This window comes from Phyllopteryx taeniolatus, chromosome 16 (genome assembly GCF_024500385.1).
Source record: "Phyllopteryx taeniolatus isolate TA_2022b chromosome 16, UOR_Ptae_1.2, whole genome shotgun sequence".
In the NCBI taxonomy this organism is placed as follows: Eukaryota; Metazoa; Chordata; class Actinopteri; order Syngnathiformes; family Syngnathidae; genus Phyllopteryx; species Phyllopteryx taeniolatus.
The window spans coordinates 10,399,322-10,679,007 of NC_084517.1; the positions used below are offsets into that span (position 1 = coordinate 10,399,322).

The 279,686-nt window shown below is 40.8% G+C and overlaps 26 protein-coding genes and 1 long non-coding RNA gene across 68 annotated transcripts in view; 13 read left to right on the top strand and 14 right to left on the bottom strand.

The window, feature by feature from the left end:
* Nucleotides 1-15,927, bottom strand: part of pold1 (polymerase (DNA directed), delta 1, catalytic subunit) — a 19,143-nt gene extending 3,216 nt beyond the window's left edge. Inside the window, exons 1-24 of one of the 2 annotated variants that reach the window (XM_061748800.1) lie at nt 15,698-15,927; nt 14,604-14,798; nt 14,411-14,524; nt 12,639-12,779; nt 12,415-12,540; nt 12,119-12,287; nt 9,977-10,091; nt 9,730-9,859; nt 8,622-8,788; nt 8,430-8,534; nt 8,204-8,344; nt 7,932-8,042; nt 7,633-7,824; nt 7,391-7,479; nt 7,189-7,305; nt 6,968-7,081; nt 6,714-6,861; nt 4,795-4,890; nt 4,550-4,687; nt 3,465-3,640; nt 3,216-3,368; nt 1,809-1,911; nt 1,590-1,722; nt 1,353-1,466 (exon numbers count right to left, since the gene is read on the bottom strand). In XM_061748800.1, the coding sequence (XP_061604784.1) occupies nt 1,353-1,466; nt 1,590-1,722; nt 1,809-1,911; nt 3,216-3,368; nt 3,465-3,640; nt 4,550-4,687; nt 4,795-4,890; nt 6,714-6,861; nt 6,968-7,081; nt 7,189-7,305; nt 7,391-7,479; nt 7,633-7,824; nt 7,932-8,042; nt 8,204-8,344; nt 8,430-8,534; nt 8,622-8,788; nt 9,730-9,859; nt 9,977-10,091; nt 12,119-12,287; nt 12,415-12,540; nt 12,639-12,779; nt 14,411-14,524; nt 14,604-14,790 (3,079 nt within the window). In that variant the 5' untranslated portion in view covers nt 14,791-14,798; nt 15,698-15,927. The other variant, XM_061748801.1, reaches the window with a different exon arrangement.
* Nucleotides 15,800-16,920, top strand: znhit1 (zinc finger, HIT-type containing 1). The gene has a single exon (XM_061748809.1). The coding sequence runs from the start codon at nt 15,876-15,878 to the stop codon at nt 16,347-16,349; it is 474 nt and encodes a 157-aa protein (XP_061604793.1). The 5' UTR covers nt 15,800-15,875; the 3' UTR covers nt 16,350-16,920.
* A 5,196-nt stretch (nt 16,921-22,116) lies between these two features.
* Nucleotides 22,117-42,960, top strand: gys1 (glycogen synthase 1 (muscle)). Of its 2 annotated transcripts, XM_061748544.1 has the most exons (19): nt 22,117-22,268; nt 27,220-27,338; nt 27,422-27,603; nt 28,350-28,541; nt 28,628-28,813; nt 32,221-32,365; nt 35,287-35,404; nt 35,567-35,687; nt 35,777-35,883; nt 36,168-36,227; nt 36,339-36,531; nt 37,310-37,436; nt 37,519-37,614; nt 37,705-37,868; nt 37,958-38,038; nt 38,158-39,796; nt 40,300-40,415; nt 40,508-40,585; nt 42,927-42,960. In XM_061748544.1, the coding sequence occupies exons 2-16, from the start codon at nt 27,221-27,223 to the stop codon at nt 38,395-38,397; spliced, it is 2,130 nt and encodes a 709-aa protein (XP_061604528.1). In that variant the 5' UTR covers nt 22,117-22,268; nt 27,220; the 3' UTR covers nt 38,398-39,796; nt 40,300-40,415; nt 40,508-40,585; nt 42,927-42,960. The 2 variants fall into 2 exon arrangements, with proteins under 2 accessions (XP_061604528.1, XP_061604529.1); XM_061748545.1 differs by lacking the exon at nt 40,508-40,585.
* Nucleotides 39,350-44,902, bottom strand: aspdh (aspartate dehydrogenase domain containing). The gene is made up of 8 exons (XM_061748548.1): nt 44,799-44,902; nt 44,609-44,713; nt 44,343-44,487; nt 44,140-44,224; nt 42,810-42,959; nt 41,452-41,675; nt 41,227-41,366; nt 39,350-39,507 (listed from the first exon to the last, which is right to left on the bottom strand). The coding sequence occupies exons 2-8, from the start codon at nt 44,661-44,663 to the stop codon at nt 39,470-39,472; spliced, it is 837 nt and encodes a 278-aa protein (XP_061604532.1). The 5' UTR covers nt 44,664-44,713; nt 44,799-44,902; the 3' UTR covers nt 39,350-39,469.
* On the top strand, nt 42,869-49,441 carry tmem86b (transmembrane protein 86B). 2 transcript variants are annotated; one of them, XM_061748550.1, is made up of 4 exons: nt 42,869-42,993; nt 47,062-47,177; nt 47,283-47,526; nt 48,760-49,441. In XM_061748550.1, exons 2-4 carry the CDS (start codon nt 47,127-47,129, stop codon nt 49,212-49,214), a joined length of 750 nt encoding a protein of 249 aa, XP_061604534.1. In that variant the 5' UTR covers nt 42,869-42,993; nt 47,062-47,126; the 3' UTR covers nt 49,215-49,441. The 2 variants fall into 2 exon arrangements, with proteins under 2 accessions (XP_061604534.1, XP_061604533.1); XM_061748549.1 differs by lacking the exon at nt 42,869-42,993 and having other exon boundaries at nt 46,887-47,177.
* On the bottom strand, nt 49,360-56,580 carry hspbp1 (HSPA (heat shock 70kDa) binding protein, cytoplasmic cochaperone 1). Of its 2 annotated transcripts, XM_061748546.1 has the most exons (8): nt 56,422-56,580; nt 55,542-55,665; nt 55,025-55,226; nt 54,703-54,927; nt 54,454-54,609; nt 52,637-52,733; nt 52,341-52,452; nt 49,360-49,820 (listed from the first exon to the last, which is right to left on the bottom strand). In XM_061748546.1, exons 2-8 carry the CDS (start codon nt 55,659-55,661, stop codon nt 49,740-49,742), a joined length of 993 nt encoding a protein of 330 aa, XP_061604530.1. In that variant the 5' UTR covers nt 55,662-55,665; nt 56,422-56,580; the 3' UTR covers nt 49,360-49,739. The 2 variants fall into 2 exon arrangements, with proteins under 2 accessions (XP_061604530.1, XP_061604531.1); XM_061748547.1 differs by lacking the exon at nt 55,542-55,665 and having other exon boundaries at nt 56,422-56,576.
* Nucleotides 56,581-56,959: 379 nt separating this feature from the next.
* tufm (Tu translation elongation factor, mitochondrial) lies at nt 56,960-64,376 on the top strand. Its single transcript, XM_061750035.1, has 10 exons — nt 56,960-57,074; nt 57,602-57,648; nt 57,753-57,891; nt 59,413-59,579; nt 59,739-60,008; nt 60,099-60,231; nt 61,214-61,318; nt 61,549-61,700; nt 61,898-62,017; nt 62,510-64,376. Exons 1-10 carry the CDS (start codon nt 57,038-57,040, stop codon nt 62,675-62,677), a joined length of 1,338 nt encoding a protein of 445 aa, XP_061606019.1. The 5' UTR covers nt 56,960-57,037; the 3' UTR covers nt 62,678-64,376.
* Nucleotides 64,377-67,998: 3,622 nt separating this feature from the next.
* Nucleotides 67,999-76,786, bottom strand: kcnj12b (potassium inwardly rectifying channel subfamily J member 12b). Its single transcript, XM_061750002.1, has 2 exons — nt 76,267-76,786; nt 67,999-72,552 (listed from the first exon to the last, which is right to left on the bottom strand). Exon 2 carries the CDS (start codon nt 72,460-72,462, stop codon nt 71,182-71,184), a length of 1,281 nt encoding a protein of 426 aa, XP_061605986.1. The 5' UTR covers nt 72,463-72,552; nt 76,267-76,786; the 3' UTR covers nt 67,999-71,181.
* A 7,186-nt stretch (nt 76,787-83,972) lies between these two features.
* LOC133466430 (myosin-8-like) lies at nt 83,973-96,421 on the bottom strand. Its single transcript, XM_061750127.1, has 17 exons — nt 95,943-96,421; nt 95,575-95,635; nt 93,194-93,521; nt 93,039-93,120; nt 92,791-92,926; nt 91,969-92,066; nt 91,630-91,880; nt 90,788-90,879; nt 90,606-90,704; nt 87,234-90,050; nt 86,018-86,165; nt 85,720-85,825; nt 85,379-85,532; nt 84,809-84,895; nt 84,508-84,631; nt 84,331-84,422; nt 83,973-84,179 (listed from the first exon to the last, which is right to left on the bottom strand). Exons 1-17 carry the CDS (start codon nt 95,960-95,962, stop codon nt 84,123-84,125), a joined length of 4,752 nt encoding a protein of 1,583 aa, XP_061606111.1. The 5' UTR covers nt 95,963-96,421; the 3' UTR covers nt 83,973-84,122.
* A 1,621-nt stretch (nt 96,422-98,042) lies between these two features.
* natd1 (protein NATD1) lies at nt 98,043-100,935 on the top strand. The gene is made up of 3 exons (XM_061749614.1): nt 98,043-98,252; nt 99,872-99,990; nt 100,168-100,935. The coding sequence occupies exons 1-3, from the start codon at nt 98,153-98,155 to the stop codon at nt 100,282-100,284; spliced, it is 336 nt and encodes a 111-aa protein (XP_061605598.1). The 5' UTR covers nt 98,043-98,152; the 3' UTR covers nt 100,285-100,935.
* A 2,347-nt stretch (nt 100,936-103,282) lies between these two features.
* On the top strand, nt 103,283-107,731 carry tmem11 (transmembrane protein 11). 4 transcript variants are annotated; one of them, XM_061749610.1, is made up of 3 exons: nt 103,283-103,378; nt 103,737-103,833; nt 106,753-107,731. In XM_061749610.1, exons 1-3 carry the CDS (start codon nt 103,300-103,302, stop codon nt 107,297-107,299), a joined length of 723 nt encoding a protein of 240 aa, XP_061605594.1. In that variant the 5' UTR covers nt 103,283-103,299; the 3' UTR covers nt 107,300-107,731. The 4 variants fall into 4 exon arrangements, with proteins under 4 accessions (XP_061605594.1, XP_061605595.1, XP_061605597.1 ...); XM_061749611.1 differs by having other exon boundaries at nt 103,285-103,378; nt 106,783-107,731; XM_061749613.1 differs by lacking the exon at nt 103,283-103,378 and having other exon boundaries at nt 103,806-103,937; nt 106,783-107,731.
* A 2,925-nt stretch (nt 107,732-110,656) lies between these two features.
* Nucleotides 110,657-115,851, top strand: dhrs7b (dehydrogenase/reductase (SDR family) member 7B). Of its 4 annotated transcripts, none has more exons than XM_061750006.1 (7): nt 110,657-110,859; nt 111,895-112,059; nt 112,153-112,271; nt 113,103-113,313; nt 113,619-113,711; nt 113,794-113,946; nt 115,194-115,851. In XM_061750006.1, exons 2-7 carry the CDS (start codon nt 111,903-111,905, stop codon nt 115,397-115,399), a joined length of 939 nt encoding a protein of 312 aa, XP_061605990.1. In that variant the 5' UTR covers nt 110,657-110,859; nt 111,895-111,902; the 3' UTR covers nt 115,400-115,851. The 4 variants fall into 4 exon arrangements, with proteins under 4 accessions (XP_061605990.1, XP_061605992.1, XP_061605989.1 ...); XM_061750005.1 differs by lacking the exon at nt 110,657-110,859 and adding an exon at nt 110,872-111,328; XM_061750007.1 differs by lacking the exon at nt 110,657-110,859 and adding an exon at nt 110,872-111,328 and having other exon boundaries at nt 111,900-112,059.
* Nucleotides 115,852-116,411: 560 nt separating this feature from the next.
* cramp1 (cramped chromatin regulator homolog 1) lies at nt 116,412-131,157 on the bottom strand. The gene is given in 21 exon segments (XM_061749619.1): nt 116,412-118,209; nt 120,083-120,219; nt 120,547-120,714; nt 120,811-120,997; nt 121,946-122,088; nt 122,472-122,585; nt 122,731-122,812; nt 122,888-122,959; nt 123,045-123,223; nt 123,459-123,636; nt 124,412-125,320; nt 125,417-125,498; nt 126,366-126,489; nt 126,938-127,023; nt 127,470-127,518; nt 127,709-127,792; nt 128,430-128,583; nt 128,653-128,855; nt 130,153-130,490; nt 130,871-130,965; nt 130,967-131,157. Coding segments are annotated over 21 exon segments (3,600 nt in total). The 5' UTR covers nt 131,069-131,157; the 3' UTR covers nt 116,412-118,095.
* Nucleotides 131,158-133,495: 2,338 nt separating this feature from the next.
* jpt2 (Jupiter microtubule associated homolog 2) lies at nt 133,496-139,286 on the top strand. The gene is made up of 5 exons (XM_061749897.1): nt 133,496-133,695; nt 135,051-135,202; nt 136,301-136,446; nt 136,669-136,705; nt 138,027-139,286. Exons 1-5 carry the CDS (start codon nt 133,640-133,642, stop codon nt 138,347-138,349), a joined length of 714 nt encoding a protein of 237 aa, XP_061605881.1. The 5' UTR covers nt 133,496-133,639; the 3' UTR covers nt 138,350-139,286.
* Nucleotides 139,287-141,125: 1,839 nt separating this feature from the next.
* On the top strand, nt 141,126-178,380 carry mapk8ip3 (mitogen-activated protein kinase 8 interacting protein 3). 23 transcript variants are annotated; one of them, XM_061749308.1, is made up of 35 exons: nt 141,126-141,714; nt 142,616-142,885; nt 145,171-145,291; nt 145,600-145,670; nt 146,572-146,657; nt 147,339-147,362; nt 150,634-150,781; nt 153,177-153,411; nt 153,532-153,634; nt 155,028-155,146; nt 155,661-155,672; nt 156,148-156,165; nt 156,940-156,997; nt 157,347-157,499; nt 158,257-158,314; nt 159,016-159,167; nt 161,055-161,111; nt 161,189-161,359; nt 162,332-162,491; nt 163,565-163,615; nt 164,334-164,423; nt 165,210-165,365; nt 166,246-166,468; nt 167,457-167,654; nt 167,764-167,947; nt 168,019-168,138; nt 168,463-168,543; nt 170,099-170,166; nt 170,996-171,144; nt 171,220-171,391; nt 171,612-171,725; nt 173,986-174,024; nt 174,924-175,088; nt 176,383-176,529; nt 177,444-178,380. In XM_061749308.1, exons 1-35 carry the CDS (start codon nt 141,679-141,681, stop codon nt 177,566-177,568), a joined length of 4,134 nt encoding a protein of 1,377 aa, XP_061605292.1. In that variant the 5' UTR covers nt 141,126-141,678; the 3' UTR covers nt 177,569-178,380. The 23 variants fall into 23 exon arrangements, with proteins under 23 accessions (XP_061605292.1, XP_061605299.1, XP_061605296.1 ...); XM_061749315.1 differs by having other exon boundaries at nt 166,303-166,468; XM_061749312.1 differs by having other exon boundaries at nt 162,365-162,491.
* Nucleotides 178,163-181,373, bottom strand: nme3 (NME/NM23 nucleoside diphosphate kinase 3). The gene is made up of 5 exons (XM_061749331.1): nt 181,243-181,373; nt 180,297-180,427; nt 180,095-180,196; nt 179,856-179,968; nt 178,163-179,095 (listed from the first exon to the last, which is right to left on the bottom strand). The coding sequence occupies exons 1-5, from the start codon at nt 181,286-181,288 to the stop codon at nt 178,981-178,983; spliced, it is 507 nt and encodes a 168-aa protein (XP_061605315.1). The 5' UTR covers nt 181,289-181,373; the 3' UTR covers nt 178,163-178,980.
* Nucleotides 181,374-182,492: 1,119 nt separating this feature from the next.
* On the bottom strand, nt 182,493-184,576 carry mrps34 (mitochondrial ribosomal protein S34). Its single transcript, XM_061749450.1, has 4 exons — nt 184,421-184,576; nt 183,949-184,283; nt 183,112-183,154; nt 182,493-182,919 (listed from the first exon to the last, which is right to left on the bottom strand). The coding sequence occupies exons 2-4, from the start codon at nt 184,264-184,266 to the stop codon at nt 182,621-182,623; spliced, it is 660 nt and encodes a 219-aa protein (XP_061605434.1). The 5' UTR covers nt 184,267-184,283; nt 184,421-184,576; the 3' UTR covers nt 182,493-182,620.
* Nucleotides 184,577-185,607: 1,031 nt separating this feature from the next.
* Nucleotides 185,608-192,106, bottom strand: spsb3a (splA/ryanodine receptor domain and SOCS box containing 3a). Of its 4 annotated transcripts, none has more exons than XM_061749447.1 (7): nt 191,917-192,106; nt 191,209-191,393; nt 190,924-191,087; nt 188,654-188,841; nt 188,464-188,566; nt 188,202-188,327; nt 185,608-187,289 (listed from the first exon to the last, which is right to left on the bottom strand). In XM_061749447.1, exons 2-7 carry the CDS (start codon nt 191,271-191,273, stop codon nt 186,898-186,900), a joined length of 1,038 nt encoding a protein of 345 aa, XP_061605431.1. In that variant the 5' UTR covers nt 191,274-191,393; nt 191,917-192,106; the 3' UTR covers nt 185,608-186,897. The 4 variants fall into 4 exon arrangements, with proteins under 4 accessions (XP_061605431.1, XP_061605429.1, XP_061605430.1 ...); XM_061749445.1 differs by having other exon boundaries at nt 185,609-187,289; nt 190,924-191,092; XM_061749446.1 differs by having other exon boundaries at nt 185,609-187,289; nt 191,913-192,106.
* Nucleotides 192,107-192,504: 398 nt separating this feature from the next.
* atp6v0ca (ATPase H+ transporting V0 subunit ca) lies at nt 192,505-200,236 on the bottom strand. The gene is made up of 3 exons (XM_061749451.1): nt 200,007-200,236; nt 196,193-196,376; nt 192,505-193,565 (listed from the first exon to the last, which is right to left on the bottom strand). Exons 1-3 carry the CDS (start codon nt 200,080-200,082, stop codon nt 193,361-193,363), a joined length of 465 nt encoding a protein of 154 aa, XP_061605435.1. The 5' UTR covers nt 200,083-200,236; the 3' UTR covers nt 192,505-193,360.
* Nucleotides 200,237-201,133: 897 nt separating this feature from the next.
* Nucleotides 201,134-205,481, bottom strand: ypel3 (yippee-like 3). 2 transcript variants are annotated; one of them, XM_061749452.1, is made up of 5 exons: nt 204,436-205,481; nt 203,501-203,619; nt 203,033-203,076; nt 202,517-202,625; nt 201,134-202,324 (listed from the first exon to the last, which is right to left on the bottom strand). In XM_061749452.1, the coding sequence occupies exons 2-5, from the start codon at nt 203,615-203,617 to the stop codon at nt 202,235-202,237; spliced, it is 360 nt and encodes a 119-aa protein (XP_061605436.1). In that variant the 5' UTR covers nt 203,618-203,619; nt 204,436-205,481; the 3' UTR covers nt 201,134-202,234. The 2 variants fall into 2 exon arrangements, with proteins under 2 accessions (XP_061605436.1, XP_061605437.1); XM_061749453.1 differs by lacking the exon at nt 204,436-205,481 and adding an exon at nt 203,976-204,425.
* Nucleotides 205,482-205,612: 131 nt separating this feature from the next.
* gdpd3a (glycerophosphodiester phosphodiesterase domain containing 3a) lies at nt 205,613-211,714 on the bottom strand. The gene is made up of 10 exons (XM_061749449.1): nt 210,842-211,714; nt 210,600-210,642; nt 210,054-210,189; nt 209,549-209,594; nt 209,301-209,419; nt 208,655-208,744; nt 207,749-207,882; nt 207,540-207,599; nt 206,950-207,001; nt 205,613-206,227 (listed from the first exon to the last, which is right to left on the bottom strand). The coding sequence occupies exons 1-10, from the start codon at nt 210,978-210,980 to the stop codon at nt 206,108-206,110; spliced, it is 939 nt and encodes a 312-aa protein (XP_061605433.1). The 5' UTR covers nt 210,981-211,714; the 3' UTR covers nt 205,613-206,107.
* Nucleotides 210,842-228,346, bottom strand: mapk3 (mitogen-activated protein kinase 3). Of its 2 annotated transcripts, none has more exons than XM_061749443.1 (9): nt 227,810-228,346; nt 224,529-224,711; nt 223,620-223,809; nt 221,991-222,107; nt 221,805-221,919; nt 221,588-221,719; nt 218,439-218,548; nt 217,281-217,409; nt 210,842-210,949 (listed from the first exon to the last, which is right to left on the bottom strand). In XM_061749443.1, the coding sequence occupies exons 1-8, from the start codon at nt 228,025-228,027 to the stop codon at nt 217,290-217,292; spliced, it is 1,185 nt and encodes a 394-aa protein (XP_061605427.1). In that variant the 5' UTR covers nt 228,028-228,346; the 3' UTR covers nt 210,842-210,949; nt 217,281-217,289. The 2 variants fall into 2 exon arrangements, with proteins under 2 accessions (XP_061605427.1, XP_061605426.1); XM_061749442.1 differs by lacking the exon at nt 210,842-210,949 and adding an exon at nt 214,533-216,457 and having other exon boundaries at nt 227,810-228,344.
* LOC133466100 (uncharacterized) lies at nt 211,197-217,358 on the top strand. The gene is made up of 3 exons (XR_009784844.1): nt 211,197-211,326; nt 211,700-211,785; nt 217,235-217,358. It is a non-coding gene; the product is annotated as an uncharacterized LOC133466100 (long non-coding RNA).
* Nucleotides 228,347-229,217: 871 nt separating the features above from the next.
* On the top strand, nt 229,218-232,513 carry nudt9 (nudix (nucleoside diphosphate linked moiety X)-type motif 9). Its single transcript, XM_061749448.1, is given in 9 exon segments — nt 229,218-229,404; nt 229,598-229,628; nt 229,630-229,880; nt 230,280-230,369; nt 231,291-231,377; nt 231,535-231,646; nt 231,746-231,892; nt 232,076-232,160; nt 232,276-232,513. Coding segments are annotated over 9 exon segments (1,047 nt in total). The 5' UTR covers nt 229,218-229,306; the 3' UTR covers nt 232,422-232,513.
* A 4,141-nt stretch (nt 232,514-236,654) lies between these two features.
* Nucleotides 236,655-247,999, top strand: si:ch211-11k18.4 (sarcalumenin). 2 transcript variants are annotated; one of them, XM_061749440.1, is made up of 12 exons: nt 236,655-236,946; nt 239,190-239,301; nt 239,419-239,512; nt 239,669-239,723; nt 241,286-241,426; nt 241,570-241,730; nt 243,260-243,358; nt 243,448-243,593; nt 243,745-243,916; nt 244,021-244,133; nt 247,191-247,275; nt 247,363-247,999. In XM_061749440.1, the coding sequence occupies exons 1-12, from the start codon at nt 236,823-236,825 to the stop codon at nt 247,417-247,419; spliced, it is 1,359 nt and encodes a 452-aa protein (XP_061605424.1). In that variant the 5' UTR covers nt 236,655-236,822; the 3' UTR covers nt 247,420-247,999. The 2 variants fall into 2 exon arrangements, with proteins under 2 accessions (XP_061605424.1, XP_061605425.1); XM_061749441.1 differs by having other exon boundaries at nt 236,936-237,055.
* A 3,735-nt stretch (nt 248,000-251,734) lies between these two features.
* rabep2 (rabaptin, RAB GTPase binding effector protein 2) lies at nt 251,735-261,173 on the top strand. 3 transcript variants are annotated; one of them, XM_061748917.1, is made up of 13 exons: nt 251,735-251,999; nt 253,895-254,050; nt 254,469-254,542; nt 254,625-254,692; nt 254,834-254,963; nt 255,494-255,589; nt 255,677-255,775; nt 255,933-256,046; nt 257,426-257,507; nt 257,628-257,639; nt 257,828-257,982; nt 258,844-258,960; nt 260,077-261,173. In XM_061748917.1, the coding sequence occupies exons 1-13, from the start codon at nt 251,954-251,956 to the stop codon at nt 260,179-260,181; spliced, it is 1,254 nt and encodes a 417-aa protein (XP_061604901.1). In that variant the 5' UTR covers nt 251,735-251,953; the 3' UTR covers nt 260,182-261,173. The 3 variants fall into 3 exon arrangements, with proteins under 3 accessions (XP_061604901.1, XP_061604900.1, XP_061604899.1); XM_061748915.1 differs by having other exon boundaries at nt 251,736-251,999; nt 254,625-254,963; XM_061748916.1 differs by lacking the exon at nt 258,844-258,960 and having other exon boundaries at nt 254,625-254,963.
* Nucleotides 261,174-261,264: 91 nt separating this feature from the next.
* The window catches only part of atp2a1 (ATPase sarcoplasmic/endoplasmic reticulum Ca2+ transporting 1), a 22,681-nt gene continuing 4,259 nt past the window's right edge, over nt 261,265-279,686 (bottom strand). Inside the window, exons 6-26 of one of the 2 annotated variants that reach the window (XM_061748914.1) lie at nt 275,411-275,549; nt 273,531-273,611; nt 273,372-273,457; nt 272,330-272,485; nt 272,077-272,218; nt 271,487-271,653; nt 271,314-271,402; nt 271,131-271,233; nt 270,921-271,052; nt 270,691-270,816; nt 270,310-270,528; nt 267,947-268,058; nt 267,634-267,857; nt 267,299-267,519; nt 266,843-267,045; nt 266,216-266,301; nt 265,949-266,082; nt 264,907-265,024; nt 264,445-264,562; nt 264,087-264,125; nt 261,265-261,543 (exon numbers count right to left, since the gene is read on the bottom strand). In XM_061748914.1, coding sequence (XP_061604898.1) covers nt 264,121-264,125; nt 264,445-264,562; nt 264,907-265,024; nt 265,949-266,082; nt 266,216-266,301; nt 266,843-267,045; nt 267,299-267,519; nt 267,634-267,857; nt 267,947-268,058; nt 270,310-270,528; nt 270,691-270,816; nt 270,921-271,052; nt 271,131-271,233; nt 271,314-271,402; nt 271,487-271,653; nt 272,077-272,218; nt 272,330-272,485; nt 273,372-273,457; nt 273,531-273,611; nt 275,411-275,549 — 2,661 coding nt within the window. In that variant the 3' untranslated portion in view covers nt 261,265-261,543; nt 264,087-264,120. The remainder of the gene's footprint in view (nt 261,544-264,086; nt 264,126-264,444; nt 264,563-264,906; nt 265,025-265,948; nt 266,083-266,215; nt 266,302-266,842; nt 267,046-267,298; nt 267,520-267,633; nt 267,858-267,946; nt 268,059-270,309; nt 270,529-270,690; nt 270,817-270,920; nt 271,053-271,130; nt 271,234-271,313; nt 271,403-271,486; nt 271,654-272,076; nt 272,219-272,329; nt 272,486-273,371; nt 273,458-273,530; nt 273,612-275,410; nt 275,550-279,686) is intronic. The other variant, XM_061748913.1, reaches the window with a different exon arrangement.

Sequence of the window (279,686 nt, forward strand, 5' to 3'; positions counted from 1 at the left end):
CCCTCCAAGTTCCTTTCCTGAATGCCGTACTTACCCATCACTTCTTCATCACCTCTATTTCCTTCACCAACATGTCCATTACAATCTGCACCAATCACGACTCTCTCTCTGTCTGGGATGCTCAGAACTACTTCGTCTAGCTCCTTCCAGAATTTCTCTTTCACCTCTAGGTCACACCCTACCTGTGGGGCATCGCCACTAATCACATTATACATCACACCCTGAATTTCAAGTTTCAGCCTCATCACTCGATCTGATACTCTTTTCACCTCCAAGACATTCTTAGCCAACTCTTCTTTTAAAATAACCCCGACTCCATTTCTCTTCCCATCTACACCATGGTAAAATAATTTAAACCCTGCCCCTAAACTTCTAGCCTTATTGCCTTTCCACCTGGACACACAATATATCAACCTTTCTCCTAATCATCATGTCAATCAACTTCAGAGACTTTCCTGTCATAGTCCCAACATTCAAAGTCCCCACATTCAGTTCTTGGCTCTGTGCTTTCCTCTTCTCTTTCTGTCAAAGAACCCGCTTTCCACCTCTTCTTCTTCGACTTTGACCCACAGTAGCTGAATTTCCACCGGCGCCCTGCAGGTTGACGGCGCAGGTGGCGGACGTTGTTAACCCGGGCCACGACCAATCCGGTATGGAATTCTTTGGATGACCGCTCATATTTGTTTGGCAAAGTTTTAAGCTGGATGCCCTTCCTGACGCCCTTCAAACTGTGGTCTCTCAGTCTGAACACTAGGGGGCACCACGTAAAAAATTGACATCAATAAGAGACAAAGAAGAAAAGGACACAAAGAAGACTGTAGTCTCATGTCAAATGGGTGTGTACTGATCTGTAAATAAAGTGGATTTAAAAAAAGAAATACAAGGCTGATTCTTGAGAATTCCACACGGACTAAACCAGACTGTGCGGAACAGGAAGCCCAGAGAGCGACGGCCGGCCCACTGAAACTATTAGGGCGATCGCTCACGAAGCTTGCTGCTAATGCTAAAGTAAACAAGTCCTGTGAAGCCCTCGCCTCTGCTGGGAAAACTCGTATCTTGTTATCTTCCTGCCTCGTTCACGGAGCGAACATAAAAACACAGGTGCTTCAACTAAACAGGTCCAGATTTCTCACTGAGTAAGTGTATTTGGGAGTAAATTGAGACGAGGAGATCATCATTTCAATATTCATACATTTTTGTTTGTTGGTGTGCTGTGCCGCAAGATTTTCATAATGTAAAATGGGTGCCTTGGCTCAATAAAGGTTAGGAAACACTGATCTACACATCATCATCAAACACAAAAGCAGCCAGCACATCCAGTACAATCCTCAAGTAGACCAAAATACACGCACCATCTGTCTTGAGCACAGCTTTGCAGCCAATACAAGTGTTCCTCTTCTGAGCAAACGCCATGAGGCCTCCGACCTTTGACGTTAACACGGTCTTACATCGCGTGTGGTCGCCCTCTGAAAGGAAAGAGAAAGTTTGTCTTTGGGGATTTACAATTTTCCACTGAACTGAACTGCAAGTTGTTAGCATCCAAAACAGCGTGTTGAAGTATGGAAAACAGAGGCGAGGAAAATACTGACTGAGGAGGACGTTCTCTGCCTTGCTCTCCCCCAGAATGGGCTCAAATATTCTCAGCAGGGGCTTGGATAGCTGCTGGTCCAGGTAGTGTTGCGTGTCGATGGGGATGTTGTTTTCCAGCACATAGATGGGATCCTACCATATGGTGTGGAATTTAAAAAATGATGATCACCTGGATGAATATGGTACCTGCATGGGGGAAAACGGCACTAAAGACAAACCTCTGACTTCATGTATGCCGCTGCTCCTTTGGCGGCCTTCACAATCACATAAGGAACTCGGTCTCCCAGGTTAGGAGCACTGCCTGCGTCTCTCTTCTTCATCCTGTCGATTGCACACAACGGCAAAGGTGCTCAGTTAATGGAGATTTCTATAGTATATAGGATTGAAAACTGGCTTTTACATTGTTTGTATACACATCGTTTGCCCGTAGTGCACGCTTGATGTGCAAATACTAAAATCTAACCAGGATGAAATACCTTCAGTCAGGGCAAAACATGCTTGTTTTTGTATAAGAGTGTTTCACTTGCTTACAGCATTTCCTACATAACACACACAAGGGTTAGCACGTTAGCATGTTTGCCTCGCCTCATATATCTGAGGTTGGGGGTTCAAACGTAGGTTCCGGCCTCCTTCATATTTCCCCCCACACTTGGGTGAGTTTTTATCTGGGTATTCTGGCTTCCTTCCACATTCCAAAAACATCCATATTAATTAATTAGTTTAAAAAGACTCGAAATTGTCCATTGGTGTCAATATGAATGTCAGTGGTTGTTTATTCATGTTTTGACTGATTGATGACTGGCTGGCGACCAGTCCAGGGTGTACTCTGCCTTTCACCCAAAGCCCGCTTTATAAATGTAATTCTAGCGGTGTAGGTAGAATGGCTGCAACAGTTCTAAGACACATCAACCGATGTCAAGTTATATAAAAAATTTTTTAATTGTGAATAAATACATAACATGTGGCCTTTAAAAGAGGAGTTCTCAAAAATGGGGTACAGGGACCCCTGGTGGTCTGGGAGCCATAGCTTGTGGGTTCACAAAATAATTTGCAATAAATGATGATGATGTATCTTTAAAAAAAAAAAATGCATACCTGCGGCCAATAAAACAACAATTAACCAATTACTCCTCCCTACCTTAGCTTGAGCCCAATTAAAAGCTCATATTTTGGGGGGAATATAGTCCTTTTTAAAAACAATTTTTAAAGAGTGTTAAAGGTGCAATATTATATAAATAAAGTGGTTTTTATTATTTTTATTTACTTAAAATAGTAATTTCCCTCTTCTTTAACCTTTGGCTTTTAGATCACAATATTACAACTTCATCTAGAAAAAAATACAACTTCATTCCCAATAACAAAACTTTTTTTCTCAAAAAATGTGTTTTAACATTACATGAAGACGTTTTTTCTCAATAATAGGCAACTTTTTAATTCCTTTGGCGATTAGGGGTGTACGTGGTATTAGTTATGTTGAATTGCTGTTAGGATTATATATATATATTATATTATATAGATATTCTCCCCCGTAGGGAGTCACTGGTTCCCAAAAGATTGAGAAGCACTGCTTTAGAGCAAAAGCGCATCGGAATGGATTTAACGAGAAGCATGCGGTTGGTTCGGACCTCTCAGCCAGCTCCACGTGCGCCTGCCTGCCAGCGTACTCCTGGGCCGTGCGCGTCAGCTCCTTGGTGATGACCAGCTGGCTGATGTCGATGCGGTTGCACAGCAGGTCAGAGATCACCTCTTTGGCGTGTGCCACTGCACCCTGGGGATCCCTAAAAACACAACAGCACATTCCTATTTTTTTTCTGTTCAAAAATGAAGGTTTTAATTTCCCTGGCGGTGTCGGAGCTGTTGCGAAGAGCATGCACCTGTCTATGAGGATTTTCTGCAGGCAAGTGTTAATAAGATTGGCCACCAGGGGACAGTTGTCTCTGCGGACTGTTTCAATGCCTTTACAGTCCATCTTATCATGAACATCTGCGTTGGAGGAGAAATAGAGGCCGGCGTAGCGTTTCTTGTTGATCAGCAAGTAAGGGAAGTACACCTGTAGAGATTAGCAATGACATTTTTTTACATAACACATCACGCTTACTTCCATTTCAAGACAGTTTTTTTTGGTCTCAATTAGGGGCACCCATTAGAGGACATTCAGAAAATGGATGGATGGATTTCTGGATGAATTTTAGGTGAAGGAAAATACTGAGAAAAATCGTTTTTTGTTTTTTTTTAAACATTTAGCTACACATTACAGGGGTTCCTCTGTTTACGACAGCCTTGACATACAACCTTTCAAGGTTACGAACAGCGTGCGGCGTAGGAATACTTCATCGCACAGTACATGAGAACAAGCTCAGTTCCAGCCGTACTTACTGTTTTTTTTTTTTTTACGGTTTTGACATTTTTTTCAAACAAATATTTACAGCAATCATGAAATTTTGAATTTACAAACAATGAAAAGTATAATTCATTTATTACAAATAATGTATCTTCGTTCAGGTATCTACAGTACGTCAGTGGTGCATAGTGACAGGCAAAACAAATGCTCTTCCATTAGATGGCAGAATGTACAACAAACCCGTGTATCAACCCGTTGCCATACATACAACAGAATAATAGCTTTGTGTTTAACTACACAGGCACAGATTTCAAGTAAGTAAATTTGTGAGTAAATTTAGACTAAATCATCGTTATTTCAGTATAAATACGTGACATTTTTCTAATGTAAAATGTGTGACTTGGCTCAATAACATTTGGGAAACTCTGATATAGTGCAAATCATTTCACTTCAATAACTCCACAACTCAAGTAATCAACAATCTATTCCACACAACTGAAAGAAATAATACTAATAATTGACAAAACAATTAGAATTTGCATCCAGTCTGAATGCTAGATGTCACTGAACGGCTGCAACTCATTCTGACGCGACTGCATCGTGCAAAGCGTTCGTTACCTTCTCAAACTCCAGTTTGATGGGGGCTACAAAATGGGATGACACCCACTCTGCGGCCTCTTTTCCAACGCTCATGGCCTCCTGCACCGTGGCAACACCGAGCTTTACCATGACAGAGTCCGTGTCTCCATAGATGACCTTTTAGTAGGAAAAAAAGGTCAACAATATCATCTGTATATCTATATCAAAAGACAATTTAAACAAAAATGAAGTGGAGGATATTAGAGCATCCACGTGTTCCTTACCTTGGCATCGCCTTGGTAACCATTGGAAATTATGTACTTGGACTCTACCAAGTGTTTTGTTTTCTCAATCATCTGTCTTCCGAACCCAGTCACACTCTACATGTAAAAAAACAAAAAAAAAAACAATACATGAACGTCAACATGTGTCTTTCCTCAGTCTGTCATTCAGACACGCCTTTCATTTCCCCTTTTACTCCACATCAAAGTTTGGAGTGAAACATAAAAGTGACTTTTTGAGCTATGGTTCACAGTCAGAATGAAAAACAGGATATTAATGTATTACTTGAGGACTATCTAATAAGTACCACATTTGTGGACGTGTATTTTAAAAAGCCTTTTCAGCTCAAACTCAAAGTCTCACATTTTGGCTATTTAGACCTCCATAAAGTGACTCTCTAACATGGAATTTTTATAAGTGTCAATTTCATTTAAAAAAAAAAAAAACGTGGTTTTGTCATATGAGTGTCCAGAAAAGGCCCCTCTGACAGCTACTTCTGTTTGACCCAGTTTTGTATCAATTTTTTTCATATTTGGCTAAGACCCCCTTCTTTCCTCTGATTGGTTGCCTCCGTGTAGAGGACCCACTTGTGAGAGCACACGTTTGTTATGTTGACAGCACTGGCTCAGGAGCACAGAGGTAGGCGGAGATCTTCGCTAGTGACGTAGATAAGCTCGGGAAATTTAAATGACCTGATTTCAGGCCCCTCGGCAGAAAAATGTCTGGAACTTATGGATTTTAATTCATATTTCATGTTTACCGAGGCACCATAGAGACAATATTACATCCCAAATACTACAAAAAGTTGGTGTGGCAAAATATAGGACCTTTAATGTCAATTTTGTCATTGCAGTGAAAAATTTTTTTTTTTTTGCCCATTCACACGAACATTTTCTCATGTAATCGTCATTGCGTTGCAGTATTACAGTTATGAGAGTGCATGATATACTGCTATGCCTCTAATAAGAAGTCTACATGTATTTTGTGTAGCAAACCTCATGATCTCTCTGTAGGTAAAGGGCTCTCTACCAGGTTCCTCTCAATTTGTGCATATCCAAAACTTACATTGCAATATTTAAACTTTCCTTAAAACTTCAAAAGCATTTATTCTTATGTGCACAGTATAAAAAACAAAAAACAAAAACAAAAAAAAAGGTTTCCTGTACAATTAAATTCTTAATCTGCTCTCCACACTCATTTCTGTCACATCAAGAAACTAAAACAAACAAAAAAACCTGTGAATTGTGTCCTTGGGACTTGCTACACTTACACGCAGGCCAGTAAAACATATCTATACACAGCTATAACCTGTACCCCACTGGCTTTTGCGTCGATCATCAGACTTCTGTGAGAGAACTGCTCTCTGCAGAAGCCCATTACGTAATAATTCCCTATAAAGTAATAATGGCCCATAATGTAATAAATTTAAAAAAATATTTATACAGGCCTATAATGTAATAAAATACCTGAACCTATAATGTAATAACTGTTGGCCTATAACGTGATACCATATTACAATAATGGCAAGCAAAAAAACAAAATTTCTTTGCAAATGTAATAACTGTGCCCATATTTAGGTTTTTATATTTTTATATTTGTGCTGTCACAAAAATGCGGTGGTTTTTTTTTTTTTTGGAGGGGGGGGGGTTGGAACAAATTAATGGCATTTCCACTCATTTCAAAGGTTAAAGTTGTTTTGAGTAGTCATGGAACAAATTACAGTCAAAGCAAGTCAGGGCATTATTTTCCCATTTCCTGCCTCCATTTAATCTTTGCTCATTTTAAGTCACATGCTTACAAATGCAAGAAAATGCTGGATTTGACGAATAAAATTGTGACTAACAGTCAGGGACTGCCTCATCGAGTCCATAACTGTTTTTACAGTGCTGTGTTTGACTGTGGTGCAAGCGAAAGCACTTACCTGGGAGATCTCCAGGCAGGGCAGCTTGCCCACCTGAGCCCCCGTGAAGCCATAGACAGAGTTTGCACTGATTTTGAGGGCCAGCTGTCGGCCATCCAACACCTGCTTCTTAAAAGGGTCAGTTTCGTTTTTGAGCTCCGCCTTCGCTCTGTGGACGGAGTGAGACACGACACATTGCTGAAATCTGGGCACACCTGAAGAGCATGCTTTGCAGGATTTGTTTACATTTGTACACCAAGAGTTATTATTAAGACCTCTTTCTGGCCGAAAGCAGGTTCTCCAGGATCTGAGGTAGGAGCCCTTTCCTCACAGAACTTGTTACAAACTGATCACCAGTGGGTGTCTTGATGAAGTCCGCTGGTGACAACCTGCATTCCGAAGACCACCAATTACATTCCATACCTTCAACTGCTTCATACAGTTTCTAGAGGATGCTCTTGTTTTTAAGACTTGAGAAATAATTAAACAAACTCACCCCAGTTTTTCCACGGCACCTTTCTGCAGCAGGGTGGTGTAACACAGATTGTGAGCCATCATAATGGACGGATACAAGGATGAAAAATCTAACGTGGCGATGGGAACGCTGTAATAGCTGATAGAGCGAGACCACAAATACAGTATGGAATGCATGCACTTAAAATTAACAACACAAAAGCATAGTGGACGCTAGCACGTACCCTTTCTCTGGCTCAATAACAGTGGCACCAGTGTAATCTTCTCCTCCCTGCGACTTCACAACAGGCATCACCAGATCCTGTTTGGCTGCCTGAACATGAACGTAAGGCATGCGGGTTTCACTCTATACTGATTATGGAGTAGTGCATGAGTGAATGATTGTGAACACAACCTGTGTGTGTGTGTGTGTGTGTGTGTGTGAGGACACGTTCGGCCAAGTGCCTCGTACCTGTACCTCTCTTACCTGTCGCAGTAGCTGGGAGACAACTTTGATCTGTTGCCCTCTGGACAACAGGTAGGTGAGAGGCACGCCGGTCACTCTGGCCATCTCCATGTAATTGATCACGCACATCAACTTCTGCAGCAGCCGCAGCGGCAGATAGGAGTCTTTCAGGCAATAGACGGCCAAACGTCGCCGCGTTTGTTCGTTGCCGTTCTGAGATTGGTCGGAAACATTTTGAATGAGTACAGGTGAAGAGGACGACCAATTTCGGTAGCATTGCGACAAGGTCAATGTGAGCGACGCGCGTGAGTGCGCATTACCTGAAGATCGGTGATGATGGAGTGCTGTACATCCTCCTTCTGTTCTTGCAGAAAGTGGAAACTCACAGCATTCAGCGTGTAGGAGCGCAGTTTGTAGTCTCTGAGGAGAACCTGAAGACGCACATAGAGAGTAGAGGGTGTTTTTCATGCAAATATTGACAGATACATATTTAGATATATATACATATATGAATGTATGTTTTTCAAAAATACATGTGTTCTTATGTACTCACAGTACGTGGTTTAATGTACTGAGAGAAATCCATGCTGACCTGGAGTAGATCAAACTGAACACGGCCCTCCATGTTGATGATTTTGTTCTCTCTGCGGCCCATCTGCTTGCTCTGGAAATTGAGGTCTCGCAACACTGACTTGATCCCTCTCACACGGCCCAAATATGGAAACAGATCGGCCTGCACACCGAAGAGAGGAAATTATCAAATAAAGAGAGGACAGGCAGTACTGAAGTATTCATGCGCAGCAAATGATGCGGCAAACCTTTAAAGCAGCAGCCCTGTTGAGCAAGTAGGGAAAGTCAAAGTTTTGGATGTTGTATCCGGTGATGATGTCCGCGTCCACTGTTCTTAAAAACTCAGCCCAGCTCTGCTCAAACACACAATTACATGTTAAGCCTGTTAAAAAAGCAATTGTTGCAGAATGTGTCATTGCACTTAAACAAGCAGTGTTTGCCTGCAGAAGCTGGCTCTCTTGAGTGAAGCACAAAATCTGAGAGCCCACAATGCTGGCGCAGGACTGGAGCGTGAAGACTGTACGAATGAAGGGCTCCGTCTCACCCTGGCGCTGCACCATGGAAGCTATCTGAATCACGGGGTCTTTGTCTGCTTCTGGGAAGATTCCTGTGGGGGCGTGAACAGAAAAAGCTGAAAATGTTGCATAGTCTGGAATGGCCTTTTTGCTGTCAGGCAGTGGTGGTATTACTGTACTTAAGTAGATTTTTTTTCCGGTACTCTATCTGTAGTTTGAGCCTTTTTCCGACAGTTATTTTACTTTTACTCTCTCCATTTGAAAGCATACTTGTATTTTCGGCTTGTTACTTTTTTCAATCCCTCTGGATGATGACACGATGTAAAATATACGAATAAAAACTAAAAAGAAAAGGTTAACATCTACCACGGTTGAGATCTTGATTGACTGATTGAGATCTCGGGGACTTAAAAGAAATACAAGGGACTGCAGTGACATGGAGGAACACAAACCAGGGAGCAATAACGACAACAACGCACCAGATTCAGAGAAGCAAAATATTCTCTATCTCTGGCCTTATTTAAGAGAAATGTTTGTTGGTTGCAAAAATGATTCACAGCGAATGGGTTTTCTTCTGCCAGGCTAAAAACCACCAACTTCTTGCATGAAAAAAATCTGTATAATCTGAAAAAAACCCATACAGGTAAAGTGTAATTTCCCAGTTGTTATCTTTACCTAATTTGGCAGTCACAGCATTAACAAAGCTATGGGAACACATTTTTTGATGAGGCAAAAAAGAGGGAGAATATTTTGTGTGCAAGATAAGGTTTTTTTCATTATGAGAAACTATTTAAAGTTTTTGTATATAATTGATCGTCAAAATACATTTTAACTTTTGTACTCAAGTACTATAAATTTCATGCCGTAGTTTTTACTTTCACTTCAATAAAATGGAATAAGAACTTCTACTTTTACCAGAATATATGTATTTTTTTTAACTTAAGTATTGATACATTTACATTTTACAACTTTGGACACCTCTGCTGTTGCGTAATTGTTGACAACAACCCAACAGACGGGACATTTGCGGCACCTTTTCTTCCAGCACATTCAATGTCAAAGCTGAGGACGCGGAGCGGTGCGATCCTCTGCCAGTCTCCTTCTGCTGGGTGACTGATCAAGTCAGTCCATGCTACATCCACCTCATACTGACACAAAGACTCCTAAAAGCCAAAGAAAGTAAAATTGTTATATTTATTCCACTGTGTGGTGCGCTGCAGCATCATAACAATCTGCTGTATGCAGCAAAAGGCGGCTAATGTCATGTAAGGTCAACCTACCTTGCCTGGATGCTTGGAATCTGTGTCCCCTGAACTCTTTTCTTCACGGACTCTGTACTTGCCTGGAGGCAGTTCGATCCAGCAGCATCCAACAACATTGCTGTCCACCATGAATCTGACAACACAAAACACTCATAAGGATAACTACAACATGTTAGCATTCTACTAAATCATTGTCACAGTCTAATTTACATACAAGGCTATATCTCAAGTAGACTATAAAAGTATCAATATGTCAAGTTCTTCTTCCAGGTTCTACATATCACGTTACAAAATCGATCCACTTTCTGTACCGCCTGTCCTCTTTCGGTGAGCTGGAGCTGACTTTCCCAGCTGACTTTAAACGAGAGGCGGGGTGCAGCTTGGACTGCTCACCAGTTAATCACAGGGCTCATAGACACAAACTATCATTAATAGACTTTACACTAATTTGATCGGGCTGATCGGTACCGGCCGATATTTAGAATTTTATGCTGATCGGCTTTAATATCATAATTCACCGATCCCATCGATGACTTCATTGATCGGCTCTGCAAAAGACATTAACTCCGCGTCGCCGCGTGCACAGTATATTTGAATCCAAAAGCTAGTTTATTTTTAGCCTTGTTGCGTGTCTTTTGAAGTTATTTAAAAAAAAAATTAAAATAAAATAAACATTTTAAAAAACGTTGTGGGACAGACAACACCTGAGACAGACAACACCTAATGCCCGGACCAGACTACAAGACAAATTTGCTCTTTCGCGTTTGCACTGTCAGACTACTGCAACAAAATCTTGTATTCCAATACCACCGCATCCCGTTTTTTACGATCATTGGGCTTTATTTTGTCAACTCAAATATGACCGGATGCACTCGTTACCGTAGCGACGACAACAAGAGTGGATCGCCCAGACTGTATTATAACAACAAAATGGGGGAAAACGTGTGTTGGTGGTCACCGGTGCTCAGGACAGGAGAGGATGTTCGTTTAAGGCTTGCTTGAGGTATGTTCACGTACTTTTAATATGATACAGCTGACAAGCAGGCAATAAAATGTTATGTAGCCTAGCAAGCTAGCGGTAGCACGAACAGTTGGACGTAAACATGCCACCGTTCTGTCGAATCATGCTCTAAAGTGTCAGTGAGGGTGAAGTAATTTAATTACAATAATTTCATTACAGTACGTTAGCAGCCATTATTTCTGTCAAGTTGTAATGTTTGTTTGACCTGACTGATTAGAATACACGATCTGACTATAGCAGTGATTTCCAACCTTTATGGAGCCCATCCATCCATTTTCTGAGCCGCTTATCCTCACTAGGGTCGCGGGCGTGCTGGAGCCTATCCCAGCTGTCATCGGGCAGGAGGCGGGGTAAACCCTGAACTGGTTGCCAGCCAATCGCAGGGCACATACAAACAGACAACCATTCGCACTCACAGTCACACCTACGGGCAATTTAGAGTCTCCAATTTATGCATGTTTTTGGGATGTGGGAGGAAACCGGAGTGCCCGGAGAAAACCCACGCAGGCACGGGGAGAACATGCAAACTCCACACAGTCGGGGCCGCGGATTGAACCCGGGTCCTCAGAACTGTGAGGCTGACGCTCTAACCAGTCGGCCACCGACAAAAATGTCACAAAAGGTGGATACATTAATTACTGTATTTACTTCCTGCCATCTAATAGAAGACCATTCATTTGTTCTGTCTGTCACTATGCCTCACTGGCATAAATAGAGGAACAAAGATACATTATTGATTGTAAATATATTTTTTTAGCAATTAAGTACACAAGTATATACAGTAAATGAACAGGTCATTTAAATAGACACATTCCTCAATCTTGTGATCGGTTATCGTTTTTTTAAACTCGCTGATTGGCCCCAAAAATCCTGATCGTGTAAAGCCTAATCATTAATGCTCATATTCACACCTATTACGAACAATTCAAAGTCTTCCATTAACCTAAAATGCAAGTTTTTGGAATGTGGAAAGAAGCTGGACTGCCCAGGGAAAACCCACACAAACCCGGGAAGAACATACACAAATTCCACTCAGGAAGGCCAGAGGAGAGATTCAAACCTCAGAACCGTGAGGAAGATGAAGTAACCGCCAGTCTACCGTGCTGCCACACCTTATAAAATTCAATATAAAAACACACCTTATTTCAAAATCTATGTTGGCCTCAAAGGATTGGAAACAATGGACAGGAAAAGGTCCGAATTTCAAGCCCTGTTCCAGCAGTCGTTTGGCGGGGGCAATGAGACGAGGCATCGCCATGGTTATCCGCAAGAAATCCAAGATTTGTTGGCCGTGGTAACCGTACATATCTGGAGAAAGTGTGAAACAAATACAATGATAAAGACTGACAGACATCACAAAACATTTTTTTTTGTTTTCCGTTTTGGTTCAGCATTATCAGTCTGATCATAATCTGCCTGTTGTCCACATCCTCACTTTCTTTGCGGGTGATGTCCACAGCCAACACGGTGACCGAGATGGTGTCTTTGTTGGAGCGCATATCCTTCAGCACAGCAGAGTTGAGCTCTCTTATAAACTCACCCAAGTAATCCGGTGTGAACCCTTTTAAAAAAAAAAAGGAAGACATTTAAGAGTGGAAAGCATTTCCCTACAAAACATCCGCACAATGAAAAAATTGACAGACTAAAGGAAATATTCACCATTTGGGGCTGGGACATAGAAGTAGGGTGCAAACCCGTGAACATGACAACACACGCTGTTTCCGCTGTCTGTCACTCCAAACATCCGAATGATGGGGACTTTCCCATGTAACTGACCGGGCATGCCTGCCACAGCCGCTCCTGCATAACATAACAGAACTTAAAGTCCAGAGGGTAGCTGGTGGATACATACTGGGATTAAAGATCTGACACACAACAACAAAAAAACAAAAACACTAAAAATAATGTACATTTTACATTTTGAATTTTTTTATGTAAAACATAACAAACTATTCAATGAAAAACACACCGAGCAGCGTATTTTTGCACTCTTTCTGTAACGCTCTACGATGCTGCCCAAACGCTCTGCTCTTTCTGCGGCGGCATGCTAGAGGAGGCATAGCTAGCGTTGGCCACTAGCTGATAGCCGGCCGGTTTGACAGTGAACAGCAGCATGATTGATGACCCAGTAGAGGTCAGATGGGTAGGCGAGGCTCCTTGTGGAGTTGACACTGGATAAAGCGGGGAGGTAAACTTCTCAAGAGAATGCAGGGGTGGAAGTTAACCGGCTGATCGGCTGGTTACAGCTAGCTGAGCTGCTTAACATCAGGTACACTAAGTGACCAAATAAAGGGAAAAAGTAGTTTGCGATCTATGTAATTTGAAAAATGAGATTATTTACACTACTTGGAAAAAGTTAGGCATATTCAGCGTTCAATGAAATTTCAGGATCAGGTCTTGGTCTCACCATGTCAAAATGTGAACAGCATGAAGAAGAGGACATTTAAGGTTCATCCTGTAATTTCACCAGAAAGCCAAATCACCCCAACTTTTTGTGAGTACAGTACTGCATGTATCACTGTGTCAAAAACGTAATAAAATAGCTATTAGGAAAGTAGTCGTCTGTGTTTTCAGGTTGCAAAGCGGGACCATTTGCGGCAGCATCCTCTTACTTGTGTTGCATTTTTTTTAAACATTAAATCGTCTGGAAGCCGAGGGTTTTGGAATGATCTTAAAGTGTTTTGGGATCATAGCTTGGGGTATACAGGGTGATTCAAAACGAATGCGCCAAAATCAGCACGCAATATTTCAAAAACAAATAACAATAGAAAACTCCAGCTTGGACACATATGTTGTCCATACTTTAAAGTTTTTATTTCATGTTTTACAAGTGCTCAATGAGGCCACCACCGGCAGCATGGACAACATCAAGCCGATATGAGAATTCTTCGCAAACGCGCCTCAGGGTGTCACGGTCCACCGTGTTGATTGGAGCTATTATTTGATCTTTCATGTCATCGATATTTGCTGGAAGTGGTAGAACATAAACTTTGTCTTTAACATACCACCACAAGAAAAAGTCTAAAAGCACGCTGCACCGTGACAATGGCATTTGTTTTCGTAAACTCAAGCACACAAAACGCTTTCTGCTGAGGAGACGCCATTTAGAGTGGGAAAAAAATTTAATTTTGTTGGAAATTGAACGGCGTCAGAGGAGTACGTCACCACAGCGGTGACTTTCACACCCAATCAAACTTGAATAACTCCCCTATCAAATGACCACTGATTCAGTCCATTACAATGCTTTTAAACTTAATAAATGCGTAATGATTTTGACGTATTTTTTTTTAATCACCCTGTATTTTGGGTTTAAACTACAATATAATTATAGGCAAATATTGCCATTTTTTTTTGGGGGGGGGGGCATGTACTATTTGCTATTCGTGGGGGGTCTTGGTCCCTAAACCCCGTTTAGCGAGTGTTCACTGTACCTAAGTAATAGTCCAGATCAATCTGTTGAAAAACCAAAGAATCAGAGGCTAGATCCAGTGAAGGGGCATGAGGCCTCCGCCAGTGAGGTTTGAGGTCTGCCGAAAAGAGGTCACCTGGCAAAAAAAAGGGTTATCGACGTTAATCTAACGACAGTACCAAATATAATTTTCAACAACAATACTTCTTACATACCAACAGGAATTACATCATGCCCGGCCTGCCCCTCCATCTCCTCTGAATCCATGTCTACGTCATCAAACATGGACAATTCCTCCTCAAAGTGTGAAGGACTGTCCTCCCATTCACTGGCTGTTTTGCTGCGTTTGGCCTGGGAAACGCCACCCACGAAAGGTCTACCGTTGCGCCTTTTATTATCCATGACTACAACTGAAATACAAAACACACTTATTTCAACACTGTGCCGGTCAATGATGACAACAAAACGCATTTACACGTCACTTTAATCATAGCAGGTCATGAATCTAATGAGTTATTTGATCAAAACTACCCCAAAAAAGTTTCCCATCTTAAGGGTATAATCTAATTATTATCTCCCACATTATGAATTTGACTATGTCTGACTTTAAAAACTTTATTTTTTACAAACATTGGACAGAGAAGTGTTCAAGTATTGTTGATGACTATAAGGGGTGTTTGATACTACCCTTTTTCAGACCGATACCAGTACGACTATTTACTCTTGAGCACTCACCGATTCCACTGGTACTTTTGATACATAAAATTTCAATTAACACAATGACAGAAAATTGTGAACATGGATATTCCTTTCTTTCTGGCGAACATGGTAAGTCGCCCATGTGTTAAACCGCTTACTCGAGATTAAAATAAAATAAAATAATAATAATGAAAGAGCACTAACATAGGAGCTGTTGATTCGCTTATAAACTACACGACGGAATAAGCGGTAGAGCTGCGGGCCCACAAAATGGAAAGTTACTACATGGAATTCTAACAATAATTTGGCAACTTAGTGGCCTCCTAGTTAACGTGTGTAAAACTTGTCATGCAGTTGTTGCTGTTGCACTCTACTATTCAACATTGGCATTTATGTTAGAATATTGTATGAACCTTGTTTACAAGACGTCTGCCTCGTTTCAGGAGTTGCGCATATTACAGTCCGAAACTAAAACAGGTAACTAAGTAACAATCACAACCGCATCCGTGTCGCTCCATCGCGGATCTAATCAAAGGTTCACATATGTCTCAGTGTGAAAACTGCTGTCTGTCTGCTGTCTTTCTGTCGAAATGCGTGAAAGTTAGCTTACGTTTTCCCAACGGCTCCCGCCACTCTTCTTTAATTCTGCGCAGAGAGCGCGGAAACCGATTTCCGGTTGTAGCCCGGCCCCATTCTGCGAGGAGGGGGAAGTGACGTCTATAATAGGCGGTGTTTGTAGTCGAACCGGAAGTGCTCGGTCTCTATCGCTATTACGGGAGGTAACTAAGATGGTGCTGGAAAAAAAGGGCTCGGCTCGGGTCGAGACGGCGGGCCAGCGGCGGGTTCTTGACGACGGCACCCGTCAGAGAAGGCTGAGCAGGCAGCTCGAGGCTTTGGAGAAAGACAACTTCCAGGACGACCCTCTGAGCTCGCTCCCCCCGCCCGGTCCGACTGCCCGTCTCCCCGCCTTCAGTGAAACGGAGGAACCTGAGAAAAAGAAGAGGAAGACACGGGGCGACCACTTCAAGTTGCGCTTCAGGAAAAACTTCACGGCGCTTCTGGAGGAGGAGAACTTAGCGGACAAGCCGGAGCCCAACTACCTTTCGGCGCTGGTTCCGCCGTCCTCGCTCCCGCCGCGCCATTTTTGCTGCGTGTGCGGCTTTCCGTCCAACTACACGTGCACGACATGCGGGGGGCGCTACTGCTCCGGCAAGTGTTTGGTGACGCACCGAGAGACCAGGTGTCTCAAGTGGACGCTGTGACGGACGCTGCCTCGTTGCCATGGGAATACATATTACAGTTTGCAGGAGACAACCCCAAGAACAAAGACATCTATGGCGTTTCATACTAGCTAGCGGACTTTGTAGAGATGAAATTACATGGTTTAGTTGAACATTTTATGTTTGTTTTGTTGTAAGTCGGTTTTACAATGAAATTCAACTGGGAGTTACAAATACAGCAAGAAGCAAGCACGCTGTGCCTCTTTTTTGGCTGCATGAGAGTGAAAACAGGCACCGAAGAATACTTCCAAAGTGTGTTTTTAATAACTTTAAGTGTTTAAAGTGTGTGGGAGCAATAACACTTTTAAAGTTATGTTTTATATAGCTGAGGTCTGTGTCTATATACTGTATATTATGAGCAGAAATTCATGTTATGTGTTATATGTTTGGCAACACAGTGAAGCAAGTGTAGTACATCTGCCTCACTCATCAAAAATATCTGAATTCGAAACTTCAGCATGGACCTTTATGTGCATTTTCTTCGCCTCCCCCCACATTCCATCATCATGCATGTTACCTTCATTAAAGACAATTGTTATCCATCTACTGTGAATAGTTGTTTGTCTATATGTGCCCTGTAATTGACTGGCAACCAGTCCAGGATGTACTCTGTCTCCTGTCCAAAGTCACCTGGGATAGGCTCCAACTCACCCTTTACCCTAATGAGCGCAGCGGTATAGCAAATGGCTGGATTCCATAGGGGTATACAGTCCCCTTCAAAACTATTGGAAGGGCAAGGTCAATTCCTTTGTTTTTGTTGTATACTGAAGACATTTGGGTTTCAGATCAAAAGATGAATATGAGACAAAAATTGTAGCTTTTATAATGGTAAGGACAGAGTACCTTCTGTTTGAACCCACCCACTTTTGAAGTGAGGAAAAGTATTGGAACAGACATGATTACATTAACAAAGTGAATAATATTTGGTGGCGTAACCCTTACTTGCAATGACTGCATCAAGCCTGCGATTCATTGCCTTCACCAGACTGTTGCATTCTTCATTTGAAATGCTTTTCCAGCCCTTTACTGCAGCCTCTTTCAGTTCTTGTTTTTTTTTTCTGGGGGTTTCTCCCTTCAGTCTCCTCTTCAGGATATAAAATGCATGCTCTATTGGGTTAAGGTTCGGTGATTGACTTGGCCAGTTTAAGACCTTCCACTTTTTCCCATGATGAAGTCCTTTGTTGTGTTGGCAGTGTGTTTTGGGTCATCATCTTGTTGCATGATGAAGCTTCTCCCGATTAGTTTGGATGCATTATTCTTTAAATTGCTAGACAAAATGGTTTTGTAGACTTCAGAATTCTTTCTGCTGCTACCATCATGAGTTGCATCATCAATAAAGATGAGTGAGCCCATTCCAGGAGCAGCCATGCAAGCCCAAGCCATGACATTACCTCCACCATGCTTCACAGATGAGCTTGTGTGTTTTGGATCATAAGCAGATCCTTTCTTTCTCCATACTTTGGCCTTTCCATTACTTTGGTAGAGGTTAATCTTGATCTCATCAGTCCAGTCCATAAAACTTTGGTGGCTCATCTCTGTACTTCTTTGCAAAGTCCAATCTGGCCTGATGAGTGGTTTTCATCTTGTGGTATGGCCTCTACATTTCTTCTCGCGAAGTCTTCTTCGAACAGTTGGCAGTGATGTCACTGACTATTGTCTATGGTTCTTTCTTAACAGCTTTCACAATGTTTCTGTCATCAACTGCTGGTGTGTGTAGTCAATACCGAGTTGGTGGGTGTAGACTCATCTCATATTGTATCTGTTGTATACTTAAGTACAGCCCACACTCTTTAGAGCACACGCACTTGATGATTGTTAAGCGTTGGGTCTGTCACATTCAACATGTTGAAAATTGTTACGTAAGAATGTGGCCATTGACCAAAAGGCCGAAGGTTCTATTTTCCTTGCATTCATGTCTGAGGTGCCTTTAAGAAAGGCACCCAACTGATTGCCTCACCTAGCTCCAACTGGAAAGTTGTCCACCACATCCGTTGTACTTACTGTGTTTACAACTGTGATGGGTTAAATGAAGACGTTCTGCTGTTTATACATATGTGGTGCATTATAGAACCCCAATTCCAATAAAGTTGGGATGTTGTGTTGAACATAAATAAAAACAGAATACAATGATTTGCAAATCATGTTCAACCTATATTTAATTGAATACACTACAAAGACAAGATATTTAATGTTCAAACTGATAAACTTTATTGTTTTTAGCAAACAATCATTAACTTAGAATTTTATGGCTGCAACACATTCCAAAAAAGCTGGGACAGGTGGAAAAAAGACTGAGAAAGTTGAGGAATGCTCATCAAACATGCACACCTGTTTGGAACATCCCACAAGTGAACAGGCTAATTGGGAACAGGTGGGTGCCATGATTGGGTATAAAAGGAGCTTTCCTGAATTGCTCAGTCTTTCACAAGCAAAGATAGGGCGAGGTTCACTTCTTTGTGAACAAGTGTGTGAGAAAATAGTCGAACAGTTTAAGGACAATGTTCCTCAACGTACTATTGCAAGGAATTTACGGATTTCATCATCTATGGCCCATAATGTCATTAAAAGGTTCAGATAATCTGGAGAAATCACTGCATGTAAGCGGCAAGGCCGAAAACCACCATTGAATGCCCGTGGCCTTCGATCCCTCAGCGGCACGGCATCAAAAACCGACATCAATGTGTAAAGGATATCACCACATGGGCTCAGGAACACTTCAGAAAACCAATGTCAGTAAATACAGTTCGGCGCGACATCCGTAAGTGCAACTTGAAACTCTACTCTGCAAAGCAAAAGCCATTTATCAACAACACCCAGAAACGCAGCTGGCTTCTCAGGGCCCGAGCTCATCTAAAATGGACTGATGCAAAGTGGAAAAGTGTTCTTTGGTCCGACGAGTCCACATTTCAAATTGTTTTTGGGAATTGTGGACGTCGTGTCCTCCGGGCCAAAGAGGAAAAGAACCATCCGGACTGTTATGGATGCAAAGTTGAAAAGCCAGCATCTGTGATGGTATTGAGCTGTGTTAGTGCCAATGGCATGGCTAACCTACACATCTGTGAAGGCACCAGTAATGCTGAAAGGTACGTACAGGTTTTGGGGAAACATATGCTGCCATCCAAGCAATGTCTTTTTCATGGACGCCCCTCAAGACAATGCCGAACCACATTCTGCACGTGTTACAACAGTGTGGCTTCGTAGTAAAAGAGTGCAGGTACTAGATTGGCCTGCCTGCAGTCCAGACCTGTCTCCCATTGAAAATGTGTGGCACATTATGAACCGTAAAATACGACAACGGAGACCCCGGACTGTTGAACAGCTGAAGCTGTACATCAAGCAAGAATGGGAAAGAATTCTACCTACAAAGCTTCAACAATAAGTGTCCTCAGTTCCCAAACGTTTATTGAATGTTGTTAAAAGAAAAGGTGATGTAACACAGTGGTAAACATGACCCACCTTATTTGGAACGTGTTGCAGCCATAAAATTCAAAGTTAATGATTATTTGCTAAAAACAATCAAGTTTATCAGTTTGAACATAAAATATCTTGTCTTTGTAGTGTATTCAATTAAATATAGGTACAACATGATTTGCAAATCATTGTATTCTGTTTTTATTTATGTTTAATGCAACATCCCAACTTCATTGGAATTGGGGTTGTACATGATAAAAGAGTCTTTGGTTTGACACTTGTTAACAGCATGGAAGCATACCTGTGCCTCATGGCAGTGTTACTGAGTCCTATATTTAGTCAGCTATGAGACTTCCATACCCCTCACATTTTCGAGAGAGGGGTAACTGAGTGTTTCAAGATTCAACGTGAAGCAGCATTCTGTTTCTATTCTCCTTAACTGTGGAGGAAATTTGCTGGACACCTTTTTTTTATAAATCAAAAATATTATTTCAGCATCTTGCTTTTATTTTCCCATTTTAACCTGATACACTGTTTTGTTATTTTAGTTTTTCTTTTTGTTCTTTATGTTGGGATTTCATCTTGATTTTCATCTTAATCTTGTTTTTAATTATAATTTCTTTAGTTTATATTTGTAAAGCACTGGGAATTTTCCTTGTGTACGTCTGAAGGGTGCTATAGATTAACTTGCTTTACCAGAGGGGAGGCCGGATTAATTCAGATGGTGTTTCCGGGGAAACAAATGGACTCCCATTTCTGACAAAAACACTTTAAATTACACTGAGAACACAATTTTTGTTGAGTTAAGTCTGACAGCTATTTTTAACTAATTTTTGGGTGCAGATTCCAAAACTGATCTCAGTTTTTCTCTATCACGTCAAGTTTTTGAACTATAGATCCCCGTTTTCTTAAAAAATATGAAAAATACTGTACTTAACAGATATGTGGTTGCTTCATAAAACTTCAAATATTGACATACAATGAAATATGAAAGAAACAGGCATGACTGAAATGTTTATTTAACACTATTATGTTTTACAAAGGATATGGCACAAATCCTCTTAATTCCTACCATGCTAGCTTTCTGTTTGCAGATATTGATAGTACTGACCTATTGGGAGCTGCACACACCTCTCGCCGCACTGTCTCAATTGTGACTGCACAAACAAGTTGCCACGTAGCTGTAGATGAGTCCAATCGTAATCAGCTGGCAAGTCTTACTACAGATAATCAGTGGAATTTTGCTTATCTGGAGGGTAAGCTGTGGAGAAAAAACTTGACGTGCTAGAAAAAAACTGACTGCAATTTTGGAATCAGCATGCCAATTTTAGTTTTAATCAGCATAAAAATCTAACTCAACAGATTTTTTGTTTTACAAGTTGTTCCCCAGTGTTATCTAGTATGGTAATTCTCAAAGTGGCAGCATGGTTAGCACGTCTGCCTCACAGTTCTGAAGACCCTGAACTGGTCACCAGCCAATCGCAGTGCACATATAAACAAACAACCATTCGCAGCTATGGGCAATTTAGTCTTCAACCAACCTACCATGCATGTTTTTGGAATTCGGGAGGAAATTGGAGTACCCGGAGAAAACCCACGCAGGCACGGGAAGAACATGCAAACTCCACACAGGGGAGGCCGGATTTGAACCCGAGTCCTCAGACCTGTGAGGCAGATGTGTTAACCAGTCGTCCACAGTTCCACCAAATACAGTCCATTTAGTATTTAAAGAACTGTTTTTTAACTTATTTAGTTACAATTTCATTTAACTTTTATGTGCAGTACATTTTAATATAATTATTATTTAAGTACTATTTTTTATTTTCTTACATTTAAGTGCAGTGCTAATGTTCAAATTATGTATAATGTTACAGAGGCTTCCAACATTATTGTTTATATTATTTGGGGAATAAAACCTCTGTCATGTTTATGATGAACACTTAGGCCTACTACACAACTGTATTCAATGTTATGAGGACCGTGGTGCTTGGAGAGCAAAGTATTTTTGTGGTAAAGTACTTGGTGTAAAAAAGTTTAAGAACCTTTGTTCTTCCTCGAAATGCGAGAATGTGTTATAAATATCTCCTCTCCCTCCTCAGTGAAAAATGTGCCCTCAGTGACAATCGATAATTAAAGTTGAGCAGCCAATTGTGTCCCCCCCCCCCCCTCCACCCCGTTAAGGGAGCCGCCTACTACCGGTCACGTTACACGCAGAGGCGGAAACAGAGCGAGCCTGGAGCCAATGGGAGTGCAGTTCATGAAGACTGTTAAACAGCAATAGGCGGTGCGTTCATGGACCCAATTTGAGTGTAGTATCACAGGGCACGCGCGCCCCATCCCTGACGTCAGTGTGCAAACGCACGTAGTCAATGTGAGTGGATGACATTTGACAAAAGCTACCGCCCCCTTTTCCCACAGTCCCCCCCCCCATCCGACTGACCGCGACAGCTGGCAATGTGTGGCCCGACCACTTGACGTTGAAGCAAAAGGGTGAGTAGACATCCGCGTCCTTTATCTTTGCAAATGAACGACAGTGCAATACTTCCTCGTCCGACGCTGGCGCGGGTCAAATGTGTCGTGTCCTTCGCGTGTTTCCGCAGGCGAGCGTCCTCCCGTTCGCTCCATCAAAGACGCTTTATATGTAACCATACTCGCATGTCCAGGCAGGAACTTGATTTCTGGAGTTCCGTGCTTATATTTTTATGGTGGGCGTGCAAATGCGTCTTCCATACCCAGAGTTGTATTTGTTTTGCCTGTAGGCCTTTATATGCGCCCAGTAATCAAACTAGTGGACAACAAGTGGACAAGGGCATGATGATGATGATGATGATGATGATGATGATGATGACGACGACGAGCGTCTCAGAGGTGGTATCCCATGCAAACAAAATTTTAGCTTTCCCGATTTTAAAAGCTTGTCACTGGGGTGGTACGTTTGACAGCCTAGGCGCATCCTGATAAGATTTTGGGCTAATAATAATACCCTATATATTGCTGTCAATGAAGTCCCACTGTATCCCAATTTCTGTATAAAGTGTAGCATTGTAGTATTTAATTTTCACACCTCAAGTATCTAAATACGACCTCCCCCTTATGTGAACCTAAAGAAGACTGTCAACATCTATTTAAAGGTAAGTTTGAAAGCGATCATGTTCAACAACTGGACTACACAGAGCCTGTTCACTCATGTGTCCCCTTTGTTTACTGCTGTCAGCTCAGCACAAATTCATAGCAGTCTGATATCAGCTCCAAAGTCAACCACACATTTGTTGTGTCAAATATTTCCCAACTTCACATTACAAGTAGTTCACATTTGGAATGTCACGAAAAGTAAATCAAGTTTATACTTGACCCAGCCTCTTGTGGGCCTTGCTTCACCTTTGCGTCGTCTAATTGGTTCTCATTTTCACCATTTGTTCATCAGGTTGCATCATTTGAGCAAGCAGGAACTAAACGCAAAGCCATGTTCTTAGTGCCACTACTCCCCAAATGATCCTCCTCCATGATGAGACAACAATAACGATGTAGATAATCAAATTTTTGCCCTCCTTGAATTTGGAGCTGTATCGGTAAGAGTGTATAACCCAGTTTGGGTTATATAGCTTTTCTATGTTGTTAAAAAGAACTCTTAGGTGGACTCGGGGTGAGTTGTTGAGCACACTGTGTGTGTGTGTGTTTGCAGTATTGGTCTATTTACAATCTGAGATGGTCAAAGGGCTTCTTCTGGCTACCTTCCCAAGTATCTCTATAAAAGACTCTCTCACGCTCAAACATGTACACACAGACACAATGGTGGCTCTAAATTACACAGTGAACCTTATGGCGAAAACAGACTGGTTGGGCTTTTGCCTTAACTTGGAAACACACTGCTTCTCAACAGATTACTGCGCATATTGCGCAAATATCTGAAGCCACCATTACATTTGTTGTTTTAGCGTTGCTATAATGACTGAATGAATGGACAACTAGAATGTCAATAAATAGAGTGCAGACACCCTACAGACTATGCAAAATGGTTGTTGGTTTGTGCATGTTAGTTAGCAGTACCACAATGTGTTCCTGGTTTGATGGGTGGTGACTATGTGATTCTGGAGGGTGGATTGTACCATTGATTTGCTTTTCTTGGCCCATGCACCAACCCTCTAAAAGGTTTCATGTCATTTTTTTGTGTTATCCATCTACTGTGTACGGTTGTCTGTCTACATGTGCTTTGCCTTGCAATTTGCTGGCAACCAGTCCAGGGTGTACAACGGCTCTTTGGAAAAGTCAGCTGGGATAGGCTCATCAGTGACCCTAGTGAGGATAAGCGGTATAGAAAATGGATGGATGGATGGATGGATGTGTCCCAGCCACTTACAAAACCCAATTACAAAGTAGTTGGGATGTTAAATGTAAATAAAAACAGAATACAATGATTAGCAAATATTTTTTTATCTATATTCAATTGAATACACTTCAAAAACAAGATATTTAATATTTAAACTCATGACTGTTAGTGTTTTTTTTTTTGTATGTGTGAATATTGACTCATTTCGAACTTGGTACCTGCAGCACATTTGAAAAAAAAGCTGGCACAAGGACAACAAGAGACTGGAACGCTAAAAAAAACCCACCTGTTTGAAATATTCCACAGGTTAACAGGTTAATTGGAAACAGGTGAGTGGCATGACTGGGTATAAACGGAGCATCCCCGAAAAGCTCAGTTGTTTCCAAGCAAAGATGGGGTGATGTTCACCACTTTGTGAACAACTATGTGAGCAAGTAGTCCAACAGTTTAAGACCAACATTTTTCAATGTACAATTGCAAGGACTTCCCGGATTTCACCTACAGGTTGTAATATCATGAAAAGATTCAGAGAATCTGCAGAAATCCCTGCACATAAGCGGCAAGGGTGAAAACCTACATTGAATGCCCGTTACCTTTGATTCCTCAGGCACTGCATTAAAAACTGGCATCATTGTGGAAAGGATATTGCTTGAGCTCATCTGAGATGGACTGACGGAAAGTGAAAAAGTGTGCTGTGGTCTGATGATTCCACATTTCATATTGTTTTTGGAAATCATGGATGTCGCGTCCATCCATCCATCCATTCTCTACACTTATCCTATTCAGGGTCGCGGGGCGATGGAGCCCATCCCAGCTTACATCAAAAGGCAGACTAAGCAGTAGAGAAAATGAATGGATGGATGGATGTCGTGTCCTCTGGACCAAAGAGTAAAAAGGGACATCTGGATTGTTATCAATGCAAAGTTCAAAAGCCTGCATCTTTGATGGCATGGGGGTGTGTTAGTGCCCATGGCATGGGTAAATTGCACATCTGTGAAGGCACCATTCATTCTGAAAGGTACATACAGGTTTTGGAGCAATATATGCTGCCTTCCAAGCAATGTCTTTTTCATGGACGCCCCTGCTTATTTCAGCAAGACAATGCCAAACCAAATTCTGCACGTGTTACAACAGCGTGGCTTCGTAGTAAAAGAGTGCGGGTACTAGACTGGCCTGCCTGCAGTCCAGACCTGTCTCCCATTGAAAATGTGTGGAACATTATGAAGCGTAAAATACGACAACGGAGACCCCGGACTGTTGAACAGCTGAAGCTGTACATCAGGCAAGAATGGGAAAGAATTCTACCTACAAAGCTTCAACAATTAGTGTCCTCAGTTCCCGAACGTTTATTGATTGTTGTTAAAAGAAAAGGTGATGTAACACAGTGGTAAACATGACCCTGTCCCAGCTTTTTTGGAACGTGTTCCAGCCATAAAGTTCTACGTTAATGATTATTTGCTCAAAACAATCAAGTTTATCAGTTTGAACATTAAATATCTTGGCTTTGTCATGTATTCAATTAAATATAGGTTGAACATGATTTGCAAATCATTGTATTCTGTTTTTATTTATGTTTAACACAACGTCCCAACTTCATTGGAATTGGGGTTGTATTCAATTGAATATAGGTTGAATAGGATTTACAAATCATTGTATTCTCTTTTTATTTACATTTTACAAAACATCCCATTGGTCCCAACTTCATTGGAATTGGGGTTTGTACTAATAATATTGCTTTTTGTGTCTGCTGTGAAATGGGTGATTAAAAACAACAACGATAGTGGTGGAGTATTTTATCAACATAAACACACAGGTTCCGAACATTTAATGGTTAAGATCTGTTTATTAGCTATCATTACATTATGGCCACTCATGTAGAGAGAATTAAGATTTCATATATTCGGGATGGGATGGGACTGAATAATTAGATAAATACAGTAGCTTTGAATGAAATCCTGCATGGGTTTTTTCCAGGTACTCCGGTTTCCTCCCACATTCCAAAGCCATGCATGGTAGGTTAATTGAAGACTCTAAATTGCCCTTATGTGTGAATGTGAGTGTGAATGGCTGTTTGTCTATATGTGCCCAGCGATTGGCTGGCGACCAGTTGAGGGTGTACCCCGCCTCTTGTCCGAAGTCAGCTGGGATAGGCACCAGCATGCCTGCGACCCTAGTGAGGGTTAAGCGTTTAAGATAATTAATGGATGGATGGACACGATGTTCTGCCCATGCTTCCCAACATTCTCCAAATATGCAAATTATTGTAGTATTGACTTAACCATGTCAGTTAAGGTAAACCCTCAAGGGCAATGACATTTTTTCCCGCCAAAGTTTAATTATCCCTTGACAAACATTTGCTCTCTCACGAGCGAACTGGTGATCGACTTTCAAAAGCACCTTTGTCAATCCTGGCCATAACCAAAAGCATGCATGGTAGGTTAATTAAAGATTTTGCATTGTCCATAAGCATTGGTGGCAAAAGTAAAAGTACAGATACTTGGGTAAAAAATGATTCAACTCCTGTACATAAGTAAAAGGAAAAAAGTACAGACTCGAAAATATACTTAATAACAAAAGTAAATAAATGTTAAATGTCAATTTATCATTTATTAAAAAATTAATACATTTAATATCTTGCTTCTCTGAGTCTGTTGCTGCTGTCATGATGCTCCCTGGTTCACGTTCCTCCATGTCACTCCCTTTTTTTCCTCATTATCTGTCATGATCTGAACCGCGGTTGACTTTAACTCTCTGTTATTTTTACGTCGTGTCTGTATCCACGAGGGTTAAAAAGAATAAATAAATGAAACAAGCCTATTTTGAAAAAGTAAGGAGTCGAAAGTAAAGAAATCTGTATTCAAATGTCAGGAATAAAAGTAAAATGTCGTCAGAAAAATAAATACTCAAGAAATACTATTATGACGGCACGGTGGGCAATTGATTAGCACAGCCGCCTCACAGTTCTGAGTGACCCGTGACCCTAATGACGTCATGTGGCACAGAAAATAGATTGATACTTTTGAGTCCCACTCTCAATAACTATCATTTAATGATCATGTTGTGCACACGTTATTGTGCAGTCACTTCAGTGCAGTGTGTTTTCTGTTTTCCCAGTATGCCGCTGGCTCGCAGCTTGTCTGTCACGTCCCTACCTGGTTTGGAGGAATGGGACGAGGATTTTGATTTGGAGGACGCCGTACTTTTTGAAATTGCCTGGGAGGTTGCGAACAAAGGCAAGTGACACGCACGCACGCGCACACACACACCCACACACACATCGGTTCACGATATGTATTTTGGTGCTGTTTGCGTGCAGTCGGCGGCATCTACACAGTCATCCAGACCAAAGCCCGCCTGACGTCCGAGGAATGGGGGGAGAACTATTTCCTGGTGGGCCCTTACGTGGAGAGCAACGTGCGCACACAAGTGGAGCTCATCGAGCCCACAAACCCTGTGCTCAAGAGGACCATTGACAAGATGAACTCCAGTGGGTGTAAGGTAAAGTATCACCACACATGCACAACAAACACACACACGCACACATGCCTGAGTTAGAACTGAATGTCCCGATGGAGAGATCATGCCTCTAAACTGCTGTGACATTTCCTCGTAAAGGTTAGAGGTTGTATGAAATTCCATTCACTCGAACATATGCACGCGCGGGCACACAGATCATTAAGCACAGGCTTTGTGTTTTACAGCTCTAGGTGGTGTTTTTTTTTTCTTTCTTTTTTTTTTAAGTGGTATTTTTAAATAAGCCCAAGTAGTACCACATGGCTGCTTAATTGACTGCCAGGACAAAATAAGTCCAACAGGGTGTTTCAGTTTCAGTCCTTTATTGCTCTGTGTGAAAGAAACATAACGGCGTGTAAACAAACAGCTCCCCTCAGCCAAAGAGGTTTTGTTTTCAATGTTACATTTGCTAATGTGCCGCAAAAAATACTGAAGTGTTTTCCACCAAACATTTTGGAGGGGTGTGATGAGGATGAAGGAAGAAGAGCTCTACATTGCACGATAGGGCGAGGTTACCCTTAAGTTCTCAGTGAATAATGCATGAACCATAATGACAATATCAGACATATGAAGGCGGTATCTGTACTGTATTTTCAATTTGGTGCTCATCGAAATCAAGATTGTTAGGTGTGGTACCATTCTTGTTAAATTTTTGGAATGTAATATTTTCTTTTACTCATGACACCTACTTTTTACTTCCCACACTTGCAACACCACTTACCCTTTGGCAGATCTACTTTGGTCGATGGCTCATCGAGGGCAGCCCGTATGTGGTTCTGATCGATGTGGGCTTCACTGCCTGGTCTCTGGACACCTGGAAGAGTGAGCTGTGGGATCTCTGTGACATCGGTGTTCCGTGGTTCGACCGCGAGGCCAACGATGCCGTGCTGTTTGGCTTTTTGACAGCCTGGCTCCTTGGAGAGGTCAGAGATTCCCGCTAAGTTCCAGACATTAAAAAGGACATCCCATTATCTCCCTATGACTAACTATATTTTCCCCTGAACTGCAGTATGCGGCCCAGTGTGATGAGACTCCTCACGTCGTGGCCCATTTCCACGAGTGGTTGGCCGGCCTGGGCTTGGTGTTGTGTAGACAGAGACAGTTGCCCATAGCAACTATCTTCACCACTCACGCCACACTCCTGGGACGCTACCTGTGCGCTGGAAATGTCGACTTCTACAACAAACTTTCAGAGGTTTGTGTTTGAACGTGTTGACCTGTGTGCATTTGACACTTCGTTGACACAGAAGGGTATGAGACGTATCATCTATAGCAGTGGTTCTCAAAACTTTTTTTGATGTACCACCTCAAAATATACTTACCGTATTTTATACAACCATAGGGCGCACCGTATTAAAGGGCGCAGTCTCAGTTACGGGGTCTATTTCTGTATTTAACACATACATAAGGTGCACCGTATTATTGGGCGCAGGCATGGTAAAACATACGCTAGCTTAAAACATACGGTAGCATGCATGCACGCTAAAACAATGTTTTTTAAATAGGCAGCGGGAGCAAAAGTTCGGTTGTACTTTATTGAGGATTTAACAATGTACTCCTGTTATTTTTTGATCAATCCTCATCCACAAATCCATCAAAGTCCTCATCTTCTGTATCTGAAATGAACAGCTGGGCAAGTTCTCCAACAAACACGACGTGTTCCCTCTCGTCATTGTCGGAGTCAGTCTCGTTGCCGGGGGGCTGTTCAGCAATGATGCCGGCTTTCGCGAAAGCTCAGACCACAGTCAAAGCGGATACCTTAGCCCAAGCATCCACAATCCATTCACATATGGTGGCGTAACTCGCCCGGTGTTGCCTCCCAGTCTTAGTTGCACTTGGTTTTTCACAGCGGCTGTGAGATGGGCGCACATGGAGTCACAGATCAACTGGGACGGTCACGCATGGAAAAAAAACATCCGGTCTCTTTACGTACACCTCACTCAGCCACTCTCTCATTTTCTCCTCGTCCATCCAGCCCTTTTGATTGGCCTTAACGATGACTTCGGCTGGAAACTTTTCTTTCGGCAGCGTCTTCCTCTTAAAAATCACCATAGGTGGCAGTTTCTGTCCATTACCATGGCAACAAAGCACAACAGTAAAAGCCGACTTCTCGTGCCCCGTTGTGCGTATCGCTACCGTGGTGGTCCCCTTCTTCTCTACAGTGTGGTTCACCGGGATGTCGAAAGTCAGTGGCACCTCGTCCATGTTGGTGATGTGGTTGGGCTGGATGTATTTGTCGGCAATCTTTTTACTACAGAAGGAGCGGAAGATGGCACATACCAGCATATATACCTACTGGGTCGTGCCTTTAGCGTCCTCTTTCACGCGCACCCTTCCCCCGTTAACGTTCTCATGCTGTCCTCAGTCACGTCCGCCTTTCCTCTATATACGCAGGGTGTCGGCAGGAAATGCTTCCCGTCAGTCAAGCGGAGCGCTCATCAAAGTCACACAACATTTACAGATTTTGGAACTCGGTGCACACATAAGCCGCATTATAAGACGCCCTGTCCATTTTGGAGAAAATTTAAGACTTTTAAGTGCGCCTTATGGTCGTGAAAATACGGTAGTTCTCTGAGTACAAAACATTAATAGCGACATTAAAATACAGTAATGAGTAGTGCACATCAAAAACGAGGCTAAGGTTTTATTCCTAAAAAGTTCCGGTATACTTAATATTGTAAGCCACTGTAACATTATGTAGTTTCAACAATCACACTGTGCTGAAATATAGGAAGAGAAAAAAAACTGAACTTGCAAGTAATGGAATTAAATATAACATTGCGCATTAAAAGTTAAATAAAAATTGTACCCTTAAATAAATGTGTAAAAACAGTTGTTAGAGTAAATGCAAATATATTCTACATACAAAATGCAAATACAACTAAACTGTACATTAAAAATTGTACTGTACATGAAAAGTGAAAAATGTTCTATGCTGGATTAAAAAAAAACCTGGCTGTATACTTAGTTACTGTACAAGCGTCATTCTGTTTGATTGCCATGCTTCATTTGTGAGGCTGGCGCCACATACTATGAAGAGTGGGCTTGGTGCAAAAGACTCACCTGTAGCGATATATGCGTATTTGAAGTATGACTGCTGACTCTTAAATGCAGTTTTCTTTTTCTTGGAAGATGTAGGCTCTTCATCTCATAATTTTGCACTTTCTCCTTTCTGAAGAAGCGCTCAAAGATCTTTGTTTTTGGTTCATTTTTGCTCGCTTTCGGGGCGTACTTTGTCACTACAATATAACATGACTGAGACGAGCGGTTGACGTGTACAGAGGCGCAAGCAGATGTTACTTTTAACATAGACTCTGATGATCAAAGAAATATTTTTTGTTCAATCTCTCTGTACGGCTCGATACAAAACGCCCTACGAACCGGTGCCGGTTCAGTGCGCAGTGTTTTGGGGTCTTTATTTCTCCCTCAAATCGTCATCTAAGCAAGACATTTTTGACAATTTTATGCTGGGAATAGTTTGGAGAAGGCGACTATACTGGTCTAAAGTACGGAGTTGGGTGTGCGCACAAGTTCAGTTCAAATAACAAATCATTTTTTGCTTAAGAAATTCTTTGCCCAACAGGTGGTATTAGTGCAGGTTCTTACATTGCGTAAGCAGGATAATGACCTGTGTACACAAATGTATCCTTTTCTGGGATGCATAATTTGAAGGGAGAAAATCCCATAAATGAATCTGATAATGCAGTGATTCTCAGTGTGGCATGAGTACCACCACCGTTACGCGGGCTTCCTCTCGTGGTATGCAAAAGAATGACTACCCAAATACAATTCAGTCGTATTTTAAGTTAAAAACTTGTATTAATCTTACAGAGCTGTTTGTTTTGAAACATTATTTAGATGATTTTTAAAAATCTTTGTGCAACACAATTTAATTGAATCATTTAAGTAGCATTTTTTAAAAAATTATTTCACAATATTTAAGCGCAGTGCAAATGTTCACACTGCATAGTGTTAGTGGCTTACAATTACGTTAAATGTACTTTTTAGGAATAAAACCTTGTGTAAAAAGTTTGAGATCCAATGTGATAAGGAATTTATTACCAAAATAAGTTATTACTAAAGAACTAAGCTGCACAAGAAATTTAAACAGGAGTTCAGAAAAAAGTGTAAAATAAGCGACCAAGGAAAATTTTCAAATTGTCACATCAGACAGTTATATGCTTTTTACAGGGAACACCCTGGACTGGTCATCAACCAATCGCAGGGCTCATAATAGACAAACAAGCATTCACATTTACAGTAAAAAAAAAAAAGAAAACAAAAAGCACAATTTAGAGTCTTCAATAAACCTGACATTTATGTTTTTGGAATGTGGGTGGAAACCAGAGTAACAAAAAAAAAAAAAACACGCAAGCATGGGGAGAACATACAAACTCCACACAGGAATGCCCGAGCTTGGATTCAAACCAACAACCTCAGAACTTTGAGGCGGATGTGCTAACCACTGGCCCATCATGCAACCTAAATGAAATTATTCATTGTTAACGTAATCTTTCGCAGAGCTAACTAGACAAGAAAACATTATTTTCTCACTGGCTTTGTGTGTGTGTGTGCGCGCGTGCGTGCCTGCGTGTTTGTCAGTTCAACGTAGATAAGGAAGCAGGCGACAGACAGATCTACCATCGCTACTGTTTGGAGCGAGCAGCTGCCCACTGTGCCCACGTCTTCACCACTGTGTCCCAGATCACAGCCATTGAGGCAGAAAACCTGCTCAAAAGAAAACCAGGTGTGTAGAGACTGCAAACCGCTTTCACTGGAGGGAGACACATGGGTTAAGTGAAGTTTTTTTTAAGAAAAACAAAAGTTACCGAAGTACCATCAACGAAGATGGACTACATAGAATTAACTTAGTTATGTGTAATGAGAGAAAAGTCTAAAGGAGATCACCAGGCCTGCTCTGCTTCTTCCTCCTGATCATTTAGCCAGAGCATTATGTTGGGCCCCATAGGCCAGTGAAATAAATGTTATATGTCAACAATGCCCACATGACTTTTTAAAAGTTGCTGTGTCACCGGGCTGACTCCTGACAGCACAAACACTAAGGAATTTATTATAGGAGCCAAAGTACAACCCCAATTCCAATGAAGTTGGGACGTTGTGTTAAACATAAATAAAAACAGAATACAATGATTTGCAAATCATGTTCAACCTATATTTAATTGAATACACTAAAAAGACAAGCTATTTAATGTTCAAACTAATAAACTTTATTGTTTTTATCAAATAATCATTAACTTCGAATTTTATGGCTGCAACACGTTCCAAAAAAGCTGGGACAGGGTCATGATTACCACTGTGTTACATCACCTTTTCTTTTAACAACATTCAATAAACCTTTGGGAACTGAGTACACTAATTGTTGAAGCTTTATAGGTGAAATTCTTTTCCATTCTTGCTTGATGTACAGCTTCAGCTGTTCAACAGTCCGGGGTCTCCGTTGTCGTATTTTACGCTTCATAATGCGCCACACATTTTCAATGGGAGACAGGTCTGGACTGCAGGCAGGCCAGTCTAGTACCCACACTCTTTTACTACGAAGCCACACTGTTGTAACACGTGCAGAATGTGGTTTGGCATTGTCTTGCTGAAATAAGCAGGGGCGTCCATGAAAAAGACGTTGCTTGGATGGCAGCATATGTTTCTCCAAAACCTGTATCTACCTTTCAGCATTAATGGTGCCTTCACAGATGTTACCCATGCCATTGGCACTAACACAGCCCCATACCATCACAGATTCTGGCTTTTGAACTTTGCATCCATAACAGTCCAGATGGTTCTTTTCCTCTTTGGCCCGGAGGACACGACGTCCACAATTTCCAAAAACAGTTTGAAATGTGGACTCGTCGGACCACAGAACACTTTTCCACTTTGCATCAGTCCATCTTAGATGAGCTTGGGCCCAGACAAGCCGGCGGCGTTTCTGGGTGTTGTTGATAAATGGCTTTTGCTTTGCTGTTTCAAATTGCACTTACGGATGTAGCGCCGAACTGTATTTACTGACATTGGTTTTCTGAAGTGTTCATGAGCCAATGTGGTGATATCCTTTACACATTGATATTATGGACCGTAGATGATGAAATCCCCAAATTCCTTTCAATTGTACATTGAGGAACATTGTCCTTAAACTGTTCGACTGTTTTCTCACGCACTTGTTCACAAAGAGGTGAACCTATCCCCATCTTTGCTTGTGAATGACTGAGCAATTCAGGGAAGCTCCTTTTATACCCAATCATGGCACCCACCTGTTCCCAATTAGCCTGTTCACCTGTGGGATGTTCCAAACAGGTGTTTGATGAGCATTCCTCATCTTTCTCAGTCTTTTTTGCCACCTGTCCCAGCTTTTTTGGAAGGTGTTGCAGCCATAAAATTCAAAGTTAATGATTATTTGCTAAAAACAATCAAGTTTATCAGTTTGAACATTAAATATCTTGGCTTTGTCATGTATTCAATTAAATATAGGTTGAACATGATTTGCAAATCATTGTATTCTGTTTTTATTTATGTTTAACACAACATCCCAATTTCATTGGAATTGGGGTTGTATTAGTACAGGGGTTATGAGTCGAGTTTATGTGTACATTATGTATGCATGAATACAGTGGACCATCGTTTATTGCAGGCATATGTTCCGGACGCACACATAAGTGAAAACTGACAGCATATAAAAATTTTTTTTTTTTTTTTAAATATATGTTTTTAAAATATATTTGCTTTAAACACATTTAAATGTATTAAAACACACTTGAAAGTATTTCTTAGCACCTGTTCTGACTCTCTCGCTGTCAAGAAATCGCAGGCTATCATACTGTATAACATCACTTTCAGGAAATGAAAAGAGTCCCTTGGTTGCACAGTACTCTAAATAACACTCAAAGCATGCTTGCTTGAAGATTTTTGTAACTCAAATGTTCAACCAAGCCATATTATAATCAACGTCTTCTAGCTTATTGATACTGTATTGCAAAATGTCATAGCGGGGCCAACGGGAGTGAACATAGATGTTAGGATAATTGCACATCTTCAAAAAACTGCTACTTTAACACACCTGGACCAGCATTACATTTTGTAAAAAACTAAGAAAAAACATTACGCTGCATCTTGATCCAGTATAGCTTAGTACTGCCCGGCGTATTGCGGCACTACACTGAAGGCACGGAACACTATCTTTGGTCTTGGCAGTATATGTACTGTAAAAACCCGTAAAGAAAATGCTCAAAAATCCATGATATAGTGGATCACTGCCTCACCAACTCATCCCTTATCTTGCATTCCATAAAATTGGGAAGTCAGAATCTTTCGAGCCTTGTCTCGGACCACGCAGAGATGCAGTATTATGATGTCACCAACAGGTGCAAAAAAATACTTTCTCAGATACTACAGTACACATTATCTACTGTATCTGTATTTATTGGTTATCTTAGATATTGCCATTTAAGATCAGGTTTGCTGACAGAACAAAGCAAATACTAGCATTTTTTTGTTTTGTTTTGTTCATGCTGGATTGGAACATTATTATACTTCAAGAGGGATTCTTCTAATTTCCCTGCAGTTTTTAAGGCAGCATTAATGCAGATTCGCTGCATGGGTCTTTGATGTCTTTAATTTTGTGTATTGCCTAATGTAATGTATTCCTCACACCCCATACAGACATTGTCACTCCCAACGGACTCAACGTAAAGAAGTTCTCAGCCGTGCATGAGTTTCAGAACCTCCACGCGCAGAGCAAGAATCGGATTCAGGAGTTTGTCAGGGGACACTTTTACGGGTCAGAAATCTAATACCACACACATAAAAACATTTGGGTTGCAATAGGGTAATTTTCTAGTTATTATAATTCTGCTTATATCATTGCGTAGATGTCGAGCAGTGATCTTAATTGCTTATTAAAGTCATATGACTGGTGATACTGCTTTGTCATGACCATCAGGCACCTTGACTTCAACCTGGACAAGTGTTTGTTCCTCTTCATTGCTGGAAGATATGAATTCTCCAACAAAGGAGCTGACATCTTCTTGGAGTCTTTGGCCAGACTCAACTACCTGCTAAGAGTAAGTGTGTTTGGTGTTTTGTCCTAGTGGCATATGTGTATATTCACCTCTCATAATGAAACAAATTTGCATATTTCACACACTTGCAGGTAAATCACAGCGATGTGACCGTCATTGCATTTTTTATTATGCCGGCTCGGACAAACAACTTCAATGTGGAGACCTTAAAGGGTCAAGCGGTCAGGAAGCAACTGTGGTGAGGCTGCCGTTTTGAATGTAGACTATGTGGACAAAAGTATTGGCTCACCAAGCCCTGCACACATGCAAAATGTGAAAATGAATTAACCAAACCGGATTGATAATTATTAAGTGTGTTTCAGTACTTTAGTCCATATAGTTTATTTAAATCTAGATGTTAAGAAATTTGAGACCAGACATGAATTTCAAGTCACAATTATCTGACACTCAAGGTAGTCTTCACCATACACGTTTGTAGATGTAGTTTTATGATAATTGCTTTTCTTTTATTCTACACTACAGGGATACTGCTCAAACTGTGAAGGAGCGATTTGGAAAGAAACTTTATGAGTCACTGCTAGTGTAAGTCCTCTTTCACATCTTGTAACACTATCCCCATGTTGATAGAAAATGTGCTTCAAATAGATCACTTTGCAAGCTAATACAGTATATTTGATCTATCCGTTTTCTTAGTGGGCAGCTGCCAGATGTGTCAAAGATGCTGGACAAAGAAGACTTCACCATGATGAAGCGTGCCATCTTCGCCACTCAAAGACAGTGCCAGCCTCCGGTCTGCACTCATAACATGCTGGAGGACAGCGGCGACCCCATTCTAAACTCTGTGCGGCGCATCGGCCTTTTCAACAGCTCTTCTGACCGTATCAAGGTATGTTTACAAGTTAGCTGACCTCAGCCACAATAAAACCATAGACTAGTACACATTAATACTTACCACGGCGTAAGACACACCTGCACAATGTATTAAAACACATTCACTGCCATTGACGGCTTTAGAAGTCAAATCCATGTTAACTGGGAGGGCTGGCAGTGAATGAGTTAAGATCCAATACGAAAGCAATATTGAAAAATCTTCTCTTTCAAAGGTAATAATGCTCAGATTTCATTCTGCTAGTGAGGTATTTACTTAATATCCTCCATCAAGCACACAGAGTTGAGGTCATATTAGGATCGCCATTGTTGTTTGGTTGGTTTGTTAGTAGGTTACTAAACAGGATTACACACAAACCGTTTTCATCACTTTGTATAAAAATTGTGCAAAATGCCATTTAATGTCTGTGTAATTCCAGATAATCATGCTTGTCATTGAGGCAGTGACCCGCCACAGAGCTGTGATGGATAAATAGATGAATAAAAACACTTTTGCCTTGTCCACCCACTTTGTGATGTAAATCACTGTCATCTACTGGACGGGAGTTGAACTGCATGTCCTACCTAACCAATTTAGATTTTCAGTCAAATGTGTGATGGACTTTTCTGGTTGGGCAGTGTCTATGCTCAAGTGAGTTTATTCTAGCTATATTTAGTCGATGTGGTGCTACAGAATTAAAGAAAAGAAGCTATTGAGGCCGCCTGTTTATTAAACAGCAGCATCTTGTAGCTACAGATTGCCATTAAACTGGCACCTATGTGATGCTTCCATCCAGATTATATTCCATCCCGAGTTCCTGTCCTCCACCTCTCCGCTGCTTCCGATGGATTATGAGGAGTTCGTAAGAGGTTGCCACTTGGGCGTCTTCCCCTCTTACTATGAACCTTGGGGCTACACACCAGGTATGACTCATGCATGCTGACTAGATGCTGGTATTTTAAATGAAAGAGTAAATGTGAACTAAACTCTACATATCATTGTTAGCCGAGTGCACGGTCATGGGAATTCCATCAATCTCAACAAACCTGTCAGGCTTTGGTTGTTTCATGGAGGAACACATAGCAGATCCCTCAGCATATGGTGGGTTTCTTCATTCTATTTTATCTTCAGAATAATTAAAAAAATGAGGTAAGAGGGATATGCTCCTTCTCACACCTTTCACCTTTACAGGGATTTACATCCTGGACCGGCGGTTTCGAGGGGTGGACGAGTCGTGTAACCAGCTCACTTCCTTCCTGTTCCAGTTCTGCAAGCAGAGCCGGCGCCAGAGAATCATCCAGAGGAACCGCACGGAACGTCTAAGCGACCTCCTGGACTGGAGATACCTCGGCAGGGTATGAGTTCAAATAGGGTGCATCGTTCAATTTTTTTTTACGTGATCATTTTGAAACCTATTCTACTGCGTATTTCTCTTTTGCGTCAGTATTATGTCGCTGCACGTCACATGGCCCTGGCTAAAGCCTTCCCTGACACCTTCCTGTACGAACCTCATGACCCCACCTCAGTAAGTTAACTTGTATATTTATGTGGGGAAATCAGTTAAACTTGGCGTAATCATTCATTTTATCCTAGTAGAAAATCCCATCCTATACCCTCTGATGTCCCTCTCATGTTTCTCGTCAGACGTCAGGTTTCCGTTACCCCCGTCCTGCCTCCGTGCCGCCATCTCCTTCCCTCTCCCGCCACTCCTCCCCCCACCCCAGCGATGTCGAGGACAACGATGAGGACGAACGCTACGACGAAGATCTGGAGGCAGAAAAGGACAGAGTCAACATTCGCCAGCCCTGCACGTTGCCATTTAAAAACAAGATTTCTGCAAAAGCCAGCGGGAATGGCAACAGTGTCATAAGCGAGAGAAACTGAACACGCTAAACGTCACTTGTGAGATTTTGGATGACTAATAATCAACCACGCATTTAGAGAACAAATTATATAATGAATTTAAAATACGTTTGATGTGAATCTGCGTCTTCCCAGCCAGTGGGTACCTCAGAGGTTTGAAAAATATAAGTTTTGATTCTTTCAGTCACACCAGCAGTCCTACAAGTGGTTTGTTTTGAAGGATAAGCAGCACACCACACAGTGAAAATGTCACAATTGCTGTATTTTACTAACACTGGATTAAGATAGTGACATAACATAATTATGAGTCGCTAAGGGTTTTTTAATGAGCAGGAAAAACAACACAATCCTCCTTTTTACCGTCTTATCAACTTTCTACTCCAAAGCAGGAACCTCTTCTTTCCTAATTGGAAAACAGACAGCATCGTTTGCTGTGAGTAGCCAGTAAGGGCGCTTAAAGTGTCTCCATTACACTGTGTTTCACACTCACTTGTAGCACTTTTCCCAGTCTTTCAAATGCCTTGTTTGTCTTTGTCAAACCCCAGAATGGAAAAAAAAATATTTAAAACAAAACATATACTAAAGAAAAATGGCACCAAAAATCTTTGGCCTTTCACACTGAGGACTTTGTTTTTGTGTTTTAATTTTATTTCCAAGCCTTAAATTTCTGCTGCGATTACTGTGAATGACCTCACACTCCCACTTTTGTGCTTGTGTACTGACGAGTATTTATGATTGAGGGGGGGGGGGGGGGGGGGGGGGGGGGGGGGGCATTTTAGAGATTGCAACTGTGTTTGCACATGCGAGATGAGCCTAGAATAGGAGCTGGAAAGTGGTAGAAGGAAGAACATTTTGCAAGATGTATGTATACTAGATGTGAGAGTTGTATCATTTCCAATCTTGCACCATATGAACTTAATAAAAGAGTAAATATATAGGACATGTCAACATTTTACAAAGGATAACTGCTCTTCTTTGCTTGAATGTGTGTTTTATTGGACCACAAGAGCCTCTGGCTGTTTACATGGCAACAACCACATGGAATATCCACTGTTCACCTCTATTTGCAGTCGGTCTTTGGCCATTGGATGTTTCAGCACAAATAAACCTGACCCCCGTGACCTTTGCAAACTGAAAAGAGAAAATATGAAAAAAAAGTCATTTTTGGTTGTGGAGTAATCACTTTTTCAAGTCTTTGTTTTTTTTAAAGTAGGTAAGTAAAATTCTCAGGCATCCTGGTTACCTGCCAAGGTTGAATCGAGGCAACTGGACCCTTTATTTGTGAAGACATTTCACCTTTAATCCATTAGGCTTCTTTAGGTCAAAAGTTTTGGTGTGGCTGGGGAACGACCGTCCTGACTTCCAACTGTTCATTCACTCAACTGGTTTCAAAACACCACTGGGTATAAGCAGATGATAGGTGATGCAAACCACTTCCGTTTGGAGAAGGATTTTCTAGTTCTAGTTTGTAGATGGCTTCTTTTACACTTCTTTTAAACCATCTGTTCTCCCTATCCAGAATTTTGACATCTTCATTCTCAAAGGAATGTCCTTTTTTTTTTTTAGATACAAATAAACTTCTGACTTTAGACTAAAAAAAAAAAAAAGCTACTCCCCGATGTTGTGCCATGCGCTTGTGTAAAGGCTGCTTGGTCCCACCAATGTAGAGGTCATTGCACTCCTCTATTCACTGCGCCACATAAAAAACATTGCTGAGTTTGTGTCATGGGATTTTATCCTTGGGTTGAACGAGCTCTTGTCTGAAGCGTGTTAATGGGTTTGAAATACATTTGTATGTTATTTTTGCAGAAAATCCTTCTGAGTTTTTTTTTTTTCCTGCCAGGAAGCCAAGGACCTACCACATTCCGCCTCCTTTCTTTTTTCAGGCACAGGTGTAGTGACAAAGATTGTCTCATTCCACAGGAAGAGTGTGGCCCTAACGAGCCGTTTTGCTGCCAGGCGACAGAACAGGTATGCAGAATGGTCGTTCACCAGCCACGGCGGTTGAGCCACAACAACAACAACACCCGAATGTCTTTGTAAGTACTTTCTCTTTAGATGAAGCTTTAGTTAATGATGCAGACCTGCTGTGATTAGTGCGCACACCTGTGTTCTTTGTTAACATCTCTAGAATGTTGAGAGGTCCTGCCAAACATGCAGGGTTAAAGTAAGGCATGCCTGGTTTACACCAGGCAAGACACTACAGCAGGTAAGTTAACTGGTCATGCAATTACTGCAAAGTAGTGATACTGTGCATGTAAATGTTTGTCTGTGTCAACCTTATGATCAGCTGGGATTGAGACTGTCTCAAAACGGAATTTGTATGTAACGATACATCAACGCGGGAGGCATTTGAAAGATTTATTTATTTTTAAGTTGCTGTAGTGTTTTCAGGCGGCACGGTGGCCGACTGGTTAGAGCGTCAGCCTCACAGTTCTGAGGACCCGGGTTCAATCCCCGGCCCCGCCTGTGTGGCGTTTGCATGTTCTCCCCGTGCCTGCGTGGGTTTTCTCCGGGCACTCCGGTTTCCTCCCACATCCCAAAAACATGCATGAATTGGAGACTCTAAATTCCCCGTAGGTATGACTGTGAGTGCGAATGGTTGTTTGTATTGTAATCATTGTATGTGCCCTGCGATTGGCTGGCAACCAGTTCAGGGTGTACCCCGCCTCCTGCCCGATGACAGCTGGGATAGGCTCCAGCACGCCCGCGACCCTAGTGAGGAGAAGCGGCTCAGAAAATGAATGAATGGATGGATGTAGTGTTTTCATATGACAGCTGACTATCAACTGCCATTATTTGATCTAAAATTTAAATTTGCACTGAACCCTGAGAAACTTGGAAACTTACCAAGTAAACTATTCCAAAATGAGTTGTATGTTGCACTACCGGTTACAGCACCCAGACGGGCTGGATTCTTCCTCACCGTGTGCACTGAGAAACCACCAGGCCCTGTCACCTCCACCTCCACCACATGAAAGTCACTCAACCTGGGCCCAGACATAGGGTGATTACATCATTTGCGAATGGTGTGCTAGGCTGCTTTCCCATCCAGATTATGAGAGGGAGACTCACGCCGTGTCAGACACGATCTCTCCCTGAACGCCGTTAAAGCCGAGCTTCCCTGCAGCCAGTGCCGCCGCCGCCATAGTGTTGACATTGTTGGGAGCGAGAGGGCACAGCTCCGCCACCGAGCCGCTAAATAAAACCCGCCTCCCTTCCCCCTCTGTCCACTCAGAGAGGACATCTCCTGTTAGCCGGAAGCAGGATGGATGCTTGGACATCCTTATGAATAAAGCCTGCAGACATCCAGAGAGATGAGAATGAAGCTTATTCAGCTAATAAAATTTTCAGAACCATATGAGACTAGTCCAGTGGTTCTCAAAATGGGGTCTGTGAGCTGTGCAGGCTTGGTGGTTTGCAATATAATTTGCAATAAATTGCATCATTTAAAAAAAAAAAAAGTGCATACACATACTGTACATATGGGGACCAAAAAAAAAAAAAAGCTAAACCAATAACTTCTCCTTGCCTTAGCTTTGGGCCAAGTACAAGCTCGGATACGATTGTAATGTATCATCACATAAATCTGACATACTTTCACGCATCCAGCATTTCTAGCTTTCTCATGATCTTTTCTTATGTAGAGTTGTACAGGTGAGGCAATGTGACCTCTGCAAAATAATGGTGTCCTGGGAGCACATACCTCGGGTCAAAAGTTTCCAACCTAAATGATTGCTTTTGCAACGTATAAGTGGGCACAATGTCTGAAAATGTTGAGCCTAAACGACTCGGTGATTGGCTTCTAGTCATACGCACAACAGTGTGAAAATGATTTGCTCATGTTGTCTGCTTCTTAGCAGGAATTAAACTTGGTAGTCAATTAAATATAAAAATAGTTGATAGAGGGTTCTGAAATGTTGCTGCAAGATTTATTTGTATTTTAGAACATAAGGTATTACAGGAAAAGTCATTTTTAGAGAGAAAAAAATTTATATTTATTAGACAATATAGTCCTTTTTGGTGGGGGGAATAGAGGCACCTCTTTGAGTGTAATATTATGGAAATATAGTTATAGTTATATACATTTTTGGAAATATTACTTTCCCACATTAAACTTTGATTTTAACATATGACTTTTTCTTTTAAAAAAAAATGCAACTATTATAACATTACAACTTCAAATTGAATTTTCTTCCCCTGTTAAACTTTGACTTCAGTATCATAATATTCCAATTTTATCTTTGAGAAATATAAAATTGCTATTGTAAGATTTGCGATTTTGTCTCTAAAAATAGGCAACTTTAGAATTCTTATGGGTGGACATTAGTTATGGTGTTAGGATTATGAGACCAAGACCCAAAAAGTTTGAGAACCCCTGCTCTAGTCTGCAGTATCTGACTCCTGCATGAGTATACTGTAAGCAGTTTTACCTGCAATGCCCCGCTATCATTCAACCTCTGGATGTCCTGACCTCCCCACAACGCGCCACTGGGGATGTAGAGCGTTCTTCCATTCAGCCGCGCCGCCTGACGAAGCTTCTCATTCAGGTCGTGATCAGCAAGGGCCGAGGGGGAGCCGACCTGCAGGAAGGAGGATACCCGAGGCCATGATACAGTATGTAACTTCACCTTTTAGGTGGTCCCATCTCCTGCCACGGACACATGTTGGGTCATCAGTCAGTATGAATGCTGAGCCAGTGAGCTTTCCAAAAACTGTAGTACTTGTGTGAGGGCAGAACAGTTAATGTTGATGTCATGGCCTCATTAGAAGATCATATCATTCACTGTGCATCCAGTTTAATAGCATGCATGGTATTTAGGAAGTGCTAGTATATGCTCTGATCTTTTAACCATCTTCATGTCATTCACAGCATTCAGGTATATATATATATATATATATATATATATTATTTTTTTAATTTCACAAGAGAGATGTTTAAAATTTAAAGTAGTGCTCATGACCAGTGATCTTACCAAAGACAATCGGGTCACTCTAACATGAAAATATTAATTCAAAATGTATGTATGACTTCAATTTAGAATTCCTTTTGCACTTCCATTTTCTGCCCAATGGACAATCCAGTTATTGATTCTATTTGACATTTTTCCCTCGTTTAAGTTTGTAACCAATTGAGAGTTAATGATTATGAATCAATTATTAACGACTAAACATCAATTGGACGAGATCTAAATTGTGTCGAGGGGGAATTTATGATCTCTGCTAACATCCATACATCATTTTTTACTGCTTATCCTCGTTAGGGTCGGGGGGGTGCCGAACCCTATCGCATCTGACTTAATCATTTACACTCACATTAATACCAAAGGACAATTTAGAGTATTCAATGAACCTAACATGCATATTTTTGGAATGTGGGAGGAAGGCTGAGTACACGGGTAAACCGATAAAATGCAAACAAGCATGGGGAGAACATACAAACGCCAAACAGGAAGGCCAGAAGCCGGATACGGACCCCAAACCTCACAACAGTGAAGGGTCTATCATTATATGATAGTCAAAAATATTTAAATGAGAAAAGTAATAAACCTACCAAAGCAAAAATATTACTATACCAATTCATCAAACTAAATCATGAGTACACTGTTCCTGCAGAACAGAACACTTTTTCTGACAATAATAAATGATTACTTTTTTTTTTTATTTAAATAAAATTCTACTACTATACATTATGTCTTGCACTACATCAAATATTTTTCTGTGTTCTTAGTCAAAGGACAGAAAGAAGGGGGAACGTCTCACCATAAAATGTGAGCGAGACAGGAAGTGGACCCCAAATTCTTTCACCACCCGAGGATGGCACACTTCCACAATGACATCACATTGCCTGAAGAACATTTGTTAAACAAAATTAGATGTTGATGAGCATTTGGTGCACAATGTCAGAAATATTTAGCTAACAATAAGATTTGCATTCATTACTGGCATAATATTTACGTTGGCACCTGTCTGCGAAGGATGACAGGTTACCCAATACAAGCTCATCTGGGACTAAACCTTTCAGTTTCTCAGTATTTCGGTTCCAAACAAAAGCCAGAGCTAATCCTAGAGGGGCTCCATCTTTAGTGATTCTCTCCACTAAGAACTGTCCTGCAGGGTGAAAAACAAAACAAAAAACAAAAGTAAACTGCCAGATGTAATGATATTCATGTACAAAGAGCTTCATGAATGTGTATGGCAGTGAGTGTTCATGCTATGGAACAGTTCACACCTAAATTTCCAAATCCTACAATTCCAATATGCAGGGAAGAGGATCCTGCTGCCATTTTCCTGCGCAGGGGATGAAAACGGGCTCATAAAGGTCCGGAACATTCACCTGCATAACAAGGCGGCATATATAAACATGTTTACGCTTAACTTCATATCAACGCTCCCTCAATCAGTGTTATTACTCGACTCACCGATAATCCCACACCTTTCCTGGGTCTCCCAATCTGAATGAAGCACGTCTGACAAAGGAATTATGGGAGAGCGCACAGTACAAAGTTTGACCCGCAGACGCCAAAGTTAATCATTGTTAGTTCTTGAGCCGTTGGATTGGAATTATCGGCTTTCTAAAACATCACAGACTTATTTCTGTTTTCTTTTGAGATTTTTTCAGACAGTCCGCCTCAATCAAAGGTTACGGATTGACTTTTCTGTGTGGAGTTTGCATGTTCTCCCTGTGCTTGTTTTTTTCCCAGGTACATACTCTGGCTTCCTCCCACTTCCCGAAAACATGCATGTAACGGAAAACTAAAAATTGTCTATAGGTGTGACTTTGAGTGCCAATGATTGTCTGTCTATTCAGCAGTTTCTCAACCTGTATTGAGCCATGGCACATATTTAAAATCTCACGGGCACACCACCAAACAAAAATCTCCCAAAATGTATATATACAGAAATAATGTTCTAGTCTCGATTTACTTACTGAAATACGGGCTTGTTTAATTGAACACAAATATATTATTCTCTTGTATGAATGGCAACCGGTGATTACACAGGCTAATTGTATTTTCTGCCATCAAGTGGAAGAACATTTAATAGTTTTGCCTGTCAACATACATCACTGGCATAGATGGTTGAAAAAAGATAATAATTTGCAGACCAATTAAGTGAAATTGGATAATGTCCTTCGGCGCACCTGATTATCTTTCACAGCACACTGATTTGTCACACGACGCAGTGTTTGGTAATCACTGGTCTACAGTATGCAGTATGTGCTCCCTATTTGACTGGCAAGCGGTCCAGGATGTACTCTACATCTTGCCCAAAGTCAGCTGTGATGCGCTCCAGTTTCCTTATGACCCTGAACAGGATCAGCGGTTAAAAAAAAAGAGACCGGCTCAGTGTCGCAGTGCAGACTGAAGTTTAGTGGCAAGTGAGTGATGTGAATGTTCTTTCACATGGTGGTTGTCCACCTTCACAGCTATAACAGTGCCCACTCTTTGACAACCAAGTGTGTCTGTGGGAATCTTTGTCCATTCATCCTGATGTTGGAACTGAGAGAGGTTGCAGTTCATCCCAATGGTGTTTGATAGGGTGGAAGTCAGGGATCTAAAGGTCTTCAACACCAAACTCATCTAAGCAGGGTTTAGGCCTTCCCACAAAAGTTGGATAAAGATGCAATACATGAAATGATTTTAAATATACTGCCAACTGCCTTATCTTCTAATATACTGTGATAATATACAGTGAACCCCCTATTCACTGGGGATCGGGACCAAGCCTTGCTCCGAAGCGCAGAAACGCGTGATTAACTGACACCCTCTAAAAGGTTTATATATGTCTAAATGAAACTCCTCAACTGTTGATATGCCATAGGATGGCGCCAAAATAATACTTTTATTGCATTTGCATGCGCACAGAAACAGCAAATGGGTGAACTTTTTAGTGTATGACAGAAAAACAAATCTGCAAACAGGTGAATTTTTAAATGCCAAACCACCACTATTGCGAGGGTTCACTGTATCCAGCCATGCATTTTCTATTGTCCATGTCCTCATTAGGGTCGCGGGTGGGCTGGAGCCTATCCAAGCTTATTTTGGGTGAGCAGTGGGGTACACTCTGGACTGGTCGCCAGCTAGTCGCAGGGCACATACACACTCACTCTCGCATTTATACCGAAAGACAATTTAGAGTTTATGATAACCTAACATGCATGTGTTTGGAATGTACTAAGAGGATGCCAGATTACTTGGAGAAAACCCACGTAAGAACAGGGAGAACACGCGAGCTCCACGCAGGAAGGTTGGAGCCTAGAGTCGAACCTCAGAACTGTGAGGTTACATACTGCTGGCTATTAGTCCACTGTGCTTTCTTGTAATATGTGCTGTATACAATTATTACTCCATTGTCTTTTATGCCAAAATCCAAGGTGTTACAACCAACAACTGATCATTTTATGTAACCAGTGCATTGCTTTCTTCACCTTTGCCCTATGTGTTGATATCACTGATGTATTCCCTCTGGAGAGGTCAAAGGTCAACTTTCTGTTCACGATGACTCGAAACAGGGAGACGGTTGATAATCAGGGACGTAATCACACAGAAAGGATCAGTCTAAAGTTCATGGCTCTGAAACACCAGTAGACACAGCACAGATTTCCTTCTGACAGAAACAGCAGCACAAGAGGGAGGTCTTTTAGCTTTTTCTGTTTTGTTTTTTTTCCCTTCTTCTTCCCAGATTAGTGAAGGCGGCACTGCAAGAGCACAGCAAAACAGGAGGTTGAGCTCTTCCCAGTGGAGAACATGGACATCTTTGAGACAGATGCTTATGACAGGCGGCAGAGAAGAAATACGGTAAGATCTCATTTACATTGATTCGTCATTTTGATCGTTCTAAATGATATCATCATTGATCTGTTCCTATTTTTCATAGTCACTGTCTGTTTCCCTCTCTTTCAGTCCCGCGCTCTGCTCTTCTCTCTCACACCTTTCTTTTTGGCCTCAGCTGTGTACTTCTACCTGTGGACTCCAGACTCCCCAGCATCCATCATACTGGCGGGTGTCAAATCGGCACCGGCGCTTCTGCTGGCCGTGGCAGTGCTGAGCTGGAATGGAGGTCAGAGTGTACTGGGTGTGGTGGGAGGACTTGTCCTCTCAGCTGTGGGCGACTGCTGCCTGGTGTGGCCTGAGCTTTTCCTCCATGGTAGGAAACACATTTGTATTTGTTAATTTTAATTCATTTCATCAATAAATTATCTCAATATAACCCCTATTAGGGAGGAGACATAGTTGCAAATAATGAAATTCACAATCAGAAAAGAAAAACACTGACTTATGAGTTCAGTCAATCCGTTCCATACATTTGCATTTCCATTCGTTCAACACAAAAAGTCTGCCGAATCAACCTAAATCTCAAGTTTGACATTTATCATTGTTTTGTGTGTAAACAAACATAGAACATTGTGTTAAGTTGTTTTGTGTGAGTGTAACGTCACACTATTCCTACTATGAAACTATATTCAATCAAATATTTGCAAAAAATAAATATATATTTTTTAATGAACTAAATACAATTAGTTGAAAACTGTGTGCAAAATAAAAAGAAGGGATTTTATGAGCAGTATGTCATGCTAGTGATTATCTCCTCATCTCACAGTTCTTAAAGTTGAGAGTTCCAATCTTGGCTCTGGCTTTCTTGTTTATGTGGATTTTCTCCAGGTAGTCCAACTCCCATCCCACCTTCCAAAATCATGCATGTTAGGTTCATTGAACACTCAAAATTGCTCATATGTGAATGTGAGTGTGAATGGTTGTTTGTCTATATGTGCCCTGATTGACTGGTGAACATTCCAAGATGTACTCCACCTCTCGCCTGTCAGCTGGGACAGGCTCCAGCTCATGGCGCTCCTTAGGTCAAGTACAATAGAAAATGGATGAATGGATCGATTTTACTTGATATTTGTACGTAAACATGTTCCACACCATTTAATTTCTATATATATATATATACACACAAAATCACAAACAGTGATTTGTATGGGAGAAATTGCATGTAACCTATTTCTGTTAAGTAGGTGTTAAAGTACCGTGTAATATTATTTATAAAGCATAATTAAGGATGTTTTTACATAACAAAAGTAGAAAAATCATGATGGGTGCCCTCATTGCATAATAGGATTTCACTTAAATGGTCTGTCTTTTTCTTTTGTTTTCAATTTAACAGTCCCAGATTTCACTCTAAATTTGTAAATTGAGATGAGACAATCATTATTCCAGTATCCTGTATATACCTTTTTGTCAAATTTTTCTACTGTAAAGAATGCAAAGCTGGGAAACTGACGTATCCAAGTCACAAAGAAAGCACATCTTCAGCCACTCTTCACCAAATTTATGAACCTACTGTTTAAACTGTACTACCATATGTCGTCTCTTTTAGGAATGGCTGCATTTGCACTGGCTCATCTTCTCTACTCCGTCACCTTTCTCTCATCCCGTTATGAGCCATATTCATCCTCCTCCTCATGGACTGGCCTGCTATATCTGATCCTGGTTGTGATTGCAGGAGGTGTTTACACATACTTGTTTCCATTTTTGCAGAAGAACCCAAACTCAGACCTCATAACTCCTGCTGTGGGGGTCTACATTGTCTTAATCACAATCATGGCAATATTAGCCATCAGGACCCGTCGTGCATTTACACTATTAGGAAGTTTGTCCTTCATGGTGTCTGACCTTGTGTTGGCTTTGCAAGAGTTTAAGGTGACAGCATCTGTGGAATACAGTAACACTGTTGTCATGGTGACATATTACTTAGCGCAACTACTAATTAGTGTGGGGGACATGAGGGCAGTGGAAAACAAAAATGATTTTGAAAAATGGAAGAGGTCCTAGCCAATATTCATGCAGCATTCCTAACTTTGGAAGCATCCAGAGTAACATACTACTGCCTAATACTCGTAGCTGCTGGATGATGATGACACTGAAATGTAAAAATGTTTGTATGTATTGGATATTGCTTTAAAATGATAACTAAAAATGTTTTGGACTAATTTTATTGCCATATTTGAATATAACAGTGACATGTAAAATTCATATTAAAGCAAAAGCTGTTCATGTGAGCTTGCTATAGCTATAAAAATACTCTTTGTTCATAAATATGGTGTAAAGAAAATTGATGACATCCATATACAATATCTGAGTCTTGTTTTAACAGACAACTTAAAATTCCTTTGAGGAGTGAAAACAGTTCCACAGGTATTGAAACAGACATTTTACAAACTACTTGCACTGTCTTACAACACTGAAGAAGTTACCATGTTGGATGACATGCAGAAAATGACTGACAAACACTTTAACCATAAATCCAGATGATGAATGTATATTAGCACACTAACAACAACAACAACACATTTGAGGTCAGCGGTCCATCCCATGGTCATCGGGCTGGTGTCCACGGAAACAAGCCACCCTTAAGCGTTCACAGAATTCCAGCTCTTCCTGTTGTGAGAGGGAAAAAAACAAATTACAGGAATTGCTCTCTTACCAACACATTGTACATTGATAGATTGAAAAACAACAGGTTTCACCAGGCCTAGCGCCCCCTATTAGAGGCTGTTGGTTAATAGAGGGTGCACCATTCCACCACTGACAGTGGTCACCAAATGACTTTACAAAAATGTATATATCCGGAGAATACCTACACAAGCATTGGGGAGAACACGCAAACTCCATACTACAGGATGGTCCGAGCAAAGATTTGAACTCAGGACCTCTTGACTGTGAGGTAAATGGAGAGGGGTCTGTCACTGTTGGAGGACAAATGTGCAAACCACTCTGTGCTGCCCAATTCTTATTTTTTTCATTAATTGTGAAAAATGCAGAAATCTTGGACGAGTTCCTATTAAGTTGTATCATTTCGTTCTGAAGCAAATTAGTGGTTGTCACTCTGAGCGAAGGTCAGCTACTGGCTATCCTCAAGAGCGCATTCTTTCACCACTTCTGCTGTAGCCACCAAGTAAACAGACACAATAAAAAAAATTACAGTTATCGGCATTCTGTTCCAAAGTAATGAAATCCAATGTTTTGGTCTTTTTTTATTTTATTTTATTTTTTTATAAAAGGTATGACAATGCTTACCAAGGACATGGTTAGGGATTTGTCAGAACTAAAACAGCTGCTCATCGCGACACCCCCAAGATAATTTGTTTCATTATGTATATTATATACTGCATTTATTAAATATATTTTAAAATCAATATTTATATCAAAACAAATTTAATAAGTGATGAACCCTTATCAGAAAAGTAGGGGGTTGATCAAAACTTTTATACTTTCAAAACCAATTGGGGGGTGGTTCACTTCTATGAAAATGCTGTGACCTCTGAAGGGACATTAAACAGACATGTCACAAATGAGAATTTGCATCCAGTAGTGCTGCAATTAGTAATGATTATTCTACTGACAATTCTATTGGAATAATCCAAGTATAAGGATAAAATATATTTTTGCTTAGTTAAAGAGCAATTATGAATACACAAGAGAAAATGAGATTCACTTAAGGAATGACAAATTGGTTTCCTCCTTTAGATAATCAACAGTATTTTTCTTACATTCACATTGTGCATATAGAAGGAAAACTGCATTTTCTTGTCTCTAAACATTCCTAGTGAGGCAATTTCAAACGCAAATATAGATTTCAGTTTAAACTTGGCATTTCTTGTGTGTATCAAAAACATCAGGCAATTTCAAAAAAGAGGAACACAAGTTTGTCATCTTGTTATAAAGGTACAACTTTATCCAACTGTGGTATCTCAGACGGAACACTAAGGGGGCTCTGTGTAAAAATATTACGTCAAAAAGAGGCGAAGAAGAAAAGGACACAAAGAAGAATCAAGAATGTAGTTTCATGTTAAATAGATACCTGCTGTGTGCTGATTGATTGGTAAATAAAATGAATTAAAAAAAAGAAATACACGTAAACAAGTCCAAATTAAGTCACAAGTCATTGGTTTTCAAGTCTGAGGTGAGTAAAAATATATTTTTTTACATGCTGTCAAGTCAAAAACTCATGAAATTTATGGTGTCCAAGTCGAATGGCAAGTTTGTTTGTTGTTTTTTTTTAAATATATATATATATATATATATATACATGCTGTCAAATCGAGTCAAAAAGTCAACTTTATGACCTGGAGTTAAAAACATTCACACTTGGGGCTGATGTCACTTCTGTTTGTAACTTATTCCATTTATGTGCAGCATACTAGCTAAATGCTGCTTCACCAAGTTTGCTTTGGACTGTGCTCCACTAGTTGACCCGAGTCTGTCGATCTCAGAGCCCTACTGGGTTTATATTCCATTAGCATTTCTTTCATGTATTCAGGACCTGAACCATTTAGTGATTTATAGACCAGTAGCAGAACTTTAAAATCTATTCTAAAGCTGACTGGAAGCCAGGGTAAAGACTTTATAATTGGAGTAATATGCTCTGACCTCTTTGTTCTGCTCAGAACCCGAGCTGCAGCTGTTTAATGCTCTTTTTGGAGCGTATAAAACCCCCAAAATTCTTAAACCACCAATAAGCGTTTTCGGGGTTTGTCGCCCCCACTAAAGAAAAAAAACCCTGAAAGTCCGCAGGTGCCGAACTACGAGTATGCTGGGTTCCGCTGTATAGAAATATAAAAGGTGGATGCCAATCCTTTATTGAAACATCTTGGGTTTTTTTTCTTTACATTTCTGTTGTCTGTTTTTATTATTTGTTGTTATTGATGATACTTCACACTCTTGTTTCTAAACTGTGCGCTCTATCCCAGAGTACCACAGTACTCTTTGTCAAAACTGCGCTTCCTTTATGTTTTACCACCAATGTTCTTTGTGTTGTGCCTTGCTGTAAATGAAATTGGCCATTCAGAACAATTAAGTCTTAACTACTTCAAGTTGAGACGATGTGAGGTGGAAATTGTTGAGCTCCACTGAGTAGCATTCTAGTTTACATTTAAAACAGTAGGTGACATACTGTACCTGACTTTCTTCTTGGCCTTGGAGTTCTCTGGCGCGCAGTCGCAGTAACTCTTCGAGACCGAGAGATGGATCCCTACAATCTTTGAGCCCCTTCACACAGTCTTCCACCAGGCTGGACAGACAAGTGGCAAGGCAGTGCATTCATCATCCATGTTTTAAACCTATTTTTTCCTGTTTATGGTCATGGCATATCCCAGCTGACTTGGGCTAAAAACAAACCTACACTGTCATTTACCCCATCATCAATGTCAACTGCTATATGCGGAGGACAGAAGAAGATAAACTAGGCGTCTTACCAGCAAAGAACACCAAGCACGTGCTCATGAAAAGGTGAGTGTGGACAACGCAGCACCGAGACCAGCTGCTGCACCATCCCCATGGAGACCACTGTGTCTACGGGAAGAATGAATGACGCAACAAATGAGGTCTGTGATACCCATCTCCAGTGGTGGTAGGTAAATACTGTAAGTACAATTACAATGTTCCACCGCTATTCACAGGGGATAAGGACCAAGTCCTGCAGCAAACAGAGACAATCTGCAAGTAATTGACACCGCCCAAAAAGGTTTATATCCATTTAGGCCACAAGATGGCAGCAAAGCACTACTTTTGTCAAAATCAAACTCTTCAACTCACTTAAACATAGTTCCTTGGCACCAAGATGCCCCGAGATGGTGCCAAAGTCATACTTGTATTGCTTTGGCCTGAGCATTAAAAACAACAATTAGGGGAGTTTTTCAGCAAATAGAGGATAGGTCCCCCCTAACAACATCAACTAGGTGAATTTGTGAATATGCGGGAATTGACTGTACTTTGTTAGAGTACTTAAATAGATTTTACAGGTAACTGTGCTTCAGCATTTATTTCTCAAATAAACTTTTTACTCCCTAAATTTGAAACAGATACTTTTTACTCCTTACTTTGTCAAAATAGGCTTGTTACTTTTTTGAACTTGCCAAAAAGGTTTCTAATTGCCTATAGATTCCACAAGGCGGCAAAGCACGTTTTTCCTATTAGAGAAGGCTATGGCTTGACTAAATGGAACTGGCCTCACTTTAACATGAGGCCAAGGAACTAAGATGCCACAAGATGGCGCCAAAGGATTTTTTATTTTTTTTTAATACAGGAAGTCCTCGCGTTACGAGGCACTCGACCTACGACATTTTGACTTTACGACGCCCGTGCCTTGTCCGCCATTTTGTCCCAGCACCATAGTGTTTCTGCTTAGCTAGTGCATAGTGCTTGTCTGTGTTTGTGCGGTGGGAGTATCTTTGCCTTTTTCGCCCTCCTTTTTTCACACACTCAGCAGTAATGGTAAGTACAGAATCTTTAAAAAAAAAATATATATTTTCATGTATTTTAGTTTCTTTATAAAGAGCGTTAACCTTTCCTGCTACGGTCACCTGACCGTGGTCGGGAGACGCAGGGGTTAGCTCCCTTCTCTCGTTGCGCAGCTGAGCTGGGTGGCAGCAACAATAAAGGCACGAAACACCGATTTGCTGCTTTAATGGCTTCATTAACTCCTCTGCACATTCAACGTCAACGGGTCCTCCGCTAATCGCTACTCTTCCCCGGTCGCCATCACTACACTTGCCACTGTACACATTCGCACCTGCGTGCACTCCTTCCTCCTTTGCAGTCCCTTCTCACTCACACAGACGCACACGCCCACACACACTGAGCTTGCTGTCACAAACACGTGGGACAATACCCGTAACAGAAGTATTTCGCCGTAAATTTCGACTTTAATGGTAAAATCCGACTTACGTGGAAAATCGTGTTACGTCGCCAGCGGAGGAACGGAACTCGTTTGTAAATCGAGGACTTCCTGAATTAGACGTGGCTTGGCTTTGGGCCAAGCACAAAAACAAATAGATGAGTTTTTTTTAATCAAATACCAGAGGACAGGTTTAAAAAATAAATAAAGTATTTAAATTGGCACATTTGCAAATCCCAAACTGCAAATATGTGGGGTTTTACTGTACTTCTACTTAAGTACAGAGTGTGAGTACTTTTGCCACCTCTCTCACATACACAATTTAGGCTACCAGAGGATAGGTTCCTTAGAGATAACGAAAATAATTCATAAATAACTCATCATCATGTTTTGCACCTTTTTGTTCAGGATGTGACGTCAGCAGGTTGAACAGAAGGAACGCCGACTTGGTCTGGAGCTTCTCATGTTCTGACTGCATGCCTCTCATTAGCACTGAGAAGCCATCATGGGACAAAAAGGCCTCCATTCCCGTGTCCTTCTCTCGGACCAGACCTGCAGTCACAACACCAGATGGATGACACGAACATAATCTGTTTGAAATGCTTCACACTCTGCATTGAAGTCACTACGACACACTGCACTCACATGAGACTGCATAAAGGGCTTTGACTCTGACTGTGGGATGGGGGTCTGAGTCTGTCAGCTGTAGAAGCTTTGGTAAAGTGCTCATCTTTAGCAAGTGATCCTGCACTTGTGGCATGTTCTGGGCACAGGTAGCGATCAGCTGAGCAGCGCTCCGCCTCAGCCTACTTTGGGCATGACACAAATATTTGGACACGCACACATCCAGGCCTCCCAGAACCATCAGGTCTGTGAGAGACATGGGGACACAAATAGGATACTGTCAATTGCATTAATATTACCCTCATTTAATGAATTCATATCATATGAAAAAATAAATACTGACCTCTGGCATTGTCAAGGTTCTCACACAAATCTGACAGCAACTCAAAGGCTGATTCCCGCTCATCTTCATCTTCCTCATCCCTATCCCCCTCACCGTTCAGCTCCTCCTTGTTCAGGACAGCCAAGCACTGCTTCATCTGCTCCACTTCATCCATCTGCCCTTTGCAGACATCTGCGAGAGCCTCCCTTAGCCACGCACTCCTCTGAAAGATGGAAAATAAAGACTATCACACCATATTTCTTTGATTAAGATTTCACTGGTGGTTAAACGAACAATTGAATTCTCTTTTGTTGTATTTGATGCTGCTCCATGTGCATTAAAGTACACGGTGGTTCATCATTTTGGTGTTAATAAGTTCCAGGGTGTTTTAATAAGTTTGAATTTGTTTAAAGCTTGTTAGAGGGGTTAACCTATTTATATATTAAAAAAATAATAAAGCACCTCTATATCTCTATGTGTGTGCGTGTGTGCATGTGTTTGGCGATCGGGGGTGGGGTTCAAAGTCCACAGGACCAACCTCCTCCGAAATGGGTTCGACAGGAGCAGGCCCCTCTGCACCGGAGCCAGCATCGATTGCCAACTGCAGGACCCCCTGAAGATTCTGAGGGTATCTTCTATTTTGTCCGTCTTCTGCCATGTTGCTTGAAAGGGGGGGGGGGGGAGGTGAAGTGCATCAAGTAAAAGACAAACTGAGCAGGACCTAAGGTCATACATACACTTTGATCAAATGTAAGTTTAGCCCATATTAGCCAGTCCATGTTTAAAAACAATGCTCAATCACCAGTGATTGTCAACTGTTGTCACCCTGGGACCTGCATTTCCCTAAAATTATACAACCGAATGTAAAGAAATAAACTGTTTTATAAAGTGTAATTAATTACTTTACTGTAGTATCTCGTGAGTTTAAGCATTCAGGTTAGTTGCGTGTGAGCGTCTGGGTGTTAACTTGGCCCTCCAGCAACTCCTAACAAGTATTCTCATTTAGTATTCTTGTTTGACTGTTTTTCCCGTTCAGTAAACTTCGGTGGCGGCCAAGAAAGGTAACAACAAATACAAACGTCATAACACAACGATATTATAACGGAAGCGAGCGCTCCGGCTCCGACTGTATAATTCGTCCGGGTTAGCGGCGACTCGTGTAATAAATATAAACCAATCCAATTATTTATAAATAGTCAACACGGTGGTAACTGAGCGTGCCTTCCTGCACCGCGTGATGACGCTGCGGAAAGTAGTTAATGGTCGTATGTCCGGACCATCGTAAACACGGGATCCCTTTTAACTTTTCACTACCTGTCCACAACCCTAACCCATAATAACGGGTCCGAGAATCCAGAATACATACAACCTTCATAACTCTACCTTAAATTACATTACAATGTTCAAATCCAATTTACCTTTAGAGGTTCATGAAATGATACTGAACAAATGTAAACACGGACTATTTTTGACGGCCCAGAAGGTGGACGCCTCTTTAACCTAGTAGACACATGAAGACGCTAGAACATTCTAGCTAAAGCTAGCGCATGGGTGGCAACTAAGTAAGCCGCCATGTTTTACCGTAATGGTAAAATTAAAGCCGCAAAGACATTTGGAATTTACAGCTGTCTTTACAGTCAGACGATAGTCGATTAAATTTTTACATTTGTTTTTATTTTAACAGTTGCCAAACACCTTAATAAAGGCTGATTAAATTATTATATTCAAGAAGAAAAACGCTCAATTGTCTATTAGCGATTCAATTGCGTACCAGTTGGAACTTGGAACTTTCAGAGAGTATTAGTAGAAGCAAGATAATTAAACGTTTGTCATTTAAAAATAAATAAATTCGTAATGTGTTGATGTCAAATTATTAAATTGTATTTAGATTGTACTAATGGGGATGAAATGAATAAAATAAACCCAAGAAGGGGTAACGAGGAAAAGTAGGTATTATTCCAGTGGATTGCGCCCGTACTACAAATTGCTCTTGGCGAATTGTTGGTCTTTGTCTAGTTTGTATGACTGTCCAAGATGGCAGCGCTATTAGGACTCCGTGCTTGCGTCTCCGGTAAAATTGTCTAAAATTCCAATTCTTCACCACATTATGCTGTCTTTGTGTTTCTGATTGTTTGTTCGTTTGCAGCACTCTGTGGTGCTCTGAAAATGCTCTTGTGGGCTGTTGCAGCATTAAACACGAAAAGGGGATGATGCTGTCTATTCTATTAGGACAGCAAGGTCACGTTACCGGTGCTCGTAAGCTAACGTTACAGCTAACTAGAATGAAGAAAGTGATCAATCATTATTTGTTGATATTGGAACTTATTTTATGTTTAGACAGGAAATGGTCTGATATATGGTAGTATGACATGGAGCTTTATTCGAAGCTAACTTTCCGTTTTAATGTGTTTCGTCAGCTTTGTTAAGACTTGCTTAGCGTTTAATGATGGGATGATGTGCTTTTTGGTCAGATTAGTTGGCTAAGGAGTTGTGATTTTCCCACATGAGCTGATTGAAACTAAATGGCATTCTTTAGCACGGGCCTATTTTTTTTTACGAGATATAGTATTAACAATGTTGTGTTTTTGTTTCCTTCAGCTCTTCAACTGTCCTCACCGAGCCTTGTGCAGAGCTCATTTAAACTAGTGAGTGTGCACCTAAACTATCCTGTACAGATTCAATTAATCTGTGTTTCTAACTGTATAAATCCTTATCTGTATTTATCTATATACATTTATGTATGTTGTAGTGTGCTGTGCCTCTGAGTCGGCGGACCTTCGCTGCAGAGGCTAAGAAGATTTACAGCAGAGACAAGCCCCACGTCAACGTTGGAACCATTGGACATGTCGATCATGGCAAGACCACCCTAACTGCAGCCATAACAAAGGGTAAGGGTTTATTACCACATCATCTTACCTGGGATGCTGGGACGGTCTGGTGGGGAAATAAAATGAATCAACTTTTCTGATAGGAAGTTATGGAAGTAAACACTTGTCTCTTCCAGGATGAATGGTAGCTATCATAAAACCATTAACAGCTGTTTAGGCAAGGTAGAATACAGTACAGGCCAGTCACTCTGTAATGTAACAGAGTGAAAAAAATAAATTTAAATTACGATTATTCACTCTTGGTAATCTTCATCTTTTGTTATTGATGTGAGTGCATTGCTGCGTTACCCATACTATACTTAGTAGCCAAGACAGAGATGTGTGTACCACTTTGTTATTGTCCCATTCAGTTTAATTTCAAGCTCGATGATCATCATCACACTTTTTCTCTTTTTTCCCCACTAGTACCCCTGTGTGTTGTTCCAAAAAACACCCACAAAAAAAAGAAAAATTAAACCAAATATATTTTTGGAGCTGTGAGTACCGTAATTTCGCATGTATAATGCGCACCCATGTATAATACACACCCCCAAAGTTGACCTCAAAATTCTGGAAAACCCTTCTACCTATGTCTAATGCATTTTACAATGCATGATTCTACCCATATGATCAAAACATGAAGGATTATCTGTATTAGTTTTTTCAAATAATTTTTCCGAAGTTAACCACTTTATTTGAACACGTAACAATTTGTTTTATTTACTTGCTCTTATTTTGAAATTCACAGCCCTACTTTTATTTAGTAAATTAGAAAACACACAGTTGTGCTCATGTTTGATTGCCCAGGCAAAATTTCTAAGATGGCTACAATTCTTTAAAGAAACCAAGATGGACCAGGCGAAACACATTTAATTTTATTTTAATGGGATTACAATTAAACAGTCAAGCATTTCAGACAATCATTATCATTAATCAAAACATAACCATAAAGAAATGAACGATGGTTGTTGTTCAGTCATCAGTCATATTTATAAAAAAAACAAAAAAACCCAACAATAATATTTCACAAATCTGCCAGGGTATGTATGTAAACTTATGACCGCAACTGTACATATATGCAGTCATACGTACCCCTGTCCCCTGTCATAATGGAATGAAAGTGTAGGCTACATCTTTTTCATAACCACTAGGTGGCATATTAAAATGAAAGGGTACACCTTTCTCATAACCTCTAGGTGGCGGTGGCATTTTGGAGTGAACGTATACAGCTTTTTCATAACCTCTAGATGGGGGCATACATTTATAAAATGTGAAAGTTCCCCGCCCCATTTTCCCTCTATACCTATGTATAATGCGCACTATTTATTTTTGACAATTTCTTTAGGGGGGGGGGGGGGGGGGGATGCGCATTATACACGAGCAATTACGGTAAATCTAGTGAGACATGCTGAGGTCTCAAGTGACACAATCAATTACAATGGTTCAATCTGACGTTTTGTACAATTTAATAGGCTCGATTATTGAGAATCTATTGTATTCTGGTTCACAGGCATTTTACCGCTGTTTGTTTTAAATTGTCAGTACTTGCCGATGCCGGTGGTGCCAACTTTAAAAAGTATGAGGATATTGACAACGCCCCTGAGGAAAAGGCCCGAGGAATCACCATCAACGCCTCTCATGTTGAATATACCACAGCCAACAGACATTACGCTCACACAGACTGCCCCGGTCATGCTGACTATGTCAAGGTAAGCTGTCTAACTGTGAGAACAAGCCACAGAAACATTGGGGCGTTGAATTACGAGTGCCCAAACTTATGAGTTTTACGAACCGTCGCAAAATTTAAGTTTATGCTTTGTTGTAAGTGCCAATTTTTATTATTTTTTTTTTTCCTCCCCCTTCCCCAGAACATGATTACAGGCACTGCTCAGATGGACGGCTGCATCCTGGTGGTGGCGGCCACTGACGGCCAGATGCCCCAAACACGTGAGCACCTGCTGCTGGCGAGGCAGATCGGGGTCGAGCACGTGGTGGTGTTCATCAACAAGGCGGACGCGGTGGAGGACAAGGAGATGCTTGAGCTGGTGGAGATCGAGATTCGTGAGCTTCTTACAGAGTTCGGCTACGACGGCAACAACACGCCTGTAGTGATAGGCTCTGCCCTCTGTGCTCTGGAGGTGAGTGAAGGCAGCAACCGGCCCCAAGGAATTGATCACCTGTAGCACACTTCTGAGTCTTGACTGAATGTTTGTGATGCTTCTTTTCAGGGTCGTGAGCCAGAGCTTGGAATCAGTGCAGTCATTAAACTGCTGGAGATTGTGGATTCGTATGTTCCATTGCCCAAAAGAGAACTGGAAAAGGCGTTCCTTCTGCCTGTCGAAGGTGTTTATTCTATCCCAGGTATGAACCCATTTCAAGATGTCAAGGTTTAATCCAGTGTATGTATTAGTTAATGTATTTAATGCTTCATATGTATCCATATTTCATGTTTTTTTTTTTCCATTTTAAATTTAGTAATAACTGTATTGAAGCACATTGACCTAGTAGTTAGCATGACTGCCTCACACTTCTGAGGTTCTGGGTTTGAATCTCAGTCTCCTTCCAGATTCCAAAAATTTAATTTTTAATAAAATACATTTTAAAGCTATAACTTGTCCAGAGGTATGACTATGAGATGGAATAGAAGTTTGTCTATATGTGCTCAGATGGCGACCAGTCCAGGGTGTACAAGTGCCCCACTTCTCACCCAAAGTCAGCTTTAATTGGCGCTAGCTCACCCGCAACCCAAATGAGGAAACGGATGGAAACATAATTATGTTACTAATAACAAAATGAAGTCTACATTTAATATTGGTTAATCTCATAACATAACCTCACAGGTCTGAACATTAGGTAGACCTGCACTGTCTAATGAACAGTGAACACAACAGCTCTTTAAAGTCTACCATTACAAAGATGGTAATGCTCAGTTTACATTGTCAGTAAGGTATGTATTTATTTATGTAATTATTAATGGTTATGTAGCAGTGTACGGTGCCATAGAGATGCAATGCAAAACACGTTAACAAGTTCAAGGCTATAAGCACACTAATAAACATAGGTAAATTAATATCTCTGATGCTGTCCATTAATGCTGAGGATTATTATCGTTGTTACAAAATATTTTATTGAATTTGTACTGTAACTCATTAGATTCTGTAGCTGCGCTGTTTTCTGTTAAATGGCTGTACTGTATATATTGAACTTTTTTTTTTTTTTTTTTTTATAAATAAAGGAATGTGTCCACTTTGAATATTGTAATTGTTTGACTCAAAGCTGCATTTTGTGCAGTGTTTTTAGTTTCAAATGCATTGAATCTATTGTGTTTTTTGTCTGCATTCAGGCAGGGGGACGGTAGTGACCGGCACCATGGAGAGGGGCATTATTAAGAAAGGGGACGACTGTGAGTTTGTGGGTCACAATCGCAGCTTCAAATCTGTGGTTACAGGTGAGTGTAAGACACAAAATAAAAAAACAGTAAAAACCTCAGTGGAGACAAGAGTATAAGTGGTTATTTCCTATGAGGAAAGATAAGGCTGGATTTATACTGCAGAGTGAACCTCACCAGTCACTTTACTTGAGACTTTGCAAATCCTAATGAGATCCAATACAAAAGCAAAACAAAAATAATAATGATACATTTGTGTTTAACTCGGGTGTCCGTGCTGTTGGGCTCAGGCATCGAGATGTTCCATAAATCTCTGGAACGGGCCGAGGCTGGAGACAACCTGGGTGCTCTTGTCCGAGGCCTGAAGAGGGAGGACGTGAAAAGAGGGATGGTGATGTGTAAGCCGGGATCGATCAAGCCTCACCAGAAAGTCAACGCTCAGGTTTGGAAGACAATGTTATAATAGTTCTAACTGACACATGCAGTAATACGCACAAAGTCCATAATGTTTGCACATCCTACCTATGCACTCATGTTAATGCTATTTTAAGACGTTCTCATTTCTCACCAGCAGGGTGAGCTCTGACAAAGGCAGACTGTTGTAGCTGCTCCGAGTCACACGTGCTTCGTGTGTTGCAGGTGTATGTTCTAAGTAAAGAGGAGGGAGGACGACACAAGCCGTTTGTCACCAACTTCATGCCGGTGGTGTTCTCCTTAACGTGGGACATGGCCTGCAGAGTCACTCTGCCTTCTGGCAAGGTGTGTGCTTGTATTTCTACTGATTTTGCTCCAAAAGCAAATATTGTTGAACTTCATCCATCTTGTTATACCTTTCACATTCTCCCTATTATACAATACTAGTACTCACCGTGATATTGGTATATAAAAAGACATCTTTTTTTCCTCACTGTCTGACATAAAATAAGACTACATTTTTCCTGTTTTAGGTCAATTAGGAATACCAAAATTATTTATATTTGCTAAATGCCAGAATAATGAGAGAATGATTTTCTTTTAGGCAAATTTTATTCCCCTCCCCCCCCAAAGTCAGAAGTTTAACTACAGTAAGATTACTATGCTTTTAAACCAGTGGTTCACAGGCCAAATTGGTCAGGAAGGTCCGTCAACCATCAACAAACATTTGGCGGTCTGCAATCGGAGTAAATTTTTTATTTTTTCACATTAAAAACTACACAAAATCTCAATTTTACTAGTTATAGTAAACATGCCATCTGATCTTGTCCCGTCCAGGAAATGGTGATGCCGGGGGAGGACACCTCCTTGACCCTCACGCTCCGACAACCAATGGTCCTGGAGAAAGGTCAAAGGTTCACTCTTAGAGACGGCAACAGAACTATCGGCACTGGCCTGGTGACGGACATCCTGACAATGACAGACGAAGACCAGTGGGTCTCATAAGAAGGTGTAAAGGGAACTCGGGGTTGGGGGGGGCAGGGGGTATTTGGCACGAACTTAATGGAAGGTGGTTGTCTGTGTCTGCCTCAATGAAATACTGTAATCCCCCCAAATTGCAAATACACAGGATACTTTACAGCTTCATCCCATGTGTTGCGATATTACATTCATCCAAAATATTTGTAAAGGGCCAGACTGCTTCATGTCATTTATATAATAAAATTTTATTAAATAACAACTTCAGTTTTTATTAGTTTTTTTGCCCCTCCCACCTATAGGCAAACACTCATGTGAAACAGGACAGATGACAGTACTTAGTTCACTACGTCAACACACGAGGGCAGCAAAGAGGCTTTGAGCGCCTTTTTGGAATCGTACCACTGGAATTCAGTTAGTACTGTCTTGGTGTAGATTAGTTAAACCAAGATTGATTGTAAATACTATATTTAGCTTTTCTCTATATACAGGATGGTTATTTAATCTATGTGAATTTAAAAATAAGAGCATGTCCATTTAAACAGTTTGAATTTGCACATGAAAAAATATTTGTGTAAAATTAATACAGTATAGTAGCAAAAAAATCAATTAGAGAAGTATAAAGGAACAGACCATTCTCTTGTTGTATGTGCTGCTGCTCCATGTGTGTTAAAGTAGCAGTGTATGAAGGTTTATAATTACCGTAACGTGCATACTAACGCCCATTAGGCTTGTCTAGGGTGTTCCATATTTATGTGAGCATTAAGAGTTAATAAATGGTGGGTCATCATTTTGGTGTGTAAATATACAATGTTTAATTCTCTTTTGTTTTACGTGTCACTTTTACAGTGAACTTCAACAAGCAGTGAAAATTAAACAGCTTGAAGCAAGCATGCATTGCTCTTATTTGGCGAACTTTACAAGCGAGAGCGTAAGAACAAAGGAATACAGAACATTAAAAAAAAACACTACTCAATATATTACTACTAATCCAACTAAGGAATACATTAAAAAAGTGTGTTAAGTTCAAGTGTGTTTTAATAAGTTTAAATTTGTTTAAAGCATGTTGGAGGTGTTTACCTGTTAAAAAACAAAAAATAGTACCTCTATATCAGATTTTCACCTATTGTGGGCGGGTCTGGAACGTATCCCACGCAACAAACGGGGGTTCACTGTATATACTGTACATACATTGGCTTTCAATGGCCTTGATGTTCGGTCTCTCTGTGTGTGTGTGTGTGTGTGTGTGTGTGTGTGTGTTGGTGGGCTCCAGTTTTGCTATAGTCAAGTAGGTTGTTCAGGTACCTTGAGTTTTTTAATTTATTTTTTAAAATTTATTTCTTACAATAGATGAAAGAAGCAAGGTACAGTTTTTCCCATCCATGGCCTTATTTAAAATATTTGTTTGATGTTGTCTGGTCCAAGACTTGATTTGTGATGAATGTATTATGTTGTGTCAGCCTAAAAAACACTAGCTTCTGGCATAAAAAAAAATTCTGTCTAATCTGAAAGAAGAAACATTTTTTTTTTTTTTTTTTTTACAGTTGTCATTATCAAATTTAGCATTTTTTGTTCACAATGTGAATGGGAACACATGAGTAAATAGTGATGAGTAAATAAAAGAGGGAAACTATTTTGTGTGCAGATAAGTCTTTTCGTTGTCACAAGTTATAGAAACCGGTTTTGTCAGTTTGACAATTGAAATAATAAAAAACTTGACTTTTTACTTTCATGCTTAATTACATTTCTGAGTCTGTACTTTTTTAAATTTTACTTAAGTAAAGGTGTTGCGTCAGTATTTCTAGATCAACCATGGTATTATTCACAGTATCTTACTTCCATTTAAGTACAGAGTCTGAGTACTTGTCACCTCTGTTGTACTCTCTGCACTCCACACAGGAAGTTTGTCAACTGTGTTTACTTCCGCTATTCGAATCAGTGCCTTGTCCGGTAATCCGATCGGCTTGTTGCCATAATCGCACACTGTATGTGTGGACTGGACCGAGCTGGTACCCGTGAGCGACGTGCTCAGCTGCACGTCACCATGCTCCAGAACTACAACGTAAAGCGATATGCCCAGACAGTAAACACGCTTATGTTTCAGTGACCTTGATTCCTCTGCTGAGTCGATGGTACTCCGAACTGCACGGAACTGCTCTCCCATGGGTAGCTGTCATGTTTGCAGAGTCGTGCTTGGACAATGCTTTAAAAGAAGCAGAAGAAGCAAACCACCTTCCAAAAACATGCATGTTAATTAGGTTGATTGAAGGGTCTGAGGACAAGCGCTGTAGAAGATTGATGGATGCATGGATGGCTGATGAAACTTGTTGCGTTCTCTGAGCAGTTATACTTTGACCGTGCAGTTTCAGCTTGATCCCTTTGTTTTACTATTACTTTTTTAAGCATTCTTGGGTCCCTTGAAGTACGCTATACAGGTTTATTATTACATTAGTAATATAAATCATCTCATTATTATTGTTACATTTATTTCCCAAACCAGTTTGTTCCCTTTCCTTTCTCAGACTCTCCCTGTCCTACTGGATATTTCTTCCATTCCCATGTTCCCATTTTTCATAACATAAAGCTATCTGCACCCTCAGAAGGAGAAGGGAAAAAAAACTAGCTGTCCAATGTGAATGGAAAAGAAAAGTGCAAAATTATATTAAGAAATAGTCTCTCACATGGGAAAAGATGTGAAGATTGATTGCTTGACATCTGACATCCACAGGCCAAAGATGACTTTCCCTTGACATTTTTAACAAGGGCATTCATTTCCCAAAACAGTGGCTGATATTTTATCAACATGTTGTCAGTTCATTCCCTTTAGAGCTCTTGAAGAGTGCTATAATGTAATATCCAAAATATATAAAACTTTCTAACAGCTTTTGTCATTTCATCAGCGTCTTTTTTTTGAAGCTGTAAGAGATTTTGGCAGGCCGGTTATCACTCACTGGAAGGTGCTAATTGTACTACAGTAGCCTCAACAAAGAGGAATTGTGCTCTCATCATCTTCAGGGCGATAATATTATGTAACGACTTAGCTTGGACCAAATGCTCTCAAAATGCCAGTGACTGATACTCATCATACAAAAATTATAAATCAATACAAAGGTAAGTAAATAAATAGATGCTGTAATTCCAGATCCTAAATAGACATCAGTACTCATAATATGATACAGGACTGTTACTGAAGAACAAAAAACATAAAGCTTTAAGTAGTATTAAAGTAATGTTACTTTTTTTTCAACCTCCACCTCCTTCTCACACCTGCAGGCAAACAGTGAAGAAGAAGCAGGGTTGTGATAATTAAGGCTGCAGCCCACTCTTCATGTTGAAAGACTGACTTTCCACAGGTTCTCCTCCTCCAACACTGTGGAGTGGGTGGGATTCATCCCGTTATTTTCTCCACATTATGCTTGCATCGCACCACATCACTCAACATTCTCATGGGAGGATTCACAGATTCAACTATGGTCATGTTAAATGTATATAGTATGGAAAGATATAAAGTTTATTCTGTTGAGTATCATCTGATCTGGTGTGATTTTTGTAGATTAACAAGTAGTTTTCTCACATTATAATTATTACTTTTGTTGTCACAACTGAAGCAAAAGTTGGGGATTATTACCTGCACAAAAGTGAGAGGTTTTAAAAGGTTAAAATCATTCCTTTTCATGTGTAGTTATACTGAAGACATTAGCACATTCCTAACACTATTCATTTGTTTTTAATCAGTTATTGTACACCTACGTTTTAACATATGCATTAGTATTTCTATATTTTAGTGTATTAGATTAAGCAAACCACATTGTTGGGTACACGTGAAGTTTGTCCCTTCAATAATGTCGTGGCTGTTCCCCTTCCCCCCAAGTTTAATCTTTTGCAACATGCATTCGTTTGATACATTCTGAAGAGAGATACAGTAAATGCAGGCGTGTAATTCTTTCCTGTGTCAAGATTTTGATTTTTATAGTTAACCAAAGAAAATGTATATAACACTCTGGGCTGCTCAGTGTGTGTTGTTTGATAGGTTAAAATCTACCTTAATATCGACGCTAATCTTATTAGCATGTCCAACCAGGTCCCTCTGCTGGTCACTCATTAATATTGCAGTTGATTGATTGCATATTAATACACTAACATTGGCAGGACCCTGTGATGTGACTATTGCGCACATGTACATTGCGATGACGATACTCAAACAATATATTGTGTAGCCCTAGTTGGGAGTGGCTTGCAACCAGTCCAGGGTGTACCGCCTGTCGCCCAAAGTCACTCGTGATAGGCCCTAGCTCACCCGCAACCCCAATAAGGACAAGCGAAAATGGATGGATGGATATTTGCTCAGTTTGATTGTTTGCAAAAAAAATTACCAATTTCCACAAAACTTTGCCACGTGCGCTAATAAATGAACAAATCAAGATAAAAATGCAGATTAGGGAATTGACTTTTTACTTTTGCTATTGGAGTCACAGTCAAGCTGTAACACACCCCAGAATGTATAAGCTTGTTGAAAAACCTGGACAATGACAGGGTGGACATTATTTTTATTTATTTTTATTTTTTTTGGGATAATGTTGTCATTGTCCATGAACCAGGAAGTAGCCTGCTAATTAATTTATGGAAAGATAAACAAACAAAGCTGGATTACAACTGGTTTAAATTCCTTATTGGCATGAGGTCCGTCACAAAGAACCTGCCCCTTTATCACATATGAGTCTAAAAGAATATTCGCAATAAACTTTGCAAAATTTCCAATATTTAACTTAAAACTGAGGGCAATGTACAGGGCCATGATATCCTGAATTAAGTATTGTCTTTTAAATTAGAGTTTATACACGTAAAACACACAACTTGGAGCATTAACAGTTAATTTCGAAAGGTCGCCCAGGGTTGGCAATTATATGCCCATTATTATAAGATAGCATACCATGATATTTGGGTAGCAGATACTTTTATACTATAACTTTTGTTAAAAGGTAGTAGTTTAAAATAGAAAAAGTCACTGCTTCTTATATTACAGTAAGGGCTGCTATTAAGGTCAAAGGTCAGTGAAGTGGAGCAGCTCTTCCTAGTGCGGTGTGTCCATAGCAAAGATGCTTCTGACGGGTTGCATAAGAGTGAAAGAAGAAACCTTTGACCCCAATCAGATGCTGTTACCCAAAAAGTCTCATGCCTGCATTCCTTCCTCTCTATGTGTTTGTCTGTGCCCTATTGAGGGAAAAAAATGAATGGCATTTAGGTCAAAGGTCAACATGGCTTCAATTTAGTTGCATGGCAGGTCAATGTTATTTCAATGTCATTTCTCAAGCATCAATCAATGATGCAATAAAGCAACTGACCAAAAATGAACAGCAACAAAGAAAGAAGCATGTTTATTTACAATACAGACCTGACTAATGTACAGTAGTATACACTGTAGTCATCCCGTCCTGCATTCTGCTTTTTGCTGAAAATGGCAAAAGCATTCATTTTTCAGAGAAAACCTTTGTTATTTTTAACATGAGTCCAAGATCAAGATCCAAATGCAAATGTGTACAGTTATGCTGAAATGGCAGTCAGGTGTACAAAGAGCACAACAACTCAAATAGAAGACAGAAAGAAAGAATACAAAACCTTTGACCCTTTATTGGTGGAATATTTTGGTTAAGTCTTTATATATTCTCATATTCACACAATAAGGCTTTTCACATGTAGAATTCCATTAGTCTGATCTCTGAAATAATGTCTTGATCACCGGGAGAACACATAACTGCACATATTAAGAAATGACAAATCGTCATCTTCATTTTAGAGTTTAATGTATGGAATTTTTGAAAATATTAGCATAACTATTTGTTGTGTACAGCATATTTTGTGCATCTGTACATTCTGATGAGTGATGTATTTTTCTCACTAATAAGAATAAATTTGAATTGTATAATTAATTTAATACATTTCATAAATTTCTTTAATTGACAACTGAGAAAGTTCAATTCATGAATCCATCAAAGCTACAAAGTCCAGCAGTTGTCATTCAACTGGTGGTCCGTTGTGCCTTAAAATATGGATTTAGACCCACAACATGCATCGAATGTCTATAGGTGTGCTACAGATATGCAGTTGTAGCTAAAAACAAAAACACTCCTATACATTCTTGCCAGACTTTTTACACGCTCTTGTGGTTGTGGGATGCCGCCAATAACTAAAAAATGCAAAACACACTGCCACTCTACTGTATTTTCTACTCCATCCACACTTCACATGAATGCCACGAACACAATTGTTCTCCCACGGCCACAATGCAAACGTAATGACAGTAATGGTTAGGCAATGGAATATTTTCCTCAGTTTTATGCATAATTGACAGGAAAAACTACCGTTCCTCGATTTATTATCAAAAGACTGCCATGCAGCTGGCATATCAACCCTGTGTGGATATTGTCTGTAATATATACAAACTAGTAACATTAGGTACACCTGAAGAATCTAATGGGTAATATGTACAATCCTAACTTTGCAAAGATAACATTTTGATTGACCCAGTCAGAAAGATATTATTTTAATATGTATATTGTTGTGGTTTCTATATTGCAGTGGCGGGCCATGGTACCTGGACCGCTCAAGACCACCACTATCACATCGCAATTATACAAACATAGAAACCATCAATACTATACAAAAGCGCAATATAACAGCACACAACTGTGCCCCATACATCATCTGGAGCAGTTCAGAATCAATACTTAAAGTATCTAATAATATGACAAAAACATAAAACATTTCATAAAATACATCATACTCACCAGAGATGTTGATTATTAAATGTATTAACATATGGCAATCGCTACAGACGGACAGTATTTTAATTGCCAAAGTTGCCTGTAACAAGTTTTGTTCTGACCAAACGATCAGGACGGAAAAATGCTGACATCATCAAGGGCCGGTGATCTGACCCTGTCAGGATGAATTTGAAATCTGATTGGTTAAAGGAAGAAGTCCCATTGCTAATATAATTTAAGTCACATTGACAGACACTGAGGCGGCACGGTTGCCGACTGGTTAGAGCGTCAGCCTCACAGTTCAATCGTGGGTTTTCTCCGGGCACTCCGGTTTCCTCCCACATCCCAAAAACATGCATTAATTGGAGACTCTAAATTGCCCGTAGGTGTGACTGTGAGTGCGACCGGTTGTTTGTTTGTATGTGCCCTACGATTGGCTGGCAATCAGTTCAGGGTGTACCCCGCCTCCTGCCCGATGACAGCTGGGATAGGCTCCAGCACGCCCGCGACCCGAGTGAGGAGAAGCGGCTCAGAAAATGGATGGATGGATGGATGACAGACACTGCTAATTCTTCTAGATTGACATGGCAGTACATAGAGACTGAAATCTGATTGGACAAAAAAAATCTAACATCCACATAAACATACTTGAAGCAGTGCAGCCAAGAGAAATGCTACGAAATGAATGGATGGCTGTTGGGAATAAATTAATACAATTTCATGGAACAAATATTTTATTTAGGTTATAAATTTAGATCAGTACTTCTGCTATTGTTTAAGCCAGCAGAAAAGGCATTGCTGGCCCTGATCTACCACCATGGCTACATTGCAATAAATACAATGTCTATATTTTGGTTATATAGCTACAGTAAAGGAAAGCAGCAAAATATTAACATGCTCCTCAGTATGATTGTTCAGGTTTACCTAATGTTGTGGCCGGTATGCTATGTGAAGTTAAAAGGGTCAGAAATAAGTGTACGCTGAAGGGTTGACAAATGCGCTGGTGTATTGTTATTATTATTTATTTTTTTAAATTACACATTATAAACTATTGGGTATTCAAAGGGGTGGAAAATTTCTGGAAAATTCATTGAAAGTTTCTGGTAAATTTCTATGGAAATTTAAGATGGGGACCTAATCACCTATCTGTATGCATCTTAAATTTTTAAACCTGTCCTCCGTTATTTGCTGAAAAACTTACTTGCTGTTTTTGCTTCGGCCATCACAATTAAAGTATTACTTTGGCACCATCTTGTGGCATCTTGCTGCCAAGGAACTGTTGAAGTAAGTTGAGGAATTTTTATTAAGACAAAAGTAATGCTTTGTCACCCACCACATTGTTGCATCTTGGTGCCACGGAACTATGTTGAAGTGAGTTGAGGAGTTTCATTTCGAGAATAGTAGTGCTTTGCACCATCTTATGGCACCTATAGGCAATTATAAACTGGTTAGGTCCCTACTAGCATGAAAGCTAGTTGTTTTAGTCAGGACTATGCTAAGATGTATTTCCCCAACTTTATTTCAATTCCATATTAAGTTCTACTCTTCAATTTTGTAAATGCCTAGTTTATTTCCATTTATTCCCATGAATTTCCATTAGTTCCCAGAAAGTTTCCCACTTTGAAAATTCTGAGGATTTTGCAACCCTATAAACGTTGCAGTCATGCACACTATAACAAGAATCCTATAAATAGTTAGTGTGGTGTCTTTATATGCATTTTTATCCATCCAACAGCAAACCAATACATCAAAGTTCTGTAAATGTCAAGTTTAAATCTCTGATTCTTTACTGGATGATTTTTGATCACGTTCAAGGGTGCTGTGCTCACTCAGCAGGGCCGTAGAACACTGTCTGTCTTCTTCTTTGTCAAAGTCTGCTTCCTCCTGCTCATCTCTACTGATGAAGGCCAGCTCGTTCTCGTAGCAGAAGGAGTTAGCGCCCGATGTTGGAAACTTCCTGTCCTCCATGTCCCTAGCGCTGCACCTCGGGGTGGATGGTACCTCGAAGGTCTTGTGAAAGTAGACGTAATCTATCCTGTACTGGCTCTTCTCCTCGAAGATGAGCGGCTCGAAGCGGTGACCCCAAAGGATCTCTGACGACAGGTAGGAACTGCGCGCCTGCGTCGTCATGGCGGTGGCTTCCACCAGACCTTCTAGTATGATCACAATCTCGAAGTCGGAGACCTCCAGATCTTGTTTGCTGATGCCAAACAGAGGACTGTCTTCATCGATCTCATGGATGACGGTGATTGGCGCGACCAGAAAGAGGCGGTCGGTGCCTCTGTCGTAGCCTACGTTCATGTCGATCTGATCCAGAGGGATGTACTCGCCCTCCTCTGTGTAACGAGGCTTGACCAGCTGGGCTCGCACGTGAGCCTCCACTATATGGCTTTTTCTTAGATTGGCTACCCTAAACATGAGGCACAACTTTCCGTCACGCATGGCAATTACTGCGTTGCGGCTGAACAGAAGTGTCTCCGCTCGCTTTTTCGGCCTCGCCATCTTCGCCATAATGGCGCCAATCATAAAGGCGTCGATGACGCAGCCTACAATTGACTGAAAGACCACCATGAAGACGGCAGTGGGACATTCCTCTGTCACGCAGCGAGCTCCGTACCCGATGGTAGTCTGGGTCTCAATGGAGAACAGGAAAGCAGCCACGAAGGTGTTCACCTGTGTGACGCATGGTACGAAACTATCATCCTCAGCGGGATGCTCCATGTCGCCGTGCAGGAGGCCGATTATCCAGAAGGCCAAGCCGAACATCAGCCAGGACACCACAAACACCAGGCTGAAGACCAGGAACATGTAGCGCCAGCGTATGTCCACACAAGTGGTGAACATATCCGATATGTAACGACTTGACTTGTCGTCCATGTTTAAGAAGTGGATGTTGCACTGGCCCGTCTTGCTGACGAAGCGGCTGTGTCTTTGGCGTCTGGTGTGGATCTTGCCATTGCCGAAGCTTCCCACAGCAGGCATGCTGGTCAGTCTCAGGCCTTCTTCTTCACACGTCAGCAAACCGTGCTGGTTGGCTCTTCCCACATTCATGCCTCAGCGAGGACGGCCACGTGGCTTCACGCGATCGGGCTGAGACATACACCACAGGCTTGGCTCCGTCCAATGCAGACTGATAGCTCTCTGTAAAGAAAGGGATTTTAACCCTTAATGGGGAAACTCATTATGACGCGTTGACAAATGTATGACACAAAAAACCCAAATTCTTTGGGTGTTTAAACATACAGTACAATTTCCAGTAAAGATTATTCTGATTCTTTTGACACAGTAAAACAGTAAATATAAGGGCAGATACAATTATAAGTCACAGAATCTTTTGCATGTTGGATAAAAAGTGTGACTTTAGTCATTTATTTTTACCATTTGACTCACAGTGGTGTCAATTGAATTGCCGTGTTCATAATCTTAATGGGACATCCCATCAGCTTGTCAACCTTCAGAAACTAGGAAGTAATCTCCAAGCTCAGGTTTTCTCAAACTTTTTGAATCCACAGACCTCTTTACAGGGGATGAATTTTTCAAGTACCCCATCATAATCCTAAAGCCTTAATTTAACAACAATGTGCACCCCGAAAATGCCACGGGAATGATTTAAAAACAAATATTCCACTTCATTAATTAATTATAACCTGTCTAATAATAGAATAATAAAAGTTAACAAAAGTCAGTTAAATCAAATATATTTAATTTAACATTTATCCATCGTCGCTTGCTGACATGCACTGCTTCCACTAACAAGATGGCTGTGAACAGAGAGGAGTTACTTTATAAAGCACAGACAGTGTTCACAACTAAATGATATGGAATCAATATTTTAGCAATTTCTTTTTTATTTTATTTAAAAACATTTATTTCTTTATTTTTACAAACGGTCTTCTTTTTTTCAAAAACTGATTTATCCCCGCTAAGAAACAGACAACATGAGCAGAATCATGTTCACATTATTCTCCGTATGACAAGAAAGGACCTGAGTGGAAGAAAATGACAGAGCCAATTTTGCTGTCCATACCATAATATGGCATATTTGAAACTTTTGATCCAAGGTATGTGCTTCCAAGCTGTGAATATTTCCCAAAGGTGGCCTTGCCTCACCTGTACAACTTTCATGGCAAAAGAGCAGGAGAGCTTGAATCCTGCACGTGCGCAGGGGTGTCAGATTTATGCTATGTCGCAATAATATCAACACTTTTAATTGGCCCAAAGCTAAGGTAGGGAGGTTATGTTTTATTTGCACACTGGCTGCCATATCTAAGCCATTTTTTTTAAAGATACAATATAATTTATGGGATATTACTTTGCGGATCCCGAAGTTACAGCTCATTGACCTTCAGATCCCACGTTCAGAACCGTTGTCCTAGTTAACAAACATATGGACACTTTTGTAAACCATTTTTGTGAACAGTTAGGGTTTGATAGAAGTCTTTGGTCTACTGAGTAAAACTGTAGATACATATGGTCATTATATCACTGCAACGCTCCACTGGTCTAATTATGTAGCGACCCTTGTCGGGCAAAAGCTGAAAGTCAAAACAACAACAAGACAACATTTTTATTCTATTATATTTATTGCTATTACAATGGAATAATTATCATTTTGCTGATTAGCTGGGAGATATTTCAATGATACAATCTAACAGAAAGTTGTTCAGATTGTACTTTAAACACACACTTATTGACGTGGTATCGAGCCCAGTGAGTGGTACCAAAAATAAGTGGATATAAATATGTTTGTTCATTTTGAGCAAGTCTGTTGAAGTAAACTGCGCCTTACAAGGCTGTGATGCACCAAATAAGGTTTCTTGCTCTGAAACTGCTTTAGCTCACACTCCTGTCTATATATACTGTACACATATGATAGTTGATGATGATTTAAGGAATTAGGTTCTCAAATGGTTTCCTCAGTAACGACATTTGTGTTTGTAGCTATTGATAAAGTCTTCAGAAGATGGATGCATACCGGAGTACCAGTCAAGATGGGAAAGATACAAACTGAAAATAAAGTTACCTTCACTTCAGTGATTTTTTTTTCCTGTTGAACACGGTACAGAAATAGCCAGCTAATCTAATGCGCTCCCACTTTATGTGACGTATCATCTGTTTCTCACAGCTGGCATAACTATTAGGCCGGAGCCACTGATGAGGCTGTCTGATTCCCTTGTGAGAATGTGCTGGAAACCACTGTGTCTCGAAAAAAGATAGGACATCATAATTTCCCATGCAAACTTTATGCAAGTGCTTCAAGTACTGTGAGAGAAGATGAAATTATCAATCAATTCTAAGTGAATATTCATATTTTCAAAATGTCCTCATTACAATACTTAAAAAAACAACTTTTCATCATATTACTTACACTGCTATATATTATATCATTGCATTTCATAATGTTTTTCTTTATTTTATTGCTGATTGGCTGGGGGAAATTAGACAGTTCTGCCTCCTGGCTCCTGATAAAGGATTTAGGCTAATGTTATTACGTGTCGTCTGTTAGGTCATAATTGCGGAGTCCCAAGATTACAAGTCAGTGAAGCATGAAATTGAAGTTTTGGCACACAAAAGTTATTTATGTTAATGCAGACTAAACTGGTGTCATATGTTAAAGTCACCAACTACACGTATTGGTCTTCAATGGAAATTCGATTCATTTGACGTCATCAAAACTTTACTCTATTAAGCTGCAGGGACCCCAAGGACAGGACTTTAACTGGGTCAGTGCAAAACGACACGATGCTTGGCAGTTCGCTGCAAGCACATTGGTTGGTTGGGCTATCATTTGGTTACATTCCATCCTAACACTTTATTTAAGTCGAAAATGCACTATATGGACAAGATTGATATGTGGCTGGTTAGTTCATTAATGTGGGCTTGGACTAGCCCCCTTAATTCTGCTTGAATCTTACCAGTGTATACTGTATGTTCTTCCTTTATTTTTATACAGTACATGAACCACATGGGATACAGTATTAGGTCGCAGCCCTTAATCAGTTAAGTAATCAATCGGGTGTTGGGCTAGACTCCTTAGTTTCCCCCTGAATCCTAGTTCTTCATCTTATTATAATATGCTTCCAAATTTGTAGGAAGCGTTTGGTGAAGACCCTTTTCTGTTCCAAACAAGCTTCGAAGAGTTTGTACTTGAAAGAGCCCTGACCTTCGGGGTGAACTAGAAGAGAGATTGTGAGCCAACATCTGCGTTCTAGTATTGAAATCGAAAAAGGTTTTCTGGTGGGTATGGATTGATTGTGTTCGTAGGAACCACAAGTAGGCGGCTCAATGCGTTAGTGGTTAGCAGATCCGCCTCACAGGTCTGAGGTTGGGGGTTCCAATCCTGTGTGTTCTCCTCAGGCTTCCTCCCACATTCCAAAAACATACATGTTAGGTTTATTGAAGATGAATTATGAATGGTCGTTTGTCTATAAGAGCCCTGGCAACCAGTTCAGGACCAGGTTGTACCCCGTCTTGCGCCCAGTCTGTTGCGATCGGCTCCAATTCACCCTTCTCCAATGACCCTAATGAGGATATGCGGTGTGGAAAATGGATGGAGCCACAAGTAAATACCATAGACTATTTGCGTATTTGCAGAGTATGATTTATTTGTAGTGCATCACCAAGTTGTGTCTGTATATGAATTTGTGTGTGTACGTGAGTTACTTCACACTTGCTGCCTCACACTGCTCTAGTTGCTAGGCGTCAGGATGATGATGATGAGTGTCCGAGGTGCACTATTATCTAATATATGCTATAATAACTGTCCGCCTGCTGCTGTGATCTCAATGCTGTAGCAGAAATTAATTTAATCCTCTGCTGCCATGAAGAATGAATACAAATGTAGAGGCTGCTTACCTTAAGTGCAGGTGAAATGTTGATTTTTATTTTACTTCCAGAACTTTTTCTTTTGGCCAAACTGCTGCATGTTTCTCTGCAAGCTTCTTCGTTTGTTTTTCTGTTATGGGTAGAACCACTCTATCCTTGTGAGGCAAAAAAGTGCATGGCCACTCAACACATTCATCTCCACAAGTTTAAATGCACCTGTTCCTCTGGTCACCGAGGGCAGCATTACAACCCCGTCCTTAACCAAGTTACTGCTTGGTTGACAGCAAAAGAAAGTAGTGCAAGGTACCTTTGATCAAAGTCCCAAAATTTCCAGCTTGAATTATTACAATGAGTTAAGCACAGCTCCTCTTTTGTCCCAATTTAGATATATTTGGGCTTGCATGGCCTCTGAAATGCAAAGAGAAGTAAAAATCAATCCCTCAAGGATAATTTTGGAGTAATCTGTCATCCTCTTCCATGTGTCCGCAACACTTTGTCAGTGTATCTGCTATGTCTGCTGGTTTTGCTGAAGATCCCACTTTGTATCCCACATCCACAGGACTATTGCGCACTGCTCAGCCCTCCCCTTCCCTCCCTTTGACTGTGTCATGGTACATACTTGGTATTTGGAGACGGAGCGCTCTTGCCTTACCGAGTGTGGCACCGGTCAGAAATACTTACACTATACCTACTAGCTTATACAAGACGAATGTCCAATGTAGACCTCGAACATTATTCCACTGGATTTGACTGGATGTGATTATGGTTTACGTAGGTATGTTAGTTCTGCTGATTGTGTACTAATGACAAGATTTGATGTTGCACCAAGAGTTAACCTCCTTGACGTGTTTGGTTGGGGTGTTTTGTGTGGCTTTACAATTAAAGCCATTTATTTTCACATACAAGAGAAAATGATCAGATAAACAAACACAAATATGGCACGCCATTATTTGTTTTCACTTTTGTTAACAGTTGAACCTTGGCAGACATCTGCACTATACTGAGTGCTACTATTGTTTTTGGATGTATTGGATCTACTGTGAACCCACGTAAATAGTCAAATTCGCAAATGGTGAACCTTGAAACCTATCCTCCGTTATTTGCTAAAACGCACCCATTTGCTTTTTTTGGTGCCCTTTGGTGGCATCTTGGTGCCAAGGAACGTGAAGTGAGAACCTTGTTTAGAAGAAATGAGTCTTTTGCTGCAATGTTGTGATACCTACATGCAATACATATACACTGGGTTTTTTTTTTTGGGGGGGGGGGGGGGGGGGGACAGGGGGTTGTCAATTACTCGCAAATTTTCGCTACCATACTAGGGCAAGTAATGGGGGTTCCCTGTACTTCGATTGACAATAGCAATGCTGTGGCTAGTGCTACTGCCCCATAGCAAGAGGGTTTTGTCCTTTTTCTTAATCTGTTCTGTCAAGGTACAGTATTTCAGTTTCCTCCCACAGAATCCCATTAATGGATGTGTATCTAATACTGTCTTTAGTTAGTGCATGTATATTGGGTCAAGAGCTTTATTCTACCTGTTTGTGAAGAATCAGAAACTAATTAGCTTTGGAAATTTTTCAGTACTTGGTTAGATTCACAAGATAGTTTTAGGATCTGAGGGTCATTGGCCTGACCCACATTCAGCAGCTTCTGTCACTCAATATTGTGTGTATGTATATCTATACAACAGCCACCAAAGTCACGGCAAATATGGGTGTCGTTTTTCAGATCATAATAGATCAAACTGGATATTTGGGAGTATGCTTTTGGATTATGCTCCGTATACAGTCATTTTTGCCCTGTGGACCAAAAGTGTAAAAATTATAATATGTTGAATTGTCAATTGCTTTGTGGTATTGTACTCACACAAGTGCGAGTGTAAAGTAATGTTTTTGTACCAAGCAAAAAAAAAAAAAAAAAAGTCTTGCTTCATATAGGGAATCTATAATGAAAGCAAAACTGTGGGCTTGTGAAAGTGATGCTCTCAACTTTTAAATGGGTTAGAAATCCTGTCAATATATGGCAGATCGGATGTGGGGTTTACAGCCAGTGGAACACACTCTGCAAGTTATTTAAAGTCTGCAAAGTGGGCCAGCCTGGAGCCCACTGGGGACTCGGGCTGCATTTGATCATATTCTGATCACCTTTCAAATTAATAGCAGACACAGCCCTGATTCAGCCACAAAGTTATGCATGTTGTGGTTTGACCTGTGGGAAGAGGAGACGTCAATCATGTTTATGTTTTAGTGCCTAGGTGGACTGTTTATGGCAGGATTAACATGGCAGGTAAACAATTATTATGTAAGACTGGAACCATCTGTTAAGGCCGGTACGAGCAGCGCTCACGCTGGTCGTGTTTTGTTTGTTGCGTGTCTCCGCACTTCATTTTTGCTATTGTTCTATTTTATACACTCTCTAGGCACTTCATTACCTTCTAATTGAGCTCCAAAGCAAAATTTAAGTGTACAAAGTGCTATCAGATTTCTCCATTTGAATCTGTCAGATGTATTACTGAAACAATATGTTTATTATTATACTTGTTGTTTGCAGCAGTAAAGAAGTGCTCTGCTGTTTCTAATTCAAAGTTTTCTTTTCTTATTTAGCTATATAGCTGAGGTGGGGCTTTTGTTGCTTTTTATATGATCAGCACAAGACAGACATTTCCTATATTTAAGCAACCTGAAAACATTTTCTGTTATTATTTTTATTTGTTGAATTTATCTTCAGGTTGTAAAATGGAAATCATGAAAATGTGTCAGACAAAATGGCTGTAAGATGTTCTGTTAAAGATATGAATTCAAATTATTGGCTGGATTGGATTATTTTACAATGTTGAAGAAGCACAGTCTTTTCTACCAATCTGAAGGATCCTGGTAACTTCCAGAAAAATCTACAACAGAGAGAAATTAATTATACTTCCAACATTTATGTATGCCTGTATGGAGGAAGACTGACTAATTTGGGAGATGGAACTCTTTTTCTAGATTTAAAGAAATATGGCAATAGCACATTTAATATCTCTATTATCACAATAGTCTCTGGTTGACACTTTCTTAGATAGCCATTTAACTAAAAATTTCTAAATTCGGAGAGGGTATGAATAATTTTGGACTTCGCCCAATGTGACCATTCCTTTAAATTCTGAATTCAAACATTTTTCCAGTTTTTATTATTAGCATTGTCTAGATAATAGATAAAACTCTATAGTTGTATATATATATATATATATATATATATATATATATATATATATATATATATATATAAACTGTATATATGTTTCATTGGACAGTGACAAATTATCTGGCCAATTAAGTCTTGATTTGTGAAAGTAATTAACTTTAGCAGATGGTTTCAGCTGGTAACCCTATACAGGTGTAAAGTCATATTAATTTGTACCTTACAGTCTGAGTTTCTTAAACCTTATGTGAGCCTTATACTACATATAATGCATGAAGTTTGAGAAACTGGTCTTCAGAAAAGAACATTGTACCTACTCATGGAAGAGGCTCAGTTATTTTCTGAGTGTGCTAAGCTACACCTGAAACAGTTACACAGAAATCTCAAGAATATCAAGGTATTCTAGAGAAAAATGTGCTGGCCACTGTTAGAAAGCTTGGTCTTAGCTGTCGTTCATTATGATTCAACCAACAGGACAATGAATCCTAATGTGAGGACAAAACATCAGACTATTTTGAAGAACCTTGTCTAAGTCCTTTTGGACATCTACGGAAGGAGGTGAAACATGCAATAGCTATAGAAAATGGATTGGTGGAATTACCCTTTGTTTGCCATGACTTCCATATTTTCAACTCATAATGGCTATAAATATGACAAACCAACTTACAGTGTGTTACTATGTTTATTTGGCTATGAAAGTGCATGAAAAGCTTTTTTCTTTTCTTTTTTCCGAGTGAGTTGGCTCTTTTACAGCACTTCCCCAAATATCAATCAGCCACATCATCCTCCATGCTGAGGTTGGAGATGTTAAACTAATGTTGGAGCTGGCCAAATTTATTTTTGGCTCTGGTGAACATTGTAGGCTTTCTATCCATTGTCATGGAAACACTGACAAAATGTTGCTCAGAGCACAAAGGATGCATGTGGGTCACACGCCTGTGTAAAGTCCACTCTATGCTCATCACATGTCAGTAAACGCATTGTGAGTTGTCGTCCTTTTGGTGGCCACGCAACTTGAGTGTGTTGTTGTTGTTTTTTTGCTGGTTGCAGTCACTGATCTTTGCATGAATAAATAGGACATTTATTTTTGTAGCCTGTGCAGGTGCACCTGTGTGCTGGTGATTCTGTATCAGCCAATGATCAGTCATGAGGCCCGGGAGCTTTTGTGGGCCAGCACAGCTCAGAAGGAATCCCACGGGCGCTCACACGCACGAAGAACATGATGTCACGCACACACATTGGGAATGCAGAAAAACAGCTTTGAGTTGGGTGCCACTTTCCCCATTAGGAATAGACATGACATTTGTATTCATTACTTTTACATTGTAGTATAAATGTCAGGAGAAGTGTATATAAATGATTTATTGTTAGGGACAACTATTGTACGGCCAGGAGAGCCACTGCTAACTAATGGTGTATGTGTGTATATATGTGTGTGTGTGTGTTTGTGTATATATATATATATATATATATATATATATATATATATATATAAAAGGCAAACATTTTGTATAGCACGGCTACTGTACATAAGCAAGTGTCATACACATGATACAGTATGTAGTGAATTTTATTTGAGGAATTTGCATCTTTTATTTGGAAATGACACAAGTAGCAAAAGACTGCAAGGTGATGTGTTAATTCAGAGATATCCATGTTAAAAAAAAAAGTTGCACATTTTTAGCGAAGCTTATGAACAAACAGATTTTTAGGGAATTTCAGATTTCCTCCAAAATTGGAGACATACTATCTAAGACAAAAACACAAAAGCAAGTTCATCTTCCTCATTTTGTGTAGGTTGAGATGCCTCCTCCTGCTCTTTATTTAACATTTCACTGTCCTCCGCCATGTCTGCTTAAGTCACGTTACCAAGATATCCAACATGTTTTTTTTGTTTTTGTTTACATATTTCGCCCTACACCCGGCTATTTGAAGTCCAGCATAAGTGTGTATTCTAAATTATGTGAATTTACAACCCCAATTCCAATGACATTGGGACATTGTGTTAAACATAAATAAAAACAGAATACAATGATTTGCAAATCATGTTCAACCTATATTTAATTGAACACACTACAAAGACAAGATATTTAATGTTCAAACTGATAAACTTGATTGTTTTTAGCAAATAATTATTAACTTAGAATATTATGGCTGCAACACGTTCCAAAAAAGCTGGGACAGGGTCATGCTTACTACTGTGTTACATCACCTTTTCTTTTAACAACATTCAATAAACATTTGGGAACTGAAAACACTAATTGTTGAAGCTTTGTAGGTGGAATTCTTTCCCATTCTTGCTTGATGTACATCTTCAGCTGTTCAACAGTCCGGGGTCTCCGTTGTCGTATTTTACGCTTCATAATGCGCCACACTGCGGCACGGTGGCCGACTGGTTAGAGCGTCAGCCTCACAGTTCTGAGGACCCGGGTTCAATCCCCGGCCCCGCCTGTGTGGAGTTTGCATGTTCTCCCCGTGCCAGCGTGGGTTTTCTCCGGGCACTCCGGTTTCCTCCCACATCCCAAAAACATGCATTAATTGGAGACTCTAAATTGCCCGTAGGCATGATTGTGAGTGCGAATGGTTGTTTGTTTCTATGTGCCCTGCGATTCGCTGGCAACCAGTTCAGGGTGTACCCTGCCTCCTGCCCGATGACAGCTGGGATAGGCTCCAGCACGCCCGCGACCCTAGTGAGGAGAAGCGGCTCAGAAAATGGATGGATAATGCGCCACACATTTTCAATGGGAGACAGGTCTGGACTGCAGGCAGGCCAGTCTAGTACCCGCACTCTTTTACCATGAAGCCATGCTGTTGTAACACATATGTTTCTCCAAAACCTGTATGAACCTTTCAGCATTAATGGTGCCTTCACAAATGTGTAAGTTACCCATGCCAGTGGCACTAACACAGCCCCATACCATCACAGATGCTGGCTTTTGAACTTTGCGTCCACAACAGTCTGGATGGTTCTTTTCCTCTTTGGCCCGGAGAACAAGATGTCCACAATTTCCAAAAACAATTTGAAAAACTCGTCGGACCACAGAACACTTTTCCACTTCGCATCGGTCCATCTTAGTTGAGCTTGGGCCCGGAGAAGCTGGCGGAATTTCTGGGTGTTGTTGATAAATGGCTTTTGCTTTGCATAGTAGAGTTTCAAGTGGCACTTACGGATGTAGCACCGAATTGTGTTTCCTGACATTGGTTTTCTGAAGTGTTCCTGAGCCCATGTGGTGATATCCTTTACACATTGATGATTGTTTTTGATGCAGTGCCACCTGAGGGATCGAAGGTCACGGGCATTCAATGTTGGTTTTTGGTCTTGCCGCTTACATGCACTGATTTCTCCAGATTCTCTGAACCTTTTGATGATATTATGGACCGTAGATGAGGAAATCCCTAAATTCCTTGCAATTGTACATTGAGGCACATTGTCCTTAAACTGTTTTCTCACGCACTTGTTCACAAAGAGGTGAACCTCGCCCCATCTTTTCTTGTGAATGACTGAGCAATTCAGGGAAGCTCCTTTTATAACCAATCATGGCACCCACCTGTTCCCAATTAGCCTCTTCACCTGTGGGATCTTCCAAACATGTGTTTGATGAGCATTCCTCAACTTTCTCAGTCTTTTTTGCCACCTGTCCCAGCTGTTTTGGAACGTGTTGCAGCCATAAAATTCCAAGTTAATGATTATTTGCTAAAAACAATAAAGTTTATCAGTTTGAACATTAAATGTATTTGTAGTATATTCAATTAAATATAGGATGAACATGATTTGCAAATCATTGTATTCTGTTTTTATTTATGTTTAACACAACATCCCAACTTCATTGGAATTGGGGTTGTATATAATGGTTGTGTGAATGTTATTTTAAGCAAGAAAAGTTCACCCTGTAGAATTATCCATGATGGATAGCATTAAGAACCAGTGTTGCTCTTTTGGAAACGTTGCCTCACATGATTGGAACTCCTCACATTGGAGTCACAGGAAAGGAGCGCAGGGTTTAATGAGGTGTGATGTTCCTCTTGAGAAATGTGATTCCATGGAAGTGAGCAACATTCAAGAACAGGACCTTTGCAAGGGCACAGTGATTTATTACATTTGCATTAATTGTAATTGTTAATTATTGTAAATCTGTGATTCCATACATTATCTCAAATCTTTACACTATGAAAACCTGCAGCTAAAGCGTTCATTATAATATTGAAAATAAGGCTTAATACTTTGTGAAGGCAACTTTTCTATACATCTCTTGTATTGAATCTCTTTAAACTGAAGCTGTTAGAAGCAGTGGTCTATATGAAAATCGTTATATTAACAATGAATGATGTGGACGATGAATCGCAGCATCCCATACTCTTTTATATGTTAAAACTATTGGTACTATTTCAGTGGAAGACCAGCCCAAAATTGCATCCAGTGCAATTCAGGGTTATCTGAGGCCAATTGCAGTACATCTGATTTATGTATGGGTGATAGTGACCTGTTGTGGTATCAATTCTGTATTACAAGTTGGTCTCCAGTTAGGTCACAAGATTTTGCATCATGCTACATCTAGTGGTAAAATATGTTAATCACAGTTATTTTTTTTATTTTTCAGTGCTGTAAAACACCGAGACAATGCATATTCAAATGGGAAGGAAAGCAGGTCATCTCTGCACTGTATAGGATGCATGTGCAACATTTTTGCATTGTAATCATCCCTGGATGATCAAAATGAATCAAACAGCTTCAGCCTTTCTTGTCCAGAAAGGCCCTCTTTCAAACTCTGCAAGGCAAACCCAAAACCCAATAAAAAACTTTTCATGAATAAAGAAAAAAAGAATAAAAGAGGGACTGAATTATTGTAATTTGTAACTAGTTTTCCTACTCTGTAATTTTATTGTAGCTACAGCATGTACTGTAGCATCAGATTTTACCTTTGACCTTACTGCTCTAAGCCGACGCAGGAGAGAAGGTTTGTCAGTTTTCTTCACGAACGCAGCGTTGTTTTTGTTCGCAGCATTGACATCTATGAAAATAAGACAATGAAATATTGTGTGTACTGTATCAAGAAAAGTATTGGTGGTTGGCCATACACCTTAACATTCTCTTACCAGGCTTTTGTCCAGCTCCGACTCTACTGGAAGACAGGTTGGCAAACCGAACATCTTCACTTAGTGCCTTGACATCTTGATAGGAATCAGCATGGTTGTTTTCATAAAAGTCCTTCATCTTGCTCTGGGTGTACATTTTATCCAATTATTCAATGGTGTACAGTGTTTTGTTACAATTTATGAAACAGTTAAAAATCTTACATCTGTGAAGAACATAACAATGTATTGTCATCGTCAATATAATGTCATTTCTCTCCTAAAATGATTCTTTTTTTCTCCATGGATTGCAAGACAACCATACCGTTCGGGCAATCTTCAACTCTTCCCTGAGAGAAAATAGTTCTTGTCTTAGGAGGTGTATCTCAGTCTCCCTCGCCTGCAAACTTGACTGTGACACAGAGATACAGTAAAATAAATTGTAACATGTCAAAAACAGTCAAATGGAACAAATAGAAATACATCAAAAGCTTTTCCATTCATGGAGAAAGGAAGGTGACTCTTTTCATTTGGCTCTCTGTCAGGACAACAAGGCTCACGTAGAGAATACACATTTACAGTACATGACAGATGACTTTAGAACCTGTATTAGGTTGACAAGTATTCACTTTGCTTTAATAATAAAATCAACTGTATACTATAGAATACTTCTTAAATGTTAACATTTTAGGGCATTTTTAGCATATCCTAAATCGGCCGAATGATGGCTCATATCTCGTAAATCGGATCACTCGTGCCTCAAGGCAACATCCATCCATGCATCCATTTTCTTTACCGCTTATCCTCACTACGGTCTCGAGCTGCTGGAGCCTATCCCAGCTTCAAGGCACCATTGTACTACAAAATACTAAATCCCACATTTGTTAGTACAGACCTGCTTTGGTTTAATCTCTGGGCTTTCTCTCTGCTTCCTGAAGAAATTTCTCCCAAATTGCAGCTCGCCTCTCAGCTGAGAGTTCTCGAGGCATTTTTGAGTGTGCTGAAGTGACAACATCTCCAGCTCCTTATTCAATAACTCCATCGCCTTTCTGCAGTAAAAAAAATATGACAGACACAAATAATGTTTACAATTTCTTGTTCTTTTTCATGCTATAATTCCAACAGTTTATCTATAGTCAACAAAGCTGAGTCAAACCCAGATCATTCACAATGTGTACTACTACAGCTGTTTCTCAGATATTCTTCAAGTGTCTGATGACCTGAGCAGACACTCACTGATATTCATTGTGCATCTGTGTGATGTCATCACTCTCATACGCATGTTGAGGCTGTCGACCGCTCTCCGGGTCAACTTTATGGACTCTCCTCATTGCAGCAATATCTGGAAGACAATAGTACAGTATATAACGCTTGTGAATTGCTGCTTACGAAGATACAGTAGCTGGATTATATTAATTAGATGCATGGATGGATCGATGGTTGGGTGGGTGGAGAGATAGATAGATAAATAGACAGATAGACAGATAGATAGATCAAATTCACTAATTTCAATTTAATGTCATTAATCCCTTACATGCTATTGCGGTAGTTGTCTCTTCCTGTATCAGCTGCTCCTTTTCCTGTAGAAGTTCTTCCACTTGTTTCTCATGTTGCTGCTGCAGCTCTGCTATCAACTTCCTGTGCATTTCCTCCATGCCAGTGAAATGCTCACCACAGAAGACCTGAGAAGAATAGGACATATGAAGAAAAGTAAAGGGTACACAAGAGGGACAAATGTATGACAAGAATTTACAGTTACTGGAACAAAATAAAATATGGTGTTCCATGTGGTTTGATGGGGTTGGCCCCTGATTGATTGTTTAATTAATTAATATTAAGAATGAATACAAATGTATAATAATGAATTAAAACATGTGAACTAATGTCTTTGTCCGTGTGATGTATGTGTAAAAATAGAGCAGCAGAGGTGGGAAAACTTCTTTGCTCAAGGGCCACAGTTGGGCCAGGTCATTTGTCAAAGAGGTGACTTAATTATGATAATAAAATAACAATTTTCATTTTCAATTGTGTTATAATACTTATAAATAAATTACCAATGTAATTATAATGAATTAATGAATAATTAGCTCTTTATTTACATTAAATTAATTAACCAATCATTTAAAGAGATAAATGAAAAAAGAATAAATACATTTTAATGAACTAATTTTACGAGGAAAATTACTAAAGTGGGCTTTGGGCCATATTTCGAATAACGGGTAACATCCAGTAAACTCCAAATACACATTAAAGATATCTGAAGAAAAAGTGTTTTAGGATTTAAAAATAATTCCTTATTTCATAACTGTACACTCATAAAGGAATTGTGCTGAACTAGTGCACATCTTTGTGATTGGTTCCTGTCACTCAGAGCTTGTACTCTGCTTATGCACAAGTCCCTTTATGGTCTGGTGCCAAAGTTTATCACTTGACATGTGAGAGTAATATGAACCTTCTCTGGCTCTGAGAACCTCAGCGATTGGTGTCCTGCTGGTGCAGAGTCAGCACGAAACCCAGTGAGGCGGTGCTTTAGTTTTTGCTCTACAAATAAACTTGCCTTGCCGGTACAAGAATGTATTATATTGAGAATTCAGTCCAACTACCGATACTACAGTACAGTATATACTGTAAATGAGGGAGGCAAAATATTAGGCACCGCTTCCAGGCCCCAGTACCTCACCATTTTCTCATAAGTATCAACCATTTCAATTGTAAGCATGATGATCTGTTTAAGAGTCGAGGAGTGTTACCTGATGATTTTCAAAGTCAAGGCAAGCTTCTTGCTGCTCTGTTGGGGATGAGCTGCCTTTATGCAATGAAGGCGTGTCTTTGCAGTCTGCAGTGTGTTTTTCTTTTGAAACAAAATATCTCATGTGGTGTTCATGCAAATGTTTCATCTCCTCTTCGTGGATCTGCCTCTGTTCCTTTATCTTCATTTGAAACTCGGCTTCCAGTTTTTGCATTCTTTCCCTATGGTAATCCTCAATTCTCTGTTTGTTTTCCTGGAGTCTCTGGTTTCCGGTCTCCATGGATATTATCTTGTCCTCAGCATGCTCCAGTTCCTCTTTCAATGCTCTGTTGTCCTTCTGGAGTTCACATAAGGTGTGATTAAAAGCCTCCCGCTCATCCGTTAATGAGGCAACCTGCTGTTTGCACAAAGCCTGCAGTTTGTCCTGCAACACTACGCATCGCTGCTGCTCCTGCTCCAAATCTAAGTACAGCCTGTCTGTCAAATAAAGCAGCTTTGCTTGCTCCTGCATCCAGTTCAGGTCCACTCCAGGGGCTGTTTCACAGTTGTCCACCGTACAAGTGACCTCCTGACTGAGTTGCCCCAAAACTTTAGCTCTTCTTTGTAGCCTAGTTATAAGTCGCTCGAACCAAGGTGCCATGTCCTCAGATTGAAGAGCTGCTGTTAACTCTAAAACCACATCCTCTTTATTCTCCTGCCCTTCATAGGAAGAGAAATCTGGAGGGCTGGTGTCTGCAGGACCTTCGCTTTTGTACCCTTGGGACTCATTCTGATATTGCTGCTGGATTTTAAAGGCAGTATAAATGAACTCTGCTTCAACACAGGCTCTAATGATGATTTTGTGGTCTTTGCTTTCTTCTCGTCCCTCTAAATTAGTCTTATTTAAGGTCAGAATTTGGGAGATGATGAGTTTGTACCTTTGTGCCACACTCATACCATCTTTTCTTGGCACTAAAAACTTGAGTTGCTCATTTGAACTCTTTAGGGCTGCCAACATTTTTTCGACTAACACTAATTCTCTCATCAAGCACTGCCCAACACTTATGATGTCCTCTGAATGTACTGTGTTGGTGAGTTCCCCATTTGCATTAATGCTGCTCTCAGCTTCGGCCAATACATCACTGGGGATTTTGTCCTCCACTTCGTAGGCATTAAAAGATGCATGTTGTTGTTTTTCTGCATCATGCTGTCCTTGCTGAAGACATGTCTCAACAGCTGATAGTCTCCTCTCAAAGTCAGTCAACTCAATTGTGGTGCTGGTTTGAAGTTTTTCTCGACAGCTTTGTATGATGTTTAGTGCAAGCTGAAAGCGAGCGGCCAAAAGCCTGCAAATGTTCTCCGTCTCCTGAGCAAAGCGCGGGCTTTGCCTGGTCCGGCTGTGAAGCGGCAGCGCGAGATGCTGGGCTGAGCCTCGGCTTTGGGTGAGCTGGGAGTCAAGATGGGGGTCCTGGCAGGTCTTGTGGTCCTGGTGTTCCTCCAAACGTTCGGTGATTTCCCTTAGTTTCTCCTCTGTTACGAAAAGCTTTGTTTCAAGTAACTGGATCACCGTTGTAAACCGTTCCGGGTCATCTCCTGAAGTGATGACGTACTGGTGCGATGGGCCAAGTGAGTGGGACCGGACTCTTGCGCGATGATGGGTGTTCAGATCATTCGGGCTGCTAGAAAACACGTCTCTTTCCTCTGACCTGCTGTCACTTGGGAATTGGGGCTCCACTATCACCTCAGTGTGCAGCACTGCCTCCAAAGACTCGTCCTCCTCGTGAGAAGAGGCACAGGTACAAACTTTGAGCATCTCATTGAGGTGTGCTTCCGTCTCCTCCAGACTATTACCTAAGACCTCCATCTTCAGCAAAACCTCATTCAGCTCTTGCTCCTTCGTGTCAAGGTGCCTCTCAAAGCTGTCACGCATTTCCTGAGTTTCAGCTTCCCTTTGCTGCGCCTTCTCAAAAGCCTCCAGCAGTTTCTCTGAGATGCTCTCATATGACTGTTTAAGGTCTTGGTAGTGTGTCTCTTGTGTTGTCAAGCTACTCTGCAGCATGCTCACCTCTTCATGAGCCTCTGACAAGTGATACTGCAGCTCTTGACATTGTCGCTCAATTTGTTCTTTTTCATCTCGATACTTTTGCACAGCAGCCACTGACGAAGCTAACTCCTCTTGGAGTTGTTGTTGGGTGTCTTCGATGTCCGTACTCCTCATGTGTGTCTTTTCTTGGCTCTCAACTTGCTGCTCAGTTCTTTCCAGTCTCTCCTGAAGTTCTTGCGAATGTTGCTCAGCCCGCGCCAAGCTGGCTGTCAAACTCTTCCGTTCTCGGTCTTGGCTAGCTCGAAGGAGCATCAGATGCTTCTGCAGGAGCGATTCTTTTTGAGCTTGTGCATCCTCATTGGTGCGGAGTTGTGTTGTGGCCTCTTGGAGAGTCTTCTTCAGCTCCTCAGCCTCCTTCCAGACAGCCTGGTGACTGTACAACTCCTCCTGCAGGTGAGTTATGCGCAGCTCTGACTCTTTCCTCTTTTCTTCACTGAAGCTCAGCTGGGTCTTCAAGGAGCTGACAGAACGTTCCCACTCCACCCGCTGCCCGTGGAAACATCTACGTTCTTGCTCTAGATGGGCCTGAGCAAGCGCTGTTGCATCCCCTGTCACAAGTAGCTGTGCTTGTTGAGCCAAGAGGTCCACTCTCTGACGTAGTTCAGCTTCCCTGGCTTCCTCCTGTATTGTTTTTTGTGCTTCCAACTCAACACGGAGTTCATGGTTCATCTTCTGTAGTCGCTGCAGTGTCGAAGCTGGCTCTGATGACGAGTTAGAATTGAACAGAAGCTCATTCTACAATGCAAAAAAAATATATATATGGACAACAGCAGACAGTACTGTAGATAACTGCTTTGCAACAAATTAATTGTGAAATCGTCTTTGATCATGTGCATCTTTTTGCAGATCTTTTACTCTAAATCGTGTGCACACAGATACCATGATAAATACAAAATATAATCGAAACTGTATATCCCATACATAGGCACGGTGGACGACTGCCTCACAGTTCTGAGGACCGGGGTTCAATCCCCGGCCCCGCCTGTGTGGAGTTTACATGTTCTCCCCGTGCCTGCGTGGGTTTTCTCCGGGCACTCCGGTTTCCTCCCACATCCCAAAAACATGCATGGTAGGTTAATTGACAACTGTAAATTGCCCGTAGGTGTGAATGTGAGTGCGGATGGTTGTTTGTTTGTATGTGCCCTGCGATTGGCTGGCAACCAGTTCAGGGTGTACCCCGCCTCCTGCCCTATGATAGCTGGGATAGGCTCCAGCACGACCGCGACCCTAGTGAGGAGAAGCGGCTCAGAAAATGGATGGATGGATATCCCATACATTAATTTAAATAACCTTTTCTCTTAAATGACTCTCCCTCTCCTGCTGTAGCTCATTTTGCAGGTTGCTGCTTAACTGTTGAAGCAGAGACAATTCCTTCTGCGTTTGCTCCAGCTGTTGATGGAAACGAGCACTCAAATTAATTCGAATTAGTATTTTTGTTTTATTAAATTCCCTCGTATGCACGTCTGTCTCACCTCTTTGACAAGTTGCTCTCTTTCGGCCTCACAAGGACGATGCTCTTGTTCATTTGACGGCATCACACATGATGGTGAATATGTAGAGCCCTCTGCATGGAAAGCCACACACAAATACACACAATTAGATCTCGTCAAAGAACAACATCCAGTCATTAGAGTCCTCCACTTGCAGGTTATGCAGACATCATGCAAAACAATAGAAATGAAAAAAGTGATAAGATAAATCGCACATTTGTGGAACAGTATCCACATTCCAGAAGATTATACAGCAAAATAACAAAATAGCCTAACCTGCATGGAACTGTGCATTCATTGGGGATGATTATTCAATGTTAATTTTTCTGTTTAGTCTAGGAACTTTATTAAAGTACAAAAGTAAACTATCCATCCATCCATCCATCCATTTTCTGAGCCGCTTCTCCTCACTAGGGTCGCGGGCGTGCTGGAGCCTAACCCAGCTATCATCGGGCAGGAGGCGGGGTACACCCTGAACTGGTTGCCAGCCAATTGCAGGGCACATACAAACAAACAACCATTCACACTCACATTCACACCTACGCGCAATTTATAGTCTCCAATTCATGCATGTTTTTGGGATGTGGTAGGAAACCGGAGTGCCCGGAGAAAACCCACGCAGGCATGGGGAGAACATACAAAATCCACACAGGCGTGGCCGGGGATTGAACCCGGATCCTCAGAACTGTGAGACTGACGCTCTAACCAATTTACATATAGTTATTATTATTTTTGATATAGTTTGCTAAAGAGATTAAAGGGACTATAACTCTTGAGACAAAAACCTCCTTAGGAAGAGGTGATAGCAAGAAAAACATAAGTACCTTTGTCATCTTCCAGCTGCCGTGTTTGACTGATAGGAGATGGATAGTCAGTGCAGGGTGAGGAGGTGGGCGACAGGCTGGGAGATGACACAGAGCTTTTGTCAGCAGTTTCCTCCATCGTTTGCTGCAGTTCGATCACTTCTTTTGGTTTTTCTGAGTCTTCTGCACCTTCACAGCATGTGTTCTCTTGCAAGCGGTTATCTTGATGCTCCACTTCAGAATCGTCCCTAGCGTTCAGTACTAATTGATTGCTGTGGGGAAAATATGCAAAATGAGTTTTTAAACAGAAAACAAGGATACTAGCATGTTAGTTAAGTGCTCCAAATGTTTTGGATTTACCTTACAGCAACAGGTGTGGGCCTCATATTTTTCAACACTGTTTGCATAAAATTGCGTCCAGTCCCAGTAGTCACTGGAGAGTACCCTCCCTCTTTATTCTGTACAAACAAACACATACAGCTATACTCATTACACACATTCTAGTTAATGAGAAGATGTTGACACCATTTCCATTATGTTGGATTCTCCTCATCAGCCATTGTTTTTTTTTTAAACATTTACTTGTTCATTCCTGATTTACAAAAGGATTAAATGAGATTTGTTAACTTGGAAACCATCTGGAACAACAAACTTAAAAAATGTTAGTTAATTTTCTCAGTTTGGGGAGTCGGTGTCTTGCTCAAGGGTACCTCGACAGTAGTCAGAAACCATACTGGCATCTCTCCATTAACCATTTTACAATTGTCCACAGCAGGACTCAAACCATAACCTTCTGGTTCCAAAACCCATTTGCTGGGTTCCACAGATGAGCTACTACCACATTGAATTTTGAGGAAAGAGGTTAAAAAAAAGGTTAATTTGTATGTCCCCTCCTTGAGCCGTCACATTATCGTGGTGGAGGGGTTTGTGTGTCCCAATGATCCTAGGAGCTAAGTTGTCTGGGGCTTTATGCCCCTGGCAGGGTCACCCATGACAAACAGGTCCTAGGTGAGGGACCAGACAAAGCACGGCTCAAAGATCCCTTATGATGATGACAAACGATGGACTCAGTTTTCCCTTGCCCGGACGCAGGTCACCGGGCCCCCCCTCTGGAGCCAGGCATGTCTGGCATGTCTGTGCATGCGAGCTTTTAATGATACATTTGACCTAACTGATGATTACCTCTTTCTTGACTTTCCCACCAGGTTGAAGACATGCGCTGCTAGAAAGATCAGAAGAAGAAGATTCCAGCGTTTCAGATGAGCTGCTTATTTCCGTCTTTTCATCCTTATCGCCACAATACCGCTCTTTGTTATTCCTTCCAGGGTGGAAAAATAAAAAATAAAATAATAGACAAAGACAATGAACATCACTGGCATCATGAGAGATACAGTATATCACATGGACACATTGCTCGGAAAACAACCAACCTGACTGACTCTTCAGAGGACAGCTTTCCAGAAACGAGGACTTTTTTTTTCCTAAACTGAGCCTTTGCATCCACATCAGATTCTGTTTAAGAAATACTGCCTGTGTCATTTCTGTTGGGCTCCATCACCAATAATAATGTATATATTTACATTACCGTCTCCGGTTGCCCTCTGGTCAAGTCTGTTGAGAGAGCGACTGTTCCTCATGAACGGGGCATTAGTGAGGGAGGAGGTGTGGAGGGATGAAAAGCTCCGGCTGCTACAGAGCTGCAGAGCAGGTCTGGTTGGATGAGATGACGGCCTGGAAGCCCAATGACCCCCACGACCTTTGTAGCTGCTTCTTTTCAAAGTGGCAACAGCCTTACTGTCTCCATCGCTGCTGCTGACGCTGTTACTCCTTCGACCATTTAAAGTAGCTTTCGATGCACTGCTGCCAGCCTGTTTACTTCTACTAGATACGGGCACTGTTAATGATGATGCCTCCTTTGAGAGAGACAGAGAGAACGATACAGACCTCAAACACTTTTTTGATGAAGGAAAGGGACATAAAGTCCAGCGAAAGCAAAACAACAACGAAAATCAAATTCAATTCTTGATTCTTGACTGTTTGCATCAGAAACAGGACCTCTGCCAATACTTTGCTACACCTTTATCTCAATGAAACTTGGTTTGACATACTACTTATGACTTAGTATGCAAATATATATAGTTCTTTCATTTCATGCCCACGCCACAAAATGTCTGGCCACCCCATTGAAACATTCCGAGGCTCTGAAGAAAGTGTAATGGAAAGACACTTGTAAAAATAACTATCATAAAAGAAATAATTTTAGGTGAATATACACTCGCCATAAAAAGGAGGCAAATTCACAACATGCTTAAGCCTTGAATCGACCGATACATTTCCTAGTTCGATTAGAATTGGTTTTCAAACACTCCTCTTCATCACTCTGTTCACATTTTGACTTCATGAGACAAAGACGACAGCTAACATTTGATCAACACTTTGCCATTGTGAGGCTTCAAACAGGATGTTCTCACTGAGCTTAGACTGTAATCATAAAATTGCAACAGAGATACATAGGGTTAGTCACTACTTGTTGCGAAACTTGCTTTTCCCTAACAAGGAGCTGATGCATAAATAAACCATTACATTTCCAAAGGCGTTTACGTCTATGCCTTTCTGTGACTCTTTTAGTCTCTCTGTATCGCTGTTTCAGAGAGATTGCAATTCTAATCAAACTAGGAAATGTATTAGTCAATTAATGGATCAAACATGTTGTGAATTTTGCCATTTAGCTTCTTGTGAGAGAACAGCAAGTTGGTGCAAAAAGCACTGAAACATTGAACAGCTAGACATTCATAAATTTAGACAAGGTCAAATTAACTTCACCTGTAAAAGTTATAAAGCATTTTAGCTCCATCCTTAAATTTCACCCAAAAGCCAAATATCTCTAACGTTTTGTGAGTAGCAAATATAAAAACGGTCGTGACAAATATGTGAGGGAGGCCCTTGGGGAGGGTTAATAAGATAAGTGATACTTGACTTTTAGAGCACAAAACTCAATTCTTGTCTGCAACGGAAGTTTGTAATTTACAGTTACTGAACATAATAGGCGGCACAGTGGACAACTGGTTAGAGCATCTGCCTCCCAGTTCTGAGGACCGGGGTTCAATCCCTGGCCCCGCCTGTGTGGAGTTTGCATGTTCTCCCGGGCACTCCGGTTTCCTCCCACATCCCAAAAAACATGCATGGTAGGTTAATTGACAACTCTAAATTGCCCGTAGGTGTGAATGTGAGTGCGAATGGTTGTTTGTTTGTATGTGCCCTGCGATTGGCTGGCAACCATTTCAGGGTGTACCTGCCCGATGACAGCTGGGATAGGCTCCAGCATGTCCGCGACCCTAGTGAGGAGAAGCGGCTCAGAAAATGGATGGATGGATGGATGAACATAATAGTCCATCAGATAGATACAAATCTTTGTTTTATTGCTATAGTTACAGAGAAACAACTGACTTACAATTCTGATGAGACTTAGTAATAATATGAGCAGGGATAGAAAAATGAAATTGATTTGTTGTTGTCGTCATTGTTGTTGTCGTGATTATTGTTTTGAAGATGAGTGTGTAGAATTGTCAGACATCGCATTCACCCGCATACCAATTTGGACTCTTTTGACTTGTTCAATCCAATAACCACTCTTGCAAACCATTAAATCCCAACAAGATCTCTTAATTTACTTAAGTGCCATCTGACTAACTCAGTGATCATAGACACAGACACACGCACACGCACACACACACGCACACACACACACACGCACACACACAATCTATCACTCTTCTCAGCCTTACCTACTTAAGAGGCAATCAATGTGGGTCTGGACCACAAGCCCTACCTACGAACCACATGTTCTAAAAATATATTTTTTTAATTGAGTTATGCTCACCCATTAATGACTACTTCAATTGAACAAATGTGGCCACACCTTGCAGATGGCTACAATAAAACAAGGCAGAATAATGGTAATCGTACCTTTCCTGCTTTCTTTTGTGTAGGTTTATGAATCTTAGTGTTCACAAGGACCTCAGGCCACCTGATATTCAAACAAAGTGGATCATGTTAATTAAAGTTGTCATCCTAAAGACAGACAGACAATGTTAACTGCACTAAATCACAGTTGCTTTTCAATTAATTGCCATGAAATGTGTTTTTCCTTACAAATATAGTATAGCAAATGAAAGGAACTCAATAAATTGGCACACTGGAAACTTATTTTTGTTGTCTTGTTTCAGAATTCAATATGCACACAATGCACAATTTTTTACTTGTGTGAAGTTTTTACTTTTTTTTTTTTTCTTAATTATTTTTTACCAAAAATGTGGTGCCATAGTGTTACTTACCTTGGAGCCTTAGACATCATTTTCACTGATTTTGAAGAAAGTACTGAGTGAAAATCCAATTTACTGCATCAAAGTGTAAAAAAATACTGAAATTACTGAATTATTAAATTACTTAAGCTAGTAAAAAGAACGAAATTTAAAAAAATGTTAAGGCAAATGTGAGACCTGGCTAAATTATTCAATCCACTCTAAAAAAAAAAAAACTGTTTTGCTTCCGCTCACAAAATAAGTGAACAAATCACTAACAGGTCTGTGAAGAAGTGTTACACATGCGTAATCCGTGACAGAGTCGACAAACTCCATTAGTTTTGAGGGATGAGGTCAAAAGATTAACAGGATTACATCACAGTCACTTGGCACATCTTTAAACAGGACAACAACAGAAACAACCATTCATACTCACACCTATGGGCAATTTAGAGTCTCCAATTAATGCATGTTTTTGGGATGTGGGAGGAAACCAGAGTGCCGAGAAAACCCACGCAGGCACGGGGAGAGCATGCAAACTCCACACAGGCGGGGCTGAGGATTGAACCCGGGTCCTCAGAAATGTGAGGCTGACGCTCTAACCAGTCGGCCACCGTGCCGCTCCTTTTATACCCAATCATTTCCAATTAACCTGTTCACCTGTGGAATGTTCCAAACGTGTTTTATTCAACTTTCCTAACGAGAGAATATTTGCACACAAAAAAACAATAACCTTCATCAGTTTGAACATTAAATATATTGTCTTTGAATTGAATGTGTTGAAAGGGATTTGCAAATCAGTGTTTTCTGTTTTTATTTACATTTTACACAATGTCCCAATTTAATCGGAATTGGGTTTTGTACAAAACACTTCCAGATTTATTAAGTATGACTACAATGAAACATACAGTGAACCCAAAACTTTGTGAGTAATTGACTCACCCTGATGGTGGCAAATAACTGCTTTTGTCCAAATGAATTTCCTCAACTCACTTCAATCGTTTTCTTGGCACCAAAATGCCCCCAGATGATGCCAGTAAGTTGGGGGCACTCGTCAGTCAAGGTACCACTGTACTTTTTGTGACATCTTTGTTTGGTGGTGTTCTGCGAGATTTCTTTGAATGTAAAATACAATACAGACTTTGGCTCAAGAAAAGATGGAAAAACTTTTGTAGTGTGTCACACAAACAGGCAATGATGGAGCAATGAAGTCATTATTGTAAAATCAAAACATGGACTCAGCTCACTCCAGGTGCTCTGATGTTATTCTGATACTGCTCAGTACAGTACGATGAATATGTTGTGAGGTAATAATCAGCAACGTGTTATTGGTTGTATTATCATCTATTTCTAGGAGAATTGTCATTTATAGCAAAGGTGTAGAGAACAAGGTCTGGCCAATGACAGGAGACTGAACCATATTGTTACCCGACTTGACACAATATCACTATGCAATACAAAAATAGTCTTTTTCTTCAAATTAACCGTGTCAGGGATATTCCCACAGAAACCACACTACATATCTTTTATCTTAATCTGAGATTATCATCATATCCAGTTAGTGACCTATAAAAGAAAAATGTTTCGATTATTAAGACAACATTTTTTATTTTATTGCACTTATTGTATTTATGTATTTATTTCTTTTTCCATGCCCGTCTGGAGGCAGTGGGGCGTGTGTTGGCGAGAACCTCGGTTTTCAATAAATATAATTTTTGACACAAAATGAATTCATTATTCATCTCTTTAAAGTAATTATGGTATATTTTGTTTAATTAATATGTGATTAATATAGGTGTTACCTCCCACAGGCCTCGTCTTTTTGTTTTTTCGGGAAACGGTGCACCCGCACGGATTTACAGGGATGAGTGAAACAGCCTACTGCCACACAACCAACCATTTTGCCAAAAATCGAAAAAAAATCGACTTAAAATTCCAAAAACTGTCCGAGGCCAATGCAAGGAAATGCCGGGAAAAGATACAACATGGCGTCTGTAAACCATGTGACATAGAGATAACCAATGCGGAGCAGTGCGATGAGTTCAAATAGTGTCCAGACTTGGTTTTCTACGGTTTGGACGTTAGCTCCCGCCCACCTCTGACAAGCAGACGCTTATTGGCCAGGAGTCACGTGACCCTCCAGCTGATTTCGTTACTGCATGTAGTGTTCTGTTTGTAGCCATTGCTGCACGGTCGTGTTCACATCGTCATCGTCGTGTTTTTGTTTTTATAAACCTGCCGTTATGGCTCATACAGCACAAGCAAATGCCTTCGACGCCAACAACCCTCAAATCCAGGTGGAACACGACAAAAAGCGTCGACAGTTTGTCATAAGACTAAACGGTATGTTCAACGTGTTGATGGTGGTGGTAGCTTTTGGCTAATGTTAGCTCACAGCTTGTTGTTAAATTAGCTTAATTGACCGTATGAACCGCAAGACTTCATAAACTAGTTATCATTGTATACATTATACTATTCACTCATAGTCCCATACATGATTTTTGTGTTGAATTATGGGGAAACAGGTATGAGACTAATACAAACGTTAAATTCTTATCACAAAAGAAAGCAATGCGAATTGGTATTAGAAAACCTTTTAGAGAACCAACTAATCCACTTTTTTCCATTTAAACATGCAGAAATGACTTATTACAGAAAATAAATGCTAAGAAATTACCTGCACTTGCTGGTGTTTAAAAAAACACACAATTTAGGATAAAATAGATAATAATAATAAATATAAATAATAATAAATAGTAACATTTTGAACATTGCATTTTTTGGGGGGGGCAGGGCAAACTTATGAACTACATAAACACAAATCAATCAAACCATTTGTTTGCTTTTCGGAAATCCCGGTCACAGGGATTTTAATTACAATGCAAGTCTTTAATCAGACATGAGTTCAGAAAAACAACTGGAAGCTGCTGCCTGTACTTTTAGCTTCACTAGTTTATCAATTCAAGTAAAAATCCCCTTTCAATACAATGTATTTGGTTGTGTTACCAATATGTACCATTTGCCCAGAGACACAGGCTTGTTTATCTCCCAAAATAATCAATTTGATCTGTCTGTTGAAATTATCCCCAGGAGACAGTTTGACACAAATTGTCACAAGTGAATCGACTCTTACAAAAATAGAATAATGCTCTGTTTAGATGAACATTTTCAGAGAGGTATTATTGCAGCATTGAATCAAATCACCAAATGTTAAATTCTACAGTTTACACTGCTCTATACGAGACTGTTCTGGTTGTTTTAGATGATGTTTTGCCTCTTACCTGAGCAGGTTTCATCAGTTCATGCTTAAAGTATGGGACGGGTCTATCTTAGGCATGGTGGGGAAACCCAAGTATTTATCCTCTAAATTAAAGGCACGCCCCAACCAAGAATGGTTTTACTCCTTTGGCATGCAAAACAATGGTTGTTACGATAAATAGGAGAGGACTACGCAAGCAGGGGCAGTCGTGTGGGTGAAATCGCCTGTTAATATTCCATTCAGTTATAACAATGGTTGTGGAGGCCCCTGAAGGCTAAGTGACTGTGTGTGTTTGTTTCTTATTTGTTAGCGGTAAAATTATCAAATTTAGCATCTTATTTGTTCGAGGCTGAATTATTCAATCTCTGCAGAAGCAATGAAAGGATAGCATTAAATGTTGGAGATATGTGGTGTCTTAAGCCTCTTCCTCTCTCTAGAGGTTTTTCCACATTGATGTAGATAGCCTTCTTCTCTGCTCTTTCAAACCATGCCTTCTCAGTCCAGAATATGTAAATGTTTGTCCTCAAAGGAGTGCTCTTTCTCTTTGATGTGCGAGTAATGGAGTATCACCTCTGTTGGTGTCCAGATTGCACATTCGGTCACATTCATCCTTGGTGTTTACCAATGAGTGGTGGAAGGAAAACTAATGTAAACTAGTAAAATGGGTGGAGACAAACTAACAGTGCTGACTGACTCCCCTCAGGGTCTCACGATCGTGCAGTTCTTCTGTATGAATACGTTGGGAAGAAGACGGTGGACCTGCAACACACTGAAGTTCCAGATGCTTACAGAGGGAGAGGAATTGCCAAACACCTGGCCAAGGTAAAGTCCACCAGCACGGATTAGCATTAAGAAAAGACACTGCAAAATTGTTATTTGTCATGCGTTTCCAACAAGGCCCACCTCATTACTGCAGAATACATGATGCACCATTACTATTACCACTAAATAAATGGCAAAGTTACAAAGAGTAATACAACTAGTGTTCTTTGACCACAGGCGGCCATGGACTTTGTGGTGGAAGAAGATCTGAAAGCTCACCTGACCTGTTGGTACATTCAGAAATACGTCAAAGAAAATCCTCAACCTCGTTACTTCGAACATATTTACCAATGACCTCACGTGGTGCCAAAAGACAGGCGAGAGAGAGAGAGTGACTCTCAGAAGTGAGATAAGCTTTGGATTTAAAGGCTTCCATACAAAAAAAGACCTTCCAGGCATTGTGAGAAGGAAGCAGCTGATCTCCTTGCACGAAACTTCAACGCTGACTTGACTTGGTCACATCTATCCGCAACAAGGGGAAGCTCCTTCGGCAGAAAACAGGACATCCATCAGCTGACTTGAGTCCAATGTCTCTATCAGATGGAAAAGCTTCAGGGTGTGAATTCTTCACCTGTGTGTATCTGAATGAAATGGGGGTCTCATTTTATTTCCTCACAGGTAGAAGCCAGAGCTTATAAGGTGTCTGCACCTTTGTTTTTCTTCACGATGGTTTAACAGAATTTTCACGTAATTTGGCATTTGTTTTCATTTGACCTTCCCTCTGCCGCCATGTTCTGTTGAAATGCATGTTGTGGTCATTTTTTTCACTGGGGTTATGACTTCAAATGTGTAAAAATGTAAATTAGCACCAGACAAAGTAAATGATGCAAGACAACCTTGCGCTAGTTTAAAAGAAATCAAACAAATCTATAGTTTGGTAAGAATGTATTTTCAACCTCACAAGAAATTTACAAATTAGACAGTTTGTTAAAACTCATTTCGCAACACAGCTTTTAAGTTTTTTTCTTGGGCTGAAATTTTGTTGAAAATGCATATTTTGGGGATGTTCGGGTGCTCTATAACAATATACCGAATATATCCATGTGATTTCCTCCACATATTTACCCAACCCCTTTTCTCTTTTTTTTCTGTTGGTCTGTAACCACTTTACTACGGGGTCATACATTGGCTTGTTTAAGCCAAAGTTTGTTTTATTTTGGTGTTTTTTTTTTTTATCTGGAAAGAATACAGATGACACAAGCCTTTTTATTTATGGCACCCATGTGATAGATAGCCTGTCACTGTGACGCGTGCAAATGGACAAACCAGCATTTTAAAAACAGCACAGCTGCATCCAGGGCATTTCTATTCAAGTTCCACCACATCCTTTGTTGATTCTAGAACTTGAAACTGGATGGCTGAAGTTTACACACCACATTCTATTGTTGTCATTTTCTTTCTGAATCACAATGAATCATACTTGTGGATTTCACAATGAGATGATATTGTGTTTCAAATGTTTCACTGTGGTTTCCCCTAGTTTGGCTCACTTTGCTGTTGACAATCTAGGTGTTGAGGAGAAACAAACCTCAGGAAGTTGCTTACACTCTGGCAGAACTACATTCACATGCAGGGCCAATTGTCTGCTTTAAATGCAGAAAATCACAAGCTTAGGTGGCAATCACCTATTAATAGGCAATATTTCATTTTTTGTGTATATGTATGTGTGCATTATCTTGAGAGCAGATTGACTTAACCCTTTCAAACATTCACTTGACTGGTAAAATGTGTTGTTTTGTGCTTGACACTTTATTGTATGAATAAAGTAAAAAATATACACAAACATGTTTTTTTAGGGAGCAATGTAATTCACAAAAAGTGGTGGAAGAGTTACAATACATACACATTTATAATATTACTGGAAACGAACGTGAGTGATTTTGTGAAATTTACCTTTTTGTTTTTGGTTGTTTACAGATCTCATGGTGGTGATGTTTCTAAGGGAAACAGAAAACTGCCTTTTTTACCCATGTGGGTACCTACATGCATACATGAACAATTATTGTATTATTATTAGCTGTAGTACACATACGAGGTGTGTCAGAAAGGTTCCAGGACCGGTCTCACAAACTATACATTTCAAACCGAAACGACAAACTATAGGTTTTCCCCTCCAATTTAATCACTCATGAGTATATGCTTGTGACCAACTCTCTGCAGCCATTGAACTTTTTTTTCTGCACCATGTCGCCAAGCAATGATGATACCAATGAGACCAGACTTGCTAGGGAGATTAATCACTGGTGATGTGTCATGGATCTTCAAGTGCGACCTGGAGATCAAATCAGCCTTCAGTGGAAAAATCTAAAGTCGCTAAGACTGAAGAAAGCAAGACTGTCCACACCCTAAGTCAAAGTCATGTTGATCACATTCTCCGATGTAAGGGGCATCGCCCACTGAATTCTTGCCACAGTGCCAGATGATCAACCAACACGTCTACAAACACATCCTGCGCCATTTGCGTAGTTCATTGCGCATGAAGAGGCAGACAACTGGTGGCTGCTTCGCCATGACAATGCCCTGAGCATCTGACAGTTCCTGGCCGAGAAGAACATTATCGTGGTGACTTTATTGATTTGATTTATTGCATTGGTAAACAAATGCAATTGGTTTGATGGAAATAAGAGACCTTGGAGGGAAGTGAACTATCAAAATGTGGATGGGAAAACTGTCGAAAGGTATGGGTGTGACACAGTATGTCACAGAAGAGTCCATGTAAAATTAAAAGGTAAAGTCCATGAAGAAGTGGTTAGACCAGCCTTGATGTACGGATTGGAAGGAACACCACGCAAGAAAGTATAAGAAAAGATGTTTAATGAAGATGTTGCAATGGATGTCTGGAGTAATGAAAAAGAAATAATAAGAAATGAATACTTCGAGGGGTTCAGCGAAGGTAACCCAAGTTTCAAAGAAAGTAGGTCAACAAAGAAAACTGAGTGGTTTGGACATATGATGAACTGAAGGATAGCAATGTAGGAAGAGAAGTGATGCAGATCTAAGTCCAATACAGGGAAGACTTGAAAACAAGGAAGACCAAGAACCGGATGGAAAGTGCATTGTATTGAATCAGATCTGGTGAAAGGATGCCCTATACAGGAACATTTGGAGAAGCCTCATACCTACAAAATAAATAACGTTTACGATGAGGCCGTGAGTGTGATTTAGACAAACTGTCATGCTGTATAGGAATTGCACTGTGTGATTTCATTTGCTCTCTCATTGGAGCTAAGTATAAATGTAACAGTCATCAGCATATAGCACAGCATGTTGGGGCTTCTGGTGTCACATCCAAAACGTGAAGTCGTTGTTATGTTGGCGTCAGGTTACAGCACGTACACAGCCTCGAGAGCAGGAACCCGGAGGCAGAGCACGCGAAGGAACAGCATGGGTGAGTACCCGCCCCGGCACTCAACAATACATAAATAATTGTCCAAAAAAACAGAATATGATACATACGCTTTTTTTCCTACTCATTAACTGATAAAAATGTCAAGCATCTTTCTCAGTTCATGTAGGATTTAAAATGTATTTGTTTTGACGGTTAATTCGAGTAATCGTCAAATTTCTGCTCACATATAGTACGTTGAATGCGTCATAAGTATATATTTCTTTTGACCTCTCAAAACGGCAACGTTCTCGTCTTAAGTACGTCACGTAGACGCACTTATTCTATGCATTGTAGGAATTGTAGTTTAATTTTGCTTAGAAGTAATTGTAAATTGCTTTCTGAAAACTACATTACCCAGTGAGACTTGTACCACAATGCGTCACTTGGCATCACGACTCTATCTCCAACATGGCGTCGCTGGGAAGGAGGCGCGGTGTCCCAGTAAGCAGGGAGAGGTCAGTTACTTCACATCGTGCTCATTTCACCAAAATGTTTCGGCGTAATTCAACCGTTTGTCTATGTCACCTCTCGTTAGACAAAGAGCGTGTCTATCTTTCAGGTATTGAACGAGAAGCCTTCTCGGAGAATCTGAATTTTATTATGTGCTTAGCTAATATTAGCATGCTAAGTTGCTAACGCGTCTGCTAGCTAGTGCTAGCAAGGAAGCAAACTAGGCTCTCATGTGATGTTTGGTTATTTCAGATCAACCGAAACCCCTGGGAATTTTTTTAATATTCACCTCGGTGGTAATTTGTGCAATTGTCTCTCAATGATACGCTAAATGGTGTATTGTGTCTTGAATATGCTACGTTGTTTTCGCTAAGTAACATGGAGCCTTCTTAACTTAGCTGGCTAATCACATAACTTTCTTCCATGCAAGCCAGTTCGCCTCGCTTGGTTTCGCGGTGTCCTGTGTGGGTTACAAAAAGCTACCGTACCCGTTTCTTGTTCGAATGCAACAACCTTGGGCTTTTTAGTTGATTTCGGAATCCTTCTTAAATTAATGTTCATGAGTTAATCTTTACAGAGGCCGTATTTTTGTTATCTTATAGCGTTGAACGTATTCTTAATTTCCCTCTTAATATATGTATCTGAACATAATTACTGTGGAGCAACATTGATGCAAAATCTGATTTTATAAACATTCATCATTCACGTCTCGTATAGAGGAGTGCCTTGATTTAGTTAGTTAAATTCATTCCGTGACCACGTTAGGAATTTAAAACACGCATTTCTATTCAGCTTTCCACATTGAAATGAATGGAAATTAGAGTTGTAAGTTTGTAACCAATGCTTATTTTAATAATTTTGTAATCTTTTTTTCATTGATGAATTGGATTTTAAAAACCGTAACTTCCGTCCCTTTATTAAAATTAAGGACATTTCAAATTGACAGTGTAAAAAATGCACACACATGCGTTGATTATGATTCAGTCTCACATGTCAAAGAATAGGTGAAAATGTTGATCACTGTTTTCCAAAGTAAAAGCAAATGTTTGCAAATGTATTATTTGATTAAACACAAAGATAATCAGTCTGCTTTCATGGAGGACCACATAAATCTGAGAATATTTCATGTTGAGATCCTGAAATTCTGAGGATTTGGACAATTTTATGTTCAGCAGTGTCTCTGAATAATTGATTGTCAGACTATTATCCAATTCATTTGATAATCAATTAATTGTCGATTATTCGATTAATTGTTGCACCTCTAATTGAAACACCATTAATCCGTCCCAAAAAACACCAACTAATTTTTTTGTTGCATATTTTTTAATCAGAAAAATAGCACTTTACAGTATTGTACTTTAAAAACGTATAGTAAAAGCGTAATGTTAAAGAATTAAACAGTTTGTACATCATGATAATTCAACGGCTATTGTGCTGCTCATTCTGGCCTTGGTCACCAGGGGAAGAATAATACATACAGAACCCCTACACGGAGATTTGAAGATAAAACACAAAATACCACCGTTTCAACAAAGTTGCAATGTTTTGCAAAGGATAACGCATATATGCCTGTGAGGATTGTTGTATGGTCTGTTTGCATGTGTTGCTACTGCTTGTGTTGAAATAAGAGTTGTTTAAAGGTTTAGAAATACCACGGCATTTCTGTTAGTTCATCTATGGCATTTTGCATTCTCTGTTAGCATTAAGCTAGCAGACTTTTGCAGAACAAAGGTAATGTGCTTTGGTTTAATACACAAGTCTAATTCTTTGTTTTATGTTTATTTTAAAGTAAATGTCAACTGGAAGTGGCAATAAACAGCTTCAAGTAAGCACTTTGTTTCCTTTTTCAAGGATTCTTCACAATCTGCCAAATTTTTGCTTGCAACTCAAGACCCCCCGCCCAAAAAACAAACAAACAAAAAAAAAAAAACCACACAGCCAAGCAACAACTCGTATCTCACAAACCTTGTAAGTCGGAGTACCACTGTATTCCTTTGCTACTAGTTTGCAGTTCAAATGGTTTACAACTTAACCAACCAAAAATTGAACAGTGGTAACAGACAGTCTCAGTTTTAGAAAACAAAACAATCTAAAAAAAAAAGGGGGGGGGGGGGGGGGAGGGTACTTTGGTGACCTAATGAAACACCAATTTGTTTCTTCAATTTCTTGATCATTTTAATGCCTAGTACCACAAAAGTTTAATTACTTGAAGAATACAATTAATGTGACAAAAATGCAGCTGATTCCATAGTATGTCCTACTTAGCATAGACGTTAATAGTATTACTAGTGATTTTGGTTACTATCAAGAAAACAAGGGAAATGGCTAGATATCAGCTCTCAAATCAAACTCTTATGATCTATTTTGGTTGTCATCATGTCCAAACAAATGTACCTTTAGTTATACCAGGCATTTAAAATAAACAAGAAACTGAAGAAACAAGGGTGGTCTAATTTTTTTCCATGACTGTACATATTCAGTAAAATCATGCAAGAAATCATTGCTTACGATTTAATGATTAATATGTTTAGCTACATGATACATCCATTTAGTAAAATGTGTTTGTTTTGTGATGTTTGTTTAGTTTTTTTGAGAGAGAGAATTGTTGTTTTTTTGAAGAATTTCTTTTGTTTATTTTTTTTATATTAAGAAAATCTGGTAAGTAGGGTCTGGAAAGTTTCAAATGGGTTGCAATAAAACAACAATTGAAATACAGATAATGTTACAAGAGGCTGTTTGAAGTATTGGCAAAATGTTGCTTAAAATCTTACATGAAACAACTTGTGCATGTTATGTTGTTGTTCTTTTAGGTGTTATATTGTAGTGGGAGTTATCCGCAGTAAAAGAGCGAGTGTGAAGGCTCGGGTGAAAATATAGACAGTCCAGTGTATACAATGAGTGGTGTTTTATTTTTTTGTCCTCAGTATTCCCTTCCTGTCACCCCGTCTGTACAGGGGAGTGATGGCGGCGACCGACTGCTACATTGTTCACGAGATCTACAATGGGGAGAACGCACAGGACCAGTTTGAGTATGAGCTGGAGCAAGCACTGGAGGCCCAGTACAAATACATTGTTATTGAGCCCACGCGCATCGGAGATGAGACGGCGCGGTGGATTACGGTGGGCAACTGCTTGCACAAGACGGCCGTGTTGTCAGGCGCCGCTTGCCTCCTGACACCGCTTTCCCTGCCTCCGGAATACTCGCGCTACGTGGCGCTGCCCGCCGGCGCCCTCAGTGTGGCCTGCGCTGCCCTCTACGGAATTTCGTGGCAGTTTGACCCCTGCTGCAAGTACCAGGTGGAATATGACAGCCAAAAACTGTCGCGGCTGCCCCTGCATACACTCACCTCCTCCACGCCCGTGGTCTTGGTACGCAGGGATGACATCCACAGAAAGAGACTCCATAACACGATAGCACTGGCCGCGCTGGCGTACTGCGCCAAGAAGATATATGAACTCTATGCTGTATGAGTGCACTCTGAAGACCATTTAAGAACCAATGGGGAAAAAAGGAAAATTAAAAAAAACAACAACAAACCTATCCACAGTCTGGTGTAGGAAAAGTGGAAGGTCACAATCGGGCCCACAGCACCTGTGGTGGCTGCTCCCATGTTGAACTTTGATCAGAGGGATATAGTTAAAACGAGAAGGAAGTCTTTTTTTTTCCCCCCCATTTGTTTTCTTTAAGTGACAACCACAGCACACACACGATCTCTGTAGTACCCTTGTGCCTCCTTACCTGCATTCTGACCCTTCAAAGTTCGTGTAAAGGCTCCAACAGAACCTGCCTGGTTGAGCTGAACGGATGTGATTAGAGCTTTACCCTTTCCCTCGTAGTTTTGCTGTACTCCCTTACTTGCTGATCAGTAACTCACCTTTCATTAAACATTAGGCTATTTCAAAGGCGTGTTTCTGTATGTGACTTTCTCCCAGCAAACAGATCATGTCCATTTAACAGAAACCATTAAAATTTGTATACAGTGAAACCCCATTTATCGCGGGTGATACATTTCAGACCAATGTACGATAGGTGAAAATCTGTGCTAGAGAAAATTTTGTTTTACACCTGCACACTTCAAACATTTAAACTTACTAAAATTCACTTTTTCTATCATTATTTAGTATTTCTCAGCAGCTGATATCACTCTCGCTTGCACAGTTCTCCAAATAAGTTTTCAAGTGTGCTTGCTTCAAGTTATTTGTTTACACCCAGTTGAAGTTTACTGTAAAACACAGCACAGGAGAATAAAACATTCCACATTTAAACACCAAAATGTTCCATCCAATGTTAAAATGAAGGACGTCTGCTAGCTTAATGCTAACAATGCAAAACGCAATAGAAATTTGCATAAATGTTATGGTAATTATAAACCTTCAAACAACTGATACTTGCAACACATTCCAGCGCATACAACAGGTGCCAAACTCCAGACCCGGGGGGCCACACCTGGCCCACCACGTCATTTTTTGTGAAATAAAATAAAATTTCCATTGTTCTTGCTAAAAATCTGTGACAAAATTTCAAATCATAATATATTGCAAGCGTTTTTTTGTTACCAAATCCATTTCTTTATACAGTAGCTTGAACAATAGTTGAACAAACTATTATGTTTGACTTCTAATTTCCAATCTATTTAGCCATCAATATGTTGCATATATGTGATGTAATGATGAGGTGATGAAACATTTATTTGGTTTCACAGTCCTCACCGCCCTCGAAGGGAAACTCCACAAACATTGTGGCCCGTGACAAAAATGAGCCGCTTCTCCTCACTAGGGTCGCGGGCGTGCTGGAGCCTATCACAGCTATCTTCGGGCGAAAGGCGTGGTACACCCTGAACTGGTCGCCAGCCAATTGCAGGGCACAAAGAAACAAACAACCATTCGCACTCACATTCACACCTACGGGCAATTCAGAGTTGTCAATTAACCTACCATGCATGTTTTTGGGATGTGGGAGGAAACCGGAGTGCCTGGAGAAATCCAACGCAGGCACGGGGAGAACATGCAAACTCCACACAGGCGGGGCTGGGGATTGAACCCCGGTCCTCAGAACTGTGAGGCTGACGCTCTAACCAGTCGTTCACCGTGCCGACCTATGTGGATCCTCATATGACAAAACCAAGGTGTCTTTTGAAATGAACTTTAATACTAAATCCATGTTAGAGAGTCACTCTGGAGGTTTAAATAACCAAAACACGGACCTTTAAAAATCTGAGATATATCAGTGGTGTGAATGATGAACTGTGATATAGTGAGGGTTCACTGTTGTGTCTTGTTCATGTAGCTTTAATATCCAGCACTTATCCAGTCGAGACCTTGTGTGACGATGATGAATGCTGTCACTGAATGTTCTCATTTAAAACCCAACACAACCTTCAAAGGGAAGACCCTAAATGTATGTGGGTTTAACAGCAAACCAAACCCTTATTGAAACAAATACAATACGAGGACAAGATCGACTTGCCAGTTTTCTGCCCATCTTGGGTAGTCGAAGAAGCGGAACGCTCTGTCTAACGGTATCCTACAGTGCCAGGATGGGAACTTTTATACCCAATGCTTCTTTCACAGTGTGTGTGATGAAAGCAATTGTCCAACAACTATTTCCTGATTATGGGATACCATGACGGTTGTGTCACAACCCACACAGTTGCAGCAATAAACTGATTTGGAAAGGCAGAGGTGAATAAATGCCTGAGCGTGTCGGTAATGATGTCAGAAAAAAGTGATGACATTGACATTGTACAGGAGAGCTTCAGTGTCATAAAAATAGGTTGATTGGATTGTCACTATAATAACAGGCTTTTGAGATGTATTCCATCAATTCTTGAGTCAACACAGTCCAACTAAAATATTGATAGCTGAAATAAGAATAATCCACGACCACAATTTCTTCAAAATCCAAGTTGAATGCTTCTGGAAATGCTAAAATTGGTTTTCCACTTGTAAATGTGCAATCCTGATCAAATCCTACTTTTGACACTGCAATCACACAGTGAGTTCCACTCCAAACAAATCAGCTTTGCCTGACTTTTGGATTCTCACAGAGATTTAATGGGAATATCTTTCAAAAGCTGATCTATAAAAAAACTAGACGGGCTATTAAAAAAAGAAAGTCTTGACTGAGCTTTGATGAAAACTTTAGAGATAATTATTGATTTTAAAGGTTAACATCTGTGTTGACGGGTCAGCATTACAGCCTCATGAAGCTTACAGTATATTTCACTTATACTTATTTCACAAATATATGGTTTTAAGGAAATATATAATTTTAAGCAACTTTAATTTTGGGCAGTTAGGTAATTTTTAGAAAAGCAACAGCTAATCAATCAACAGACAATCAAAGTTATATTTATATGTCTACCTGTGTTAGAAATGATTGGCTGCATGCTTACACAACACAGCATACACTTTTATTTGATACATTGCATTACAGCTACACATCCAGATATCCTTATAGACATATAATTGCATTACACTTACTCGCACCGACACAACAAACGCACACCATATCAACATAGGGTGCGTTGGGGAGTATACTCTGGGCGCGCTCATCGCAACCCGGAACCTTCGGTAACTCAGAGCGTTGGTAGTGTGTGTGCCACTCGATAAAAGTAAAACTGACACATTCAATGTACTGACGCATCCCTAGCAATAGCCAACACGTTCAGTAGTAACGTTATAGAAAGTGGAACACGCACTGTCTCTGGGTGCTGCGGTCACGTGACGCGCTGGGAACATCGGACTGAATTTCTGAACGGACCCCAAACACTAGGCTGGAGCTCGGATTGGTCGATTACTGCATGACGTCACGACGGGAACCCGTTTTGGGCCATAACACAAGCGGTCGAGAAACTTTGCCGTCTCTCTTCTATGAGCGTTGTTCTGAACCAAGTGAATGGGAGTTCAGTGTTGAATCTGCACCAACCTTATTGTTTGACTTTGTATTTTCGACTAAATTGTTAAACTTTTACTTCGGCCTAATCATTGAAGTTCTACCTCGACCAGAATAAAGGAACCGGGCAAGAGAGGTTTGTACGGCCGGCAGGTTATACCCGGGCCGCGACTTTTTTTTGTTCTCTTTTCCTAACCTCTAACAACTGTAAGTAGCAGTTGTAGTTGGAACTAATGCAACATTTTGGAATAGAGGATTACTGTATAAATGTGCCATTAGTTATTTTAACACATCTTTCAGAGGCACAACAATATCAAACCAGAGCATCTAACGTGTTTTTAATCTTACGTTTATGTAAAACAAAATAAACAACACACATTCACACAAAATAAACATAGTAACGCGTTTTGTACAACACGTGAATCGTTTTTATGCTGCTGGTGACGGGCAGAGTAAAACGTCAACTCCCATGAACCATTGCGAGATACAACCCGGAAGTAAATGGCGTGGTCCTTAGGCGTCCTGCGAGGTAGACGTCAGTCAGTGTTGTGTATGTGAAAACTAGATACGAGTCGAGACTCAAGTGAGCCACTGTGCAAATCAAGGTGGGTACTGTATTGTTATTAAAATATTTGTTGCACTGGCGGAGCTGGCTAACGTTAGCATTAGCCACGAATTACAGTATTTGTGATGACCAAACGGTGCTACATTGAACTATGTTCTTCGGTAGAATTGGAGGTCAGTCTTCCCACAAATTAACTTTGCTCGAAATTTGAGCCAAGTTGAACACAAAGCTACGGCAACAAGTAGATACACAGTTTAATTGTACCTTCGTTCTGCCACCTTGTGGAAGAGAATTGAATTGTTCTTTCTGTAACTATACGTCGCTGGCATAGATAGACGAACAAATATTAATTATTTGTAGTGAATAAATAATTTGAATTTAAAGAAAATATAAGTGAAAGATTAATTCTTTAACATGTTAGAAATCTGAAAATCTGCTTAATAAACAATTGCTTCAAGGCATTTAATCAAAGTCAATGAGTTTGTATTATTCAAAATTTTGATGCCAACATTTTAATTTTCCAAATATTGTTTTTTCGGCCTCCTTGACTACTACTAATTGGTATCAATATCAGCCCAGAAAAAGATGTATCGGGTCTATCTCTAGTTTAGGTGATGGAGCGCGTCACTGGTGGAGGAACGCTGCCAGCACTGCTTCTCGCAAGCGTGGGGTTTTTAGTTCTCTGTCGCATACTTGGCCGACTTCGAGCTGGAGCTGCTCTGCAGGATGCAGTGGTGGTCATCACGGGCGCCACCTCTGGATTGGGCAAAGGTCAGCATCCTGCTCACATCTTCTCGGCTTCAGCTGACACGTTGATACTCTGATCGATGTAGCTTTTGTTCTTTTGTGATTTTGCCAGTGTAGAATGTGCACACGTGTTCCACAGCGCAGGAGCTCGATTGGTATTATGTGGTCGAGATGCAGGTCGACTGCAGCAGGTGGTGAAGGAGCTGAATGCAAGCGCAAGGGGCGGAAAGCCGCAGGTATTCACTGGACTTGATTTGAATAGCACTACTCTGTATAAAAACACGACAACAAAACATAGAAATAAGAAATAGAAATAAATTGGTTTTATAAACTGTAGTTACTGTATGTTATGTACTGTAGTAAATCAAGGTACAACTGTATTTAGCTTTCGTGTTGACACTGCCAGAGGGTTATTCAGTTACAGTATGTTCATTAGTGGGGCTGCAGTTTTGCGGTGGTTTAGAACTGAACTGCATCACTACAAGGGGTCCTCGGTTTACGACGGCCCCGACCTGCGACATTTCGAAGTTACAAACGGCGCGGAATAGGAATACGTCAACAAAATGGCACAAGAAAACACTCTCACTTACTGACGTACTTACTCTTTTTAATTACTATATATTTACTGCAATTATGACTTTATGACTACGTTACTGTAGGTTGGTGACTAACTTGGCATAAGAATTCACAAGGAGACAGGCTTTTTTTTTTTTTTTACCACATTACTTAGTGCTTTTCATTTGTTTTATATTCATGGCCGAGAAGTGGTTTCCATACAAATATTTGCCGTTCCTATGACATCATGAGGTTACAAATGGCAAGCGATAAACTAGTTTGCGTGCAATGAATAAGTAGACAAATATTACAAGCACCATGCTGCAGTACATTTCTTCAGTACTGATAATTTTGGTATTTACTCAGTGTTGTTTTATTTCCAAAGAACTGTGCCTGTTTAAAAGTTTGCTTTATCACCACTTGTCAGATTCTCTTGCATTAAGAACTGATTTATTATTATTTTTTTTGTCTCAAATGTTTGTGAGGAATAATGGTTCTGTGTTCACCTGCAGAGGTACGTTCCCAGCACTGTTACCTTCGACCTGGCCGACACACATTCGATAGACAGAGCGGCCGAGGACATCTTGAAGTGTTACGGACGAGTGGATGTCCTCATCAATAATGCCGGGATCAGTTACCGTGGCAACATACTGGATACTCACATATCGGTTCAGAGGGATGTCATGGAAACAAATTACTTCGGGCCAATCGCTCTTACGCAAGGTCAGTGAGGAGAGTGACGTTAGCTCGGTGGGATAGTGGTTAGCACGTTTGCTATTGGTCAATTTATTCATTCGCCAAACACCTGTTGTGGATTTTGACCTTCAGGTCCTTGTTAGAGAACAGCAAGTTGTGCTAAAAGTACTGAAACATTGAACAGTTGGACGTGCATTTAAACGTTTACAAAAGTTAAACAAATGAAGTTCATCCTGAATTTCACCCAAAAGCCCCAAATCCATAACCTTTGGTGGAAGGAGACAAAAATTATTATTATTTTTTTTTCTAATTCTTCCCTTTCTTCTCGTCAGCTCTCCTGCCATCCATGGTTCGACAGCGCAGTGGCCACATTGTTGTCATCAGCAGCGTTCAGGGCAAGATCGCTATTCCTTACAGATCGGCCTGTAAGTTTTCTTTATTTTATAAATGTTTGTCTCACGTTGAATGCAATGAAACAGGATCCTGCTTTGTACCCTGTGCGGTCAGATGCAGCGTCCAAACACGCCACCCAGGCCTACTTTGATTGTTTACGGGCTGAGGTAGAGTGTTACGGAATTCCAGTGACTGTCATTAGTCCAGGATATATCAGGACAAATCTGTCCGTCAATGCTGTCATGGGCGACGGCTCCAAATATGGCGGTAAGGCTGAACAAAGATTTTATTGTACTCTCAAAATATCGCACAAGGGAATGGCAAAAAGGGTCCCCGAAGGTACATTCCATGGCAAACATAATGTCATCTTATATTGGGACACACTCCACCTTGCATTTCTACACACAAGCAATCAAATCTAGAGTAAGCGACACAACCTGAGAAACAGGCAAGTTAACACTTGTAAATGTATTTTTGCATTGCAGTGCATTGGATGGAATGAACTGTAAAAATTGAATATATTGACTCTCCTTGACTTCTTAAAACATCCAATCCAACAATTTAGCCTTTACAAAGATAATAATGTCACCTGTTCGTTGGACACTGTAAGCATTATTCATTTTTTATGTTTATTATCTCAACAAAGGCCACACACCTCCATTAACTGTATTGTTATATTGGTTTTACTTTGTTGTTTATACTTTATATTGTTTTTGCTTTGTCAATGTAAACAAAGCACATACCTAAATTGAGTTACCAAACTAGGAGAAGCTATTGTGCGTGTTCTTATGTTACTGAGGAATGAGAGTCATTATTCATCGAAACATAGCTTTCACCTTTTACCCAATTTAACCACTGAATGCATCTTTTTTATTATATTTATAAGTTTGTTTGATTCTGCATAATGACCTGATCTTTTTTTGTTGAAAGTATATGGAAACTTACTCATACGTGAAAATATGCTGCATAAATTAGTAAAAAAAATTGCAGGTAATTCAGCACAATCGTGTTTTCTCTGTTATTGCAGTACAATTGACTGTAGTGTTTTTAGCATCTAATGTAATGCAAAATTATTCATATGCTGGCCAAACAGAGTTAAAAGTATTTTTAAAAAATTGGTATCTGTCTTGAGCACCATGTTGGTGACCCCTGACTTAAAACATTCTGATCCCATATAGATGCACACACAACTTTAGCTGTGTCTTGATAAATGGTTTGAATACATTTTTACATAAAACTTGTGTGCATAAAGCATAGAGTTAAGTCTTTTTCCACGTTCTTGTGTTGTGTGTCAAAAAAAGATCCAGTCAACATTCACTTTCACTTAAAACTACATGAACATCTTTGACTTAACGGGAATAAAGGTTGCCAGTGTTGCATCAGCTATGCAGTAATGGAACCAAAGTTAATTTCAAATGACAAGACAGGAAACAATCAAGTGCACGATGGACAGGAGCAAAATTTTTGTAGTGTGATGTTTTGATGCATGTTTTGTTTCTTGTCGCTACTTTCAGTTGTGGACACGACCACAGCGACGGGTCGGGATCCCAGGGATGTGGCTCACGCAGTTCTGAAAGCTGTGCGTCACAAGAGCAAAGACGTTGTTTTGGCTGGACCTATGCCCATGGTGGCCATTTATCTCCGCACACTGTGGCCTGCCCTTTTCTTTAAAATCACGTCGTCCCGCGCTCGTAAGGAGCACAAACAGAAAAATACTTGAGGCCACAAGGACAAATATGGACACGGGATGTTGTCTGTCTGTGAAATAAACCAGAAAACTTGTGAATAAATAATGTTGGTTGTTTGTATAATTTTGGGAAGTAAATATTTTACTTGTCACATTTTCAACATTAGTGTTTAAAAAGCATGTTTTTTTTTGTATGTGACCTTATTTCTGAGCTCTACGTTTTAGGCACCTAAAAAAGAAATTTTTTGGGGGGGAAACTTTGCAGCTCCATTTTCAGTAATTAGTTGCAGTTGCATACTTTGTTCAAGGTCACAAATATGGTGGTAGTCCTAAGTCCTAAACAACCCATGTATCTACTTCATGCCAAAATCTGTACCAAAGTTTCAAATTGTCTTCCCTTTTAATAACATTATTCCAAGCATTTTTTTTGTCTGTTCCCTTTTCAAAATAAACAGAACAATAGTTGAACAAACTATTTTCTTTGATGTCTGATTTCAAAACTAGTCATCCGTCAATATGTTGTGTATGATGAGTCAATTTACATTCATATGGTTTCCGTTAGAAACGGCCCTCTGAGGGAAACCATAACCAAAATGTGGCCTGCAACAAAAATGAGTCATCACTGCTCTAAATTGTGCACTTAAAAACCTTAGGGTCTATTTCAGCAGATTTAAAAAAAAAAAAAAAAGTCAAGTCACTTTTGTACTTGACCCCGAGCGGATGAGAAACTATGTAATATCCACATATCCCAGTTTTAATATTCAAAACATCTCACTGTTCATGAACATTCAGATTGCTTTGGTAAAAAAAAACAAATACAAAGTTTTTTTTTTATATATAGTGAACTTTATACACAATAAAAACACCTTTAACCAATGGAAATTTCAAACAAGTTGTTCCATCTTTAGATAGTTTTAAGTTAAAGAGAACCACTTTTTAGAAATGTTAACAATAAATATTCCAAATAATTTACATTATGTTACAAAAGCACAGTGAATACTGGAATCACCATTTGTACAAATAAGTCCTTCAAAAAAAAACAAACAAAAACAACAATTTACTTTAAAGCCTGTTAGTTCCTTTTCTAAAACAATCGCAAATTTGAATTTTAAACAGCGTGGTGAGTTCTCACAATCCTATTTCCCCACATTCCCCCGCAAGGGGAATATTTAAAACCCAGTCAACTCAAACGACAAATTCAAGCTGGGATCTGGTTCGATAAACCCCTTAATGCAATGATAGTGGACTTTGAAATGCGTGTATTTGCAGTAAATGACTGAACACCAAAAAAGGAAAGCGTCGGTTGGTCTCATACGATCACCATTTGTAGTGACTTTGGCACAAGCGTTCACATACAGTATCAAGTCAACATTTCAACGGAATTCAACACAACCAGTCTAACGTTAAGTAATGAAAGGTAAATAAGTTGAATACTCACTTTCGTAGAGTTTTAATTAAGTGTTACTGTTCAATTTAAAAAAGGAAAATACATCTCTGAGTAAAATGAATATGCGCGTCCTTGGTTAAATTAAAAGGTTTCAAACGTGAAGCTATAGAATGTACAACTGTTTTCTTTCAACCAGTCGATGCAGCCTGACGTATTATCTCATCACAGACGGATATTTACACTTAATTCATATATCATTTCAGCAACAAATTGAAATGAAGTCACTGAAGCGATCTTCAAACCTTCTGCCAACCAAAGCTGCCATTTTGCATACAGCCTTAAAAAATACTGAAAGTATGTTTCAAATGTTCACTACCTCGATAAAACGGAATTAATGGAGATGAAATGAATATGAAATACAAGGCAACTAAAACAAGCGCATGACTGAGATTCGAGTGATGAGCTCTTTATCAACCACCTTTCTTTCAGGATATACACACTACTCACAAAAAGTTAGCAATATTGCAATTTCGGGTGAAATATGAGGATGAACCTAAAATGAGGTCCAACCAATTACAGGTGAACTTTTGACCTTCTTGAAACTTTTAAATGCACAAGTTCAACTTGAGCTGTTCTCTCTAATAAGGAGGTAATTGGCAAAACTCCAAACAGGTGTTTGGTCCATGAAAATTTCCAAGGATGTCCACTTCTATGCCTTTCTGTGACTCTTCCAATTTCTCTGCATCTCTGTTGCAACCTGCTGATGACACTGACAATCAGCTCCTTGTTAGGGAACAGTAAATTGTGCAAAAGGTATTGAAGCATAACAGTTAGGCATTTGCAATCAAAAGTTTAGAAAAGGTCAAATTACAGTAATCTGGAAAGGTTAGTGCATTTTAGTGTTTATCTTGTAATTTCACCCAAAAGACGAATATCCCTAACTTATTGGGAGTGGTGAAACTGCACATTTTTGGTGGATTTGCACATTTTGAGGGGCAAAGTTTACATGTAGAAGACAAACAAAAATAGCAGGAAAAGACAAAGGATCAGTGAAAGATTTTCATTCAGATATGGCAGAGTATTTTCCTGTACATGAGGTTGTGAATTGTAAACGGAAGTCTTTAAAGGGAGTTTTTTTGATCTCATTGCAAAAAGTTTAGTGAAGCCAACGCGTGTTTGAACGATGCGCCTCTCACATTATTGCACTTTAACAAACAGGGCAGGGATGGCTTTAGGTACTGCTCTGTTTCCACAGGCGTCTTTGCTCCTAGGTGGCGGGTAGCATGCGCTCATTTGTTTTGTCCAGATGGCGTTGGGTCTGCGGAGCCGCTCTGCCTCCCCCTCAGGGTGGCGAAATCGAGGGTTCGGCCACAGCGAGCTCCTGAGCCAGGTCGTTAAAGCGCGCGATGTAGTCCACGCTGCTCTCGTTCATCATGCAGGCAAGCTGAGAGTCCATCTGCAGATGCAATACAGAATATTTTATACACAATAAAGCCTGAAAAGCAACAATGAATAGGGGAAGGAAGGATACATATGGAGTGAGCTGGAATTCAATAGGCAAAAAGACACTGTGGAAGGCCTTTAGTACAGCGGTACCTTGACTTCTGAGTTTAATTAGTTCCCCCACCAAACTCGGAACACCAATTTACTCGTATATCAAAATAACCTTTCCCCATTTAAATGATTTGAAAAGCCATTATATTAAAGCCCTGCATATACAGGGTTTGACATTTGTCAAGTCGCCTATTTGTGAATTTTTGAGGAAACTTATCTCTCTAAAAAAATTTGTCAGAAAAACTGAAAAAAATAGTCAGAAAAACAGGTGAAAAAAAATTTGTCATAAAAACAGATAAAATAGTCAGAAAAACAGGTGGAAAAGAAATTAGTCACAAAATCAGAAAAAAATAGTCACAAAAACAGGTGGAAAAAAATTAGTCAGAAAAACAGGTGGATACAAATTTTTTCTCAGAAAAACTGAAAAAATGGTCCGAAAAACAGGTGGAAAAAAATTGTCAGAAAAACAGGTGGAAATAAATTTGTCAGAAAAACAGAAAAAAAAGGTCAGAAAAAAGGGTGGAAAAAAGTTAGTCAGAAAAGCAGAAAAAAATAGTCAGAAAAACAGGTGGAAAAGAATGTCAGAAAAACAGGTGGAAAAAATTAGTCAGAAAAACTGAAAAAATGGTCCGAAAAACAGGTGGAAAAAAATTGTCAGAAAAAATGAAAAAAATATTCAAAAAAACAAAGCCCTCAAAAAAATTACTCAGAAAAACTCAAGATTTTTTTTTTAATCCATGTGAATGCAATACGCTTCCGTATACCTGAAACCTGCTTGCAATTCAAATTTTGGCTCGCAAGACAAGGCAAAAAAAACTTCTAACTCCAAAAACTAAGTCAGGGCTCTTGTAGGTCAAGGTACCACCGTACAGTGAGTATCTTAAACACACCTGTCAAAGGCAAGGCCCAGGGGCCAGATCTGGCCCGCCACATCGTTTTATGTGGCCCCTGAAAGCAAATCATGTGTGTCGAATTCGTATTTCTCAATAAAATACCAAAATTGAAAATTGTCCTCACTTTTAATAACATTGAGATATAACAAGCAATTTTATTGTCAACAGTCCCCCTTTCAGAAAAAAATAAAATAAATAATAGTTGAGCCAGCAACTTATTACTGGCTTATGATTTCAAAACTTATCCATAAATTGTTTTGTAATTATATGAGGCGATCATACATTTCGTATGTGTTCACAGTCATAACGGCCCCCCGAGAAAAAACATATCTACGATGTGGCCTACGGCAAAAATGAGTTTGACTCCCCTAATCTAAAAGATTAACGTGACAAAGTGTGTTTTTCTTTGTCTTTTCTTCTTTTTTGTGCCGCACGTGATGGCAAAGAGGGAAAATTTAACGATGACCATAGAAATGGAACGTTTGTCGACAATTATAAAAGAACGAACAGAACGTACACAGGCAAAAGAAAGCACAATCAGGAACTTCCTTGTGCAGCTCTGTCACCATGTCACATCAACAAATTTAAGGGTGAGTACACAAAACAGTACTTCTATTTACTCTAGACAGTCAAGAATGTTCGGTGAGGTGACCGCCAAGATGTAATCCTCAGTCATTCGTCCTAGCACTACGTGAAAACCTGTTTTGTTTTTAACTGTGGTTGACTTATTTGTATTCTAAAATGTAAACAATAAATTGGCTGTACAGTTAATGTTAATTATATGGGGCTGACGGCGTAAATGTGGAGCGAAATAATGGATGTTTTACGAGTGACTTGTTGTGTAGCACTGGAAAAAACAAAACAACAAAGCTCCAAACATACCTCGGCCACATCAGGAAGCCCTCGTGACTGAAAGGAATCATGGGAGTTGCAGTCAAGGAGGCTGGGACCCAGCAAAGCTGTGCCACTGGAGGGGGTGAGGGTGCTCCGCCTGCCCTTATCAGAAGACACCATGCTGGCTGGAATGACATGACATCAGGGCGCGATATTACAATATTAATATTAAGAGGAAGCAGTCTATGTTGCTTAAACTTTGTTTTTTTTTTTTTTAAATCTGGGACATAAATATAAAACAATCCAATGAAAAGCAGTACATACAGCACTAACTTCCTTCTTCTACCACGTGATGATGTATTCTTATACTACTGCACAAACTAGTTCATTGTATGCCTAATTTGGTACCGTTGTAAACTGAGGACCCATGTAATTAGTTTTTTTTAACCACCCATATAGGGTCCACGACACACCAGTTGAGAAACACTGCTTTAGAAGACAGACAAACTCACAGAGGAGGCATCCCAGTGTGGAGTCGGAAGAGTCGCTGGGATACCACTGTGGGTCGTGGCTGGGTGAAGGAATCCAGCCCCGGGACGGGCTGATGGAGGGAGATGAGGCCAGCAGTTTGGAGCCGTCGTTGCTACTTAGTTTGGCCGGAGAGAGCGCCGCCTCCTCGCCTGCATCACGACAGCATTCAAATTATTTCCATAACAACTCCCATTACTGCTCTGATCTTCATTCAACATTACTTGTCTTTCTCCATGTTCACGCACCGTAGTGGGCAGAATTGATGGCGAGCTCGATGATGGAGTCGCTGATGTGTGTTTGATTCTCTCCGGGGGTCATGGCCTCCTCGGGGGGGCCCGGCAGAGAGATGTCCAGGAGTGAGGCAACGCTGGGTGGAGAGAGGAGTGAGTCTCCACCCCCTGTCACTCCGGGAGATGGCGGAGGCAGGCCATTCTGTGGAAGGCACATCATCTTTTGTTTTCGCACTGATCAACAACCTAAATTCTCATCTGCTCCATTGAATTATATTTATTTCAAACTGTACATTCTCTTCATTCCGTAGCATTTCTCTTAGTTGCACTCCAGGAGTTCCAGTATGTGTATATGGATTTTAGATTTATTTTTTTTTGTCCAATCAGATTAGATTTCAGCCATGTCAATCTAATCTGCCGAGGGCCATCGTAAACAGTATTGCTGGCTGATATAACAAACTATTTGCAGTGGGACCGTTTTGTTAACCAATCTAATTACAAATTTGTCCTCACAGGGCCGGAGTGCTGGCCCTTCATGATGTCAAAGTTTTTCTGTCCTCTGATTGGTTGGACAGAGCAAAACTTGTGACAGCCAACTTTAGCAGATGATGTCCGTGACACCGTTGTGTGCTGTTTTATTGTTTTTGCTATAAAAGCGACATGGTAGTGGTGGTATTAAGAGGTGGCTTATGTCAGGTAAGTGCCAACTGAAGGCCCAGGAACCAAATGCTTGGCCCGCCAATGTGTTTTGGGTAGAGCTGCACTGCATCGTACTAAGCAGTGTCGTTATTTTGGTTACCATTTAGTTACCCGAGAGCGGCTAAATATTGGGAAAATCTTTCATCATGGCAATTAATATTTCTCCCAACAGCATCCATCAAAATTGAGCATGATTATCTTAACAAATAGGCAGCAGTTTGAATTTCTCTTTCTCCCCGGGCGCTTCAGCTGCCCCCTGCTCCAGTGTGTTCACTGTGATGGGTCAAATGCAGAGAACAAATGTTGTGTGCATGCATGAATGTTCATGACAATAAAAGGTGATTTTTCTTCTTCTTGTATTTGATGTCACTATATTGCATTGTAGCTGGCTTTTATCTTATCGAAATTACGCAAGACTGAGCATGTGTGTATGTATTTGTATTTTCCTGACCTCTGAGACATTGTGCTGGAGGAGCTGAGGGTCTGGTTCAGCATCAACAACTGGTGCGGGGGTGACCAGGCCAGGAGGATCTGGCTCCCGACAAGGACTTCCTGGAATGATGCCTGCAGTCTTAGCTGCAAGGTCAAGTGCACCTAAAAAAAAAAGAGATAATTAGTCAGAAACTTGCAGGAGAAAACAGCTATTTGGATAAAACACACTGACTTGAGTCGAATTGATTCATTTGTTGGGCTGGGCAATATGCCCTATATTTTTCCACAAAGATCTGATTTCCAATTTTAGCCAATTTTTCCCCTTATAGAAAAAGCAAATGTCAAGAAGATAATTGAAAACAAGATTGGCTATTTGTTTCCCCAGAATTAACTTTTTACTTTACAGATAATATGAAAATAAGTGTTCCCTCGCAGAAAAAATGTTATGTTGGACCAGTACATCATGTTTATGACAACCTTACAAACGGAACTCAACATGTATGTACTTTCACGTAGTAAAAACAAAACACAGCAGCAATACATACTGGAGAGTTGACTGGCTACCGCAGAGTCAGAGGCAGCCGAAGAGGAAGCCTTGGACGGTGGAGGGAGGGAGGCAGGAGCAAGCCGGGTTTGAATTGGCCGGAAAGATCCAGTTCCTGAGGCAAGAAACAGCAAATGAGAGAGACGAATAATAATTGGACAACTGTGACCCAGTCGGTTTCTGTTAAATAGATCAAAATTGAGACTATCATTTCCACCCCCTGCTGTTAATAATCAACCGCAGCCTCCTGAAGTTAATACCTGTGGCAGAGGAGTTGGAGAGGATGGAGACGGAGCAGACGTGCTGCGAAGTGTCCCCCGTAGTTCGCGGTAGAAGAGTTCGCTATAGACAAGAAACAAGCAGCTTAGCTGGATGTCTGACATGTTAGGTCATCATCGGGGACACAAAGAAACTCACCTGAACTACGAGCGGTTTCCGGAGTTTGTTTCGAGGTTTTCTTTGTCGTGAGAGGAAAAGATCTGACTGCATCTATGAGTACAAGAGATTCATAATCAATATGACTGCATAAGAATGCAGGCTTGGAATTTGGAGGTGCGACGTGCACGCGTCTTACACTGATGGAGTCGAGCTGCTGCCTCAGGGCCAGCTCAGCCTCCTTGTTGGGGGAGAACATTCGGCTGTGGCGGGAACTATTTGGTGGGAGTGTGGTGGGTACTGCAAAGACATTGCCTTCAGAGTCGCTGGCTGCTGCTCCTGACGAGCCCAGCAAAGAGCGGGGAAGGATGCGTGCACCTGAGGAGGAAGGTAAATATGATGATGACTTCATTTCATGTTGTCTCGTGGTATTCCAGTTGTACACAATCTATGGCAGTCGTCAGAATCATTCACTGAGACTTGACATTTTTGGAGATGTTTTTTTTTTTTTTTTTAAATGTATAATGGGTGCTTTGGCTCAAAAACGGTTGGGAAACAGTGAATAGGGAGCAATTCCGAAAAAAGCCGACTGAGAATACTGATCTGCTGATACCTGAGCCTCCTACGTTTGTCAGGTGCAACTTGGCCCCTCGGACAGAGGCCTGCTGCCGGCCACAACTTGGGCTACGGACCCCTGCAATAGGACCTTTTCCTGGAGGCGTGAGCGCCTGGTTTTGTTCCTCCTGAGGAGTCTTGAGGGGTGACGTAGCTGTGGAACAAAGCTCTGGAGCCTGGAGGAGAATACACGGCAAGAAGCATCAAACACACTGAAGGAGACAGCAACGTGATCTGTGTGATGGGCAACAAAAATATACAGTGGTGTGTAATAAAATAAAATAGGTCGCAGTGGTGTAAGACTGCATCATATATATTTTTTTTCTATTTTGTTTTTTCTCAATTGAACTGTGTGCAATGACAGATTGCAGAGAACGAAGGATTTTGCAGGCGATATCCTATTGGTTTGTCCCCACGTCGTCTGTTATTTTTAAGTAATAACCAATTTAAAGTGGTGAAAATAGCAAGGGAACCAAATCTGTTAACACTCTTGAACACTCCACTGTCTGAGAAAGATTTTAAATCTCCACCTTTTCCCTCACTCTGCGGTCAGTCGTCGTGAGCAGCCATTTTAATCAATAAATGATTTTTTTTGGTGTGTGTATTAAATTGGTGTGATTGTGAGTAGTTTGTCTATATGTGCTTTGCAATTGGCTGAAGCCCAGTCCAGGGTGTGGGCCGCCTCGCCCAAAATCAGCTGGGATAGGCTGGCAGCTCACCTGTGACTCTAATGAGGATAAGTGCTATTTTAAAAAAATGGATGGAAGGATGGATGTCATGAGAATGTGCAAATGTTATGTTACTGAGTCATGAGTGTACATGTAAAATGTGCAAATTGCAAAGGCAGAATAAGAAAGTATGCTTTTGGTTTTCAGGTTAAAGCTGTAAGCTTACATTGTGATGTCAAAATGAATATCAACACCAGTGCATAAAGAACCAACTAATTCCTACCAAAGGTTTGGGGTTGACCTCTGTGGTGACCAGTCTTAGCAGACAGCGTAGTACTCGTTGCTTCCCGTGTGTTCTCGGCTGCGATGGTGCTTGTGAGATGGACTGCCACTCGTACTCGAGCTGCAGCTTACCAGGCTTCCCAAACATCAAATACAACTCAGCCAGCGTGACGTTCTCTGCGTCACGGACGTTCCAGCCTTCCCCTCTGATCTGTTCGACAGTTCGCTCTTTGGCTGCGGGGGCCGAGCTCTGCGGCATTCCTTCTTCTGAGCCAGCCATGGAAAGCTTGGCTGGCGCAGTCTGGATGCCGTCTGGGGAGGAGGAGCTCACGCTCTGCTCCTCCTTGCACTGCTCCAGTGCGCTCTCTGCACTACTACACAATGCATCTATCGTTTTGGTCCCTGCTAGGCTTCCATTGGAATCCACACCAGTAGTGCAGGTTTTGCTCCCCTCAACAAGTCCTCCCTCAGTTGCCTCCTCTGTGGGAATCACAGCTTGCTGGGGAAGTGCAGATAGAGATGAAGGCCTCCTCTCCTCTAGCTTGCCAGAACCATTGGGTGAAGTCTCAAGGCTGGAGGGCTCTGTTTGACAAGTGTCACTCTGTGGGGTCACTGAAGCTGTTGGAGCTGTGTTTCCTCGTCCAGATTTGGTGCTTGTCCGTGAGGGTGGAGCTGTATGAATACCCAGGATCTGGGCAGCGGGTAGCTCTTTGGCGTTGGGCCGGGCCTTGCCGCTTTCTTGCCAGTGTACAGTGCATGAGGCTTTGGAGTGAACCACACGAGCCACGCCGGGTAGTGTAGTCAGGGAGCTGCTCTCTGCCGGGAAAAGAAAGAGCTCCTCAGGTGGGGATTTGTTTGGCGAAGGGGACTGAGTCCCGTCTAATGCTTCCCTTTCCATCAGACTTTTTATCTAAAAGAGCAGAGTTAAGAAAATATCCTGTGCACAACAACATTGCTGCTTCACATGAATACATTTGTGCAAAAAGTCCAGAGATGTTAAAGATACAATTCTCTGGTCGTGATAGGCCCACTTCTGTTTCAGGTACTCAATGAGGCTGGAAACTTTCCTGTGAAGCTCCACCACCATCCTGGTGCAAATAAAAAAACGTTACTTTTTTTCAAAATTCAATTTATATCCACTAATTCAATATAAACAGTTTTTGTAAAGATTTTCATCAGGACATCTTAAATTTTAGATTTCCATTCAGTAATTTCATGAAATTGTATTAGATGTCATATCCAGTCACACATTGCTTTTTTTGCTTTCTGGTCTTTTGTCCACATGAAAACTGGAGTTTAGCAGCACTCTGCATTTAGAAAAAAACAGTCTATCTATTGCTTGACCCTTTTGTTGTTGTCATACTATGCTTCCTAATTCTTTGTGTTAGACATGTTTGTCTTTTGTAACTTTATATTCGAGCAGGACAGTTAGAACTACCTTTATTCCACTACCAATCTATACATATGATTCCCCTTTTCTGGAAATTATTTTCTTCAGGGTTGCCCTTTGGATAAAATAGTCCAATTATTGTGCTGTGTTTAGGCCAATTCATACTTTCCACATTGCCTGTCCGCAGACTACAAGTGGACTGCGGATGCGCACGCGGTCACATTCATATTGCATTTCGGGGTGCACGGCTGTACGTGTTTCAAGCATGTGCATTTGTCCACATATCACTGCCGCGCGCCACGCAGGACAGGTAAAAAAAATAAAATAACTAAATAATACATTTCAAAAAACATTAAAACATATATTTTTACACTTATATGACAATTAACTACACTAAAATGTTATCGTTTTTGCTGGATGTAAATGTTTTTTATTATTTCTTTAATAGAAAATGTAAATGAAATCTAAACAAAGCAAAGGTCAAACAATCTCCTGGAATACATTGTGTTATCTGCACTGATGCACTGTATATGTGGACGTGGCTTAGTTAACTTTTGTTACTGACCTTAGGCGAGGGTTGTGCGCTAGACTCTGAACACGGGCCCAGGAATAGTTGCTGCGTGGCTGAAGCTCCACCGCCACCTTCAGGGGTAAACGCACCGGCTTCTGGTCCTCCTCGTCACTTACTCCTGCCGGGACATAAAGAGCACAGTGAAGCAGATGACAAAAACTCAGTGGCGCCACACAAAATGACAGCAATGAAGAGTTGTTTTGGAGTTTCCACACTTTATGGAGGAGCATTCTCAAAATTAAACACGAGTACAGCGAACAGATCAAAACATAAAGAGCATCATTCACTAAACACTAACTTGGTGATTCAATGACATGAGAGGTGAGTGCTACTGATCATCTGACAGATCAGCCATCCAATCTCCTGCACCGTCTCCCTACTGCACAGCCTCTTCCCCATGTGGTGTTACCATGGGAACACCACCAGCCCCCTCAATGCTATTGTTAAAAACCCACCCCAACAAAATCATGTACCTCGTGATTGACACGCTTTGCAGTTTTAGCATCACTGTTTGTTTACTAAGCATTTTCTCCAGTGCATCTGTGTGTGTTTATGTGTACTCTCACCATCTGGGTCACAAAGTTTCTTCAGTGCACGGCACATGGGTGCTTTAATTCGCAAGTTCCTCCCTTTGGAGCGCACAGTGGTGGCCCTGATCAAACAGTGAACAGTGTGAGCCTGAGTCAATTGGCTCAGTCAACAACTACCTGTAATATATTTACATGACTGAAAGAGCAAACCCTTTCAACAATGATCACATTTGAACAAATAGGACTGGAATTCCTTTGAATATGGGCCAATTGTTTATGATACTGTATAGGTTCCATAGACATTGTTGAACAAAACAATCAAGTTCCAATAATAAGATAAAAACTATCTAATAAAATTGAAGAAAGAGATCTTGCTGTTGAGATATTAAGTACAGTACTGTTATAAACAATTTCCCCCCTCACTGGTGTTCAGTCTTTTGTCCCGCATCCTGTTAAACCCAGACTATTTTGGAAACATATACAGTGCAAATTTAACTGCTTGTGTATTTGTATTTAAAGAGCATTAATATCATTGGTTTGTGCTATTTAACATAATGATGCAACTTACCCTTGTTGGATGAGTTCATTCAGCTTTGCCACATTCTTGTCATCCATAACTATATATGAGAAAATGCAAAGCCAAAGAATTGATTACAACAGCGTTCCTGAGGAGCTGCTTTCACAAAAGATCAAACGTGTGTGTGTGTGTGAGGAGCAGGTTGTTTGCATGCCACACTTAATTGGATCCCTCATGACCCCACATCCACATGCGCAAACCGTGGTTCAGGAAACTTGTGCAGAACTTACGCCCTCCAACTTTTTTGCGGAGTTCAGCATAGCAGATGAGACCGTAAAGTTCCTGAGAGGATTTTTTTAGCACTCGGGTGTACACTGCGGAGGAGAGAAAGGACAAGTCACCACACAGATGCTCCGTGTGATGGACAAAGCATTTGTACGCAAGATAAAGGTATCGGGACAGTAATATTGATGGAAGCAGGGCAAAGGAGTCATGAGCATCTGGAGCACTCATCGTGCGTTACACTTTCCAAATACAAGTGGAAAAGTGATGATTTTTTTTTTTCAACGAGCAACTCTGTCATGTCATTGTGAAGACTGTATTTACACCAAAATACAGTAACTGCATCTCCCCATGTACAAATGTATTTGTAAAATAATAATAATAATAACATGCCTCCCCCAAAACAGTAGCACGTGCCAAAGCAGCAGGTGGTGCTATAATCCCACCCATTTTAGCCAATTACACGAGTAAGGAAAAATATTAGCGAAACTGCATTTGGAAAAATATTCACCCTGACTGCAGTTTTTCCAAAAAGTCGGTTTTCAGTGGCCCAAAACAATTTGCCAAAATTCCAAAATGCATAAAATCATATTCATTGTTGTGCAGACATGGTCCAAAGTTATTTAGGGGAAAAAAGACAATAAACAAAAATAAATAAATAAATTAAATTCAATTCAATTCAATTCAATAAATAACATGCTCCAGGTTAGTGTTAAACTGTCAAAGTACCATTGGCAAAGTCAATGTGCTTGGAGATCTTGTGCCACGTGCGGTAGTAGAAGTGGCGGACCTGTTCCTTGTTTTTCACCATGTTTGCTGGCTTGCCTCTCTTCTTGTACTTCATGGCAATGTTGTTCTGGATGGCCTCGAAATCCTTGCCATGCTGGAGAGGGGGATGATATAAATACATGAGAAGGCCCATTTAATGGAAAATGACACTTCCACCTCCTACCTCATAGAGCCCTTCAAAAAAGCTGTTTTTATCCTCTGCGCTCCAAGATTCCCACTGCCGACGGGCCCGCTTTTGGTTACCAGCTTGCTCCTCCTTCTCAGCAGGTCCTTGGCCCTTGGTGGTCTTGGAAACTCCTCCCGTAGACCCGGCCACGGGCCCAGACTGTCCCACTGCACCCTGGGAAGAGGTACCGTTCTCTGCCCCTATAACGCACAGACATCCATAAAACAGTCAAGGTTGAACCAAACTTCTAGCATAACTAGAAAAGGGTGTATTTGTGTGAGGTAATTGAAGCACATAATCGGTAGAAATGTTCTAACTGGGGTTGAGTTCTGGCAGAAAAGCAAGAAAAGCAAACCGGTCCCTTTGGCCAAGTCTACAGCACACAGGTCCAAAACTAACTCCGGGTGGGCTTCAAAGGCCAAATTTGGGCAAGAATAAAGCACAAACAGAAACAGAGGGAGTTGGTCACTATGTGTGAACCTCAGAGACACTAAACTAGACGCGTCGCTCTCGAAATAGATGAGCACCAATCTAGCATCAATGCACATACCTTGGTCAATTCATTGACACTTGGGCAGCCCCTAAAAAATATTTTCTTTTTGCCAGCAACTCAAGAAATAGGACAAAATACCATCCATGCTTTAAATGCTTCCTATGGCCATACAAATGCACTTTTATTGAGAAAACTTAGAACCATAATGCCTGGCCGCATAATTATGACCACGTGCACAAATCAAACACGACAGGCATTAAAGTTATCTTTACACAAATACTAATGCTTGGCTTTGATTAATTCTGTCAGAGAGGCTTTAAACAGCTCATTTATTGTATTTGTTATGCATCAAATCATATTGCGAGCTGGTTCTACCTCATTTAGTGACATGACAGTCAAGTGATTACACTCAACTCTCAGATTGATGCGGCTCTACAGCATTTGCCGACAACGACAACACTGAAAATATTTCTACATTACCACCACAATACTGAGTATTATTTTCATTACTAATACACCTCTTTTTTTGCATCGGATCCCATTTACTTGAGATGATCAGAATGTTGCAGTGTATGGTTTTTTTGCATTACAATACACAACAGAAACACGGCTGTTAATGATCTTTATAATCAACAAATGTGTGATAGGAAAATGCAGCATAGTCACATTTTTTTCCCCCAAAACCACTTTGCATTCACCACCAAATTTTGACAACAGCATGAGGATGATGAAAGAAACTGCCTTTATGTTTCTGTTAGCATCCTTGAGACCCCTTTTGCTTTGGTGGAAATGATGTCAAATCTTTCATGAGACGCCTGCATTTCCCCGCACAGCGGAAAGGCCCCCCTTTAACTTGTAGACTCAAAACTAGTGGGGTGACAATGCGCGTTTTAGATTAGTGACTTGTCACAGACTGTGCCGAATCAGAGATCATGTTCGGAACCAGCGCAAGTGGTCGGGATTACGAGATGAAACACTTGAGGCACACTCGTGTTTGATGTTACCTTTCGATTTGGCCCCGCCATGGCCGTTGATGGTCGAGCCGATGGAATCCTTCCGGATCCTTTTGCTTGGAGGTCGAACGCTCGATCGGAGAAAATGATGTTGGTCGGGACACGGGGTGCCGGTGGGCTCCGCCGAGGGCTGGGTCTGCTGGCTAGAACCCGAACCGGGGCTGGGAGTAGTGGGTGCCGGATTAAGAATTTCCACTCGCTCGTCTCCCTTTGTACTGCGCTCCTCGGTCGCCTGCTCTCCGCTCTCCTCCTCGTCGCAACCGTCGGCTTTTCTGGACGGATTCGTCGTCCCATCGACACCGATTCCCTCCCTGGAGCCCGGTGTCATGCTGCCGCAACACACACAGTCCCAAAAGATACATGAGGAGCAAGGCGGAGAGCAAAAGGAACTTCTAAACGCGACGTTTGCTGTCTCTCAACATGGCCGCCGCTGTTTGTTTCAAATCCCCTCTCCATTCCCGACAAAACAACACCAAATATATTCATTTAAAGCATCCAAATAAATTTCCCCTAACCACCCACGCGTTGCGGGAACTGCCGCGAGTGTTTACTAGCCGTCCGAGTGTTGAAATTGGCCATTTTTATTGCCGAATATCAACTAAATTCAAATGCGAGCGCTTTTCAGTTTAGCGCCGTGCAGAAACGACAACGAGAACCCGTCGGTGCGTTCGACCTCGATCTAAAGTGTTTCTTTCCAGCGCAATTATACCAAATGTCGTGCTCTTCGGAAGTGGCCGACGTCTTCTTTCTCTTCACCATGGGTCCGCCCGGTTCGTCTGGCAATAAGTGATCGAATTGGGCATAATCGAAGCCAGCGCGGTCTCGTCGCTCTCTGCTGCTCTGCCGTCGTCCAGCTCCGACTGAGGCGACAACTCTGCGCAGTTCGACTGCTTCTCCAATCAGTCATATTACTCAATGCTTCCACAATACAACTCGTCAAAACTTTTACAGCCACCGCGACAAAGTCGCATTCGCAACAATATTCATCTCCGGCGCGCTAACTTGACCTCATTCGCCACGATAATACTTTAATAAACCTTACAGCCCTTGGCACGTCGCTACGTCACCGTCTGCCTGAAGACGTGCCCTCTACTCATCCATATTTCTTCCATATACATCCCGGCGATGTTTGATCTTGTCCATCGCAATCTCATTTCAAATTGTACTGTTGGCACACTTGGAATTCTGTCTCGAAATCAAAACGTTGTGCGAGAGCGTCAACATCAACCACCTCGCGTGCTACTCCGACATCGGCAAAGCGATGTTACAAAGTTCTCCTGGTGCATTTTAGCTTAAAGTTGAATGAACGCCGGTGCTGTTATTTGAGATGCGGATGTTCTAATGATGAAGCAACGACGTATAACGGCCACGACAAAAACAGACTGATGAACGGCCATGGGTAGTTTTAGGTTTGAAAGGGACAAGAAATCGCCTCCCTTCAGCATTAGACACGGCCTTTAAATTGCTGTTCTCTCTCGTCTGCAAGCCAACTGGGTAATAAATGACATCGCCCTCAAAACAACTCCAATCTACTTTGTTGGGACACAATACACTGTAGCCTCCATCTTATAACTCGGGTGGGAAACTCGTGGAATCAACATGAAATAATGTGACAACACATCCGTTTTTATTTTAACCCTCCAATATGCTCTTTGTGACTTCAGGTGCATTTCAAATTGAGCAGTTTTACTTGCACGTACTGTATTCATAGTAATACTAACGCAAATATCTCGTGAATGCAAATTAGCTCGTAGTTTTAGGATCGTTGATAAGAGGCTGAACAATACTTTACATATGAGACGTGACAGCGTTTTAAATGAGTCGGGCAATTAGTTTAAGTGACCATTGTTATAAATAAGAGTATGCATAAAGTATATTACAGTCATCTCCATTCATAACGTTATTCCTAGCATACCGGCTAACATCGCCAGCTAGCGTTAACACTACGTGACTGTTGAAAGTCATGCCTCCACCATATCTGTTCGTGTAAAGTGTCTCCTTAAATAAGTACAGCCAGTCGCTTCTCAGAACAATATTACATGTTTAGGAAATTACCTGCAGTAAAAGTCCGAATGTGGCGTTTCCATTCGATGTCCGACACAGCCTATATGGGCACAGATATGACACTTCTTCATGTGGCTTGCTTGCTACTCCACGCGCTTTGGCACGCCCACTACAACTCGAAAACAAATCCTGTGATTGGTTGGGTAATCCACGAGGACCGCGGTTAAAACTTGATTGACGCGAAGCTCCACCAATTGATAACCACAAATGCCAAGCGACGGACCAATTGTATTTCTTTTCCTGTCGTGTATTTTAAATAAATAAAATAAAATAATTTTTAATTATTGTTTTTTAAGTACCAAAACGGGCCAACGATAAAATTATTTGTTATTTAATTTTGGCCAACATTATCGTGACGCAAGGGCGAATTTTCTGTAGTCATGCGTCATGACAAATTATGATTGACATTAACTACAAACGATCTACTATGTAACGACTGAATGAATCAACATGATACATATTTGTCTGTTATATTTATGTTTAGAAATTCCAAACTATATTATAAAACATATTAGGTTAATCATTAGTTGTTTTTGTGCTGGCCATGCGCAGCACTGCTTCTTGCACGAAGAAATCCGATTTCAGAGGGCGTTCCATTTGAAACTTCTAAGAACTCGGAAATTACGGCTTCCGAGTTCAAATCGAACGCAGGGTAATCCTTGTTGAGATGCAGTGGTGGGAAGTTCGGAAGCGTATTGGATTCTTTTTTTTTTGTGGGGGGGGGGGGGATCAATTGTCGCGGGGGTTCGAAGTGTCTCGATAATTCAGAAAAAACCCTCCGAAAAACTGGGGGGGGGGGGGGGAATTGTCGAAAGCAAAAAACTCCGAAAAACAACAATTATCCCGAAAAACAGAAAATAACTACTCAGAAAAATAGAAAATAGTTAACGTGTGTGTGTTTTTTTTTTTTTTTTTAAATATATATATACACACAGATATATATATAATAGATAGATATAGTATATATACACACACACACACTGCATACTGTAATGCCCTCAGATGTGGTCAAATATGGATGACACCGTTGCAGATTTTTTTTATTTTTTATTTTTTTTACTTCCATCATGAGTTGAATCAGTACTTTGGTCTTTCTACAAAGGTACAGGTATATGAACTTCTACTTAAGTACAGAGTGTGAGTACTTTTGTTTAAAAAAAAAAAGAGACGAATGGTGAATAGTATTGCTGATCGTTACAGCGGGCTGTCGTGTGATCCCAAACAAGCGCATCCCATCCCAGCAGCTCGGCAAGTGAGCAGTCATATTGCGCGGTGTCGCTCTCGCGATGACTGACACTCTTCGCAAAGGAGCTTGGGTGGGAGCAGACGAGACGAGGAGGAACCTACAAGTCGCCCAGTTGGCAGAGTGACGAAGTTGTCTTCGGAAACTTGAAGGCTCCCAACAAAACCCACAATGACTTCGACGAACATGTTTCAAGGCTTTGACAGTGGTTCAAAACCAAGCTCAAGGTGAATAATAAATACTGTAGTGTGTTGAAGCGTAATAGAAGCTTCGGTAACTCTAATCTAGCTGAGCTCACGTCATGTGAGTTACAGATACGTCGTAGCGTTTGATATAAGTGGTTATTCCCCCCCCCCCCCCCCCCCCCCCCCCCCTCCAAGTATGATACCAGTATTGTTTCTGTACCTTATCTTTTGTTTGGTTCAGCGAGAGCTGCCGTGTTATAAAGTTGCCTTGGCGAGCAAATGTTGAGCTTTTATGCTAAGGGAGCAGGCGTTGTCTGCTGCGCCTGCGGAAGTGTGAAGCTCCTCTCTCGCCTTTGTGCTAGCTGCGATGGCTACGCGGCTACATTGTGAAATGTGAAATGGTATGCGTATGGAAGCTACATTTACCTTTGTCAGCTCTATTGTCTCCTAGTCCAAAGTAAATCTTGTGTTTTTCTTTGGGACCTTGACAAAGTCTCGCAAATCTTTCTTGACAAATGGCGCCCTTTCCGACCATATGATCATGTTTGTCTGTCAGCGTGGACGGACTGCAATGTTAACTGCCCATTCTGATTTAGCATTCCAGTGTAGCATACAGCATTGCTTCACAATATTAAGCCAAGGCACGTAGAAAAATCTCACGGCGCACCACCAAATGTTGTTACAAAAGTGTATGCGTGTGTCGAAATAATGCACGTTAGCAGTGGAAGAGCATTTAAGAGACATGCATGTCCCTATATGTTGTTGGCAAAGATAGAGAAACAAGTATGCATTATTTGTGGTGACAATGTAAGTAATGCCAGACCAATTAAGAGAAACACACTTGCCCACCTGATGATCTCTCACAGCACAGTGGTTGGGAATCACTGACATACAGTACAGGATGGGGAACTAAGCCCTGCAGCAAATAGTGAAAGTCCGCTAGTAATTGACACTGGATGGTATCTAAATGAAACTCAACTGACTTCAACTTACTGTACTTCCTTGGCACCGAAATACCACAAGATGGCAGCAAATATTCTTGTGTAAATGAAGCTCCTCAAATCACTTCAACAAATGTCCTTGCCACCTAGATGGCACCAAAGTAAGACTTTTATTGCTTTAGCATGAGCACAAATATAGCAAGTAGGTGAGGTTTTTCAGCAAAAGGATGGAGGATAGGTTAAAAAAAAATCTGCAACGAGCTTCACTATATATGAATATTCCATCGCAATTCATAAAACGCACGTCAACCAAAATAAATGTCACACTACATAGTTGCTAGGTTTTGATAGTTCTTGTATGTATTTCGAAATCCACATTAAAGAGGTTAGACTTCATATAATTGGATTGGAAACCTAATTCCCTTTGAAGTTGAGCTAAGAGTGTGTCCTCTGCAGGGTGCTGCGGCCTCCTGGTGGTGGCTCCAGTAATCTGTTTGGTGGTTACGAAGAGGAAGCCCCACAGTCTAGAAGACCAAATAAGATGGCCTCTAATGTGTTTGCCTCACCAGAGGAGCCCCAGAGTGCACCCAGGCGCTCCAACCCTCCAGGTGAGAGACGCGTATAATTGATGTGGGGAAGTGGCAGTGTGTGAAAACTGTTACTTTCATGTGATAATCTCTGCATAGACATTTCCACTGTTCTCCTCTTGACCCTAAACTGTAGTTTTGCTAAGCGTTTTCCCAAGTTAGTGCATGGTATCTATAAGTCATGAGTCATCAATATGAGACTTTGTGCAAAGTGTGACCTAATGTGACTAATGATAAAGAAGTCATACCTTAACATGCACATCAAACGCAAGGTTGAACAAAGGCCGTTGCAGGATGCTTACTGGGAATCAAATTTCCCAATGGGAATAATAATTTTATATTTAATTCATTCACTGCCAGCCTTCGCAGTTACAATTGATATTTGACTTCTAAAGCCGTCAATGGCAGTGAATGTGTTAATAATTTAACATTAACTCTCATAGTGTAAAAATATATTGACCAATGTTGATATTCCCACAGTGCCTAACATGAATGCTAGGTAGGTACTACTCTCTGGTCACAACCAAAATTATAAGAACACAATTACATGATGACGTGATGTCAGAATCACAGAGGTTCAAACTCTGTCTTGTGTGACACCTGACACCCGGCATAGTTGCAGTTCCAAAAATGAAATTATAATTTAGCGTCAGGGGCAATCTTATTACAGTATATGTATCGGGGTCCTCGGTTTACGATGAAGCCCCCTTCCTATGCTGGCGATGTAACCCATATTTCTGTCAAAACGTGCCATAGTCTATAACTTAATGCAGTCCTGAAGTCATAATTACAGTACATATTTAAATGAAAAACACTTTGAAGTTCCCCTAATAAGGATAAGCGGTATATAAAATGGATGGAAGGAAAGTCTAGGCCAGGCTTGTAAAACAAATGAAATGAAAAACTCTAAGCATGGCAGTGGTAACTGAGTGTGCCATCTTGTCGCGTGATGATGTTTGTTACCTCCAAATGTTGTGTATTTTAATCCCTCGTTAAGTAACCAAACATGACATTTTGCCATGGTTGTGTATAATGGACAACAAATTGGTTGAAGGAAGGAAAAAAAGGAAATATGCCATTAATACTCTGTGACATAACACACATGTTGGTGTCATGTAGGTGGGAAGAGCAGTGGAATATTTGGGGAACCTGAACCTCCAGTCCAACCACAGAGACCCCTTCCCCCAGGTGGACCAAGCAGCAACATATTTGGGTCTGGGGATAGTGCAGATGTCCACAGCCAAAGCCACCCAAATAAGCCAAAGGTGACGTCTACTCAATATTTTAATATCACCTTTCCCCGCTGACTAAGCATGTCCAGCTTGTTCAGCGATGTTTGCCATTGATTTATGATTGAAAGTCCATTTGAAATATGCTGAGTGTCCTAGTGCAGTGCTGCTTGTTCCCTCAAAGGTCAATAGTTTGTTATTGCCAAATGCCATACAAATAAAGCTTTGAGTTTTAATTGTTCTTCTTTTTTTTTACAGGACAATATATCTGTTGGATCTGTACCTAAATCACCAGGTGAGCACCTTCAGACAACGCTATTAAAATATGTACAGTATATCAGTTTTGTACAGAATTTTAAAACAATGTATTTATAAAGCTGAATGTTGTCATTGTTATCTTGCCTGTGTCAGAAAATCACAAAAAATAAGAAATATTCCAGGTTTCACATATTATTCAATCAGTATTTTCTACTCTACTCCAGAATATTTCCCTTAATGTGGGAATTGCTAATTAGATTTATTCATACAGATAAATGTGTTATTTAGACAGGTTGAAATGCTAGAAAAATATGTACTGCAAACATGAAAGTTTAAAAAAAAAAAGGCCAAATTTTAGGTGAAAATGTTTTTTTTATCACAAGAATTCAACTATAATTGAGTGTAATAATCATGACAATTCTCATAATTGTTTTCGTGTTTACTGAGAGAGAGATTGATGTAAAGTGTATTATAAATGTATTATTTTTAGATAGAGCTTAATTTTCCACAGTAAACTTTGTCGTGCACTGTTAAGAACCCAGACTTTGAACCTCCATTTATCACAGTGGATATGTTCCAGTCCCACTCGCGATATAGGGAGGGAAACTATTTTAACCTCTCCCACATGCTTTGAATGCATTTAAACATATCAAAAAACACCTATTTAAAGTATTTCTTAGTGCCTCTTCTCACTCTTGCCCGCACAGTTCACCAGATAAGAGACCAAGCATGCTTGCGTCAAGCTGTTTGTTGCACTCAGTTGACATGTATAACAAAATAGAACACCAACATTTTCAACCAAACCATATAATTTTGCCTAACAACCTAACCCAATGAAAGTCCTCTAACTTAATGCTACATATATACTAAATAACGCCAATGACATGCTAACAGAAATTAACAGATGTTACTGTAATAATAAAGCTTCAAACAACTGCGAATTTAACACACATGGAGCAGCAACATATTAAACAGAGCATACAATAATACTCAAAGGCATATCTGCAGAAATGGCGACTATTTAAACAGCAAAACCGTATTACACTCAACGGTTGTCATCTTCTCGTTCTTAAATTACACTGCATCTCTTCCAGTCGACCTCAGTCGTGTGCAACATGTTGCAGCACCAACTGGATGCGTACGGCGCGCAACTCTAAATTTGGACTTGCCTGTATAGTGTTTTAACATTGCAGATATAAATTGTCGTATCGAGCCATGCTTTTGAACTTTTTAATTGTTCTCGTTTACCTGCAAGGATGTCTTGCTGCTATTTGCCATTTACAGCTTTCCACAAGCATGGCTTTGGAGTTCTTTTCCCCCTTCTGGTATTTTCACAATGGATTTCTTTCATTTTAAAGCAACTGAGATCAAAGTCAGCTCGCCTGAGGTCAAGGTCATCCAGCCTGAGGTGAAAGAGCAAATTGGCTCACCTGCTGTTGTGCTAGCTGAGGAGGAGCCCACTGCTCCTCCAGCTGCCACTGCTCCTCCAGCCGCCACGGCTCCTCCAGCCGCCGCTGCTCCTCCAGCCGCCCCAGCTGCCCCAGAGCCTGCCTCTTCCTCCTCGTCCCCTCCACCGCCTCATGACATGAAGAACTACGAGCCACACCTGGGACCCAAGCCTCGCTCTCACAACAGGGTCCTTAACCCCCCCGGAGGAAAGTCCAGTGTGGTGTTCTACTGATCTGCTGACCCCACACCTTCTCCCACTGTGGGTCTACTCTGTACACATTTTGTCTGCTCCCCCATGCATCTTCTTTCATTCCCACGCCCACCACCCCTCATGGTTGTCACACATGTACATGAAAAGATCAAGCTCTGTTGTTCTTGAAAGCAAATAGTCTGATTTGATGTCTTCAACGTGTTGCACTTTCAGCCTGACTTACAGCCCTTCAGCTCTTTTCCCCCTCCATCCATTTAATCCTTAAACCTGCATTACACAATCACCTCCTTTTCAATCAACACTTAGAACCACTATGGTTCTATCTCAATACTGTTTTAATACGCCAGACCATCACTTAAACTCCTGGGTGTATGATCCCTAAAGTTTTGCCTTTTAAGTAACTCTGTGGCCTTTGAAATCACCTTCGTTTACCTCATTGGCGTACTCCAGACCACCAATGAGAGCAGTTCTGTTATCTTTGTTCTCTTTCGTCCAACTCTTCATGTAAGTGCCAGACACAAAAGGTCTCCTGTCATGGAACAAAATACCAAAAAAATTGACATTGAATCAAAGATGAATGTGGTTCTTTACTCTGAACTTGTTCTGCTTTCCCTACAGAAATTCCATCTTGATTTTATGCAATTGTGTAGTTTCTGCTTTGCCCTCATTGCTTGCTTTATCTGAGAACATGCCTTTTGTTTGGTTTTTTTCCCCTCGGGGTTGGCCTCTGTTTATGTTTTAAATTAAAACAGTTGGAGATGGGGGGGGGTCTCTGGACAAGCTTGTGGCCCACCTGAGTTCAGGTGAGCTACTTGGGTATCAGCTCCTCACCCATTTCATGATGCTCCTTGAAGCTATTCTGGCAACGGCCTGTCCCCTGTGTGTAGATGTGCCTGGCAGCAATGAGTGCAGCGGAATTCAATCCTGTGTATTGCAATAAAATGTTTTTGCAGTTGGATGACTGAGTGTCATTCTGTGAATACGTCAGCTTTACCCGTAGCTAAAATAAAATACAAAAATGTGAAAGGCTTGCAGAACATACTGCGTATGTCCTGAATGTTTGCAGCAGTGTAAATTCAGCAGACAAAGCATGTCTTGTTTTCTTCCGTTGTTGACTATTCTTGCCCTTACACAAATGCCATCCTTTGTCCCTGGTCAAAATCCAGCTTGTTCGACTCCAATCGGCAAATGCCTATTTTAGGCATGGTTGCAAAACATTGGCTTAAAATATCATTACCACCACTACATTTGCCCAGCTGCTAGAGTGATTTGATTGAAGAATACTGCCACCTTGAGGTCCCTATTTGTAGTGGTCTACAAAAATACTACAGTACAGCAGTGAAAAATTAATGACCAAGCAGGTTTCCACTAATGTCTCAATAAACAAGTCACGATTATGTTAATTCTACAACAAATCCAATTTCCATTATCTTTCACGTTTAAAATAACGGGAATATGAATGACATGTCTGCATTGTCACCAATGATACGACTTTTTGCACAGTTGACCGTGCATTTATAGTTAGCCTCGATGCAAAATTATTGTTTCATAACACTCAGAGGTTATATGTACCAAGCATTTGTTATTTGTACTTGTCTTTTAACCATATCGTGCTGTTTGTCCAGCTACCCACTGTTGGAGCCATTTTTCTCGCCGACAGCCTGACATTCACTTATGATGTTCATGCGCAGAACTATAGGCTGTTAACTTCCTGTTTTTACTTCTTGGCCCTTGTACGACGAGAATTGCTTCAAAATTAAATGATGCTTCTCTCCAGCGGTGTACATAATACAGGTCCGACAGCTGTGTGCAAAGGGGGTTGGTCATTGAGCACTTCAGTAGCCAGACTGATGAGCTAATTAAACATTTCTTCATCAATCCATCCATTTTCTGTACTTCATACCCTCACTGATCATTTTTTCCCCCCTGCTTCGTTGTCCTTTATTGGTAAAATTTCCCTCCACACACTAAACAAAGCTTTCAGTATGAAAGGTCTTGTGACCCATCAGTTTCAAATCATCTTGTGTGAAATTGATGTTGCATGTTTTTCATTAGACAATGCCAAATGCAACAATTTGATAAATTATCACATTTTACTTTTTGCTGAGTTGTGACTTCACCACTTTTACATTATGCTGCTATGTAAGTAAACACAATGCTTCCATCAATGACTGAAGATTACTTTTATATTCTGTCCAGCTCTTATCAGCGAGGCGTATCACTGAAGCAGTGTTTCATCGACTGTCTTTGTCTCAACAGTGAAGCATCAATTTCAGAGTGCGTCGTCATTATTATTATATTGGATCACCGGGCACTTTTAAGGCCAAAGCTCCTTGGATGATAGTCGACTTCCGGTTTTAGCCAGCAGAAGTAAAATATTGCTTTCACGTGATTATATCTCACCAAACAATTTATACTTCAAAATGAGCTGCTATGTAAGTAATAATTCATTGATGTGTACTCATATGACATTTGGTTAAGAAATTCATGCAACGTTAACAAAGCGGCGCAGAAAATGGATGGATGGATAGTTTTATGTGCGGATCATTTTTATTCCCATTGTGCCAAGTTATTAAAGTGTGCCTTTATGTAATGTTAATTGATAATAAACATTAATTTTTACTTTTTCCACTTGAGTTAAATACATTTCAGTGTTAGTGCTTATTTAAAAAAAATAATATATATTTTTAAAATTACTTCTATTTAAATATCTCCGCGTTTTAACTTGAAGTCTTCACCCTAATTTCCGGTTCCTGGTGCTAACTTGACGCAGGCGGCGTGACGTCATCGCTATTGGGTCAGCTGGCTCCTCCATCTGAACTGTAGCGAGAACCTCTCCCACTAGGAGACATCACCATCACCTCCCGACCCCGAAATAATTGCCACAAACCTGTTCATGGTGGCGTCCGTCGTCGTTGGGGTTTTTCAATATTATTCTCTTCATTAATTAATGTATTAATTTCCCCAGCCAGCAATGGCTGGGATCGGTGGTTGCGGCTGCTAAGAGGCAGGTGCGGCATTATCGACGAAGGCATCTCTCTCCCAACTCGGCATGGCCCGGGAGAGGCCACATCCACTGGAGAGACAGCCCCGCGGTGTCCGCTCCCTCTGAGGCCGCTGTTCGGAGGGACTCATCCAGCTGGGCCGTACACGACGAGCTGGCGCTGGCGGAGGAGTACGAGTGGCCCTCTGTATATTTTCATTCTATTCTATTTCCTTCGCCGAGGTGACTGTTATGCGGAATCACACGTTTTTCCTGCGTTGACCCCCCCGTCCGAAAACACCTCCACAGTCGACAAGACCTTTGAAAGTCCTCATCTGGATCACCGCAGCCAGCTGCAGCCGCCAAGATGATGGAGCTCCAGATAGACGAGGTGGTCTACCAGGTAGGCTTGCACAGGTGTACACTTTTCCATGGGAAACTAAGATGAGGAATGTTGGAAATATTCCAAATTGGAAACTTTTCATGGGAATTATGGGAATGCGTTTTTGGAATGTGGGATGAAGCCTGAATACCCGACGAAAACCCACACACGCATGTCCAGGGTGTATGCCGCCTCTGGCCCAAAATCAGCAGGGATATGCTCCAGCTCACCCGTCACCCTACTGAGGATAAGCCTTCCAAATGGGCAACGTGGAAATAATTGGAATTCATTAGAATTTACGGAAATTGCCTGGATATTGAGGCTAATTTAATGGAAAGGTTTCATATTCAAACATTAATAGAAACATTTTTGATTTGCCATTAGCAGACATCCATCCATCCATTTTCTGAGCCACTTCTCCTCACTAGGGTCGCGGGCGTGCTGGAGCCTATCCCAGCTGTCATAGGAACAAACAACCATTCGCACTCACAGTCATGCCTATGGGCAATTTAGAGTCTCCAATTCATGCATGTTTTTGGGATGTGGGAGGAAACCGGAGTGCGCGGAGAAAACCCATGCAAGCACGGGCAGAACATGGAAACTCCACACAGGCGGGGCCGGGGATTGAACCCGGGTCCTCAGAGCTGTGAGGCTGACGCTCTAACCAGTCGGCATTAGCAGACATCCACACAAAATAGATAGCGTTGCTTGCCCACATGAAAGGGCATTAAAGTACTGTAATTGAAAAAAAAAAAAAAACACTCCACTCGAGCGTGCTTGTACTTCCAATTTTGTCCCACAACACAAAGCAAATAAATCGACCATGCAACAGCTCAGCACTATTTTTTACTCTAAATTCCTGTTAATTCCTACAAATTACCATGAAAGTTTCCAATTCCGAATTTTGCAACCCTACCACCAGGACGACTACGGCTCCTGTACCGTCATGTCGGAGCGGGTGTCGGGCCTGGCCAACAGCATCTACCGGGAGTTTGAGAGGCTGATCCGCAGCTACGATGAGGAGGTTGTGAAGGAGCTCATGCCGCTGGTGGTGAACGTCCTGGAGAACCTGGACGCTGTGCTGTTGGAGAACCAGGAGCATGAAGTGGAGTTGGAGCTCCTGAAGGAGGACAACGAGCAGCTCATCACCCAGTACGAGAGGGAGAAGGCGTTGCGTAAGCAGGCGGAGGAGGTGAGTCGCGGCAGTGGTGGGATCTTGAGGGTGATCTAAATAATCCTCTTCCCACCCACAAAGGCTTCGACATATTAGATTGTTTGTTGCTGCCCATGACAACTTTAATAGGAAAATCTGAAGGGCTTGATGGTTGATATGAAAATTGTCATGTTTGCAAGATAGATGCTATTCATCATGATCGAAAAATTCATGTTGCATTGAAAGGGCTGGTTAACGAAAAAGTTATCATCTGCCTCATGCAACTGGGAGCCCCCAACCACAGACATCTCACTTTGTCTCACAAAGTGATAATAAAATATCAGAGAGAGAGGAACACGGTCTCTTTTTTTTAATCCATCCATCCATTTTCTGAGCCGCTTCTCCTCACTAGGGTCGCGGGCGTGCTGGAGCCTATCCCAGCTGTCATCGGGCAGGAGGTGGGGTACACCCTGAACTGGTTGCCAGCCAATCGCAGGGCACATACAAACAAACAACCATTCACACTCACAGTCACACCTACGGGCAATTTTTAGAGTCTCCAATTAATGCATGTTTTTGGGATGTGGGAGGAAACCGGAGTGCCCGGAGAAAACCCACACAGGCACGGGGAGAACATGCAAACTCCACACAGGCGGGGCCAGGGATTGAACCCGGGTCCTCAGAACTGTGAGGCTGACGCTCTAACCAGTCACCCACCGTGCCGCCTTTTTTTTAAAATCCATACAATAAAACAAGATTATATGAGTTAAGGTGACGTGAGAACTGCAGTTCCCATGATCCCGCAGGACTTTGCCGGAGGCATTCGAATGCGAGATAAAAACAGAGGATGTAATGATCTCAGGGCCACAATGGGGGAGGGGAGGACATGATCGCTGGGAATCAATACCGTCAATAGGGGGTCTGGCACTGTAACCGGATTTGTGCTTTCAAGGAGTAGAAACAGAACAACAAAAAGCTGAGAAATCGAAGTAAACCGAGGTCGAGAGAGCCACGCAGTTCACAGAATGTAGCGGAAGAATGCATATGGAAGGTGTCTGAGAAAAACAATGCTGCTCGCACTGGGAGCAAAAACAGCAACGAGCAAACAGCGGCTCAGATTACAAGGTTATCAGACGCAAGCTAATTAGTAAACAAAGCCAAAAACTCATTGTCTCCTCCTTGACACCCTTATGTGCAGGAGAATTATTTACTTGGCCTGGGTGATTAATCAATTTTATCATTTATTTTGAGTTTTTCAGGATAATTTCTTTTTAAAATAGATTTTTGTTTTTTTTCCAGCAGCTTCCTCAGTTCAAAGCAGAACACCGCTGACGTGCGCTGCATCCACTAACAACAAGGGTGTAAACAGACAGGAACTAGTTTCCAAAAGCACAGTCAGTGTTGGCAACTTAGCGTTTTGGTAGCTGAATTTAGCAACTTTACCGACACCTCCAGCAACTATTTTGTTAAAAAGCGACCAGTGACTTTAATTCCCGCTAAGAAATAGCATGAGCGGAATCAGTTCGTCATTGTTTTTTCGTATAAGAACAAACTCCAACCACAATCTTCAATATAGTACAGTATTCCATTTTCTTTCTCTGCAGTGTCAATCGGAACATCTTTATTGTCTTTACAAAGGCAGAAATTTGAGTGCAGGGTGTGAGTGAATTTCCCTTGTCTAGGTCATACATATATTATGCAGATGTACCTAATGTTGTGGCTGATCACTATCCAGCCATATAACACATAAATGACCTATAGGTTTCTGTGCTATAATGATAAATTAATTCATCAGTGATGACTTGATATCTGCAACATATTTCAACAGTCTCTCTGCAGTCAGAGGATTACTGTATTAGAGCAGGACAAGCATGCCATTGTGAACAGCTTTGTTGTAAAACGGCAACATGAAAAGAAGTTTGACAAATCTACTGTACGCTCAGCTCCAATGGATGCGCAGCTATATGTGTATTTGTCTGTGCACCGCTATCTTACCCAGAGTCAGGGACTCGCTGTGATCCTGAACATGTTAAGCAGTAAAAAAAAAAAAAAAAAATGATGAATGGACTGAATAGGAGAAAGTGGAGGGAGAGATTTCTTTATTCTCTCCCAAATACTGTGCATACTAATAAAGCAATGCTCTACAATGCTGCTGCTTTCACAATGCAATTAGATTTACTGGCCATTGGTGCATTAATAATATTAGGTTGTGTTTATTTGCTTATAAATGATATGTTGTAATTATATTCATAATGTCAGGCATTTGTACCTTTGTGCACATTTTGATTGAAAGCTTTGTTGTGCTCACTTGTCCTCCCCTGTAGAAATTCATTGAGTTTGAGGATGAGTTGGAAGAAGACAAGAAGGACCTCCAGGTACAAGTGGAGTTTTTGGAGCTGCAGGGGAAACAACTGGAGCTCAAGTCCAAGAACTACGCTGACCAAAGTGAGTTGCCTAAAGAGCTCAGTCCAAGCTCAAACTCGCTTTAACTGCATTAATTCCAGGGGAAACAAAAAAAATAAAAACATTCCTTATTGAACTGAAAGAAGGAGGGTGAAGTAGTTCAATTGTACTTTTACATTGTGTTTCGCTTGTCACCATAATATTGCAATTAAATACTTTGTTGTTTTTCCTTTAAAAAAAAAAAACTGTCAAAAATAATTTCTCGCTTGTCATGAAATGGTCTTCTCTCAATATAATGTGCAACACTACTTACTGCAAATTATTCATTTTTTTTTTTTTTTTTTTTTTAGTCACACGGTTGGAGGAAAGAGAGTCCGAAATGAAGAAAGAATACAATGCTCTGCACCAGCGCCACACTGAGGTAAGTGCGAACAGACAATTTGAAGGAATTTAAATCAACTTGACTGTATTCAACATGAAGGTCAAAGAACAAGCATTGCGCTGTTAGTAGATACCGTGATGAAAAAGCTAATGCAATTAGCATTAGTAGTAGGCATGTTGTGATTGAAACATTATGCCTCAAAAAGATTATTATATCTCAAAAGGGTGAGGACATGTTATATTTGTTATTTGAAGTTTTATTAATGAAACCTTTAGATGGCTAATTATTAATATATGGTCTTGTCGTTGTTAGAATTACATTTATAATCATTATATAACTGTGTAATACACTTTGCTTCCATTGTATTTTATTACTGTATAAGTTCAGTACTGTAATTCATTATTATCATTACCTTTCTTGTTGACTGACTGGGAGAAATTATAACGTAACTAGATAACTTTGTAATGTGGCATCAATTTTGAGTTCAAATTTCAAAACACCAAATATGGTTCCTAGCCCTACAAAGGGCTAGAAAAACAGTTTTAAATACAGTAATAACAACATTTTTGCCCACCAAATACAGTTCATTACATTTAAACGGACATACTGCAAAATATTCATGAATAGTTACATGGCCAAACACTATTGGTGTTTGGTCATAACAAACAATAACAAAACAATTTGTTATTGTTTGTTCAATAATGAGTGATTTTTTTTTACGAAATAGAGAAGCACACATTTTTACAACAAAACCAGGAATGCAACAAAACAATATGAGCCTCACTGAAGTGTTTTGTCAATATTTTCATCGAGCATGAATCAGATTGCAAAATAATGAAAGTAATTTTGGTTGATGCTAATTGACTGACCATTCTTTTTCGCCATCAACGTTTCACTCTGCACTTCCTCTCCTCTTTGATCTCATCCTCCGGTATTAAAGATGATCCAGACGTATGTCGAGCATATTGAGCGCTCCAAATTGCAGCAGACAGGGAGCAACAGCCAATCAGATGGCAGTGGACGAACGTGAGTAGTACAGTATGTGTGTGTGTGTGTGTGTGTGTGAGAGTATTTACAATGTGTGCGTGTGTTTTTGTGACGTTTTCAATTGTGAATTTTCATCCACGGTCTTGTTGCTGATGTTTCATGTTCCATTTTATATGTATCAGTCCTCTTATTTCTTCACTTGCACTGCTGCTGCCATTTGCTATTCAGAGTCCATCACATGCAGAAACTGGGATTAGGACAGACCTAAAAAAAAAAAAAAAAGATTTTCATCTTAAAAAGAAGTTTTAATTTGCCTGCTTGAAGTCTCTAGCAAATGAGTTCCAAATACTTATGAGCATGATACAATCTGGTGCAGTTGCTGTTGGAGAACCGCAGATTAATCACCTCCTGTCCGCTACATATACATCATCCCTAAAATCTCTTCAAGCACAGATTGTCAACAAATCGTAATCCTTCCAACATGCAGTGACTGAAAGAAATTGAGCACTGCCATGTGATTATGATGATGTGTGTTTTTTTTAGTTACATCATAAGGTAGACAAGAATAAAACAAGAACTGAGTGAACAAGTGAAACATTTTTTTTAATGACATTTAAGAGTGTGGTTTCATGTGTCTTGTCATTGTCTTTTGCTAATCTGAGACTGTGTGTCCTGTGTGTCTTGCTGGCTTGCTCTCTGTGCTGCTGTGTGCACGCACAGTCACCGTCACACATGGAGGAAAAGGTAAATCCAACATGGTCATGCAACTGTCGTCCCCGCCTTTTCCCTCAACTCCTCAACCTGCCTGCTTGGATTTGACTTTCCGGATTCCCACCTTGTTAAATGCTCAGCATGTTTCAAAAAACAGGAAGCTGAATCCTTATAATGAGTTTTAAGTATTGTAAATTGTTGCTTGTAACAAGTGACAGTCTTAATTATGGTTCATTCTGATAACCAACATGTACAGTGATGCGCTCAGGTTTATCACTTTCCTCCATTTACTTTGCCTCATCATGTGTTTGTGTCCATCTATGAGCATCTTCTTCTTGTCTCCCTGGTCTCATGGTTATACATTCATTTTAAGTGAAGCTAAAAAAAAAAAAAAAAAAAAAAGAGAGAGAGAGGATTATGCATGTGGGATGAGGATTCTTGTTTCCTGTCCCTTTGACTGGCTTGTGTTTTTAGTATGTTACTTTCTTGGAGATTATTTTTCTAGACATTAAATTCATCAAGAGGCAGATATGTTTAATATTGTGAGAAACTGCCTTTTCTGCCTAAACAAATAGGGGCCTTGTTGAAAATCCCCTAAAAAGCATTAATGATGCTAATAATAATAATATTGATAATAATACTCGGGCAGCACGGTAGCACAGTTCTGACGTTCTGGGTTCGAATCTCAGCCTTCCTGTGTGGAAACTGTATGTTCTCCCTGTGCTTGTGTGGCCTTTCTCCGAGTACTCCGGCTTCCTCCCACATCCCAAAAGCATGAATGTTAGGGATTTGAAGACTAAACAAAATTGTCCATAAGTGTGAATGTGAGTGTGAAATGTATTTGTCTACCTATGCCCTGCCATTGGTTGGCGACCAGTCCAGGGTGTACTCCATCTCTCGCCCAAAGTCAGCTGGGATAGGCTCCAGCTCACCTGTGACCCTAATGAGGATAAGTGGCATAGAAAGTGGATAGATGGATAATTAGACTATTTTGAAGTACCACAAAGATTAGAATTTTATTGTATGTTATCTATGTATTATTTAACATCCATCCATCCATTTTCTACCGCTTATCCGAGGTCGGGTCGCGGGGGCAGTAACTTTAACAGGGACGCCCAGATTTCCCTCTCCCCAGCCACTTCATCCAGCTCTTCTGGGGGCATCCCAAGGCGTTCCCAGGCCAGCCGATAGACGTAGTCTCTCAAGCGTGTCCTGGGTCGTGCCCGGAACACCTCACCAGGGAGGCGTCCGGGAGGCATCTGAATCAGATGCCCCAGCCACCTCATCTGGCTCCTCTCGATGTGGAGGATCAGCGTCTCTACTCTGAGATCCTCCCGGATGACCGAGCTTCTCACCCTATCTCTAAGGGAGAGCCCGGACACCCTGCGGAGGAAAGTAATTTCGGCCGCTTGTATCCGGGATCTTGTTCTTTCGGTAACGACCCACAGCTCGTGATCATAGGTGAGGTAGAAACGTAGATCGACCTGTAAATTGAGAGCTCCGCCTTTCGGTTTAGCTCCTTCTTTACCACAATGGACCGATACAAAGTCCGCATCACTGCAGACGCTGCACCGATCCGCCTGTCGATCTCCCGTTCCATTCTTCCGTCACTCATGAACAAGACCCCAAGATACGTGAACTCCTCCACTTGGGGCAGGATCTCATCCCCAACCTGTAGAAGGCACGCCACCTTTTTCCGACTGATGACCATGGTCTCAGATTTGGAAGTGCTGATTCTCATCCCAGCCGCGTCACACTCGGCTGCAAACTGCTCTAGTGAGAGTTCGAGTTCACGGCTTGATGAAGCCAACAGAACCAGATCATCTGCAAAAAGCAAAGATGCAATACTGAGGCCATCAAGGGCAACCACCACCCCAGTCTGCCAATCCAGGGGCACTGTCCCCGATGTCCACGCGATGTTGCAGAGGCGTGTCAATCAGGACAGCCCCACAACATCCAGAGCCTTTAGGAACTCCGGGCGAATCTAATCCACCCTCGGGGCCTTGCCACCGAGGAGCCTTTTAACTACCTCGGTGACCTCAAACCCAGAGATAGGAGAGCCTGCCTCAGAGAACCCAGACTCTGCTTCCTCATGGGAAGGCATGTCGGTGGAATTGAGGAAGTCTTCAACGTATTCTCCCCACCGACACACAACGTCCCGAGTTGAGGTCAGCAGCGCAGCCCCACTATACACAGTGTTGGTGGTGCACTGCTTTCCTCTCCTGAGACGCCGGATGGTGGACCAGAATTTCCTCGAAGCCGTCCGGAAGTTTCTCTCCATGGCCTCACCGAACTCCTCCCATACCCGAGTTTCTGCTTCAGCGACCACCAAAGCTGCATTCCACTTGGCCAGCCGGTACCCATCAGCTGCCTCAGGAGTCCCACGGGCCGAAAAAGCCCGATAGGACTCCTTCTTCAGCTTGACGGTCCTCCCAATGACGCCCTTCCAGGTCTCCCTGTCATTGCCCACGTGAGCATTGAAGTCCCCCAGCAGAACGATGGAGTCCCCAGCGGGAGCGCTCTCCATCACCCCCTCCAAGGACTCCAAAAAGGGTGGGTACTCTGAACTGCTGTTTGGTGCATAGGCACAAACAACAGTCAGGACCCGTCCCCCCACCCGAAGGCGGAGGGAGGCTACTCTCTCGTCTACCGGGGTGAACCCTAACGTACAGGCGCCGAGCCGGGGGGCAATAAGTACACCGACACCTCCTCGGCGCCTCTCACTGTGGGCAACTCCAGAGTGGAAGAGAGTCCAACCCCTCTCGAGAGGACTGGTACCAGAGCTCAAGCTGTGTGTGTAGGCGTGTCCGACTATATCTAGTCGGAACTTCTCGACCTTACACACCAGCTCGGGTTCCTTCCTTGCCAGAGAGGTGACATTCCTCCATTTACTTTGCCTCATCATGTGTTTCTATTATTTTTACACACAAAAAATGTGCTTGACATAATTAAACATTTAATGTATTATATGTGAAGCCTTTATGACAGCTTCAAATGGAAACAAATAAACAAGAGTTCGAATAAGGTCAGCGTTGAGCAGTTGAAACCTCTTAATGCAAACGGTATGGTTGAAAAGATCTGAACTTGCCAAACTGTTGATATATTCACAGAAGTTTCACACATTTGAAACTGATTTGTGTGTTTTTATTTGCATGCTGGGCTAGTCTTCAGTTGTCTTATGAATAACAACATAAAATATGTATATTGTTTGGAATCAATAACTAACATTTGGTCTACGCCTGTGTGCGTGTGTGTGTGTGTGTGTGTGTGCGTGCGTGTGCGTGCATGTGTTCCCTGCCAACAGCAAAGCAGAGCGGCCGCCATCGTTGAGCCTGTATCCCACCGGCGAGGGCATGGTACGTGGGGGCGTCGGGGGGGCTAGGATGATGCCCGTGAAAGACATCTGGCAGGTCAGCGAGCTCGGCCAGTCCACCCTCAGTTCGGCCTATCAGGTGGGACAAACAGCGGCCATCTCTTTTCTCCGCAACCGCCAGAGGTGGGGGACTCAAGTCACATGACTTGACTCGAGTCAGACTTACTGTATGTTGCCAATTTTAGGACTTTTTAGGACCGCAGAAGGCACAGTATCATGGTGGGAGCTCTGAAGATTATTCAGTTTGGATTCAACGAATATGTTTTTGAAAAAAATCCGGAAAAACAGAAGGCCAACATGCAAGATTTGCAACTCGACTAAATTCATCCAATCTTAATATCGGTTTTGCGTTTAATTGAGAAGAGAGTAAAGTAAGACAATACGGAGACTGATTTGGGACCATTAAAAACCGTGATTGTAAATGTTTCAGTACAGGTAACTAACACAAGTACAGATACTGAGTGCAAAGTGGTTAATGGGTAAATATACAATATGCTGTGATTGAGCAAGATTGTGTGACTTAACTTATGACTTGTTTAACCCAAGTAATAACTTGACTCGACTCGACTTGCTTGATTTTTGTCACAATAACTTGGGACGTGCTTGAAGGTAAAGACTTCAGACTTGTGACTTGAACATGGGTGACTTACTCCCACCTCTGACAAGCGATGCCTGGGGAGTGGTTGCGTAGCATGGCCAGCCTTACCGCTGACCGTCCGGAAAGCCACACCTCCAAGGACCAACCCACCATGCCTGCTTGTGTCACTTTTGATGTAATAATATAATTCTCATTCACATCTAATATACGATTTGGGATGTTTGTGTGCTGACTCAAGCAAGCTGGGGTCCTTTTTGATGGCTTTCTTCTTAAATTTGTGATCATTTATTTGTGATCATGGAGCTTCTGTCTTGTGTGCTTGTGTTTTAAGTTTTGTTGAGGTTTATGCTTTTGGATGTTATTTGTTTACTCGGACATGTAGATTGCAGGAGTCTAATACTACTCTAGGTAAGGGGGAAAAAATCTTTAGCTCAACTTTTTGTGCTCTACTTTTAAACATTTTATTGCTGTCTTGCTTCTTTCTACTATTACACGATCATACTAACATGTGCTAGTGTAAGTTCCTGACATAGCGAATAATATCCAAAAGCCTAAATTCCACCCTAACCTCTTTAAAAGCTTCCTGGCCAATCAAAGAAAAAGTAACAATTATAGTAGTAGGTAGAAGTAGAATGATCAAGCATAACTATATATACTCACTATTTGACGGCCCAATACTTATATATGTATATATTATTTTTTTGTTTCAGGTGCTTGTAACCGTATATAATGGCAAATGTACAATTAACTTCTGAGGCAAGAACATTTGTCATAAAGTGCTACTGAAAGTACAAAAACAGGACAAAAGTGCAAATACTTTCATTGGGTGACTGGATGGAATTCCCCTGCACTTTCTGCAGACCTCACGCTCATGGATTTTTTTAATGGGGCAGCAGTCGATGAGTTGAAATAAGAAATTGGAAGAATTCTAACTGAAATGTTCTGCAATGCTGTTGAATCCGTTGCTCCGCGTTCAGCTCATCTGTGTTTGGAAAATGGTGCAGGCAAGTTTGAACTTATGCAAACATGGAGGAATAAGGAGACGAGACAAGGGGAGAACGCTGTTATCTTTTATATGATTAAGTCATCCTAAATTTGATGTTTTTTTCTTTAATATAACTCATTAGATTTGTATCTATGTCAATAATTGGCCAATTGTAATGGCCAATCAAAGAGTGCTAGTTTTTTTTATAGTTATTATATATATATATATATATATATATATATATATATATATATATATATATATATGCTACAAGGGGCCTTGAAAACTCCTGTCGTCTTTAGACAATGTTTAGTAAAATATCTTGAAGAAGAAGAAGAACTATAGTGTTCCCCAGCATATTCACGTCGATTCACCTGTTTTGGATTATTATTTTTTTAACCTAGCCCCCTTTGTTCACTGAAAAACTCACCAATTCACTGTTTGCTCTGGCCAAAGCCTTGTCTAATGTAAAAGTATTGCTTTGGAACCATCTGGTGGCATCTTGGTACCGAGGAAATATGTAGAAATGAGTTGAAGTGCTTCATGTGGTGCTTTGCTGCCATCTTTTGGAATCTATCAGCAATTATAAACTTCTTCGTGGATTTTCTCTGTCCGTGGCAGGGCTCAGTCCCCATCCCCAGTGGATAGCGGGGGAACACTCTAGCACTATATAGGACATGAATAAAGTAACTTAAACCAAAGCAAAGCTAACAGCAATATATTATTATTGTAGATAATATCTGTTTGAACGCCAGTTGAGATAAAATAGGTCATACAGATGTTTGAGCTGAAGTTGATTTTTGACTGTACCTCCACCATGTGATGCTTATACTGTATATACTTGTCTCTTGCTCCTCTCATGCCACTGTTACACACTAACACACACAAAAGGAGGATGGATCGGAGTCTGACTCTGTGGCAGCCACCCCCAGCAGCACTGGAAGCAAGTCCAACACACCCACCTCCTCCGTCCCCTCCGCCACTGTCACCCCTATCAACGAGGGCTTCCTCCCGCCCTCTGAGTTTGATGTGATGCGGGCTGGAAGCCGGGGTAGGAAAAGCGCCAAGCGCCTCAGCCGTAATATGGAAGTCCAGGTTTCCCAGGAAACCCGGAACGTGAGCATCGGTAATGTCACTGATGCTCGCTATAACTACTCCCAACATCCCCGCCTCCACCCTCCCTACCCAGCACCTGTAACTGTTGCTTTCTGCAGCTGAATTTCTTGTTTCTGGTTTTCTTTTTCAGGTATGGGAAGCAGCGATGAGTGGTCAGAGTTTCAAGAAATCATCGATTCTACTCCTGAATTGGACATGTGTGTGGATCCCCGAGTGTACGGAGGAGGAAACAGGTACAAAAGGATTTATACTACAAAGGCCACGCTGAAAATTTACTAGAAAAAAAGTTATAAAGTTATGAGAAGTTTAATCTTACCAGAATAAAATTGTAATCGTTAAAAATACTGTAAATAAGTCATTATTTTTACTATGAAGGCCAAAGTGTCAACAGCAGACTCTCCCTGTCTTGAGACCTGCCATATTCACAGTATAATATCATTAAATATTTGTTGAAAAACATTTCTGGTTGATGATCAAGGCATTCATTTCAGTGTTTTTATTTGTATTATTTCTCATGAACAGACAAATGTTTGTACAATCAAATTGAACTGTTTATACTGATGTGGTGTTGATATGACAAAGCACAGACTAGTTAATGTTTGTCAAACTTGTACTGACCTGACAAGGTCCTCAACAGTCCTAAAATTAGTCCACGTTTATTCACGTCCCAAAAATTCAATAAAATCAAAACAATGCTGTATATGGCCACAAAGAGTCCAGACCACATCTTTTGAGTGTTTTTAAATATAATCATCAGCTTTCAGCATGTCTTGATTCGTCTTGAGTCGAAACATAACACATCATTATAGCGAGGCAGCTTGTAGTAGCTTCAGTTTGTTCATGTTGACGCACTCTCACGCTGTCATGGCGTAATGCTCTTTACGCAACCAAGATTTCAAACTCGTCAAGACTAGCTGCTGTGGAAAATGTGCACTATAAATATGTGCTGACCACATACATATGCAGAGTCTACGCTAGTAATGGACCTCTCAGTGTTTATGAAAGATATTAATTTCAGAATGTGTTTAAGTTTACAAAATGTTTTTTTTTTCAAAACTTAAAATAAAAAATGTTGCGTGCAATGCATGTAGCTTATTCATTCATTCATTCATTCATTCATTTTCCGTACCGCAAATCCTCATGAGGATCGCGGGGGTGCCGGATCCACGTCTGCCTCACAGTTCTGAGGACCCGGGTTCAAATCCGGCCTCGCCTGTATGGAGTTTGCATGTTCTCCCCGTCCCTGCGTTGGGTTTTCTCCGGGTAATCCGGTTTCCTCCCACATCCCCGAAAATGCATGGGAGATCAATTGAAGACTCGAAATTGCCCGTAGGTGTGAATGTGAGTGCGAATAGTTGTTTGTCTATGTGTGCCCTGCGATTGTCTGGTAACCGGTTGAGGATATACCCCGCCTCTCGCCCAGAGTCGGCTGGGATAGGCTCTAGCACGCCCGTGACCCTCGGAAGGGTAAGCGGTATGAAAGATGGATGGATAAAAAAAATATCAAAACACCTTTCCAACCTAACTGCCTAACTGCGTTAAGTATTGGATCTCATAAAATGGTACACGTGTACCTAATGAAGCTGGGCTGAAATGTCCAATATGTGCTATGTGTTGGTGTTGCAGCCCCTCCCAGGGAATAGTGAACGAGGCCTTCGGCATCAACACAGATTCGTTGTACCACGAGATCAAAGACGCCAAGTCGGACATCATTGGAGATGTAGACGCCGGTGCAGAGCTTCTTGGTATGACAACGACAAAATGTGTAACCTCCTTCACACCCTTTTGGGAGGACCACTTCAATTCTCCCATGCGAACGAGACATTTGCAGAGTAGACTCCTTTTGAGGGAAATACGAGTTGAGGCATATGTGTGTGAATGCATTTGACATGGCATGGCTGAGGCTGGAATACGCTGTGCGGCCGCAGCTCAGCAGCTCACGCGTCACTGCAGTCTTCCTCAGATCCTCTGACTGGCAGTCTCTGTAATCCATGCTGCTTATTTCATTTACGCCTTTAATTTCGTTGATTATTTTTGGCTTGTGCAGAGGCATCATGCCCTGTAAGGGACATGAAAAAAGGCAGCAAAGTAGTTTCACTAAAGCTTTTTTTTTTTTTTTTTTCAGTCTTGAAGCAACCTATTTAGTTGAAATTATTTTCTCATTTTAATGTCAACATTGAAGGAAGTGGTTATATTCTGTTAATCTCCCACTCTTTTTCTTTTGTCCCCTTTTTGTGCTTCTGCCGGTGACACCCATAGGCGAGTTCTCAGGTGTGTATTAAAACATTATTATTATTATCTTATCTTCCTCTTGCTGCTCTGCAAATGCCCAGTCTCTCAAAAAGTAGCTATTAATTTCTACTTGAAAATCAGAACAAATGCTTGATAAGGTTTAAGTGTAACAGTTATATTCTCCTCCAATAATTATAAAGAACCACACATTTTAAAATTGGGGTTTCATTTTGGTATTTATTATTAAATAAAATATATTGTGATATGCTTTTGATTATTTATTTTGATAATGTTATATTATTAATATATATTTTTTAAATACCCTGCTTTTCCCCGGTTCTGTTCAAGGTTCAGGAGACAGATGGTATTTGATGTTCTAATTCTTAAACCGTCCATATCTAAATTTGATAAATGCTCACCAGCATCTTCTCTCTCCAACCTTTCTCTCCCGTTTTCTTCTCTATCCATCATCTTTCCTTCTTCTGGCTTCGCTCTCTTCTTCTTTTGCCTCCAGTCCGAGATGATTTCTTTGGTAAGGTGCCCTTGCCTTAAGAATTTGCTTCAGCTCACATTCGCTTGTTATGTCATTTTGACTGGGCTGATAGCACACTTGTAATACTTGTTGTGTGGCTTTATTGTTTTGTTTTGTTTTTGACACATTTTGCCACCTTTGCATTTAAATACAGTTTGTTTACTTCAGCCAGCAGCGTTAACACTTAGTTGAACTTTCGAAAAACCAATTTACAAAAGAATGCATCATATTATTGTTTTACACATATTTTGTTGAATGAAATTAACTGTATGTGTATCCATTTGACAATGTGTTTTAGCCTTTTTTAAAACAATGTTACTTCAGATGTTCAGTGATGTAGTTTCACAGTTTGTCCTGTTTTAGTTTACCCGCCTTTTCTTTATTAGTTTATGTTCTCACTAGTTTTCTTTCCATGGCCAATTGTTTGCTTAAAACTTGTATTGGTTGTGTTTGGCTTGTGTTGCATTTCCCTGCAGCTCGTTCGATCAACATGCTTGCTTGGTGAACCACAACAGTGATGAACCCCGATTTTGTGAATGCCAGGAAATACTTACTTCCCCCAAATTTGAGCACCTCTCAATCAGTAAAGATATATCATGTTTATTTTCCTCCGGGATTTATTCACTGTTTACCCAATATTCAACATCAATACTCTGGGTAGAGTTTTAATCATTTATCCTACTAAAGGTTCATGCAGAAAGATTGTAAATGCTTGGGATTTTACCAAACAAATACATGTGGTGGTGTGATGAGTAACACAGGTGTGTGTTTCAGGGATGGGCAAGGAAGTGGAGAACCTGCTGACAGAGAACAAACAGCTCCTAGAGACCAAGTAAGAAACATGGAATTGCCTCATGTTCGACACTCAGCATTATGGGCCGATTTTTCATTTCGGCGCCACAAAAATACACTACTCTCAAAAATGTAGTAATATTGCGTGTACACCTTTAGGGTCAATCTAAAATGCACTATGCTGTAATTTCAAACACAATTTAAAAAGTATTTCATTAATGAAGATCCTTGTTTTATTCATATTCCAATTGTAAAGTAGCTTCTACATTCTGATTTTAGGTTTGTTCCTCGTCTGCATCCCATTTTAAAACCACAAGCGATATTTTTCCATTCGATTCAAATGTGCGGTTATGGAATGACTTCAAGTTCCTCTCCTTTTCACTTCGCAGAAACGCTCTCAACATTGTAAAAGACGATCTTATTGCCAAAGTGGACGAGCTGTCCAGTGAGCATGAGGTGCTACGGGAGGAGCTGGAGGCCGTGAGGCAGTCCAAGAACAAGGTGGACGCCAGAGTCAAGGAGCTGGAAGAAGAACTACGGAGGTGAAAATGATTGGAAACTAATATGAATCTTAAGAAGGAATATTGTTGGACAGATGATTGTAAGTACTGTCCATACGTTCTCCCCTGCAACTAAGTACTTCTTACGTATACCTTCACGTAAATACATATACAGTACCAGTTTAGAATGTTAATACATACCTTAAAGACTCAAAAACAAATTGATCATAGCAATGGAAACTGAAAAGAGTAACATCTTGTAAAAGTTTGTTCTGTCTGAGTTTAAGCACCAAGGGACAAAACATCTCTATCGTGTAGATCACTTGTGATGATCCCCACTGTTGAGCGGAATTTATGTAAATGTATAGTTTTTAAAAAAGAAAATATGCACAATATCAGAGAGATAGTGTAAAACTGTACTACTGTATCTCGAGAGCTGTTAGTAATATTTTCCCTTGTTATGTAGCAAATAGCATAAGCATACGTTATTTAAAATACTTGTTTTTAAGTTATAAAAGTCAAATACAGTTGATGACCAGTTTTAGCTGTTGATATATTGACAAAGTCCTCAGTCAAGAAAGTACACTCAACATGAAGTCTAAATCAGAGAATGTCTACTGTATATGTTTGTCAATTTAATGAATGCAATGGCAAATGTACAGAACCGGTTGATAAAAATTTAGAAGTGAGCTATTGTCTTCATGGAAATAAAACAAAAAAAATAAGTTATTTCCTGCCTAGTTACCAAGCCGTTACCATGTAGTACACGTCAAAAACTGTTTCTGTATTTGGGCTGCAGGTTAAGAGCAGAGGCTCTCGGTGCATCTCGGGACTCCAAGGATGAAGGAAATGATGATGTGAGTCCTTATTTCTCACTATACACCTGCGCTAATAATATCCAACAGAAAAAAATAGTGTCGTTGTCAAATATCTAAGGTAATCCTACTACAATCACTAAATGTTGAAGTATAGACTTTTCCACCCTTTTGTTCTACCTTATTTTCAACATTGAGTATAATGTAGCATTGAAGACTGAGTGAGAATGTTATCTAACACGTACACACAATTCGGGCAGAAGTTAAATAATTGATAATTGAACTACAATACAATGTAAAGTGACTGCAATGATGTCGGATGTGATGGTGTGTGCACTTGCTCCAACGAGCAGAGTTTAAATAGTATGTGTGTTCTTGTTTTGGAGCCCTATGACCTAACGATAGTCAAATGTAAGTGATGAGTCTCCAGAGTGATCACAATAATTGTAGTAATTTAATCATCCATTCGCTTTCTCGACCACGTTCCCTCATTAAAGTCGTGAATGAGCTGAATCGTTTCCCAGCTGACCTTGGGCGAGAGGAAGGCACTTTTTGCCAACCAATCGCAGGGCGCATATACACAAACAACCAGTCATGCTCACATTCACAACTATGGACATCAATTAACCAAACATGCATTTTGGGGGGAAACGGAGAAAACCTACGGAAGCAGGGCAAGAACATACAAACTGTGTATGTAAATATTTGCTTCACTCCCCAAACAACTGCCACTTGTCGCCCAGTTTTCATCTCCCATACAAGATGGCGACATGACCATGACCCAGAGGCGGCGGTTTACCCGGGTAGAGATGGCGAGGGTGTTGATGGAGAGGAACCAGTACAAGGAGAGGCTGATGGAGCTGCAGGAGGCTGTGCGGTGGACAGAGATGATCAGGTATGTAGAGCAAAGAAGACGCAAAAATAGTGATACTGTTTGCTGCGAGGGGCCATCATAGACATAATTCAAAATGACCTCTCTCACGCACTACTGAAACGCTCTCGCACACACTACCCAAGAAAATCTGTTGTGTGTGAAAGCATTTCAGTAGTGTTTGAGAGGTCTGGAAGGAAGTCGGATTGATGTTCCCCACGGCCGCTCATATTTTGCACAAACTTTTGCCTTGCGTCCCTCGCACGGGTTTGATTGCGGGAGTGATTATACACACTGAATGTGCATTCGCTTCATTTGCGCCACATTGATATGCTCCTCCCACCTCGGTCCTCTTCAGCGGCGCGTCCAACGACGGTGTGCTGTGAGCGGCCACGGCCAGCACGAAAAGTCACCCCGGCTTTGATTTCCGATGCTCCTAGTTTGGCTCCCCTTTCCAGCTCCGACGAAGCGCTTTGAGCGGCCACGGCAGCCAGCGGGACATCCCGTCTCCAAGGCTGGCCCTTTGCTCACCATTCTCGAAGCTGATTGACTGCCGTGACTTGTAGTTCAAATTTCCCAACCCGAACAAATGAGGGAAGAATCAAATTTTCACGTGTTCACCCCACACGCGTCGCGTCATACCTGTCATACGCGTCGTCGTCCGCCACGGGTTCGTGTGCCGTTTCACGCAAACTACATTGACTTTATATGTAACCACATCATGTGAATAGTTGGATTTGAGTCCATTGTAAGCAAAGCTTTACACTCAAATAAGCTCAAGCAGTGGAACCTCTGAGGCCTCAGCAGGCCAGTCCAGTCTGAATTTGACATAAACATTTAAGTGTAATGTGGTTCCAAAGTTGCACAAAAATCCATAACTGAAGCATACATCTCTTTGCACAAGAGCTCAGCATATCTTGTGAGCCATCTTAAGAATTTACTTTTCAAGTGTGTTTACAGTTTAGATTCTGATAAATGTTGACTTATTCATAATGTGGATTTTTCGCAAAGTGGGAAAGCATCTCTGTCCGGGCTCCTCAAGTTCGATATGATTAAATGAACAATAATTCAACATTAATAATAAAAAAGAACAGAATTTGTGTACAGCTGAAGATGAGTTGCATGAAGGTTTTATGGGAGCAAGCAGTAATCTCTCCACAGACGCACACACGTTCAAGTTGATTCCACGTTTTTACATTTTTCTATTAACTGCGACTGACTTTTTTTTTTTTTTTTTTTTTTACTGTTGTATGACAGTTAAAGTTAAAAACAATAAAAAGTGAAAGGGATGAAGTCTTCATGCTAAGTGACTCACTAATTCACTTCTCCATACTACTTGTTTATCACTCATCATTATTTATTGTTCAGCTATTGTTGAAGTTTTCTTTTGTTTTAAGATTACCAGTAGTTAATTTTGTATCTTTCTATTGTTGTATGGCAGCTAAGAAGTTTCGAATGTTACTTAAACATTGCTTTTACAGTGTTCTCCTGCTATTCTCACGGGATCGTGGCCGAGCCTTGCCACGAAGGGTTAAAATACGCAAGTAACTGATGCTACCCTAGAAAGATTCATAATTGCCTATAGATGCCACAAGTACGACATGTAGCAGCACATCAACTCATTTGTAGATTCATTGGCACCAAGATGCCACGAGATGGTGCCAAATCATTATATTAGACAAGGCTACCTTGAGCAGAAAACAACAAATAGGTCACTTTTTCAGCCAATAAAGGATGATAGGTTAAAAATAATCTGCGAATATGAGTGCCACACTGTATTGTAAATATAGGTTAATGATGGATACAATAATTATTTCTAAGTCTGAAAAAAACCTGGAATAGATTTCCGTTCAACTTTTAAACGTCCACTTTACTTCCCATTAATGTCCATGTATATTTTCCCTCCCCCAGGGCTTCCCGCGAGAGTCCTGCAATCCAGGAGAAAAAGAAGTCTACCATCTGGCAGTTGTAAGTTTCTGATTTAAACAAAATCGCCTGCCACCCAGAATGGGAAACAAACTTACAATATCTCTGCGTCCCTCCAGCTTTGCACGTCTCTTCAGTTCATCGTCCAGTCCTCCGCCTGTCAAGCGTCCGTACTACAGCGTTAACATTCACTACAAGTCGCCCTCACCGGCGGGCTTCCCTCAGCGCCGCAGCCACACCATGTGTCAGATCTCCACCTCCAACCGCACGTTGGAGTTCTTCCCAGAAGAGTGAGCATATGCACACCGGCTGCCTCCCTCTCCGTGTTAACGCCTCGCCGCTTTGCTCGCTTTTGCTGTTTTAAATCTCCTCATGCACGACAAAGACAAAAGAATTTAAATGACAGTGATCCCCCGTTCATGGCGGGAGCTACATGCGCCGCAGACCCACCCGCAATACAAGAAAAATCTGCGAGATGGTATAAAGCCCATATAAAAAAAACAAACAGTTTTATATAGTTTAAGCCTTATAATACTCCTCCCACAAGCTTTAAACTTAATACATACACATATTGTAGACGAATTTGAATGCAATGGGAAAGAAATGCAAGCATAAAATATATAGAAAATATGTAATAATAATGGAATTAGACATTTGATTTCTAACTTAAAAGTAGCAGTGGCAGGCCATGCATTTGGTACCTGGGCCTTCAGTCGGGACTTGCCCGACTTAAGCCACCTTTTAATACCGCCACTATCGCGTCACAATTCGAGAAACCATCAATATTATACAAAAATCCAATACAACGGCACGCAGCTGTGCCAAAGACATTATAGGAAACAATTTAAAATATTTATCTGATAACATGACAAAATAATTTTAAAAATGTTCATAAAAACACAATACTGAGAATTAGATGCTGAGAATTAGAATTTTGCTTGTAAATGTAGTCAGAGTGTTTTGGCTAACAGAGAAGGCTGACGTCCAAACCGTGTAAAAGATCTCTCCCACAAGTTGAATTCACATTGTAACTTATTTAAACACACTTTTGGAACACGTTGTAAATGTATTTCAACACAAAAACCTGTGTATGTTTACCATACCGCAATAGGTGAGCCGTGATATAGTGGGGGATTACTGTATCGTATAAAAGAAGGCGAGGCAAATTGCAATATTTCTTCCAGTCTGTGGCTCGCTGCTGGCTGCCCGCTAACGCTTGGCTCTCTCTCTCCTCGCCCCTTCCACCTGGCCGTTGCTTCCAGACTGGCCAGTAACGGTGTTGCGTCTCTCCTCAGTGACTCGGCACTGTTGGCCCGCCGAGAGCAGCGGCGGGAACAGTACCGGCAAGTGCGCGAGCACATGCGTCGCGACGATGGCATCATGCAGGCCTGTGGCTGGAGTGTTCCGCCACGTTTCAAACAGGTACACAGGTCACCCCGAAAAAGTAATGATCAAGATGCACTTGCCGTTGCCGCCATAGGAAAAAAACACATACGATTACAGGAAGGAATTATAGCGGAACCTTGGTTTACAGATTGAATTTGTTCCATGATGCCATTCTCAAATCGAAATGTTAGCAAACTGGGGTAATGTTTCCCACTGAAATGACTGGAAATGCAATTAATACATCCAGTTGTAGGACAATGTTATATTTACCTTACTTTGATTGTTGTGTGGTAAGAAAAATAAAGAAATAGAGAGATAAAGATAATTCATTTAACAATGGGTTCGCGAGCAAGCCCCGGTGCAGTGCCTTAGCCTTTTCGGGTACAGTAATACCCGTGTGGTTACTGCTAGCTTGAAATGGTCACCACTTCCCACAATGGTGCGCAGCTCTTGCATTGCATTGTGGGATGTGCTGGCCATTTTAGGCAAAAAACAAAGATACCTGAAGCACGTCGTCAATGATGTTTGTGTGGTGCGAGAAAATGTTCTGAGTCTTCTGCGGCCAAGACTGTTCGTACACCGAAAATAGTGTGTAACCCGAGGTAATTGTTCTTTTAAAAATTGTCCATAAACTGAGTCGTAAACCGAGGTTCCACTATACGATACTGATTAGGGCTGGGTTATATGGCCTTTAGATCAAATCTCCCCCTTTTCCTTCCCCCTTCGCTTAGAAAAAGCAAATCTCAATGTTATTGGTCCAAGCAACTTAAGCTTGCTTCCCCTTCTGGGTAACAAAAAAAAGAGGACCTTGTTTCTCATTCTTACGAGAAACTTTCTCATTAGAATAAAAACACGTTCCTACCAGTTTCATAGCATATTACTTTTGGTAATGAGAGATGAAAATTTACACAAATTACCTACTAGAGCAGGCTATTCCATTCAAGTCCCTTGACAATATGAGAGTGCTGGCACTCTTTTTTTTTTCTCCAAATGAGTGATGTCATAGTGTCAAAATGAAGCACACACTTTGGCAGGCTGGTTGTAGGTGTGAAGGGCCAAAGGTCAGAGTGTATTTGGAGGCAGGTGGCTCTAACTCTGGTCTCCCACAGACCGGCGGTCAGACGGACAGCGCTCAGGACAGCCAGCTGAAAAGACAACAGGCAAGTGACAGCAACAGAGTCCCAGCTTGATCGTCCTTTTAACACCCATCCCTACAGCGCTGACCCATGTAACAGGAGAGCCACGGACGTGCCAACTAAAGCGGAGACATCAATATTTCTCATACTAACTGTTGGGTGTTTGATCCATACATACATTCAGTGCCCAGTAGAGAATAGCAAGTTGTACAAAAAGTATACTGGAGCAATGAAGAGCTGGACCTGTGCATTAAAAAGTTGAGAAAAGGTCAACTTCAGTCAATCTGTAAAGCATTTTAGTTTCATCCTGAAATTTCACCCGAAATACCACAATATCTCAAAGTTTTCATGAGTACATTAGTGTATTTGGTGTTACACCCACTCTAAATCCATGCTATTCATATTATCACCATCTTTATTACACACAGATAGATTTTAGATTTGGGGATATGTGCATCCTCTCGGTCACTCTCAGTCCAACACAAAGTGAGGAAACAGGATACAATATGAGTTGTTAATGACACCAAACCCTACAAATTGGTGATTTAAGTGGAATTTTCTCTAATGCCTGCTGTGTATAAAGTGTACATGTATCCAGAATGTAGACAAGCTTAATGTTAGTTAGTTAGTTGTTGTTGGGGTTTTTTTATATCCTGGCCAGCAACCCAGAATGTGTATGAAGAGGAACTACACAGCAATTAAATACTTTTTTTTCTGGCTGCTTGCTGCCTTTTGCTTTTAGACTAACAGTGAAAAAGAGGATAATCGCATGAAGAACGTTCCTGTCCCGGTCTACTGTCGCCCCCTGGTCGAGAAAGACCCCAACAGAAAGGTAAGAAATTCTGTTGGTTTTTGTTTAGTTTTTTTTTTCTTCTACTTAACTAGACCGAGATGAAATTTACACACCGCACTCTGCAGGAGATCAGAGGTTCATAATTGGAGGTAACCTAGGAGATTGACTGGACAGCTGTGATAATGCTTGAGAATAATATTAATAATATGAAGAATTATACATACAGTAGCACCTTGATTTTTGTCGAGTTATGAGCCGTCGCTTGGTCGAATTTTTTATTTTTTATTTTATTTTGTTTTGTTTTTGCTTTGCATTGCGAGCCAAAATTTGAATTACAATCGAGATTGAGCTATGCTGCTGTTTGAAAGAAGACCAAAAAAACTAATCTTTAAATATTTGTAATATTATTGTTATTTCATTTATTTATGTTTAGTCTCCTTTATTGTGTTGTATTGTGTTTTTATACAATACAGTGTTATTTTTAATTATTATAAACACAAAACATTTTTGTGGGTTTTTTTGGGGGACAGCTGGAACAGATTAATGACATTTCAATTCACTGTAATGATGACAATTGCTCTGCCATATGACTAAATTGAGTTACCGGCTTGGTCACGAAGTCAAGGTACCACTGTTTTTAGAATACATGAATGTCATTCAGTAGAACGCAGACCTCCATCAAGGCCAAAATGTTATCAAAGGTGGGAAAAAAATGTGAAGCGCGGAACTTTTTCACATACTGGTTCACGGGGAATGATTTAAGATGTTCCACTTGGATTTTTATTAGTTTCCGTGGTTGTGAGCCTGTGTTTGTGCCCGCCTCAGCTGTGGTGTGCAGCCGGAGTGGACCTGACAGGATGGAGAGCCAGCAGCCAGGAGTCAGGACCACTTAAAGCGGTCTCCAGTGGCAGCGACCCCCTGCAAGCAGAGGAGAATGAAGGAAGCAAGAAGAGCAACCACAACTCTCCCGAGAAGAGGAAGGTGAGCCTGTGACTGAAGTCGCTTCATAGTAGGTTTAAGTACATTTTTCAAATGTTTGTACCTGAGTATTTCTTTTTCGGACAACTTTTTAGTTTTTAGACTCTCGTCTTTGTCAAAATAGGCTTGTTAGTGTTTTCAACCTCCGTGGATGACGTCGCAATGTAAAAAAGACAAACAGAGAGGCTGCAGTTGACATCTTGTGGTCTTAAACTGTATGGCAAAAAAAAACAGCAACATGGAGTAACATGAACCAGGGAGCAACAATGACGACAGCAAAAGATAATAGGGGGAAGATACAGTATTCCCCGTGCATGACCTTATTTAAGAGAATTCTTTGGTGTTTTCGGCTACAAGAATGATTTGCGGCAAATGCGTTGTGTTTTTTGCAATGCTAAAAACCACAAGCTTTTAGCATTCAAAAATTGTCTTTCTAATCTAAAAAAAACCCACATACAGGTACTTTAAGGTGTGTTTCCTCAGTTTTTATTATAGCTAACGTCGCATTTTTTTGATCCTCAGTTGCCAACATAGCAAAGCTATGCGGTCACATTGTTTTGTTAGGATGAACGTATGAAAAAACAATAAGCGACATGTAACATGATTTTCTTTTTCTTCATCTCAATACAAGCACTATGCAAGTTAATCAAACGGGGAAATTATTATATGTGCACTAGGTTTTACTTTCCACTGTGCCAAGTTATCGAAAAGGGTATTGTACTGTATAGAACTGACTGCTTCACTTTTTACTTCTTTACTGAAGTACCTTTCGAAGTCTGTACTATTTTAGTTTTACTTAAGAACCGAAATTTAATCAGAACTTCTACTTTTACCAGTTTTTTTTTTTTCCTTTACACAAATATCTCTCTATTTACTTAAGTAGAGCGTGAGTACTTCTGCCCCCTCTGGTTGCACCTCCAACGCTCCTCTCCTCCTCCAGTCCAAGGAGCTGCAGGAAACAGACACCATGAGCAGCCGTGTTTGGATCCTCACCAGCACCCACTCTGCCAGCAAGGTGGTGATCATCGATGCCAACCAGCCGGGCTCGCTCGTCGACCAATTCAACGTCTGCAACGCTCACGTGCTCTGCATCTCTAGTGTGCCAGGTGAAGATCACACCTCCCGTCATCAGCTGGTGCTTTCCTTATACAGTGGTACCTTGACTTACGAGTTGAATTTGGTCCGTGACCAAGCTCTTAACTCAATTTACTCACATATCAAACCAGTATTCTCCATTTAAATTCCAGCAATCCAATCCATTCCATTCCCCAAAAATCAGTTAAGTGTTGTGTTTTTAATAAAGAAAAATAGCATTTAACATAATAAAATAGAATATAAAGAAATAAACTGGTTTAGTGTAATTACTGTACATTGGGACTAGTCTGAAGTCCCAACAATACAATAACTGTTCGCCTGAGCTGTGTACCTTTAAGGGGCGTGGCCTCGTGAGCGACATCAGGAACATGAGCAGTTAGTCTGCGTGAGCGTTTGGGTATGAGCTTTGGTTTACTGTAGCTGTTTGTGAGTGTTCTCATTTTGTATTTGTGTTTGACACAAGCAGTAATACGTCAAAAATGGAAGAAGTACGAATGAATAAAAATAGTAGTTAAAAGATTAGAAAGAGATTTTAATAGAAAAGGTACAAAATGGTAAAAATGGAAAAGTGTAACTGGTAAGGGGTTGTTTAACAGTGGATGCATAGTTACTTTGCATATCTTTTCCGACTCTGATGGATCGCTGTTTGCGTGTTGAATAAATTAAAAGTGAATAATTCCAAAGTGGCCTTGAGGCTTGCCCTTTGCGCCGTATTGTTTTAAGGCGAGAATCCTACATTACTTGACACCTATATTGACAAAACCTCTTAGAAATGTGTTTGCGACCTTTGGCTTGTCACGTCAGCAACTCATGGTTTGTTTGGAACAGATCTTACGCCAGATGCCCACCCTGACGCAACCCACTCATTTTTCATCCGTCATTTGATATTGGGGCACTGGTTGGGAATTGCATGACTATGTAGCTTAAATGTATTTCCTGTCTTTTGCTCACACAGAAAACAGAAAGTGTTTTCATATTTTTGTTTGTGTGCCTATACAGCTGCCAGTGAGAGCGATTATCCGGCTGGTGAGATCGTGTTGGATCCAGGTGATGGTGGTGCAGGGGGAGGCGAGGACACCGGCAGCGTGGAGGGTATGTTGGCTGGTATCACGCTAGTGGGTTGCGCCACTAACTGCAGTGTTGCCCGTAGCAACTGCTCCTCACGCACTGACACTCCCATAATGGACAAAGGACAAGGTGGGCACATCCTGAATGCTCCTGCATCTTTGTATTAACCGCAGAGAGGTGAGACAGTGTCAGCTCTACCAGGAGTCGTGTTAATTTTTTTAATGATGTCGTGCTTTAGCACCCGTCGCTCCCCCCGCAAGTGGCAAGATTCACCCGGCCCAGTCTGCTGAGGAGGCCACAGAGGCCACCGAAGTTCCAGAGTCAACATCCAATCACGCAGAACTTGGATCCGCACCTTCAGGACCGTTCACGGAACACGTCTTCACTGATCCGCCGCCTCGTCCAGCAGACGGCCCTGACAGGTAGAATCAAAGTGTGTCAGCGCAGAGCCATCAAGAGGAGACTGAACTCTGCATACTTTCCGTCCACTCAGGGCCGCTGGTCAGTCCAAAGAGGAGACGTCAGTACCTCCAGAGATGGAAGATGGTGGTAAAGAGTCCAAGAATTACACCAGCATGGCACCCACCATGTGGCTCGGGGCCCAGAACGGCTGGTAAGTAAGCACGTTGTTATATTACAGGGTATACTGTATATATATATATCAACACAGGGCTTTTCATGCCATTCCTCCAGTGCATTATATATTTTAATCAAAGAAGCTCAGCTAGAGACTAATTTTGGCTTATATGTTGGCCTAATTTATTATACAGTACATCAAACATGAGAAGCCTAGGGAAGGGATGTAATTCGGCAGTGACCAAGTTTTGTATTCTTTTTTTTGATACACAAAGGTCTTCCACTCGTCTGGCGCCACTGCTCTAATGAACCCTGTGACTAAGAATTTGTGTTTGTATGACTCTTCTCTGTCACCCTCCAGGCTTTATGTCCACTCTGCGGTTGGCAACTGGAAAAATTGTCTCCACTCCATCAAACTCAAAGACTCCGTGCTCAGTCTGGTGTAAGCGCCACATCATTTCCTTGTTTGATGGTTTAAAACACCCATGGTGTACAAATGTCCTGTATTTCACCAATGAGTTCCATTTCTGTTCTTTTTTTGGTTTGTTTTTGTTTTCTCAAGTCATTGAAACTGGCACTCACTTCCAATGATATCAATCTGTTTTGGAGCAATCTGTTGATAACGAATTCCCCCCGGAAACGCACCATTTTCATCGCCAAAATCGATACGCTCCCATGATGACCAAATTCTGTACTATACTATAAAGTGGCAATATTTATATTTCCAAACAAGTGTGTGTTGTTCAAGTTGGTATTCTACCTTGTATTGCTATCATATATTGTTGCACACTCACATCAACACAACAGCACCCAAAGGTTATTGTATGAAAAAACATACATACTTTTAATATAGGCAACACCGCAAAACACATTATTTTAATTAGTAAATATGCTCGTATATCAATCTGACATCAGCAGGCTCCCGCCTTTTTTGGATCTTAATGTGAGTGGGCCAAAATAAAACCAAATATGTTTTTTGGAGGATTTGTTTTCTGCAGACATTGTTTTTAAAGTCCAGAACTATGGAATAAGTGCCCATGTTCACAGCACTAGAGAGGTTCTTTAAGACTTTAATTCTCAATAGGTGGTTCGGGACCCAAAAGTGGGTCACGGACCCATTTTAATTGGGTCATGGACAGGTAATAACAAAATGTATAGCATAATAATTCTGACTGTTAAAAGTGTTACAGTTGCTTTGGTCTGCAGCCTTCATTACATTTCCTAAAAGAAATAAATAAATAAACTATTGATGTTACACTTTCCTAAAAAGAAGAGATCAGTCCCAAGATATACATTTTTGGACGTGCAGTTATGGTCATCCTCAGTTTCTTAATAAGGTGCTCTGAAAGGCACTTTAAACATTAAAGTATGAGTAGTTATGTTTAAATGTATATTCATATGCAATATATGTTCTTTATAGTTAGTTTCTAACGTCTGTAAAAGTGGGTCGCAACTTAGCAACAATAGAAAAATGCAGGTACTGGGGAGACAAAAAGTTGAGAACCAATGCTTTAAAGACATCTAATCTTCCGTGTAGTTGACTTTTCTTGCAAACAAACTTGGTAGTAATTGATTGATTCCACCTGTAAACATCACTGTTGATCTTTGTTTTCTGGCCAGAATTTGTTTGCATGCATGCTTGTGCCTGAATCAATCAAGAATTGTGTTTCAGAACCAAAATGTGTTTATCATCAGCCAATGTCATTTGGTTTGATTGATGGGGGAATTATTTTTTAGATTAACACAGGTCTTAAAATGTTAATTGGAAAAAAGTGTTTACCAGGAGCTCGTGTCATTTGGTTTGATTGATGGGGGAATAATTTTTTTAGATTAACACATACGTTAGAAATGTTGACCATATTACTGCGGAGCAATATTAGTTCATTTGGGTAAATACTGTAAATGAAAACAGTCAATGCCACTGACTATTTACAAATTGATTCATGCAAATGTTGCCTTGTGAGTTTCTCTAAGGGTGTGTTTTCTCTCCATCGCAGACACGTGAAGGGTCGTGTGCTGGTCGCCCTCGCTGACGGGACCCTTGCCATATTTCACAGATCAGAAGGTAATGCTTACACGTGTTTTAAATGGCCAAATTGTTTTCCCAGGTTTTCACGAGCACGAGAATTAATTGAAATTGTGAATGGTCAGATGAGAGTTTACTCTCTTTTTTTTCAAGATAGTTTATCTATGACAGTTTACTCAAAGTAAAGTGCTATCAGTGGTGGGCTGTGCATTCCTCACCCTTCACTTGGGACTTACCTGACTTCATCTACCTCTTAACACTGCCAATTTCATGTCGCAACTACTGTATATGAAACAGCAATACTACACAAAAGGCAGTGTAACAGCACACAACTGTGCCACGCACATCGTCTGAAGCAGTTCACAATCAATATTTATCCAGTAGCATGACAAAAACATAAAACATTCAAACAAAATGCACCAGAGATGTTGATGTTTGCGGATCGCTACAGATGTGTTTTGATAGTCAAACTTGACTTGCTTTGAGCAAGCAATTTAGAGGACAGAAAAATGAACTTGAACTCTCATTGGTTAAAGAAACAGTCCCGTTGCTAATATAGTTTAAGTTACTTTGGCAGCACCACAAAATGTGAAGGCCCTGGGCAGGTTAGATGAGATGGCAGCACATACAGCCTGAAATGTAATTGGACAAAAACTATGTCATCCATATACACGTACTGGAAGCAGGGCAACCGACCTAAACCCTACAAAATAAAGAGAATGCCTTAATACAATTCATTGATCAAATATTAGTACAGTATTCAGGTTATAAATGTAAATGTAGGTGAGTGCTTCTGGTAGTGTTTAGGCCAACAGAGAATGTCTTGCTTGTCCTGAGTGCTATGAAGGGGTTTGTGGTCTTCATGCAGACGGCCAATGGGATTTATCTAACTATCACCTCATGGACCTGGGGCGACCTCATCATTCCATCCGTTGCATGGCCGTCGTGCACGATAAAGTGTGGTGCGGCTACAAGAACAAGATCCACGTCATTCAGCCTAAAAGCATGCAGATTGAGGCGAGTCCCGTCCTTTTCCTCTTCTGCTGTGTTGCGTAAAACCGTTGTCACGTGGCCCACTTTCTTCTCCAATAGAAGTCCTTCGACGCCCACCCTCGTAGGGAGAGCCAGGTGCGCCAGCTGGCTTGGATCGGCGACGGCGTGTGGGTGTCGATCCGGCTCGACTCCACGCTGCGCCTCTACCACGCCCACACGCATCAGCACCTGCAGGATGTGGACATCGAGCCCTATGTCAGCAAGATGCTCGGTGAGAGGACGTCTTTTGCGGAGACTCATAGATAGATGAATTTTAATGCGCCTACTATGTACAATGTATGAACTTGTTGATATGCATAATTTGCATGCATAATAGTTTTATTGCACCTTGAAACTTGAAAAAAGATATAGCCAGCAAAATAATGATATATGATTTATATGTGTGAATCCTATAATCACATTCTGCTTGACTTCCAATCTGTGATTTGCAGGCACCGGCAAGCTGGGCTTCTCATTTGTGCGCATCACGGCTCTTCTGATTGGTGGAAATCGCCTGTGGGTGGGAACTGGAAATGGGGTGATCATCTCCATCCCGCTAACAGAGAGTGAGTGTCAGTCGTACACAGCTGTCATGTGATTTGCATCAAATGTGCAGTATGAAGTGACTTGGAACAAATAGTGAGCGTCACAGTTTGATTCACTGGCAGCAGCTGTTTACATTTTTGGGGCCTTACAAACTTTATTTTGTCATTTGTTTGTTGTGGGTTTAGTGTGAGTCTTTACATTGCAGCACCATCATTTAGCTCCTAAAATCAAGACAATTTGGCTTGGCTTTCTAAATTCGAGCTTAGATTTTTGATCACTTCCATTCACAGCAAAATCAAACCAGTCACATCACCTGAGCATTGTTTCCCAACCCTTCTTGCTTCTTCTTGAGACAAGGCACATATTTGACTTCAGAAAACATTTCGAGGCACACCACCAAACAAAAATGTCACAAAACTGCACCCTCTGCCATCGAGTGGAAGAGAATTTAATTGTTATGCCTGTTCCAATACATCAGTTGCACATAGAGAGAAACATCCATCCATCCTGTACCGCGTTATCCTCACAAGGGTCGCGGGCGTGCTGGAGCCTATCCCAGCTATCTTGGGGCGGGAGGCGGGGTACACCCTGAACTGGTCGCCAGCCAATCGCAGGGCACATAGAAACAAACAACCATTCGCACCCACATTCACAATTTAGAATCATCCATCAACCTACCACACATGTTTTTGGGACGTGGCAGGAGAAAACCCACGCAGGCACGGGGAGAACATGCAAACTCCACACAGGTGGGGCTGGGATTTGAACCCCGGTCCTCAGAACTGTGAGGCAGATGTGCTAACCAGTCGCCACCGTGCCGCTAGAGAGAAACAAAGATACATTATTTGAAGTAAATAAATCATATTTTTAACATGAATTTGATAATTTCCCACACCACAGGTTGTTTGGGATTACTGCACTGGGTTCATGAGCCCTTATCTTCCGTTAGAATAGATTAGAATATGAATTTTATTGTCATTGTTCCAGTTTAGTGGCTCTCTGTTTACCAGCAAAAAGAAGATACCAAACAATATCCATCCATCCATTTTCTGAGCCGCTACTCCTCACTAGGATCGTGGGCGTGCTGGAACCCATCCCAGCTATCATCGGGCAGGAGGCGGGGTACACCCTGAACCGGTTGCCAGCCAATCGCAGGGCACATAGAAACAAACAACCATTCGCACTCACAGTCATGCCTACGGGCAATTTAAAGTCTCCAATTAATGCATGTTTTTGGGATGTGGGAGGAAACCGGAGTGCCCGGAGAAAAACCAAACAATATGCTGGAGCAGAAAAAAAACAAAAAACAAAGAGTTTAAAAAAGTACAGTATAACAATATAAGTTATGTAAATGTATATGTATACATGAAAGTGCAGTGCAGTGACGTAAATGAGTGTAGCATGACATAAAGTGAAATGCTAAAATAATGAACTGTAAATATTGAGAGTGCGGTCAAAAAAATTGGAATCTTGCAAAATAAATGTAATGTAAAATAAATATAATGCATATATTATGAAGTGAAAGGTTTTCATTGTATTAACAACAACAATATTATGTAAAATATGTCAACTGGTTCTGGTTTTGTTACTTAAAGGCAAACATCCATATTTTGCATTTGTCTAACGGGCGGAAACAGTTTAATTTAATTCACATTTAATGTAAAGTCACCTTTTTATTTTGATGATGAATTTCTTAATAAATAATGTGTGATTCTCAATGTCAAAATTAGGACATGCGAAAGGTGAGTGGGTACAACCGGTGCACACTTGTATCCAAATTAGGATTGTTTGGCGTTTGTGACAGGTCTATTAATATCTCCATCCATTTTCAACATCGCTTATCCTGGTTAGGGTCGCGGGGGGCTGGAGCCTATCCCATCTGACTTCGGGCGAAAGGCGGACTACACCCTGAACCGGTCGCCAGTCAGTCGCAGGGCACATATAGCCGCGGACAACCATTCACACTCACATTCACACCGTCACTGAGTGGGAACTGAACCCACGCTGCCCGCACCAAAGTCAGGCGAGTGTACCACTACACCATCAGTGACTTGAGGTCTATTAATATTACTGTATTATTATCTATTGGAGAAATAATCAAATCAGATCAAATCAGTAATCTCCTTCAGTTTACTGCCACTATTCCACATGAAGAGGCCGTCCGTGTTGTCCCCCTCAGTGGTTTCCCCTCTTCCCCAGACAGTCTGGGTCCTAACTATTTCTGCTACTCCACTTTCTCATCTGCTCTCTTTCCTCCTCCTCTTCCTCCTCTTCCTGTAGCGGTGGTCCTTCACCGGGGACAACTCCTGGGTTTGAGGGGTAAGTGGGAGTGCTCCTTCCTCCCGCTACTGGCCCTCCTCTTCACCTGCCTTTGTGACCTTTTAATAATCAGCAAAGAAAGTCACATACACTACTCGCAAAAAAATGTTAGGAATACATGAAGATGAATCCAAAATGCACTAACCTTTACAGGTGAACTTCATTTGACCTCTTCAAAATGTATAAACGTACGTTTGCAACTGCTCAATGCTTCTTCAGTACTCCTCGTTAGAGAACAGCGAGTTGAACAGATGGACATGAACAATCAAAACTTTAGAGATGGTCAAATTAAATTTACCTGTAAAGGTTGTAGTGCGGTTTAGGACTTGAAAGCCTAGTATCCCTAACTTTTAGTGAGTAGCGTATCTGCGGGGCCCTTTTTATTTGTGCTCAACTATAACCTTTTTGTTCACGAAGGGGCTCATTGTCTGTAACAATTCATTTGATATTTAAAACTGTATTAGCTTTCTAACATGCTAACTAAAAAAAAAAAATTAAAAAAAAAAGGTCAATGCTATTGGCTGTAACACAGCATGCCAGCATTGACCACGGAGGATTTTGTAGCATGCTGATGTTAGCATTCAGGTCCAGCAGTGCTAAAGGTCCAGTTCTCTTAAAAGTGGTTGTTTTGATTTCTACCAGACCTCCATGACACTCCCTTGGTTGCTGGTTGCTTTGCATGCTATTCATTTTTGCCACGATGTGGTGATGACCTCTAAGGGATATGTCGCTGTGGCTTCCGTCTATTGCATGCAGAAGATGTGCGGAACCCCATCACTCTAATTTGCAGTTACTTTATTTCAGTTATTTTATTTCCATTTTTTTCAGCCTTTGCTCTTGGAGAAAGCGTAAACTCACGTCACGTTGGCATTTATTGTATTTTTTTTTCATCCTTTCAGCCAATAAGGTATCTCCGACATCTTCCGGGGGAGTGATCCATGTGTACGGCGACGACGGCTCCGAGAAAAGCAACGGCAGCTTCATCCCCTACTGCTCCATGGCTCAGGCACAGCTCTGTTTCCATGGACACCGCGATGCTGTCAAGTTCTTTGTGACAGTACCCGGTGGGCCTAAATCACATTCTCTTGTTGGTCAAGCATGCACACATCACAGTGAATGCTTTTGATTTACAAACTGGACGCTGTATGTTTCCAACACCAATTACATGTTATAAACTGGATAGGGTTAGTGTGCTGTTAGTGTTTCCCAACCGTTATTGAGCCTTATTAGAACAATCTCACAACACACCACCAAATAAAAATGTCACAAAAAGCATATGTAGTACAGTAAATACCTACCGTTCACGGGGATAATGGCCAAGCCCTGCCGCAAAAAATTCAAATCTGCAGGTAATTGGTTTGGAATTACCTATAGATGCCAGAAGATGGCGACAAAGCGCTTTTTTTTCTGTTAGATAAAGCTGTGGCCTGACGAAATGAAGCTCCACCCATAAGTTCAATATAGTTTCTTGGTAGTAAGATGCCACCAGATGGCGCCAAAGCAATTGCAACTAGAGTTTTCTGGTTGTCTTAGAGCAATGATCACTTCACTGCACTCAGAAAAAAACTACATTCAGTATTTTCTATAAACTTCCATCCATCCATTTTCTGAGCCGCTTCTCCTCACTAGGGTCGCGGGCGTGCTGGAGCTTATCTCAGCTGTCATCGGGCAGGAGGCGGGGTACACCCTGAACTGGTTGCCAGCCAATCGCAGGGCACATACAAACAAACAACCATTCGCACTCACAGTCACACCTACGGGCAATTTAGAGTCTCCAATTAATGCATGTTTTTGGGATGTGGGAGGAAACCGGAGTGCCCGGAGAAAACCCACGCAGGCACGGGGAGAACATGCAAACTCCACACAGGCGGGACCGGGGATTGAACCCCACTCCTCAGAACTGTGAGGCTGACGCTCTAACCAGTCGGCCACCGTGCCGCTCTATAAACTTTATGCTTGCCATTTTTGTGCGTGTTCAATTACGTTTACAATACTTTGACAAAGTGTGTTTTATGAAGTTTAAATGTGTTTAAAGCGTGCGGTAAGGTCTTTATATCGCAGATTTTCAAACATACAGCATCCCCTGAGATAAAGTGCGGTTCACTGTATACTGAAATAATGATGATCTCATATCAGTTTACTCAAACATTTGCTTACTCAGTGTGAAATGTGGGCATGTTTAGTTGAACAACAAGGCTGATGTAATCACAGCAATTGAAGAAAAACACACAGAGATAATCAATAATTCTTTTGGACCAATTAAGTAGAATTGAAACATGTTCCACTGCACACCTGATGGATCGCTTAAGTCACACACAATAGGTTCTTCTCTTATGGCCTTTTTTTTGTTTGTGAAAGGCAACGTTCTGGCCACACTGAATGGCAGTGTGCTGGACAGCCCGTCAGAGGGTCCGGGCTCCACGGCCCCTCCGGAGACCGAGGCCCAGAGTGTTCAAAATGTGTTGGTGCTCAGCGGTGGAGAGGGTTACATTGACTTCCGCATAGGTGAGCATTCACTAAGCATGAAATCTAAGAAAAGGAATCTCCTTCGGGAAAATGATTCAAGTTGTTGTTTTAACTTTCGTTAAATGTTATTTTGTAGTGTGTGTGTGTGTGTGTGCGTGTGTGTCCAAGGCGTAGCAAAAAAAGTTGCAGTAAATTTCTATGTCATATCTTTTCAAAAAAAAAAAAAAAAGTGCGTACCTACATCTGAGCACAAATAAAACAAATTTGCTTAAGCAATTAATCCTCCTTTCCTTCGCATTGGGCAAATCAAAAGCTCTGATATGATTGGGATTTATCATAACATAAATCTGACACCGATGCACGAACAAAATATGTTTTTTTTCAAGCACTAAAGGTGTAAAATCTTATGACTGTATTTTGGAGGGAACAAAAGACAGAGAGTACAGAGAATACAGTCTTAATTTTCTTAAGTAATAAAGGCATCTTTTCCAGGATAAAAGGCATGATACTAATAGGATAAAGTTATATTTTTGAAATTCACTTGTTAAAATATGACTTTCTTCCCTTTATTATGACTTTATCGTGAAAAAAATAAGACTTTATTCTCATATACGATTGCAAAAAATTATTGAAAAAAGGCAACTTTTCAGTTCCTATGGCACTTTTTGGACCAATTAAGTGTTCTGTAAATTGACTGTCTGTTGTACTAGAGCGGCTCCAACTACCGGAGACAAATTCCTTGTGTGTTTTGGACATACTTGGCAAATAAAGATGATTCTGATTCTGATTCTGATTCTGACTTAAGGATAGTGGTAGTTACATTTACTTGGCGTTAGGATTATAATGATGCCCTTGGAAAGATTTGTCTCAAGCTAAATTTTTTTATAATGGACTCAATACAGACAACCAATTTGCATAATCTCATCATACGGATTTTGTCTTCCTGTCGTCAGGGGATGGAGAGGATGACGAGACAGAGGAAGGAGAAAGCGACGGAGCCTCACAGGTCAAACCTGCTTTGTGCAAAGCCGAGCGGAGCCACATCATCGTGTGGCAGGTGTCTTACATACCCGAGTGACATCTCCTTCTCACTATCTCCTTTCAGCCACTCAAACTCTGCAATGTAAATCCCTGGTCATGTATAAGTTCTCCCTTGGCTCTAAAAGTGTATAAATCCATGACTGTACAAGCTGTGCATCATCCCTCGTGCCCTGTCAACTACTAACGTTAATGCCTTGTACTTTCCTAATCTGCCTGCCATGCTGTTACTGTCGCAACAGGGCATTCTAAATATCATTGTGGGCCTTGTAACTCAGTTTCATAACTACCTCCCTCCCCCACTTATCTGTCGTGTGTTCACCCTTCAAGCACTATCTCCTTCTATATTGTCCTGCATCACCCCACGGTTCCTTCTCTTCCTTAAGTTTGCCACCCGGCGAACCCAAAATCCTTCTCAAAGCGGCTCGAAGCCCCTCCCCGAAATCTATTGTATGTACCAAAACCATTTCAAAACGATACCGAGATTGACGTCAGATTACATTTCAAGTTGCCATCGGTGAAATTTCATCCATTATGATACTTGTAGGAATACTTGCACTTGGAATACAAAGTGATTACAAATGGATGGATTCAATGGTGAAGGCATGTTTAAATGATATTATTACCAGTCATCTCACCTTTAAAGAGATATTTATTGATAGAAACAGTTGGGAGTACCCCTGGTGAAAGGTCCGAGGTTATTGTGGTGCTTTAGGTGACATAAAGCACAAGGTGGATTGTTGTCACTGTGTGTACAGGGTCACTGTAAAGCCCATCCTCTTTGGTCAACATGGAAATTCATGCATTGATCTCTGTGTGGATTATAAAATATTAAACGTGTGTGCTGATAAATATGTGTGTGTGTGTGTATGCATCTCACGCACACAAATGCATCAGATGAGTGAAGAAATATTGGATTTTAGCATTTGCAATACAAACCAATCATGTATCATCATGAACAAAACTAAAGTGTCCTGAATGTTGTATGTCAAAAAAAAAGAAGAAAAATAGATGCATTTACATTTAAAAAGACAATCTGCTTATTCAGCAATGGACATTTTAGACATACAGTAAAGCACTAAATTATGACAATCAAAGGCAAACATTGGCTTATAGTATCACTGTTCCTATTTGAATAAGCCGTTCCCAATCTTTCCTTGACATTCTTACTTTTCCTTTTCTTAGTTTCCTGGTGCACTAAAGACAGCAAGCTCAGTAGTGACAACTGACACAACTAAAACGCAGTGCGCACATCTTATTTGTTGCAAACCAGGTCACTAAAGTATGCCTGACAGCAAAAATGCACAAGCTATAAAGGGGAAGTACATTCCAATAGTTCAAACGGAATATTAGACAATAATTAAACTTTATAGCATTTGTGAGACATCGGAACAAGCGACTGAGGCCAAAGCGTGACGATGAAGCTGAAACGCAGCAGTGGCGTTTTTGTCCTCAGTAGATCCAGGGTGTGCGGTTGCACTCCCACAGCTGGAGCTCACGCTCCCTGAACCACAAGAAGATTTCCTTCTGGGCGCTCGGAACAGAATCGCTGCCGTGGATCACGTTCCTGCCAACACACACACACACACACACAACATCAGCACACTGAATAATTGCTGTATTGATTAGGGTTTATTATTTTTTCTTTACAGATTTGTTTTGCAGCTTGCATAGCCCTCGCTGATATTCACAGCTTGCGCTAACAACATGGCTGCAACCAGAGAGGAGCAAGTTTGCAAAAGCACAGTCAGTGTTGCCAAATTCGTGACTCGTGCTCGGTGCGCTAAGAGGTATTTTTCCGAAAACAATCTGGGCGACAACCATAAGCTTTTCAATATTTACGATCACAAATCCGTTTATGTGTTGTCAACACCCGCCAATTAGGAAACGAAATGAAGCTTGTGCTGTTGCTGGGCACAAATAAAGGAATAACTGGTTGTGTTAGGTGTTTATTAACATTTTTCCCAATTCATTCACCACAGTAAAAATGACAAGGAGAACAGTTGACAACCGCAATGTAGTTACCAGATTAGCTAACAGTCATTTTCAGCAGCCCAGCTTCTTCTACAACTACCACTCTTTCTTCATCTTTGTATTTTGCAGAAGTGACTGTGACTTTGTAAAACAATATCAAACTTGAAAATGGAGCTGGAGTTTGTGGTGTGCTGTGTTGGTCACCTCGAGTGCGCCACACACTCGGTAAGAACGCACATGCAAATTGTTTCACTGTTCACATTCACACGTGGGGTCTCTCGCAAAATCGTTTCAGATGTTACAAATCAGGATGTGTGTGTACCCCACTTAAGTAAAGCATCAGTTGTTCTTACCTTCCCACATCCACGCAGTAGTCTCCACGAATGGTCCCAGGCAGAGACTCAGCTGGGTTGGTCTCACCCAACATCTTGCGGGCGGTCTTGACCACATCGAGACCCTGCCACACCTGAATTAACACATAGCCACGTGCACGTAACATTAATACATTTGCTCAAAGCAGAGGTGCATGTAGCCACAACAACTTTAAGAGGTTGAGAGGGAGCGGGCTTCAGGTACGCTGATAGCATCTCACCATGGCAACAACTGGACCAGACCTCATGTAGTGGATCAGTCCATTGAAGAAAGGCTTGTTCCTCAGATCCCAATAGTGGTCCAGAAGAAGATCCTCTGATGCCTGAGAGTCACACACACACACACACACACACACACTTGGTGTAAAGTATAAGAACAACAATAAAACACTACATGCTGTAGGTTGTGTTCTCTTCCTATACCTGCACAAGTTTGAGTGCCACCAGTTTGAAGCCTTTCCTCTCAAAGCGCTGCACGATTTCGCCCACCAGTTTCCGCTGCACGGCGTCTGGTTTTATAGCAATAAAGGTGCGCTCGTTCACACCTGTCCAGCCTGGAGGATGAACGACGAGATCAAATGTTGGAATTCAGTTTGAAACCCATCAACAATAGAGGGGAGACAGTACTATGAAATTAATTGTAAAAGGGTCATTTTTATGGAATAATTTATCATTCAATAGTGACGTGTAAAAGGCGCCCTTTGAAAAGCAATTATAGAAGGGGAAATCATTATCTGCTCCCCTGCTGAATTTGTAGGTTTGCTCACAATTAACAGTAACCGGGGAGTAATAGAGAGAATAAGACTTTAAAAAATGCGTAAAAACACAAAATACCAACATAACATACACGTTACATACAAATTCCAACTCAGGTCTGACTACCTTGAAAATAGGAGGGGAATAAAGTTCCTCAAGTTATTATTATTATTATTTTAAAAGGGGTATGTCCACTGGGCGGGCACTTGAATGCGTGCGTGTTTAACCAGTGATTGTTCATGTTCATGTTACGGATCTCGAGGTGACTTTTTTTCGGCCCCATTGCAGCGTATCTCCTTCACACTGCCAGCAGAGGGCAGCACTTGTAGTACATACAACAGTTCTGTACAGTAAACCCACTTCCCTTTCCTGTATTTTAACATCCCGTCACACAGCAACTACAAATCCTTGTTTACGTTCACCATGGATACCGCTAGCTCCAAAATGGACGGCACATCCCACAATGCAAGGCGGTTTCCAATGCTATTGCTAACGTCACCAATGGGCTAACCTGCCAAACACCGCAGTGAGCATTCGGCGGCAAATGCGAAGCTCTGGCCCGCCGTAAATAACCACACGGTGTCGAATTGCAAGGTATAAATGTAACACCAACCTGACTGGAAGATTTGAGAAAACAAAGAGAGAAAGAAGCACATCATGGTGCCGGTTGGGACCGGAGTTGAACACGCGCTTCCTTTTCGTAAGCAGACTGGTGGAAACGTGTTCAGTCCTTATAGAAAGATAAACGCATGCGTATTAGTTCGACGAATTTGTATGATTATTTATAAAGTTAATATACGAATTAAAATACATTTGTATTAAATGAAGATTCTGTAAGAAATAATGTTGTTGTACACGGCAACAGTCTTTTAACACTGCAGTATATTTTCTCTATCTTCCAGGACCTCAACGTTGCTCTTCTACAATAAGTATTAAAGCGCTTCACTTTTTCCGTTATTTTACACAGCCCTGTTGCAAAATTGATTACATCTATTTCTCTTGCATTCCACACGCATCCCATAATGATATGTCCTTTTTTAAATTGCAATATTAAAAATACACCCGTCCGTCTCAAGTTCCACAGTTGGCAGTGCATGTCAGAGTACAAGTCAAAAGAATTGTCTGCAGACCTCAGAGACAAGATTTTTTCGATGCACAAAACTGGGGAAGTAATACAGAAAAAAGGGAGCTGACCAAGAACCTGATGGTCACTCTGTCACAGCTTCAGCATTACTCTGTAGGGAGAAAGGTCATTTTGCTTTCTCAATACATTAGTCTTACAAGTTATTTGTTTTTTTATTCCTTGAAATAACTTGAAGCACTACTGAAAAATGCATAAATAAGTCATTTCAGAATGTATTAGTTTGCACTAGAAAAATGTTAAATACGTTTATGATACTATTTGCATCACTTACCTAATTACCATTTACTGTGATTGACCGGCAACCAGTCCAGCGGTGTGTACCCTGCCTCTCGGCCAAAGTCAGCAGGGGAAGGCTCCAGCTCTCCCAACCATAACCAAGAGAAGCTGTGTAGTAAAATCTATGGATTTCCATTTATTTCCTAATAATTGTCACTTTTGAAGTGTCCTCTGCACACCGACATGCACCTGGACCACCTTTACCATGTTTAAATGGTTTACTTTCAACCTTTTTGGTGTGTTGTCAGCATTTGAATCAGCTTTACTATCCTTCTTTGATGTTTGATGACAAATGTGTCAAGTTGTTTTAATGTTACACCATGTCCTGGGAGAAATAAAATGCTTCAATCACAGACACGCTGTTCAGCCAGTTTGGTCACGCCACACAATCACACTACTGTAATGGGTCTTTGACAAGAGCAATGAGGGGGTGGGGGGGGGGAGTGCACACATTACATTTGTTTAATCTTAATAATACATTTGACAAATAATTTTAAATGTGGAAACAGGTCCGTTCCATATGATAGAAGCACGATATGGCTCTTGTCCTTCAGTTTCCCAATTGTGGACGTCACACAGCCGTCTCCTGTCTCAATTTCTTCCCCTGGTCTTGACTCCGGAAATAGTCTTTGGTGAGCACTACATCCCTTTCCAAAGGCAGAAGGGGCTCCTCTGCCAGAATGCCACCTTCCGTCTGCTTGTGTCGCGCCAGCTTCATGGCGCGCAGCAGTGGAGGGTAAGGGACGTAGCGTACAGGCGGCTCAGGAAGGGGCACAAAGTCCTTGAATTGTTGCTCTCTGTGTTTGGGAACGAGACGCCAGTCGTGGTACATCACCTTGTCGACTTCCTTGATCTCTTTCTCCTCTTTTCCTGCCAAATACAAAAAGTAGATTAAGATTAATTATTGGAAATTTAGGGATGATTTGAGATAGGAATGTCAGGGACTACAGATGTATAGATAGTACAGAACGATACAACACATGGAGATAGCTAAATGCTAATTGTGACTGGCGACGTAATGTTATGGCCACGGCTTGCACTTAAGACACCCCGGTGGTTTACCTTTAAAGGTGAGGATGCCCCATGCTTTTCCATGATCCATGTTCTAGAAGACACACAAAGCAGGTGGATTATGTAGCGTACAGACACAAAGTGCATTTGTTACCTAGTGGGGACTACCTGACTTAATCCACCTCTTAATATCACTGCTATTATGTAGCAATTACATAAATCATTAATATTGTACAGAAACAAAATAACAGCACACAACTGTGCCACGTACATTATCTGGAAGCAATATTTATCCAATAACATGACAAAACCATAAACTATTTAAATTTAATTTATCACACTCACCAGAGAGGCTGGTAATTAAATGTATCAACATTGGGGGGAAATTGCACATGATTAAAATGTGGAAAACTGATTTAACTTTCCCCTCTTAATCCAATATGATCAAATAACATATGTTAGTTCAACTCATTTTAATCATGAGCAACTGATGTACATGCTTGAATTAGGGAAATTCATTTTTTATTTTTCAGTGAATGTGTGCAGACCGCTAAACGTGTTTTGCTAATCAAATTGGGCTTGCCATGACCAACCAATCAGAAGGTGGAATAATGTTGACATTTTGAAATCTGATGCGCCAAAGAACCAGTCCCATTGCTAACATGGTTTTTAATACATCAGCCAGCACTAATGAATTCGAAGGCTCTGGGCAGATTAGGTTGACATGGCAACACATAGAGGCTGAAATCTGATTGGACAGAAAAGTAACATCCACATAAGTACTGGAAGCAGTGCTGCCAAGTGAAACACTCGTGAAATGAAGACAATGTTGGGAATAAATTAACACAATTTTATGGAACAAATATTAGAATTGAAGTTGAAGTTTACTTCCGCTGTGTAGTCCACCTTGACTTTGGTGAGCTGCCAGTAACTGGGCTCCGTGTGGTCCTCCAGCCACGACTTGCGAGTAAAGACTCGACCCACACCGAACATCCGCATACCGGCCAGCAGAGAGAAGAGGCGACTCTCGCGGCGGACATCCTGCCAAGCCAGCACGGGCAGCATCTTCCCCGTGTGAGGCCGCCTCATGGTGTCGTAGTCGAGGGCGTACTTCTGCGAGTCCCGCGGTCGGTTCTTCAGCTCTCGGTAAGCGCGGATCTTCCGAGCCATCTCCGCTATGAGACGAAGCCGCTTTTTCTTCACCATGGCGGCGATGTGATCACCTGTGGAGAAGATAGCTAACATCACTTTATGTTGCTGCGTTTTCTCTGTTCATAACCCTCGCGAAGCAATTCCCATCTGAGGCTTGCTTAGCTATAATTGCTTTTAAGATAATACAGACGCAGTTAAAACAAATTACCTGAAGGTTTGTAGCAGAAGAGAGAATTTCAATTGACCTCCGCAAACATAACATGCGAGTTCGGCAATGTTGGTCCGACAGTTATCATGATCCGTGTGAATCCTTTGTGAACTTTAGTTCCTATACTTCTTCTTGACTTTCCGGACCGCTTTTGGCCATGATGTGTTGTTGTTTGTGTTATTGTGTCCTTATTCCGTTTACCACATAATATCGTCGAAAAGTTCGTATATTTCAGTAGCTCAATTCAAAAAGTGAAACTCATATTATAGATAAATACAATATATAATAAAATACAGAATACAGAAGGTAACTTTACTGCCTAATTTATTACAATATTTGTTTGTTTCTTAAGTAATATTTCCTTTTCTTGAGATGGTGATTTGGGTTTTTCGTTAGCTGTAAATTATGTTTAATAAGGAAACATTTCACTGTTTGTGTTGTGACTATGACTTTTGCCTTTTGAATTGAACTACTAAAATAAATTACATTTTACACAATATTCTAATTCATTGTCAAACTCTAGGCCTGGGGGCTAGTGGCCAACCACATCATTTTATGTGGCCCGCAAGAGCAAAACATGTGCATCAACTTCCATAATTCTTGCTTAAATCTGTAAAATTTAGATCTTAGATATTACAAGTATTTATTTGGGGTTACCAAACCCCTTTTTACTGGAAATTGTTGAACTATTGTCCTTTACTTCTGATTTCAAAACTTATTCATAAATTTTTTGTGTATATGTAATTATTTGATGAGGCGATTAAATGTTTACATGGTTTCACAGTCATACCGGTCCTCTGAGGGAAACTGAACCAACAATGTGGCCCACAACAAAAATTAGTTTGACATGCCTGTTCTAATTTATTGAGGTGCACCTGTACATTTAAAACATGCTTTTGCAAGTTTATTACTTCCCTGGTTCTCTCCCTTTTGTTTTCACCATCACTCAACAACATTCTAATAATTTTTTTTGTTCATGCTCAGTGTTTAATTTCATTATAAATTCTCATCTTATTTGCATATGGTGGACCGATTATCAACAGTCATACATTATTTTCAGATTTCAATAATGTGTTAAAAATGCCAGTCCATGTGCTCAGCATCCAAGGTATTTGAATCAACTATGAAAGGAAACAACTCAAATTATTTCTGAAGTTTGAGTTGTGGTGATTATTGTTGTTCACAAAAGAAACCATGTTCTTGAATATTCAGCATTCATTTTATTTTCATCAGAAAATCATGCTGTTGAAAAAAAAGCAAATAAAAGGTCTTTAAATCATAGATTGATAATAATAATAATAAAAAAAGGTTACATTTTCATTTTTTAATCAAATGACAAGATGATAAGTGCTTGGTTGCATCAATAAGACGAATGGTGTGAACGACCACAAAAATAACACCTATTGTAACTCAGCAGTTACACTATCAGATCCGCAGGAGCGAAAATTGTCATTTGGCCTAACACTGGAAACACAGGGCTTGCAATACTATCGCCACTCTTGCTGCACTGTAATAGACAATTCCAATTTCTTCAGAAAGGACAAAATTCTTATATTGCATTGTAACTTAAGTCATGATGGACTATCTTGGCAGGTCACATCTACATCTTTTACAAAAGTAAACCGTGCTACTTTAAATGGACTGACGTATGACATTTTTCCTGTTTGGCACTGTATATCCAATTACAATGTTTTGTCTGTTCTTACAATTAAATGTGTAGAATGTTTGTAGGCAGCAAATGTGTGAATCTTAAACTATAAAATAAAAAAATTATATTACAACTTTTAAGGTTTTTAATTTAAAAAAATGTCCTAAGTGTTAAAAAGTAGACAAAGGCATTTGAAAAGTAAAAACAAAATATTTAAAAAGTTCTCATCATGGTGTAGCAGTAAATAAAGGCAGCTGCATGTAACAGTTATGACTAGAGTAAAAAGGGTGTTGGTCCTTCTTTGTGAACATTTTCATTAAGCGCACTCAAAAGTAGTCTACTTATTCTTCATCTCACAAATAAATAGTCTAACCAAATTGCAGAGTGCAAAATAAGAGATTATTTTGATTAAGAAGTGATAGCATTTAGTTTCAGAATATACACAATTTGCATACTAGACAACAACAAAGAACATAGCTGCATGGCTCATTCCGAGACCCACTTCTGCAGAAAAACACCTAAAAATGGCCACCAAAATATAGCCATGTTTGAGACTTCAGTGTTACACTCTACAGTACTTCCTCATGTTACAAAACCCTGTCCATGAATGACAAGAGATGTCTACAGTAAGAGGTCTTTTTGCTACAGTAGCCAGTACAGTAGGATACCGTGTGAGTGATGGGAACGAAGACGTTTTTGTGTCATGACAAGACCGTTCCATTCTGGTTACTTTTTTTCCCCAATACTGAGACACACTTGAGGGAAGTTTTGAGGCAGGTGTTTTAAACTTGTACTAACAGTAACATCTGCCCCATTTGAGCGGAGGATGTCAAGTCCAGCGGCACCTCTTCCTCTGGCAGGCCTCGGGGTCGGACGTACAACCCTCCGAATCACTCTCAGAGGAGGACGGCCCGGCCGAAGGAGGGACGGGCGAGCACGGGGAGCGTTCAGGGACATCTGCGGTTTCCTCTGTACCGCCGCCGTGGAAATTGAGCAGCCAACCTAGTTTGTTGTGTAGCAGGTGGCGAAGCCCCGGCGGCAGGGGCAGGACATCCAGGGTGTCTGTACATTCTGGCAGGAGCTGGCGAAGGCGGGCGCAGCACAGGTATAAAAGGGAGGTGGATACGGAGCAGGATCTAATCACCTTCATGCTGCTTTTGGCTGCTGTGGAGCACGCCATCGGGTAAAACCTTTTGTTCTGGAGATCTGTGGCAGCAATTCCTAGTTTGACAATGGAGACATTCATGTGCAACTTTTCACTGACCAAACACCAGCATAATCCAATGAGGGCCAATACGAAAAAGTGTGATTACCGTCCAGTACTGAATTTCAGAAATAATGTTGTCTAAAATGATAAACAGTAAGAACAGCAGTAACTGATTATGACTGCATGTACCTTAGCGTATCACTCTTATATTAGTAAAGGCAGAATTTACAGTCCCTTTAAGGGAAAGGAGCCATAACCAACTGTTCCACAGTACAGTGTGTCCAACTGTCCTTATAATTGAACAAAACACCAGGAGGAGGCGCCATAAACTGATGCTAATGATCAGTTCAACGAGACATTGGACTAATAAATATGTGATGTATAAAGATTATTCTATAGCGTCAGGAAGCATACTATTTATTGACTAAACAATAATACAGATAATCAACAACTCGCGTACCCTCTAGTGGCCACTAATTTGTTAAGACACTGGACTCAGAAGTCATTATTATTCTACTTGCTGCACTTAGGAACAAGGTTTTTATGTTACTGTATACAGTTATAAGAGTTAGTCATTATTTTGTGTATTCATAAAGCAAATCCCTGTAAGAAAAATGCAAAACTGATTTTGGTATACAGTGGATCCCCAATATTTGCGTTGGATAGGGACTGTAACTAGTAAATCTGCAGATAATAAACATATTGGGGGAAAAAAATAAAATTTAAAACATCCCAACATTTTTCAATAAGTTTTTTTGTAAGTAAAAAAAAAAAAAGTGGGATTTTTTTCTTTTCTTTTTGTAACATCCGCTAATAGGTGACCGTGCAGGTGCTGAACCACGAGTATGCGGGGGTCCCACTGTACACAAATTAGTATGAACAAACATGTTTGGTTAAAATATGCCACTGCATTCTCTAGTCCTTACCTATGCACTTGCGATTCTTAAAGAATGTAAGCGTTCCGTGCCACGTGTCCAAATGAACCCCAATGATGGAACCCTGGCCAAACCGAGAGGAAAAGTTCCTCTTGTCTCCTTTATGATGCAACAAGCCTGTCAAAAAGAATGACATTTGACATCTACACTGTATGAAGAACTATTGATAGCTTCACTTGCATATTAGTGTCTAAAAATGAAGGTGCTAAATCTACATTCTTGCTTTGGTTTTGCACAGAATGGAGGGTCATACCAGTGTAAGACAGACCCCAGCTGTCCACATCTTTTCCCAAAAGGCTGCAGAATGAATGCCTGTATTTGTCAAGGTTCACATCAGAGGTACCGATTCCAACCATCTGGGCAAAATGACAAGTTAGAGAACAAATCAACTTAAGCTTCATAACAACATAACTGGTTTTCTTTATTCCTGGGAGTGCATATACCATGTCTGTCCCATACACGGGGGATGTCATCTTTATTTCCCAAAAGTGTTGCCCTTCCACCAGCTCCTTGGAACCACGGATTGCAGCCGTGCCGCAGCTGTACTCGGAGTGGAAGTTGACCTCGCGATTGTCGCATCTCAGTAATGTTGCTGTTGATCGGCTGTTGGCATCCCAAACCCAGTCAAATTCTAAAATGGTCAAAACAGTCAAGATTCAAATATCCATCAATTTTCTACACTGCTTACCCTGTTCAGGGGTGGCGGGGAGCAGGAGCTTATCTATCCCAGCTGACTTCTGGCTAAAAGCAGATCACACCCTGGACGCCATTCAATCAGAGGGCACATTTACATAGACAACCATTCACACTCACTCCCACAGTCACTGAATGCTGCCTGCACAGAAGTCAGAAGAGCGTTCTGTTACACGGTCAGTGAAGATTCAAATATTGGCCCAAAAATATTGCCTGTCAAAATTCCAGTGTAAAACTAGAAATGCAGTGTTGGAGACATTCAGAATGTACCCCACGAGACATCTAATGGGTTTTCTCAGTCTTTCCAGTAAGTGGATGAAAGCACAATTACAGTGCTCCATTCAAAGTTGAATACAATATATTTACAGTTGACATCGAAGTTGCTCTAATGTACCAAACTATTTTTACCCATTGGAGATACTGTGACACGAACAACTTGTACTAGGCTCAAATTGTCAGCATCATAAGATCATAATCAAGTGTGCAGACACTCATTCACTACCACTGACATCTTTAGAAGTCAAATATCCATGTTAACTTGGAGGGGCTGGCAGTGAATGAGTTTTAAATTAACATTCTTTTAATGTCTTAGACTCTAATGGTAAGAGTACTGTATTTACGTTAGCATCTGCTTGCTAAAATTTATTTGTATAACGCTGGCGTCGGGAAGAATCCTCTCATCACGAAAACCATCCTGAAACCCATTAACACTGCATCGTCAAAGAGAGCAAGCCATTTTCAACACTTTAGATTGCTCAATCACTTGTAAAAAATACTCTAACAGACCAATGTGGGGAGTGACCAATAGCATCGACTTGTGAAAAAATATTAAATTGACCAAATTTGGACATGGAAGTTGCCGCCCAACAGTGACGACATGTAATCAATATTTAATTAATTATTTTTACTCATATTGAATTAAAAACGAGATTGAATTAAAATAAAAGTCAGACCAATCCATTTCCTCCAAGTTCCATTTCTGGATCTATAGTTATTATTACAAACGTGGTGGTATCACAAAAACCTAAAGAGTACGCAAAACACACTTGTGGATTACATCCTTAAGATTTCCACTGAGTTGAAGTCTCATGAGACTTACTGATGTGTTCTACTGTTCCCCATGGACAATTCGGAGTCTTCAATTAACCGAAGATGCATATCGTCGCTGTCGGGCAGAATCCTTGCATTTAAAAAAACACTACTTTTCAGGGGGGAAAAAAAATAATAAAAAAATCTTGCTTGAAGTACCAAACACTGAATCATTAAATTTTGTATTATACCTTATTGCAATCATATACTGTTGTGTACCAACATCAACACAAAACCTCCCCAAAGTCATGTTCAATTGCAAACTTATTTAGCTAAAATTTATTGTTTTATTCATTACGTGGTCATTGATCCGAATGGGACGGACATGTCACTGCAGCCAGCCATGCCCATCAAAGTCTGCGCACGTGTCAAGCTCCCGACAAAAGAAAAGGGTTGATTAGTTCCCCAAAGCCAACGACTGTGGTGGTCACATCATCTTCCCAAACTCTATTTCAGAGGTCTAGACAAAAAAAAAAAGAAAAAGAAAAGACGAGTTGACGAAGCAGTCTAATATATGGAAATTAATCTACATGCAAATTTACCTTTGTGTCTGACAGGCTTCCTTCTGAAATGAAGCATTAAAGCTATTAATTTTTAACAAATCAGGTCTATCCAAATGTACTGTATCCAGCCTAACTACTGTATTTTCAAAAAATGGAGACTTTCAGTTTTGAGGCGACGTAATACCGCAAGGCTCCCACGGAGTGAGGAAAAGGTGGATTTATACAACACTTCTCAGATAGCTTAAGAGTCCAACAGAGTTAATAGATTTGCTCCCAAGGTATTAACGCTTTGGATTATTTCGTAATTAAAAAAAAAATAATAATAATAATAACAGACCATGACCAAAAATTTAGATTTTGGTCCCATCCCCAAAAATATATTCAACTGAAACAGGATGCAAAACAATGCAGCGCACACTATATCTGACCTTGGTCATCCTCTCCACAGTGACAGTCTTTGACTTGGTAGAAACTTCGTCGATGGTGGATGGTCTCAGCCTGGTAATCGCAGCCACAGTAAGACTCTCCGGTCACGGGCACAGCGCTGGGCACCGGTGGGACCGTCACTGCTGAGTAGTCGGAATCAGAATTGCTGTACTTGAGAGCGGAGTAGAAGAAGAGACAGGAATTCAGAGATTATAAATGCCATACATTTCTTAAGCATTTCAATTCCAGTTGGGGGGAGAAAAAAAACCCAGCAGATAAGTGCTAACCTCCAGGCGCTCATAGCCCCATCGGTCACTTTCAGTGGCCACGACAACCTCTCTTGCATCAGCATCCCGCTGTATTCCACCCCAAACGTATCGCCAAGCGCGGCTGTTCCTGCCTCGCCTGGACATCATCTCAGTTGTCGGTCACGTTTAATCGAGATGCCAAGGTGTTAAACAGCATCCATCAGCTGCCGCAAGAACACAAACGTTTTTGTTTTTTTTATGATGAACCCTGTGACTATCAATCATATCATGAGTGTGATAAAATGCAGTGTAGTAGTCGTGCGTGGACAGTACATCGTTTCAAAGCAATCAGTTTGACCATTTCTCTCAACTCCAAAACAATTCAAAAAAAATATATATCACATTCTGGATTATTGCAACGTCGTGACTCTTACAACGATGACTTGACATGTGATGTTTTTTTTTCTTCCTCTTCTTGTTTTTAAGAATCATCGAACCGAGTGACCAGCTATCGCTTGCTAACAACTATTTCGTTATATAAGCTTTTTTTTTAAAAAAGAGGTAAATTTACGCATTTCAAAACAGTTTTTTTCCTTTGCGAATTTGATGAATGACTACTTAACGAGCAGCCAACCGTGTACTGTTGGTTTCCCATATAACGAGAAATGTGATGCAGACCTAGCATAACCATACATGCTAGTTAGCTTTCGTGAGCTGCTGCTATTTAGTGGCATCAACGTTACCTGCCTGCTGGCAACCAAACAGAATCTTCATTAACGATGCATGTCCGCAGACGACGGAGGAATGTGTGACTGTAAACGCTTTCTATTTGTGTGTGACCCAATTTCCTTCAAAATGTGATCGCAAACAATAACATGCAGGCGGATAGAGCTCAGTCGTCACATGCGCCTTCCCTTTCCGGGAGTTTCAATGGAAATTAGCTATTTATAATAATTTATATGTACGCTATTGCATGTTTTTATGCAATTATGCAGTCACAAACTGGTCATACAAAAAAGATAAATATAATACAAAAGACCTAAAGAATAAACAACATCAAGGGTAGCAGTGTAATAGTAGTAATATGTGTCGTATTCTGCTCTAAGTGAATGTGCATGTCACAATTTGAGCATACGTTTCTCAACATCTACACTTTCTGTCACACGTTACTTTGTTAATGGTTTTGATTTTTAACATTAAGAAAAAAATGGGCATGGAACCTTTTGTCATGTAAGAAAGGCTTAACTGTTATTTCGAAACTGCTATTCAATCCTTTTGAATAGCTATCTGAAGGCTGAAATTACCTCAATATAAAGAAATACCTTGACCATAATGTTCTGGAGGAGGATGAGTTTTATTTGGAAATCTGAATAGCACAGTTGAAAAATCAAGACAGCAGCACTACAGGTTAACAATAATAGTGTTTGAGGATCCCACAGTAAACATAAATTCACTTCCACACATGATGCATTCAGGTCACGCACACTTTCAACTTCATAACATGTGGACATCCTCCAATAATGAGTCACACTACATCCAGAGGAATTTCAAGCACTTAGAACAATTACCAACAGTGCAATTACTCTAACTATACACATAATGTATATATTTGAATTTATATAGGGTATTTAATAAACAGTACTCCATTTAGACAATTTCATTAAGCCTTCATAGCGTTCCATAAATAGCAAAACAAATGTTGACAGCTCTTCACTGCTGTGATTCAAAAATGGTCCCCAAAAAGAACATTAAAATAAAAGAAAATACCGATGTGCACAATTCCGCTGTAATGTCGGATAAGAATGACAAAAGCAGAAAAATAACATAGGGTAGGGGGGTGAACGTTGATACTCAGCACAGCACAGACTCATTACTACATTTACAAGGGGTGACCACTGTACAGGATAAGATCAGACAACACATCAGGCAGACTGTCCACACATCATCCCACAACAACCAACACATCTTCATGCCCGCTCTGTACACCGCACCTGACACAACTGGATGGCTCGGAAAATACAATTTGGACAGATCACAACTATTGATGACAAAACTGCCAGGTCCAACGGCAACACGGTTCAGCTTGCCATCCCGTCCTGTCAGGCCCTCTTAGTGTCATGGAAGTTGGTGAAAATCTATTTGTTCCCGCTGCTTCGATGTGGAATGAATGAAATAGCGCTGATGTGGACGCTTATTTTGTAGATAGGATAAGAGCCACGATCAGGCCGTAAAGCCCCAGCACCTCGGCGAAGATCAGGATCAAGATCATGCCCACAAAGAGGCGGGGCTGCTGGGCCGTGCCTCTCACGCCGGCGTCACCTACAATGCCGATGGCGAAGCCGGCCGCCAGACCGCTAAGGCCCACGCTCAGACCAGCGCCTAGATGAAGGAAGCTCCTGTTGAAGGAAACAGAAATGATAAGTGAAAACATGGAAAAAAAGCTCCAAAACGACAACAACAAGGGCAACGTGGCATAAGGCCCGCTGCACACCGAGCAAGTTGGTCAAACGCAACTGAACTGTCATGTAACGTGCGATTTTCTGCAACTAGTTTTCATGAGCGGTAACCCGTCGGCAACGGGCAATCAAAATGCCATGTTGTATCACATGAGCTTTCACAACTAAAATTATTTCTTGGTATCTGCTACATCCAGCTGGCCGCCACCAAGCCATACCAATACAGTGTATACATTATACACTTATTACACTATATTGTTTTAAGTGTTCGCGTACTTGCTTTGACTCAAGAATTTGAGTGACATCCCGTTCTTAATGCATACGGTTTAATTGGACAGTCCATCCTTTGCAGTTATAACAGCCTCAACTCATCTGGGAAGGGTATCAACAAGGTTTAGGACTATTGGAATTTTTTCTTCCTGAAGCAGTTTCGTGAGGTCACAAACAGATGTTGGTCGAGCAGACCTGGCTCTCAGTCTCCACTCTTAATTCATCCCAAAGGTGTTCTATCAGGTTGAGATCAGGACTTTGTGCAGGCCAGTGAAGTTCTCTCCAGACTGTCACATGCGGGTCTTTATGGACCTTGCTTTGTGCACTGGTGCAGTCATTGTTCCCGGAAAGTTTGGAGAGGCATGGGATTGTCCCAAATCACTAAGTATTGTATGCTTAAGCATTTAGAGTTCATTTCACTTGGAGTAAGCGGCCAATATTTTGAGTTTTAATATAAAACGTAACTACATTTATAATTTCTGATGTATCTGTGTCGAAAAAGCAAAGAGTATCGAGTTTCATACTAAGGCAATCATTGCCAACAGCCACTCACATATCCCCACTCTCTCCTTTAATTTCCTCTTTTGTATAATTTTATTTTCGCCGTCTAAATCCCCAAATGCCATTTGCATTGACAGTAACGAATGACGAGCACACCCAATCAAATCGTTACTCCTTTTACTATTCCGAAATAAAGACGTCATTGTCCAACAAATGAAAAAACAAAGGAAGTACATACGGCGGGGCAGCTTCTTTTCGTAGTTTATTATTCTTTGATTCATTTTCATTCAAAACAGAAAATTCGGACTACGCATTCTTTTTTTTTTTTTTGGCCGCACTCGAGCATGAACTCAATTTAGCACCGATTCGTTCGTAGCACTAGTAGTATTATAATAATTTGGCCAACAGCCAGGGCAATCCGCTTCTTCCCTGACAATCACATGTTGTTTGTGGTTAAGTAAAAAAAATAAATAAAAATAAAAAATAAATAAATAAATTAAAAAAATCAAAAAATACAGTTGCAGTTTTTCCTCACTGTAGTGTGTTTGTATGTGTGCAAAAGTCAATCGGCAGGTGTACTGGTGTGCCTCGCCAACTTTTTTGTTCGTGATTGTTCAGTTGTGTTCGGCTGCGTCGCCTAGTGTGTGACGAACTTAAGAGAGACAAGGAAAATTGAAGAATGTTTGGAACACAGCAGACTGACAGCAGTGCAGCAGAGACGAGGCTGTGCTGTGTAAGAGCTTGGAACAAGCTAGCAAGCAAGGCGTACTGTAACAACAGTAGGTGCATCTGGACAAATGGATGAGAGCCAATATGACAGCTGTATCTCACAGGCTGCCTTCACAAAATATCATAATGCTCAGTTTTGATTGAGAGGTATTCATTTAACACTATGTTCATGATTGTAGCTGTAGGTTTGCAGCGGGGCAGAGATAAATAATATGGGCATAGGGCTCTCATTTACAGAAGCTATACAGTAAACCATCGCTATTCACAGGGGACAGGGACTGAGACCTTCCGTGAATACCGAAAAACTGTGATTATTTGACGCAAACCAAACGTTTATAATTGCCTATATTAATAGTTTTGAATTTACCACCAATACTTAAATATTTCAAACTCATCTTACACCATTACCCTTAAAAATAAAGGGCCTACAGATTATTTGATTAAAAAAATAAAAGCACTGGGAATGCATGTGTATGTTGCCTCTGCCACCCTTAAAAATGGCAATTGTCAAGCAATAACAAGGCCTCAGTCGTTTGTTGGCTTGGGCTGTTATATAGGCACTCAGCAGAGCAAAAACATACACACAAAAATGTGAATGGGTCAATTTGTGAATAGTGAACTACGAATAAGTGGGGTTCACTGTATAAATGTAGGTTCCATTTAATTTGGTGGATAAGTACAAAAAAAAAAATAGTCTGACAGGAGGTTGCAATTGTGGATCTCATCAGCTTTCGACTGCGGTGAATTAACTCTCTCAGCAATTGTATCCTCTATGACATTGCCAAGCTATCAGTGAGGACTCCAGAGTGCATTAAGCCATGGCCAAGGGCCAAGCAAATAAAAGACTCACCATGTCACAGCAAAGCCCCCCCTTTCTGTCTCAACTGTCACTATCAAACACAGAAAATGAAAACACATCTGGAATTAATTAGTTCATGAGGGTTGTTTGATGTCTTGGGTTTTCAGATTACTTTGGGAACTTGGCTCTTACAGTGTATTAAACTTAGGTATACAACAAGTAGACATAATTCCAGCATTTACAGACAGGAGTTTGTGACAAATCTTACTTGTATAGAGTGACCCTCTCTGAGATGTTGTTTGCTATCAGCACTGCCACCACCAGCCCGTAGATGGCTATGATACCCGCCATGACCACAGGAATGATGGACTTCATGATGAGCTCTGGCCTCATCACAGACATGGCAGCAATGCCAGTGCCACTTTTCGCTGTTCCATACGCCGCGCCTAGAGCTTAAGAAGAAAGACGTTGGTACCTGTTAATATCGTCTTTTTTTCTTTCTTTCATTGAACCTTTATTTAGCCAGGAAAACCTCATTGAGATTAAAAATCTCTTTTACACGAATGCCCTTTCTAATGTTAAAATGAATTCCATTCAGTTGTAAAAGTGGGTTTAAAAAATAAAATAAAAAAATCAATAGACACTAGATGAACACACAATTCCACATTTCTATTCAGGATGCAACACATTGTGATAACTAAGCCTCATCTTAAAGTGTGAAAACTGAGATAATAGCTCAGACACACTGGAAGAAAATGAATACAACCCAAAACCACCTCTTCACACTTGCTGCAGTAGGAATAATGACGTTACACGTTTGAACACTTGTTAATTCATGTTCATTGAACAACAGTATTTGTTTTCAATCCATCAGACAGAAAAACAACCAAAATACATACATGTTTTTGCTTAGCATAATAACACTGGTATATTATAAGCCATCAGCTTTGAGTGGCTCATACAACAGCAGTACTGTGTTGTCTTGTATTTCTTTTAGTGACTGGAAAGGATTTTCAGATCACCTTTATGGCCAGCTGGTCTTTAGATGAACATTTTAGGCACATGTTCAATACTGTAGCTGATTAAATTGTTTTCAGAATGTATTGGAAACCTACTTGTAATGTTGGACATATTGCCTATGCTATATGAAACACCTTAAATGTAAGTAGCCTTATCAAGAAGGGTTGTGATGAAATTAACTTGTTTTCTTGAACTATAAACTTCATAAATCTAATGCTGTCAGCCTCTTCATCTTACACATTGGGGCTAAACCTGAATGAACACATTTAAAAACTGATAGCAATGCCAACAGAGCACTCGGGTATAAATCAAGAAAACATTTATCGTTATTACAACATGGCATTGGGTTTAAAATGCTTCTAAAACAGTAAAACAAGCTAATCTGACGAAAGTGATGATGCTTTAGACCAGGGGTGTCAAACTCATTTTTGTCTTGGGCCGCATTGTAGTTATCATTTCCCTCAGAGGCCCGTTAGAACAGTGAAATGTTTAATCACCAAATCATATTATTACCATTACACAACAAACTGAGGGATAACTAGTTTTGAAATCAGAAGAAAAGGATTATAGTTTGTTCAAGTATTGTTTAAGTTACTTTTGAAGAAGGGTTTGGTAACAGAAACATGCAATATCTCAACATTGTTTATTATTATGACAATTTGGAATTTGGGTACAGATTTTAGCAAAAATCACAGAAGTTGACGAGCATGATTTGCTTTCGCGGGCCACATAAAATGATGTCACGGGCCGCATCTGGTCCCCCGGGCCTTGAGTTTGACACCTATGCTTTAGCCCATCAAACGTATTGATTTAACAATATGTTTATTAGTGTGGTTGTAGCTATCTGTGTTTTATAAATACACATTGTACTGAAAAGTGTCTAAAATGTATCCAACCATAATACAAGAAACACCTCTCAGTATGATGCAGTGTAGTTGTACACTACTGCAAAGTACAACAGCACTAAAGAACATATTGTCACTTAATATCACTCTGATAGTGTCAGTGGAAGACTATTTTTGGTTGTTGATACAGTTTTTGCATGATTTTCATCAGATTGCTTGCTGGGTCCCGAGAGTATTAACCTCAGTCGGCAAACTCCATTAAAGACCACCTAACATAAACCCTTACCACTTATACATGTTTAAGAGCCCAACATTATTACATTATATATTTTGATGAACATATTAACTGTAACCCGTTCCTGCTTATTCCACTTCAAAAATATTTTTGAACCATGTTTTTTGGTCACACATTCTGAATTTGAAACTATAATTAATGCTTTGGTCTCCTCATGTCTTGACTATTAGAATTCTCTCTTAACTCGTCTCGACAAAACCTCATTAGACCGTCTCCAAGCAGTTCGGCATGGTGCCGCTAGGCTTTTGTCTGGATCCCACACACGCCACAGCCACATCACTCCCCTTCTGTCGTCGTTGCACCGGATCCCTGTTCATTTTAGGATTCAGTCCAAAATTTTAACAGGTCACTTACAAAGCCCCCTCTGGTCAGGTTCTTCCATACTTGGTGGATTTTGGTGTCATTTTATTGTCCAATTAGGACACTGCAGTGCTAATTGCCCTTTATTTAACATCCCTCACATGAGATTAAAAACTCAAGGCGATACAGACTTGGGAGTTTGTTGCCCCAAAATTGTAGCTTCCTTTTCAGGTAAGACCTTTGTCATCAGTGGACATTTTTAAAAAGCAGTTAAAATTCATTTGTTAAACTAAATTGATATTGATTGGTTAGATTTTTATTTATTTCTGATTTGATTGATTTATGTTATTCGTGTATGTTTAAAACTGTATTTTAACTATGTGAAGCACTTTCCAAGTTCCAAGTGCTGGAAATAAAATATGCTTTACTCAAATTTGTGGAGCACATAAGACTATATGTAACTTAACTATGTATCTGGTTTCAAAAGCATCAGGCCTTATATGCTAAATAGGGTTTTAATACATTTTCAAAGCTATTTAATACAATATTTAACATCTAAAACACAGGTGTCAAACTTAAGGCCCCAGGGCCAAATCTGGCCCTCAACTTAATTTCACCTGGCCTGCTAAACCAAATCATACGTTTCTACTTCATGTTTCTTGCTGAAATCTGTACCAAAATTGCAAATTGTCTTCACTTTTGAAAACATTGAAGCCATTTTTAATAAACGGAACAATAACTGAGCAAGCTCTTGTCCTTGACTTCTGATTTCAAAAGTAATTATTTATCCATCAATCTGTTGTCTACATGTCATAAAACGAGGAGACGGTTAAAATTTTTTATGGTTTAGTCCTGCGATTGAGTGGTGGTGACAAGTCCAGGGTGTACCCCGCCTTTCGCCTCAAATCAGCTGGGATCGGCTGTAGTACACTTAGTGAGGGTAAGCAGTATAGAAGATGCATGGATGGATGGTATACGTCATTACAGCCTTCGGAGTTAAACCATAACTGTAATGTGGCCTGTGACGAAAAGCAGTTTGACTCCCCTGGGCCAAATGTTAATCTTAAAACCAGCTGTACATAATGGTGATGTCGTCAACCTTCCCAGACAGTTGGCTGTAACGCAATGGATGAACTCCCATGTTCCTCGCCCAGTGTATGTCAAGCAAGATAGGCCCCACGAATGAATGAGTGGATGTACCGTTTTCTCCTTCTCTGTCATACACTGTGATCAGGCCTCAGACTCTTCCCTAATCCTCATTCAAACTGGTACGGGAATTTTTCGAAATAAAATATCTGATTTTTTCCCCCAAAAAAATATAACCCCAATATTACAGAGTGACTGATGATTGATTCTGCGTCGTTCCATCCGATGGCAGCCGAGCCAGCATCAGTTGGTGGCCGCTCGCCTGTTCGACGAAGGCCGGGTGGTAGCAACCCGACCCACGCCTAATGACACCCATCCCCGACTCGTCTACGAAGCGTTACCACTTCTTCTTCAATCCGACTGAACACGTCAGACTTTTTTTTTTTTTTTATTTTTCTGACATGACTCAAGCTCGGCGAAAGGCTAAAAGCTAGTGGCGAACAAGCAATGTGAAATGAAGCAGCAGCTGTACTTACCGCTGAAGACCATGGCCGCGGAGGCTCCCATCACAGCGAAGAAAGGCGAGTACTCGGGGCTCTCCTCGGATGACATTCTCGCAGTAGTTTCGGACCCAAGAAGCGACGGGAGAAGTTTTTCTTACCGTTGACCTCTATCCCACCGTCAGCCTCGGACAGGTTTGAAAACGGCGTTGCTACAGGCTACAGCGGGCTAGAGGACCGGTACAGAAGGGGAAAATGGCGAAACGGAAAAAGTCACATGACCGACCGACTAGGAAGGAACCATTTCAACGAATTCGGGGGTGCTTCACGCAGTGATTATGAAATTACACAATTTTAATGGCAATATTTGACTCACTGTAAACCATTGTCGATAGCAATTCAGTGTTGCGGTCGTTTGAATGGGCACCTCTCATTACAGCAGTCGAACGGACGACAATTGATTTGATGATATTGTACCGTGTTTACGCAGTGGTATATTCTGCTGCAAGTGCATTCATTACCTGCAGTTCGGACAGCAGTGTACATTTGTTTTACTTACTACTTTTTTGCTACTATATTTTGTTAGGTAATCACAAAAACTGCAAATTCACGTTATATAGAAATAAAATAAATCGTTATAATATAATCGCCCAAATGTCATTACAAATCGGACTTCTTCCCCGCTAAATTATGCATAACCTTTCATTTGCAGGTCCTTCATGCTGTTGGGAAATACAAACTTTTCAATTTCTATTATTGTTCACCCAAGCGTATTCTATTAGATCAGACAAGTAGTCAAAATGTGTACCTAATTAAAATAGTGTTCCCCCAGTTCACCACACATTACAGTATGCCTTTCTGCAAACTAGAGCTCTAGTAACATGCTACAAGATATTGTTTGTATTATCAATGAGAAGGTTCTGGGTTCTAGTCAGCAAAGTGGCCTTTCAGTGGGTTGTTTGAATCAGGCTCCATCTCATGGGCCAAAATGTGCAAGCCAACTTCATCTGGGACCAGGACTAACCTATTGCGTGTGTATTGACTGGTTACTTGTCCTTGTCCTGTGCTCCCCCTGACAAAATAAACAGTATAGCTAATAGAGAAAGGGATGCATTTCTTCCAATTCCATACATGCTAAAATCCAAGAAAAACTGCACCACACATTACAGATGCACTGTATTTTAATGAAAGATAAGAATAAAATTATATTTTAATGAAAAGAAGCAGACAAAAAAAAAATAATCACCATAAATATGCTACATAATTCTAATCACACGTTGCTCAAACATGATTGAGTAAATGGAGCTGCAAAAGGCCTCTCATTGTTACACTACACACAAACACAGAGGCGATATCTCTAGAATGTCAGCAAGTAGTGGATATCCTAATTGTGCAGGTAAAACTGCAGGCATACTCTGCAAACACAAACTTGAAATTCAGTCCTTGTGAGGAAACCTTTACTCAAAACTGAATGATCAAATTCAAGCATTAAAGACATACCAGAGAGCCAGACACACCCAGACTTAACTAAATGTGTGCTCCTTGGACTCCCGAGTTCCCCACAGAACTGAATGAACAAGTACACTCACACACTAGCGTATCTTCTGTACAAGCAGTAGTTCAGCTTTAAAATAACTTGCAGGCCATCTGTATGGGCATGCTTACCATTACTAATTCAACAACTTGTATACTTGTCAAACTCTAAAGTTACTGATCTTTATATAAAAACAGAAATTTCCATAACCGATCGACCATGATCGAAAAAAATAAATCTCCACTGCTTCATTTGCATAAACTGTTATGGCCAGATATAACTAAACAGGCATTGTAAACTTGGAAGAGGTGGCGGAATACCAGTGCAAGGTCATTATTGTTTGACTTGCACTGTCCTTGCCCCCATCTAGCGAGTCTTGCTTATTGATCACTGATAAGAGGTTCATCACTCAAAGACAAGCCTAAAAATCCAATATCCACACATGTGCCCATGAGTTATTCCGCACACAAACCCTACATTCATTCAAACCTGCCCCTAGCATAACTAGCGATTGGGATTGCGTTATCAGAAACCTTGCTGTGGCTGCTGGAAAACACACAAAGAAAGGAGGAAGATAAGGCATCACATGCTATTCATGGCAAAGCCATAGAGAGTAAAAGTGTGCACAGCGATGGCTCGAACGCGGGATGAGGAAGCTACACTGGAACCCCGCTAAGACCAGGGGATGCAACTTTGAAAAAAGTCATGGAGAACAAAGGAGATTTCCCTCTCAGTCCCAGCCGTTGTCTTTTATCATGTGGGACAGCTCAATGATGTACTTCCCTTCCTTGTACTTCTGACTCAGTTCAAAGGCTTGTTCCTGTGAAAAGAAGATGTTGCCAATTATGACAGGAAGCGCAAAGACAATTCCAATGTTTTGCAATTTACAACACATCACAACAGTTATTTCAATATTTTTTTTTCACAAAACAAAACCAATGGTGAGGCGGTGCCGTTGGCTGATTGGTTAGCGTGTGTGTTTGTGGAGGGTGGGGAGGTGGGGGGCACTTACATATTTCCAGCCCAGGGTGGTGTGACAGTTTTCACAGTAGATGTCAGCCACCGCATGAAGTCCCGTTAGCAGCAGCCTTTCCTCTGCTGGACCACAGCCAATGTTCACCCTGAAAATCATTAAACAACAGAAATATGTCCTAAATTGCAGCAACAATGCAATCATGATTGGGAGGGCTTGAAACTTTGACATTTTTCAAGGTTCAACAAATTAAGACTGAAACAAGATAAATTATTTTATTTCCAGTGATTACATCGCATTATCAGGTCAGAGCCAATGTATTACTGACCTACTAACCCAATAGTAACATGGCAAACACCCAACGTCAAGGTTCACTCAAGACTAAATCATATCTGTGCATTATCATGCTTGTGCCAACATGTCTGATACTGGGAAACTCTTTAAGCTATAACTGGACTAATTAAAAAATAATATGAAGAAAACAACCAACGATTCAATCCATAACCTTCATTTGGAATTAGTCTAATGAAAACAAAGTAATACTGAAATACTCACACAGAGTTGAAGAGGTAAGCTCTGCCTTGACTACCTTGGAAAGACTAGGAAACACCAAGGAGAAAAATCAAACATCAGGAAAATATTTCCAGATATTGTAACTTAACCAGATATTTAAGGGTTGGGTCAGTCCAGTTTTACCCGTTTCACCTTACTATTAATCTCTATGTTACAGAAAGGTATGTTCTAGTCACTGTAATTGCTTGATGCTGTTGACGTAGCAGTGTTCTATATTCTAAAATTAGTTCTCAGGTTCACATTTTTAAAAAATGTAAACAAAAAGAGAATATTGTGTTAAAAGTTCACACTATATTTAATGTACCTTGCTCCCCGAAACACTAGTACTCGCAGTATACATGAAGTCTACGAATTTCCAATTAAGAGCGTAGTGCAGCAGTGCACTTGGTTGCGTATGAAAATGCACAAGCCACGTGAAGTGATAAATACAAAAAAAGGGTGGCAGTTAACCTTTGAGATGAGATCATCATGGTTGGCCAGATGAGCGCGGCAGTGCACACAGCTATAGCGGCGGTGGCACGAGTCCAGGTAAGCCTGGAACGTCTTGGCTTTTGTCAGCTTCACCATATCTGCGGAAGGAAGTGGTTACCACATTACTCTCGTTCACAAGGTTCTTTCTGAGAAACCTGTGATTATGTCAACAACATAGTATGTATTTATGACATTAGACTAAGGAATATTTTATTGCATTAACCAGTGATTTTCCAACTAGGGTGCCGTGACACACGAGTGTGTGTCCTGAGTCATGGCTGCTGCATGGGATTCCTAATTCCACTTAATTTGTCTGAAAATGATTATTTATTTATTACAAATAAGGTCGAAATGATCCATGTTACTTAATTGGTCTGAAAATGGTTAACTACAAATAACGTCTTTAGCATAATAGCCTAATTTTTCAGTTTATTTTCACAATATAAATAAATACCAATGTGCTTGCTTGTTCTTTATTTCTGTGTAGATTCTCAGTCATCCAGGTTGCAAAGGTTGGAAGAAGACAATATGACGGGAAAACAATGATCTCTAGTTGATAAAATAAGATTTCTTTGTGCCATTGACAGGCTCAGTCAGAGCACGTACAGTTTAGCCACATCTGGTCACAGAAGCAAGAGTTATGTTCCGGACATGTCTATCGTGGCATCCTCCTTCATCACACTAAATCAGTTTGCAAAATCAAGCACCCACTACTCGACTTTGTATGAAATCATCCACCCAAATAAAGTGTTACACAGTGCAACACTGGTTCTGAAATACAGCAACCTGATGAGATCACCACAAGCTCGGACCTAGCCTGCCTGCTAGCAAGTTGGTTAGCCCCGCACTGCCACAACATCGCAGCAGCTCGAATGCGCACTGTCTGCAGTCCCTTGTCGCGTTTAGCCACTTACCTCCTGATGTCAAGACTCTTGCCTGCCTACACACGGTGGACCAATGTGACTGACAGCTGTGGAAAAAAAAGATTTTAAAAAAGATGGACTAAAAGGGTACGAAGCGCCGAGGCTCGCAGAAACAGTCGACCACGCGTTGACGTCTCGGACAATAAAGACAATACGGACAGCCTTCGCTTTTGACACGCTTTGCCGCGTTTCTTTGTCAAATCTAATAGTTGTCCAAAAATATTTCTTAGTTAAAAAACAACAACACAAGAACGCGAAGTTTGACAATGCTGGCAGTTTGTCAGGTTCGTGACTAATTGCACCGCGGACCGATGAAGAATTTGGTTTGTTTATGAAAACACACTCGGGGGGGGGGGAGTCTGTAGCACATGGGAGGGCAAAACAAAAGATACGGACCAATAGGAGCTGAGGAATGACCTTCACAATGTGGGTCAACCAATCAGATTGGACTTCACGTGAGCTCGTTTGTACCGTTTCCAAAGCAGTCAAGAGCGAGCGCGGTCGCTTATCATTTCCTGCTTTTGTTTTGTGGATTCGGGTCCATTTTACAGTACTGGACTGCACTATACTTTTACGTATTTTACTTTTCTCCGTTTTCCCCTATGTTTCACACAATTGAATGAATGCCTAATAATTGTAATTCAAATATACTTTTGGGCTTTCTATTCACTTGAAATAGTAAATTTATACATTCAGGTCAGTTTCACACTAATGTATTGCTGTAAGCTGTGACCACAGAGTGTCCGTATTGTATTATGTACTTACTGTGTTGTATAAACCTTGCTCAAAATAAGTGCAAAGATACAAAAAAAAATGGAAAAGTCTCATTAAGCCTAGACAAGGTGCATCAAACTCAATGGGCCCACCACATAATTTTATGTGGCCCGCTAAAACAAATCATGTTTCTTGCTAAAATCTGCACTGAAATTGCAACTTTTTTCTCTTTTTATAATGTTGAGGCATTGCAAGTATTTTTTTGTTACCAAATCCCTTTTTAAAAGAAATTGTAGAACAAAGCATTTTCTAACATTATTTCCAAACTAGTTATCCATCAATTTGTTGTGTGTAATACTATGACGAGGCAATTATATGGTTCACATTGTGTACAGTGCTACTATGTGGCCTGTGACAAAAATGAATTCGACACCCGTGCCTACTAGACACAAAATCTTTCTCATCCAACAAATGTAATTTGCTGTAATTTTATTTATGCCACCATTGCAGATAACGTTTCATAAATTCCTTTGTTTAACCATGTAAAGCAATTGAGAACAGTCTCTCATTACGATGCAAACCTGGTGACAATTTAGGGTTCAGTGTCTTGCCCAAGGATACATCAACAGTGGATAGTCGGAGCCAGGATTCAAACCACCGACCCTTTAGTCAGTGGAAGACCCGTTCTACCAACAGACCCACAGCCACGCATCTCCCACAGAACCAAATTAATTTAATTAAAATTACAGTCATATCATAAGTAATGAATTGTTAGGTCATGTGGTGGAGACTGTGGAGATGAGTCATACGTCATACATATGTGAGTAATTCTGAAAAATTTGGCAGACTGTTCTGACACTTAATATTAGCTTCACGCATTCAGTCTTTTTCAGTCTTCGTGCAGCTGCCATTTATGGGGTATTGCGGCTGGACGTGGAGACGTTACTCCTCAAGTGTTTCTTAAGAGATAGCTTGATAAGAGCGAGGGGTAGTCACTCATCACACCCGTTGCCCCCACTTCAAATGCCGCTCTTATGTCTTCATCTGTGTTGCACACAAACAAATGGACCTGGAAAATTGCAATGTCTGAAGTTAAAGGAAAAAGTTCTCTGGAGCATTGTGACATCTTCAGCACTACTGTACTGGGATATAACATAACAAATGCCTTGTTACACTTTTTTCATTAGCTGTATGTATTTATGTACACACACACACACACACGCACACATATATATATATATACACACACATGTATATATGTATTTATGTACATATATATATGGATGTATAACAGAATCATTGTAAACAATTTGATTCATTTCATATAGATATACACATCTTTTGTTACACAAGATGTTGCTGTTTCAGCGATAATGATCAGTATCAACTGGCCATTTGAATCACATGCTCACAAGTTATCAATTGGTTCCGATTAGCAAGCTATGGACGTTTGTCCTCTTTTTAGCTCTCCTCAAGCAATCTCATTCCTGTGTGCAGCTGTAATAAAATGATGGCATTTGGTCTGCAATTGTTTTCACACTAAAACGATTAGGGGGCCACTTACGGCCTAACTACGGCGGTGAGCTCATCCCTGCAGAAATGACATCAGGACACTCACTCACAGTGGCAGTGTGTGCTTTATATAGTTTGCATGAACTCACTTATTTATTACTTTTTTTTTTTTGGGTGGGGTTATAAGCCCACACCTTGTTCGTTGGCTTGGGTTGTATTTGGAAAAAAGAAAGATTTAAGATTACCCAATACAGGTTAAAATAGATAATAGCTTCATACCTGAATTCCACGGGCTGCAAGATGTTTAAAGAGACTCTTCCTCATAGTTACTCTACAATCATGACATAAATTCAAAATTAATAATTTTAACACAGATTGTGAAGACAATTCAAAACTGTATTTGGGGAAACTGTAGGACTGTAGGGGAAACTGTAATTATTGTAGGACTTGACAAACTTTCTTGACATTTTCCAAAACATTAAAAATCATTTTCTATACTGCTTGTCCTCATTAGAGTCACAGGTAACTGGAGCGTATCCTAGTGGACTTTAGGCCAGAGGCAGGATAACACCCTGGACTGGTAGCCAGTCAAACTCAGCATACAGACATTCACACTCACATTGAATCCGATGGAGAATTCATGGTCTTCATTTAATCGAAAAAGGATATTTTGTGGATGTTGAAAGACACCAGACTACCCAGAGAAAACCCACGCACTGATTAAATGAGAGAATCAAAGGGTTGTTCTGCCTTAAGAGTGGGTTTTCGGCAATCACGTTTTAAGTTCCCAAGTTTGGTTCCTTTCCTCATCAAGGCCTACCATTTGAAATGCAAAAAAAGAACGGTTAAGAAAGGTTTCACTGTCTCACTTTTCTATTAAAGTGACGATCAAGCTGTTCCTCAAAATGTTCTTCTCAGGAATAAACGTCCTGCACACAACAACAGAGACAAATGGCACACTTGCAACGTAACACTTGAAACATAGAAAACTTGACATTATAGAAGAGCCAGGATAAAAGTAAATGAATGTACAGCTCCAAAGGTGGTTCACACGAGACATCTTGACGATAGTCACCACCTGTTGATTATGCGCGGTAGGTAGTACTGCAGTACACTCTCTCCCAGTGGCACAAAGGGCAGCAGGCCGCTGTAGAAGAGGAGAAGCAGCAGCACACCTCGGTATAAAGAAAAACTATATGGCATGGCTCCATTCTAGACGGACAGAGAGCAAAAGACATTTAGTTGCACACATTGCATTGACACATACTCACAGGACAACTTTGTTAGGTACACCCACATTGAAGTGTATCAAAAATTCACGGATGCTCTTTTGATTCCAGAAGTACTCACTCTGTACTTTGGTATAAGAACAGATACTTTTGGTAAACAGATTCGGGTAAAAGTAGAAGTACTGCTTCCACTACAGGAGGTGTTAAGTAAATGTAAAAAGTACAGACTCTGAAATGAACTTTACGAATCACAAAAGTAAAAGGTGAACATTTATTTTTACTGTCAATTATATTTAATAACCGTTTCGATAACATGGCATAACGGAAAAAAACAACTTCTCTGCACTCCAAACAGTTTCCCTGTTTTATTAACTTAGATAATGTTCGTACTGAGAAGAAAAGAAAATCATGCTACATGTTGCCTGTTGTCGTTTTGAGAGCTAGCTAGTGTTGGCTCAACTTTTATGCTCCCGAAAAACTGATCCCATAGCTTTGCAAATATTGTGAACAAATGGCAATAATAAAGATATTTTTAAATTAACAATCAAAAGTGAGCATTCAAGTTTTACAAAGGATTACTTTTTGATACAGCTTTTGTATTGACTCATTCGAATGTGCTGGTGCACCTATTGTTGTGGCCAGTGAGGGTGAACTGAATATGAAGAGCTAATAACTAGGTAGTGAATTCACATGTAGTTATACATTATTTCAGCTATATAAGGTACTGTAAAGGATGGTTGATCTAGTTTATTCACCGTTTTGCGGCACTTGCTCATGATTCTTGAGCTCACAGACGTCCAGACAGTGATGTCCTCCCTGCGGTAGCGTTTGACCAGCTCAGAAACCTACACAGACAGAATTAGAGTTGAAGTAGGGCAAGATATCAGACAATTTGAGTTTTAGGTTTTCAAGCACACTTAATTGGCTTACTCAAAGGGAACAACACGTGTGAGGGAGGGAGTGCACGTTAACTCGTGAAAAGTGCAAATGTTCAACTGTGAGAATACAAACTGCAAAGCTTATCACAGACAGAACTTTAAATAGCTGCTATGGGACACTAAAACCTATGCAGACTTACAATGAACAATGCATTAAATGATAAATGATGCATTTGGAGCTTCGCATTGGGGTTTTGCTTGTTTGAGATTGTGAGCATAAAAATCCTTGCAATTAAAATGCCTTTTGAATATGTTCCAATAAAATAAGAATGTTAATCTTTGGTTATAAATTGTGTACATTTTTTGGCCATTGATTTGATTTCGGCATTTAATAAAACCTCCCTAAAACACAGCACAATTGGCAGTAGAATATTTAATGCCTTGACCGTTACAAATTGATCTATTTTTAGGACAGTGTGCGTGTGTGTGTGTGTGTATGCTCGTGCGTGCGTGCGTCAATTGCCTTTTCTATCAGCTGGCTGTTGTTTTCTTTAATCTCAATGCTGATTGGGATCTCCGGGAACTGTCTGAACACATCCTCCAGCAAAGTAAACTTCCTGTCGGAACCGCTGCTGTAGTGACCTGGTGAACAGAAGGCATATGAAAGATGGTGACATTACACTCAAGTGGACACGCGCTTACTTTTTAAACATTTGTTTGGATATTTTTTGTTGACACTTGTGAATGGTCTGCTCTATAGGAGTGTCTTACCTGAATAAAAAGTCAATTCAAGCCTCTCCTTGTACAAAGGTAAATCCTGAAAAAGCCACAGGAATAACATTTAATGTGATTAAATATAAGTGCTTTATACAATAGCAAAGAGAATAATGCTCCAATGTGACTGACACGGAGGTATTAATATGATAATGTTTATTATGGTGGTTGTACTATTCAATAGTGTACAACTAAACCATACATCACAATAAGTAGAAGAATAGAATCGACTGTCGATGCATCTGGTTGCACATAAATTTGCTATTTAGCTGCTGTATATACAGTGCCGTAAAAAAGTATTTGCCAACTTCATGACTTCTAATCATCATTCATCTTCATGCTTGAATGTTTCAGTTCTTCACGCAAATTTTGATACCTCACAAAGACAACTTAGGTAAATACAAAATACTGTTTCTAAATGATCATTGTATTAAAGGGGTAGTCTATACATATAAAACAAGAGTCCATACTATGTGAGTGACAATCCATTCTTTCCTCCCACCTGCATGCTGACTGAAGAGATGGTGATGTCATGACCCGTCTGCCTCAATAGATTCTCATCATGTGACACCACCACATGTCCGTCATGCGTCAAGTGACAGTCCAGTTCCAGCATCTGTGTTCCCTGCGAAATTGCGCTGCAAATGAGGGAAAACAATGTTAGTGGTTGCATTATATGTGCTTTTCCAATGCACTTTAATGTACAGTATTGCCACACATGCATTTGCATTCAAGTCCTTTGCAGTTATTACAAGATGACCCCAATTGATTGATTCAATTCATACATTGTCAGACAATTAGGTCCCAAAGAAGTGTGTAGATTTTGCCTTTATGCACCAAAACAATGGATTTGATACAGATATAGATAAAGATGCCATTAAAGTGTGGATGTTGAGCTTTAGGTTTGACAAAAACATGCTATTTGGGAATTGCAGTCAGTTTATGCAGTACTCCATGAAGGAATCTGTGAATTTGGTGGAGAGATAGCTAAGATAGACTGATAGGTAATCTATTTTTTTGATTTGATTTTTTTAAATATCATACTCACTGAGTGAAGGCCTCCATGGTGCTTTCTATACGCTCTCCACATCCTGGTAAGACAACAATCAGTCAACAGTAACAAGCATCTACTTAGGCACTGTTAAAAAACCAAATGATAACATTTGATCCCTTTTCTTTTACCTATTGGATGTCCTTTGGTTACATCTACTGCATACTGCGTTGATACAGACGCAAGTCTAAATTTACATAATATAAGTGCTTCCTCCGAGAAATCAATCGCTCTCTTACCTCCTCTGTGGGAGATGTGTGTACAGTAGAAGCCCATGCACTTCGTCTTATGAAGAATGTGGGGATTCTTGAGCAGGTATAACGAGGTGAGAGTGTACCCTCCCAACGCTGAAAGGATGGCACACAAAAAACTGCTCATCTCCGTTTGAAAATCTCTACAATTCCCCTCGGATAGAACCGACCAAGTGATTTGTGGCTGAAAAATATAAGTTTTAAGAGATAGGTAGCTGATCCAAAAAGCTCAGGAGAACACTTGCTCCTCTTGGTCTTTATCCGCCTCAGAAAATCTTGACAGACAGGTATTGCCGTCAGTGTCCCACACTTGTCACTGCACAATCTTTGCACACTCTACTTTCCTCTCCACAAAGAGACTTGGAAGCAGTGGAGCTGTAAAAATTAGTTAATGAAGCACCAGAGCTGACCCACAGCTCACCTTTACCTTGCCAGCCTCTCCCTAACTTGTAACATTTTTCGTCTTTTACAGGGTAACTTTTTGTATTTGTATTTGTACACTGTCAGACTTTTGTTTTATTTCTTCACTATCAAAACAGGATATTGTCCACTATTGTTGAAGGCACCACTATAAACTTGCCCTGTTTATTTCTTATATTTTGTATGTACTGTGATCTGCAACATCGATCGAAACAAGCTTGCTTTTCTCTGGAATAGAGCAACCTATTCACTGCAGAATAAAGCAAGCATTTTCCATTATTAGCAGCTTTGGACTTTGGCTACAGTTGTAAATCCTGGTTATTTTGCATAGTTGTGATATGTGGATAATTAACCAACAATCAATGTGCTGTATAAATAATAATTTTAATTCCTAAGCAGGTGATGGTGGTGTCATTCTATTCCCAGGCAAGGGAATGTCCGAGATGAAGGGCAGTGCCGTGCCAAGATGTGTCGTAAAGGAGGATATGAAAGTGGTGCAGCTGGAAAAACAAGTAAGAGGGGAACTGTCAAGCTCACTTTAATAGAAAGAACACACTGATTGGAGAGACATGCTTTTTTTGTTTGTTTGTTTGGGGACATGAAAAATTGATCAAAGTCAACATATTTTAAGAGCATGGTGGGCTAAATATGGCATAAAAATGTTTTATTTCACATGTAAAATAATTTTTGGGGATGGATTTATTAAATATTAGTACATTTACCAATTTGACATACACAATACACATTTTTTACGTATATTTAATTTAATTAAACTAGCTATAAATAATAAAAAAACATTTTAAAACATGTACATAAGTACAAAATAAAACTTTACACATTTTATTATATAATTGGTTAATTTGAATTCAATTATTAATTTAAAAATTGACATTTAAGTACACAAAAGTGAGAATTTTTTTTTTATTTGATCAAATATTAATTAAAAATACAATTTAGCAATGGCGATAATGTTATTAATAATTAACTAAACTATTAGCCTCCATAAAGCATTAGTAAAATAAACAATTTAACATCCAAAAAAATTAATCTTTTGCCAATTGAAAATGATACTATTAAAATTACTTATAATTTATTTTTACCTGGCCTAGTTGTCCGTCTTAAAAATATGTGGCCCCTGAGCACAAAGGTTTGCCCAGCCCTGATTTATTGTTCTGGTGGACAATGACAGCGGACCCATGAGCTGATTGTGATCACAAAAAAGGAGACTTCTATGATGAAAAGAGTGGCATGCATACTAGTCTGCGGGGGGATAAAATATTTTTTTTCATCTGGCACCAGATTAATTTTTTTTTAAATTAACAAATAAGAAATTATCCCAGGTCTAAATGACAAAGTTCATGAACACAGACTAGGATAAAGGATAAACAGAAAAAGAGAAAGAACAAACCATAACGGCAACAGTATCAGGAAATTTTTATTCAATTATTTGTAATATAATTTGGATCCTTTGTTAATTATTTCATTAATATCCATACAATATACAGGCTAGAACCCTTAACTCATATCTCTTTGACGATCAAAAAATAACTCCTTTAAAAATAATTCCTCATAAAGAACTTGGAGGGAATATCCAAGAAAAAAAACCTTAAAGATTGAATAGACTGTCATTAATAATCACATCCATAAGAGAAATTATGAAAAAAAACATCCTAATTATATATATATATATATATATTATATAATATATATATAATATATATATAATATATATATATAATATATATATATATATATATATATAATATATATATATTATATATATATAATATATATAATATATATATATATATATATATATAAACATAAACTGATACAACTTTAAGTCCCTTTTAAGTAAAAAAAAAAAAAAAAAAAAATCAAATAAAATGAAAAAAATACAACTCACCAGTATAACAACAACGGTAATAATAAGAACCACCATTTAAAAACAACCATGTCTGGAACCAGGCCGTATGACAGACGGGCCACTAGAATTATAAATACACGCTGCGTGAATGTGTATGGCATGTTCAAGTGCAACATGTCACAGGCACACACAGATACACTTCTCAGACAAAGTGTGTCGATGTGTATGTGATTGTGAAACACAGTCCTCTTGGTTGGGAAACATGGCAACCTCATCTGATGTCACGTCACAGAAAAAGCAAGCAGGGTTTGTGTACTCATGGCTGATGGATATTCAAATGAAAAAAACATTATTTTTGTAAGACCCACTTTGCACTGGATGAAAAAAAATACTCACATATGAAAAAGCACAAAGCAGGACGGCGTCCAAGCCAACACGCAAAGTTTGAAAAACAAAAATATTGGATAAATGATAGTGAAGAAATCCAACTTGTCAGAAATCAGACACGATCTCTCTCTCACACACACACTCACACACAAACAGACACACACACTTAAAGCTGAGCGACCAGGATGGACACATGGAGAGAAAGACTGAGGACCGAAATGAAAAACAAAGTGCAGACGTGCTGATTGGGTCATGTGATTAGTCGAAAAAGTGGCAGCGAATGGCAAACGTGCAGTCGTGGCTGGAAAGAAGTGCACACAAGGAGGGACGGGCGGAGGCAGCCCTTTGAGCAAAGCGTGGCAAGTGTTGGGAAGGCGAATAAATCAATGGATTTCACCACGTGCAGAAAAAAGCCTCACACCCATTGTGGACAGTCATAGTTAGTGCTGGCTATGGCTTCTGAGAGAACAGCGACGCTTTGGGCAACATTTTTAAAGCGGGAGGCTGAAGCTAGCAGGCGGTCCAGGGCCAGGACCTGAGCACATGTTGGTCCATTTTCTTTACATTGTCAGTGCAGTTACTGAGCTGGACCCATGGGTGGCGCGCCACCAAGCAGCAGTTAAGCAGTGATACAAACAGGAAAAGAGAACGCACAGAAATAGCAAATGTACAAGCAGTCTATGGGAAACAATGCCATTTGTTTGCACAGTGAGGCATGGTCACTATGGCAACTGGATACACAGGCAAACACCAGAGAAGATTGGAACACAAAAAGAAAACGAGAGGGACACACACAACGACTAGAGATTGGAGGCTTGGCTGAGGGTAATTTGGGGATTGCTGATAGCTGGGATAGGCTCCAGCAGCCCGCGACCCTAGTGAGGATAAGCGCTGAAGAAAATGGATGGATGGATGGATTTAAATCACATGGAGTTTCCTCAGTAGTCACAAGAGGGAGCCGTTCTAGTAAAAGAAAAAAACCAAAAAAAAAACAACTACAGCTACTTGACACACACGTACACACATTTATTGAGGCAAAAATGATTCAAACCTGAAAATACTTCCTGACTTCTCAGTCATTAGAGCCCATTAGTAGATATATTGTTTCCATTTGGCCCTCTCTGACAGTTCAGTGTAAACGTCAAAACAGCGCAGTAGAATAGGACAATCCCATCATGCTCCAGAATATAAACTACTCCAAAAAATGTAGGCATATTGGGCTTTGAATTTTGAGGAACTTTTAGGATGAACCTAAAATCCACAATAATAATTTGAGCTTCTCTGGAGTGAGGAAAAAATAAAAAATAACAAAAATAAACAAAAAAAAAAGGATTTTTGTATCTGGTGTAACCTGCTGATGTCATCTTGGCATCATGATGTCAAAATATGAACAGCACAATGAAGAGGGCTGTTTAAATATAAATTTACAACTGAACGAGGAAATGTATTGGTCCATTCATAGATTAAACATGAATTTTGCCATTCTCCTCTCTGTTAGAAAAAAAGGAAGTTGTGCAAAAAAGCACTGTAACTAAACAGTTGGACATGCATACACAAGTTTAGAGGTAAAATTTGGTTAATCTGTTGTTATAGTGCATTTCAGGTTCATCATGAAATTTCCCCTGAAAGCTCATTATCCCTAACTTTTAATTGAAATGATCCGAAATTAAATTCTAATTCAGTTCCCTAACTTTTAGTAGTGTATGGTCCCTTGAAATGCAGGTGAGGAATGATACAGAAACGGCAACCAACTGATATAGTGATGTAATGTAGTAGCGGGTTGCCATAGTGGCTCCTTGGTGATATAGTATTGAGGGGAGGAAGGAAATGAGTGATGAAGTATAACAGCGTGTGCATCTCAATGGTGTTTCATGTCTGTACAGTGGTGGTATTTGTGCTTTTACTGGTCATACAACCTCTACAGATTATTAACCAGGTCGGGGCACATTATCTGCAGAAAGCATCCAAAAGGTATACTGGACCTTTGTGGGACTTGGCAACATGACGGCCTCTAATTATCATACCATAGCGTGACTAACTTTATGCAAATACAGAGAGAGAGAGAGAGAGAGAGAGAGAGAGAGAGAGAGAGAGAGAGAGCGCTCAATCCGTTTGCCCTTTGTCTGAGGTGTAGCTCAAGAAATGTTTATATGGTTCAAAATCATAACACAAGGTTACTTCCCACACTAGTTCCTTGCATCTCTCATCCACTTTGGTTAATTTCAGGAATGCATGCATTCATATGAACATCATTCAAAATAAAAATACAAACTGTAAACCTGCAAACATGCCAGTAGAAAGTCAAACGTTCAACATGACTTCCACAGATAAACCAGAGAACACATAAATACAACTACGGTAAGCTGATTTTAAAGCAAACAATTATGTACGAATGAAAGCTGTGATGAGCCCACTTAAAAAGAAAAACCTTTTTTTTTAAATATTTTGTATCTAATGTACATGAACCCACACAATAAGCACCCCCATTCTTTTAGCCCTCGATTGCAAGTTCTAACGTACACGTATGTAGCAAGACAACAGAGTAATGGTGTTGGTTAATAAGGAATAGTAGTTTATGAGAATAGAAGCAAGAGAGTTGGAAAAAAACTGCGAAAAAGCGATTGATCGGATAATGAGAGCTGATTATGATGGAGAGGGGTAAGACGAGCTGGGACACTGAACAGGAAACAGAAGAATGTTTTTTAAAGGAGGGGGGGAGTACTGAGTAAAGAGACACGATGGCCCCGCCTAACCACACAAATCAAAGTGAAACACTTAGCTTTCTTGCAGTGGAAATGGAAAGAAAAGCAGTCAATGTTCATAGTTTTTTTTTTCCTTGGATTCTTGAGGATGCATTTTCTTGTATTTAAGCATGTCATCTGGGGGTCTTCAGGTTCCAAGCCTGTGGTTGGCATTTACACCCTTTTTGACTAAAGGATGGAAAGAGGAAAGGAAAGAAGTATATTTTCTTTAGCCAAATTCAAGCACTTTCAAGATCCCTTCACAGTGGGACACTATATCAACTGCCTCCTATTACAACACAATTTATTTCTTTTTTTTCCCCCATTCCCTGGGTCAATATCACCCTAAGGTTCATTTGACACTTCCCCACTCCCCCCCCCCCAAAAAAAGTAGAGATTTTCTATTGAACTTCATATTCATTGTATTAAGTAGATGTTATGTTGTTAGAAATGCATATTGGTCAAGCTCACACACACAAAAAAAGTAACTACAGGCAGACAATGTACATGTAAACAGTAAAATAACTGTGAGCTTGCTGACAGGCTGGACATTGATATTTTTGCCTAATGTTAGCGTTTAGTGAGCATGTGGTGGACCTTCACTTAGCAACGAGTCAGTTAGCAAACTGGCTGTGTACTGTTTAACAAATATACCTTATTTAAAAAAAGATTTACACTATTTATATCAATTGATATTTCACTATGACAGAGTGGTCATGAAAATGACAAAACATAGCCTAAGTGTAAATATTTATTCTGCAACTAGCCACTGTTTCAGTCTCCATTGAAGAAAGACAAAATCCTGTGCAAATGTTTGGTCATGTATAGTAAGACCTCAGAGGTTCATTATTCAGTTAAATTGTTCATGATGACGACACCAAAGGCCTTTTATAGTGATATTGACCAATCTCTTATCACAGTGTCTTACAGTTACCTATTCACTTACATTTCTTCTATCATCTGCAGGTAAGATTCCCATACACCAAGGGGACGGACCTCTTTTTGAACATACCCGTGTGTCTCAGGAGCCCTGGTAGGTTTCCTGAAAGCGAAACGTCTCTTCAAATATGAGTTCCTTCAGTTTCTCCTTGGGAAGGTCATCCAGCTCCATGGTGAAAGTGAAGGGCTCTTCTGCCACTGGCTAGAAACATACATACATAGACACAAAAGCAGATTATGTCAAGCAAGAGTCCAATAAAGCTCTATAATGATGATATTTGTCACGGTTTCATGAGGTTTGTCTCAGCAAAGGATAAGTGATACGAGGACAACACCACAATGAGTCTCTCTTTTTTGATATGCTTACAATTTTAATCGGTGTGGTGCAGTGCTGACATTTGTATCAGTTTACATAATCTGCTGGGATGTGATTAGTGATGCTTTAACCGCTCTCTTATTGCAAAAATTTACAATAAGAAACTCTCCAATACAAAGCAGAAACACAACTTGAAACCAAAGCGCATGACTTGAAACTCAAACACTCATGCAGTCATCAGGGCGCCTATAACAATTAGGGGTGAGTGTAATAATCGGTGCAGCATTTAATTGATTAAGAATTGTTGATAGTGTGGAATTGCTGATTTATCGCATCTGGAAGCAATTAAGGCAAAATGGACGCGCTTCATCCAGTGGAGGGGCTACTGATTCATAATCAACTAGTTTCCAACGTGGAAAAAAACCAACAACAAAAAAACAACAACATTGCAGCTCTGGGAACATGAGCTAAATACATAAAGCACTCTAGTTTGCAATGGTGCAGAACAGTACTGCATTATACTGAAGGTTCTTCCTAATATTTGACTCTTATGTAAGTAACTGAGGTAACTAGAATATCAGACACAGATCTCAAGAGGATCCAGTATATTATATCTTGCCTTGACAGTGTAAATCAAAACTGGTAATTATTAACTTTGTAAGAGCAGAATATTTGATGCAGCTCTTATATTGAACCTCATTATATTGAGCAAGTGTGGCTGTGTAGTTGAAGCTGGCCGAAGAATAACAATAATGAAAACATTGGATCCCAATTAATCAATCCAAATTGTAATAATTTGAAATGTAGTCAAATGCCAATCCGTTGCAATAACGCTGACAGAATAAAGAGTGCCATCATTAATTTCGAAAAGGTATACGTTTTTTTTTTTGTGTGTTTTTTTTTGGGAGAGCATACCTCATCTGTGGGGTCGTAGTACTGCTCCAGATAAGGATGAGCCAGCGCCTCTTCAACACTGATACGCTTGTTGGGGTTAAAGGTCAACATGCGGCCCAGCAGGTCCAAAGCTGCATTACATAGTTAAAAGCTTGGATTAGAAATCAGAAATAATATAGAAGTGAAGAAAAAACAGGACCCGTTTGGTCCATCTATTTAAAAAAGTACTTTGTCACTGCAGACCTGTAAACAATACTTAAATGTACAGACAAACTACTTAACCACATTCTATGAAACATTATGAAGGGGGAGAGGCAGGCATGATAAATAGGACAAAAGGATAAAGATCCAAGATTTTCCGCCACTTTTATTAATATTGCTAGATTCAAGATAGGATTTTTTTGTATTTCTTTGTGACTAATGAATAAATCTTAAACTCACAGTTTAGACACTAGCCAGTGATGATTATCTACAGTGGGAGAAATAATTATTTGGTTGCCTACTTCTATGTTTGTCCACTTCCCAATAGACATCCATCCATCCATTTTCTACCGCTTATCCGAGGTCGGGTCGCGGGGGCAGTAGCTTTAGCAGGGACGCCAGCCACTTCATCCAGCTCTTCAGGGGGGATCCAGAGGCGTTCCCAGGCCAGCCGAAGGATGTAGTCTCTCCAACGTGTCCTGGGTCTTCCCCGGGGTCTCCTCCCGGTGGGACGTGCCCGGAACACCTCACCAGGGAGGCATCCGAATCAGATGCCCCAGCCACTTCATCTGGCTCCTCTCGATGTGGATGAGCAGTGGCTCTACTCTGAGATCCTCCCGGATGACCGAGCTTCTCACCCTCTCTCTAAGGGAGAGCTCGGACACCCTGCGGAGGAAACTCATTTCGGCCGGTTGTAGCCGGGATCTTGTTCTTTCGGTCACGACCCACAGCTCGTGACCATAGGTCAGGGTAGGAACGTAGATCGACCAGTAAATAGAGAGCTTCGCCTTTCGGCTTAGCTCCTTCTTTACCACAACGGATCGATACAAAGTCCGCATCACTGCAGACGCTGCACCGATCCGCCTGTCGATCTCCCGAGAACATGAGCAAAGTTCTGTCGGAGGTGGGAGTTGACATAGCCATCTGTATTTTTTATAGTCTGTGTATTTTACCAGAGAGACAGAATGACTTCAGGATAAAGGACTAGTCTGGAGACTGGCTAGGCCACTCGATGACCTTAATGTACTTCTTGTTGACAACCCATCTTCAGTGTTCTTACTGAGGGAAGTTCTATTCCAAGGTTGTGTGGTACATGGCCCATCCACTGGTCACTGTGTAGTCTTAGTAGAAAAATAGCATATTTCCACCTTAGTGTTTGACTATGAGGTTGATGTTCTTTTCTCGGCCTCCAAAAACACTGGATTAATTTGTGGCCGAAGAGCTCTCGTGTGGTCTCATCCCACCAAATCACATTCAGCCACTAAAATCACTTAGGTGTTCATGTGTAAACGTCAGACAGGCTTGTACATTGAGCAGGGGGTGTGCCAACTGCCTTGAGAACCAATTTCTCACCTTTGTCATTATCATTCATAGCCCAGTGACATTTTGCAAGGAGGTGCAGACTTAGGGTGACTGAATGTTATTTTGGATTCATCCATTTACAAACAATCAAACCAAGTTGTTTCCTTTTCACTAAGCTTCTTAACTGATGCTCTTGTAGCCCATTTCAGCCTTCTGCAGGTACACGTACAATCATTCTTGACCTCCTTTGTGTTGGAGAGTTCACAAACAGAAGACATGAATTGTGGACAAGGACTCTTTTACAAGTGACAGAACGAATCTGTGCACTGCATGGGCACGTAACAGGTTTGTGGGAAACAGAGTACTGGCTGGTTGGTTGATGATTAAATACCGTATTTTCACGATCATAAGCCGCACTTAAAAGTCTTATATTTTCTCCAAAATGGACGGGGCGCCTTATAATGCGGCGCACCTTATGTGTGCACAGAGTTCCAAAATCTGTAAATGTTGTTGTGTGACTTTGATGAGCGCTCCGCTTGACTGACTGGGAGCATTTCCTGCCAACATGCTGCTTATATAGAGGAAGGCGGACGTGACTGAGGACAGCATGCGGACGTAAAGGGGGAAGGGTGCGCGTGACAGAGGACGCTAAAGACACGCCCCCAGTAGGTATATAGTTCCGGTATGTGCATCAGTTTGGCTAAGGACCCCCGAAAATGGCACCTATGAAGAGACACGCTTACGAAGCAGAGTTTAAACTGCAAGTTGTCAGTTACGCGGAGGAACATGGGAATCGAGCAGCCGCGAGAGCATTCAAGATCAACGAATCCATGGTTCGCAAGTGGAGGAAACAGGAAAACGAGCTTCGCCAAGTCAAGAAGACGAAGCTGAGTTTCCGCGGAAACAAGGCGAGGTGGCCCGAGTTAGACTAGCAACTCGAGCAATGGATTAATGAGCAAAGAACAGCCGGGAGAAGCGTCTCTACAGTCACCATTCGACTGAGTGCAATAACTCGGAGCTTGCCATCATTCCGGGAGGCTTGACAAAGGAACTCCAACCGCTGACATCGCTGTAAACAGGGTGTTCAAAGTGAAGTTGTGAGCGGCGTGGGAGCCATGGGTGACAGATGGCGAACACAGCTTTACTAAGACTAGGAGGCAGCGCCGGGCGACTTGCGCCACAATTTGTGAATGGATTGTGGATGCTTGGGCTAACGTTTCTGCTTGCATTGTTGTTCGAGCTTTTGTAAAAGCTGGCATCATTTCTGAGGAGCCGCACGGCAACGAGACTGAATGACGAGAGGGAACCTGGCGTGGCCTTTTAATACGGTGTGCCTTATGTTCGTGAAAATACGGCAATACATATTTTTTTGTTTGATATTCTGTTAAAATAAACCCATCAAAATTAGAGACCATTCATTTATTTGTAAGAGTACAAATTTATAAAATCAACAGGGGATTAAATAATTACTTCCCCATTATATGAACATGCCTCATGATGATCCAAATTTGCGTTGTTAGAACGGACGTACAGCGCCTTTCTAGTATACAAATGTAGTCAGGATTAGTTTCCATTTTGCATTCGAGGTTTGTCGACAGGTGCGTTTCCATTTATTACATCAGTCTTGCTTGATTCCTCTTAGGCAACTTGTACTCATGTTACTTTACCTTTTGAGTCACCCCTGCAGAAAAGCTTCTCCCAGGGGATCTTGGGTTTTTCGGGGAGAGACTGCAGATAGTTTCGGGCTTTCGTGTTGATAATGCAGTTCAGATCTTCTTGGGATGGAGAGCCAAGGACACCTGCATAGAGGAAGAATCAGAAGCATTTTTAAAATGGCTACTTTGGGTGTTTTCGTGTTCATGCACAACAAGGATGAGAGTTCACCGAGAATGTGGTTGAGCTGATCCAGGTAATGTTTCCCAGGGAAAATTGGCTTGTTTGATAACATTTCAGCCAGGATGCAGCCCACTGACCAGATGTCAATAGACTTGGAGTAGCCCTGAGGCACAGACAGTCAACAAATTGACAATCTGCTCAGTCACACACAGACACACAAACACGCACACTAACCTTTGAGTTGAGCATGATTTCTGGAGCCCTGTACCAACGTGTGGCTACATACTCGGTCAAGAATCCTGTGTGGTCGTGCTCAGGGTCAGCAATTCGTGCCAGGCCAAAGTCACAAATCTTAGGACAAAAGAAGCACCATCAATAGTTGGGTTTTTACAATATATACCTCCAACTTTTTTTTGCTGACAATAAACTATCAACATGGCTAAAGTATAACAAAATTAAGCTTTATTCATAACCATGTTTCTTTGGTGACAAACAAAATTCCAACATACAGACTAATTAATAGATTTAAAGTTATTTTATTGTCTCATACTCTCTGACTAAATTCACTGGATGGTTTACTGGTAATCCCGTCTAGAACAGTATTGAATCCATTATTTAAACTTGAAAATTCCACAATATTGCATGTAAGAATATTGAACGAGATTAGTACAAATGCATCATGCAAATGTGATTATAGCTATTTGTGCTGGAGGACTACATGTATTTTTGTGCACGAGTAAAATGCATTTGAAAGCCACTGCAACAGGTGCCGCTTTTGTTCTCCTCTTCCCACATGATCAGCTAATCCGAGGCTTCAAGTTCGCCTAATGAGAGCTCACAAGTGTGCTGGGAAGCTGAACAACAGACAGAGAGGGAACCCTACCTGTTTGTATACAGCTACATACAGTAAACTCAGACCATTTAACAACATAATGAAGAAAATGTATGCTATATGTTATTGAGTGATTAATTTCTTTATTATATATATATATTTATATTTTTTTTTTTTTACTGTTAATGACTTTGCCTTTCTTGACATGTGCTCTACATATCCTAAAATACCTTTTATCCAACTCCAATTCTGATTTGATTGGGCAGAAATAGACAACCTCTTTGAATTTCAATGGAAAGCTAATTATTTTTTTGTCATAGAGGTGCAGCTATAACATAATTAAACATTAATACAGTGCTGAAAAACCTTTTAGCTATGAAGCGCCATTTTAAAATTTTCTTGCATCCCAACCTTCAGGTTAATAACGGAGTTTTTATCATTTCAATCCCGAAGGAAGTGTATATTTGCACAATAAAACAGCACTATACAATAATGCTACCACTATGAAAATATTCACTTGAAATATTTATTGAACATTGTTTTGTATCAAATTATATACACCAGTCTCAGTGTATGTGACATGCACACCGTTTTCAGAAGGATCTATGAATGACATTTAATGTGCTTGATAGAGGAATGTCTGGTTAACATATTGACTTAGTGCACAACAGTGGCAAACCACACCTCTTTTTTCATAATGTTCTCAATTCAATTCAACTTTATTCATAGAACACTTAAAAAAAACAACCATAGCAGAAACAAAATGCTGTACATAAAAAAATCATTTTTTTTAATAACATTTTCAATAAAAAAAAAAATATTTTTTAAAATACATCATACCTCTTTAAAAACAAAACATGTCTATGACATTGTCACACATGTTGTCATGTTGTAGACTGTACTGTGATTTAACACACCCTGCTATCAAACAAAGACGTGTACAATTTTCTGCTTTATATACCGGTTATCCGATTGTAAACAGATAAATAAGGGAATGTAGATGTGTATGTGCAAGGCTAGTGAGGGCTGACCTTGAGGTCGCAAGTGGTGTTGATGAGCAGGTTGGAGGGCTTGAGGTCCCGGTGCAACACGTTGGCTGAGTGAATGTACTTGAGTCCTCGCAGGATCTGGTAGAGGAAATAGCAGACGTGGTCGTTGCTCAGCTTCTGGGTCTTGAGCAGCTTGTACAAGTCTGTCTCCATCAGTGTCTGCACGATGTAACTAGAGGTACACTTAAGTCAAGGAGGATCCCAGTGTTGTGCATCTTTGACACAGACATTAGGAAACAGCTCTGTAGAAGTTACTCCGCCATCATGACTAACATGATTGACATAACTGTGTGTTGTATACATTTGGCCAAATCACTCAATAACAACCTTAGATTCATTTCAGCCACAAATCGTGTAGGGTAAGGAGTTTGACTTGTTGCACAGGATTTCTCATGTTGTAAAATCTTATCGGTCTTCTGTCATACAACCCTGTGAACTATGGAAACAGAAATTCTAGAAACAGCCAAATGCAGTGCTGATATGGTTTAATGAGTGGCAGTGTCTTGATCATTTTGAGCCACATTGAGGGACCTATACACACGAAGAACAATAACCATCATTTTTAGAGATGTATTGTGCTGATTAGTGTACATTTAAGTGGATTAGCAGCAAGTTAAGCTGTTCGTGTTGTAGCTTTCCTCTTTTGTGAGACAGCTGGGATCTACTGACTAGCATTCTGCCTCACATAAGTGCTGCAATAACTTGGGTGCGTTATCTCTAGCTGCACCAAACCCAAAAAGAGTGACACAGATGTTAAATGTCAAAACTAGTTTTGGAAATTATGCCCAGGATGTATGAGCAACTGACGAGAAACCAAGTGACTAAAGTGTACATGACTTAATGTGTACATGAACAGGAAGCAGCAGATAAGAGCTTGAAAGGAAAGGATACACATCTCTCATATTGTCGATGTGGCGAGCCCTTAGAATGTCATTGATACCGATGATATTCTCATGGTTGAAACGCAGCAGGATCTTGATCTCTCTCAATGTACGCTGGCAGTATGTTTGGTGCTCAAAAGGGCTGATTTTCTTGATGGCTACTCGCTGGTTTGTCATGTGGTCTAGGGCAGAACTGGATGTGGAGAAGAGAGGCACAAAACAGGGCTCATGTTACACACTTTAGGATTCATACACTATACCAAGACCGTTGCTGATGAAAGGGTGTTGTAGAAGTCTCATATGCAGAGATGCGCATGTGACACATCGCTTTGCTGTGAACAACTGGAGGTGTATGCTACACCTACACTGTTTGGAGTAGGTGAACAAGTAATAAAGACGAGACCAGGTAGTGCTCATGAAATGGCAATGAATTAAAGGGAAACCTGAATTCATCCATCTTCAAAAGAATATTCCACTGTTTTTACAAATATTACCTATAACCTGGTCTAGGGAGTAATCTTGCTCTATGCAGCTTATATGGAAAAGATTCTTGACATTGTTTTCCTAACATGCACAGACATACAAAATGCAAGATCTCTCTAACAGACTGGTGTGCCAGTATGTGCATGAGAATTCTGAAAAAAAACAGTGCCAATTCTCACACATCATCTGGAGTCGGGTTATGCCTCAAATGAGGACATGAGTGTCAGTGAAGCAGAAGAGGATGATTATTTGCTTTCAAAAATAACACTGACAATTGGTGCATTCTAATTGGAGCAAGCAGTTAAGTTTGTTAAAGGCAGACAAAGAGTTTGACAGCTTGCACTGATTCGGCTTTCCTTCCTTGAAGAGTACTGTACTCAGGTTACACCTGATTTGGGAAAAATTTGTTTTGCTCTGCATTCGTGTCAGCAGTGTGCAAAAAAATTCAGATTTTAAGTGTCTTTGGATGTCCTGAGAAGTGCTATACAAGTGTCCATCCATTCATTTTCTATAGCACTTGTCCTCATTGGGGTCGGAGGTGAGCTGGAGCCTATCCCAGCTGACTTTTAGCAAGAGGTTGAGTACACCCTGGAGTGGTCGCCAGTCAATCACAGGGAACATATACCGAAACAACCATTTACACTCACTGCCACACCTATTGATAATTTTGAGTCTTCAAGTAACCTAACATGCACATTTTTGGAATGTGGGAGGTAGCCCGAGTACCCAGAGAAAACACACACAAGAGCAAAGATTCAAACGCCAGGCCTAAGAACTGTAACACATGCTAACAACCAACAGGCCAGCATGCATCCCAGTACAGTTCAATATTTCAGATGATCTACATGTCCAACTATTTATTTGTATCTGCATATACTGTACACACACTGTACATATTATGAAGATACATGCCAATGGAGTACACAGACTTGAACAACAGTGAAATTATCATGATCACTTCACACACATGCCTGTGATTTACAACGGTTAGGAGGTAAACAAGAAATGTGTCATCTATTAGTGAGCAGTAGTGGAAAGTAAAGTACAAATACAAGTACTAATACTCATCTTGTTATTGTACTACTTCAGTTGATTTATCGGGTATCTGTACTTGAGTATTTATTTTCATGACAACCTTTTACTTTTAGGCCTTGTATTTGAAAAAATTCAGTATCTCCAATTTCTACTTGTGACTTTGTCAAAAGAGGCTTGTTACCTTTACAAACCTGCCGATGACAACACAACAATTATTTAAAAAGATGTAAGGTAAAGTCAACCGCAGGTTGAGATTTTGACTTATGGAAATTCCCCGGAGGTGTGAACGTGAGTGTGAATGGTTGTTTGTTTATATGTGTCCTGCGATTGGTTGGCAACCAGTTCAGGGTGTACCCCGCCTCCTGCCCGCAGATAGCTGGGATAGGCTCCAGCATGCCCGTGACCCTTGTGAGGATAAACGGTACAGAAAATGGATGGATGGATGGATTGAAATCTTGGGGACTTAAGGCTGAAAAACAGCGACAGCAATAACATGGAGAGACGTGAACCAGGAAGCAATAACGATGATGACGCAAGAGATTTGGAGACTCAAGAGATATTCCCAATCCATTGGTTTATTGTAGAAATATTTTTATTGTGGACGGTTCCAAAAATTATTTTTATTATGCCAGGCTAAAAATCCCAAGTTTCTGGTGTTGAATATTTTTCTAGTGTATTTTATCAGTTGTTATCATATGCTAATTGCGCTTCTTTTGTTGTTGTTCACAACATTATCAAAGTGATGGGAACATGTTTTGATAAGCTGTCCAGCTGCATTATGAAAGTTGCTAAAAGAAGGAAACTAGTTTGTGTGCAGAGAGGTATTTTTCATGGTGGCATGTCATCAAAACAGGTATTGTATATAATTGACAGTAAAAACTATTTTTAACTTTTGTACATTTCAAAGTTTGTACTTGTCAACTTGAGTAAAGACGTTAAATCAGTACAGTACTTCTACTTTTCTTTAAATCTTTTTACACAAGTTCTGTATTTCCTCCTACTCGAGTCGAGAGTGTTGAGTACTTTTGCGTAGAGTGCGCCTAAAATATCCACACCAGCAAAATCGCATGATCACAGTGACACCAAAACAACATCACTAAATGTCGTCACAATCCTTCTCGCTGCTGACTGTATCCTGGAGTGGGCCCAAATGCCCCCCCCCCCCCTCCCCCCTCCCCCGTAACTTGTGGCCATGTTCACAGCAGTGAGTTGGCAGTGAAATCGTATCGTGCGCAACAGGTTTGCTCAACGTGCCCACACAAGGCTGTAGATCGCCAGCAGCGATAACAGCAGAGTGGAGGCCTCGCTGCAAGTCGCAAATCCCCTTGGCAAACCCGATTTCTGCACAGCCGATTTTTTTTTTTTTTTTTTTTTTAGCAATCGGTCTATGTGCGGTAACCCGTGGGATTATGGTGTCCCTTGCATACATTCGGTGAAAGTGTGGCTGAATTCGACTTGTGGGGGTGGGGAGGTGGAGGGGAGAAGCTATGCTCAGACAGCAAAACTGCGTCCTGCGCCAAGCTTCTCTATAGCGTTTCCTGTAAAGCTCATAGCCACGCCTGTAGCTACTTTGCTAACCTGCTTACCACAAAACAGGCTCATTTCTATCAAGCGACGTGTACGTGAAAACATGGCTGTAGTTCGGTGGGTAGCACTTCGCTGAAGATTGCAACTATGAACTGTGCGATAGTGGGGGGAAAACAACAACAACAACTGGCAGTCTCGATTGTGATAGTACGCGAGACCGTTAGAGAGAAGAAGTATTGTACTCACCACACCATTCCATAAGCCCCCTCCCCGATGTAAGACAGGTTGGTGTAGCGGGGGCCCACGTCAAATATCTGGCCCTTCACAGATTCGGACGGGGCTTTCGGTCCCGCAGCCCCCGGCGCTCCATCATGCGCAACAGTGCCAGCCGCCCCGGCAGCGGTAGCGCTGTTGGAGGCTGAGGCTGCGGCCCCGACCGCTGCGGTGCTGCTCGAATCCGCCATTCTTCCTCTTTAAGCCGCTGCTCGCTGTCAGGGAGTTTTCACCGACGGAACGGCAAGATTTGACGTCTCGAGTTGAGGCTTGAAGAGAGTGGAATATGCGGAGTCAAGAGAAGCGGGGCCCTTTCTCGACACCACCCGAAGTGGAAACGGATTGCGTGCGCGAGCTCGGATTTGGTCTGAGCACCAAGCGTAAATGCGCGTGCTGAGCTACGGTGATGCAGGGGCGTTAGATTTGTGTGTACGGTCCGCTTAGCCGAGCGGAGTTACGCCCAGTATTCAGTTTCTTTTAAGGAGCCAGCCGCCGTCCAGTTTACTTGTGTGCTAAAACAAACTAAATACACAGCATTGAATAGAGGAACCGCGGGTGGGCGTGACGAGTTATGTTTGCGTGTAATTGCACGAAAATAGACGTATTAAATTGACAATTAGTTCGGAGTTCATTGTTATCCAACACATATTAAAGTATTACACGGGTATTGATAGATAGAGAGATAGAGAGATAGAGAGATAGAGAGATAGATAGATAGATAGATAGATAGATAGATAGATAGATAGATAGATAGATAGATAGATAGATAGATAGATAGATATGTAATTTATGAACCAAGAGAGGGAACGTAAGTTGTCACATAGCAGTAATATTCACACATCTACAATCTTATTAATAATATGTGTACAACCAACAAGTACAAAGAAAGAGCAGAGTACAAGAGGGATTAAGATTTGACTTGAATCAAAAAAGAAGAACTAGAAGGATAAAATGTTGCATGTTGGCAGGCATTGTATATGGTAAAGAATAAATGTACCATAGTCGAGTTATTCTCCAATATTAATATTCAAATAGTAATATTTGTACAATGAGTGCACAGTGGGATAGCACACACGCTCTCGTGTTCACGTTCAATCACTTATTTTTGAAATTCTACAAACAGTAAGGACGGAAAAATGAGGAATAAGTATGAAACTACATTACTACAAAACAGTTATTTTCATCACTTACATCAAACACATTATGTATATATTAAACATGCATAACATTTAATTAATCTAAGATTCAACAAATAATTTCTGTAGTGCGATTTATTCCAATAAACACTCTTAATTACATTTTTTTTTTTAAATATTACAATTGATCTCTGAAAACGAGTGCAACTGTGACCCCGGACCTTGCTTACGTCATCACGCAAACAGTGAGTGCACTTCCTGGTTACGTCGCAAATAATACGTGACAAGTTGTTTATGGAACGCTCACTAATTTGTTGATTCCTTTGCTCTAGGAATGATACGTTTTGTATTGCGACAAAACGTGTTCGTCCCGATTCGTTTAGCGCTCACCCTCTTCGACTTCCCGTATACAGTCAGCACTTACGGACTCAGGTATGGATTCTAGTCATAAATACTTAAAGCTGGCTTGAGCTCTCTTAAGTCATAAATCAAGGGTATTATTTGTGCAATTGGGTGGCTGTTATTTTTTGTTACATTTTGTTTGTAGCTTCTTGTAAACCAAACGATATGTTTATGTGTAGTGCTGAAGTATTTCACTTTATTCAGTAAGATTTCGTTGCTGCAGGGTTGTCATCGACTGCTCAGTTGGCCATCCTTTCTTTCAGAATCACTCCAGCCATCGCTCCCACCACGTCAAGTTGTTCTCACGACTCCAAGAGTGTCTGCACAATGAGCACTTCAGCACACATTAAGTCCAGATGCCCCGAGTACCCAGCATCCAAAACCAAGCGCTTCCCAGTGAGTGATTTCCAGGTGGATTGGAGTCAGAGTTTCCAAGGATATAATCCAGTCAACTACACCCATCCTTCAGTGGAAAAGAAACCAACATGGGCAGATCCTGAAATTGGGTGAGCAGCATTACTGCATTAGCATATACAGTACATATTTTGAGCAGTGGCAGGCCATGCATTTAGTACCTGGGCCTTCAGTCAGGATTTACTTGACTTAATCTACCTCTTAGTACCACCACTTAAAAAACAAAACCATCAATACATTACAAAACATGACTGTAACAGCACACAACTGTGCTATGTACGTCATCTGGAGCACTACACAAACAGTATTTATCCATAGCCATGACGAAAACATACAACATTTAAATAAAATACATCATACTCACCAGTAGTGCTGCTTATAACATTAATTAATGTTTCCAGGTTGCTATGCACGTGCTGGAACTGTTCTATGTGTATAGTTTTGATCACATTTTGAAAACAATTATCTCTTTATTTTTGCCTGTAATGCAGGTCATTCAACCCACAATTTAATTCTCTGGATGGTTCTGCGGACAGAAGAAGCTTTGATGGCTGCTACAAAGTGGAAGATGGAAAGCCTCTGTAAGTTAACCAAGTACCAAGAGAAGTGGTTCATACAATGCTACCCCAATTGTAGTATCCAATATTATTTTAATGAGGCATGACATATGATGGGATACTGCCTGAGAGCATCAATATAATGCAAATTACAAATCTTTAACATTGCCATAATGTATTGTTGTTTTCATTACTGGTACTTATGGATGTGAATGAAAATGGTTTGAGCTAATCCAGTTCTGATGTCTTTGCAAGTTAAGATGTACTAAAAGGCCAGTCAGTGTTCTTTACATAATAAAAATAACAAAAAGAGAAAAATAAAAAATATAAAATTGAATGAAGAGCAACACACAAGTGAAAATGAAGCGAGAGAAATGTGAAAAATGGTTGATGAATATTATTAGAAGAAAGTCACTAATGATGTAGTGGGTCATTCACCTGACTTGTGTGTAGGCAGCATGGGTTCAGCTCCAATTCTAGTAGGATATTCCTGGCTTTTTTTTTGTGCTTTCTCCCATTTTCTTTCAATTTTTTAATATCACAAAAACCCGGTATTTGAACAGGGGTGTGTATACTTTATATCCACTGTATATGCCCTGTTATTGACTGGCCACCAGTCCATGGTGTTGCTTGGCTTTCACCTGAAGTCAGCTGGGATAAGCTCCAAATCCCTGGGACCCTGAAAACTATAAGTGCTTAGTTGGATGATAAAAAGATACAGGTCCAAACAAACATGTATACTATGCATATGTATATCAATAAAAGTGACAGCACAATTACAATGAGGTTCAATCATACATGTGGAAGGATCATCTTTTTAATCAAATTTACAAACCTCTGCAGCTGTAGAACTTAGACTTTGTTGTGTCAATGCTGACTTTGTGCGAGAGTCACCAGTCAATCACAGATGTAATGTTATTGTCAACAATTTTTATACTTCTGTAGAAATCCTCATGGACGCACAGGGGTAATGGGTAGAGGGTTGCTGGGGCGATGGGGACCCAATCACGCTGCAGATCCCATTGTCACAAGGTAATCAATTTTTTTTCCGTTATTGTACTACCTCTACATGATATACCATTCTATCACTATATCAAATTATCATATTGCCCCTCTTCCAAAATATACATCAAACCTTCTGCATGTTGCAGCTTGGATATACTGTATGATGTATGTTATTGTCCTGCAGATGGAAAGTAGATGCTAAAGGAGAAAAGATTCTTCACCATATCTCCAAAAAGCCCGTCCTGCAATTTGTTTCCATTAAGAGAAAAGATTGCGGGGAGTGGGCCATTCCAGGCGTGGGTGGCTTTTTCCACATTTTATTAATATCTGTCGTTCACTTTCCTCTCCACGTTACTTCTTGGGGCTGAAACTCATATCCCTTTGTCTGTTTGCAGGGGATGGTAGATCCAGGGGAGAATGTTTCTCTCACTCTTCAGCGGGAGTTTTCGGAAGAGGCATTAAATTCGCTGGGAGTATCGCCATTAGAGAGATCTAAAATTCATGAGCGCATCACCCAACTCTTTAAATCACCTGGTTTTGAGGTCTGCAACTGACAAAGACAGTTTTTTTTTTTTGTTTGTCAAAAGAAAAATGTAATTATGAGATACAAATAATCATACCTTAATAATATGACTAAACGTGTGTTACAGGTTATCAGTTTTAAGTTAAACTGAGCTTGGACATGTTCATTCTTAAAAACATGTGTTCTGTATTTTGTTCTGCAGGTCTTTAAAGGATATGTAGATGATCCTAGAAACACTGATAATGCTTGGATGGAGACAGTTGCGGTTAACTTCCACGATGAAAATGGTAAGGAGGATTTGAAAAATTCAGTGTTTTATTCATTTTGTATCAACAATTTGCAGGACACTTAAGTACAAGCCATCTTTAGTAAATCCATTTCTCTCTCTTTGTTTATACACAGGCAACAGTGTGAGCGAGCTGCCGTTGCAAGCTGGCGATGATGCAGGCCAAGTACAGTGGGTTGATGTGGACTCGTCCTTCCCACTCTATGCGAGCCATTCTCATTTATTGGAACTGGTTGCCAAACAGAGGAAATCCCACTGGTAGCCACTGACAAAGGGCTGTCATAACAATGAAGGAAAAAATGGTGCAGTGACATACTAAAGTGTATGTTTATAATAAAAGACACTTGATCCCAAGTATAGCTTACCTTATTAATAACAAACAACATTACATTTGTCTGCCTCTCCTGTGCAAGCACACACTGTGCAGTAACATCTGATCCGGGGGAAGCTTAACATGCGACAGTAGACAAGGCGAACATGATTTCTGTTGGAGAAAATTATGTTAATATATTCTTTGTGTGCAAGGATCACATTAACTCAGTGTGCATGTGAGAGGCAACACAATTCGCTTCATTAATTTACAACCCAAATTGCAATGAAGTAGGGATGTCATTTGGGCGGCTGGTTAGAGCGTCTGCCTCACAGTTCTGAGGACCGGGGTTCAATCCCCGGCCCCGCCTGTGTGGAGTTTGCATGTTCTCCCCGTGCCTGCGTGGGTTTTCTCCAGGCACTCCGGTTTCCTCCCACATCCCAAAAACATGCATGGTAGGTTAATTGATGACTCTAAATTGCCCGTAGGTGTGAATGTGAGTGCGAATGGTTGTTTGTTTGTATGTGCCCTGCGATTGGCTGGCAACCAGTTCAGGGTGTAGCCCGCCTCCTGCCCGATGATAGCTGGGATGGGCTCCAGCACGCCCGCGACCCTAGTAAGGAGAAGCGGCTCAGAAAATGGATGGATGGATACAATAATTTGCAAATCATGTTCAACCTATATTTAATTGAATACACTACAAAGACAAGATATTTAATGTTCAAACTGATAAAACTTTATTGTTTTTAGCAAATAATCATTGACTTAGAATTTTATGGCTGCAACACGTTCCAAAAAAGCTGGGACAGGTGGCAAAAAAGAGTAAGAAAGTTGAGGAATGTTCCTGTTTGGAAAGTCCCAGAGGTGAACAGGCTAATTGGGAACAGGTGGGTGACATGATTGGGTATAAAAGGAGCTTCCCTGAATTGCTCAGTCATTCACAAGCAAAGATGGGGTGAGGTTCACCTCTTTGTGAACAAGTGCGTGAGAAAATAGTCGAACAGTTTAAGGACAATGTTCCTCAATGTACAATTGCAAGGAATTTGGGGATTTCATCATCTACTGTCCATAATATCATCAAAAGGTTCAGAGAATCTGGAGAAATCACTCCATGTAAGCGGCAAGGCTGAAAACCCAACATTGAATGCCCATGACCTTTGATCCCAAAGTGCATAAAAACAACAACATCAATTTGTAAAGGATATCACCACATGGGCTCAGGAACACTTCAGAAAACCAATGTCGGTAAATACCCTTCGGCGCTACATCGGTAAGTGCAACTTGAAACTCTACTATGCAAAGCAAAAGCCATTTATCAACAACACCCAGAAACGCCGCCGGCTTTCTGAGCCCGAGCTCATCTAAGATGGACTGATGAAAAGTGTAATGTGGTCCGACAAGTCCACATTTCTAATTGTTTTTGGACATTGTGGATGTCGTGTCTTCCGGGCCAAAGAGGAAAATAATCATCCGGACTGTTATGGACGCAAAGTTCAAAAGCCAGCATCTGTGATGGTATGGGGCTGTGTTAGTGCCAATGGCATGGGTAACTTACACATCTGTGAAGGCACCATTAATGCTGAAAGGTACTTGCAGGTTTTGGAGAAACATGCTGTCATCCAAGCAACGTCTTTTTCATGGAGGCCCCTGCTTATTTCAGCAAGACAATGCCAAACCACATTCTGCACGTGTTACAACAGTGTGGCTATGTAGTAAAAGAGTGCGGATACGAGACTGGCCTGCCTGCAGTCCAGACCTGTCTCCCATTGAAAATGTGTGGCGCATTATGAAGCGTAAAATACGACAACGGCGACCCCGGACTGTTGAGCAGCTGAAGCTGTACATCAAGAATGGAAAGAATTCCACCAACAAAGCTTCAACAATTAGTGTCCTCTGTTTCCAAACGTTTATTGAATGTTGTTAAAAGAAAAGGTGATGTAACAGTGGTAAACATGACCCTGTCCAAGCTTTTTTTGGAATGTGTTGCAGCCATAAAATTCTAATTCTTTAATGATTATTTGCTAAAAACAATGTTTATCAGTTTGAACATTAAATATCTTGTATTTGTAGTGTATTCAATTAAATATAGGTTGAACATGATTTGCAAATCATTGTATTCTCCATGGCGGCACGGTGGCCGACTGGTTAGAGCGTCAGCCTCACAGTTCTGAGGTGCGGGGTTCAATCCCCGTCCCCGCCTGTGTGGAGTTTGCATGTTCTCCCCGTGCCTGCGTGGGTTTTCTCCGGGCACTCCGGTTTCCTCCCACATCCCAAAAACATGCATTAATTGGAGACTCTAAATTGCCCGTAGGCATGACTGTGAGTGCGAATGGTTGTTTGTTTCGATGTGCCCTGCGATTGGCTGGCAACCAGTTCTGGGTGTACCCCGCCTCCTGCCCGATGACAGCTGGGATAGGCTCCAGCACGCCCGCGACCCTAGTGAGGAGAAGCGGCTCGGAAAATGGATGGATGGAGAATACATCCATCCATCCATTTTCCGAGCCGCTTCTCCTCACTAGGGTCGCGGGCGTGCTGGAGCCTATCCCAGCTATCATCGGGCAGGAGGCGGGCTACACCCTAAACTGATTGCCAGCCAATCGCAGGGCACATACAAACAAACGAACATTCGCACTCACATTCACACTTACGGGCAATTTAGAGATTTCAATTAACGTGCATGTTTTTGGGATGTGGGAGGAACCCGGAGTGCCTGGAGAAAACCCACGCAGGCATGGGGAGAACATGCAAACTCCACAAAGCCGGGGCCGGGGATCGAACCCCACTCCTCAGAACTGTGAGGCTGACGCCTTAACCAGTCGCCCACCGTGCCGCCATCATTGTATTCTGTTTTTATTTATGTTTAACACAATGTCCCAACTTCATTGGAATTGGGGTCGTAAATGTGATAAGACTACAATCACAGTGACCTTTCGCAGGCTGAGCTTTACATGTGAAAAGAAGTTAATGACATCACAACGTTTTAATCTTTACCAGTACAGTAAATGAGACGTATGTACAGTACATGAAAATTAATCCAATTGTTTTTACATTGTACTCTACTGTGCTATATTTTTTTATATCTGAAAGTGACCCCTTAAACACATTTAAAGATGGTATCTTGTTGAATTTGGAGTCACTGTGTGATCCTCTTTGTATTGTGGTAACAGGAGAATGTTGATTTAGAAATAAAATCTATGTATACAAGACAAAGACAACCCTCTTATAATATTCCACTGCAGAAATATAATTCGTTCTGTTGACTGCGGATTGTTCCTACACCACTCATTGTAATGTCTGAGAGTTCTCGAACACTATAGCCTAGTTTACGAGGTGTGTCAAACAAAAATCCCAGGGCTGGAGTCTCAGATAACATAATTTAAATCCAAACAACAACTACAAGTTTGCCCCTTCAAAATAATCACTCTGGAGTCTAATGCACGTTCGCAGCCTTCTCTGCCATGCTGTCGTGCATTCCCGTAATGATTCTTCCGGAATCCCCTGCACCTGTGTCTTCAAAACGGGTTACCCTGATGATTCCCTTATTCTTGGCAAATGGGAAAAAAATGCATGGAACCATGTTTGGTGAGTAGGGAGGTTGCTCCACCACAGTAATATTCTTCTCAGCCAGTAATTGTTGGATGCTTAGGGCATAAGCACGTGTGTTGCCATGGTGAAGCAGCCATGAGTTGTCCTGCCACAACTCTCGTCTCTTCTCTTGCACTGAAGCAAACGGTGCAGGATCTTTCTGTAGACGTGCTGGTTGATTGTCTGGCCCGCATTGAAGGGGAAAACTTGGATTTGTTGTTTGGGTTTGAAATATATCTTTTGTAACAACAGTCCTGGAATCTTTCAGACACATCTTGTATATTCACTGCTAAGAATGACAGATATACTAACTGTACAGTATTATCTTTCAACTGTTAAATTTTTCTCAGTGTATCTATTGGTATTTGATAACGTGTTGTCAATATATTCAATTTGTGTTAATACAAACATTTTGGGTTTAAATTAATGTACAATTTAATTTACGATTCCATCTTTTAAATATAATATAATAGTTTAATTATTTTAATTGACTTTATTTAATCAAACAGTAACCCTATATTGAAATGATTACGATTGGACAGTTCACTGACTACATCCACGCGCAAATGTACTACATTACCAACAAGCCATTGCGAAAAAGCCGCTCAATTGACGACGTGGCCTACTGACGTCGCTTTCCTGCGTTGTTGTTTCAGCGTACCGGGGCGATTCAAACGAGACAAGGAGCCTGCGCTCATTGCAAGTGGAAGCTTCGGCTACAGATGGTTTATTAAAATACTTCTTAACCGTTTGTATTTGTAAGGCACAATGTCTGGAAAAAGCAAAAGCAAAAGCAGAAGCGCAGCAAATGCGGATTCAATATCTGGTGGTGTATCCTGCGACGAGCGCATTTTGCGGGATTGCCATCAACTGTATACGGAACCCGACAGTGGTGAGTTGGCTGAGCATCCAGTTGAGGGAAAAGTTAGCCGGTGGACATGCTAGCAAGCCGGTTGGCTGTTCCCGAATGCCGGGGGCAAACTGTTAGCTAGCTAGCTAGTGTAAGTAAGCCACACTTTGGGGATCGTTGTCATCATTTCTCGTGTTAGGGCCAAAGCAAATGTTTGCTAATTCGTATGTTACTTCATTTTAAATTGATCTTCTGGGTGGGCTACTTTGTCCTAGCTTTCCTTAAACATAGCCGTCGCAAGAATTTCTGGTTTGCCATCAAACAATGGATGATAATTTAGTTAACACGTCTTATTAAAACTATCTGCTCTCTTTGTATGCGGTAAAAAATAATTCTGAGATGTGCGTGACATATCTGCCCATTTTTGCTGAAGCTACTCTGTGTCCAAGCACTGATACGACCCACAGCTCGTGACCATAGGTGAGGGTAGGAACGTAGATCGATCGATAAATTCAGAGCTTCGCCTTTCGGCTTAGCTCCTTCTTTATCACAACGGACCGATACAAAGTCCGCATCACTGCAGACGCTGCACCGATCCACCTGTTGATCTCCCGTTCCATTCTTCCCTCACCCGTGAACATGACCCGAAGATACTCCTCCACTTGGGGCAGGATCTCATCCCCGACCTGGAGAGGGCACGCCACCCTTTTCCGACTGAGGACCATGGTCTCAGATTTGGATGTGCTGATTCTCAACTATTCCGTTTTATTTATTCAGTGAGCTTACTTGCATCTTAATGACACAGGGCCACGCTCCCTGTACATTCAAGAGACACAAAAATCCCAAATAAGCAAATACTATTTTTGCAGTATTGCTCAGTTTTTACACCAAGTACCACCTAGAAGGTACTCACTGGTAGTTCTTCAAGTAACTTACAGTCATGAAAATTCAGTAGTTTAGTGTTCATAAAATAAAACAAGACTGATTTTATTCCTAAAAATTACATTTAATTTTATTGTAAGCCACTGTAACATTATGCACAGTTTGAAAATTAATACTGCTCTTAGCCATAGGGGGAAATAACGTTAAAGTAATGATTCAATTCAAATATATTGCAGATAAAATGTAAATAAAACTCTACCTAAATAAATACTTAGAACAAAGATTAAATGCAAACATATTGAACTTGAAAGTTAAATATAACTGAACAGTGATGCTTTCAGGTACCAGTACTAGAGTGATATCTGCACCACCTGTGGTACCCATACCACACTTGGAGAAACACCGCTAATGAAATCAAAAGGGAAAACACCAATGTAATCTTGAACAGGTTTCTGTGTGGGCCGATATTGGCGTCTTTCCCTTTTGGCTGTAACCTGTCTGTTCTTATCACTCCCAAAGAGAATCTCAGCATCTTCAACTCTGCCACATCCAGCACTGTCTCCTGTCTTCTGGTAATTGCTACTGCCAACTATTTAGTGGAAACAGTAGTCTATTAGGATGTGCAAATCAAGAGTGAGGAATTCAGCTTGCCCCGTTGTTTATGGGGGATAGGGACCAAGCCCTGCCGCAAATAGCGAAAATCCACAAATATGAGAAGCCATCCCTAAGAGGAATTTGCAAATGTGTATTAATGCCAAAAGATGGCAGCAAAGTACTTAAAATAGAGAGGACCATAAAGCATCAACTCAATGCATCCAGTGTGTACACGATCATGAATTATGTTACATACTGTAAAAGACCGTAATCATAGTTAAATTATTCTACTCAAAGAAACCACCTTAACATGACATATTAGCTAGCATAGCATACTAGCCTAAGTAACACGCTAGCACAAACTGGCGTAACATTACACGTGGGGAAAAAAAAATATACACACTTTACACAAACGATATTAAGACATTAAACTCACCTTTTGGCATTGACACCCAATAAGAAATGATAAGGAATTCAGGCAAATTGTAATGGAGCAAACAGGAGAGAAGCAGAAGCATACTTTGATATTTGACAGTGCATTAAAGGACCACCAAGTGTGCCAAGAAAACGGGACATTTCAAATGCAGATGAAAAAACTCTGTCAATGGATTAAACCTAACAACAGCACCAATCTTGACACCAGATGGCACCAAAGTAATAATTTTATTGCTTTGGCCTGAGCACAAAAACTACAAAAGATTTACAGCAAATAATGATAAATATGTAAATATTTGTATGCCAAACTGCGAATACGTGGGGGTTCACTCACTGTATTTCATAACTCTTAACATGTTCATGGGTGTCTTCAGGCTTGATTGCAGTGGCTGAATCTGTGGGTGTAAAGTTGCTGCCCCCCAGGAAGAAGATCACTGTGATGCTGATGGGCAACCACTCTGCTGGGAAAAGCTCCTTCATCAACTGGTATTTTATTGTATTTTTTGTCCTGATCTTTTAAACTAAATTTGCATCTGTAACACTTAGTCATTTAAGTCTTTTTCTAATTAGATTGGTGACAGTTTAGTTTTTTATGGCATTCAGGTATGTTGAAGAGCACATCCAGCGTACTGGTGTCGCTATTGAGACCCAGGGATTCAGTTTTGTGACGAGCGGGCGCAAGAGAGAATCCCTCACAGTAAGACTGTCTTTTAATATTTAAATATAAACCCCCAAATTAAGCAAACCCAATTCCAACCATGGGTCACAGTGTTAGCCTGAGTAACTTCTATAAATAATTATGTTTAAACAATACTTACTGTACGTAGACAATGACTCATCTCTGTTCTTTTAGGGAAATGCTACCCTTCATCTATATCCCCACTTCAAGCCTCTGCAAGAGTTCCAAGGTGAGCTTTCCAAGAAAGTCTCCTCATGTTCTAGAGATTCATTTCAATTTGAAATGTGGACTCGTCAGACCACGGAACACTTTTCCACTTTGCATCAGTCCATCTTTGATGAGCTCGGGCCCAGAGAAGCCGGCTGCGTTTGTGGGTGTTGCTGATAAATGGCTTTTGCTTTGTATAATAGAGTTTCAAGTTGCACTTATGGATGTAGCGCCGAACTGTATTTACTGACATTGGTTTTCTGAAGTGTTCCTGAGCCCATGTGATGATATCCTTTACAAATTGATGTTGTTTTTTATGCAGTGCCGCCTGAGGGATCGAAGGTCACGGGCATTCAATGTTGGTTTTCGGCCTTGCTGCTTACATGCAGTGATTTCTCCAGATTCTCTGAACTTTTTGATGATATTATGGACTGTAGATGATGAAATCCATAAATGCCTTGCAATTGTACGTTGAGGAGCATTGTCCTTAAACTGCTCGACTATTTTCTCACGCACTTGTTCACAAAGAGGTGAACCTCGCCCCATCTTTGCTTGTGAATGACTGAGCAATTCAGGGAAACTCCTTTTATATCCAATCATGGCACCCACCTGTTCCCAATTAGCCTGTTCACCTGTGGGATGTTCCAAACAGGTGTTTGATGAGCATTCCTCTAATTTCTCAGTCTTTTGCCACCTGTCCCAGCTTTTTTGGAACGTGTTACAGCCATAAAATTCAAAGTTAATGATTATTTGCTAAAAACAATAAAGTTATCAGTTTGAACATAAAATATCTTGTCTTTGTAGTGTATTCAATTAAATATAGGTTGAACATGATTTGCAAATCATTGTATTCTGTTTTTATCTATGTTTCACGCAACATCCCAACTTCATTGGAATTGGGGTTGTAAATAAACAGGAATGCTTGGTACATAATTTAAAAGAGTTCTGTGCAACACTGTGCTCTTTAAGTGCAAGTGCTATAAAATGATATTGGCTGTGTTCAGTAATGCACTCCAAGTGCGTTCTGCGTTGTTGGAATGTGGTGTTATTCAGTGCGTCACACTCTGGGAGTGGCGCAGCATACTCTGGCCGCTCTGACTGGGGAGACAGAGTGGCAGGTCGGGGCGAGAGATTTGAATGACCTCATTCACCATTCATGTACCGTGGATATAACTCCAGTTGGTATTGTTCATAAATTCAAAGAAAGGGAGCATGGTCTGCCTCTCAGAACAGTCGCACTCTCACAGTAGAGTTAGCATGTCAAATTGAATTTTCGAAATAAACCATTGTCGTGTGCTCTTGCTGGATAACGGGTACATCTACAAACTGTAATTTAAAGAGCCAAGTGCTGTATGACACACTAACAAATATGTATTATTGCAGTTCTAGGATGTTTTGGGGGGGAGAGCTGTATTGTATCAAAGTGAATTGTTTCTAATATTTTGCCCCTTTTTTGTGGATAAACAGGTAACACATTTTTAACAGCTCTTCTATTCATTCGTTTGCGTATTTTATGTACACGATCAAAATAAGACATTTGTATCCGAGTTTTTATCTTTATTCCCCCTATGTCTGTTTTTTTAGGTGTATCGGCGTATTTGAGCACAGAGATTTGCACATCACGGCAGAAACGTTTCAGCCTGGTGACTTTTGTGGATTCACCTGGGTTGGTGGATGGTGATATGAAGTATCCCTTTGATGTGGATGAAGTTGTCCTATGGCTAGGTGGGCCAAGACCCATTATTTTTAAGGAATACAGTCTAGTTCATCATTTACTCATTATCACTTATGAGGACAACACTTAACATATCCTTTTTTCTTTACTGTGTAGTCTGGTACAGTAATGGACTTCCCTCTGTCCCACTCAGGTGATGTCTGTGACCTGATACTGGTCTTCTTTGACCCAATGGGTCAGGCTCTGTGCAAGCGTACCCTCAATATTGTGGAGGCCCTGAATGACAAACATGGGGATCGGCTACGTTTCTATCTCAGTAAGGCTGATGAAGCTGGGGGAGAGTCTGACAGGCAGGTAGGTGCAAACCAAATGGGCCTGTCTCCTCCCTTTTATTCAGCTGAATAGAAATATCGGTACATTGATGGTGATGTGAGAAACGCTCGTCAGTCTAGCTCAGACCCCAGGCATGCCAGGTTAGATCAGGGTCCTGTCTTCTGCATCCAAGACCTTAATTAAGACTAAAGCTTAAAGGTCCAGTATTTTGGCTATTTAGACCTCCACAGAGTGACTCTCTAACATGGACTTAGTATAAAATTGTAAATTTTATTTAAAAAAAAAAAAAAAAAAAAAAAACCTAGGTTTTGTCGTACGAGTGTCCGCAAAAGGTCCCTCTGACAGCTACTCCTGTTTGACCCAGTTTTGTATCAGTTTTATCCATATTTGGCAAAGACCCAAATGACCTGATTTATCATGGCGACTCCATCTGCACCTGGAATTGGCTGAGTGTTGGGTATTGTGCTGGCTGGCCTTCGCACCCGCATTTTAAATTTTTTTTTATTAAGGTCCTATGCCTACAGTATGTGTGGCACTCTGTGTCGACGCGCAGGAATTGTTTTTCTTAAAATCCCAACTGTTTGTATTGGTAAGCTTTTTAATTGGCTAGCTGTCTAAATGTGGGAATTCACACCTGTCAGCCAAGGAGGCTACCAGCACTTGGATAAGTTCTGACAAAGCAAAGTGACCCAGTCTGCTTTCTTCAGGCAGAGAGAGCAAAATTTACCTCTAATACAGACAGGTAAAACACCAGTCCAAACAGCTATATAAAAAAATGTATACAAGTTCAAATAGTTATGTATAATTCAAAAGATTGCTATAAATTGACATAGGAATACAAAATAAAAAAAAAATAAAAAAGACACTACAACGGACTGTACAGACGCCATCCTTCTAGCTCCTTTTTCAGCAACAAAAAGCGGCATAGCCGTGCAAGTGTGTTCATAGAGGAAAGCCGCTCCTTTCTGATACAGTGGTACCTTGACTTGCGAGTTTTCTTTATTCCGTGACCAAGCACGTAACTTAATTTTTGTATATCTGGTAAATTTTACTTATTCCTGGCCTGACTTTCAACAGACCTGACTTTCAACAGCCATATAAAATAAATTACTAAAACTGCCTTCTACCATCTGAAGAACATATCCAGAGTGAATGCTTGCATGTGCCAAGCAGACCAGGAGAAGCTCATCCATGCTTCTCTCAAGTAGGCTTGACTATTGTAATGGTCTTCTGACTGGACTCCCCCAAAAGAGCATTAAACAGCTGCAGCTCATTCAGAATGCTCCCGCTCGGGCTCTGACCAGAACAAAGAGGCCAGAGCATATTACTCAGTTCTAAAGTCTTTACACTGGCTCCCAGTCAGCTTTAGAATAGATTTTAAGGTTATGCTACTGGTCTATAAATCACTAAATGGTTTAGGTCCTGAATACATGAAAGAAATGCTAACAGGTATTCTTGATATATATTTTTGAAGAAAAAGGAACAAAAAAAAAAAAGAAATGGCATCATTGGGTTCTGTCTCACTGTTTCTTTCGTCTTTATTCTTCTAGAGAGTGATGATGCAGATTGTCCAAGAGCTCTGCAAACGACCAGGACTCAACAAATGTGGTTTTGACATGCCCACCATCTACGTTCCTAATCCAAACAAGGTACAGTTAGATGACTGTGCACCTTTTAGCCATGTGATGTGCACCCAACAAATTTGAAGTGCCGGATGGGTTGTTGCTTTTGTTTGTAGCCGAGCCGCTGTGTCAACCAGATTGAAGATGTGTGTCGCACCATTGAGAGGACCATCAATCAGACAGTCCAGAATACACTCAACTCTCTGGAGAAGGATTGTGAGGTCATTAGTGAAGCCATCATTGATAAAATGACCAACGACAGGTACCAGCCATAACAATAAAATCTCCTTTTGTAAATTGAGAAGTATTTAATAATATGCACCAATAGTGTTTTATCGCCTGTAAACAATCTTATACTATATGTAAACTCTTATTTTTATTTTGGCCGAAGAAAATGACCTTCCATCTCACAGGCAGATCAGTATTCAGAACCGACGGGCTCGCTGCAAGAGTTGCTTTCTGACACTACTGGGCTTCAGCATCCCCATGATTGTTTTGGCCATACTGCTGCTGGGCACTTTGTCCAAGGAGGTCCTGGAGATGGGTTTGGGCCGCCAAGGCATTGAATTACTCTCCCTTTATCTGGTTCGTGTTCTCAATACTCCTGTTTTTCTTGTTTTTTTTTGTTTGTTTTGTTTATTGAGCTGTCTGTTTTGAAGCAGTCACCACTATCTCTTTTGTAACCCCAGGTTCCTGTAGTACGGATATTTGAATCGATGTCTGGAGAGCAGAAGCTTTACGGTTGTGTTGGGATGTTCCTTGCCTCCTTCCTGGTGCTCATCTTTGCACGATTTTCCTTCAGGTACCACAATTATATCTCGATTCCAATCATAATGTTAAGAATGCATAATATCACTAAGTTAACATTAAACCACACTCGCTTTGTACTGGAGATGCAGTAACGCTAATGCCATTACACAGAAAAAAAAAGAAAGTTTTATTTTCTGTCAAAGATATATTAGTGTACTGTAACAATATCCATCCATCAATCCATGGATGATAATTTAGTTAACACGTCTTATTAAAACCAACTGCTCTCTTTGTATGCGGTAAAAAATAATTCTGAGATGTGCGTGACATATCCGCCCATTTTTGCTGAAGCTACTCTGTGTCCAAGCACTGATACGGCCCTTACTGGCCATTTAAACAACTATTCCGTCCATCCATTCATCCATCCATTTTCTATCGCTTATCTGAGGTCAGGTTGCGGGGGCAGTAGCTTTAGCAGGGAAGCCTAGACTTCCCTCTCCCCACCCTCTTCCTCCAGCTCTTCCGAGGGGGTCCCAAGGCGTTCCCAGGCAACCCGAGAGACGTAGTCTCCCCAGCTTGTCTTGGGTGTCCCCGGGGTCTCCTCCTGGTGGGACATGCCCTGAACACCTCACCAGGGAGGCATCCTGGAGGCATCCTAAACAGATGCCAGAGCCACCTCATCTGGCTCCTCTCAATGCGGAGGAGCAGCAGCTCTACTCTGAGCTCCTCTCAGACGACCGAGCTTCTCACCCTATCTCTAAGGGAGAGCCCAGACACCCTGCAGGGGAAACTCATTTCGACCGCTTGTATCCGGGATCTTGTTCTTTCGGTCACGACCCACAGCTCGTGACCATAGGTGATGGTAGGAATGTAGATCGACCGGTAAATAGAGAGGTTTGCCTTTCGGCTAAGCTCTTTCTTCACCACAACGACCGATACAAAGACCGCATTACTGCAGACGCTGCACCGATTCGCCTGTCAATATCCCGTTCTCTTCTTCCCTCACTCATGAACAAGACCCCAGGATATTTGAACTCCTCCACTTGGAAGGATCTCATCCCCGACCTGGAGAGGGCACGCCACCCTTTTCCGACTGAGGACCATGGTCTCAGATTTGGAGGTGCTGATTCTCATCCCAGCCGCTTCACACTGGGCTGTGAACCGCTCCAGTTAGAGTTTGAGATCACTGCTTGATGAACCCAACAGAACCACATTATCTGCAAAAAGCAGGGATGCAATACTGAGGCCACCAAACCAGACCCCCTCTACGTCTCGGCTGCGCCTAGAAATTCTGTCCATAAAAGTTATGAACAGAATTGGTGACAAAGGGCAGCCTTGGCGCAGTCCAACCCTCACCGGAAACAGGGACCGAACAGCCCGAACAACATACTCCCGAAGCACCCCCCACAGGACTCCCCGAGGGATACAGTCGAACACCTTCCCCAAGTCCACAAAACACATGTAGACTGGTTGTGTGAACTCCCATGCACCCTCGAGGACCCTGCCGAGGGTGAAGAGCTGGTCCACTGTTCCACGGCCAGGACGAAAACCACACTACTGCTCCTGAATCTAAGATTCGACTTCCCGACGGACCCTCCTTTCCAGCACCCCTGAATAGACCTTACCAGTGAGGCTGAGGAGTGTGATCCCCCTGTAGTTGGAACACACCCTCTGGCCCCCCCTTCTTAAAATGGGGGACTACCACCCCAGTCTGCTAATCCAGAGGCACTGTCCCCGATGTCCACGCGATGTTGCAGAAGCGTGTCAACCAGGACAGCCCTACAACATCCAAAGCTCCACTCCTGGGGCCTTGCCACCGAGGAGCTTTTAAACCACCTCGGTGACCTCAATCCCAGAGATAGGAGAGCCCACCTCAGAGACCCCAGACTCTGCTTCCTCATGGGAAGGCGTGTTGGTGGCCACAAGTTCGATGACACAAGCACAAAGTCCATCATCGAACGGCAACCTAAGGTGCCAAGTGCACGTGTTGACACCCTTATGCTTGAATATGGTGTTTGTTATGGACAATCTGTGATGAGCACAGAAGTCCAATAACAGAACACCACTCGGGTTCTGATCGGGGGGGGCTGTTCCTCCCAATCACGCCCTTCCAGGTCTCATTGTCATTGCCCACGTGAGCATTGAAGTCCCCCAGCAGAACAATGGAGTCCCCAGCGGGAGTGCTCTCCAGCACCCCCTCCAAGGACTTCAAAAACGGTGGGTACTCTGCTGTTTGGTGCATAGGCACAAACAACAGTCAGGATCCGTCCCCCCACCCAAAGGCGGAGGGAGGCTACCCTCTCGTCCACCAGGGTGAATCCCAATGTACAGGGGCAGAGTCTATACCCACACCTGCTCGGCGCCTCTCACCATGAGCAACTCCAGAGTGGAAAAGAGTCCAACCCCTCTCAAGAGGACTGATACCAGAGCCCAAGCCGTGTGTGGAAGCGAGCCCGACTATATCTAGTCAGAACTTCTCAACCTCACACACCAGCTCGGCCTCCTTCCCTGCCAGAGAGGTGACATTCCACGTCACTAGAGCCAGTTTCTGTAGCCGGGGATCGCATTGCCAAGGTCCCCGCCTTTGGCCACCGCCCAGCTCACACTGCACCCGACCCTTATGGCCCCTCCCACTGGTGGTGAGCACATGGGAAGGGGGACCCACGTTACTTATCTCCTAAGATCATTGGGACACACAATCCCCTCCACCACGATAAGGTGACGGCTCAAGGAGGGGTGTAACAATATATTTAATATTATTGTGGTTGTAAAAGATTAATTGTCCTTTCTGTCATCTAGTGAAAGCATTTCATTGTTTGTCTTGTCACTATACTGTATGTCGCTGTCATAAATAAAAGGACAAAAACATTGTTGTAGTAAATAATAAAATTTCAGACCATTTAAGTGATATTGGATAATTATTCGCAGAACACCTGATGAGTTTAAGGAACAGTGGTTGAGAATAATTGGGTACTACAGTAATTTAGTGGCCAGCAAATGTAGGTCTCAATGTTTTCAGGGTGGCAGTGAAGACTATAAATTAGGTTCACTCGCTGAGGTTTTTGCTCCATGTTTACATTTTGGAGTTCTTGGTGTTTACTCTTTGCAGGACTCAACCAACTCTGTCAGGCAAGCAGAAAAGACAACTGCAGGAAAAGTTGGACTTTGTTCAGGAAGTGGCAAAGACCAAAAAGGTAGTTCATGTGTATAGATTAGATTGCTTTTAATAATACTGGAATAAACACCAAAATGTATGTTTGTCAAACATGTTATACTTACAGAAAAAGCTGTATGAAGAGTATCTGCGGCAGAGTGTCAGTGATCATGACATGAACTAGAGCCTAAAATGGACACAACATGGACCAAAACAACAAAAAACAAACACTGCCAGCATGACACACCAATAGCTTTTGATGCTTTCCATTTGAACTACAGCTGCAGAAATCTACTCCATAGACCTTTTTAGACAATATTATCTCTGAAAAATTACCTTAGAAGAATCAGGCCTCATTAAACAGGCACTATTACTTATTTTTCACTATATATGGATGTTTCATATTTGTTCTTTGCTTCTGCTCCACTCAATCATGATTTCAGACTAATACCACTCTAACTTTTGCTAAGTATTTACAATATTTCTTTATCTGAGAAATTGAACATTGTTTAATAACTATATGTGGCACTGGTTTTGTTATTTTTATTTTTTAAACCACATACCAGCTTTTTATACAGTATTTTGTCTTGGATTTCCAGAATTAAGAATGGCAGGAGACATTATGAATTTCACTTTACATATAGAATGTCAAAAAATATGCAGACTAAGCAAATAACCTATTTCTCAGTTCAACATCGTGGTTTTGATCTTTTCACATTTCCCAATCTAAACTTAAAGAAATAAAGTTTTCAATTTACAAAGCTTTTCCTTTGTCTTCAGAATTACTATTCAGAACTTTGTCTTTTCTCGCTGTTATGACTGTTTACACTTCTCTGTTGTCAAAATGAACTGGCTCAAAAGTCCCAAAGGATAGAAAATATAGCCACAGATTCTAGCTTATGTAATTTCCATTGGAAATTGGTCAGATGTTTTTATGGCAAATTGGAAAGTGAGTTTCTACTGTACGGTGCTGGTCATATAATTAGAATATGAAAAAGTTGATTTCAGTAATTCCATTCAAAAAGTGAAACTTGTTTATTATATTCATTACACAAATACTGATATATTTCAAATGCTGCTTTTAATTTTGATGATTATAACAATCACAAAATTTGAATATTAAGACTGACACAAAAAAATAAAAAATTCTAGAAATGTTGGCCAATTAAAGTATGAGCATGTACTGTACAGCACTCAATACTTAGTTGGGGCTCCTTTTGCCCGAATTACTGCAGCAATGCGGCATGGCCTGGAGTCGATCAGTCTGTGGCACTGTTCAGGTGTTATAAGAGCCCAGGTTGCTCTGATAGTGGCCTTCAGCTCTTCTGTATTATAGGGTCTGGTGTATTGCATTCTCCACTTCACAATATCCCATAGACTTTCTATGGGGTTGAGGTCAGGCGAATTTGCTGGTCAATCAAGAACAGGGATCCCGATGTCCTTAAAGCAGGTACTGGTAGCTTTGGCACTGTGTGCAGGTGCCAAGGCCTGTTGGAAAATGAAATCTGCATCTCCATTGGTCAGCAGCAGGAAGCACAAAGTGCTCTTAAACTTCCTGTTAGATGGCTGCGTTGATCTTGGACCGAAGGAAACACTGGACCAACACCAGCACATATAATGGCACCCCAAACCATCACTGATGGTGGAAACTTTACACTTGACCTCAAGCAATGTGGATTATGTGCCTCTCCTCTCTTCCTCCAGACTCTGGGACCTTGATTTCCAAAGGACATGCAAAATTGACTTTCATCAGAGAACATAACTTTGGACCACTCAGTAGCAGTCCAGTCCTTTTTGTCTTTAGCCCAGGTGAGACGCTTCTGAGGCTGTCTGTTGTTCAAGAGTGGCTCGACATGAGGAATGCGACAGCTGAAACCCATGTCTTGCATACGTCCGTGCATAATGGTTCTTGAAGCACTGACTCCAGTCCACTCTTTGTGAATCTCCCCCACATTTTTGAATGAGTTTTGTTTCACAATCTTCTCCAGGGTGCAGTTATCCCTATTGCTTGTACCACATCTTTTCCTTCCCTTCTCCTCTCTATTAATGTGCTTGGACATAGAGCTTTGTGAACAGCCAGCCTCTTTAGCACTGACCTTTTGTGTCTTGCCCTCCTTGTGCAAGGTGTCAATGGTCATCTTTTGGACAACTGTCAGGTCAGCAGTCTTCTCCATGATTGTCTAGCCTACAGAACTAAACTGAGAGACCATTTAAAGGCCTTTGCAGGTGTTTCGAGTTAAGTAGCTAATGTGAGTGTGGCATCAGGTGTCTTCAATATTGCACCTCTGCACAATATTCTCCAACCCCCATTCAAATGAAGTTGGGATATTGTTTTGAATAAACATGAATAAAAACAGAATACAATGATTTCCAAATCATGTTCAACCTATAATTAATTGAATACATTACAAAGACAAGACATTTAATGTTCAAACTGATAAACTTGATTGTTTTTAGCAAATAATCATTCAATTAGAATTTTATGGCTGCAACACGTTCCACAAAAGCTGGGACAGGTGGCAAAAAAGACTGAGAAAGTTGCGGAATGCTCATCAAACACCTGTTTGGAACATTCCACAGGTGAACAGGCTAATTGGGAACAGGTGGGTGCCATGATTGGGTATAAAAGGAGCTTCTCTGAATTGCTCAGTCATTCACAAGCAAAGATGGAGTGAGGTTCACCTCTTTGTGAACAAGTGCGTGAGAAAATAGTCGAACAGTTTAAGGACAATGTTCCTCAATGTACAATTGCAAGGAATTTAGGGATTTCATCATCTACGGTCCATAATATCATCAAAAGGTTCAGAGAATCTGGAGAAATCACTGCATGTAAGCGGCAAGGCCAAATGCCAACATTGAATGCCCGTGACCTTCAATCCCACAGGCGGCACTGCATCAAAAACCGACATCAATGTGTAAAGGATATCACCACATGGGCTCAGGAATACTTAAGAAAACCAATGTCAGTAAATACAGTTCGGCGCTACATCCGTAAGTGCAACTTGAAACTCTACTATGCAAAGCAAAAGCCATTTATCAACAACACCCAGAAACGCAGCTGGCTTCTCTGGGCCCGAGCTCATCTAAAATGGACTGATGCAAAGTGGAAAAGTGTTCTGTGGTCCCACGAGTCCACATTTCAAATTGTTTTTGGACATTGTGGACGTCGTGTCCTCCGGGCCAAAGAGGAAAAGAACAATGCGGACTGTTATGGACGCAAAGTTCAAAAGCCAGCATCTGTGACGGTATGGGGCTGTGTTAGCGTCAATGGCATGGGTAACTTACACATCTGTGGGTCTGGGTGGGATGGCCCTCTTCGTCGGTGGTTGTCTGGCCTAATGGGCCCGACCTGTGGGAGCCATGCCTCTTAATCACTCACTTAACACACACTCGGGGCGGTGGGTGGGGTGGTTGGCTGGGGGGGTGGCATTGGGTCCCCGCGGCCCCCGCTGGGTGGCCAGTTGTCGGGGCGCCTCGGTGGGGCCGGTGGACCGCCCTGGTCCCTCTGTGTGGAGCGTGTCCCGTCCGCCGGGCTGCTCTGGGGTGGACCTCTGGGCCTGATCCCGCCCCACAATTGATTGGATGGGGTCCTCAGCCGCCGTGGTGCGGCCACAGCAATTACAGGACACGTCTTCAGTCTTTGTGCATGTAAAATGGTATCAATTTACTTGTATGTATCTGCAGGCACACACCCCTAGGACTCTTTCACTGGGTGTGGGGTCACGCACTTACTGCAACAAATAACACATGAATATGCAAATCGCTTGTGTATTGCCTCACTTATACTCTCGTCCTGACAGACTTTTAATGCCACCACACTTCAGTTGTACAGTCGGGTTCACGACCCTTGTCCTGCAAGCTTCTTGTCCTTGTCCTGTCCTATATCGTCCTGTCCTTCCCTCACATGGTGTAGCACTACAGCCCCATACAACACTCATATTTAATGTTTCATTGTTGTAGATAATGTAATGATTTACTTCTCATCCTGTTTACAATTAGTGCTTTGTCTTTTGTCTTTGTTTCTCTCTCCCTTCTAGAAACGTTGTTCTGTTCGACTGATCAAGTCTGATTCTCAATAAACCTCAATTATAACAGCACAGCAGAAGCTTAAAAACTCCACTGTTACACAGTAAAACGGTTCTGACATAAAAGGGATACAGATTTTCCATTCTGCTTGACCTAACAGCCGTAAAAGGGATACAGATTTTCCATTCTGCTTGACCTAACAGCCGAACAGGACACAAAAATAAAAAATAAAAAAGACTATACACAACACTTTAGAATCGTTATTCTGTATGATATACTGTATTCGTTAAAATTGTACAAAATGTTTGAAATACATTGCTGGTGTAAAACGTACACGACAGGAAATACGCAATCGCACTTATTTACAAATAATTCAAAATATACTCAAATGTAAAATGTGTTTTTGTTAATACTGCGGTAGTCTTCTTTGATTTTATCCTCCCTCCTGCAAAGTCCTGTTTAGTGTTTTGTCACAAGCAGCAAGTTCCACCCAGTGAGAGCGGGCTAGGTGGACACAGGAAGGAGGTTGAGGCGTTTTCCGCAGGCTGAGACCGGGGAAAGTTGTTTCCTGAAGTTGACGTACTCGTGATCATTTCCACACCAAAATACTTGGTGTTTGTTAAAATGCCTTGCGCAAGTTCATCGTCCCGTTGGTTGTGTTTGTGACACTTCTTTTTCTTCTTCTTCTTCTGATGGAGTTGTCTGACAAAAGGATGAGCTCAAAGAGAGAAGACACAGGTAAAACACAAATAAAAACCAAAACTACATGGGTTGTGTGACATGTCTCGCATACAAGTGGGGTAGTCTTAAGTACAAACGACTTGTTACTTCTCTGAGTGAAACCTGTTGAAACAGCAAGCTGTCAAGAGTTAGCATTTAGCATCACTAGCTCGTGATGTCACTTTTCACTCGACTTTTCCCCACTGGTGTGTGAGTTTGGTCGCTAATATTCTCAGAGATTTTCATAACTGGAAATTAGTCCTATAATAAAAATATTTACGTCACATATCAACAGTACTATCTTTGTAACCGTATGCACTTTGATATTATGACGTCATATTTCGTAAGGCTAACAGTTAGCTTCGTTAGCCTGTCAAATTCTACTCGGTCCATTGTTGATATGACCATCTGGTATATCTTTTTTTAAAGATACATGATGCCATATGTTTTAATCTCACAGTACCCTAAAAGTGTGTAATTTCCTACTACTGCTACTAGTAAAAGTATATGGTATTAATTAAAGTACAGTAAAGTACTGCATACAATCCTATGTATGACTGTATGCATATATGTGTGTATATGTATATGTAATACATGTGTGTATATCTGTATAACTGTATATGTGTTTATGTATTAAATGACCATCTAATAAAATTGCAATAATGCATGAAAGATTACACGTTATTGCAGAGCAGTCCTGGGAGAACAGGAAGCAGGAGAGTGAATAAAATGCCACGATTAAAATGCATTAATAGAAAAAAAAAAAAAAAAAAACCGCCAGAGATGTCCAAACTAGCATAATTTTGAGCAAGTAGAAAGCAGTGGATTATAGGCCGTATACAGTGGACCCCTGCATACTCAGTTGAGAACCAGTGCATTCACCTCTTGAATTTTGTTTTCAAAATGTTTACATTTTTTTTCAAAATTTTGTATATGTATATTTTTTTCTTTTTTTTTCGGGGACGGGGGAACCAACTCTGAAAATGCTTATTGTTGGTGTGTTCAAGAATTTTATGGGTTTGAAAAAAAAAAAAAAATCATAAAAAAATTCAATGCACTTATAATGACCGCTAATTATCCAATCCCCGGCGAATAGCGGGGGTCCACTGTACATGCATAATTAATTTCAAGTACATCTGCAACCGCATCACAAATTTTCAAAGGGTAGGAAAGATTTGATTATTGTAATTAACTTGGCCTGAATGAAGCAGGAGACAATTATTGTTTTAACTTTTTAATCATCAGACCACAGAATCAAACAAGCAGTGCAAAACTGAAACAATACAGTCAGTCAAGCTGATAGATCAGCAGAAAACCAAAGCTTTGTTCACCCTTTGTCTTCATGGGTTTCCTCCAGGCTATAACAGAACAAAAACACAAATTCTTGTTGATGGTTATTAGTATTGTTGATTTGTATTTTTGTGTTCCAACTAAAATCTCAAAAAAATACTAAATTTGACAAAAAATATATATATTTTTTTTTGTAGGGCAGCATGCTAGGTTTTAAAGTTTTCTCTGGGAACTCCGGCTTCCACCCACATTGTATAAAGATGTACAGTATGTTATGTTCATTGAAGACTCTACATTGTTCTTAGTCACCTAGGGTAGCCTTCAGCTCAAGCCCCATAGAAATGGATGGATGGGTGATTTTTGTGCATTTCCATCCATTCTCAATCACTTGGTTTATCTGCATAATCCTCCCTTCCGGAGAGCCAGCCACACAGTTTAATTTCCCCATTTACTCAGTCCTTATTTGAAGATTGTCTTAGAATGCATTAGGTTACACTGCTCGGTAGATGTTTTAATCAATTGTGTTTGTTTCACCCATGAAACAGTTTTGCCTATCTTCCTTGATCCCATCTTGACTGACATCACCACTTACAAAACATCAACACCTGTTTGTCATTTTACAGAAGCCATCCTTCAGGCCCAACTGGCAGAGTATGAAGCTCAGGTTGAACACTGGCAGGGTGTGGCGACCATCTGTGAACTGAGCAAACGGGAAGAACTGGCAGAGCTGCAAAAACAATGTGATCAAGAGATCCAGTCCCTTCAGGAGGCTCTCAGGGGTCAGCGCATGTTTACTTGTGACTAGTTGTGGCTACACGCCCCGATTATTTGACAGAGAAACAACTGTGTGCCTAAGTCATTTGATTTAGCCTAATAAGTGTCACCATTGTTCTAATCACGTGAGCCCAACACAAGTTTGAGCATTGCTTTTTAAATGTCCCCAGGTTAAATAGAACTTAACTAAAGTCAAAATGTAAGTAATACATTTAATAATACATACAATACATAAACCATAATGAGGACAAGTGCTATAGAAAATGGATGGATGCTTTATCTGATAGCAGTTTGGAGCCCAGTGAGCCCATGAAACAAAAACGGCAATAAAGATAGAAAGACCTTGATATAAAAGAGGCACTATCACTGAGATCAGCCCATTGTGGACAAAGTTTTTATCATTATTTCATGATGTCTTCACAGAGACGGCAGCCCAGTATGAGGGCAGGATAGCCGTGCTACTCGAGGGGAGGAGAGCTAGTGGTGGCCAGAATCAGGTTAGCGTGTCATTATTTATTTACTGTATAATTTTCAACTTTATGAAATTTATGCCACTATTTATTCATCTTCATCCAATAGGGGAGTGGAAAGAAGGGCAAAATGGATGCAGAAGTGACCAGCAATGACTCCCAGACATCACCAGACAGGTTAAACTGCCAACCAACAGAGTCTGAAGTTATACCAGAGGGAGCTGCACCACCCATTAATACCGAAGGATATTTTTCACTGCGGAACTGCGACTCGGCCTCGTTGTCCTCCTTCACCATAGACACACCCTCTCTACCTAGGAAGCTCCACACTCAGGAAGACACAGACTCTCTGGTCTCAACAGGAACTCTGGTGCCGGAAGCCATCTACCTGCCGCCAGCTGGCCACCGGCTTGTCACCCATAGTGACTGGGATGCAATCAATGCTCAGGTGGGGTTTCATATTCTCCTGTCCCCTTTGATTAAAAACAAGTACATATGAATGTGCTATGTACATTGTATGGACAAAAGTATTTGTTATGCTCCAAAACAATACAATCCATAAATTGGGTATTCAATGAGACCCCTAAATCTTAATTCTTGATTTCACCAACACATTTTAGACAGTTTTATGCTACCAATGTTGGGAGAAGGATCTTTTCTGTTCCAGGATGAAGTAAGTTCCTAAAAGGAACCTCAATGTTCCTTTTATGTAGGTGAACCAGTTCATTTGTCTATATGTGCAATTTACAGTAGTCAGTTATCCTAACATGCATGCTTTTGGAAAGGGGGTGGAAGCCAGAGCACCTTGGGTAGGACCTGCACAAGCACACGGAAAACATGCAAAGCCCACACACAAAGTATTATCTTAAATAGTGTAGTATTTCCACTCATCAAATGTGTGTAACAAAGTGACACTGTTTAAATGGGAGTCAGTGTCATTTTGTTTAAGTTTAAAATCCGATATTGTGTATTGGACAGGTGTCAGAGTTGAGAGGGGAGGTGAGTCGACTTGTGGAAGCGAAGGAGGAACTAGAGAAAGAACTGGACACACAGACCAACCACACACACAAACAGGTAGAACACAAGCGGAAAGACATGCTGTACGTGCACATTAGGGCTGCTGTGGAAATTACATATGCTGGTATGGCGTTTGTGTTTCAGGTATCAGTGCTACAGTCTCAGGTCCAGTCTTCAGAGGCCCTTCTTCAGGAATTACAGAAATCTCTCAGCCAGTCACAAACTGCAGTCCAGAGTCGATTGGTGAATGACTTTTTTGAACTCATGTGGGCCATGCATCGCTCATCCTCCATTTTTCACTAAGAGTCGGAATGTTGACTCTTCACAAATCCTACACTGCTTGTTTGCGTGTTGTATATGTTCAGAAGTGCATGTGTGTGATGTTTGTGTGTGAATCCAGTCAGAGCTGTCCGTGTCCCAGAGAAAGGTGTGCAGTGAGCTGTCCAGGCTGAAAGGAGAGACGGTTGAAGATGAGGGAACAGGCTCCACCTCATCACTTGCAGAATCACTGCAGGTGGAGTATTCCTTTTGACAAAAAAGTGGTGCAGATACCATTTTCTAAAATGTAATCACCCAATTTACTAAAGCAGTTATAAATGCATGAAGGGAGATAGCAAATGAAATTTAACAAAATAAAGTACAGTGAAACATCCAAAGTTGCTATATGCCCTATAAGTGAAGTGGTATTGTTTGGAGCACGACCAAAATGTCCAGGAAAAATATGCCTCAAAAGTGAAACAAAGCTTCATGATTCATTCACTGTGACGTCACGCAAGAAAATCTTGAGTAATCAGGATGCAAACTAGCATCTCTCTCACAATGAATTATTGCAGCGGAAGTGGTGCTTACTGTTACAAGGAAAGGATCTAGCTGCTCAGTAAAATATGAGCAGTAAACATGATTGAATATCACAAGGCTTTATTAATTACAGCAATAGCTAATAATAAAACTCCACTAGGTGACAGTATTGCCCTTTTATACCTGGGTGAGTAAGGTTATTAACTCTGTTGTTCATTCATTTTGCAGGTAGATAATTACAGTGGGTACGGAAAATATTCAGACCCCCTTAAATATTTCATTCTTTTTTGATATTGCAGCCATTTGCTAAAATTATTTAAGTTATTTTTTTTACATTAATGTACACAGAGCACTTATATTGAGAGGGGAAAAAAACTGAATTGTTGAAATTTTTGCAGATTTATTAAAAAACAAAACTGAAATATCACACAGCCATAAGTATTCAGACCCTTTGCTCAGTATTTAGTGGAAACACCCCTTTGAGCTAATACAGCCATGAGTCTGTTTTTCACACCTGGAGCCAACAATTTCTATCTTGTTCTCATCAGACCAGAGAATCTTATTTCTCACCATCTTGGAGTCCTTCAGGTGTTTTTTTAGCACAATCCATGCAGGCTTTCATGTGTCTTGCACTGAGGAGAGGCTTCTGTCAGGCCACTCTGCCATAAAGCCCCGACTGGTGGATGGCTGCAGTGATGGTTGACTTTCTAGAAATTTCTCCCATCTCCTGACTGCATCTCTGGAGCTCAGCCTCAGCCTCTTTGGGTACTTCTTTACCTCTCTCACCAAGGCTATTCTCCCCCAATTGCTCCGTTTGGCCGGACGGCCAGCTCTAGGAAGGGTTCTGATCGTCCCAAACGTCTTCCATTTCAGGATTTCAATATTCCATTTCAATATGGGGTGCTGTGTGTACATTATTGAGGAAAAAAATGAACTTAAATGATTTTAACAAATGGCTGCAAGATAACAAAGAGTGGGAAATTTAAGGGGGTCTGAAAACTTTCCGTACCCACTTTAAATGTATCATAAGCAACATGACGACACTAATGTGTCACTACTGGTGTGAGAGTTTACTGTTGCTCTCTATCTAACCAGCAAGCAGCGCACTGTGAGGAGCGCCTCCGTATTGAAATTGTCAACCTGAGGGACCAGCTTGAAATCCGGGCAGAGGAGAACGGTTTGTAATAGGATGGTTGTAGTTTTTTTTTTTTTTTAATAGAATTGGTATTTTCTACTTGACTGACACATTTTGAATTCTTTCTTTTTTCTTATCTGCTCACATGTGGAACTACTTCAGAAATTCTAGAAGGTGAGTGTATGAAGCACACATAGTATTTATTTTAAATATGTTGACTTTTTTTCTTTGACTCTGCTGTGCAGTTACCTAAAACTCAAGAATAGGTGACACAAAATTACCAGGCCACTTCTCTCCAGATATTTTCAAATAGGAAATATATTAATCTGTGATATCATGTTTTTTGTGCTTGTGTTCCACAGTACAATTTTCCAGTTTAAAAACAGAGACAGAAAGGATCCAGGCCCAAAAAGACCAGTTCCAGGCCGATCTCTTGGCCTGCAGCACTGAACTCGAGGCCCTGCGGGTGGCACTCTCTCATGTTCAGGGCAACAACAAAGTCCTCAATGCTGATAATGTGAGTCCACTTCATTTGTGCTTTGTAGAATTCCTGGGGAAAAAAAACCTCACATCGTACAGCCACACAATTTGAAGAGATCCAATACAAAACCTTCGTTTGCCAAGACAATAATGCTTGATTTTGATTGACACGCTTAGAGAAGTATTTAACATTGTTTTGTTATCGTGGTTGTATTCTGCATTCATACAGGAAATATGTGCATTTTTTTTTCAATATTTTTTCAAATATTTCCTATTTGAAAATATCTGGAGAGAAGCTAAATATGGCAATATAGTATATTAGATACTATTGGAAACAGCTCTCAGTATGATGCATTGCATTTGTAAAACACTCCAAACTCCAACCTCAGTGATTGGATAGCAGTGGTATACAGTATGTGACATCTTAATAAAATAGAATATTGTCAAAAGCTTAATTTAGTTAGGTAGTTCAATTTAAAAAGTGAAACTCATTATAGAGATGCAGTCCAAACACTCAGTGTGAAATTTTTTTGTAATATATATGTATAATTTTGATTATTAAAGCTTGCAACAAACAAACCTAAAATTCATCATCTCTACAAACTACAATATTACGAAACAATCAAGAAACAACAATGATGATGATTTTTAATGTAGAAATTAGGCTGGAATTTGCCCTCTAAAAAGTATTTTTCCCAAGTGTTTAATGAATCTACATAATGTATGAGCACTGAAATAAATGAACTTTTACCATATTCAAATTTATTGAGATGTATGTATGTAAAAGATTTTTACCTGTTGCTCCATTATTGTTGTGGGTAGCCACAGCATGGTTGTGAAATGTTCTATATACGAATGACCTTTGGGAGATTTAGCTTGATTTTAATCTGGCTGGCAGGTGGCCTTACATCAGCAGTGTCTGGAGCTGCGCAGCCAAGTGATCAGCATGCGCTCTCAGGTCGACACCAGCCAGACTGTCCAGAGAGACTTTGTCCAGCTTTCTCAGTCACTGCAAGTAAGAAGTACAGTGTGCTGATGGAAGCCTGTCTGAGCAGTGTTTCTCAACCTTTATTGAGCCATGGCACAAATTTGATCTTCAAAAATCTCACAGCACACCACCACAACACACATTAAAAATATCACTGATTGTAGAGTATTTATTATATATATATATATATATATACACACACACACACACACACACACACTAAGTGGTACCTTGACTTATGCCAAGTTAAATTTGTTCAGTGACAAAGCTTTTAGCTCAATTTACTTTAGCATATCAAATAAATTTTCCCGATTTGAAATTAATTGAAACACCATTAATCTGTTCTGCCTCTCCAAAACAACTACAATATTATTTGTTTAAAAAAAAAAAAAAGAACAGTATTGTAGATATAAATATAAAAAAAAATAATACAAGAAAATGTGAAGAAATAAACTGGTATTAAAAAGTATAAATTAAGCTGAAAGTCACACACACAGTATAGAATCCGTGTGTTGACATGTGCATGTCAAGGGTGTGGCCTAGTGAGTGACATCAGGAGCTCTGACTCCAGCTCCAGTTGGCCATTTGACAGGGTGTCTTCTCCATGCTCCTTGCTAGTGTTTTCATTTTGTATTTGTTAGACTGTTTGTCCAGTTCAATGAACAGCTGAAAGTGCACCAGTGACTGTTGCTCTAGTATTTTTTCACTTCAGTGTCTGACGCTCGTTCGCAACATAAAAGCAAAAAAATATGTCTAAGCAACAGCTTGTAACTTCAAAAACTTGTAAGTTGGGGCACTCGTAAGTCAGTATGCCACTCTATACTGAAATAATGAAGATCTTGTCTCAATTTACTCACAAATTTACTTATTTATTACATAATGGGGGCCTGTTTACTAGAGCACAAAGCTATTATTTTGTGGTATGATTATCAACAGGTGGAAACAGGTTAATTCCCTTGCCTGTCACTATGAATTGATGGCATCGATAAACAAAGCTACAATATTCATAATAAATAAATATTTGTGATGTGAAATAATCTGAAATTGGATAACTTTGTGGCGCCGTGGTTGGGAATCATTGCACTAGAGTTATAAGGAGCTTAAAATCAGTGTTATATTTGACACTGCTCTCTCTCCTCTTAGGTAAAACTGGAGTTAATACGGCAGGCGGAATCTCTTGAACAAGTCAGGGAGATTCTGGAGGAGGGAATCAGTGAAGCGGATTCCTCGCCTGCAGATGCCTCCTGAGTCTGATACTGCAGGCATAAAGCACTGACCAAGCCAAAAGAAGGACCAATGAAGCTCAAGTAATAACAGCAATGTAGAACAAGCTCTGTTTTAACGTGACCAAGAAAATGGCAGCTGCTGTTGTTCGCACATGTAATTTACTGACCACAGTGAAAGCGCAGTCTCACACTAAACCATGTTCTCACAAGAGTGGGAAGCTGTTAGGTGTTTAAGGCATTATATTTTACATTACTAAGTCACTGTAATGAATGTTAACCCAAACAATAATTCATCCTCTAAAAATATCTCAAAAGGGTTTTGACACTAAAGATTCAGAGAAGTTAGTGCCATTTCTCCACCTTACACTGTGACCAATGAACCCTGAGGTGGTGAGCTTCCAGGCAGCTCAGCAGTGCGAGAAAGCTAAAGTATGTTCGATGTCAAAACAAGCAGGAACTCTGTAATTGGTGTCTAACTTTCAGACATTACTAACTCATTATTTAAAGAGCAAAAGTCTATATTTTGACTATTTTAAATCTACTACACCACTAGATATCCACGCCCAATGATACTATTCCATTGATTTGTGAAATGGATAAGGCAATTTTATTAAATTGCATATAAGTTAACAAGGGTTAAAAAAATGTGCACCCTGTTGTCGTATGTAAACATTTTGCAACCATCTGTACAACTTCTTTTGAAACAGGACACAATGCAATAACGGTTCAAGTTTTTTGCAGTAACTGTAAGTCATGCGTTTTCCTAAAATTTGCTAATTTGTGTCGTAGCCTAGCATTGTTAATTTCTCTCCCTTTAACCATGACTTGATTTCCAGCAAATGATTGTCATAGCTCACACGCTTTTAAATATTTAACATTTTTTGTTTCTTTTTTGTCAAAAAACACTATTTGAAGACTATTTATCTATCTTCAAATGCCAGTTTCAACATTGCATTGAAGTATAATACATAATGAATACATTGATCAGCAATAAACTTTATTCATAAACTTGAATATTGTGTACCTTGTCTATTTTCCTCTCCCTGCTCAATGAGAAAATTAAAATAATTATGAATACACAAAAACTAAATACTGCTATCCAACATTCTTTAAATATCTTTATTATTTAAGAATAGAACACTGTATAATTATAATAATTAACACCGACATATATATTAATTTCAGTACATACACGGAAATTTTTTTTTTTTGCAGCTTGGTGTATTTTCAGATGGCTTATGTATGTTCTGTTCTATCAGATCACCCCAAGTGACTGTTGGCACACGCTCTCTGTCTCTTTCGGTGGGAGCGCTTGGCCTCTTTTGTCCACTCTTTTTCGCTCGGTCTCAGCTCAACGTTGTTGCACTTCGTTGTTAGACTTTACCTGCATTGGCAAACAAAAGATCATCAGTTCAAAACAGTCAAAACAGAACTCTATTCCCATTGCCATGCAACAACATTTACATTAGTCTTATATGTGAGCAATGAATTAGGGATGGGCATTGGACAACATTTTCTTGATCAGCTATGTTTTTAATTTAACATTTTTTTTTAAAGCATGAGAGAATCTCTAATCTAAATGTTCTGATTTCCTGTTTCTGTGAGGATCTTGTACAGAGCGCAATAATGCGGCCCGAAGGAATTTTGCCCTGTCGAGGTCTGTTGGGAAATGGATGTAGATGTAGCTCAACTTCTGATAGATGACGTAATGTTGTTCTTCTTCAGACCCCGAATGTGCAGTGGTTATAAAAAGTCTACACGCCCCTGTCCAAATGCCAAGTTTTAAAATAATTTGAAAATGTTTTCCACCTTTTAATTATTTATTTTATAAATATGAACTACTTGTACAACTCAAGTGGAAAAAAATATATTTTCGAGAGTGGAAGTAAAAATAAATAAGATAAACTGGTTGTTCACCCTTTTATTAATGTGGCTGTGTCCAGAATTAACCATTCACATTCAAACACATGATATATGTGAGTCAACACACATCTGACACCATTTAAAGTGCCTCTGATTAACCCCAAATATTGTTCAGTTGTTCTTGTAGGCTTTCCCTGTTATTTTTGTGGTCACATCTTACAGCACAAGCCATGGTCCACAGACAGCTTCCACAAGATCAAAGGGATCTTATTGTTCAAAGGTGTCAGTGAGGAGAAGGGTAAAAAAGAATTCCCAAGACATTAACTATACAATGGAACACAGTGAAGACCTTCATAATCAAGTTGTGAAAATATGGCATTACAGTGACATTACTAAGAATCCAAAATTGATGGAAAGACGAAGAAAACTGGACAGGGAGGCTGTCAAGAGGCAGACGGCAACAGGGAAGAAGCTGCAGGAATTATTGGCTTATTATTATTTATTTAATTTATTAATTATTATTAAGTACTGGCTGATTAGTACATGCGACGAAAAACACCTGTCTTCTTTATATGTATGGCCTATGGGGATTGGGTGGGAAGCCTTATCTTCCAAAGACTAAAACATAACACGTGGGAAAATGTGGTGATGTCCGGTTAGAACAGTTTTGAACTTTTTGACCATAAATCCAAAAGGTATGTTTGGTGCAAACGCACACTGCTCATCTCTAAAAGAACACCATAACTACAGTGATCATGGCGGTGGAAGAATTATGCTTTGGGGCTCTTTTTCTTCAGCTGGAACTTGGGCCTTAGTCAAGGTAGAGGGAATTCTGAGCAGTTCCAAATAACAGTCAATGTTTGTACAAAACCTTCAGGCTTGCGCAAGAAACTAAAAACCATTAGAACATCTGAACTTTATTTGGTGTTAATCAGAGGCACTTTAAATGGGGGCTGACTCCCTTTTAAAATATGTTTGAATGTGATCGATTATCAACACAGCCACATCCCATTTGTGGGAGGGTGTGCACACTTGTGCAACCACATTATCTCAGTTGTTTGCTTTTACTTCCTCTCTCGGGAAGATTTAATGTTGTATTGACAGAAAAAAGTTGCAAAAAGTTTTGAAATGATTTATCTTGGTCTATTTTTTATATCACAAGCGCCTGGCAATTGAACAGGGTTGTGTCGACTTTTTAATATCCACCGTTTGTTATACTGCATCAACACGATATTTGCTGGTAGCAACCAAGTAGTGCACTCCATTTTACCTCAGTTGCTTCAATACAAGATGAATCAACAATCAATTGCACTTGGCTGATTAATTTCTTAGTGAGCATTTTATCGGCGAATCAATTATTATGCCCAGCCCTAGTAAACAAGATGCTATTGTCATAGTTCAAGGCTCTCTGAAGCTGCACATTTGCACTCGGGCCTCAATGCTATAGCTAATGCTAACATGCCGATTCAAAGCATATACTACATTTTTTGTTGTTTAAATGTTTGGCATTCTCAGTGCTTATGAGAAATATCATCAACTTCCAATGCGGCCGATGCATTCACACGTAAACCTCACGATTGCACTAGTTGAGAAGTTATGGTCTCTCCAAAGTCCTCATTCCTTTATAGTGACAACAAATATGGCAGACTGTTAAGATTACAGGTATTTATCTGAGTCCCATAAATGTTTTTCTTAAGTAGCACAGTTGTTGTGCCTTAGTGGTGGCCATTCTCTAGCAGAGCTGAGGAACATAACCATCATACTTAATGCTTTTTCAATAGCAATAGAAAATGGTAATATTAAAATGTTTTAATACCTTGTTAGCTTAATACAATAAGGTTGATTATTTGTGCAGTCAGTGCAACAAGCATTAATTAAATGCAGTTTTAATAACCTTAGGTGACATTTCAAGATTGCAATTAAAAAAGATAAGTGCCAACTGCACAGTACTATGCACGATGCATAGCAACAACACTGACTTTAATACTAACATGAAACCTAATGATAAACTTTCAAGACATGCATAATGCTAAAAATGCTGAAACCTTGGATCAATGGCGATACCTTGTCTTGTTATGGGGGCATGGAGGAGGCAGGTTTAGACTGGATTGTAAGAGCGGAACAGTTAAAAAAAGCATTCAAGGACAGGAAAATTAGATATAATCATAGGAAGTGTTTAAAAGGTAAGGAGAAAGAGGTTAAGGGTTTTTAATACATTAACATTAATTGGGTGGTAATCATTTTTATGCATTCTGATTTAACTATTTATGAATAGGGAAAAAGACAATTGAAACAAGCAAATTAAGTCATCGCCATTCACCAAATATTGTTGTTAAAAATGACATACTACTGTACTTCTGTTCTCTTTCAATAATGTGTAAAATATACAAACATAATGTAAATTTAAAAAAAATAGACCTACCCTCCAGATATGTGCGAGCCACAAACTTGAGGACCTCATCAATTAGAATCACTGGGAAGGAAAGCTTCAATACCACAATCCACTGCTCCACAGTCAAGTGAGTGAGCTTGAAGATCATCTACAGAAGCCACATAAAGTATGTTGACTGTAAACCAAAATTATTGTACATATTGGTTAGTCACACAAAGCAATGTTCAGTATGTTACTTTTCACAATACACTGTGTTCTGTGCGCAATCTGAGTACAATCATGATCTCCTCAAAATGTATCTGAAGGAACGGGGAGAACATAAAGGCCAAAAGTTACAACTGGCCAGATGGCATGTAAAGCTAAATCACACCTCACTTAATAATTTGTCCATCATCATCCTCTTGGAAAATTTTGGATATGGAAATATGAATGAGGACACAGAGGTGGGAGGGAGAGAGAGAGAGAGGGAGTAGAGCAGGAGGACAGACTCACGGGCAGGGGGTCCACATAGATGATCATGAAGTGAAGGGACATGGAGAGGGTCATGGCAGCTACCAGCCAGAGGTTGCTCCAAGGGGGCATGCGCATCAGGGACTGGTTCTCAGACAAGCTGCGAGCAGAAAGAGAAAGGGAGTTGGATCCCAGTTGATACATACTAGAAGTATACCTTTCCATATATAAAAAGTATAATAAATAATAATATAATATATAAAGTGTAAATAAATGTCATATATATATATATATATATATATATATATATATATATATATATGAACTTTATTTACACTTGACCCATGATAGTGTTGGACCAGTGTCAACATATTCTGCACTTTTCTATTTTTTAAACAGATTTTATAATAAATAAATCAAATCAATAAAATCAACAATTGTATGCTATGCAAATTTACAGAAGAGGAAAAAATGTGTTGAGAAATTATATACATTAACAAAACAGACACATTATGATAATAAAGTTCTGGTGTTTAGATGCTTTCCATGGGGGAAAAAAACTGTTAAATGTAACGGCAATCGCACGATCTAATAGGAGCCAAAAAAATAGTTGTATCAGAAATGATGCCCTTCCAAAAACAATGCTGTTATTTCCAAGAGAAATATTAATTTAATTGAATGATTAATATGTTAATGATTGCAGCATTTTGATATTGTACTGAACATGGACATAAAATCCTTCTCCGGCAAGAAATAAAAGAATGATATGAATGTACACTGATGCCCTGCTATTCGCTTGGGATAGAGACCAAACCCTGTCACGAATACGGGAAATCCGCAAGTCACCTCCTAAAAAGGTTTATAGGCCTATAGCTGCCAGAAAATGGTGGCAAAGCACTACTTTTGTCTAAATGAAGCTCCGTAACTCACTTCAACATAGTTCCTTAACACCAAGGTGCCACAAATTGTCGCCAAGGCAATTACTTTTATATGGGACAGGGCTTTGGCTGGAACACAAAAACAGCAATCAGGTGAACACTGTACTATTTTCCACTTGGTATAGTCAATGTTTCATTAGTCCCACCTGTTTAGAGCGTTGCACATCTCAATTGTGACCAGCACGGACAGAGCCATAGTCATTGGAGGAGAAGCCTCAAACACATGACAGTGGATCCCAGCGAAGTCCTCATTGTCGTCACTGCATTGCATGAAGTGTGACTAAGGAGAAAGGCGACAACAATTCATTATCATTATTTGGCAGATTCCTATATGTCTGTACCAAAGGGTTGGGTAGAAAAAGGTGCACTATATTTTCCTCAGATAGAATGCTCCCCAGTAATCAAATACTAACCAGCTGATTGAAGGAGACTAACGGGCCCTCCTCACAATACAGGAACCACCAGGCAGCTGCTGCGACAGTTGCAGCACCAACATAACCTGCGAAAGATTTGATGTGCTCAATGTGGCATTAGACACGCTTGATTTTTTTTGCAGACATGATAATGGCAAGACCGAGGTGTTACCTTGGTGACAGCATTGTCTAGCTCGAAAAGGCATAAATGGAGGTGCCTTGGAAACTTAGTTGCTCGACTTGGACAAACCAGTTGATATATTGTGGTACAAGGATGAAGAATTTAAATACTTTTCTCTCAACTTAGCTCTTAATTGTGTCCAACCAGTGGAAACCGGAGGGTTCATTGATGTCAGTCTGTCATATCCCCCATTACAGAGATTTTGGATCATGTTCAGATTTAACATCTCACTGTTGGCCCCTCACTTCAATTTTCAAGTTGACATTTCAATTTGGGCTGATCTTATTATTAGAACCCAACTTTCTTTAAAGGTCAATACAGTCCCATGAACAATTAGAGGATGGCTGGTGGATACACTGTGGTCTTCTACAAATACATTTCATGTGGTACTAATCACAGAAATGCTTTTTCCCAGAGGAAGCAAGTGGAACTAAAGTATTTTGTACCTCCGATGGCTAGATATCTGAAGAAGAGCCAACCAGAGATCAAGGGCTCTTTGGGCGATCGAGGGGCTTTCCCCATGATATCCAGGTCTGGAGGGTTAAAGCCCAAAGCGGTGGCAGGAAGCCCGTCAGTCACAAGGTTGACCCAAAGCAGCTGAACTGGAATCAGCGCCTCAGGTAGGCCCAAGGCTGCAGTCAGAAAGATACTGAAGAAATATGGGAACAAGTTAGTTTGAACATTTTCTTTCTTGTCAAAGTATGAATACTGGTGCAATTACACGTAACTGCTTCACTCTTGGTTTTTGTGTTAGCCTACTGCTTTGCTTTAACTCAAAATGAGAAAGGATTTGAGTAGCCGTATCTTTGTTACTTTTTAACTCAATATTTTTTTAAGTCATATATCATCCTTATAGTCCCCAAAACGAAGTAGCCCGTCTATGATGACCATCAAGTACTTACCAGACAACCTCGCCTACGTTGGACGAGATGAGGTAGCGGATGAACTGCTTCATGTTGTTGTAAATAGCTCTGCCCTCCTCGACAGCGGATACGATAGAAGAAAAGTTGTCATCAGCCAGGACCATCTCAGAGGCAGACTTGGCAACGGCAGTGCCAGAGCCCATGGCGATGCCAATCTCCGCCTTCTTCAAGGCAGGGGCATCATTCACTCCGTCACCGGTCTGTGTTAAATATGGAGGAAGTGTAGATAGAAGGGATGTTAGTGGGAAATTTTCTCCATGGATCAATTGGAAAGATTATTCCATGTTGAGTTCAGGGAATGTTGGTCTCATCACCATGGCAGTGATCTCATCAAAGCCTTGGAGGAACTCAACAATTTTCGATTTGTGGGACGGTTCCACCCTGGCAAAGCAACAAGCCTTACGGACTGCGTTCTTCTGGTCATAAGAAGACAGGTCATCAAACTCACGACCGGTGAAGGCCTTGCTGGTGACGTCCTCATCCTCAGAGAAGATGCCGATGCGGCGACAGATTGCCACTGCCGTGCCCTTGTTGTCACCTGGGGAGACAAAAGTAGAATAACTGGCCTTGTCTTGATTTTTTTTCTTCTCAAGGTTCAAGTTAAGGCAGAGCCTGTGGACTACTGACCGGTGATCATAATGACCCGAATGCCCGCAGCTCTGCACAGCTCGATGGAGCTCATGACTTCCTTACGCGGAGGGTCAAGCATACCAACACAGCCCACAAAGGTCAAGTTAGTCTGATGACAAAAATACAAAAATATTAAGTGGCGTCTCGCAGTGCTTACCTTAAAAATTATTCAACTTGGGTAGACTGTCGCTCACTGCGATCCAGTAGGACTGCCTTCAGTACAATATAAAGTAATATAGGGCCTCCACCCCAGATACAACCCAGATGTCAGATAAAATGTAATTTTTCTGAAAGTATCTGGGTTCAGTAGTAGTCATTTTCTGTCCTTACATCTACATTTTGCACAGATTGGCTCCATTGGAGCTAATTATCAGATTGTACTGTTATTGCCCTTTCCTAGGTCACATGGATGTATGTATTTTCTAAGTCTGTAAACATCATTCTAATACAAAAGGAACAGCTGGTGGTAGCTTAAGGCTACAAAATAAGTAGACTTCTGTATACATGTACATTTGTACATTTTCCACGGCCAAAAAGCTGGAAATTAGGTACAATGTGTTCTAAATCTGTAAACGTCAGTTGTCAAAGGTACAAAAAGGAGGAGTTTTATGGTCATACCAACACACATTTACACACGATATGGCACGTAATTACAACCCCAATTCCAATGAAGTTGGGACGTTGTGTTAAACAGAAATAAAAACAGAATACAATGATTTGCAAATCATGTTCATGAATACACTACAAAGAAAATATAGTTAATGTTCAAACTGATAAACCTTATTGTTTTTAGCAAATAATCATTAACTTAGAATTTTATGGCTGCAGCACGTTCCAAAAAAGCTGGTACACGTGGCAAAAAAGACAGAAAGTTGAGGAATGCTCATCAAACACCTGTTTGGAACATCCCACAGGTGAACAGGCTAATTGGGAACAGGTGGGTGCCATGATTGGGTATAAAAGGAGCTTCCCTGAATTGCTCAGTCATTCACAAGCAAAGATGGGGTGAGGTTCACCTCTTTGTGAACAAGTGCGTGAGAAAATAGTTGAACAGTTTAAGGACAATTTTCCTCAACGTATAATTTTGGGATTTCATCATCTACGGTCCATATCATCATCAAAAGGTTCAGAGAATCTGGAGAAATCACTGCATGTAAGCAGCAAGGCCGAAAACCAACATTGAAGGCCCGTGACCTTCGATCCCTCAGGTGGCAATGGATCAAAAACCGACATCAATGTGTAAAGGATATCACCACATGGGCTCAGGAACACTTCAGAAAACCAATGTCAGTAAATATAGTTCGGCGCGACATCCGTAAGTGCAACTTGAAACTCTACTATGCAAAGCAAAAGCCATTTATTAACAACACCCAGAAACGCAGCCGGCTCATCTAAGATGCACTGATGCAAAGTGGAAAAGTGTTCTGCGGTCCGACGAGTTCAAATTGTTTTTGGAAATTGTGGACGTCGTGTCCTCTGGGCCAAAGAGGAAAAGAACCATCCGGACTGTTATCGACGCAAAGTTCAAGAGCCAGCATCTGTGATGGTATAGGGCTGTGTTAGTGCCAATGGCATGGGTAACTTACACATTTGTGAAGGCACCATTAATGCTGAAAGGTACATACAGGTTTTGGAGAAAGATATGCTGCCGTCCAAGCAACGTCTTTTTCATGGACGCCCCTGCTTATTTCAGCAAGACAATGCCAAACCACATTCTGCACGTGTTACAACAGCGTGGCTTCGTAGTAAAAGAGTACGGGTACTAGACTGGCCTGCCTGGAGTCCAGACCTGTCTCCCGTTGAACATGTGTGGCGCATTATGAAGCGTAAAATACGACAACAGAGACCCCAGACTGTTGAACAGCTGAAGCTGTACATCAAGCAAGAATGGGAAAGAATTCCACCTACAAAGCTTCACCAATTAGTGTCCTCAGTTCCAAAACATTTATTGAATGTTGTTAAATGAAAAGGTGATGTAACACAGTGGTAAACATGACCCTGTCCCAGCTTTTTTGGAACGTGTTGCAGCCATAAAATTCTAAGTTAATGATTATTTGCGAAAAACGATAAAGTATAAGTTTGAACATTAAATATCTTGTCTTAGTAGTGTATTAAATTAAATATAGGTTGAACATGATTTGCAAATCATTGTATTCTGTTTTTATTTATGTTTAACACAACATCCCAACTTCATTGGAATGGGGGTTGCTGATACCCAAGGTCCCAGATTAACCTCATAAATCTCAACACGTGAAATATGAAAAAAAAAGTAGTACCTTTGAGGATATCAACCCAGTGACAACCCAATTGCGTCCCTAAAAGTACATTAGGTATTTATTTATTTTTGTCCTGTCACTCACCTCATACTCTGCAAACCTAGTGGAGTCCTCCAGGTTCATCTCCTCCTTCCTTAGAGGAGAGTCACAGGTGGCCAGTGCCAAACAACGGAGGGTGTCGCGCCCGGTGCCCCACTCCTTGATTACTGCCATGATGTGCTCTTTGACCGGCCCAGTCAAGGGAAGACGAGTAGTGCCCACGCGAACGTATGAACAACGTTCAATCACACCTTCTGGGGCACCCTGGTAACACATTTACAATGTACAGTAGCATCATTTTGCTGTGTCTCGTAAGAGGTGAGGTAAACATACATTTGATTTGATCAGCTTCTACTCCAAACAAAACTTTAGCCTTTTCAGAATAGAAGCTGTATTAGTTTTTTCTGTGTTCTATATGTTGCTCACTTTGACAAACATCTTGTTTCCTACTGGGGCTTTTCCAGACTTTGCTGGAGAACAGTAAACTGACATGGACTTCCTATCTCTGGAGAACTCCAGTGTGAACTCTTTCTTCATTAGTTGCTTAATCACCTGTCAGAGAAAAGTAGAAAATGAAAGGTCAGTCAATATTCCTGGATGTTTTTACGTCTCATTGAACTGATTCATTTCAGACTGAGGGATTTTTGTGGACTTACACTGCAGCAAGCATTGGCTCGTTCCACCTTGGACAGGCTACGCACTTCAGTGTTGAACACGTTCATCTTCTCCACCAAGCAGCTCAGAGCTGTTTCAGTGGCCTCACCCACTTTCTCATAAATTCCCTTTGACTGCAAAGGAGCAAAATGATTTTAAATTGTTTGATTTGTAATTTCCTGCAGTTGTTGTTTCTTAAGCACTCTACCGACCTCGTTGTAGTCCAGTGAGGAGTCATTGCAAAGAGCACAGATGGTTGCCAACTCAACCAGTCCATCATACTGGCCACATTTTACACTCATGCCCCTTCTTGTACTAAAGAGATTGAACAAATTTAGTTTTGTACCATTCAGGAACTATAATTTTAAACCTTATGTGTACATGTATACACTTACACTTCTCCCTCAGGGGTGTACTTTGAGCCAGAGATGTCAAATTGACCAAGAGTGACATTGTCATCATCCACTTTATCAATAATGAACATCTATGAGGGAACAGTTTTGCATCAAATCTCTAGAAATTGATATTCTTCTTCTACTGTACGAGATTAGGACGTGTTTCAACCTACTTTGGTCACACACATCTGGTTGGTGGTGAGGGTACCGGTTTTGTCAGAGCAGATGACTGAGGTGCACCCCAGGGTCTCCACAGAAGGCAGGCTTCTGACGATGGCATTCTTCTTGGCCATGCGGCGTGTTCCCAGAGCCAGACAGGTGGTGATGACGGCAGGTAGACCTAGGATGGTCAGAGGCAGGAAGTACATATTGGTCTCGTCTTTGTAGCTACAACACTCTTCTTGGCAGTCTATTTTTAGTGTGTTCATTTGTCAAGAACATTTGTAATACAAGAGGTGACTGATGTTGCACCTAAATCTATCGGTTCTGTCTCCTAAATGGGTGTTCAAAGTAAAGTTATGTTGAAGCACATTGCTTGTATTTTTCTCAATGTTGGACTTCAAACATAAAGTAATGTGCAAGCCAACACATCATACCTTAGCTTTGTATAGTACTGTTACATCTCTCACATCATGTAAAAGTGGGGGCCCACATTTAGTATTCAATAGGTCACCAGTTAAGGTCTCATATGTACAAGCTGCTTGAGTTGAATTTTAGATATGATAATCTTTATGGGCAAGCAAATATAATTCCTGGGGCTTACCTTCAGGGATGGCAGCCACAGCTAAAGCCACAGCAATCTTGAAATAGTAGATTGCACCACGGAACCAGGAGCCACCATGGACTGGGTCATTAAAATGGCCAATATTGATGATCCACACAGCCACACAGATCAGGGAAATGACCTGGAGAAGGCAGAGGAACGTAAGACGGATCAGCCATTACAATTTGTAAAACATTCATTGGCCATGTGTCTTATTGTCCTGATTGTTTAATGTCTTGTTTGGGGCTCCCACCTTGGAGAGCTGCTCCCCAAACTCGTCCAGTTTCTGTTGCAGAGGGGTCTTCTCCTGCTCAGTGGCAGCCATCTGGTCACGGATCTTCCCAATCTCAGTGGAGACACCAGTTGCCACAGCGATACCAGTGGCTTTTCCAGCAGCGATGTTGGTGCCCTAAGTAGGGTTTTAAGCCACTTTAATGACCTTTTGTACAGCAGGCATTTTGACAATAAAACAGTAAATAGGACAGTACACAGGAGTAATATAAAACTGATTTCCATTAAACTTTGTACAAGGGTGGCAGTGAGCCCAGGTGGAAGTGTGGATTAAGGTGTTTATACAGAATTTATTACAGAGCTATTTATTATTAGTATCCAGGCACATTTACCTTGCAAGGCAGATGCAAGTATGCTTGTATTTTATTGCAATCAAAAATGAAATCTATATTGTCAAGCATCAAGTAGATATGTTTATGTCTGGCCAATTGAGGAGCGAACCCAGCTATACTGAAAGTGTAAATGCCAGCTTGTAGACGACGCTTGGTCCTACTGGCATGCATTCTTTCATAGCAGCAATTTTATTAGACCTTGATAATATTGTTTTGTTAAAACAGGAGAAACGTCAGTCAGGTTTATTTAGGATGGATATGGACAGGCGGAATGGTAGACCAGTGTTTTTCACGTCTGCCTCTCAGGTCTGAGATTTGGGTTTGATCTCTGGCTTCCTCCAACAAAAACATACTGAGGTTAATTGAAGACTCGAAATTGTCTATAGGTGTAAATGTGTGTGTGAATGCCTGTTTTTAAATACTGTATGTGTCTTGCGATTGATGTCCAGGGTGTTTCCAAAGTCCTCTGGGATTGGCTCCAGCTCACCCATGACCATGATGAAAATAAGCGGAATAATATAGAAAATAGATGGATGGATAAGAATGTTTCTATACTCTAATCATTTATCATTCTTCATTTTGATTTGACTGGCCTGTAATATAGAACACATTGTCTGCCCTTTCCCAGAGGTTATTGTGAAACATCTGAGGTGGTGTGAAGTAGAGACTCACAGAGAACAACATGTTCTTTTTGTCCTGGTTGACGGCTCGGGGGTCCGGGACGGCATCGGTGTGCTTGATCACACTCACCGACTCACCTGGGAGACAGGGTGATCACAGCATCAGTAACACCTCCTTGTAAAGTGTGACCGTGTGTGACGAAACACCTACCAGTGAGGATGGACTGGTCCACACGGAGAGTTGTGGATTTGATGGAGATAATCCTGATGTCTGCTGGTACTTTGTCACCAACTACAAACACATCCACAAAATTCACCAAAAGACAAAAAACAAAAGACCATGTTTGTAAATAACTTGTGATAGTGATTCATTTACAACCCCAATTCCAATGAAGTTGGGACGTTGTGTTATACATAAATAAAAACAGAAGACAATGATTTGCAAATCATGTTCAACCTATATTTAATTGAATCCACTACAAAGACAAGATATTTAATGTTCATACGGATAAACTTGATTGTGTTTAGAAAATAATCATTAACTTAGAATTTTATGGCTGCAACACGTTCCAAAAAAGCTGGGATAAGGTCATGTTTACCACTGTAACATTTTCTTTTAACGACATTCAATAAACATTTAGGAACTGAGGACACAAATTGTTGAAGCTTTGTAGCTGGAATTATTTCCCATTCTTGCTTGATGTACAGCTTCATCTGTTCAACAGTCCGGGGTCTCCGTTGTCATATTTTACGCTTCATAATGCGCCACACATTTTCAACTGGAGACAGGTCTGGACTGCAGGCAGACCAGTCTAGTACCCGCACTCTTTTACTACGAAGCCACGCTGTTGTAACACGTGCAGAATGTGGTTTGGCATTGTCTTGCTGAAATAAGCAGGGGTGTCCATGAAAAATACTTTGCTTGGATGGTAGCATATGTTTCTCCAAAACCTGTATGTACCTTTCAGCATTAATGGTGCCTTCACAGATGTGTAAGTTACCCATGCCATTGGCACTAACACAGCCCCATACCATCACAGATGCTGGCTTTTGAACTTTGCGTCCATAACAGTCCGAATGGTTCCTCTTTGGCCCGGAGGACACAACCTCCCCATTTTACAAAAACAATTTGAAATGCGGACTCGTCGGACCACAGAACACTTTTCCACTTTGCATCAGTCCATCTTAGATGAGCTCGGGCCCAGAGAAGCTAGCGGCGTTTCTGGGTGTTGTTGATAAATGGCTTTTGCTTTGCATAGTAGAGTTTCAAGTTGCACTTACAGATGTAGCGCCGAACTGCATTTACTGACATTGGTTTTCTGAAGTGTTTCTGAGCCCATGTGGTGATATCCTTTACACATTGATGTTGGTTTTTGATGCAGTGCCGCCTGAGGGATTGAAGGTCATGGGCATTCAATGTTGGTTTTCGGCCTTGCCGGTTATATGCAGTGTTTGCTCCCGATTCTCTGAACCTTTTGATGATATTATGGACCGTAGATCATGAAATCCTTAAACTCCTTGCAATTGTACGTTGAGCAACATTGTCTTTAAACTGTTCGACTATTTTCTCACGCACTTGTTCGCAAAGAGGTGAACCTCGCCTCATGTTTGCTTGTGAATGACTGAGCAATTCAGGGGAAGCTCCTTTTATACCCAATCGTGGCACCCACCTGTTCCCAATTAGCCTGTTCACCTGTGAGATGTTCCAAACAGGTGTTTGATGAGCATTCCTCAACTTTCTGTCGTCTTTTTTGCCACCTTTCCCAGCTTTTTTGGAACTTGTTGGAGCCATAAAATTCCAAGTTAATGATTATTTGCTAAAAACAATTACGTTTATCAGTTTGAACATTAAATATCTTGTCTTTGTAGTGTATTCAATTAAATATAGGTTGAACACGATTTGCAAATCATTGTATTCTGTTTTTATTTATGTTTAACACAACGTCCCAACTTCATTGGAATTGGGGTTGTAAGAAAGTGAGTGAGAGTGGCTTTTAGCACATTAGATGGATTAGGTTGTCAGTCACCTGCAGAAAAATACCTTTGGGAAGATTCTGAAAAAATACAACAGGTTACCAAAGGGGAACTTACCAGAGACCTCCACTACGTCACCAGGAACGATCTCCCTGGCCTTGATTCTCTGCACACTCTTCCTGTCCGCCCGGTAAACTTTACCCATCTCAGGCTCATATTCCTTCAGAGCCTCAATGGCGCTCTCTGCGTTGCGCTCCTATGGAAAAAAATTCTGTCATCATTATAGTAATATTGTATCTTCTTTTCCTTTTGGCTTGTCCCTTTAGGGGTCGCCACAGTGCGTCATCCTTTTCCATGTAAGCCTATCTCCTGCATCCTCTTCTCAAACACCAACTCCCCTCATGTCTCCCCTCACGACATCCATCAACCTTCTCTTGGGTCTTCCTCTAGCTCTCTTCTCCTCTGGATGTGTCCAAACCATCGAAGTCTGCTCTATCTAACTTTGTTTCCAAAACATCGAACCTTGGCTGTCCCTCTGATGAGCTCATTTCTAATTTTATCCAACCTGGTCACTCCGAGAGCGAACCTCAAAATCTTCATTTCCGCCACCTCCAGCTCTGCTTCCTGTTGTCTCTTCAGTGCCACTGTCTCTAATCCGTACATCATGGCTGGCCTCACCACTGTTTTATAAACTTTGCCCTTCATCCTAGCAGAGACTCGTCTGTCACATAACACACCTGACACCTTCCTCCACCCGTTCCAATCTTTCTAACTGTTCCTCCACCTGCTCCGTGCTTTCACTGCAGATCACAATGTCTGTCATCTGCAAACATCATGGTCCATGGGGATTCCAGTCTAACCTCATCTGTCAGCCTATCCATCACCACTGCAAACAGGAAGGGCCTCAGGGCTGATCCCTGATGCAGTCCCACCTCCATCTTAAATTCGTCTAGCCTCCACTACTCTTTCCCACAACTTCATTCTGTGGCTGATCAACTTTATTCATCTTTAGTTCCCACAGCTCTGCACATCACCCTTGTTCTTAAAAATGGGCACCAACACACTTTTCCTCCATTCCTCAGGCATCATGCACCAGAATTCTATTGAACAGACTGGTCAAAAACCCCACAGCCACCTCTCCTAGATGCTTCCATAACTCCACAGAAATGTCATCAGGACCAACTGTCTTTCCATTTTTCATTCTCTTGAATGCCTTTCTAACTTCCCCCTTTCTAATCATTGCCACTTCCTGGTCCACCACACTTGCTTCTTATACTCTCCCTTCTCTCTCATTTTCCTCATTCATCAACTCCTCAAATAATTCTTTCCATCTATTGAGCACACTACTGGCACCAGTCAACATATTTCCGTCTCTATCCTTAATCACCCTAACCTGCTGCACATCCTTCCCATCGCTATCCCTCTGTCTGGCCAGCCTGTATAGATCATTTTCTCCTTCTTTAGTGTCCAACCTGCCATACATGTCATCATATGCCTCTTGTTTGGCCTTTGCCACCTCTACCTTTGCCCTGTGTCACATCTGAATGTATTCCTTTTGCCTCTCCTCGGTCCTCTCAGTGTCCCACTTCTTCTGAGCTAACCTTTTTCCTTGTATGATTTCCTGTACTGTGAGGTTCCACCACCAAGTCTCCTTCTCTCCTTTTCTGCCAGAAGATACACCAAGTACTCTCCTGCCTGCCTCTCTGATCACCTTGTCTGCAGTGGTCCAGTCTTCTGGAAGCTCCTCCTGTCCACCGAGAGCCTGTCTCACCTCTTCCCGAAAAGCTGCACAACACTTGTCCTGTCTCAGCTTCCACCACATGCTTCTCTGCTCTGCCTTTGTCTTGCTAATCTTCCTCCCCACCACCATAGTCATCTTACACGGCCCCATCCTATGCTGTCTAGCCACACTCTCCCCTACCACAACCTTACAGTCGGTAAACTCCTTCAGATTACATCGTCTGCACAAGATGTAATTCACCTGCATGCTCCTACGTCCACTTGTATAGGTCACCCTATGTTCCTGCCTCTTCTGGAAAAAAGTGTTCACTACAGCCATTTGCATCCTTTTTGCAAAGTCTACCACCATCTGTCCCTCTAAGTTCCTTTCCTGGATGCCGTACTTATCCATCACTTCTTCATCACCTCTATTTCCTTCACCAAAATGTCCATTACAATCTGCACCAATCACGACTCTCTCTCTGTCTGGGATGCTCAGAACTATTTCGTCTAGCTCCATCCAGAATTTCTCTTTCACCTCTAGGCCACATCCTACCTGTGGGGCATAGCCACTAATCACATTATACATAACACCCTCAATTTCAAGTTTCAGCCTCATCACTCGATCTGATACTCTTTTCACCTCCAAGACTTTCTTAGCCAACTCTTCTTTTAAAATAACCCCAACTCCATTTCTCTTCCCATCTACACCAAGGTAAAATAATTTAAAACCTGCCCCTGAACTTCTAGCCTTACTGCCTTTCCACCTGGTCTCCTGGAGACACAATATATCAACCTTTCTCCTAATCATCATGTCAACCAACTCCGAGGTTTTCCTGTCACAGTCCCAACATTCAAAGTCCCCACATCCAGTTCTAGGCTCTGTGCTTTCCTCTTCTCTTTCTGCCGAAGAACCCGCTTTCCACCTCTTCTTCTTCTTCGACCCACAGTAGCTGGATTTCCACAGGCGCCCTGCAGGTTGACGGCGCCGGTGGCGGACGTTATAGTAATATAGTATAGTATTGTAATATACTATATAAAAAGTGAGGGATATTGGGCTTTCAGGTGTAATAAGTAATAATAATGTTGGTTTGAAGGAGCCATTTGGGCTGAATTTCAGGGCTACTAGGATATTCGTCTAAATGAGCCCCAATTATAACCGGATATACTCGATAGACGGGCAACACTAAATTACAAAGGTTTTAGCCTACACCATCTAATGTGAGTGGATCATGGCAACAAGGTTTGATCATTTTGAGGATTTACCAAGAAGAAAAGGGGCTATGAGGGCATATTCATTGCTGCGTGCATCTTTAATTATCAAAGACCTGTGAAAAATGATTCTTTTTGCATAGTATGTAACAAGGACAAGCCAAGTAAACATAAGACACAGTTTCTAAATGATTTTATTTATTAGTGGGGGAAAAAAATCCAAACCTATCTGACTGTGCATGAAAAAGTAATTGCGCCTGAACCTAAAAAGTTATTGTCAAGATGTTTTTTGAGCCTTTGTGTTGTCTTTTGTCAGCAGTGGTTTTCGTCTTGGTTCCCAAGGATACCATTTTTGCCCAGTGTCTTTCATGCTGTTGAGTGGCCGGTGCAGCTTGCAGTTCTTTGTATTGCATTCAGAGTTCTTTTGTGACCTCCTAGATGAGTCGTCATTGCACTGTTGAAGTAATTTTGATTGGCTGACCACTCCTGGGAAGGTTTGCCGCTGTTCCTTGTTTTCCCCATTTGTGGTTAATGCCTCGGACCATGGTTCGCTGGAGTCACAAAGCCTTGGAACTGGCTTTGTAACCTTTTCTACTTTTTTTCACTTTGTGTCTCGTGGCATGATACATTTCTTTTTGAGATCGTATAGCCTACTTGTCTGACATCAACAAATCTGGTGGTAATCAGGTCTGGGTGTGCCCAGTGAAATTGAACACTTAATTTTTCCACAAATGGCCAGATAACTTTAGATTTTTTTACTCCCTAAATAACATTGTCATTCAGGAACTGCATGTTGTATTTCCTTGGGTTGTATTGTGAAATATTAAAATTTGATTGATGATCCTAAATGTATAAGTGAGATAAATATGCAAAAAAAAAAGAGCATCAGAAATCAGGACGGGGGGAAATATTTTTTCACATGCAACACTATGTACATTAACACAAACAGGAGTTGACACCCCGCTCCCGCCATTGCCTCAAAGTGTAAAGCCCTCTTCCACTCCATTCTCATACCCCCTATGTGTGAATCCACATAGTTTCCAAATGACTGCCACAGTATTGATGCCGTCCCCTCCTCCGTCAAACTTTGCATGTAAACATGGACGATAACGTGGTCATTCTTCTGTAGGCATTTTTACGTGCGTGGTATAGAGTCTTTAAGGCATGCCGGCGTTAACTCTTCCCAAGCCTCCACACCTCGTACCCCTCTGCACCTCTCCAAGCTTGGCTTAACCTTTCGCCCCCCACCCACCCCCTTGCCGCTTTTCTGATGTCATGCCGCTCATTCTGGCTTCACATGAACTTTAAGCTCTCGCCGCGGCTCTGGAAGGAGCACGCCGCAAAGGACAAAAGGACTGCGACCTGAACACGCTGCTCTTATAATTTATTATGTGTGACTGTTTCTAAGAATACAAGTCTATTTAGGTGAGTGTAAAAAGACGGCCTTCGGGGGGCAGGTACA

Coding starts and splice junctions, on each gene's coding strand:
- znhit1 (XM_061748809.1), top strand. CDS start 15,876: ATGGTGCTGGAAAAAAAGGGCTCGGCTCGGGTCGAGACGGCGGGCCAG.
- gys1 (XM_061748544.1), top strand. CDS start 27,221: ATGCCGCTGGCTCGCAGCTTGTCTGTCACGTCCCTACCTGGTTTGGAG. Junction 35,405..35,566: donor GTCAGGGGACACTTTTACGG/GTCAGAAATCTA, acceptor CATGACCATCAG/GCACCTTGACTTCAACCTGG. Junction 37,869..37,957: donor ACTGGAGATACCTCGGCAGG/GTATGAGTTCAA, acceptor CTTTTGCGTCAG/TATTATGTCGCTGCACGTCA.
- aspdh (XM_061748548.1), bottom strand. CDS start 44,663: ATGGCAGCAGGATCCTCTTCCCTGCATATTGGAATTGTAGGATTTGGA. Junction 42,960..44,139: donor TGTCTCGCTCACATTTTATG/GTGAGACGTTCC, acceptor TCCTTCCTGCAG/GTCGGCTCCCCCTCGGCCCT. Junction 39,508..41,226: donor ATTTTGGAATAGTTTACTTG/GTAAGTTTCCAA, acceptor TTCTCTTTTCAG/TTTGCAAAGGTCACGGGGGT.
- tmem86b (XM_061748550.1), top strand. CDS start 47,127: ATGGACATCTTTGAGACAGATGCTTATGACAGGCGGCAGAGAAGAAAT. Junction 47,178..47,282: donor GGCGGCAGAGAAGAAATACG/GTAAGATCTCAT, acceptor CCTCTCTTTCAG/TCCCGCGCTCTGCTCTTCTC. Junction 47,527..48,759: donor GCCTGAGCTTTTCCTCCATG/GTAGGAAACACA, acceptor CGTCTCTTTTAG/GAATGGCTGCATTTGCACTG.
- hspbp1 (XM_061748546.1), bottom strand. CDS start 55,661: ATGGCAGAAGACGGACAAAATAGAAGATACCCTCAGAATCTTCAGGGG. Junction 52,734..54,453: donor GTCACATCCTGAACAAAAAG/GTGCAAAACATG, acceptor TTCTTCCCGTAG/ACACAGTGGTCTCCATGGGG. Junction 49,821..52,340: donor AAGGCCAAGAAGAAAGTCAG/GTACAGTATGTC, acceptor CTCTCACAACAG/GAAGAGCTGGAATTCTGTGA.
- tufm (XM_061750035.1), top strand. CDS start 57,038: ATGGCAGCGCTATTAGGACTCCGTGCTTGCGTCTCCG. Junction 57,649..57,752: donor TGCAGAGCTCATTTAAACTA/GTGAGTGTGCAC, acceptor TGTATGTTGTAG/TGTGCTGTGCCTCTGAGTCG. Junction 60,232..61,213: donor AGGTGTTTATTCTATCCCAG/GTATGAACCCAT, acceptor GTCTGCATTCAG/GCAGGGGGACGGTAGTGACC.
- kcnj12b (XM_061750002.1), bottom strand. CDS start 72,462: ATGAATGTGGGAAGAGCCAACCAGCACGGTTTGCTGACGTGTGAAGAA.
- LOC133466430 (XM_061750127.1), bottom strand. CDS start 95,962: ATGATGTCTAAGGCTCCAAG. Junction 90,051..90,605: donor AGAGTCATTTAAGAGAAAAG/GTTATTTAAATT, acceptor TTTGCATTGTAG/AATGAGCTTCTGTTCAATTC. Junction 84,632..84,808: donor AGTTGAAGATTGCCCGAACG/GTATGGTTGTCT, acceptor ATGTACACCCAG/AGCAAGATGAAGGACTTTTA.
- natd1 (XM_061749614.1), top strand. CDS start 98,153: ATGGCTCATACAGCACAAGCAAATGCCTTCGACGCCAACAACCCTCAA. Junction 98,253..99,871: donor GTTTGTCATAAGACTAAACG/GTATGTTCAACG, acceptor GACTCCCCTCAG/GGTCTCACGATCGTGCAGTT. Junction 99,991..100,167: donor TTGCCAAACACCTGGCCAAG/GTAAAGTCCACC, acceptor CTTTGACCACAG/GCGGCCATGGACTTTGTGGT.
- tmem11 (XM_061749610.1), top strand. CDS start 103,300: ATGTTGGCGTCAGGTTACAGCACGTACACAGCCTCGAGAGCAGGAACC. Junction 103,379..103,736: donor CACGCGAAGGAACAGCATGG/GTGAGTACCCGC, acceptor TACATTACCCAG/TGAGACTTGTACCACAATGC. Junction 103,834..106,752: donor GTCCCAGTAAGCAGGGAGAG/GTCAGTTACTTC, acceptor TTTTGTCCTCAG/TATTCCCTTCCTGTCACCCC.
- dhrs7b (XM_061750006.1), top strand. CDS start 111,903: ATGGAGCGCGTCACTGGTGGAGGAACGCTGCCAGCACTGCTTCTCGCA. Junction 113,314..113,618: donor GCCAATCGCTCTTACGCAAG/GTCAGTGAGGAG, acceptor TCTTCTCGTCAG/CTCTCCTGCCATCCATGGTT. Junction 113,712..113,793: donor TATTCCTTACAGATCGGCCT/GTAAGTTTTCTT, acceptor CTGTGCGGTCAG/ATGCAGCGTCCAAACACGCC.
- jpt2 (XM_061749897.1), top strand. CDS start 133,640: ATGACTTCGACGAACATGTTTCAAGGCTTTGACAGTGGTTCAAAACCA. Junction 133,696..135,050: donor GGTTCAAAACCAAGCTCAAG/GTGAATAATAAA, acceptor TGTCCTCTGCAG/GGTGCTGCGGCCTCCTGGTG. Junction 135,203..136,300: donor CAGGCGCTCCAACCCTCCAG/GTGAGAGACGCG, acceptor GGTGTCATGTAG/GTGGGAAGAGCAGTGGAATA.
- mapk8ip3 (XM_061749308.1), top strand. CDS start 141,679: ATGATGGAGCTCCAGATAGACGAGGTGGTCTACCAG. Junction 145,292..145,599: donor CAAGAACTACGCTGACCAAA/GTGAGTTGCCTA, acceptor TTTTTTTTTTAG/TCACACGGTTGGAGGAAAGA. Junction 167,655..167,763: donor CATAATGGACAAAGGACAAG/GTGGGCACATCC, acceptor GTCGTGCTTTAG/CACCCGTCGCTCCCCCCGCA.
- nme3 (XM_061749331.1), bottom strand. CDS start 181,288: ATGATGTGCTTCTTTCTCTCTTTGTTTTCTCAAATCTTCCAGTCAG. Junction 180,428..181,242: donor TTCTCAAATCTTCCAGTCAG/GTTGGTGTTACA, acceptor TTCATCCTCCAG/GCTGGACAGGTGTGAACGAG. Junction 180,197..180,296: donor TGGCACTCAAACTTGTGCAG/GTATAGGAAGAG, acceptor TGTGACTCTCAG/GCATCAGAGGATCTTCTTCT.
- mrps34 (XM_061749450.1), bottom strand. CDS start 184,266: ATGGTGAAGAAAAAGCGGCTTCGTCTCATAGCGGAGATGGCTCGGAAG. Junction 183,155..183,948: donor AGGTGGACTACACAGCGGAA/GTAAACTTCAAC, acceptor TGTGTCTTCTAG/AACATGGATCATGGAAAAGC. Junction 182,920..183,111: donor GGGCATCCTCACCTTTAAAG/GTAAACCACCGG, acceptor TGTATTTGGCAG/GAAAAGAGGAGAAAGAGATC.
- spsb3a (XM_061749445.1), bottom strand. CDS start 191,337: ATGATGTCCAGGCGAGGCAGGAACAGCCGCGCTTGGCGATACGTTTGG. Junction 191,093..191,208: donor GGGGCTATGAGCGCCTGGAG/GTTAGCACTTAT, acceptor TCCGCTCTCAAG/TACAGCAATTCTGATTCCGA. Junction 188,842..190,923: donor CTGTGGAGAGGATGACCAAG/GTCAGATATAGT, acceptor TGACCATTTTAG/AATTTGACTGGGTTTGGGAT.
- atp6v0ca (XM_061749451.1), bottom strand. CDS start 200,082: ATGTCATCCGAGGAGAGCCCCGAGTACTCGCCTTTCTTCGCTGTGATG. Junction 196,377..200,006: donor CGCGGCCATGGTCTTCAGCG/GTAAGTACAGCT, acceptor TTTCTTCTTAAG/CTCTAGGCGCGGCGTATGGA. Junction 193,566..196,192: donor GAGAGGGTCACTCTATACAA/GTAAGATTTGTC, acceptor TTCCTTCAACAG/GAGCTTCCTTCATCTAGGCG.
- ypel3 (XM_061749452.1), bottom strand. CDS start 203,617: ATGGTGAAGCTGACAAAAGCCAAGACGTTCCAGGCTTACCTGGACTCG. Junction 203,077..203,500: donor ATGATGATCTCATCTCAAAG/GTTAACTGCCAC, acceptor GGTGTTTCCTAG/TCTTTCCAAGGTAGTCAAGG. Junction 202,325..202,516: donor CCACCCTGGGCTGGAAATAT/GTAAGTGCCCCC, acceptor TTCTTTTCACAG/GAACAAGCCTTTGAACTGAG.
- gdpd3a (XM_061749449.1), bottom strand. CDS start 210,980: ATGAGCAGTTTTTTGTGTGCCATCCTTTCAGCGTTGGGAGGGTACACT. Junction 209,420..209,548: donor TGAATTGACTTTTTATTCAG/GTAAGACACTCC, acceptor TCTGTTCACCAG/GTCACTACAGCAGCGGTTCC. Junction 207,600..207,748: donor CTACCGCGCATAATCAACAG/GTGGTGACTATC, acceptor TGTTGTGTGCAG/GACGTTTATTCCTGAGAAGA.
- mapk3 (XM_061749443.1), bottom strand. CDS start 228,027: ATGGCGGATTCGAGCAGCACCGCAGCGGTCGGGGCCGCAGCCTCAGCC. Junction 224,712..227,809: donor GGGGCTTATGGAATGGTGTG/GTGAGTACAATA, acceptor CTCCACATCCAG/TTCTGCCCTAGACCACATGA. Junction 221,920..221,990: donor AAATCATGCTCAACTCAAAG/GTTAGTGTGCGT, acceptor TCTGTGCCTCAG/GGCTACTCCAAGTCTATTGA.
- si:ch211-11k18.4 (XM_061749440.1), top strand. CDS start 236,823: ATGTCTGGAAAAAGCAAAAGCAAAAGCAGAAGCGCAGCAAATGCGGAT. Junction 241,731..243,259: donor GGGGAGAGTCTGACAGGCAG/GTAGGTGCAAAC, acceptor TTATTCTTCTAG/AGAGTGATGATGCAGATTGT. Junction 243,917..244,020: donor AATTACTCTCCCTTTATCTG/GTTCGTGTTCTC, acceptor TTGTAACCCCAG/GTTCCTGTAGTACGGATATT.
- rabep2 (XM_061748915.1), top strand. CDS start 251,954: ATGGAGTTGTCTGACAAAAGGATGAGCTCAAAGAGAGAAGACACAG. Junction 255,776..255,932: donor CTGCAGTCCAGAGTCGATTG/GTGAATGACTTT, acceptor GTGTGAATCCAG/TCAGAGCTGTCCGTGTCCCA. Junction 258,961..260,076: donor AGCTTTCTCAGTCACTGCAA/GTAAGAAGTACA, acceptor CTCTCCTCTTAG/GTAAAACTGGAGTTAATACG.